The sequence below is a fragment of the Manis pentadactyla genome, chromosome 14, assembly GCF_030020395.1.
Source record: "Manis pentadactyla isolate mManPen7 chromosome 14, mManPen7.hap1, whole genome shotgun sequence".
Taxonomy (NCBI): domain Eukaryota; kingdom Metazoa; phylum Chordata; class Mammalia; order Pholidota; family Manidae; genus Manis; species Manis pentadactyla.
This window is the reverse complement of record NC_080032.1, coordinates 42,050,936-42,339,293: the sequence shown is the minus strand read 5'-3', so window position 1 is coordinate 42,339,293 and position 288,358 is coordinate 42,050,936.

Below are 288,358 nucleotides of genomic sequence, written 5' to 3'. Positions count from 1 at the left end.
TTCCCCAGGTTACTCACTACACTTACCTCACACTCCTTGACCTATCTATCCTATTTCTCCATGACTCTCCATCTTTACATAGCCTAACATAAAAATACTCTGGTTTAAGTTTCTTCAGATCTTCATTTCTTTACAAAGGCTCCCGTGTCAAGTAAAACCTATATTAAATAAATTTGTATGCTTTTCTCCTGTTAACCTATCTTTATCAGTTTAATTTTCAGACCCAACCAAACACTTTAAGAGAATCTAGGAAACTCTCCACCCCCAATGAGGGTAAGTGGAAAACCAAGTACAAAGGGCCCAGGCTCCCACCCTTGCCCCAATCAAAGCAAGCTCACTTGTATGTTTGCTGAGTTGGGGATCCACCAAAAGTACATTTGGAACAAAAAACCCCCAGTGTGCTGTATGAACTCCAGGGGTCAGATTCCAGTCTGGATTCAAGGTTGGAGAAATGTAGTGCATCTAGGTTTCTGAGTGCTTAAGAGGATTAAGGAGTCTGCCCTAAGCTAACAGCAGGGAGATTGCATTTCTGTTTTGTTTCAGGGTTTTATAACTCCCATTGGAGTGGAGGATGAAATTTCACTCTGTGTAACAGAGTTAGTAAGGAAAAGGGTTCTTATTTCAGAAGTTACTCTAATGGAGGCTTTAACCACTGAGAAAGCCAGACTTATCCACTTAGAAAGTCACTGAAATTACTTGTTTTGTACGCATGCGTTCTTGGCCAAGTTAATTATTCATCCTCTGCCTCAGGTTGTTAATTACAAAAAACCAGTTGCTAATATCTGCCCTTACCATCTTCACAGTGAACTTCGTTTATAGCAACTGATCATAATAATGTGGCAATCACCTCATGTCCAAGAGGTAAGCACTGTAAGCAGAGGTGATGATTATGATTAGATTGTGGTAATGAAGTACCAAACCTACTATTTTTCTTTTCCTCTTTTTAAATTAAAGTATAGTTGATATATAGTTTTATATTGGTTTCAAGTATACAACACAGTGGTTCAACAGTTACCCATATTATTAAATCCTCACCCCTACTAGTGCAATTGCTATCTGCCAACATAGGAAGATGATACAGAGTCATTGACTATATTCTTCAGGCTGTACTACTATCTCTGTGACCAACTTACATTACAATTGAGAATTTTTGTGCCTTTTTCTCTCCCTCACCTCCCCACCCACCTATCCCAACCCTCCCTGATGGTAACAATAGTCACTTCTTAGTGTCTATGAGTCTACTCTTGCTTTTTCACTTTGTTTTGTTCTCAGATTCCACAAATAAATGAAATCATATGGTATTTGTCTTTCTCTGCCTGGCTTATTTCACTTAACATAATACCCTCTAGGTTCATCCTGTTGTCACAAATGGCAGGATTTCTTTCTTTTATAGGGCTGAATAATATTCCATTGTGTATATACACCACATCTTCTTTATCCCTTCATCTATTGCTGGATAATTTGCTTGGTTCCATATCTTGGCTATTATAAATAATGTGGTAATAAACACAGAGGTACATTTATCTTCTTGAATCAGGGATTTTGTTTTCATAAGATGAATTTCTAGAAGTGGAGTTACTGGATCATGCAGTATTTCTATTTTTAGTTTTTTGTGGAACCTCCATACTGCTTTCTATAGTGGCTGCACCAATTTACATTCCTATCAACAGTGTAGGAGGGTTCTCTTTTCTCCACGTGCTCCCCAACACTTGTTCTTTCTTGTCTTCTGGATAGTGGTCATTCTAACTGGTGTGAGGGATTGATCTTATGCTTTGAGGCAGACCTGTATTGCTATGTGCTTCCCTTTTATAACCACTTTTGCAGCATCCCACAGATTTTGAACTATTGTGTTTCTCTTTTCATTTGTATGTATTGCTTGATTTCTTCTTTTGATTTGTTCATTGATGCATTGATTATTTAGAAGCATGTTGTTTAGCCTCCATGTGTTTGTGGGTTTTCCTTGATGTGTATGTGGGAGGAGGTTTCTGCCTTGTCTTCCTACTCTACCATGTTTTTTCTCCCTTTCCCCAAATAATTTTTCAAACATAAATTTAGAAAACTCAGCAAAATTTTCATGTGATTGAGTAAGATGTCAATCTCTAAAGGCATCCTGTTCTAGACCCAGGTCCAGTTAATGGAATTCCGTGTGACCTCAATCTCCCAAGTACTGTGCTCTTGTCCTCCCCCATCTCAACTTTTCAGTTTTCTTGGGCATCCCTTAGATGTTGATACAAGCTATAATTGCAATCTTTTAAAATTTCAGGTTCAAGCATCCCATACTTGTATCAATTCTTCAACCCCAACAAGACCTTTAATCCAAGAATATCAATGTATTTTCACTCTCTCTCAACTTTTCCGTGTCTTCACTTTCTTTGTTTCTTAATCCAAATTCCACTTTCCCTCATGATAATCGCTCTGCCTTAGGCATTCTTAACACAACACACTTGTGCAACTCTCCAGTTGTATGTTTGGCAAAACTCCAATTTTGGTAAATCTCCATTCTACACTAAAGAAACTGAGAAAATATAACCACGATGACTAAGAGCACTCTACATATATAACCACATACTCTAGTTGGCTTGGCACATCCACAGCAATATTCCTTTCAACACTCATACTCTCATAAAGCACAAAACTTAGTTCATGACTTCTTCAGCAGCCACATGAAGTCATCAAGGACTTAAGAAACTTCCTTCTTTTTGTTCTATTATGCTTTGTACTCATCTCCATTCTCAAGGTGAGTGAGATGGCTGCTGGAATGGCAGTCATCACATCTGAGTTCCAAGGAGCAGAAAGGAGGAAGGGGACAAACAACTGAGGCAGTTTTAAGCTGTGGCACTTTTCCTTAAGGAGCCTTCCTGGTAGCCTCATTCAACATTTCTGCAAGCTTATCTGTCAGAATTTAGTCAACTGGTCACATTCACCTGCAAGGGATGGAAAATGGAGTCCTTCTTTTGGCTAACAAAGGGCCTAGCTAAAAAGAGGAGTTCTCTTACCAGAAAGAGGAAAGAATGGATATGAGGCAAATCATTATTATCACATACCTTTTATACTCTCTTCAAATTTCCGCGTATCCTTCTCAATGCCCTACCACCACTAAGACTTGCTTATTTTGCTCAGAACTGAGAAGTATTTGGGAGGGAATATTCCCTTCCACCTGCAAACTGACCAACTCATTTAATTTCAACTCTATTTCCTCATTTAGCTTTTGTTCCACTTCTCTGTTCCTTGAAAGCAAACTTCTCAAACTTGAGTGTTACTTTTTCTAATCCTTTGCCTCCCATTCTCACTAGAATCCAGTCTAATAAGGCTTTTGTCCTCTGAAACTGCTGTCACAATTGCCAATGACCTTCATGTTGTCGAATCCAATGGTCCTCATCTTACTTGACATAGTTCATCACCCCCCCCTTGAAACTCATCTCTTGGCATTCAGCATACCATGACCTCTTGATTCTCCACCCACCTCTGGCTACCCAGTTCCCACTCTCTTTGCTGAATCCTTTTCATCTTTATGACCTCAACATCTCCATTTAATTATCTAACAGAAATCTCAAATTTAACGTGTCTGAGACTAAAATTCTTCTTCTAACTCTCATGTTCCAGTCTTCTCCACCTCAGGTGGTAGTAACTCACTCAACACTGTTGCTCAGTTCAAAAACCTTGAAGTTTTCATTGTCTGATGTTCCACATCCTATCAGAAAAGCTTGTTGGCTCCGCCTTCAAAATGTATCCATAGCCTGACCAATTCTCACTGTAATTCTACTGTAAGAGCCTACTTCAAACCTCATCATTTCTCATCTGGACAAGTCTAACTGGATATTGCATTCTTGCCTTCTCAGAATTTTCTCCTTGACATTGCAGTCAGAGTTACCCCTTAAAAATGTTATATCCTACTACTCCTTTGCTAAAATTCTTAAAATTAATTTTCGAGGCGGAGCCAACATGGCGGCGTGAGTAGGACAGTGGGAATCTCCTCCCAAAAACATATATACTTTTGAAAATACAACAAACACAACTAGCCCTAAAAGAGAGACCAGAAGACGCAGGACAGTGGCCAGACTGCAGCTACACCAGCGAGAACCCAGCGACTGGTGAAAGGGGTAAGATACAAGCCCCGGCCCTGCGGGACGCGAGCGCCCCTCCCCCCAGCTCCCGGCGGGAGAACAATAGGCAGAGCGGGAGGGAGACGGAGCCCAGGACTGCCGAACACCCAGCCCCAGCCATCCGGGCCAGAGCGCAGACACAGTATATGCCCAGGGGGCCCTGGATACTGGGAGAACAGGGGGTAGACCTCAGAGCGGGTGCTGAAGCTGATGCCCCTGTGACAAAGAAAAGCGGGGGCTTTTTTGAAAGTCTTAAAGGGACAGGGACTTAACAGCTTGACGGAAACAACCCAGGTCACAGTACAGCAGCTGGAAATTACAGGGAAAACCGGGTGCACTAACCCCCTGGGCAACAGCTCTGAGACCCCTCACGGAGGCAAACAGTCAAGCAGCCCCCCCATCCATCACCCCACCGGGCGCTGCGAAAGCAGAGAAGCAGCCTGAGACAAATTCCGCCCACAGAAAGGGAAATTTCTCCCTTCTGGCCAGGCAAGACACAAAGACCCAGTCTACACGCAATTACCCAACACAAGCCACTAGGGGTCGCAGTTGCCCCAGTAAAGAAAGGCCAGTAGTAAGTGAAAATTTTGGCCCTCCCAGCTGACAGTCAATAGCACCTGTCAACATGAAAAGGCAAAAAAATATGATTCAGACAAGACTAACCCAGACAGCTTCGGCATCTGCTACATCTTCCCCTGAGAAGGAATCTGGGGAGATAGATTTAGCCAGTCTACCTGAAAAAGAATTCAAAACAAAAGTCATAACCATGCTGATGGACTTGCAGAGAAATATGCAAGAACTAAGGAAGGAGAATTCAGAAATAAAACAAGCTCTGGAAGGACTTCAAAACAGAATGGACGAGATGCAAGAGACCATTAATGGACTAGAAAACAGAGAACAGGAACGCAGAGAAGCTGATGCAGAGAGAGATAAAAGGATCTCCAGGAATGAAAGAATTTTAAGAGAGCTGAGTGATCAATATAAAAGAAATAATTTAAGAATCATAGGCATTCCAGAAGAAGTAGAGAGAGAAAAGGGGATAGAAAATGTCTTTGAAGAAATAATTGCTGAAAATTTCCCCAAACTAGGGGAAGAAATGGCCTCTCAGACCACAGAGGTACACAGAACTCCCATGACAAGGGATCCAAGGAGGGCAACACCAAGACACATAATAATTAAAATGGCAAAGATCAAAGACAAGGACAAAGTATTACAAGCAGCCAGAGAGAAAAAAAAGGTTACCTACAAAGGAAAACCCATCAGGCTATCATCAGACTTCTCAACAGAAACCCTACAGGCCAGAAGAGAATGGCATGATATACTTAATGCAATGAAACAGAAGGGCCTCGAACCAAGACTACTGTATCCAGCACGAATATCATTTAAATATGAAGGAGGGATTAAACAACTCCCAGACAAGCAAAAGTTGAGGGAATTTGCCTCCCACAAACCACCTCTACAGGGCATCCTACAGGGACTGCTCTAGATGGGAGCACTCCTAAAAAGAGCACACAACAAAACACCCAACATATGAAGAAGGGAGGAGGAGGAATAAGAAGGGAGAGAAATAAAGAATCATCAGATTGTGTTTATAATAGCTCAACAAGCGAGTTAAGTTAGACAGTAAGACAGTAAAGAAGCTAACCCTAAACCTTTGGTAACCACAAACTTAAAGCCTGCAATGGCAATAAATTCATACCTTTCAATAATCACCCTAAATGTAAATGGACTGAATGCACCAATCAAAAGACACAGAGTAATAGAATGGATAAAAAAGCAAGATCCATCCATATGCTGCTTACAAGAGACTCACCTCAAACCCAAAGACGCGCACAGACTTAAAGTCAAGGGATGGAAAAAGATATTTCAAGCAAACAACAGAGAGAAGAAAGCAGGTGTTGCAATTCTGGTATCAGACAAAACAGACTTCAAAATAAAGAAAGTAACAAAAGACAAAGAAGGACATTACATAATGATAAAGGGCTCAGTCCATCAAGAGGATATAACCATTATAAATATATATGCACCCAATACAGGAGCACCAACATACCTGAAACAAATATTAACAGAACTAAAGGAGGAAATAGAATGCAATGCATTCATTCTACGAGACTTCAACACACCACTCACTCCAAAGGACAGATCCACCAGACAGAAAATAAGTAAGGACACAGAGGCACTGAACAACACACTAGAACAGATGGACCTAATAGACATCTACAGAACTCTACATCCAAAAGCAACAGGATACACGTTCTTCTCAAGTGCACATGGAACATTCTCCAGAATAGACCACATACTAGGACACAAAAAGAGCCTCAGTAAATTCCAAAAGATTGAAATCCTACCAACCAACTTTTCAGACCACAAAGGCATTAAACTAGAAATAAACTGTTCAAAGAAAGCAAAAAGGCTCACAAACACATGGAGGCTAAACAACACGCTCCTAAATAATCAATGGATCAATGACCAAATCAAAATGGAGATCCAGCAATATATGGAAACAAATGACAACAACAACACTAAGCCCCAACTTCTGTGGGACGCAGCAAAAGCAGTCTTAAGAGGAAAGTATATAGCACTCCAAGCATATTTAAAAAAGGAAGAGCAATCCCAAATGAACGGTCTAATGTCACAACTATCGAAATTGGAAAAAGAAGAACAAATGAGGCCTAAGGTCAGCAGAAGGAGGGACATAATAAAGATCAGAGAAGAAATAAATAAAATTGAGAAGAATAAAACAATAGCAAAAATCAATGAAACCAAGAGCTGGTTCTTCGAGAAAATAAACAAAATAGATAAGCCTCTAGCCAGACTTATTAAGAGGAAAAGAGAGTCAACACAAATCAACAGTATCAGAAATGAGAAAGGAAAAATCACAACAGATCCCGCAGAAATACAAAGAATTATTAGAGACTACTATGAAAACCTATATGCTAACAAGCTGGGAAACCTAGGAGAAATGGACAACTTCCTAGAAAAATACAACCTTCCAAGACTGACCCAAAAAGAAACAGAAAATCTAAACAGACCAATTACCAGCAACGAAATTGAAGCGGTAATCAAAAAACTACCAAAGAAAAAAACCCCCGGGCCAGATGGATTTACCTCGGAATTTTATCAGACATACAGGGAAGACATAATACCCATTCTCCTTAAAGTTTTCCAAGAAATAGAAGAGGAGGGGATACTCCCAAACTCATTCTATGAAGCTAACATCACCCTAATACCAAAACCAGGCAAAGACACCACCAAAAAAGAAAACTATAGACCAATATCCCTGATGAATGTAGACGCAAAAATACTCAACAAAATTTTAGCAAACCGAATTCAAAAATACATCAAAACCATCGTACACCATGACCAAGTGGGATTCATCCCAGGGATGCAAGGATGGCACAACATTCGAAAGTCCATCAATATCATCCACCACATCAACAAAAAGAAAGACAAAAACCACATGATCATCTCCATAGATGCTGAAAAAGCATTTGACAAAGTTCAACATCCATTCATGATAAAAACTCTCAGCAAAATGGGAATAGAGGGCAAGTACCTCAACATAATAAAGGCCATCTATGAAAAACCCACAGCCAACATTATATTGAATAGCGAGAAGCTGAAAGCATTTCCGCTGAGATCGGGAACTAGACAGGGATGCCCACTCTCCCCACTGTTATTTAACATTGTACTAGAGGTCCTAGCCACGGCAATCAGACAAAACAAAAAAATACAAGGAATCCAGATTGGCAAAGAAGAAGTCAAACTGTCACTATTTGCAGATGACATGATACTGTACATAAAAAACCCTAAAGACTCCACCCCAGAACTACTAGAACTGATATCGGAATACAGCAAAGTTGCAGGATACAAAATCAACACACAGAAATCTGTGGCTTTCCTATATACCAACAATGAACCAACAGAAAGAGAAATCAGGAAAACAACTCCATTCACAATTGCATCAAAAAAAATAAAATACCTAGGAATAAACCTAACCAAAGAAGTGAAAGACTTATATTCTGAAAACTACAAGTCACTCTTAAAAGAAATTAAAGGGGACACTAACAGATGGAAACGCATCCCATGCTCATGGCTAGGAAGAATTAATATCATCAAAATGGCCATCCTGCCCAAAGCAATATACAGATTTGATGCAATCCCTATGAAACTACCAGCAACATTCTTCAATGAACTGGATCAAATAATTCAAAAATTCATATGGAACCACCAAAGACCCCGAATAGCCAAAGCAATCCTGAGAAAGAAGAATAAAGTAGGGGGGATCTCACTCCCCAACTTCAAGCTCTATTATAAAGCCATAGTAATCAAGACAATTTGGTACTGGCACAAGAACAGAGCCACAGACCAATGGAACAGACTAGAGAATCCAGACATTAACTCAGACATATATGGTCAATTAATATTTGATAAAGGAGCCATGGACATACAATGGCGAAATGACAGTCTCTTCAACAGATGGTGCTGGCAAAACTGGACAGCTACATGTAGGAGAATGAAACTGGACCATCGTCTAACCCCATATACAAAAGTAAACTCAAAATGGATCAAAGACCTGAATGTAAGTCATGAAACCATTAAACTCTTGGAAGAAAACATAGGCACAAACCTCTTAGACATAAACATGAGTGACCTCTTCTTGAACATATCTCCCCGGGCAAGGAAAACAACAGCAAAAATGAACAAGTGGGACTATATTAAGCTGAAAAGCTTCTGTACAGCAAAAGACACCATCAATAGAACAAAAAGAAACCCTACAGTATGGGAGAATATCTTTGAAAATGACACATCCGATAAAGGCTTGACGTCCAGAATATATAAAGAGCTCACACGCCTCAACAAACAAAAAACAAATAACCCAATTAAAAAATGGGCAAAGGAACTGAACAGACGGTTCTCCAAAAAAGAAATACAGATGGCCAACAGACACATGAAAAGATGCTCCACATCGCTAATTATCAGAGAAATGCAAATTAAAACTACAATGAGGTATCACCTCACACCAGTAAGGATGGCTGCCATCCAAAAGACAAACAACAACAAATGTTGGCGAGGCTGTGGAGAAAGGGGAACCCTCCTACACTGCTGGTGGGAATGTAAACTTGTTCAACCATTGTGGAAAGCAGTATGGAGGTACATCAAAATGCTCAAAACAGACTTACCATTTGACCCAGGAATTGCACTCCTAGGAATTTACCCTAAGAATGCAGCAATCAAGTATGAGAAAGATCAGTGCACCCCTATGTTTATCGCAGCACTATTTACAATAGCCAAGAATTGGAAGCAACCTAAATGTCCATCGATAGATGAATGGATAAAGAAGATGTGGTACATATACACAATGGAATACTACTCAGCCATAAGAAAAGGGCAAATCCAACCATTTGCAGCAACATGGATGGAGCTGGAGGGTATTTTGCTCAGTGAAACAAGCCAAGCAGAGAAAGAGAAATACCAAATGATTTCACTCATCTGTGGAATATAAGAACAAAGGAAAAACTGAAGGAACAAAACAGCAGCAGAATCACAGAACTCAAGAATGGACTAACAGGTACCAAAGGGAAAGGGACTGGGGAGGATGGGTGGGTGGGGAGGGATAAGGGGGGGAGAAGTAGGGGGGTATTAAGATTAGCATCCATAGCGGGGTGGGAGAAAGGGGAGGGCTGTGCAACACAGAGAAGACAAGTAGTGATTCTGCAACAGGTTGCTACGCTGATGGACAGTGACTGTAAAGGAGTATATAGGGGGGACCTGGTATGGGGGAGAGCCTAGTAAACAAAGTATTCGTAAGTATTCGTCATGTAAGTGTAGATTAATGATTAAAAAAAAAAAAAGCAGTTCCTATGTGGTGACCTCTAATGAGTTCTACACAATAATATAAAGGACATATAAAAGTGTAGGCAAAGGGTCTGTTTGTGTTTATACAGAGGATCAAAGCCTAATTTGGCTACCCCGAAAATGAACTAAGAAACGATATGAAAGAGAACTTCCAACATCAGCACTCTCGGGAAGACTCATGCCAGAAGATGATCATCAAAAAACCCCAACAAAGATCCACGCACTGCTACAGCTGTAGATGCACTCATCCCACCAGCTCCTGGACTTGCCATGGGAATGAAGGAGATATCTAAGCTGGCCTGTGCATACAGTAAAACAACAAATTTGACTGGATCTATACTGTTGGAACTCAACCAAGAATTAGGAGAAGTGCAAATTGTAGCGCTCCAAAATCTTACAACTACAGACTATTTACTGTTAAAAGAACATATGGGATGTGAACAGTGCCCAGGAATGGGTTGTTTTAATTTGTCTGATTTTTCTCAAACTATTCAAATTCAGTTAGATAATAACCATCATATCATTGATAAGTTTTCACAAATGCCTAGGGTGCCTAACTGGTTTTCTTGGTTTCACTGGAGATGGCTGGTAATTACAGGTATGCTTTGGTTATGTAACTATACTCCTATTATGTTAATGTGTGTGCGCAATTTAAGTAGTAGCTTAAAATATATACATGCTGAAGTTACTCTACAAGAAGATATGTCAAAGAAATAATCAATCTTCCCATGTTTTCTCCCGCCTGCTACTTCTATAGCTTTTCTTCTTCCTTCCTAATTACAACGAATTCTTAAATAGAATTCGTGCCTCATATCAAATTTACCGAGTATCATAACTCCTCCAAGTGGTAAAGATACCTCAAGACAAATGCTGGGCATAGAAGCCACAGGGCATAAATATGCAAAGAAATAAAAAGCTAACCATTTCAAACAATAAGGCTTCTCTCTCACTTACCAACTTAACATTTCCCTGTGTGGCCCCGGAAGATGACTGGTTAGCCAGAGACGGGTAAGATTCCTCAAGGGAGGAGCAACCTAAGACAGGCACAGTCGCTGGGGGGTCATCAGGTGAGAAATTGGGGATCAACAGAGGTGAGGCTTAGAACCTCACCCCCCCTGTTCTGAGAGAAATCTTCTGCATATGTGGATGTTTTATTGCCCTTGTCTAGCTTGGATTAACACATAGTCTACAGGCACACACCTGATCATCTACATTTGCTCTCTTACAACACTAAACTATGTTTTCTACCTTTATGTTGTATCTACCTACCACCTCAGCATCTTATTAAAAATAATAAAGAGAGAAATGTGGTATCCACATATAAATCAAGTATAAAAATCAAATGTGTATTCATATTTGAACTGACTGTTTATAGTTCATAATGCATGAGCAAAACCAAAAGTTTCTGTGATGACTGCCCTTGTGCTGTTCACCATGTAACTTATTCACTATGTAAGAATTTGTTCTCCATGTAAGAACTTGTTCGTTATGCTTCAGAAGATTGGAGACTGACGAAAATTAGGCTTGGGGTGGATTAATGATTGTGCATTGAGCATTGACTCCCCTATACAGAATTTTATTGTTGTTAACAACCATTTGATCAATAAAAATGAGAGATGCCCTAACAACAACAACCAAGAAAAAGTACACACTTCCAATTGTAAAATAAATAAGCAACCGGGATGTAATGTATAGCATAAGGAATATAGTCAAAATATTGTAACAACTTGGTATGGTGATAGCTGGTACTTAGAATTATCATGTATATAAATGTTGAATCACTGTGTTGTACACCTGAAACTAATGTAATGTAATACTGTGTGTCAACTACCCTTCAATAAAAAATAATTATCTAAAAAAAAAAAAAAAAAAAAAAAAAAATTAATTTTCATTTTAGAATTAAACCCAAACCTCTTAGCCTCTTAAGATAACCTGCAAGGTCCTACATGATCTGGCTCCTGCTGCCTCTCTAACTTCCTTTCCTACTCTCTCCCTATACTTTGTTATGCTGCAGTAACACAGACCTACTTGCTATTTACTAAACATGCCAAGTACATTTTTATCTCGGGGCCTATGCACTTGGCACATCTGCTGCCTGGAATATTCCTCCTCTAGCTATGCATAAAGGATGTTACTCACTTTATTCGGGTGTCTGCTCAAATGTCAACTTCTTGGAGAGATTGTCCCTATCACCTATGTAATAGCATCTTCTTTCACCTCTCTTCTCCTGCTTTGCTTTTTGCATGACCCTTAGCATCATTTGGCACATCTATCTGTTTGTTTGTTTATTGTCTTTTTTCTCCATTGGAATTGGACTGTAAATTTCAGTAGAGCAGAGATCTTTTCTTTTTTCACCTGTATATTTCCAGCATCTATAATAGTGCCTGGTGTACAGTAGGTATTCAATTAATATTCATTAACCAATGACTTCTTTTGGAGACCAACTTGTGTATCCAGAGCTATGTTGGATACTTCCTGAATTCCTTATGAGATGAGCTGCAGACCTGTTCTAAGTGTTTGACTATAGATTAACTCCTTTTGGGCCATTGCCCAAACACTGCCCATATCCTTGGGTGGATTCTCTGGCCTCACCACTGTCAAGATTTAGAGTAGGACAAGAGGAACAGGTGTGAGAGACAGATGTTCTGGTTCACAGTCACCCAATTAGATTCCCTTTGGAATCTCCATGCTCTCAGAATTTCCTTCAGAATAGAGAAGAGGATGCATACACATTGAGGCTAGACTAAGTGGTTCTTGCGCTTCTTGCTTCATATTCATTGTTTGTTCTTTGGCTACAACGGTCTGAACATTCTTCTCATTTTGTGGGAGTCTACCATGCTGTCAATCTTGTGAAATGCACTGTGCCACATCATGGAAGCCAAAAATTTCCAAGTGGAGGCTGAAGAGTGGGCATGTGATTTAGGCTTGGACAATCTATGTTTCCCTGTGACTTCAAAGCTCTGTTGACTGGCATAAGGATAATGGCACCAATGTTCGATACTGGCAGCTGTGGTAACATTGTTACATGGGAGCCTGGTGGGGGGGTGTGCCACTTCTTGGGGTGGGCAGCTGCACTGTCTTATAGTAGTGGTGGTCTACTGGTTGCCTAACTTCTGCAGTTACCTTGGTTCCTTTCCACTTTAAAGGTCTGGTCTTCCAAAGGTTTGTTAATTCTGCCACTTCATGTCCTTCCAATAAATTATCTTTTGATGAAGGCAACCAGAATCAGTTTCTGTTATTTGCATTCAAGAACTAACTCACATGGAAGGCTAACAAAAACAAAAACATAACAAAACCAATCTTCATATGGAAACAACGTGGTCAATTTTGTATTAATTTGCTATCATATGAAAATTAATGTACAAAGAATAAGTGGGATTATTTGGATATAGTATCTTTTACAGCTTAATAGTGGTGATGGTTAGTTTTATGTGTCAGGTTGGCTAGGCCACAGTCCCCAGATATTTAGTCAAACATTAGTCTAGATGTTTCTATCCAGTACTATTTAAGATAAGATTTAAATCAGTAACCTTTGAGTAAGCAGATTACCTTTCCTAATGTTGAGTGGGTCTCATCTGATCAGTTGAAGGTCTAATAAGGGAAAAGATTGACTATCCCTGATGAGAGAATTCTGCCAGCCATCTGCCTTTAAACTTGAATTGCAGTTCTTCCATGAATCTCCAGCGTTCTGGACCACTCTGCAAATTTTGGACCTCTCAGCCTCCACAAGCATATGAGCCAATTCCTTAAAATAAATCTCTCTTTTTCTTTCTGTATACACATCCTACTGGTTCTGTTTCTGTGGAGAGCTCTGACTAAGACAATAGTCAAACATATAACACAGTGATAGACACGGATCTCTGTTCTGTGTGCTAGAAAGCTCTATTAGCAATTACTCTGGTGCAGTTATGCATGCCCACCCACTTTTTGGATTTAGCTGAAGATTCTTTATGTGAGGACTGGATGGAGCCCTGGGGTCTTGCATCATGCCAGTGGGACCAGCAAGCCAATGCAATCTGGCTTATTTCTGTTATAATCTAGTTATATAGATTTTCTGTGAGTGTCAAACAAATGAGATAATTCGTGCAGTAGCGCCAGATGACTGACATAAAATGCTGTAAATGCAATTTAATTCAGTGTGTGTGAGCATGCAGGAGAAAAACATTGAGAACAAAGATGGCACATCATGTCTTCAATCCACCAGCATGCTCCTCTGCCCAGTTTCCCCTAATTTCAAGTACTAAAAAAGTAAAACCTAGGAGAAGAAAAGAAGAAATAGCAAACCTTATCAACCCTCACTTATACTATTGTAACAGTCCCTTCCTTCCAGTAGTTCCTGGAAAAGGCTCTCTAAAGCAAATCTTCTCAGATCATTTTCCACCTGTGGTAGACAGGGAGCCGTGCCCCTGGACATTTCTTCAAGGGCGAACTTGATTTTCTGCAGTTCAGAGTGCGGCCAGCAGGTAGCCTCAGCATCCAGCTCCTTCAGGATCTGCCTCAGCTGCAGAGTTGCACCTCCTCCCACCACCTTCCCTCCCACCCAGGCCACACTCTTGCCCTGAAGGCCTATACCCAGCGCTGAGTGAAGTGGAGAAAGGCCTGGTGATTTCTGCTGGAAGCCAGACAACTCTGAAGGGACATTCTTGCTCCAGGGATCCCCAGTGGGGTTGGCCATATATCTTTGTTGGGCCTGTATCTTAGCTTAACTTCAATCTCTGCATATTTTTACTTCCTCTCTTCACAGGTATTGATCCATCATAAACATCTTGAACCCCTTACACTCTGTCTTAGTACCTGCTTCCAGAGAACTCAACCTGCAGCTCCATCTTTAATCCTTTACATGGGTTGCCCATCTCCTCCCCAGAGCTTCTCAACCACCAGGAGTACATGGTGCTGTGCCAGTCCAAATAATCTCTGGCACATAGTAGGGTCTCAATAAATACTTTGTTTCTGTTGGTACACAAAGACCTAGGATGAATAGGAGAAAACCATTTTCTCCCTAGCCCTTCTCTGCCAGTTCCTGGAGTATTAACATCTCAATGGAAATTAAAACATTAAAAAATGTTAAACATGGATGTCTTTGTAGACTAGGGTGAAAATTAGCATGAATTTTAAAGTGAAAACATGAATTTTAAATTGCACCAAGTAGGAAGTTGCTTCAATCTCTATCCTTAAATTCTGGGAAAATATGTTGATTCTTCTGTGCTGTTAGGACAGTTCATTAATAATCTGAAAGTTCTGATCTTCTATATCCTGACCCACATAGTGCAGCAGAAAATTTTCTTCACCATCTTTGCAGCTGATCTCCTGCCCTCCTGAAACTGTATGCTTCACTCTGCCTTTGTGGGACCATTGTAGATCTGGAACCCCTGGGGGTGGTTGTGTGCTGTGGGTATGCCCTACATCCACCCACTCATTCTTGTTCTGATTATTGCGTCTTGAATCTTTATTTTTGTTGAGGGTCCACACCTTCTTCCCTCTCTGCCCATTTGGTTTGGGTGAAGATATTTCTACTTTTGGCTCCGTGAGTGGACTTGTGACCTGGGCCTGGCGAGACTGTCACAGCCTTCTGAACATAGTAACAGGACTATGGAATTCACCTGGACACACTGAGTCCTAATTTCAAGACATCGGAAAACTACCAGGAAGGAAGAAACACTTCTTTCTACTGGGGCTGTTGGGAAGCTAGGATATAAGCGTGGAGCTCCTGCTGGTCGGCTTGCACCATGAAGGGGAAGCCTGCTTAAATACTGAGTCTGCAGAAAGGGAAGTGGAGCTGGAGATGAAAGGAGGCTAGTTTGCCGCAATGTCTGTTGGGTGTCTAAATCTATGTATATATGAAGGATGTATAGTCCTGGATATTTTACTTTTGTGAGGAGAATACATTTTTTTAGTTTTTTTTTTTTTAACTAGTTGAGCTGACCTTACTCTATGAGTTTTTATATGTATATATGCCTTGTGACACTTTGCCCCGGCCCCGTTATCCTTACCCTCATGAATACCTTTATTTAAGAATGAGAACAGAGATCACTTCCCATGTGAACCTGAATTCCTTGAGCAGAGGCTGAGTTACTGCCTCCTTTGTTTTCTTGTAACATCTAGTCTGTATAGCTTCATTGGAATATGTTTTACTAGCTATGGTCTTCATTTGTTTATGTCTGCCCCTGTTGGACAGTGATTCCCCACTTCTCCTTCATCCCCCAGTTCACAGACTGTGTGTTCTTCATTTTCTTATCTCCAGTGTATCATCGAATACCTGGTACAGGGTAGATGCTTGTTACATTTGTGTAAATGAATGCAGTAGAAATATGGGGATGATCTATTATTGAAGTGTAATAACTAAAAAATACTGGGTAGAGATACTTTTGACTCTATTTACAGAGCTCTATATGTTTTCCCTTTCCAGGAAATTTTATTTCTTGGAAAGTATTAGATACATGATTGTACAATTTCCAATGGGAGTAGGTGGTGGTCTCAAGTAGAATCACAGGAAGACTATTGTATGGTGTTCCCATTGCTGCACTTTCTTGGAGGGCAATTTCTGATCCTTGTTTTTGCAATGGCCAGGAAATAACTTTTGTTACTTTTATTGTAAAAGTATTTGATTCTTAGCAACAATATTGGAAGCTTCTTTATTCCAGAAGGATTTGAGGTAGACCAGAAGATCCAAATGTGCCTTCTTGAAGTGATGTTTGAGATTTTCATGCCTATTGTGAGAAAACGACTGTTTCTCTTTAACTTTGTCTAAAATGAAAACCAGTTAGTCTTTTGAACATTTTAATGAGTAATTTTCTTGATTGCTTGGGTGGAACATTTCTCTGCAGTTGAGCAAATATATTAGAGGCATGTACAAATTTGCCAAACTTGGTGTGTTGACTTTACTCAGAACTTTGCTAATAATAATTTCTTGATAAGCAGCCCTTTAATCCCCCTGGTTTTATAGACTGAACCTTTCTGATATCAAAGGGTGAAGAGGGAGACACAGTAAACCTTTGTGTAAACACCAAGAGGAAGTTGGTAGGAGGCTTTCTGGCCCTGATGTAGTTTGCAAAATACATCAAAGGGAAATAATAATTATAAGCAAGAAATTTAAAGTCATGGCCTGGCTATGTTTTTCTTTCGGTGGGAATCTGACACCTTCATACCATTTGACAGGAATGGTTGGGGTATTAATAAATTGATTTTATTATTGAAAAGAACTAGGAATAATTTTATTCTTTAATTTATGACAAGTACATGGGCTGATAGACTGTATCTGTTTTCTCTTTTTTTTCAGCCATTTTATTGTAATTTTACTGTTCTTTGTAGTACACTCACATCCTATAGGTTAATTCATCTGCTCTTTTGCAATAATTTATATGTGTCTACCTGCTAATAGGCAAAGCAAATGAAATTATGGTTGTTTTTATTACCAAAATACAAAATTTGTTGAATAAGACATGGCTACAGATAGGATAAGGGATAAAAATAAATATCATTTGAAATCTTTTTAACATCAGTGACATTTCATAAAAAATATACTTAGCTGTCTATTTTTTTGATAAAGCAAAGATCAGAGGAATGAAATGTGGGAGTGATTCTATTAATGTTTCTGGTAGAGCTTCCTCTGTTCCTAGACCTCAAGAGTCTTTCAGATACATACGCAAATAATTGTATAACGAGGGCAGAGAAAACAGCAATTTATTATGATGACTGGATTAAGTCCTCTGGCATGGAACAGAGAAAAACAAGCCTCTCCACAGATGGGAACATGGCCATCTAATGTTTTCAGCAGCAGATTTCTGTGGAGGGTTTTGGCATGAGGGATAAACATTCATATTGCTAGAATTGTTATAGGAGCTTTACTGGAGGCTATTTTAAGATAAAGTGGAAACTGTTTATTATTTCTTGGACTCTATAGTTCTGATTTTTGTATTGGAGGATAAGAAAAATATAAGTTGTTGATAGCTGTCCTCTGGCACATTATTATACCAGGTGTTTGTGGCTCTGAAATAATCTGAAAATTAAAAATCCTGTTTAGCATTTCCAAGTCAGAAGGTATAGGGTGTATTGATTATTCAGATGAAGATGTTCTGGTTAAGTCAATTCTAACTGGAAGCAGCAGACTTGAATTCTCAGTAAGATGGGGTCTCCTTATTGTTGCCAGTTTCTCTGATGCTCAGAACTTCTTGAGGAAAATGTGATAATAACACCAATCTTATAGTATGGCTGCTATGAGAACTAAATGCAGTTATGTATGTGAAGGGCACTTTGTAAATTACAAGGCACCACATAGTATCTAGAATTATTTCTATTTCAAAACCAGTAATGTTACTTCTAGCAGATACTTAAGATGCACCACTACATCCTGCTAGCCCACATGATGGGCAGCTGAGATGGGCAGTTCTCTGCAAGTTCTCTGCATCCTTCACCAAGTGTGGAAAGTATCATCTCTCTACTTTGCTGCCCCAGAGGGTCTTTCTGAAGCCATGGGAGGCTGATCAGGCACATGGAGATGTGACCTGGACAAGCAGGAAACTTACTGCCCTATGGGAGTAGTTCTGGCCCAAAGGCTGACAGGAGTCAGTGCAGAAATGTCTAGGCTTCATGTTCTCTGGTGAGACAAATCTGGGGCATAGTCTACACGGTTCCACAGAAGCTCCTCAGCAAGGGTGAGCTGTAGGTGTCCGCGGAGGTAACCAGCACACTTCTGAATGATTCTATTGTCCTTTCTCACTCTCCTGTCTTGCCTAGCCCACCCCGAACCACTTCTGATATCTGGGACTACCTCCTGTAAAACCATCCTCATCCCGGTCCTTGCTTCAAACATTCCTTTCTGGAGGTGTTGCCTAGACTAACTTTCTATAGACATTTTAGCATAGCACTAAAGAAAAAGACATCAGCTGCTGCAGAAGGAGCTATTTCAGTAAGCACCCTATGGAGAACATTCCTGTCAGGGAGTTTTACTACCATACAGGAGGGATTAAGAGGCCGCTGTGATGATAGTCAATGTCCTCAGGACTTTTAAAGCTTCAGAGCTGTTGTTTTCAGTGTTTTTCAATCCTTTAATTACAGAAGAAAGTCCTGAACTTGGGGAACAGGAGTTCAATCGGTTCTTCTTGCATCATTGAATAGCAGCAGATAAAAGTACTGTCATTATAAAGCTTGTGGATGGGGTGGCTGAGGGAAGGAAGAGCAGAACCTCAAGGGAATGAGAACAAAGAAAAATTAGGAATACTGTATAATGAAATCCCCAAAGAATCCTTATGTTTCAGGCTTCCTCCTGATCCAGCCTTTATCTTGCAACTGCTTGGCCATAAATTCCACGAAGGCTGGGAACTCAATGTATTGTTCAAGCTGTGTTTCCCTGCACAGCACCTGGAACATGGCAGCTACTCAATAAGCGATTGTCAAATGAATGAGTAGATGAACTGACTGACTTTTTTCCCCCGTAGGAATGCGGTGCGAGGGAGAGCCGTGGGCCAGAAAGTGGCAGAACTGGTCCAAGCCTAGGATCTGTCATTTACCCAGGGTGCATGGGTTTCTCTTGGCAACTGAACTGATCACACTGGTCTCGGGTGCCCAACACTCAAACAAAGGTCTTTAATTGTTCTCCAAGTCCTCAGGAACCATGTGAAATGGCTGGGCTTTGAAGTCAGGCAGAAGTGGGTGTGAATCTGGTACATCTGAGACCTAAAACCGTGTGAAAGTTAAGTTGTGTTCTAATCCTCATGCTCCAACTGTCCTCTCTGGGTCCTTAGGATGCTGACATTTAACACGTATAAAGTTTCTGTTTCATAGTAGTCAATAAATTGTATTCTGCTTTTCTTCCACTAGTGTGTTTTTATAAATCTCCATTTCCCTGACAGAGTATCTTTAAGCTGAAGGACAGAGACAGGGGAAAAATAGAGGTAATCCAAAGTTTGGTAAAAAACCCCTTAAATATCAAGGAACTATTTATAGTTGTTGCTATATATCCAAATATTATACACAGGCCATCAGGGAAATTGGCATGCCTGCTAGTGATTTGTTTTTCAGAAAGACTAATATTTTTGAACTTTGTTGAAACTCAAGGCATTTTATATTTTTGGTCTTCCAGAGTTCTATTGCCTGTTTTTTTTTTCATTTTCATATTCTCTGTCTTTGGTTTTTAATGAGAGTTCTGCTTCCCTCTGCTAGAAGCTCTCCCTTCTCATCTGCTCCGAAGGGCTTTAAGCCTCCTGGGGAGTTGGTGGTACCTTGGTGAGCACTCTGTTGTGTGTGTGTTCTTGTCCTGACCTTTTCTGCCCATTCCTATGCTCTCCAGCCCCCTCCATTAGAAGGAACCAAGCATTCATTTGTCCATCAAGTGTTTTATTTTTGTAGCTCCTGAATCTTCCAGTTCAGTGGCTGCATTCAAGGCCAGAGGCTGCCTAAATTACTTCCTAGCAAACTCTGTCCTCCAAACTCTCCTTCCTGGGTGTGAACTGAAAGGTGGTTCGATGTGAGTGAGAATATCTGGCAAAGGAACTCAGAGGGGAAGACTGGTGATTTGGTGAGCTGGAAGCCTGGCTTTACCTGGTGAATAAGCTTAGGTTTGGGAGTGCTCTTTGGTGCTGGAAAGAATTCTTCTCATTCCAAATTAAACTCCATACAAAGAAACATTTTTGCTTAGGAGGGTTATCTTGTATCTGTGGCAGACTCCGAAAATAGCTACCATTCTCCACCTCTCCCTACATCCCTTCCCTTTGCAACCGGGAGACCCCATGTGCTCCCACAAATAGCTTAAGTCTGGTTCTCCAAATTGAACCTGGTCTGGGCTTCTGACTTTCCTTGGCAAATGGAATGCACAAAGTGACTGTGAGGGAAGAGTCTGGCTTCAGCAGACCTTATGCGCTTCTACTCCTTCTCTTGGAACACTACCAGCCATCCTGGGAACAAGCCTGGACAGCCAAACAGAGAATGAGATCCTATGTGGACCAGAGCAGAATTATCCCAGTTTCCCAGGCAAAGCCTCAGGCACGTGAAAGAGCTTAGTGAAGACCTGTCAACCCGACCCTGATCGGTAGAACAATCTAGATGACTGTAGACTCATAATAAAGTCTGTAGACTGAGCCATAATAAAGGGTTGTTTTCAACAACTACACTTGGGATGGACTGTGGCAAAATCAAACTGATTTGAGCTTTAGAAACCCACCAATACACATTATATGAATTGGTTGTTGAGATTCTAGGGCAATGATGACTCCCATGGATAGTAACGATCAGCAGAGCAGAGGTGAGAACAGAGGGCAGAATTCCAGTGTGCAGGATGTTTTTTTTTTTTTTCAATGCTGTCTTTACCTGATCCCACTGAGAGGTAAATCTGTGAAGATTCATGTTCTTTAGTGGGTTTCACAGTAAAAGGCTCTTGGAATGTCAACAAGTGCTATCCCAGAGAGAAGGAGATCCCGAGCTCCAGGCTTCTATTCCTGTTCTCTAGGGCTTCTGTGTGTCCCAGGAGATTGCAAAAGATGGACACGCAGGACAAATCAGATGAGGAATGAACTAGTCTTGGGCAGTTGCTATTGGATGGACAAGGTCTGTGGGAAGTGTATTGGAAACATTCTCTGTTATATCTCATTTATCACAGTAACTTGTATGGCTTATTGAATTGTTTTTCAAAAAGTCATCCTTGGCTTCCAAACAACTGAAAGGCATAGATGACAGATGAAGCAGCATAGTTTAGCTGTTGTTGACTGAGCATTTCATCTTGCGTTCATTGGCTCATACATGACACCAAAAAGGGATTTAACAGTCAGTCTAAGAACAATTTAAACAAATGCAATGTAAGGATTTCTATCTTGAAATTTCTCTTTTTTACTTAGCAAATTATTTTCTGTCCACAGAAAGAAAATGCTCTATTTAAAAGTTTGAAAGAAGCCTTTTCCTTCACTGGGTGGCAACATCAGATTTTATTGGCTTTATCCAAAGAGGCAACGTCTCATCAGTGGCCACACTCAAAATACTCAGTAAAATTTGATAAACCCAAGCAGAAGTAGTCCCTAGGTATTTAAACATATTTCTGCTTTTATATATTTTTCTTTGAGGAAATTTTAGCACTAATAAAAATCAGTATTTTTTTGATCTAAGCTGATCCATTTTCCCATTTTTTAACAGAACTAAAAAATATTCCTTACTTTAAAAAGTACTTGAGATTCAAGAGAGATAAAAGCTCCATGAAGAAAAACACTATTGTGAATCATATGCTTTCAAAAAGGAAAATGTTCACATTTTCACCAAGCTGAATACTGTTTGGATGGTCAGCTGTGCCAGGATGAGTTTGGACCTTTATCCATCAGATTTCTTGGCTTTGCTGAGCAGAGTCTAACTTGTACTAGTGCTGCAGTAAAATTCTTGCTATTTATTTAAGACACAAATAAACATAGAAGCGCACATTTTAGGCCTAGAGAATCAGAGAGAAAACCAGTCCTGAAAAATTGGTATTATTAAAACTTTACTTGGTTGTCCGGGTTAAAGACTCCTTCTGGATAGATGCTTGTAGCCATATTGCCTAGTGATGATTAATGTGAGTCTGGTGCTCTGATTGGGTAAAATCAAGAGCTCCCTCCCCTGACCTCCTTGCCGAATATCCTACCATACTGGCTTATTTCTGCCTAGTCGTGCTTTGTGTTATAATTATAATCTAGGTGGAGAGGCTGTATTTGTATCCAAAGACAGATAATAGCTCCTTATGGAAAATCTGTTGCTTCTAGGCCCTGAGCAAGCAGCTCCTAGCATGGAGTTCATCACAGAGGGCCACAGGGCCTTTCTTTACAGAAGATGTCTATGCTCCATTCCCAAACTGGTCATTTCTGATTCTGTTGTCAGTATCCAATCACTTTTCCAGGTATGACTTTAATAAATCTCCTTCCAAATCAGTCTTAAAGTCATTGGCTGTTACTCTGGCCTTCTGAGGAATGATTCAGGGGGGCTATGGAAAACATGGAAGTACACCAGTCCTCAGTGTGATGTGTGTAAGTGCAATTTTCTCAAGAGCAATTCCAAATCTCTCATTAGATCCTCCCAAGGATGTACATTTCTCCCCCAAAGTTATAGCACCATCGCTTAAACTGGGCATTGTGATTCAAGATTCTTTACTCACTATGACTCATGGCTCCTTCCCAGAGGAACTGGCATGAAGGAACTCATTGTCTAACAGCTTATAATTGCCACCTTAACACAATTACTGAAAAAGTTCTAAGCAGATGGTATTGACCCTAAATAGTGGAATTTTATGAAGGACATCAGACTTTGAATCTTTAACCATCCCAGTTAATAGCTTATTGTCCTAATTGTTGTTAGGACAATAGATGATAAACAAATTCTACACAGGGCTTAACTAGAAAAAAAATTATCTCAGTTAGGACTATTTTTGGCTGTGTTTACCAACTACCTATGTAATAGTGGTTTAAATAATACATGCCTTTTGCTACTCTTTGTGTAAAGAGTGGAGGCAGCTGTTTCCAGAGGGCAATTCGTGGCTCACCAGTCAGAGCTTGTTATAGACTGAATGTTTGTATCTCCCCCCTTCCCCCCAAATTCACATGGTGAAGCCCTTCCCCTCAGTATGATCGTATTTGGAGGTGGGATCTTTGGGAGGTAATTAGGGTCAGATGGTGAAGCCCCACCCCTCAGTATGATGGTATTTGGGGGGGGGGCCTTTTTGAGGTAATTAGGGTCAGATGAGGTCATGAAGGAATTAGTGTCCTTATAAGAAGAGACACCAGGGATACTTTTTTCTTTCTCTCCTGACATTTGTACAAAGAAGAGGGCATGTGAACGTACATCCCTGGCAGGATCTAATTAGACCACTATTACATAGGTAGTTGATAAGCACAGTGAGGCCATGGTCACCTTCAAGCCAAGGGAAGAGGCCTCAGGATGAACCTGCCTTGCTGGCACCTTGATCTTGGACTTTCTAGCCTCCAGAACTATAGCAGATAAATTTGTTAAGCTCAGTCTGTGGTATTTGTTATGGCAGCTGAGCAGACTAATACAGAGCTCTAGGCTGACATTTCCATGATTCTTTTGTCCTTCTCACTGTGGCTGTAAAATGGCTGCCACACCTTTAGGAATGACATGTCACATGGTGATTGTAACTGAGGATGAAAAGCCTGAACCATTAATATAATTTCCCCTCACAGATTTCTCTTCTTTAATTAGGGAAGGAAAAAGATCTTCTCAGAAAACTTTACATGTCAAGGGCCAGGCTTGGGTCACACGGCCATTCCTAGAAGCTGGGAATCAGAGAAAGGGAGTACTTTGCTTTTTCAGCTTTTGTAAAGGGAAAGGGGAGGTGGTGAACGACGTCAGGGATGGCTGTTGGGCAGCAACAATAGGGTCTCTGATGTCGTTGCCAAATTAAAAAGTTGAGAGTTTTCATATAAAAATCTGAATTACATGATCTTTTGAAAGATGAGAAAACCTGGCAATATTCAACATGCCTGGAAACGCCAGGCCAGCTCTCAGTAGCAACTGCTCTGTCTGTGGGCCACGGGTCTCACTGTTTCCTGCTTTCTTCCCATCACTGGGGCTCCATTATTCGCCATTCCTCATTGTGCTTGCCTTGTGTTTATGATATGAGAAGTCCTTCAGTTGTTCGTGTTACCTGGTTTGCTTCTGTAGACATTTTTGTTGAGTTATCGTAAATAGAAGGAATAAGGAAAAACAACATCAAAGAGGGATTTTGTTTTTGATCTCTCTTGTGTGCATAAAGTTTTGCTTATAATGAAGAAAAACCAAGTTTTTAAACAGATCATTTAGATAATCTGAAAGTGCATTGGACTGGAGATGTCAACTTTTCATGTCTGGCAGGGCAGGTTAAAGAGGACAGAGCAATCACTTTGTAGCTACTGAGAAGATGATCAGATTTGGAATAAAAAAGACAGATTTTGAAACAATATCAAACCCAATCAAATTTCTGTTAAAAAAAAAGAGTGATCAGGCTTGTTCATGTGAGAACATTCAGGGGCAAATATGAAGCACAGCGATTTCAGGAAGACTGTAATGGGGCCCCAGATGAAAATCTCACTAAAGAGTTTAGAAAACATCATCATGTAGTTACGGAGTTTATTGGTACTGTGGCTAGGGTGTCTCCAACTGACATATTGGCTTCAGGAACCCAGAGGATCAAAATCATACCTTTCGATACGGAGTGGCGTGGCAGCACCAATCCTTCCTTGCTCTTGAAAGTGAAGAGTGTGCAGGTTATGATTCACATGTATGTAGGGATCAGGCTACTGTAGGCACAAGAGTCTTTGTTTCTGTCAAATAGTCTCTCTCCTTATAAGGCTCCAATGGTTCCCCTAGTTCATGTGCATTAAATATTTTGTTCTATCACATCAGGTTTTATTTACTTCATTTTATTTTAAAATGCTTCTTTAAACATAATTACTAATGGAACATCTGAACAATATATTTAAAAACTTACCTTATGGAATGGAAAATAAACCAGCATTCACTAAACTATAAAATTAAAAATTTTGTGGTGCCAACTAATTGGAAGAAGTTTTTGTAGGTTTCAAGCTTTGGATGGGTAATGTTAAGTGTATTAGGGAATAACTAATATGTGTGATCTTCCAGGTACCTTTCAGGATTCTAGGATTTTGATTTTCCTTAATGGTACTAAAGGAAAGGTAAAAATATTTCCCAAAGCTGTTTAAAATGCCAGTTAACATATACACATTATCTGCCTTTACTAGGGAGAGAGGACAGTGCTGAGCTATTTGCATCTTCCATAAACTGAAAAGCAGGTATTTCTGGTGATTTGTCACATAAGGAAGTGCTGCATTCGCTTAATGTCAATGTTTTACATCAGAGTTTATCCTGATTTGGAATTACAGAGGTCTCCCCCAAGGCATGTTGTTGCATGGAATATTTCATTTAAAAACTTATGAACATTAAATCTTATCTGCTCAACTCCAAGTTTAACTACAGATAGCAGCTCTTGTACTCTGCTCTGTTACTGTCTATGAATTCCTCTCACTTTAATTTCTTTACTGTTTCAGGCACATACTGTCTATATCCTTCCCTGTTCTGCCTCACTCTATTTCTTTCCTTTGCCTGGGGATCCAGATGCTTTGCATGCAACTCCTATCCAAATCAAAACAAAATTTCAAGGTCCAACCGAAGACAGCCTTTCCCAGGAAGCTGACTTCATCCCCAGCATCATTAATATCCTTTTCATCGAGTTGCAGTGCTTTATACAGCCTTGCAGAGAACATTATTGCTCTGTGGATGGAGATGATATGCTCATCAAGGACGAGGATGGAACATTTTATTTCTGTTGCAGCCTTCACACTGCCCATCATAGCTCTGAGTACAGACTGGGGACTCCGTAAGTGCTGCTGAATAATATTTCCAAGACATCTGAAGCAGAACTCAGTGATTCTGTTTTCTTGTCCTGTGAAGACTTGTTCAGAACTCTATTAGGGCAGTAGGCTATAAATACCTGTTTATAACCTGTCTTCCACCCTAGACAGTAGACCTTGGTGATCTGCAAGTATATTTCCTTCATTCTCAAATCTCTAGTATCTTGCACATTGCTATGCATATAGTAGGCTCTTAAAAAATATTTTCTAAATGTGTGCCTTATATTTTTTCAGGTTAGGATAATTAGGATCATGTCATCATTAGGAAGACAACTCAGTTAATAAAGTGACATCTGTAGGGCTAGATGCTCGGGATTTAGAAGTGTCTCGGAGACTGACAATTCTGATTAGGAGAGAAGCTTGCTCTCCTGGAAAAGGGAGAAATTGTCAGGATAAATATTATATTGGAAAAAGTGCCTTGTAAAAGTTCCTAGGTGTGATCTTGCAAGGTCATGCATAGCAAAAGATTTTGCATGTTATGTTTTGTTTGTAGAGATAATGGATAAATTGGACATTCATGACTTGTTCTATAAAATGCTTTGAAATAAAGCTAAGATTGTGATGGAGAAATTTTAGACTTCTTACCTTCTTGTAGTCACAAGAGAGAAGGTAGAGTTAGGGGGAGTTTGGGAGGAGGTTGTGTAGAGGAAAACCCTGAGACTGTAAGAGAAAAGGCTGAGTAATGGATAAAAGGGATGAAAAAATGCATAGAGCTTCTTGTCTGTTATTTGTCTTTTGGGATTATCTTAATCCTAAAGCAGATAAACCAGAATGGTAGTGTCCACCTCCATCTTTCTCTCCTTACAGAGTGATTGGGTCTTGGCAGGGCACATAGGATGGACAACATTTCCCAACAGCCCTTGAAGTAGATGGTCCATGGGACTAAGTGCATGTTATGTGTTATCTCTGGGCCTGGGCTTTTAGGAAGGCATGTGTGCCTCCTCCACACTCTGTTTCCCTTATGGCAGCTGGATACCAATGATGATGAGGCCATAGGTATTCTAGGGTCACAAGCTAGAAGCCACCTGGGTTCCTGAGTCACTGCATGGAAAAGACTCAAGCCAGTCAGAAAAACCTACCTTGGATTGCTGTGCAACTCAAAAATAAACTTCATTTTTGTTTGTACCACTTAACATTTTGGTACCTGTTCATCACAGCAGTTTAGATAACCAAACGAATGTACCAAATGTTTTCTGAATTGACATAGTCTTGTGTCTTTTCTTTTGACACTGCCACAGGGAAGTCCTATGGCTCCTTTCTTGGGTTGGTTTGGGTATCAGTGGTTGGGGCAGGCTACTGCCCTGTTACCCGTACAGACAAAAAAGGATGAGGCCTCTCCACAGTAGTATAGGCAGAATGAGTGGAATAAAGTTTAATCAATGAAAACATTGGCACCACTCTTGGAGATCCTGAGGCTAGTGATATAATCTCTGTTTACAATAAATTCATTGTGCAGTTGAAGAAGTATGAGATTCACAAACGCAAAGCAAATCAGTAGATTACAAACACCTGCAAAGTGAATGGGAAGTCAGTGCTCTTGGGTTCATAAATATGTTCCTAATCTTGGCTGCTGCTCAATGGAAACAGATGATGTGGAAGCAAGACACTGGAGAGAGTGGTGGCTAGAGAATGTAAGGCCCTGGGGTTCCAGGAATGTTCAGGAGGGCACTGGATTTCCATGGGTCATGGGAGAGGGACTGGATATCATATTACCTAAACCTTAAGAGACCAGGAGTCTCTAAGCTGGTAAGCGCATTGAATTTGTATGTCCTTATCAGTACTCTATAGCATTGTTCCTCATGTTTATATCACTAGTACCCAATCCAGAATGAGTACCCAAACATGATAGGGGCACAATATATTTATTTAGTAGCTGTTTTTACTTTCTAGTTGTGTACTTAATACTCTTAAATTATGCTCCAGAGAGCTGTAGGATCCCAGAAGTTCCTTCAAACTAGTTTTTGAAGCCTGCCATTGACTCCCAGATTCATAGCTGCATCCTGGATCCAGCTGCCTACTGGATAATGCCAACAGGATATCCCATGGGCTCTCAAATTAATCCCACACAGAAGCTCCAGTCTCATATGATCGTTCTACAAATAGTGAAGGAGAGAGATTCTCTTGTTCTCAGAAGCTATAATAACCTTGAAAAAGGAAACAGTCCCAAACTGTTCTTGGATCAATTCTGTGCCTAGGGAGGTGGGAATACTGGCTCACTTGGGTCATGTGAACTACCCTGGGGTAGAGCAAGGCAAGCCCCCTTGACTGACAGCTCCTTAGAGGCTGGCATGAATAAGGTGAGATACAGTTCTCTGTGAGAAGAAAAGAGAAGATAAAATAAGAGAGGCTACCTGCAATGGGAACTCAATACCTGCTTGTTAAACTGAATTGTGTGAGAATCTTCACAACCAAAACTTGTTCTGAACTTTACAAAGATAATTTTTTTGGCCTAGCTTTCAGTATGCACTTTACTTTATGTTGAGCCAGCTTGCTCATCCTTGAGAAAATTCTTGGTCTAGAAGCTGTCATGCCAAGTTTTAGCTCAGGCTCTCTTAGGCAGATTTATAACCCCTTGAGATGCTAGCATTATAATGAAAATGCTGACAGCCCCAGAGTTTTGCTGACAGGAATGGCACAGCTGTGATAAAACTACAAGATGAATGGAAATATGGTGCCTCCTCCTTGTGGAGTTGTCCTGAGTTTAGGTCAAAGAGAAACAAATCGTTAATTAGTTCAGGGCTGGAAAAAAGGCCCTCCAACATCTGAGTCCCAAGGTGGTTTGAATTCAATTGCCTGGATATTTTTCCAGGCCATTTTAAAACAAGCCTGAAAGAGATGAGAGATAGATCATTATTTAAAAAAAAATCATTTTACTTTTGGCTTCATTATTAAGAATCAGCAAACCAGAACTTGTGGGCCAAATGTGGCTCACCGTAGTATTTTGTAAGTGAAGCTTAGTAGAGCACAGCTATTTCCATTTACTTACACACTGTTTTAGGCAACTTTTGCACCATGGCAGAACTGAGTAGCTGCAACACAATGATATGGCCTGCAAAGCCTAAAGAATGTACTATCTCATCCTTTGCAGAAAAAGTTTGCCAACCCCTGATTTAGATAAGGGATTCTCAAGATTTTTCATTGTCTTTTGGTTTCATGATCATACATTACCTCCTTACCTTATATATACACATCTAATTATGCATAGAACATGTAGTTATGTATTAAAAAATAAGGTGAAGTAGACTTGTTTAGAAAATTCTATTATAATCCTGGTAAGAGCTGGAGACCACTGGGGTTACCAGTATTTCAATGGCCACTTAAGTTTTCTAATAAGAGCATTGGATGAATTTCAGCAAAGGTTAGAAGAACCAAAACCGTAACTCTTCAGAGCTATTATCTTCTCGGGAACATAAGACCAGGCACAGAAGTTGAAAGAGTTGCAGTCATATAGGTTTGAATCATTTAACATTGTTGAGCTGCCAAGGGAAGTAGAGTCAGTGCATATGATTTTGAATCTGGCTCTTTCACTTGTTATTCTGTTTGCAACACTCACCTATGTTGCTATGTGTACTTCATAAGTAGTTCTTATTGCTGACAGAATTCCATTGTATGAGTATACATAATAAATTCATCTACCCCATTCTTGATGGATTAGCAAAAATCTTTTGCTAATACATCGTGCTGTCATGTCTGGACATAGATTCCTGTTGGAGAAATTCTCAGAAGAGGCATCGTTTGCTTATAGGGATTCCATATTGCTGTGTCACAGGGGTGCCTATCTGGGTCATAGAACATATGTATGTTCAGACTTCTAACAGTTTTCCAAAGCAGTTGTGTCAATTTACACCCCCACTAGCAGTGTATGAGAGTCCAGATGCCAACACTCAATATTGTCTGTATATTTAATTTTAGTCATCCCTGTGGATGTGTATAAGTATCTCATTGTGGTTTGAGTTTTCATTTCCCTGCTAACAAAGGTGAGTATCTGTTCACATGTTATTTGGATAACCACTTCTGTGAAGTACATATTCAAATCATTTGCACTTTTTATTATATTGGGTTGTCTCTTTTTTCTTATTGATTTGAAGTCGTTATTTATGTATCCTATATGTCCTTGGAGAGTTATGTTACATTTGCAAAGGTCCTTTAGACAGTCTTTCTAGCATTCTGCAACCTCAATTCTTTAAAATTTAAAATAGCAGAAGAGATTTCTTAGTATAGTATCTAATCTCCATTCCATCATCATAAGCCTTCTGTTATTGTAGACATGTAAGTATAAATGTTGAGAAGAGGAAAACTGAGGGGATTTTGCTTCTGGAAGTGAGCATTTACATTTCACCTGCTCTGATTACACACCATTAAATGTATGCTCTAGCATGCAGTAGAACAAGAGAGGCAATGGTACTGAGAACTTGCCCAGAAGTGCCATGCTCTGTGGCATTTTACACATGACCAGCAATCAGCTTTGAGTTAGTGGACTCAGAGAGTAAGCAAAAACTACCTTGATTTATAGTCCAAGTGACTGAGGGATGGCTCAGGGAGACATCTTCAAACTACCTAAGCCAGCGCTGCACAACACTACACTCTTTCCTGTGGAAAGCGGTGGTACTGTGCATGCCCAGGTGAAGTTTCCAACATGGCTCAGGGACTGCAACATCCAGAATAGTCAGACTCTCCTTGACTTTGGATTTGAGTGGTCTTTCCCAAACTTCTCACCACTAGTTATAAACCATGGCTTCACATTCAAATCACTTGAGGAATTTCTGAACAATATTGGTGCCCAAAGTGGTCCTGGAATCTGAGAATCCATGTTTTTTTTAGCCCCTGTAGATGATTCTAGTTGCAGCCAGGGTTGAACCACTGCTTTACAGTATCCAGTGTGGTAGTTGGCATGTTTTGGGGATTCAGAAAAAGGGTCTACATCCTATTTGCCCCACTCTCCAGCTCCTTCAGAGGGTGATGTGAGGTCTGAGCTTCCTATTCTTAGGACACCTACGGTTCACGTTTTCAGAGTCGACCATGGATCTCCCCTTTTCTCTCAGCCCTTGCTCTTTTAAACTCTCTTTGCTTCCTTTTCTTCTCCCCCGTCTATGTCTCCTGTTTCATCAACCTGTGCTGAACCTCTTGTGAAGGTTTTGGTCATTATTCTAGATCCAGTTCTGCTGCTGGAAGTATCACCAGGCTTTGGATACGGGGGCTGGAATGGAGGAGAATGGGGAACCTCGAGCCTTCAGTGTGACTCGCCTTTAAGATGGAGTATAAAAAAGGCCTTTCTGATGCCCATATTAGCTTTTTGCCAATGTATCCTCTGTATATTGTTATGATGAAGGGGGTTCTGGCCTTCCTTCCTACTACCATTTCATTCCCAGAGCCCCTTGTGTTATGCCTGTTTGGTCCTGGGAAAGATTTGCACATGCAGGATGAGGGGAGACACAGTCCTTGACGAAAAAGAAAATCTAGGGAAAGCAAACTAGAGCAATGATGAGATACTACTCCTTTTCTTATTAAGTGAACAAAAGAGTGGGGTTTTCCCCTGCTGTGGGAATCCCCAATGTTGATTGCTACAATACACTTTTGAGGAAAGAATTTGGCAATTTGTATCTGTAGCCATGAAAGGGGGTTGTGTGATTATTCTTTTCATAATTTGTCAAGGGAAATAATCTAAAAATGCAGAGATAACTCCATTTATAAGGGTGTTCAATGCAACTTTACCTACACATACTGAAAAACTGCTAACAGCCTTAAAGTACATTAGGAGAATGATGAAGCAATTATGAAACAAGCATCTGAAAGAATATTATGTTGTTTTAAAAAATGATGTTTACAAACTTCTGGTCTAAAACGGTGCCTGGCTAGCAGCCCTTAAAACATCCTTTCTCACTTAAGTAACTGACTACATCTGAAACCCAAAGCCCACAGATAAATACATGTTAGAAGTTTTAATCTCTTCTAACCAGAGATAATCTGTTTACCTTGGGCTTCCTGATACAGGGCCCACCTGGGAAAAATAAGGCACTCTCCACTCACTACTGTCTGCTTTGACCCATAGGGGTCTTACTAATCGGAGAAAAGGATGTATAGCTTCCATGCAGTGGATTTCAGTGTGTGGTTCTCAGATCAGCTGCATCAGTTTTGCTTGGGAATTTGTTAAAAATACAAATTCTTGGGCCTCTCATCTTCGTTGTATTAAATCAAAAACTGAGGGTCGGGGCCCAGAGTCCCCTGTAGGCAATTCTGATGTAGCTAAAATTTCAGAGCTGTTGCTCTACTGGTGCTGATTTTTGAGGCAGCTGGACCAGTCTTTTCTCTCCTCCTTCCCTCATCAAAGATCAGAGACAGACACTCTTAGAAACTAAGGGCAAAGAAGTTGAGAGTATCTGGTAGTGGCCATAGTATCTCAGGAGATATGGTCCCCGGGAAGGAAGTGCTGAAGTTAGCAGAATGGAGGAGGGACATGGCAGCGCATCCTGTAGCGGTAACTTGGCTTCATTGATTTAGGGAACCAGGGAAACAAGAAGACAGTGCAAAAGGGAAGATTGCCTCAGTAGAGAGCACTGCTCCAGGTGAATAGTAGCAAGGAACTAGCAATTGGACTGGAATTTGACTATGACTTTATGGTCCAAGAGTGGGCAAGGGTGAGCGATGTATCCTTATGAAGGATGAAGAGAGAGTGAGACGCAAACCCACAACCAACATGGAACTAATGGGAAAATGACATGGAATATGGGAAGAGAACAGACTTGTGAAGTCTTTGAAGAAGACCACACCTCCACAAATGATCAACTGTACATTTAGAATAACTATGAAGAATCATATATTCCCAGTAGGATGAAGCAGGCATGGCCTGTATGGAGTGGCAGCCCCAAATTAAAAAGGGCGACAAAGCTCTGATGAAAACACAAGGGAGTGAAATGAAAAGGGAAATGGAGACTATTAAAAAGGATTGCACGTATTTCAAAAACTAAATAGTAGATTAGGTTCTACCTTGGAGGCAAAAGGGTGATGAATTAGCATTATAGAAAATCAAATCAATAAAGACAGTCTCTTTTGGAATATAGAAATAAAGGATAACTTTGATAAAAATGACAATAAAGAAGATAATATAAACAGAGAGCAGAGAATAAAGATTCAACAAGTAGGTAATTTGTGTTTATAAGAGGAATATTGGAACAAAAGAAATAAACAGACTTGTGAAGTACAACATTAGGAGAATGATGAAGCAATTATGAAACAAGCATCTGAAAGATTAACTGAAAAAGCTAGTTTAGGCATATTGAAATATTCCATTATGATCCTGGAAAAACAATTGAAAAGAGATCCATATTCAGGCTTATCCAGGCAATAAAGATTGAAGTAAATGACAAGGGAAAACAACCTTCTAAGTATACAACCAGGGAGGAAAGAAATCTACAAGAGTATAAAAATAGATGGCCCAAGAGCTGGGGTTTCAGTATGACTTCTCAGAGGGTGGATCTTAGGGCTCTGTAATGTGGATGCCATGTAAAAGGTGACTTATCTAGACAAGACATATCTAAATAATTACTGTAAATCTTACATAACTGAGTCCTTGTGTTCTATTAGTTCTTTGAAAAATAATTCAGTTTAATAAACTTAATATTTGATATATTTACTAATAACAAGTAGTACATGTCACAAATAATTAATAATAGTATAGATTTGAACTGATTACTAGATTACAGTAATAAATTGAGATTGAGAGTTGGCTGCTGATGGAGTAGATGGCTGAGGTGGCCTCCGTATCTTATAAAAAAGGAAATTAAAGAGATATACTTTTACTCCTGACTCTGAGAAGTTGAAGAATGTAGGTCCAAGGATGATTTCAGAAAATAATTTAAGGTAGCCATTAACAAATTTAAACATGAAATCTGCCTTTTCTATACTAGAGTATAGTAAAGCAAAGAAAACCTAACAGATGAGAAAAAAGGAAATAAAGCTTAAAAAAGACTAAGAAAAAAACACATTGACAAAATAAACCAAATGTATCAGTTAAACTAATAAAAAAATGTATTAAAATCTCTGAAATGGTTAAAAAGCATAGGTGTTGAGTCATTAATATGAGATTCTGTCCTGTTTCTGTCTCTTGATAGCTTTCATTTCTTAGTATTGTTATTTAACTCCATTAGATAACCATAAGCTTCAGTTGTCTGATCTGCTAAATACAGATAAGAAGACCTCCTCAGGGTGTTCTCTAAGTGAGACTTTATATGAACAAATAAGTAAATATTACACACCAGTGTATTGAGGAAATAGCACAGTTTCCAGGTTCAGAGCCTGGATTCTGAAGTCTGATAGGTTTTAATGCTGGCAGTGTTATTTATTGATCTTACCAAACTTGAAGCAAGTTATTAAGCTCTCTGAGCCTTAATTTACTCATCTATAAAATGGGGATAAAATATTATCTACTCCATAGGATGGTCATGAGGATAAAATGAAATACTATATTTAAAAATACTTGGGACAATGAGTGGTATAGCTCAGTTATATTTGCTGAAATTATTATAGTAAACCAGCAGCTTTAAATTTGGAATGTTAATATGTGTATTAATAAAACTAGCATTATTAATGAAAAAACAATCTAATATAAAAAAATCAGACTGTATTAAAAACCTAAGCATGCAACAAATCATAAGGAACTGCATAAATACATTTGGTAGTTTCCTATGATCAAGTACTACACAGCCATTACATGATGTAAAAAAATTAATATGTAAAATGTTTATAGTAGATATCTGGAATATTTACATCTAAGTAGTAACAGGAATTAACATTTGGGAAATATAAAACTTTGTTCTTTATGCTTTTCTGTTAATTCCCAAACATTCTTTATACAACACAGATTAATGTGTATCAATAAAAATGTGTATTTTTCAAAAGTGTCTTTCTGGAAAATATTTGATCACACTGAGAAAAATATGTAAAGAGAAAACATATGCAAAATTTTATGGACCATGTAAAAATGTACTTGGAAAAAATCCCAATAATATTATTAGTATTGTTTCTGGGTGATAGGAGTATTATTTTTTCTTCTGTGTCTGTTTTTCCAACCTTTGTACAGTACTAATAGTAATATCTTTGGAAAGAGAGAAGTAAAGTAATAAGAAAATAAGTCCTTCACAAATAAGCCATTAGCTCAGATGCTGGCAAGTAGTATTTAATGGAGCTGAAATAAAGCTTGGAGAGCAATATTCTTAGTCCCTTCCTTTTATTAGTGAGGAACAGAGGCCAAGAAACATTAGTGGTTTGCTGGAAGTCAGAGTGACTGAGTGAAAGAACAAGGTGGAGAACACAGATCTGTCCAATTTGTTCTTCTGCTAAATCATGTCCGCCCCTCAATTAGCACAAATTTTATGCAAAATTTGCATAGTTTAATGTAAATGCCTAATCCCAAGCAAAGCATAGGAGCCTCCTAATTTGTCCCCAATTTCAGGAAATACTTAATTACAATGAGAAATACCTTTCATCAGAGTAACACTTTATAGACCCCAGTGACAAGCAACAGCAATATCTGCTCTGGAAAGTGGCTACAAACACCTATGCATGGTGGTTTAAAGTTATCTGTATGTTCTCCTCCTCCACACGAATGTACATTTTCTCCCTGTTCTCCTGGACATCTTGATTCATGTGTATGGCTGGAAAACACCAAAGTAGATCCTGATAACTTTCAAATTTTCTACAGTGGATCCAAACCAGTTCCAGGCTGAGGGATTTTGTTGCCTTAATACCATGAAGAGGCTCCCTGACTTTATGCAATGGTTCCTAAGAGCAAGTCCTCAGAAGTTCAGTGCTGAGCTTAAGATTTCACCATTTGATTAAAATTTCTCCATTTGAGGCAATGTAATACAAGTAAGGAAATATAGCAAGTTATTTCTAAAGCTAAGTTGACTCATTCTTTTTGTGTTAAAACATTCTTTTATGAAATGATGATGATAGCTGTGTATGTATTTAATATTGTCACTTAGAAAAATAAAAAGTTTGCAATCTCATGTTGACTTCCAAAATGTTTTTGAAATTTCACTGATCTGTGGAATTAGAAAAATCAATAGTTTAAATCCTGATGCTGCCACATTCTTTGAGATATTTCTTCCTGTCTCTGAGTCTTCCTTTCTTCAGTTATAAACTAGGGAAGGTAATATTTCTCTCAGGAAGATTAAATATTCTGGTCAGACACCTGGAGAAATGGCTGGCACATAATTTTGCCCATATATGCTTGCTAAAAATAAGGCCATACTAGAAGAAGTCATGATTTGAACATTGATAGTGTAAGATAACTTACAAATCATTATATGTTGGTTCCATTTCCCTTTGCTATTACTTAGCACCATGTATTCATTAAAAAATTCCATTAGAGCTGTCTTGAAGAAAATTATGTCTTTTTCATTCCTAGAATATTTTCTCACCTTAATCACGTATCTTTTTAAAGTGAGGTCTTAAAGATATATATCACTGTGGGTTTCTAGTAACACTTTTCTAATAACATATTCTGAGAGCTTTAGGTTTACTTCAAAAGGAGTGTTAACTCATCATCATATTCTACTCTACCAAAGCTTGGTGTTGTGGCATGTTTCTGGAGCATTCTTCTGTTAGGATACATGTCCTAATAGAAGAGCACAGAGCAGAAGCTGGCAACAATGCTCATATGCTGGTGGAATGGCAGACTACTAGAGAGTGCATCTGAGTTTTCCACTTTGTGTATATTACCCATGATGCTCTAGCTTCCTTGTCTCTGAATTTATCTTTGTTCTCTTTCCCTACCTGCCCTCTGTCCAGCTGTATTACCTTCTTCAATGGCTCAACAAATGGGGTGCCCTGCTCTCTTGGTTTCATGCCATTCCCTCATCTTCTAAACCTTTGAAATACTTCCTTTAGTCTTTGCTAAACTTACATTTCTAACAAAGAAACTCTGGAACCTCAGGTACTCAGGTAGTCATCCCTGACAGACTGCGTGTCAAGTTAGGATCATTTTTTTCACTTTTCCTGTGTGTAAGAAATTTATACCCAAGCCTTTCAATTGGAGCAAATAATTATTTTACTATAGTCCAGAAACATCCATGTTTTGGAAGGTTGTTGTTAATGATGGATATAATTTATCCCTTATCTTTCCTTATTTTTCTCCTGGGAAGATTTGTGTGGGAATCATTATGTGCTTGTATGCTATGTAGGTAAAACACAAAGAGAGACTTAATTAATGACTCCTGTCTATCATGTTGGGTGAGGTTCATCTCTTTAATGTAGCAGGGCAGGGTTTGTTCAACAGTTGTTTATAGCATTTACTATATGTAGGGCACTATGGTAGAAAGAGTTGAATTCATCAGCCTGCAGTGTCACCCAGTGAGTAAGAAAAGGACAGGTACTGTCTCCAAAAGGTCATAGTTATAAGTAAAGGTGAGCTTAAAAAAGTTCATTAGGACACAAATGTAAATGACATGGTTTTTAATATTAGCCAACTAATTTTGAATGTTAGTTAGTTGATACAGAACAAGCAGTTCCCAGGTGGGGAAGAGCCAACTCTTGTTTTTTTACTGAAGTATCATTGATATACAGTCTTATATTGGTTTCAAGTATACAACACAGTGGCTCAACAGTTACCCATATTATTAAATCCTCACCCCCCACTAGAGCAGTTACTATCTGTCAACATAGGAAGAAGTTACAGAATTATTGACTATATTCTCCATGCCATACTACTCTCCCTGTGACCAACTTTTATTATGATTGAGAATTTTTGTTCCCCTTTATCTCCCTTACCCTCCACCCATTCACTCCAACCCCTCCCCCATCATAACCCAGTTACTTCTCAGTGTCTATGAGTCTATTGCTGTTTTGTTCATTCTGTTTTGTTTTATTTTTAGATTCCACAAATAAATGATATCATATGTATTTGTCCTTCTCCACATGGCTTATTTCACTTAGCATACTACACTCCAGGTCCATCCATGTTGTTGCAAATGGCGGAATTTCTATTTTTATGGCTGAATAATATTCCATTGTGTATATGTACTACATCTTCTTTATCCATTGACCTATTGATGGACACTTAGGTTGCTTCCATATCTTGGCTATAGTATAATGCATCAATAAACATAAGGATCCTTATATCTTTTCAAGTCACAGATTTTGTTTTCTTTGGGTAAATTTCTAGAAGTGGAGTTAATGGGTTATGTGATATTTCTATTTTTAGTATTTTGAGGAACCTCCATACTGCTCTCCATAGTGGCTGGACCAATTTACATTCCCACCAGCAGTGTGGGAGGGTTCCCTTTTCTCCACGTCCTCACCAACATTTGTTATTTCTTGTCTTTTGGATAGAGGCCATTCTAACTGATGTGAGGTGATCTCATTGTGGTTTTAATTTGCATTTCCCTTATTATTAGTGATGTGGAACATCTTGTCATGTGCCTGTTGGCTATCCATATTTCTTTTTTGGAAAGGTGTCTGATCAGGTCCTCTGCCCATTTTTTAACCAGGTTTATTTGTTTTTTTGGGTGCTGAGGCATATGAGTACTTTCCATATTTTGGATGTTAACCTCCTTTCAGATAAATCAATTACAAATATATTCTTCCATGCTGAAGGATGCCTTTTTGTTCTACTGATGGTGTCTTTTGCTGTACAGAAGCTCTTTAGTTTGATGTAATCCCACTTGCTCATTTTTATGTTGTTTCTCTTGCCTGAGAAGATGTGTCCAGGATAAAATTGCTCATGCTTATGTTCAAGAGATTTTTTGCCTATGTTTTCTTCTAAGAGTTTTATGGTTTCATGTCTTATATTTACATATTTGATCCATTTCAAGTTTACTTTCATCTATGGAGTTAGACAATAACCCAGTTTCATTCTCTTGGTCACTGCCCAGTTTTCCCAACACCAGTTAATGAAGACTCTTGTCTTTTCCCCATTGTATATTCATGGGGGAGTGCCAACTCTTAACATGAACTGGGTGTAGGTGTAGTAGCTAAGGTCATGAGGTCAGACAGTGCTGACCAATGGGAGACAGGTGTATTTAGGACAATGTTTGAGGGTGGTCTTGGAAAAAAGTGTGCAGGAAAAGGTTGAGAAACCAATCAATTTACTGAGCACCTACTATGTGTGAGGCATTCTCCTGCATCTTGACGAGGTGCATACAAGATGAATAAAACAAATTCCATCTCTTGGACAGGTTGACAAATTCCATCTCTTGGACAGGTTGGTGTTTAGAGATAGAAAAAGACATGTAAACTAATAGTTGAAGAACTATGAGAACCTATAGTTGATGTCTTTATTCATACCACATTGTTACCTAAAAACTGGGAAGGTTTGGTTGAAAAAAATCTTTCCCAACATCGGTTTTTGTCTAGGGCTTTTGAATTCCTTAAACTTGATACTTACTTTTGGTTTTACTGTTTGATTTTTTTGATGAGTCCAATAAATCATGCCTTTTCTACAGACACAAGCCTGAAACAATGTCTCTAGGTACATCATGAACTTAGAAGTTCCTGCAGGCTGATGGTGTGCTCTGATGGAGCCAGTGCATGAAGCCCAGAAATGCCGGCAGGCATCACATAAAATTTCATTCTCTGCAGGGGGTCTAGAGCTTGCACACGGTAGGTGTAACCATTTCTAGATGTCCAGATTGAAGAAGCAAGACTGTACCTTTGATTCAAAGTGGGTGAGCAAATTTGTTCAGTCCCAGGGGCCTTTGGACTTTGAAAGTCCAAAAGGCTTTTTTGGACTGAGAGAGTCAGTTATTGGAAATGAAGATGGTTGGCACAGACAGGCCGAGGGCCCAGCAGGGAGGAGAGAGAAAGAGCAGAAAGCCTTCCAAGAAGAAGCTGAAAATTGACCTAGTTATTTTGATGGCCTGCCTTCTTGCATTTCCCCTTCAGGCCAAGTCCAGATTCCCTGATGTGAAACTACAGCACGCACTGCCAAGGACTTAAAGTTTGGGAATTTTTCAAGTGATTCTTTCCTTTTTTTAAAATTCCTTTTTTTGTAGTAAGGATGTCCAGCTTAGTCAAGGAATAACCATCCTCAAGATGGAAACAGCAATGATAATTAGGCTAATTTGTGTTGAATCAGTGAGTTCAGGGAGGAGTGGACAAGCAGAGGGCAAAAGGCAAGGCCATCTGGCTTCTGTGCACTGCTTCCTTCAGGATCCGGAGGGCCTCTGGGGACATATGGACAGAGCGTGGGTAGAGTGTAGGGGCAGGAGAAATGGAGGCAGGTGTAGTCCTGGCCTTCTAGTCTCTTGGGCTCTCTGCCAGTAGCACACTCCACCTTCCCTTTAGTGACAAGAACTGTTTTTTTCTAACTAGCTCTCTCGTATTTATTTTAGGCCATTTCTTGGGCTTGGAGGCCAAATTATAGTGCAAGATATGTGGTACTCCTGACATTTTGGTCCAGAGAGTACTTTATTGGGGTGGGGGGCTGTTCTGTGCATTATAACATGAATCTCAACATCTCCAGCCTGCACCAACTAGGGGAGTAGCCCCTGTTTCCTCCTCTACCCCTTCTTTGAATTTTGACAACCCAAAATATCTCAAGACATTAACAAATGTCTCTGAGGGGCAAAATCACCCTCTTTTGAGAACCACTGCTAAAGATGTATGAAGCAGTTCATCCTTCTCAGAGATGCAGAACATGGAACTTTCATCCTGCAAAATTTGAAGCAGAAAACCATCCACATTCTTCCTTCAGACTCATAATGTCACCTATATGCAGAAATGTTCAGAAAACAGTAATGATCTAGGGACTCCTTATTATTTAGTATTGATACCAATGTCTTAAGGAATATACACACATAACTTGGAGGTGACATTCTTTTTTTTTAAATTCAAGTATCATCGATGTACAATCTTATAGTGGTTTTAAGTATACAGTACAGTGGTTCAACAGTTACATTAAAATCCTCATGCATGCTAGTGCAGTTACTATCTGTCAACAAAGGAAGATGTTACATAATCTTTGACTATATTCTCCATGCTGTCCTAACATCCCCATGACCAACTTATAATGTGATTGTGAATTTTTGTGCTCCTTGATGCCCCTCACTCTCCCCACTCACTTACCTCAAACCCACCCCCAAGGCAACCACCATTTACTTCTCAGTGTCTGTGAGTCTATTGCTGTTTTGTTTATTCTGTTTTGCTTTGTACTCATATTTCACAAATAAGTGAAATCATATAATATTTGTCTTTCTCCACCTGGCTTTTTTCACTCAGCATAATTGCCTCTACATCCATCCATGTTGTCACAAATGGGAGGATTTCTTTTTTATGGCTGAATAATATTCCATTGTGTATATGTACCACTTCTTCTTCTTCTTTTTTTTTGTATCATTAATATATAATGACATGAGCAACATGTGGTTACTAGATTCCTCCCAGTATCAAGTCCCCTCCACACACACCATTACAGCCACTATCCATCAGCACAGTAAAATGCTATAGAGGCACTACTTGTCTTCTATGTGCTATATTGCCTTCCCTGTGCCACTCCCCATGTTATGTGTGCTAATCATAATGCCCTTTACTCCCCTTATCCCTCTCTTTCCACCCATCCTCCCCAGTCCCTTTCCCATAGGCAGAGCAGCCCTCAGGATGGCTTAGGGCACTGGTGGGGGCCACAGCCCAGCAGCACGTGTGTCTGCTACAAGACCAAGGCCCCTTCATGCCTCCCGCTCTCCACACCCGTCTCCTCTGTCTGTGCCAGTCAACTGTGCGCAGGGAGTGGGCTCTGGGTTAATACCCCAAGAGGCTGTGGGTGGGGTAGTCATCATATTTACCTAGGGCACTGGCAGGTGTTGCATGTGAGCTGCACGTGTTCTGTTGTGAGAACAAGGGCTCTTTATGCCTCTTGGTCTCTGTGCCCATCTCCGCTGTCTGTGCCAGTCAACCATGTGCAGGAAGCAGCCTCTGGGTTAATCCCCTGAGCTGCTGTGGGTGGGGCAGTCCTTGGGATGGCCTAGGGCAATTGCAGGGGTCACAGGTGAGCAGCATGAGTTCAGCTGTGAGAACAAAGCCCTTTCGTGCCTCCCAGTCTCTGCACCCATGTCCACCTTGTCTGTGATGGTCAACCGTGCACAGGGAGTAGCCTCTGGGTCTGGGCCAGTTAGCCACATGCAGAGACAAGCCTCTGTGTTAAGCTGTGTGGATGCTGTAGGCACTCTCCAGCTGGTCTGCAGCAATGGCAGGGACAACCGGTTTGCTCACAGGTGCCAGTTGGGGGAAGGAAAGGCAGGCTACTTATTGCAGTGAGGGGCCTTGGAACTGTGTTTCCAACCAGAGGGGAAGGGTGCCTGAATCTCCTTAAAAATCCCAGCCTGCTGGATTGAGTGTGCCAGGATGATTTTGTCCTTCTGTTAATCTCTTGCCCCTTTAAAGCTTTTAAAGCACCTGCTTTTCTTTTGTCCCAGGGCAGCCGCTGTGGGAACATGTTCTCAGTGTTAGTCTTGGATATCATTCCTCTAATACCCAGTACACCATGCAGTGTGTGTCTGTGCTCCTGGTGCAGATTCCTAGGGCTGGGTATTTGGCAGTCCTGGGCTTCCACTCCCTCCCCACTCTGATCCTTTTCCTCCCGCCAGTGAGCTGGGGTGGGGGGAGTGCTTGAGTCCCACCTGTCGCGGCTTTGTAGTTAACCCTTTTCCATGAGATGTTGGGTTCTCGCAGATGTAGCCTTGCTGGTTTACTGTCACTTCTGGTTACTCTTTTAGGATTAGTTGTATTTGCTGTATTTTCAAAGTATATATGGTTTTGGGAGGAGATTTCCACCACCCTACTCACGCCGCCATCTTTTCCTCCCTCTTCCCACATCTTCTTTATCTATTTATCTACTGGTGCACAATTAAGTTGCTTCCATATATTGGTTACTGTAAATAACAGTGATAAATATAGGGGTGCACATATCTTTTTGGATCAGGGATATTGTTTTCTTTGGGTAAATTCCTAGAAGTGTAATTACTGGGTTGAATGGTATTCCTATTTTTAGTTTTTTGAGGGACCTCCATACTGCTTTCCCTAGTGGCTTCACTAATTGACATTCCCACCAACAAGGTGGGAGGGTTCCCTTTTCTCCACATACTCACCAACACTTGTAATTTCTTGTCTTTTGGCTAGTGGACATTCCAACTGGTGTAAGATGGTATCTCATTGTGGTTTTGATTTACATTCCCTGATGATTAGCTTTATGAAGCACCTTTTCATGTGCCTGTTGGCCATCTGTATTTCTTCTTTATAGAAACGTCTGTTCAGGGCCTCTGCCCATTTTTTAATCAGGTTATTTCCTTTTTTGGCATTGAGGCATTTAAGTTCTTTATATATTTTGGATGTTAACTCCTTATCAGATAAATCATTTACAAATATATTCTCCCATGCTGTAGGATGCTTTTTTGTTCTGCTGATGGTGTGCTTTGCTATACAGAAGTTTTTGAGTTTGATGCAGTCCCACTTGTTCCTTTTTGATTTTGTTTCCCTTGCCTGAGGAGATGTATCCAGTACAATTTTGTTTATGCTTCTGTTCAAGAGATCTTTGCCTACATTTTCTTCTAAGAGTTTTGTGGTTTCATGTCTTACATTCAGGTCTTTGATCCAATTCAAGTTTATTTTTGTGTATGGAGTTAGGAAGTTTCATTCTCTTGCCTGAGCTGTTCAGTTTTCCCAACACCAGTTATTGAAGAGGCTGTCTTTTCCATATTGCATATTCATGGCTCCTTTATTATATATTAATTGACTATATATGTGTGGATTTATGGGCTCCTTATTCTCTTCTATTGATTTATGGGTCTGTTCTTGTGCCTGTACCGTACTGTTTTAATTACTGTAGGTTTGTAGTATAACTTGAAGTCAGGGAGCATAGTACCCCCAGCCTTGTGCTTCCTCCTCAAGACTGCTGTGGCTATTAAGGGTCTTTTTTGGTTCCATATGTATTTTAGGATTATTTTCTCTTGTTCATTGAAAAATGCCTTTGGTATTTTAATAGAGATTGCATTGAATATATAAATTGCTTTGGGCAGGATGATCATTTTGACAACATTAATTCTTACTGTAAATGAGCATAGGACAGATTTCCATATATTTGTGTCTTCTTTAATTTCTCTCATGAGTGTCTTAAAGTTTTTAGAGTACAGGTCTTTCACCTCCTTGATTAGGTTTATTCCTAGGCATTGTATTCTTTTTTTTGTTCTTTTTGTATTTCCTTGAGGTATAAAGTTAGGTTATTTGTTAGTATTTGTTTCACGTATGCTGGTGCTCCTGTGTTGGGTGCATATATATTTATAATGGCTATGTCCTCTTATTGGACTGACCCCTTTATCATCATGTAATGTCCTTCTTTATCTCTTGTTACTTTCTTTGTTTTGAAGTCTATTTTTTCTGATACTAGTACTGCAACACCTGCTTTTTTCTCCCTATTGTTTGCATGAAATATCTTTTTCCATCCCTTGACTTTTAGTCTGTGCATGTCTTTGGGTTTGAGGTGAGTCTCTTGTAAGCAGCATATAGATGGGTCTTGTTTTTTTATCCATTCAGTGACTCTATGTCTTTTGATTGGTGCATTCAGTCCATTTAAATTTAGGGTGATTATCGATAGGTATGTACTTATTGCCATTTCAGGCTTTAGATTCGTGGTTACCAAAGGTTCCAGGTTACTTTCCTTACTATCTAAGAGTCTAACTTAACTCACTTAGTATGCTGTTACAAACACAATCTAAAGGTTCTTTTCTGTTTCTCCTCCTTTTTCTTCCTCCTTCATTCTTTATATATTAGGTGTCAAATTCTGTACTTTTTGTCTATCCCTTGATTGACTTTGGGGATAGTTAATTTAATTTTGCATTTGCTTCATAATTAGCTACTTTCTTTACTGTGGTTTTATTACCTCTGGTGACAGCTATTCAACCTTACTGTGGTTTTATTACCTCTGGTGACAGCTATTCAACCTTACTGTGGTTTTATTACCTCTGATGACAGCTATTCAACCTTAGGAACACTTCCATGTGTAGCAGTCCCTTCAAAATAGACTGTAGAGATGGTTTGTGGAAGTTAAATTCTCTCAGCTTTTGCTTATCTGGAAATTGTTTAATCCCTCCTTCAAATTTAAATGATAATCTTGCCAGATAAAGTAATCTTGGTTCCAGGCCCTTCTGCTTCATGGCATTAAATACATCATGCCACTCCCTTCTGGCCTGTAAGGTTTCTGCTGAGAAGTCTGATGTTAGCCTGATGGGCTTTCCTTTGTATGTGATCTTATTTCTGTCTCTGGCTTCTTTTAACAGTCTGTCCTTATCCTTGATCTTTCCCATTTTAATTACTATGTGTCTTGGTGTTGTCTTCCTTGGGTCCCTTGTGTTGGGGGATCTGTGGATCTCCATGGCCTGAGAGACTATCTCCTTCCCAGATTGGGGAAGTTTTTCAGCAACTACCTCCTCAAAGACACTTTCTATTCCTTTCTCTCTCTTCTTCTTCTTCTGGTATCCCTATAATGCGAATGTTGTTCTGCTTGGATTTGTCACACAGTTCTCTCAATATTCCTTCATTTTTAGAGATCCTTTTTTCTGTCTGTGCCTCAGCTTCTTTGTATTCCTCTTCTCTAGTTTCTATTTCATTTATCGTCTCCTCCACCGTATCCAACCTGCTTTTAATACCCTCCATTATCCTCTTCAATGGTTGGATCTCTGACTTGAATTCATTCCTGAGTTCTTGGATGTCTTTCTGTACTTCCATTAGAATGTTGATGATTTTTATTTTGAACTCCCTTTCAGGAAGAGTCACAAAGTCCATATCATTTAAATCTTTCTTGGGAGTTGTATTAATAATTTTACTCTGGATAAGGTTCCTTTGGAGTTTCATGTTTGTATATCGCGCCCTCTAGTGTCCAGAAGCTCTCTTCTGGAGCTGCTCAGTCCCTGAAGCAACGTTGGGGGTCGCAGGGGAGTGGTACTGGTGCCTGGGGGGAGGAAAGAGCTGTTCCCCACCTCCTGGCTGCTGTGCCTGTCTCCACTGCCTGAGCCTCTGGGCCGGGCACACAGGTATAAGTTTTTGTCCCAGAGCAGCCGGATATGGATCCCTGCTTTCCACAAGCAGCCGGAATCCCAGTCTCCCCAGGAACTCTGCCTGTATTAACTTTCCAACTGGGTAGTCATGCGAGTCTCATGAAAGCACCGTGAAATATAGGTTTGTGCTCCCAGAGCAGATCTCCGGAGCTAGGTATTCAGCAGTCCCAAGCCTTCCACTCCCTCCCTGCTCCGTTTCTCTTCCTCCTGCCGGTGAGCTGGGGTGGGGGAAGGGCTCAGTTCCCGCAGAGCCACAGCTCTGGTATGTTACCCTGTTCGCTGAGGTCTGCTTTTTTCTCCAGGTGTGTGAAGTCTGACACTGTCCTCTTTCCTGTTGCTCTGTCAGGATTAGTTGTGCCAACTATATTTTCTAATTGTATCCAGTTTTAGGAGGAAGCCTCTGTCTCTTCTATCACACCACCATCTTTAATCTTTCTCCGACATTGTATTCTTTTTGCTGCAATTTTAAATGAAATTGTTTTGTGGATTTCTCTTTATGGTAGTTTGTTTTTAGTATACAGGTATGTGACAGATTTCTGTGTATTAATTTTGTATTCTGCAATATTGCTGAATCAAGTTATTCTAAGTTTTTTTGTAGAGTCTTTAGGGTTTTATATATATATATATATATATATTACGTCATCTGCAAATAGTGACAGTTTAAGTTCTTCCTTACCAATTACTGATGGTTCCTTCAGCTTTACTTTATCTGGGAAATGTTTAATCTCTGCTTCAAGTTTGAATAATTTTCCTGGGTTGTGGATTCTTGGTTGAAGTTCCTTTGTTTTAATACATTAAATATTTCATCCATTTTCTTATGGCCTGTAAATTTTCTGCAGTGAAGTCTGTTGATAGCCCAATGGGGTTTACCTTACAAGTAATTTTTTGCCTCTCTCTAGCTGCTTTCAATACCCTCCCTTTATCCTTAATCTTTGTCATTTTCGTTATTATAAGTCTTGGTGTTTTTTCCCTGGGACTTCTTTTGTTAGACACTCCACTTCCAGGAACTAGGTGTCTATTGGGGAAGTTTACAGCAATTATTTCCTTAAAGAAACTTTTGACTCCCTTATCTCTCTCTTCTCCTTCTGGTACTCCAATTATGTGAATATTGTTTTGTGTGGAGTTGTCAAACAGCTGTCTTAGCATCTTCTCATTTCTAGAGACCCTTTGTCCTCTCTGTTCCTCAGCTTTGTTGTTTTCCTGTTCTCTAATTTCCATCTCATTGATTTTCTCCTCTACTTGCAGCAATCTATTATTCACTCCCTCCATTGTATTTTTCATTTCAGTTACTATATTCTTCAACTGAGTGGCTCTTTTTCAACTTTTCTATTTCTTTGTTGTAGCTCTCCTTGAAATTGTCAATACTTTTCCACAGATTGGCTATACTTATGACTATTACTTTGAAATCTTTATCAGAAAGATTGGTGATCTCAATTTCACTCAGCTTTCTCTTTCTGTTGTCTTATCCTGTACTTTTGTTTGGAACATATTCCTCCACTTCCTCTTTTTGTCAGTGTCTCTGTGTTTCTTCCTTTGTATCTGCCATACCTTCTGATCTAGAGAGTAATGGCTTTATGAAAAGGGTATCCTGTGGTACCCAGAAGCTCAAGACTCTTTATTCTTAATTGCCTGGTTCTCCTTTGCTGTGGTGCCCAGTTGCTGTTGGTGCACTATGGGCAGAGCCACCTTTCTGCCTGCTGCCAGCAGTGGCTGATCTGGTAGCAGCTTGCCTCATCTGGCCCTTTGTGAGTAGAGCAGAGGCGATGGTACTGGGATAGTTATGGGCAGGGTTGCCCTCTGTGTGCCCTGCTCAATGGTAGCACTGCAGGACTGATGGGGTGTTGGGGTGGGCACACATGGGAGAGAATCATGCAGCTGGACCACCAGTGAGGAGGAAGGAACACTTGGAATTGCTTCATACAGTCACCTCCCCAGCTGGGTTGAAAGAAAACCAGGAAATCTGGGAAAACCTCCCTTTGCCTGCCAGGCAGTAAAGTCTGTCCTGCTGGGCTGATGAGACCAGGCAGGCAGGTGTTCAGGGAAACACCTTGGGGCTGAGCTGTCAGTGTTGGGGATGGAGCATCTGGGGCTCCTGTGCATGCCTGACCAGTTGGGCTGAGGGAGGGCTGGGGAAGTGTCATCCACCTGCCCTGTCTCCTGTGAAGAGAGCTTTGTCTAATCCTTGCCCCTCTGGCACCCCTCCTGCAGCTGGAAAATCTTTCAACCTACTGTCTCTGTTTTGCACCTCAATGGGACCACTGGAGTGTGCCTCCTCTGCAAGCAGCAGGAGTCCCAACCTCCCAGAGTGCTCCAACTCTCCCTAGTGTCCAGCCCTTTTAATCAGCAAATCCAGATGCAATGTGTACTCATGTTCCCAGAGCATATCTCCAGGGCCAGGTGTGCAGAGTTCCTGAGCACTTATTCCCTCCCTGCTCCATTCTGCCCCGCCCGCTTGTGGGATGGGATGGGTGAAGGATTTGAGTCCTGATGGATAGTGGTTCTGCCACTTTATCCTTTTCTGTGCGGTTTTCTCTTCTTCATTAGGTGTAGATGGTCTGTGTTCTGAAGTCTTCATGTTGTTCTCAGGGTTAGTTGTATTCTCTGTAGTTGTTTCCTTGGCATGTGTGTGGGAGGTTTCCACTGGCCTTCCTACTCCTCCATCTTGAGTCCCTCTCTTAAATCTTGTTTCGATGCCATTACTCTGCACACACTTTTTCACTCTGGCCAAATGAATCTCCTCAAAGATATCTGACTAAGCTGTGTTATGTCTACTTTGTAGATATTTAGCAACTGATTTGGGTACTGCCCAAGTACCTTGATCCTTTTGCCTCAATAGTTGCTTCAAAGCCCTCTTCAGGAGGAACAAAGATGTTTAGTTGAAAAGGTTGGTACTTCTAGAGGGTGGAGCCAGGATCCATGGAGAATGATGGACAGATGAGCTACTTAGAGGATATAGAATGAGAGCCAAATGAAGGAATATTCCCTCTTCCAGGGCCTTGGCCCCTCACATCTTCCCAGCTGGATTTCAAGCTTGCAGTGGACTAGAGCTTGCTGTGTGCTCCTATCTTCCTCTTTCCAACAAAAGAATTTTTTTCTGAAGAGCTTGTTTATGGTAGTTCTCTTGATCTTATTCAAATGCTGTACGTTAGATATGTGGGAGGCAGATAACTTGTCCTTTGGTACCTGGTCTCGGAAGCAAGAAGAGGTGCTATATCTGGATATCATGTGGAGACTCCATGCACTGGCTAGAGATTCTGTGCTGTGAGCTTCATGTCTTTCCTTCCCCCGTCTTTCCCTCCCTTTTTACTTCTTTGGTCCCTTCATCCCCATTTTTCCTTTATTTCTCTCTCATTCTCTCCATTTCTTCATTCCTTCTTTCCTCTTTTACATTTATTTTGTCTCTGGTCTGTTAATATGATTCTCCTGGTGATTCATCTGCCTCCTACTTAGTTTGTACAACTCTGACTGAATTTCTTTGTGCTCAGATATAGTATTAATGAAGTCTTCCTAACTTTATCTATATTCTAAACCATACATCTACTCACTTATTTTTCCTGAAATAGGTTTTCAGAATTTGGTATTGTATTTCAACCAGTTTTCCATGGTAGAGATTTTTTGGGTTGGGAGATAGGAAGAATCATTTATTGGAAAACTAGGTTTCAGTTTTCTGATAATTTTGTTGAACATACACAACACCCCTTGAGGATGCATATACAGATTTTTCTCCAAATTCAACTTGCAGCCATTCTGCTTTTGAATTCTTTGCCATTAAATGATAACCTTGTATTTTGACATCTGCCAATGAATATTTTGAGGGAAGCTAGGTTCTATTGTTTAGTTCATTTTATTTTTACTATTTTTCAGTTTGTTGGTATTAGAGACGGGAGCCTCTGACTTAAAGTCATTTCATTATCTTTACTGAGAAGTTCAATGTCAGCTTTTAAAAAAAGCTTCATTTGTAATTTTTAAATATTTTGTTGTCATTAATCTACAATTACATGAAGAACATTATGTTTACTAGGGTCCCCCCTTCACCAAGTCCCCCCCACATACCCCTTCAGTCACTGTCCATCAGTGTAGTAAGATGCTGTAGAATCATCACTTGTCTTCTCTGTGTTGCACAGCCCTCCCAATGTCCCCCCCACATTAAACATGCCAATCGTATTATCCGCCTTCTTCTTCCCCACCCTTATCCCTCCCTCCCCCCCATTCTCCCCAGTCCCCTTCCCTTTGGTAACTGTTAGTCCATTATTAGGTTCTGTGATTCTGCTGCTGTCTTGTTTCTTCAGTCTTTCTTTGTTCCTATACTCCACATATGAGTGAAACCATTTGGTGTTTGTCTTTTCTCTGCCTGGCTTATTTATACCCTCTAGCTCCATCCATTTTGTTGCAAATGGTAGGATTTGTTTTCTTCTTATGGCTAAATAATATTCCATTGTGTATATGTACCACATCTTCTTTATCCATTCATCTACTGATGGACACTAAGGTTGCTTCCATTTCTTAGTTGGACTGAGCCCTTCATCATTATGTAATGTCCTTCTTTATCTTTTGTTACTTTCTTTGGTTTGAGGTATATTTTGTCTGATACTACTGCAATACCTGCTTTTTTCTCCCTGTTGTTTGCATGAAATATCTTTTTCCATCCCTTGGCTTTTAGTCTGTGCATGTCTTTGGGTTTGAGGTGAGTCTATTGTAAGCAGCATAGAGATGGGTTTTGCTTTTTTTATCCATTCTATTACTCTGTGTCTTTTGATTGGTGCATTCAGTCCATTTACATTTAGGGTGATTATTGAAAGATATGTACTTATTGCAATTTCAGGCTTTAGATTCGTGGTTACCAAAGGTTCAAGGTTATCTTCTTTAGTATCTTACTGTCTAACTTAACTCACTTATTGAGCTATTTTAAACACTGTCTGGTGATTATTTTTCTCCCTTCTTATTCCTCCTCCTCCGTTCTTTATATGTTGGTTGTTTTATTCTGTGCTCTCTTGTGTTTCCTTTAACTACTTTTTGGGTAGTTGATTTTATTTTTTGCCTTTAGTTAGTATTTGGTTGGTCTGCTTTCTTTGCTGTGATAATATTTTCTTTGGTAACATCTATTTAGTCTTAAGAGTGCTTCCATCTAGAGCAATCCCTCTAAAATACCCTGTAGAGGTGGTTTGTGGGAGGCAAATTCCCTCAACTTTTTCTTGTCTGGGAATTGTTTAATCCCTCCTTCATATTTAAATGATAATCGTGCTGGATACAGTATTCTTGGTTCAAGGCCCTTCTCTTTCAATGCATTAAATATATCATGCCATTCTCTTCTGGCCTGTAATGTTTCTGTTGAGAAGTCTGTTGATAGCCTGATGGGTTTTCCTTTGTAGGTGACCTTTTTCCTCTCTCTAGTGCCTTTAAAACTCTGTCCTTGATCTTTGTCATTTTGATTATTATGTGTCTTGGTGTTGTCCTCCTTCAGTCCCTTCTGTTGGGAGTTCTGTGCACTGATTGATTATTTTCTTCCCCAGTTTAGGGAAGTTTTCAGCAATTATTTCTTCAAACACACTTTCTATCCTTTTTTCTCTCTCTTCTTCTTCTGGTACCCCTATAATGCAGATATTGTTCCTTTGGATTGGTCACACAGTTCTCTTAATATTGTTTCATTCCTAGAGATCCTTTTATCTCTCTCTATGTCAGCTTCTATGCATTCCTGTTCTCTGGTTTCTATTCCATCAATGGCCTCTTGCATCTCATCCATTCTGCTTATAAATCCTTCCAGAGATTGTTTCATTTCTGTAATGTACTTCCAGACATCATCCCTTAGCTCTTGCATATTTCTCTGCAGCTCCATCAGTATGGCTACGAGCTTTATTTTTAATTCTTTTTCAGGGAAATTGGTTAGGTCTATCTCCTTCTCAGGGTTTGCCTCTGTGATCTTGGTCTGTATCAAATTCTTCTGCCTTTTCATGGTGATACAGGTATTTGTGGGGAGCTGGCACGTGTGTTGGCTAAGAGAAAGTACCTTCTTGCTGGTTTGTGGCCTTCCTCTCCTGGGAGAACAGAGACCCCCTAGTGGCTTGTGCTGGGTAGCTGCATGCAGGCGGGGTTTTTAATTCTTGCCCAGCCGCTGTGGAGCTCCACGATTGCTGTGGATGTGGCCAGCCTCTGGCTGCTTCTCCAATATGATGGAGCTGCATCAGAGAAGGAATGATGGGGGTCTATTTATCACCATGAGGGGCCTCTGAGCTGCACTGCCACCCAGGGGGATAGGGCACCCGGAGTCCCTGGGATTCCCCGCTGCTGGGCTGAGTGTCCCAGGGTGCTTCCATCCAGCTTTGGGGCCCCTGTCCCTTTAAGATTTTCAAAAAGCTATTGCTTTTCTTCATCCCAGGGGCACCAGCTGTGGGGACCCGCTCACAGGTCTTACTGTCCTGTTTCCCTAGTATTCAGCACCCCACGCACTGTGTCTGCACTTCCGGTGTGCGTGGCTAGGGCTGGGTGTTTAGCAGTCCCGGGCTCCTTCTCCCTCCCTGCTCCAACTCCTCTCCTCCCGCTGGGAGCTGGGGTGAGGAGCACTCAGGTCCCACCGGGCTGGGGCTTGTATCTTACTCCCTTCATGATGCGCTGGGTTCTCACAGGTGTGGATGTAGTCTGGCTGTTGTCCTGTGTCTTCTGGTCTCTCTTTTTAGGGATAGTTGTATTTGTTGTATTTTCAAAAATATATATGGTTTTGGGAGGAGATTTCTGCTGCTCTATTCATGCCGCCATCTTGGTTCTCTCATTTGTTATTTTAAGGAAACTTTTTAATTGAAATATAACATATATGTACATAAACATAAGCATACAGTGTGATGAATTTTCACAAAATGAGCACATTCACCAGACCAAGAAACAACAGCAGAGCCTCCCGAAGCCCATCTCACAGGCCTTCTAGTCACAAGTCCTTTTTACTCTAACCGACTTATAACACCAAAGAATAGTTTATTTTTGAATTTCATAGGCAGAGAATCATACTGTATGCTTTCCATTTCTGGATTTTTTCACCCACAACATTAATGTGTGAAGTTCATCCATGTTGCTGTATGTAATAGTAATTAATTTGTGTATTTTTCTGTTTTCACCTACTTTGAAGTTTGCTACTATGAATATTTGGTACATATCTTTTGGTGAATACATATACACATTTCTTTTGCATATCTATGCCTAGGAGTAAAATTTCCAGTGATAGAGTATGAATAGATTCAGTGTTAAAAATACTTCCAAATGGTTTCCCAAAGTGTTTCTACCAATTTATCTCCCACCAGGAGTGGAAGAGAGTTCTAACTGTTCCATATTCTTGCCAACACTTGTTTTTCTTTTTTTTTTTTGGTCTTTTTCAAATTTTCACCATGATGCTCTGGTAACTAACTGGGGTTTTAATTCGTACTCCTTGTTGACTAGTGAAGCTGAGTATCTTTATATATATACACATTAGTCTTTTATATCACCTTTTGTGAAGTGCCTCATTGAACCTTCCCCTGCCTCCAGCTTTAATAAGGTATAATTGACGAATAAAGTTGTAAGATTTTTAAAGCATACAATGTGATGACTAAGTATACATATACATGGTGAAATAATTTTTCCATCTATTTATTTAACACATCCATCACTTCACACTCTCACATGTTTATTTATTTCCTTATTTTGGTGGGAAGAGTTAAGTTCTACTCTTTTAGCAAATTTCAGTGATAGAATTTAGTGTTGTCAACTCTAGTCACTATGTTATATATTAGATCCTCAGAATTTATTCACCTCACAACTGAACAGTTGTTCCCATTTACCAATCTCTCCCTATATCCTGAATCCCCCAGGCCCTGGCAACCACTATTCTTTTCTCTGTTTCTATAAGTTTGATTCTTCTTCCTTTTTTTAAAGATCCCACATATAAATGATACCATGTAGTATTTCTCTTTCTCTTTCTGGCTCATTTCACATAGGATAATGCTCTCCTGGTTGACCTAGGTTGAAAATGGCAGGATTTTCTTAATTTTTAAGGCTGAATAATATTTAGCACACAAATACACACATTGTGTTTTCTATCCATTATAGATTGACACTATAGATGCATCACATTTACTACCCATTATTATATTATATATACATATATAATACATATATTATAAAATGATATATCTATATCTATATTTTATACAATGATATCTATATCTATATCAATATATCACTTTTTGTATCCATTCACTCATCACTAGACACTTAGGCTATTTCTATTTCTTAGCTATTGTGAGTAATGCTCCTATTAACATGGGAATAAAATATCTTTTTGATATAATGATCTGTTCCTTTTGCATACATACTAAGAAGTGGAATTGCTCATTCATCTGATAATTCTATATTTAATTTCTTGAGGAACTTCCATACTATGATTTTTTATTTTCCACTTCACTAAAATTTTGATCTTCCTTTTCTTTAAAGGAAAATAATTCTTTTTCATTAAAATTGTAGCATGTTATAAAGCATACATATGTTTCACAATTTCATGTTTTTAGATTTAAAATGCATCTCACAATTATTGCAGACATTTACTATGCTCTTTATTTTTATGTTTATTATTAATTTTTATTAAGGTGTCACTGATATACACTCTTAAGAAGGTTTCATATGAAAAACATAGTGGTTATGAATTCACCCATATTATCAAGTCCTCCATAGCCCATTGAAGTCATTGTCCATCAGCACAAGATGCCACAGAGTCACTACTTATTTTCTCTGTGCTACACTGTCTTCCCCATGACCCTGCCCCCATGTTATGTGTGATAATTATAATGCCCCTTATTCCCTTTATCCTACTCTTCCCACCCCACCCTCCCTAGTCCCTTTCCCTTTGGTAACTGTTTGTCCATTCTTGGGTTCTGTGAGTCTGCTGCTGTTTTATTCCTTCACTTTTTGCTTTGTTCTTATACTTCACAGATGAATTAAATCATTTGGTACTTGTCTTTCTCCACCTGACTTATTTCACTGAGCATAATACCCTCTAGCAACATCCATGTTGTTGAAAATGGTAAGATTTGTTTTCTCCTTATGGCTGAATAATATTCCATTGTGTATATGTACTACCATCTTCTGATGGACACTTAGGTTGCTTCCATATTTTGGCTATTGTGAATAGTGCTGCAGTAAACATAGGGGTGCATATGTCTTTTTCAAACTGGGCTGCTGCATTCTTAGGGTAAATTCCTAGGAGTGGAATTCCTGGGTCAAATGGTATTTCTATTTTTAGTTTTTTGAGGAACCTCCATATTGCTTTCCAAAATGGTTGAACTAAAATTCCCACCAACAGTGTAGGAGGATTCCCCTTTCTCTGCATCCTCCCCAGCATTTATTGTTGCTTGTCTTTTGGATGTTGAACATCCTTACTGGTGTGAGGTGATATCTCATTGTGGTTTTAATTTGCAATTTCCTGATAATTAGAGATGAGAAGAATCTTTTCATGTGCCTATTGGGCATCTGAATTTCTTCTTTGGAGAATTGTCTGTTCAGATCCTCCACTAATTTTTTAATAGGGTTATTTGCCTTTTGGGTGTTGAGGCATGTGAGTTCTTTATATATTTTGGTTGTTAACTCTTGTTGGATGTGTTGTTTACAAATATATTCTCTCATACTATAGGATGCCTTTCTGTTCTACTGATGGTGTCCTTTGCTGTACAGAAGCTTTTTAGCTTTATGTAGTCCTGTTAGTTCATTTTTACTTTTGTTTTCCTTGCCTGAGGAGATATGTTCATGGGAAAGTTGCTCATCTTAGTACTCTAGAAAGCTTTGCCTATGTTTTCTTCTAAGAGTTTTATGGTTTCATGACTTACATTCAGGTCCTTGATCCATTTTGAGTTTACTTTTGTGTATGGAGTTAGACAGGAATACAGTTTGATTTTCTTACATATAGCTGTCCAGTTTTGCCAACAGCAGTTATTGAAGAGGCTATCATTTCTCCATTGTATATCCATGGCTCCTTTATCATATATTAATTGGCCATATATGCTTGGTTTATATCTGGGCTCTCTATTCTATTTCATTGATCTATGTGTCTGTCCTTGTGCCATTATCAAAATGTCTTGATACTGTGGCTTTGCAGTAGAGCTTGAAGTTGGGCAGCATAATCCTTTCAGCTTTATTTTTCCTTTTCAGTATTGCTTTGGCTATTCAGGGTCTTTTGAGGTTTCATATGAATTAGAAACATTCTTTTAATAATGTATTATTGACATACACTCTTATGAAGGTTTCACATGAAAAAACAAAGTGGTTACTACATTTACCCATATTAGCAACTCCCCACCCACACCCCAATGCAGTCACTGTCCATCAGTGTCGTAAGATGCCACAGATCCACTATGTGCCTTCTCTGTGCTACACAGTTTTCCCTGTGGTTCCCCACACCATGAGCACTAAACATAATACCCCTCAGTCCCTTTCTTCCTCCCTCCCCACCCACCATCCCACATGCCTCCCCTTTGGTAACCACTAGTTCCTTCTTGGAGTCTCTGAGTTTGCTGCTATTTTGTTCCTTCAGTTTTTGCTTTGTTCTTATACTCCACAAATGAGGGAAATCATTTGGCACTTGCCTTTCTCCACCTGGCTTATTTCACTGAGCATAATATCCTCCAGCTCCATCCATGCTGTTTCAAATGGAAGGATTTATTTTTTTCTTATGGCTGAATAGTATTCTATTGTGTATATGTACCAACTCTTCTTTATCCATTCATCTACTGATGGACACTTAGGGTGCTTCCATATCTTTACTATTGTAAAAAGTGCTGAGATAAACATGGGGGCCAATATGTCTTTTTGAATCTGAGAAGTTGTATTTTTTGGGTAAATTCCAAGGAGTGGGATTTCCTGGGTCAAATGGTATTTCTATTTTTAGTTTTATGAGGAATTTCCATATTGCTTTCCTCAATGGTTGAACTAGCTTACATTCCCACCAGCATTGTAGGAGGGTTCCCCCTTCTCCACATCCTCACCAGCATTTGTTGTTCTTAATCTTTTTGATGCTGGCCATTCTTACTGGTGTGAAGTGATATCTCATTGTGGTTTTAATTTGCATTTCCCTGATGATTAGTGATGTGGAGCATCTTTTCATGTGCCTGTTTGCCATCTGAATTTCTTCTTTGGAGAACTGTCTCTTCATATCCTCTGCCCATTTTTTAAATCGGGTTATTTGTTTTTTGGGTGTTGAGGTGTGTAAGTTCTTTATGTATTTTGGATGTTAACCCCTTATCAGATATGTCATTTACAAATATATTATCCCATACTGTAGGATGCCTTTTTGTTCTGTTGATGGTGTCCTTTGCTGTACAGAATCTTTTTAGTTTGATGTAGTCTCATGAGTTCATTTTTGCTTTTTTTCCCCCTTGCTCAAGGAGATGCTTTGAGGAAGAAGTTGCTCATACTTATATTCAGGATATTTTTGCCTATGTTGTCTTCTAAGGGTTTTATGGTTTCATGACTTACATTCAGGTCTTTGATCCATTTTAAGTTTACTTTTGTGTATTGGGTTAAACAATAATCCAGTTTCATTCTCTTGCATGTAGCTGTCCAGTTTTGCCAACACCATCTGTTGAAGAGGCTGTCATTTCCCCATTGTATGTCCATGGCTCTTTTTTCATGTATTAATTGACCATATATGGTTGGGTGTATATCAGGGCTCTCTAGTCTGTTCCATTGGTCTTTGGGTCTGTTCTTGTGCCAATACCAAATTGTCTTGATTACTGTGTCTTTATAGTGGAGCTTGAAGTTGGGGAGCATAATACCCCCAGCTTTATTCTTCCTTCTCAGGATTGCTTTAGCTATTTGGGGTCTTTTGTGGTTCCATATGAATTTTAGAACGATTTTCTCTAGTTAGTTGAAGAATGCTGTTGGTATTTGATAGGAATTGCATTGAATCTCTAGATTGCTTTAGGCAAGATGACCATTTTGACAACATTAATTCTTCCTATCCATGAGCATGGGATGTGTTTCCATTTATCAGTATCTTTTTAAATTTCTCTTATGAGTGTCTTGTATGTTTTCATACAAGTTTTCAGAGTATGGGTCTTTCACTTCCTTGGTTAGATTTATTCCTAGGTATTTTATTCTTTTTGATGCAACTGTGAATGAAATTATTTTCCTGATTTCTCTCTCTGCTAGTTCATTGTTAGTGTATAGAAATGCCACAGATTTCTATGTATTAATTTTGTATCCTGCAACTTTGTTGAATTCAGATATTAGATCTAGTAGTTTTGGAGTGGATTCTTTAGGGTTTTTATGTACAATGTCATGTCACCTTCAAACAGTGACAGTTCCACTTCTTCCTTGCCAATCTGTATGCCTTTTATTTCTTTATGTTGTCTGATTGCCCATGAGTAGGACCTCCAGTACTATGTTGAATAAAAGTGCTGAGAGTGGGCATCCTTTTCTCTTTCCTTATTGTTTTCATTTGTCTTCATATATTGCTTTATCTCTGTTTTTGTTTGGTCATTGATCCATTGATTATTTAGGAACATGTTGTGAAGTCTCCATGTGTTTGTGGGCTTTATTGTTTTCTTTGCATAATTTATTTCTAGTTTCATACCTTTGTTGTCTGAGATGCTGGCTGGTACAATTTCAATCCTTCTGTATTTACTGAGACTCTTTCTGTGTCCTAGTGTGTGATCTATTCTTGAAAATGTTCTGTGTGCACTTGAGAAGAATGTGTATCCTGCTGCTTTTGGGTGGAGTTTTCTGTAGATGTCCGTTAGGTCTATCTGTTGTAATGTGTTGTTCAGTGCCTCTGTTTCTTTACTTATTTTCTGGCTGATTATCTGTCCTTTCAAGTGGGTGGTGTGTTGAAGTCTCCTAAAATAAATGCATTGCAATCTATTTCCCTCTTTAATTTTGTTAGTACTTGTTTCACATATGTAAGTGCTCCTATGTTGGGTGCATATATATTTACAATAGTTATATCCTCTTGTTGGACTGACCCCCTTATCATTAGTAATGTCCTTCTTTGTCTCTTGCTAGTTTCTTTGTTTTGGTCTATTTTCTCTAATACAAGTATTGCAACTCCTGCTTTTTTCTCCCTATTAGCTGCATGAAATATGTTTTTCCATCCCTCCACTTTTAGTCTGTGTATGTTTTGAGTTTGAAGTGAGTCTTTTGTAGGCCGCATATAGACAGGTCTTGTTTTTTTAATCCATTCAGTGACTCTATGTCTTTTGATTGGTGCATTCAGACCATTTACATTTAGGGTGATTATTGATAGATATGTACATAGTACCATTGCAGGCTTTAGATTTGTGGTTACCAAAAGTTCAAGGGTAACTTCTCTACTATTAAACAGTGTAACTTATTTCAGTATGCTATTACAAACACAGTCTAAGGGTTCTTTTTTCACCCTCCATTCTTTATATATTAGGTGTCATATTGTATACTCTTTGTGTATCCCTTATCTGACTTTGTGGGTAGTTGATTTCATTCTGCATTTCTTAGTAATTTTTTGGTCTACTTTCTTTACTGTGGTTTCATCTCCTGTGATGACCACTGTTTAGCATTAGAAACACTTCCATGTATAACAGTCCCTCCATAATCCACTGTAAGAATGGTTCGTGGGAAGTAAATTCTTTCAACTTTTGCTTATCTGGAAATTGTTTAATTTTTCCTTCAAATTTAAATGATAAACTTGCTGGGCAGAGTATTCTTGTTTTGAGGCCCTTCTGTTTCATTGCATTAAATATGTACTGCCACTTCCTTCTGGCCTGTAAGGTTTCTGTTGAGAAGTCTGATTATAGCCTGATGGGTTTTCCTTTGTATGTGATCTTTTTTTCTCTCCCTGGCTGCTTTTAATACTCTGTCCTTATCTGTTATCTTTGCCATTAATGGTTCATTCTGTTGGGAAATCTGTGCACCTCCATGGCCTGAGAGACTATCTCCTTCCCCAGAATGGGGAAGTTTTTAGCAATTACCTTCTCAAAGGCTCCTTCTATCCCTTTTTCTCTGTCTTCTTCTTCTGGTACCCCTATAATGTGAATATTGTTCTTTTGGATTGGTTACACAGTTCTCTCATAATTCTCTCATTCCTGGAGATTCTTTTTTCTCTCTGTATCTCAGTTTCTTTGTATTTCTGTTCTCTAATTTCTATTTCATTTACTGTCCCCTCTATTTCATCTAATCTGCTTTTAAATCCCTTCATTGTATGTTTCCTTTTGGCTACTGTAATTTTCCAAGGTTGTATCTCATTCTTGAATTCCTCCCTGAGGTCTTGAATATTTTTCTGTAGCTCCTTGAGCGTGTTTATGATTTTTATTTTGAAATCTCTTTCAGGAAGATTGGTGAGTTCATTATCACTAGGGCCTCTTTCTGGTGTTTGTGGAATTTTGGTTTGAAGTAGGTTCCTTTGATGTTTCATATTTGTAGATGTTGCCCTCTAATGCCCAGAAGCTCTACTCTTTGGAGCTGCTCAGCCCCTGGAGCGATGGCGGGGGTTTCAGGCTAGTGGCATTGGTGCCTGCCAGGAGGAAAGAGCTCTTTCTTGCTTCCCAGCTGCAGTGCGTGCCTCCAGCACTAGGCCCAGGGGGCTGAGTGTGCAGGGAGGAGTGTTTATGCTATTCACTTGTGGAGATTCACAGATCTCCATAGGTGGGGCCACCGTCTGGCTGGTCTGGGGCAATGGCAGGGGCAGTCAATTTTTGAGCTGGTGCTGGTTGGGAGGACAGTGTCACAGGCTGAGTATAGCTTTGGGGGTCCTCATAGCTGCATTGCCAGCCAGGGATTGGAGTGCCTGTAGCTCCTGAAAGTTCCCATCCTGCTGGGCTGAGTGTGCCATGAAATTTTGTCCACCTGTCCTTTCTCCTGAACAGCAAGCTCTGTGCAATCCTTGCCCCTTTAGCAGCCCTTTCACTGTTGGGAAGTCTCTCAGTGTGCCTGCCTTTCTATTGTCCTTGAGTGGCCAGTTGTGGGTACCTGTTCTCCACAAGTGGCTGAAATCTCAGTCTCTCCAAGTATTCTTCCTGTCTTAGCTTTCCAACCCCACTAGTCTCCAGAGTGCCATGTAATGTAGCTTTGGGCTCCCAGAGCAGATCTCCAGGCCTGAGTGTTCAGCAGTCCTAGTCTTCCACCCCCTTCCTGCTCCATTCCTCTTCCTCCCGTTGGTGAGCTGGGGTGGGGGAAGGGCTTGGGTCCTGCTGGATCATGGCTTTGGTAGTTTACCGTTTTCCATGAAGTCTGCTTTGTTCCCCAGTTGTAGGCATTCTGTTGCAGCCTTCTTGTTACTCTTTCAGGATTAGTTGTATCTGCTATATTTTCATATTATATGTGGTTTTCAGAGGAGGTTTCTGTATCGCCTCTCACCCTGCCATCTTTAAGCCAATCTCCAGTGTGCTCTTTTTTTCTCTTAAGATTTATTTTCTGAAAGTTGATATGAGCCATAATAATTAGGGATACCTTAGAATGGAAGAAACACAGCATACCTTGTTTTTCACTTTTTGTTATTTTATGTAATGTGTTGCTCTCATCTTACTAGAATAGAAGATCATTGAGGACAAGGGTCAAGTGTTTTCCTACTTTTATATCCCCACAAGTACCTAGCACAATATTAACAGTTAGGCTCAATAAATAGTTACATATGATTGGACACACTTTTCTACCTTTTATTACTCAACATTTAGAGATTCATGAGGCTGGGAAAGATCTGTAACCTACCTGCAAAATTACAGAGAGAGAAGTGTAGAAATCTCCACAATATACCTGTTACTTCATTTTAGTGTTTAATACCTTTGAACTTATGCACAAATAAATTAAAATCATTTAGGCTTTCATTATAAGATATTTCTTGTGTTTTGATGTTTTTCAAGGGGGAGCAGGAAGCATTTAAATTAACCTTTTGCATGTAATGACCATATATATTCCTGGAGAACATCAGTGTTGCCACCACACAGCATCTTTTTTGCCTAAAAGAGTAGGATTTTTATAAATCCTTTTTCTTAGTATGCTTTATAGTGGGAACCTCCTAAATCAAGTGCTGCTCTTTCCCTAAATACATTTCTTGTGAGTGCTACTGGCACAGAATTATATTAATAAATTTAATTAACAAAGCTCTCAGTATTCAACATTTAATCAGTGACTGGTACATGAAGCTTATAAATCCTCCTTCATCCTGTAGGCCACCAAGTTGCTGCTTTCTGATGATATTTGTTTTATTTAGGATGGCTGAAGAATGGGAAGTCCTTCCACTAAGTCTTCCTTAACTCTGTGACCTGCTTTGTCAACACTCACACTGTATGTAGCCCCAGTTCCTTGTATTCTGTGGAACATTCCTAACTTGCCTGCTGATTTAGACTTAGAGGAGGCAATCCTGTTATACAAGACTTAAGCAAGCCACATGCCAGCTCCCTTTTGGCATCATGTGAATGGGGTGGGAATCTTCTTTTCTCTTAGTATTTTTGCATTCTTTTCTTTCTCCCTCTATATTGTTTTATTTACTGGGCAGAGGTCATTTTGTAACCTCTCTCTCTTTTTCCAGGCATCCACCACAGTCCAATTACATAAATACAGGACTCACAGTCCATTCTATTTGCCACCTGTGGTTCGTGACCCAAGGTACTATTAGGATTACATATGGATCTTAAAAATAGAGATACTTAGGATGTACCCCAGGAGATTATAAATCAAAACAGCTGTGTATTTGGCTCAGGCATCTATGTTTTTAAACAAGTGTCATAGGTGATTCTTATATACAAGCCCCTGTAGGGCCACTGTCTGAGATATCCTGCAGATGCATCCTTGAATTAGCTTTCTGTGCCTTGTACAGACAGTCACGGACTTAGGGTTCTTTGATTTTATGATGATGCAAAAGCAATATGCATTTAGTAGAACTGTACTTTATATTTTGAATTTGGATCTTTTCCCAGGCTGGTAATGTGTGATACAATCCTCTTTTGTAATGCTGGTCAGTGGCAGTGAGCCAGCTCTCAGACAGTCACACAATTATAAGGGTAAACAACATATACACTGACATCCATTTTGTCCCCATACAATCTTTTTTTACTTTCAGTACAGTAGTGAATAAATTGCATAAGATATTCAACACCTTGTTATGAAATAGACTTTATATTAAACAATTTTGCCCAACTATGGGCTAATATAAGTGTTCTGAGCACATTTAAGGAAGGCTAGGCTAGGCTAGGCTAGGCTGTGCTGTTCAGGAGGTTAGGTGAACTACATGCATTTTTGATTTATGATATTTTCAACTTCAATGGGTTTATCCAGATGTAAACAAAGAACAAAGATCTGTTCTTTGTTTGTAGGCATTTGAGCAGACTTAAGGGCCAATGCTGTTCATTCCTTTGTTATACAATGAATTGATTAAATTTTAGCCTTTGCTCAAGTTTTTACTTCCTAGCATATTAATTTTATTTATGATTTTCCTCTAATTCCCAAATTGTCTTCTTTCTGAACCCAGAACTGTTCATATTCCAGTGAGAATTTAATCTGATCTGTGTACAGTAAGGTGATTAAATCTTGCAAATACAAAGATACTGGTATAAAAGTATGCTATCCCCCAAAATAACAGACTACATGGGAAAGGCCATTTCCTGGGTCCCTTGCTGTCATGCTCTTCCAATTCCCTCTCCTCTCTCCACAGTCATGCCTTTTTCTTTGAATGCTTTTGGGAATACTGTTCTCTACCAAATCACAGTGTCTTCTTTAAGAGCTTTACACAGAGCTTTTACTGATTGTAGTGGTTGGCTCTGCCTGTATCCTTCTGGAATTCATCTTTCCAGTTCCTGCAGATGGCATGCTACAGCAAGCACCTGTGACTCTCTGTCCAGGTCTTCCCCTCAACCCTGTACAAGGTAGGATGGAATTATGGGGACATAAACATTTCCCACCGCCCTTAGCCAAGGATGAGTGGGGGTTGAGGAAGACAACATTGTTTATTTTATGATGGTTCCCATAGTTCCCAAGCAGGAAGGAGCAAGTCAGTTGCTTAAAATGCTAAGCTTTGAGAGAGCCTTCCCATTTCTCATATTTCTCTGTTCACCAGTGTGCTTCCTTGAATTGCTGCCCAAATAAACCATTGGAACTCAGAACTTTGTCTCCAGTTATACTTTTCCTCAAGCCATTTAAGATGCTTTTCTCTTCTCTGGTACTCAATTGAATAGCTTGATTTCTATGGTTTCCTGTATGTGCACCTTGTTTTTCCAATCAGATCATGACTTTTAGAACTGGAGCTGAGCCTTATGACTCCTTGGAGTGAATCTGAAGAGCCTGGCACATTGCTGAGCCATGTGCCAGCAGACTTACCCTTAAGTATATGGTATGTGTAACATAGCAACTAACATACAGAATGGACACACATTATTATTAAGCTCTTCATAAAAGGATCCTGAGAAGAAAACTAAAATAGGAAATAAAATTTTTTGTGGATTGCTTAAAGAATGGATTGAAGACCTTAAGGAGAAAGAATAGTTTTGGCAGGCCTTACCTCATTCCATAGTACCATATAATAAGACGAAGGGCATAAGGACAGGGAAGGAAGGCATTTCACAGTAACCTATTGTATATTTCATATAGAAAGAGCTCATCCAAGTACATGAAAAAGAAGATTTTTTTCTAATTCTGAAGCAAGAGGATGTGAGAAATTGCTCTGGGGTTTCAAAGGAAAGGAAATGTGTATTTATCGTAATCTTCAGTGCAATTCCAAAAATTACTTAGAAAACTGGGTAATTTTCAGCAAGTTGCTGTGTAAGATTTATTAAGGAGATGTCAACTAATGTGACTTTTTCAGTAGGCAACTACAGGAGAGCATGAATGTATTCTAATTTGCCTTGTGCTACTGGTAAGAAGAGGAAAAATAGGCAATGTTTAGAGTAAGTTAACAGTTTTTAAACCTGATTCGTCTAAGCACATTAGAGTAAGGGTAGGCAACTTTGCTGACATGTCAATATCAACAGCTTGAACAAAGTTTTATCAGCATGCTATCTAACTGCAATTGCCAATCATTTCTCCATTACATTGAAGGTACACTCCTGCCCATTTAAATTAATTTTGTGATTGGGATGTAATGACATTCCACATCCCCCCAACCCATCTATAAGAAAGAGATAAAAAACTGTCACATGACTTTCCTCCCATTTTTCACTAGGCAAATTTACATAAAATAAAATTCACCCATTGTAAGTATACAGCTGCATGATTTTTAATACATTTATAGAGTTCCACAATCATCACCATAATACAGCTTTGGAACATTTTCATTACTCCAGAAAATTCTGTTAAGCTCATCTGCAGTCAATCTTTATGACCACTCCCAGCTCCAGGCAACCACTAATTTGCTTCCCACCTCTATAAATTTGTATTTTCGGAACATTTCATAAAAATGGAATCACATACAATGTGTAGTCATCTGCATCTGGCGTCTTTCACTCAACATATTGTTATTTTCCTTCTATTTTCTAGTTCATTAAATTTTACTTTTATCAGCTTTAGTGACGTATGATTGACAAATAAAATTTGTGCATAGTTAAGGTGTACAATGTGATGTTTTGATGTATGTACATATTGTGAAATTATTGTCACAATCAAATTAACATATCCATCACCTCACATAGTTTTATATATATATATATATATTTTTTCTTCTGTGGTGAGAACACTTGAAATATACTTTCTTAGTAAACTTCAAGTATTCATTGTTCTTTTTTTAAACTAAAGTATCATCGATACACAATCTTATGTTGGTTTCAAATATGTGACATAGTGGTTCAACAATTATCCGTATTATTAAACCCTCACCCCTTCTAGTGTGGTCACCATCTATCAACATAATAAGATATTACAGAATCATTAACTGTATTCTCCATGCTGTACCATTGTCCCTGTGACCAACTTACACTGAGATTGTGAATTTACAACATATTATTCTTAACTATAGTCATTATATTTTCTTTATCCACTCATCTGTCAATAGACAGTTAAGTTGTTTCTTGTATCTTGGCTACTATGAATAATAATGAAATAAACACGGCAGTGCAGGTATCTCTTTGAGACTGATTTTATTTCCTTTGGATATATATACAGAAGTGGGATTGTTGGATCATATGGTAGTTCTCTTTTAAATTTTTAAGGAACTTCTATACTGTTTTCCATAGTGTCTGTGTGAATTTATATTCCTACCAACAGTGCACAGTGTTCCCTTTCCTCCACATCCTCCCAGCATTTATTATCTATTGTCTATATCACATTTCTTTATTCATTAGTTCATGAACATTTGAATAGTTTCCAGTTTTTGACTAATATGAATGAAACTGCTATGAATATTGCAAAAAATCTTTGTGTGGATGTGTTTTCACTTATCTTGGGTGGGTTTCTAGAAGTGGGATTGCTGAATTATCTGTTAAACTTTTGTTTAACTTCATGACAAAGTGCCAAACTCTTTCCCACAGAGACTGCATCATTTTACCTTCCCACCAGCAATGAATGAGGGTTCCAGTTTCTCCACATGCCTGTCCACACTTTTAATTGTCTTTCTATTTGATTAAAGCCATCTTAGTGGGTGTATAGTGATATTACACGGTAGTTTTAATTTGCATTTCCATAATGACTAATGGTGTTGAACACCTTTTAATGTGCTTATTTGCATTCATATGTCATCTTTTGCTCAGTTTTAAATTGAGTTTGTCTTAAAATTATTGAGTTCTTTATATATTTGGATACATGTCCCTTTTTATGTGCATGATTTGTAAATATTTCCTTTTATTCTCTTGTTTATCTTTTTATTTTCCAGATGGCATCCTTTGAAACAAAAGGTTTTTAATTTTAATGAACTCCAATACTTCTATTTTGGCTTGAAAATGTATGCCAATCTCCTTGCCTAGTTAACATCTTAACTAATCATAACATACTTAAATATGACATTTATAGGCTTTCATAGATGCCATTTATGAAGTTGAGGATATGCTCTCCTAGTCTCACTGTGTTGAAATATTTTAAAATCAGGAATGGGTGTTGATTTTTTTTGTAAGATGATCATATGGTTTTTGTCCTTCACTGTATTAATATGGTGTGTTACATTAACTGTTTTTTAGATGTAAAATCGGCTTTGCATTCCTGGGATAAATCTATCTGGTCATGGTGTATAATCATTTTTATATGTTGCTGAATTTGGCTTGCTATTTTATAGATGTTATCTGCATCAACGTTGATGAGATATTGATCTGTGATTATTTTCTTGTGATGTCTGGTGTTGGCATCATAGAATGAACTGGGAAATGTTTCGTCATATTTTTTTGAAAAAGTTTATGAAATATTGATTTTATTTCTCATTTACATATTTGATAGAATTCACCAGTAAAGAGTTCTGGTCCTGAGTTTTTCTTTTTTTTTTTTATAAAGTTATCATCGATATACAATCTTATGAAGGTTTCACATCAGCAACATTCTGGTTACTACATTCACCCATATTATTGAGTCGCCCCCCCCACCCCACTGAAGTCACAGTCCATCATTGTAGCAAGATGTCACAGAGTCACTATTTATCTTATCTGTGCTACACTATCTTCCCCGTGAACCCCTATGACACCATGTGTGCCAATCATAATGCCCATCAATCCCCTTCTCCCTCCCTCCCCACCCATCCTCCCCAAACCCTCTCTTTTGGTAACCACTCATCCCTTCTTGGAGTCTGTAAGTCTGCTGTTGCTTTGTTCCTTCAATTTTGCTTTGTTGTTATACTCCACAAATGAGGGGAATCATTTGGTACTTGTCATAATACCCTCTTGCTCCATCCATGTTGTAGCAAATGGTAAAATTTGTTTTCTTCTTATGGCTGAACAATATTCCATTGTGTATAGGTACCACATCTTTATCCATTCATCTACTGATGGTCTTAGGTTGCTTCCATATCTTGACTATTATAAATAGTGCTGCGATAAACATAGGGGTGCATAGGTCTTTTTGAATCTGAGATCTTTCTTTCTTTAGGTAAATTCCTAGGAATGAAATTCCTTGGTCAAATGGTGTTTCTATTTTTAGTTTTTTGAAGAACCTCCAAATTGCTTTCCACAATGGTTGAACTAATTTACATTCCCACCAACAGTGTAGGAGGGTTTCCCTTTCTCCACATCCTCTCCAACATCTGTTGTTCCTAGTCTTTTGGATGTTAGTCATCCTAACTGGAGTGAGGTGATATCTTATTGTGGTTTTATTTTGCATTTCCTTGATAATTATATGTGCTTGTTGGCCATCTGAATTCCTTTCTTAGAGAAGTGTCTGTTCATGTCCTTCACCCATTTATAATTGGATTATTTGCTTTCTATGAGTTGAGATCTGTGAGTTCTTATATTTTGGATGTTAACCCTTGTCAGATATGTAATTTACAAATATATTCTCCCATACTGTAGGATGCCTTTTTCTTCTACTGATGGTGCCTTTTGCTGTACAGAAGCTTTTTAGTTTGATGTAGTCGCATGTGTTCATTTTTGCTTTTGTTTCCTTTGACCAAGGAAATGTGTTTAGAAAAAAGTTGTCATGTTTATATTCAGGAGATTTTTGCCTATGTTTACTTCTAAGAGTTTTATGGTTTCATGACTTACATTCAGGTCTTTGATCCATTTTGAATTTACTTTTGTGTATTGGGTTAGACAATAATCCAGTTTCATTATCTTACATGTAGCTATCCAGTTTTGCCAAAACCAGTTGAACAGGCTATCATTTCCCCATTGTATATCCATGGATCTTTTATTATATATTGATTGACCGTATATGCTTGGATTTATATCTGGGCCCTATTCTGTTCCATTGGTCTATGGGTCTGTCCTTGCGCCAGTACCAAATTTTCTTGATTACTTGATTACTGCTTTGTAGTAGAGCTTGAAGTCAGGGAGCATAATCCCCCCTGCTTTATTTTTCCTTTTCAGGATTGCTTTGGCTATTCAGGGTATTTTGTGGTTCCCATATGAATTTTAGAACTATTTATTCTAGTTCATTGAAGAATGCTGCAGTAATTTGATAGGAATTGCATTGAATCTGTAGACTGCTTTAGGGAGGATGGCCAATTTGACTATATTAATTCTTCCTATCCATGAGCGTGGGATGTATCTCCATTTATATTGGTGTCTTCTTTAATTTCTTTTAAGACTGTCTTGTAGTTTACAGGGTACAGGTCTTTCACCTCCTTGGTTAGGTTTATTCCAGGTATTTTATTCTTTTAGATGCAATTGTGAATTGAATTGCTTTCCTGATTTCTCTTTCTGCTAGTTCAGCATTAGTATATAGAAATGCAAAGATTTCTGTGTACTAATTTTGTATCCTACAACTTTGTTGAATTCAGCTATTAGTTTTAGTAGTTTTGGGGTGGATTCTTTAGGATTTCTTATATGTACAATATTATGTCATCTGAAAACATTGACAGTTTGACTTCTTCCTTACCAATCTGGATGGCTTTTATTTCTTTGTGTTGTCTAGGATTGCTGTGGCTAGGACCTCTAGTATGGTTGAATTAAAGTGGGGAGAGTGGGCATCCTTGTCTTCTTCCCAATCTTAAAGAAATGCTTTCAGTTTTTCACTGTTAAGTATGATGTTGGCTGTGGGTTTGTCATATATGGCCTTTATTATGTTGAGATACTTGCCCTCTATATCCATATTGTTGGAAGTTTTTATCATGAAGAGGTGTTGAATTTTGTCAAGTGCTTTTTCAGCATCTATGGAGATGATGCTATGATTTTTGTCCTTGTTTTTGTTGATGTGGTGGATGATGATGGATTTTTTGAATATTGTACCATCCTTGCATCCCTGTAATAAATCCTACTTGATGGATAATCTTTTTGATGTATTTTTGAATTTGGCTTGCTAATATTTTGTTGAGTATTTTTACATTGTATGTTCATCAGGAATATTGGTCTGTAATTTTCTTTTTTTGTGTGGTCTCTTTACCTTGTTTTGGTATTAAAGTAATGCTGGCCTCATAGAATGAGTTTGGAAGTGTTCCTTCCTCTTCTACTTTTTGGAAAAATTTAAGGAGGATGGGCATTAGGTCTTCACTAAATGTTTGATGAAATTCAGCAGTGAAGACATCTGGTCCAGGTGTTTTGTTCTTAGGTAGTTGTTTAATTACCAATTCAATTTCATTGCTGGTAATTGGTCTGTTCAGATTTTCTCTTTCTTCCTGGGTCAGTCTTGGAAGGCTTTATTTTTCTAGAAAGTTGTCCATTTCTTCTAGATTATCCAATTTGTTAGCATGTAATTTTTCACAGTATTCTCTAATAATTCTTTGTATTTCTGTGGTGTCCATAGTGATTTTTCCTTTTTCATTTCTGATTCTCTTTATGTGTGTAGACTTTCTTTTTTCATGACAAGTCTGGCTAGGGGTTTATCTATTTTGTTAATTTTCTTGAAAAATCAGCTCCTGCTTTCATTTATTCTTTCTATTGTTTTATTCTTCTCGATTTTATTTATTTATGCTCTGATCTTTATTATGTCCCTCCTTCTTCTGACTTTGGACCTCATTTGTTCTTCTTTTTCTAGTTTCATTAATTGTGAGTTCATCTCTTCATTTGGGATTGTTCTTCTTTCTTGAGGTATGCCTGTAGTGCAATATAGTTCCCTCTTAGCATGGCCTTTGCTCTGTCCCACAGATTTTGCAGTGTTGATTTATTGTTTTCATTTGTCTCCATATATTGCTTAATCTATGTTTTTTAGTCATTGATCCATTGATTATTTAGGAGCATGTTGTGAATCCTCCATGTGTTTGTGAGCTTTATTGTTTTCTTTGCATAATTTATTTCTAGTTTCATACCTTTGTGGTCTAAGATGTTGGCTGGTACAATTTCCATCCTTCTGAATTTAGTGAGGTTCTTTTCGTGTCCTAGTATGTGATCTATTCTTGAAAATGTTCCATGTGCACTTGAGAAAAAAATGTTTATCCTGCTGCTTTTGGGTGTATAGTTCTGTAGGTGTCTGTTAGGGCCATCTGTTCTAATGTGCTGTTCAGTTATTCTGTGTCCTTACTTATTTCCTGACTGATTGGTCTGTCCTTTGGAGTGAGTGGTGTGTTGAAGTCTCCTAAAATAAATTCATTGCATTCTATTTCCCTCTTTAATTCTGTTAGTATTTGTTTCACATATGTAAGTGCTTCTGTGTTGGGTGCATAGATATTTATGATGGTTATATTCTCTTGCTGGACCTATCCCTTTATCATTATGTAATGTCCTTCTTTGTCTCTTGTTACTTTCTTTGTTTTGAAATCTATTTTCTCTGGCACAAGTACTGCAACTCCTGCTTTTTTCTCCCTTTTGTTTGAATGAAATATCTTTTCCCATCCCTTCCCTTTTAGTCTTTTGTATTTCTTTGGCTTGAAGTGAGTCTTTCGTAGGCAGCATATCCATTCAGTGACTCTGTGTTCTTTTGATTGGTACATTCAGTCTATTTACATTTAGGGTAATTATCGATAGATATGTACTTACTCCCATTGCACAATTTAAATTTGTGGTCACTAAAGGTTCAAGGGTAGCTTCTTTACTATCTAACAATCTAACATAACTTGCTTAGTATGCTATTTCAAACACAATTTAAAGTTTCTTTTTTTCCCCCCTTTTTTTCTTCCTCCTCCACTCTTTATATCTTAGGTGTCATATTATGTTTTCTTTGTGTATCTCTTGACTGACTTTGTGGGTAGTTTATTGAGTTTTGCATTTGCTTGGTAATTAATTATTCTCTATCCTTTACTGTGATTTTAGTTATTTGGTGACAGCTATTTAGCCTTAGGAGCCCTTCAGTCTATATAAGTCCCTCCAAAATAGACTGTAGAGAGTTTGTGGGAGGTAAATTCCCTCAACTGTTGCTTATATGGAAACTGTTTAATCTCTTCTTCAAATTTAAATGATACTATTAATGGGTAGAATATTCTTTGGTCGAGGTCCTTCTGTTTCATTGCATTAAATATATCATGCCATTCTCTTCTGGTCTGTACATTTCCTTCTGAGAAGTCTGATGATAGCCTAATGGGTTTTCCTTTGTATGTCACCTTTTTTCTCTCTCTGGCTGCTTTTAACACTCTGTCCTTGTCCTTAATATTTGCCATTTTTGTTATTATATTTCTTGGTGTCATATTCCTTTGGTCTCTTGTGTTGGGAGGTCTGTGCACCTCCATGGCCTGAGAAACTATCTCCTTCCACGGATTGGGGATGTTTTCAGCAGTTACTGCCTCAAAAACATGTTCTATCACTTTTTCTCTGTCTTCTTCTTCTGATACCCCTGTAATGTGAATATTGCTCCACTTGGATTTGTCATATAGTTCTCTTAGTATTCTTTCATTCTTAGAGATCCTTTTTTCTTCTCTGTATCTCTGCTACATTGTTTTCTCTCCTCTAATTTCTATTTTATTTACCCTCTCCTCTACATCTGATCTGTGTTTAAATCCCTCCATTGTATGTTTCATATTGGATACTGTATTTTTCAACATTTCTATCTCTTTCTTGAATACCTCCCTTGGGTCTTGACTATTTTTCTTTAGCTCCATAATCAAGTTTATGATTTTTATTTTGAAGTCTTTTTCAGCAAGGTTGGTGATATCAGTTTCACTTGGCCCTCTTTCTGGTGTTTGTGGGATTTTGGTTTATAACAGGTTCTTTTGCAGTTCCATATTTGTAATAATTACTATGGAAAAATAACTGTGTAGATGTTGCCCTCTAGTGATAGAAGCTCTACTCTCTGGATCTGCTCAGTCCCTGGAGTGATGATGGGGGTCTCAGGTGAGTCACGCTGGTGTCTGTTGGGAGTAAAGAGCTCTGTCCTGCTTCCCAGCTGCAGTGCCTGCCTCCACTGCTAGGGCCAGAACGTGCAGGGGAGGTGCCTGTGCAATATGCTGCAGTAGCTGCCATAGGCAGGGATACCCTCTGGCTTGCCTGGCACTATGGTGGGGGCAGCAGGTTTGCAAGCAGATGCCAGCAAGGATTAATGAGCAACAGGTTGCCTATTGTGGTGGGGGGTCCTTTGAACACATTGCCAGCCAGGGGAATGGAGTGCCTCAAGCTCCTGAAAGTTCCCAACCTGCTGGGCTGAGTCTGCTGGGATGATTTTGTCCACCTGTCCTTTCTCTTGAGTAGCAAGCTCTGTGTAATCCTTGCTCCTTTACAGCCCTCTCACTATTAGGAAGTCTTTTCAACATGCCTGCCTTTCCTTTGTCCTTGAGAGGCTGGTTGTGCATACCTGTTCTTCATGAGTGGCTGGAATCTCAGTTTCTCTGAGTATTTCACCTGTCTTTGCTTTCCAACCCCCCTAATCTCCACAGCACCATGTAATGTGGGTTCATGCTCCTGAAGCAGATCTCCAGGACCAGGTGTTCAGTAGTCCTAGACTTCTATTCCCTCCCCACTTCTTTTCTTTCTCTTACTGGTGAGCTGTGGTGGGGGGAGAGCTTGTGTCCTGCCAGAACGTGACTTTGCTACTTTACCCTTTTCTGTGAGGTCTCTTTTTCCTGGATGTAGGTGGTCTGTTTCAGTCTACTTTTTAGTTGCTCTTTCAGGATTAGTTGTATTTGCTGTATTTTTGTATTATATATGGTTTTGGGAGGAGGTTTCTGTCTTCTCATGCTGCCATCTTTAAGCCTCAATTGCCCAGTGTCCCTGGGCTTATCTTAGTGGGAATATTTTAAGTTACTAATTCACTTTCTTTTCTTACATGTCTATTAAGATAGTCTGTTTCATCTTAAATCAAATTTGGTAATTTGTGGCTTTCTAGGAATATGTCCATTTCATTGAAGCTGTTTAATTTAATTTATTGGCATAACATTCCCTTGTAATCCTATTAACTTTTGGAGGATAAGAAATCATCCTGAATTTGGTAGCCTGTGTTTTCTCTCCCATTTTTCTGGTTGGTTTATAAAAGGTTTCGTCAGTCTTTTTGATCCTTTCAAAGAATAAGCTTTTGGTTTCATTGATTGTATCTATTTTTTAAAAGTATTTCATTGATTTCCACTATAATCATTACTATTTCCTTTCTTTATTTGCATTGGTTGAGTTTGCTCTCCTATTTCTGATTTATTAAGGTGGACTATTAGGTTAGTAAGTTGAGACCTTTTTCTTTGGTAAGCACTTTAAGATAAAAATTTCCCTTGAAGCACTATAGTAGGTGTATCCCATATACTTTGACCTACTGTGTTTTGTTTTCATTCAGCTTGAGGTATTTTAGAAATTTTCCTTTGACTCATGTGTTACTTAGAAGTGTTTTGCTTAATTTTCAAACGTGTTGGGTATTCCCATATTTCTTTCCATTATGGACCTTTTAATTAATTCTACTATGATGAAAGAACACTATACTATGATTTCAATCCTTTGAAATTTCAATCCTTTAAAACTCTTTGAGACTTGTTTTATGGCAGAGCACATGGTATTTCCTGGAGAATATTCCATGTGGGCTTATTCAAGTATGTTGTTCTTTTTTGTTATTGGGTTGTGTACCAGTTTTAACTTTAACTAGAAAAGGGTACATTCCCCAAATGGGTATTGAGTAGATAAAGCAAATATTTACAAAGATGTGGACAAGGTAAAGAGAAGGCAATGAAAGATGGCACAGTGTTCTAGGACTAACAACAGTAAAGATTATAAGGGTCTTATATTCAAGGGGTAGGAGAGGAAGCACTACTGGAACCTGGAGTGAGAGCTTTAAGGAGGAAAGGGTTGCTTACAAAAGCTATGGCTTTTGATAGAGAAATGCAGCTAAGTCACAGAAACGCAGCAGGATTAGTGCTGGAAGAATAAATGCCTTGACCTTGCTCTTCTCCTTCTCTTCTGATTTCTGACAGTGTCTCCTATGGTCAGACTTCAGAGGAAGCCAGAGGGCAAGAGATCCCACTACTCTGTCATGACAACTCTTTCTCCTGTATCACAAGATAGGGTGGAGAGGAGGAAAGAGTAGATTTGGGAGGGCACATAGAGAATATATAGCTTTTGATCCTAAGCATCTACCACTATTCTTTTAGTAAAAAAATAGTATTTCCTGGATAGAAGCACATGACATCCTATCAGATATGTATATCACAGGATGTCAATTCAGCTGCACTTCCACCTAAAATATAAAGTATTAGGCATGACCGGTGCTTTGTGTAAGGTAGCAATGAAAGAATTTAACATAAACGTTGCTGCTAAACCTCCTGGATTTGGTCATGAGATCTAATGTGACAATCATAACTTCATTTGCTCCAAGCCATCCCTTGCTCTCTGGATCCTTTGCCAGGACCTTGGTAGCCTCTGTTCTTTCCTAGTGGGGTGATCAAACTTTGTTCCTGAAGAATGTGAGTCCTTGGTGGTTCTATTTTTGTTGGTTGCTGAAATTTTCTATTGAGAATTAGCATTGATCAGAGAAATACTAAGAGAGACCCTCAGGAATTCCCTGGGTTCCATGCATAGTCCTCTTTGTCTCCATTATGTAGTGGCACCCCAATTTCACCTTAGTAACTAGAATCAACCACCTAAGACTATTGAGTGACCCCCTTTTCTGCCAGTTGGTTCAGGGCTATACAGCATTACAAAACTGATAATATTTATAGAATGACTCCCTAGAATATGGACAGTAGTGGCATAGATGGCTTTGTGAGAATTTCCAGTGATAAAGGGGCTCAGAGAAGGACACAGGACGATTGGTGTAAGCCTTTGTGTGCCTCCTGTGAACCGCAAGGTGGTCTTAGAGGGAGTTCTGTAGGGGCACGTGATACTGAATTGCGTAGGTGGGTAAAAGACCCAGTGAAATCAATTTTATTATTTTTACTGTGACTGTGTTTGCACCAGCAGTATGGTAAGATCTTGGCAATCTAAAAGTACAGTAACTTCAGGATATTATTTTCTCCCATCTTCTAACTTATAAATCAAGGGAGGATTAGGTAGAAGTCAATGAATATGGAGTCGGTTTATAAATATGCTGTCAGAAAGAGATTAATCATGGGATTAATGTTTTACAAAGTCAGATATTCAATTTGGAGTGCATTGCCAACTTTGATGGTAAAGACTCACCTGGGACAAGTATTGAAAAGGAAGAAGCTCTGATGTCTTCCTATGTCCTCAGGTTTGACCCTTCTTTTTTTTTTAAATTTTATTTTGGTATCATTAATCTACAATTACATGAAGGACATTATGTTTACTAGGCTCCCCCCTTCACCAAGTCCCCCCCACATCCCCGTTCACAGTCACTATCCATCAACATAGTAAGATGCTGTAAAATCACTACCTGTCTTCTCTGTGTTGCACAGCCCTCCCCGTGCCCCCCCACACTATACATGTTAATCATAATACCCCCTTTCTTTTTTTCCCACCCTTATCCCTCCCTTCCCACCCGTCCTCCCCAGTCCCTTTCCCTTTGGTAACTGTTAGTCCATTCTCGGGTTCTGTGCTTCTGCTGCTGTTTTGTTCCTTCAGTTTTCTTTTGTTCTTATTCTCCACAGATGAGTGAAATCATTTGGTACTTGTCTTTCTCCGCCTGGCTCATTTCACTGAGCATAATATCCTCTAGCTCCATCCATGTTGTTGCGAATGGTAGGATTTGTTTTTTCTTATGGCTGAGTAATATTCCATTGTGTATATGTACCACATCTTCTTTATCCATTCATCTACTGATGGACATTTAGGTTGCTTCCATATCTTGGCTATTGTAAATAGTGCAATGATAAACATAGGGGTGCATCTGAGTTTGACCCTTCTTGATTCAAGTCATTATGCCATGCAACTATAGGTGAAAAATCAAGGGATACCATACCATCACAATGCTATTTCAGGGTATGACTTTTAAAACTGTACTGACCTGTGCCACTGATGGAGTTACTTGAATGAATGAGCTGTAGTCATTCTCAGTTCTTCCTACTTAATCACTGGTGGAATGGATTGTTGGCTGCTTATTATGACAGTGACAGCGTGTCTCAAATTAGCTATAGGGCTATCTTTTTATTTTTATTTTTAAAGAGAGATTAAACTTCTTGTCTTGAATTGCTACATATTCTGAGCTTGATGGGGGGATAACATTTAAGTAGTGACACATCTCAGTAACTGCCCATCTCCTTAACGCAGCATGAATGAATTTCCCTGGCTTTGTTTCTGATTTGACATGCAGATTTTTCTATGGTTGAATACCCACTCTCTGCCATTTAGTAGGTGGATTGGACCATGCTCACGTTGATCACCACCCATTTAAGTGATAGTTACTTAAATGTAGCTGAGGCAGCTTTGAATAGCTGTAACAAAGTCATGTCTCCCTCAGATAATTTTGTGTTTCTTAGAACAAGACACAGATCCCTTATTTTGTCTTTGTTCCCTATGTTATTGGTCGTGCCACTGCCATACTGTCATCCTGCATTCACATTAGAGACTTTTAGCACCTGATTGAAGTTGCAAGTAATTGTAGATGAATGTTACTGAAGTAATATGTAATTTCCTTCTTCTGAATAATTCATAACAACACCTATTTCTGTAGCCCTCACCGGTGCTGTATAAAATAATACACAGTGTGGATGTAAATGTCTTTATCATATTTTATTTCTATGTGCTATTTGGAAGTTATTTGGCCATAATAAAAGTCTCATACCCAAACAAACAAAAACCTCTTTGCTCTCATATAAAACTTTTTTGCCTCCAAAAACATTAGTCATTTGAACAACAGCACATCTATTTTTCATGCTGTTTTCATAATTTTACCATTTTAATCCATTATTAAGTGTGTTAAAACCAAATTTATTTTCTTTCCACCCACTTTTTATTCAGTGAATTATTGAAAGATTATTGCTGCTGCTTCCAACTGAGACACTGCATTTATTAATACACCTTGTGTGAATACTGAACTAGATGTACAGAGTGGAGCAGTCCACAGAGCTGTACTAACTGCATTTAATTGTATGAAGACTTTCAAGATTGCATCGTATTTCCTTTGCTATTCTTGGGATATAATGGGAATAACAGGCCGTTTGAGCCAAGAAGTTGTGAGCTTGAATCCAGGATCTGCCCTTTCCTAGTTTTGAAGGCTGATGTCTCAGTATTCCCATTCTCCCTTAACCTAAGACCAAATGTCAGTATTTGCTGTTCCTATAGGACAAACACCAAAAATGGAATAAAAGAGGCATTTGGCAAGAGAGAGCACATCTACTTCCAAAGCCTCCTGTTGAGTTCTCTATGCCACAGTCTCCATGGATTTTTAGCTCAGAACCTCGTGTGGCCAACCTAAGGGAGCTGAAGGTTGTGGACTCCTTCAGCTGTATAGGCACAAGACCAAGAGGAGGAAAAAGAAAGAGGAGAGATCATGATCCTATGTAGCAACCTGTATCCCCATTTGAAATGCAAAGAAAATATAACAGGGCATGCTTCATAATCCCACCCACTTAGGCTGATTCTTCTCTTTGGTGAGATGTCATTTCTTGCTTTGATTCTAACCCTTGAGACAGAGATGGGGTGGGACGTGGTGGGTGAGTGGTACTGAGAAGCTTTGAACTCCTTCTTGAATCTAATTTCTATTTTGCAGAGTTGTGACACCTGGTTAATATTAATTTCATTGTTAGAACACTAACATTTATACTTATGTTACCAGAAAGCAGAATTTCTTTCTTTGAAATGAAGCCACTAATTTCTGAACAATTTTTACAATGTTCTTGCTGGAAGGGAAATGAAGAACTTGTTTAATCTACCGATATACTGTCTCCTTTTTATATACCAGCTAATTAAGTCACAGAAAAATTGAGTGGTTTGCCCAAAGTCACAGAGCTATGTAGCTATTCTGACGCTTGTATATCCAACAGTTGTAATTTCTCTTGTTATAGCACTGTATAGGAAACACAATACTCCCATATAAAATATCTAGTACAACATGTGATAATGTTTAGTCATGACACACATGTTAAATTAAAAAACTGCTTCAGAGAAAATATTCATGGTTAAACACATTTGTTGGTTTTGGGAACTTTTGATATCTTTTCTGACTCTTTTCTTCCCCTACAGACAAGTCATGATGTTTGTTGCATTCAGTGAATGGTTAGTGAAGCATAGTGAAACCCTATGTGGCACATAAGAGCATGTATTTCTAGAACTACTACATTGCCCTTCGGAGTACAGGTGTGTATTGCAAAGATATCGTTGGTAACAATGAATGAATAGGAAAAGAGTAAAAAGTGAAGTGTGTTTTCTAGACAATGTGAGTGAAAGCTATAGTGAAATATTAAAATAGCTTGAAAGTGAGTCTATTGGTAACCTGTTAAATTTTGCCTTATTGTTATGTTTTCATTTTTATTAAAATTATACATGTCCATAAATTAATGAGTCAGTTGGTTATATAATGTTTATTAGGACAGACAGTTTTTCTTATGCCTATTTCCCTCTTTCCATTTTCCCAGAAGCAACTACTTTCATTTCTTTTAACTGAGATGTATAAAATTTTGTGTGTATTATTTATTGCAATAACAATAAATACTTTGATTTTATATCTTCTGTTTTATTTTACTGCTTTGGGCACCATCCATAGCCTTATTGGAGAAGATGAGGATTTAATTCTTCCTCCTTCTTCTACCACCACACATGTGCACGTTTTTATTTTAAATTAATTTAATTCCTTACAAAGGTGGTTAAAAATGGGCATACAAAATTCTTCAGTATTCTAATCTTAAACTGTAATAAGGAACATATTAACATAGTAACATTAAGCATAGGATTTAATCCACCTAGTTGGGGGATATGCAACCTTCTTTGGGAGATATCATTATAGATTTAGGTGATTTCCAGGTAAGTGAGAACTTATTATTGGTAGGGGAACATGAGGATGAAAATTTCGAGTCAGAGGCAATAATTGGGAAACCCCCAGAAATTCTGGGGTTAGGGAAGAACTAGTATTGGTCAAGTTGTGTAATAAGAACTGTGCTGCAAGATTTTAATACATGTTATAACAAGCCCAGAGTGGGACTCTGCAGTTTGAGATTGAACTCAAATCTGCTTAAGTAAAAAGGATGTGGGTGGGACTTTTCTGAGATGGCATGCCCTTCAGCCACAGCCGGATTCAAGGGCTCCCACGTGGCATCAGGGCTGGTCTTCAGCCACGAAGCACTGCCGTATGGGGTTGGTTTCATTCCAGGTAGGCCACCATCTGTATCTGCTAAACCATCTCTGTGCTCAGGTGTCTGCTGGCCTGTCCACACCTTCATCCTGTCATTTTAGCAAAGCAGCAGATGAGACATTTCCTCTTCCAGAGTCATTTTAACCTCAGGAAAACCTCCGGCTGGCCCTGCTTGGGTCACCCATCCAGCCCTGCTGGGGGTGACCAGCCATCATGGCAGACAGCTCACCCTGGTCACATAGAATGAGGGGGGCCATCTTTTCAAAGAAAGAAATACTTCATAGACAAAGAATATGCATCTATTGCCAATGTTGTAAGGCAAATATTATCATTGCCATTTTCCACATAATGAAACATGTTGAGAGAGGTGAAGCCACTTGTCCTAGATCACATAGCTCTGTAGAACTGAGCTTAAATTGTTACTCACACTTGTTCCTCTATGTAAAACTCTGCACTGAAAGATTTTATGGACATTCATTGTACCACTATCTTCACTATAACCTTGGTAAAAGTTTCCTAATGCACTATCATGTCTCAGATTATTTGTACTTGACTATGCAAATATATTTTCAAGAGAGCTTTGATATCTGAGGTTGTAGGATCTGAACAAATGGGAAAATAGTATTAACTTTATGGAATCTTAATTTCATATAATTACAGCCATCTTCATGGGAAGGCATTTATTCTTTGAAGTGAGAGATGGAGAGATTAAGACATGTAAGGATGTTGCTGCCGCCTTGCCCATATCCCCTGAGCCCTCAGCATCGGTGTGACTGCTGACTCCCTGGTTTCCAATTGTAAACACCTGCCACTTTTTGCTGGAGGGCTTTCTGTGGCTGCCAGAGAAGTGCTAGGTGTTAACAGTTCTGGAAGTAGCTCTCTATCAATGGCAGGCAGGAGTGGGTAGGTAAATAGCCCAGCTTCCTCATGACCTGGAATCGAATGTTCCTCACTGCTTCCCAGAACTCCCCCACGGGATGGAGCCACAGTGGCCCACAGCAGCCACATGCTCAGAAATGCCCTGTATTAGCTTCTTGCCCCTTTTTTCCTGCCTCTGACTTGAATGGACTTGCTTCCCTTCCCTTGCTTCCTGGAATCACCTCCCAAGCAAACTACATGCTCTCACATCCTTGTCTCAGCACCTGCCTCTGGCAGAACCCATCTGACAAGAACAGGCACTCGAACCTCAGTCATATGGATACCTCTGGTTGTTCCAGTCACCTCATCTTCCAAGCACGTTTCTTTTAATATGCTCATGAGCCATAGTGGTGAAATACTGTGAATTAACTTCTGATATGCATTTTCAGATAAAAATTAAATTTAGCCTAAATTAATAAAAACCTTCACATTGTTATGGCACCTACTTTGCCTTCTCCTGGCCTCTGGAGATGGATGGTCTGGGTTTGAATCCTGTCTTGCTGTGGTGCTCGGGCCAACTTCTCAGTCTCGCTGTGCCTCAGCTTCCTGTCTGAGGTCCTGAGGTCACATAGACCTCAGCGTTAGCTAAGAGCATTAATGAGTTAAAATCTCTAATGCTCAGAAGGGTGCCTGGCATATAAGAAGTTCAATGTAAGTGTGAGGTTAGACACTTGAATAAAAAACTAGGTTGACCTGGGTTCAAGTTGACTGTACTTTCCCAAGTAGGCCACAGACTAACCATTGCATGAACAAATTATTTTATTTTAATAATACATTCTCTTCCATATTAATTATACATTTTAAACCAGAGCACAGTTATGTTTTAGCTCCATGAGCTGTTCATCTTTAATGAGTACTGAGTTAATTAGCAAGACCTGTCTTTTTGGGTGCTGCATCTGTTCTCCAACATTCAGTTCTGTATTCATTATTTTCAGACAGCAATTCTCTTTTTCAAAAATATTTGGAGAAGGAAATGAATAATCACTCTGCCACACTACATCACTAAGTTTCAAAAAAAAATTGGAAAATCTGCACATGTGGGGCATGAATATACCTGAGTAGTGACTCCATATTTTATTATGCGTCAGAAATACCTGCTTACCAGGTTGGTGAAGTTCATTCCTTTTTCTCCTAAGAGCTATATTTAATCTGTTTCCAGAATGCTAATTTGTGCCTTCCTTTTGTCCCCTAAATGTCAATCTAATTCCACTCTTGTGAAACTATAAATTATCCATATTTTCTTCCATCCTCAGAGGTGTTGGTCCTCAGTAGACCAATTAGGTCATCATTTGTTTAAATAATTATAACTTCTCCAAGAATGATTCCTAATCTTTCAATTCTTAAATTTTCGCCTCTTAATAGCAGTGATTCCAGATAATGACCACTGTAACAGAACCACCTGAGAAATCCACATATGCTCACACATGTGTCACATAAACATCCACATACGTATATACCCAATACACACACACCAATAGGCACCACTCCTAGAACTGCTGAGACAGTAGTTGTGGGCTGGGACTCAGGAGTTAGTATTTTTTGGAAGTTCATCAGGCAACAGCGCTGGGTTTGGAAGCCCTTAGACAATGGCTGATCCAATGGCCCACTGTCACAAACTGATTTCTGTTTACATAATTGCCATTCTTCTGGAACTTTTGGGCTTAAAGTTTCGAATCATATTTTTTTCCACCTGCTGCCTCATTTCCATTGGCAGTCATAAGGTGACCTAGTAGTCTCTTTCTTCTCACTTTCACTTCCTTCCTGACATTGCGTGTTACACCTTACATTACAATTATTTAAGCATATGGTTTATTTGCTATATTTGCTTATGAACACCTGGTGTCAGGAGCTTGTCTTCTTCATCTTTAAATGTGCTTCAGTCTTGGCACCTAGCACAGTATCTTGCATGAAGCAGTCATATTATAAGTGTTTGATGAATATCATTTCACAGTCAGACTCCCTATATTCAGGTTTGTCTCCTCTTGTTTCCAACATGACCCAATTATCCAAACAGGCCCTCAGAGCCTGCACCTTCTGCCTCAGTCTCCTTCCTACTCACTGTTCACCCAGCTGGAACACATTATCTTTTTGTTCTTAAAAATATACTGTATACTTCCTTCAAGAACTTTTCCAAGCTTTTTATGGAGTGATGTACTAAATATTAAGCTATGAAGAAGCAAGATAAGATTCTCTACTAGTTAATATTTTACAAGGGCCAGAAGTACGTGGTTATTTAACAATGACACCACATGCTAAGATACCCTAGTCATAGGGATCTTCCATGTCAGTTATGCAGTGAGTTGAGATCATGAAATCATTGTGGCTTATTTCAATGATAATTCAACTATTCATTTGAAACATGTGTATCTATTGACTACTATGTACTGCATACTCTTATAGCCCCTGGGAATACAGTAATTAACAAAAACAGAGATCCTTACTCTCATGGACTTTAAAGGGTGATAAACAATAAATTTATGAATATAGGTTATGTCAGAAGGTGTTAAATGCTATAGGAGAAAATACAGCTAAGTAAGGGGAATAGGGAAATTGCTCTATCATATTGGATGTCAGGAGAAATCTCAGCTGAACAGGGGGACAAGTTAGGAGGCTGTAAAAGAATAATCATGCAAGAAATGATATTGGCTTAGATGGGGGGGAATACTGTGGAGATGGGGAGAAGAGGTGAGATTTTGATATATTCTGAAGGTGTAGCTAACAAGAGTCAGGGCAGATGGTTAGGGCATAGGATATGAGAGAAAGAGGAGTCAAAGAAGTCTGATGTCTTGGCAGCTGGAAGGATGCCATTTACTGAGCTGGGAAAGTTTAGGAGGAATAGATTTGGGGGGTGGATGGGGAGGATTCAGTGGTTTAATTTTGGACAGGCTAAATTTGAGGTGCCTAGTATGTCTCCACATTTGTTGACTAGACAATTAGGTATATGAAGCACCCTATAGTTTGCACGAGAGTTTTGGCTAGAGAAAAAAAGGAAGTTAAAGACATGAGGTGGGATGCAGTCACATAAACAATATGGAGGTCTGAGAACTGAGTCTTAATGCAGTCCAACTGTGGGTGGTGGGCAACCAACAGTCTGTTGGAAATGAGTGGCCAGTGGAAAAGCAAATGACCCAGAGAAAGTGTTGTCCTGGAATCAAGGGAAGAAAGTGGCTCAGAAAGGAGGGAGTGACATGTGTCACATGTTGCTGGTGGTGATGATGGACAGGTGGCTACTCGATTTACCAGTGGGGAGGTCATTGGTAACTTGGATGATGGCAGTTTTGGTTAAATGTTAGAAAAAAAAGTTTGATTAGAGTGAGGTCTGGACAGAATGTTAGGAAATGTTAGGAAAGGGGTGGGAGATAGAATAGAACACATTTCAGAAGAGTTTTGTTTTAAAGTAGTGCAAGGAAATGATGGAGGAGGGAGGGAGATGTGAGGAAAAGGGGGGATTTTTTACTGGAGTTCTTTTAGCATGTTTGCTTGATGACAGTTGTTACCGAGTAAAGACAGAAAATATGAAACAGGAGTTAAGCGATTAATTGCTATAGGGACATCCTTTAATAGGGTCTGGGAACAAGGGCAGGGGTTTGCCTTAGAAAAGAGCCAAACTGTTTATCCTTGTAACCAGGGTGTTGGCAGAGAGTAAGGGCACCAATGGAGGTAGATGGGGATGAGTCAGGAGAACCTGACAGGAAGCTAACAGCATATTTCAATGGGGTAATTGACAAGAAGTTAATAAAGTCATTTCTTACATAAGAATGGGCAAGTTTGAGGCAACTAACGAGCTGGTGAAGCACCTCCTGGGAACAGTAGTCAGGAACTGTCAGCACTCTATGCCTGAAGAGTGAAGTGCAAGGACTTTACTGGAACCCAGTGGGGTTCTAGCTGTGCTCCCAGTGTAGGAGAGGGCTGCATCACAGGAGCGGGGACTTTAACGAAGGAAATGCAGTAACTGTCAGCCTGTAGAATATAAGGGAGTGAGCCAAGGGAATGAAGCCCTCTCTCCTCCTGCCCTTGAGGGCAACAAAGCTGTGCAGTCCACAGAGGCCAGCCTGTTAGCACGGAGCAGGGTGAAAAGAGTGGAGGGTGTGTCTGAAGGGGAAAAGGGAAAATGTCCAATATGATGGTGGTGGAAATGTTATCTTCTGATCCCTTCCATTTTCTCATGAAATAGAAGGGTCATTTCCAGCTGAGAATGGGATTGTGGGGAACATATTGGAAGTCTGAGGAGAGACAAAGTGTAAAATAGCTATTGAATGGAGGAGGAGAGTTAAAGGAAAGGGAAAGAGGATGATTAGGGGACCAAATGATTAGGGTTTGATTATGAACATAAAGTGAGACAAGTCAGCCCAATTTCTGTATCTTCTCCAGTTATATCTGGCTCTGTGGAAGATGATACAGAGTTGTCAGGCAGTTGAATTTAACCAACATTGGGTTTTGCCATGCAGGTCTAATGGCACAAGAGAGCTGAGGGAGTATGGAAGGAAGGCACAGTAACAACACACCATGCACTGTAAGTTTTATAATATGCAAGGAAGTTTGGGCATGAGGGGCATGAGTGCATGGCTTGTAGGATTGTTGTACCAGGAGAACGTGGAAGGCAAATGATGGCTGGAGTCAGGAGTAGTCAAGGGGGTGAGCTGAGTGACGGGAGATGATGGTCAGAGGAGATGGGGAGGTGGGGGGATGGGTTTGTTGGCAACAGCAACATGTGTGTAGGGTATAACCCAGGGAGGGAGTTTCTGAGTTAAAGTGAAGGAGAAAATCACTGGAGGTGAAGTGGTGAGGGAAGCAAAAAGCCATGGATTTGAAAGGACTGTTCCCATAGACATTTTTATAACCAAATCATAAGATAGCAGTAGAGCTAGAATAGCAAAGATGCAGGAGTTGAAATCTTCAGAAATGAGGTAGATGATGTGCTGTGTAAGTGACTGCTTTGAGGAGGCATGATGGGTAGTTCCATGCATGGACTTCCAAGTTCTACCAACTGGTAGAACTCTGGGGGAAGGAGTCTCAGGGGCTAGCCAGGGCTCATTGGAGCACAAAGGAGGAGGGAGAAAAAACCTTATCAAGTACAAACCACATACCAGGGAACTTCTGTGACTTCTTTATTTTATTTTATCAAATGTACATCACAGTGGTTCAACAGTCCTCCCACCCCCCGATCCCCACCGACTTCCCTCTTCCTTGGTAACCACCAGTCCCTTCTCAGTGTCTATAAATCTATTGCTATTTTGTTCCTTCTGTTTTGCTTTGTTTTTATATTCCACAAAATAGTGAAATCTTATGGTATTTGTCTTTCCCCACCTGGCTATTTCACTGAGCATAATACACTCTAGCTCCATCCATGTTGTAGCAAATGGCAGGATTGCTTTTCTTTTTATGGCTGAATAATATTCCATTGTGTATATGTACCACATCTTCTTTATCCATTCATCTACTGATGGACACTTAGGTTGCTTCCACACCTTGGCTATTGCAAACAGTGTGGTGATAAACATAAAGGTGTATATATCTTTTCGAATCAGAGATTTTGTTTGCTTCAGGTAAATTCTTAGGAGTGAAATTACTGTGTCAAATGGTATTTCTATTTTTAGTTTTTTGAGGAACCTCCATACTGCTTTCCACAGCAGTTGCACCAATTTGCAGTTCCACCAACAGTGCAGGAGGGTTCCTATTTCTCCACATCCTCACCAGCATTTGTTATTTCTTGTCTTTTGCATTCTAACTGGTGTGAGGTGATATCTCATTGTGGTTTTAATTCGCATTTCCCTGATGATTAGTGATGTGGAACATCTTTTCTTGTGCCTGTTGGCCATTTGTATTTCTTCTTTGGAGAAGTGTCTATTCAGGACCTCCACCCATTTTTTGATCAGGTTATTTGTTTTTTGAGTGTTGAGGTGTATGTATTTATATATTTTGGATGTTAATTCCTTATCAGATGAGTCATTTATGAATATATTCTCCCATACCATAGGATGCCTTTTGTTCTGCTGATGGTGTCCTTTGTTGTGCAGAATCTTTTTAGTTTGATGTAGTCCTACTTACTCATTTTTTATTTTGTTTTCCTTGCCCAAGGAGATGTATTCAGGAAAAAGTTGCTCATGTTTATATTCAAGAGATTTTGCCTATGCTTTTTTCTAAGAGTTTTATGGTTTCATGACTTACACTCAGGTCTTCGATCCATTTTGAGTTTACTTTTGTGTATGGAGTTAGACAATAATTCAGTTTCATTCTCTTACATGTAGGTGTTGATCATCAAAACAAGATCTCTGAGGATGATATTATTTTGGGACCTAATGTATAGATAAAGAGATTAGAGTAAGGCAGGTTAAACATCTTGTTCATGATCAGTAGTAGTAAGTGGCCGAGCTGGTACCCCAATCCGGGTGGTTCCCCTCAGAATCTCGTGTACAGAACTACCATGCTGTGCTGCCCAGCAGCACGTGTTTGGAGAAGGGGAATTTACTGGTGTTGCATCATCAGCTCCAGAGAGTACAGTGGAAGGATTTGGGGCTGGGGGAGTGGTGGGTGGGTCAGATCAAGGACTATGCAGAGCCATATGGGGTGAGGGATAAGCCGAGCTTTGGGTCTTCTTGATATGGAGGTGTGGAATTCATGCAGATGGTCTCCAAGCAGATGGGGTGGTGAGGCTGTGAATTCTGGTGTGCTAGTGCCCAGGGTAGGACAGAGGCCCTGCCAAGAACACAAGCTCAGCATCCCTGTCTTCACTGGTGCTAAGGAGGGCTGGAGGCAGGGATGAAGAGAGCTTACTGGGAGCATTAGGAGGTTTTGGGACTTCTCTTCACTTAGCCCACCACGATTACCTAGCTTTTCTGTTTTTAAAAAATACAGTTATGGTGGATATCCAGGAAATTTCTGGAAATGAGCAGTAGTAAAATCATCCCCATTTTCCATTTTGTGAATTTCTTTGAAATATGAGTCTGGTCATCAATTTGTTAAAGGGACCCTCTTTCCTTTACAAGATGGTAACCGAATCTTTTTACATCTATTTTTGCTTTGTAGTTTATACACATTTTCATACACATGCATTTTTTCTCCACTCTACTAAGCCCAGGTTCTGAAATATTTTTGTCACTAAAAATTTACTTATCTAGAGGATGGATAAAATGAAATATGGAGTTTGGTGTTAGGGCAGTGAGTGAAAATGTGAGTTATCTGGAAATATTCATATTTAATTTTCATTAATACTTTTTTTCTTGAGTTTTAAAAAAGAAAATGTTCTTATATTCAGAAGGTGGAACAGAGAAAATTAACATGAAACTTTTGCTGGCAGCTTTTCAATTAGCATTTATTATACTAATCTACTGTATTTTAAGTAGAACACTCAGCTTTTCACTTGGGAAAACATATGGTAATAACAGAGAGCATTTTAAGTGTCCAGTCTCATCCAACTACATTTTCACTCTCATTGATGAATCAACATTTTATACATCAAAGGTATTTATTCAGTTTTAAGCTGTGCGATGGGTTCTTGTTAAAAGAAAACCATCAGGAAGTTGGAGACAAAGTTCAGAGTGATTTTTCTTTTGTTGTTAAACAGAACAGCAGGACAAGAAGAAACCAGTCATGTCTTTCTCTTGTGTAAATAAAGCTCCTGTTTATTACCCACTCATGATGGTTCCTTCCAAGCAGAAGAAATGTTACTAATATGGTACTTCTGACCACCTATGCTTTTTTTTTGTTGTTGTTGTTCATGAGTAATTTGTTTGATGTGTAAATAGTAACCGGGCATGCTTAGCTCAGCTCCACCCTTCTTGCTTGACCTGGTCCAGCTTGATCTGGGTGTATAAATATGTTTAATTCAGGTCTCTTTGGCTTTCTTGTTAAGTTATGTTCTTTAGGCTTCTATCAATAAAAGGATGATATGTTGGCCTCCTCTACCACTTCATGGCTTTATACCTAAATTGTACAAAACCTGGCATCATGGTGCTGTTTATTGGGATCAAGTTGTATGACACATGGCAGCCATCGCAGACCTACATTGGGTCAGATGCCTTTTCTATATTCTTGCATAGCTTGTTGTTTTTCCTCCTTTATAGGCCTTAACACATGTAACTATTGGTTTAATGCCTGCTTCTCTGTAGAATATGAGCTCCATGGTATGAACAAGTCTTTCTTCTTTATCTTGGTATTGCTAGGACTTAACACACTTCCTGACAAACAGTGACACCCAACTTGTTGAACGAACGAATGAATCAATGATTCAATGAATCAATGAATCAATCAATGAACTACTGCTTAAGAAAAGATTAAATTTCTAATTTCTGTAGCAAATGAGGAAAATGGAGAAATTTGAAATGCTCCATTCAAAAAAAATATAGATTGTAGAGGCTATTGTCTTTCTGTATTTCAGTTTTGAACAAATTTAATTAAAGCTATTAAAATGTGTGTCTTCATTGAGTAATAGCTTAACTGAGCTAGGAAACTGTGTTTAATCTGGAAAATTTCATGTTTTTTATAAGGATCAGAATTTCAGTGATGTCCAACCCTCATCCCAGTGTATTGTCAGCTCTGCTTTCTGGACAATGCTGATTTTCATCCTTTGGAATTTTGCATATGAAAATACAAAGATGAAAGTCCATAATTTAGAAAGTGCTTGATGTGATCCATTATTCATTCATAATAACATGAAAACATATTTTAACAATACTTTTTTTTTTTTTTTTTTTTTAGATAATTATTTTTTATTGAAGGGTAGTTGACACACAGTATTACATTACATTAGTTTCAGGTGTACAACACAGTGATTCAACATTTATATACATGATAATTCTAAGTACCAGCTATCACCATACCAAGTTGTTACAATATTTTGACTATATTCCTTATGCTATACATTACATCCCGGTTGCTTATTTATTTTACAATTGGAAGTGTGTACTTTTTCTTGGTTGTTGTTGTTAGGGCATCTCTCATATTTATTGATCAAATGGTTGTTAACAACAATAAAATTCTGTATAGGGGAGTCAATGCTCAATGCAGAATCATTAATCCACCCCAAGCCTAATTTTCATCAGTCTCCAATCTTCTGAAGCATAACGAACAAGTTCTTACATGGAGAACAAATTCTTACATAGTGACTAAGTTACATGGTGAACAGTACAAGGGCAGTCATCACAGAAACTTTTAGTTTTGCTCATGCATTATGAACTATAAACAGTCAGTTCAAATATGAATACACATTTGATTTTTATACTTGATTTATATGTGGATACCACATTTCTCTCTTTATTATTTTTAATAAAATGCTGAAGTGGTAGGTAGATACAACATAAAGGTAGAAAACATAGTTTAGTGTTGTAAGAGAGCAAATGTAGATGATCAGGTGTGTGCCCGTAGACTATGTGTTAATCCAAGCTAGACAAGGGCAATAAAACATCCACATATGCAGAAGATTTCTCTCAGAACAGGGAGGGTGAGGTTCTAAGCCTCACCTCTGTTGATCCCCAATTTCTCACCTGATGACCCCCCTGCGACTGTGCCTGTCTTAGGTTGTTCCTCCCTTGAGGAATCTTACCCGTCTCTGGCTAACCAGTCATCTTCCGGGGCCATACAGGGAAATGATTTTAACAATACTTTTAAGGACTAATGGGTACATACAATTATTCTAGGAAGACTTAGCTATTTCTGCAGGAGAAAAATGGGAATAGTAAAGAAGTAGATCATTATGACTATTATTTTAAAAGAAAGTAATAGAATCAAGTTCTAACTAGAAAATATTGTGCCGAGAATCTGAAATAAAGCTTGTAGCCTTTGAACCCCCATCTAGGTCCATCTCCATGTAAAATATAAAACAGGAAGAGTAAGATAGCCTATCTTGGTTTGCAGTTAACTACTTCTATCAATAAATAAAAGGCTATGCTGTTATCTATAGTGTAATAAGAAATTCTCAAGGATCTGAAGGTTGAAGGGTTTAGAGGGGATTGTTCTTGCTTGGGGTTCTTCACGTGGTTGTAGTCGGATGCTGGCTGAGGCTGGGGTCCTTTGAAGGCTTTGTGTTCACATATCTGGTACCTGGCCTGAGACAGCTCGAATAGCTGTAGCCTGGTTTGTTTTATGTGTGTGTGTGTCTCTCTGTGGATTGTCCCTGGGCTGTACACAGCTTCATCATGGCATTGTGGTTTCAGGGGAGCTGGATCTCTTATGTGGAGTCTGGCTTCTGTTGGGGAAGTCATCAAGAGCAGGTGACCTCCAGTTGGCCCTCAAACTGCAACCAGGCAATGAGAGGCTGCTGAGTCCCATCCCTGTCCTTGCAATGTATGTTCTGACCACCATTCCCATACTGGGGGTGGTTTTGAGGACTCAGCCTTGAGAGACCCCTTGGACTGATTATGTGACTGAACCCAGTTAAACCTTATTATAAGATTTTTATGATTCTGGCAGGCAGGTGTGGAGATCTCCTACTTATTAAGTCTGTTGCCTACCCATCTGGAGTGATCTGACTTTTTCTTTGGTCTCTCCCTGCTTTCCATGAATGGGGTCCAGTCTCAGATTTCACAGAGGAAGCTCCTGAGTTTGTGAACCAACAGTTTGTGAACCAGCCAGGAGACCAAAGAAATAGGTCTTGGGAAAGAAGCATTCACAGGAGAAATCTTGAGTTGGCCATTGATCTCTATGACCTCTATGTGGGAAGGGGGTGGCCTGTATGTAGGATGCTCATAGACCCCACAGAAGCACAGGAACACCCTGAAAATGCTGGCTGCTTTCATGTGCTTGTTTGAGGAACTGAGCATAACATGATGCAGTGAAGAGGGAAGCACATAGTGGGCTGGCCTTTACTGTGGCAGTCAGCTGGACACCAGTGTCCAACAAGAGGCTACAGCTCAGGTCAGAAAGCTGGAAGAAGAGCTGAGGTTAGAGAAGGACATGCTGGTTTCTGCTACTCTGCTAGCTGCAGGTGCAGTAAAAGTAACCTGGAGACAAATATAGTTTAACCTCATTGCTGCCAGTACCCCACCTGCAGATAGACCCTCAGTCCAACACTGTGGTCGGCAGCCTGTGGGAAGCTTTACAACCTTAATTGCAGTTCAGACCCACCCACCTGCCCCTACCATCCCTGATGCCTCACCCATTCCAGAAGAGGCCTGTTTGGGCTGGATGCCTCCCATGCCTGGTATAGGATGCAGGGCAAGACTGTCTCCAAGTGAGGGCACTTAGAAGCTATTGGAGGCCTCATATTGAGCTCACTGTTCACTGGTCCCCCAGAAATGAAAGGTGTTGGCACTGGTTGACACGGGAGCCAAATACACTCTAATACATGGCACCCCTCAGCACCATTCACGGCTATGGAGAGCAAATAGTTCTGTTAGGAAGGAAGGAAGGAACTCAGCTCGGTGTCACGGGGTAGTCAGATAGAGTGGGACATGAAACCAAAGTCAAGAAAGCAGTCAGTTTTAGTGCACTCTGAATAGAGTGACAGAGCGGGCCTGCCTAAGGGGAGACAGATCCTGCTGCTTATTGTGAGTCTACTTTTATGTTGTTTGGGCAGGGCAGAGAAGTCCCTGACTGACAGCGCTTGGCCCTCTAGGCTGGTTCTAGTTGGTGGAAAGAGGACAGGGCTGTGCCGTGCCTGTGCTTCTGACGTTTCTTATCTGGGGGGCACCCTGGACATGTCCTGAGTTGCTCTTACCCTGTGGCTTCATCTGAATAACTCTCTGAGTCATTTCTGGCTCTCTAACTATAGCTGATTAACTCCCTGAGTCATTTTTTGGGGGCCCCTCTCTCTTTTTCATCCTGCTGATTTCTGTCCTTTGGCTTAACAGTTATGGTCAGGAAGGTCCCTTTGGCACTACAAACTGGTCATTTTCCCCCATGAGTATAGGAGGTTTTCATCTCCCTAATACCAGAGAATGTATTGAGCAGCGAAATCCTATGAAGTCAAACTCTTCAAACCTCTACAAGTAAACTTCACGTCTGGGTTAGAGTAATCAAACCAATGCTATGGGGAAAGGCCAACTGGGAGCACTAAGTCTACTGCTCCCATGTAGAGTGGTGACAGTCCAACAATATAAATTGCTCAGGGCGATAAGGAGATAGAATAAACATCTAAGAACTGCATGGAGCGGATATTGTAGGCCCTGCCCATTGGGCTTTCAACAGGCTGGTATGGCCAGTAAAAAGCCAGATGACTCTTGACAGATGATGGTGGACTGCTGAGAAATGAATAAGGTGGTGCCTGCATCCATGTGTCTGTGCCCAACCTTGCTGCCTTCTTGGATACCTTGGCATGGTCCTAGGAGTGTACCATGCTGTGCTGGACTTAGCAACGCTTTTTCAGTATACCCTGGCCATAGAATCACAAGATCCATTGCTCTTCTGTGGGAGGGGGAATAACAGACTTTTCAAGGATGTCCCAAAGGCTACTTGCACAGGTGCATAGTTTGTCACAGGATAGTAGTTCAAGGTCTGTCCCTGTTCTCTTTCCCCACGTCAGTAAAACGGTCCCATTGATATACAATATTAACACACGAAGATTTACCTCGGCTGCACAACCCTCTGCAGATTGTGCTGGAACATCTGTGATGGAAGGGATGGGCAATAAGCCTGCAGAAAATTCAAGGCCCAGGCACTGTTGTGGTTTTAGGGAGTCATTTGGTTGGGTAAGATGTGAATTGTCTCAGAAGCTGTGATTGATAAGGTGCAAGTCCATCCAACCCCAAAGACATAAAAGAGGTGTAGCCTCTGTATGGATTTGAGGGTCTGGGAGGACTTTTATTCTCCACCTGTCACAATGCCTCCCTCCCTTATACATCCTGGCAAAAAAAGGGCACATGTGGAACTAGGGATCTGAGCAGTAAGCTGCCTTTGAGAAGACAAAATACAAGTGAAGCCGATTAAAACTCTGGGCATCTCCCAAGCAGGGCTACCATTTGATTTCGATGTGCCTTTAACTCCAGAAGGTATGGGTTGGGCCCTGTGGCAGAGATGACAGAGGAGAGAGCACCCCTAGGATTTTGGCCCCAGGGCTGGAAGGGGACAGAAACTTGATACAGCCCTAGAGAGCAGCAGCTTCTAGCAGATACACAGTGCTCCTCGAAGTAGAGCCTCTATTGAAAGAACAGTGCATCATTGTAAGAGCTTCCCTTCCTGTCAAGGGGTGGGCTGGGAATATGTTCCATTAACCCATCTTTGCCATGGCTCACACTCCTGCGTGGACTAAGGACTAAGATGCATGACTATTTGCAGCAGAGGAGCACCCTGTCCACCAGCCCACTGTCTTTAGAAATGTGGGTGCTACTAGGCCCCTAGAGTATGAAGATTCTCTGATGCCCTGTTTCTGTGGCAGCCCCTGTAGCCTGTAGAGAGGGACTTGGAGTTGGGAAAATTCCCCCTGATGCTTGGATACAGTTGGGTTTAGTTGGAGTAACCCATCTAGATGGACTATTCAATCCAACACTGACACCATTTGGATGAAAACAGCAATGAACTGCAACAGCCAGTGGGCTCAGGGCAGCTTGACTGGTGGCCATTTACCCTCTGCACTGACAGCTGGGCTATTCTAAAGGGATTAACCCTATGGCTTGGACAATAGGATACCAAGCAGTGGCTGATCATGAATCAGTCCTGGTGGGGTCAGGATATGTGGAAAGACTTTTGGGTTAGCCTGCAAGTGACTGAGGCAGTCCTCACTGTCTTCCATATCTCTGCTCATAAACTGTTGACACCCTTGGCAATCAAGAAGATGCCCTACTTCCAGTAAGAGCCCCAGTAACTGACCCCTCAGTAGACAGAGCAGATTAGATGCATAGGAAGAATGGCCTCCATAGCTCCAGGGTGGGATGGTATGTTGCCAAGGATGTTAGATTACCCTTGAAATACAGTGACTTGATTAATGCACTAGTGGTATGTCCTGTATGTTCTAAACAACTCTCAAGACAACTGCCAGAGGAGTCTGAGGCCATCTAACCATCAGAGTTCCCAACTGGTGAAGGATTGGCAAATTGATTACACTGGCTTCCTCCCTCCAAGAAGGGTTCTGTATATGCTTCAGTTTGTATGGACACTGTGTCTGGCCTAACTCAAGCTTTCTTCTGTAACCCCACAGAAAAGCCCACCCCCATTAGGGGCTTAGGCTCAATACCATGTATGGATACCCTTGTCAAATAAACAGTGATTAAGAGTCGTATTTCAAAGGTCATTATGTGCAAGACTGAGCAAAAGAACATGACACTGAATGGAGGTCCCCTTTCTCCTGTAACCTGCAAGCAGCAGAGGAGATAGAAAGGAGAAATGGAAAATTAAAGCATCAGATTAAATCACAAAAAGTAAAACCACCTTTGCCAGGTAATCTAAAATACTTTCTCAGGCTTTAATTCACTTGAATGATCAACCAGTAAGGCATATCACCCCATATACCAGAATGGGGACCCCACTGAGACACCCAGTGCTATAAATACATGGAAATCATGGGAGACAGCCTTTGCTCTGACTCTCACCATGGATCAATGTGCTATGTTGCTGCGAACAAGCCCCATCATGCCTGGGAAAGGCCTCACCTACTGGAATTTGCAATGCGACATCCCACTGGAATGGAGGAGTTTACTTTGCACCCCTAGGTGAGGGGAAACTACTCAATCTTCACTGGATTCCCATTGTCCTGCTGCAAGCTAGTTGTGCTGAAATGTTCTATAGCTGGAATGGAACGCATACCATTGAAAGAGGGGAGGAGGTGGGGGTCCTGGTCTGGCAGATCTCACCCTCTGTCCATCTCATCGTGCCTGACAGTGCTGCCTCCTGGCGAGCATGTATGGTGTGCACAACTCGGTCAAGTTCCTAAAGCTTCAGCTACCTTAACACCTAAGGACTGGCCATAAATGTAGTGCTAATAGAAGGAGAAGACCTTCCCATGCAAGTTCTAAATGCCTGTCTTTTTGACCTTAGACTTCTGCTGCACCCATGGTATCTGATCACTGAAGAAGCACGGATGGAAATACTTTCTACAGTTAGCCCACTGGTATGCCCAGCAAAGGAATCAGTGCAGCTGTTGAGTTTGTGGGCAGCTGCGCCCTGTAGCTGCTCAGGATTGCCGTGGTGGGTGTCACCACTCCAGACCCTAAAGCAGGACATGAGGAAGAACAAACCAGGACTAGTACTCTTGTTCCTGATGTTACCACTACTGCCCCAGAAACCTGGCCTGTGGTGCATACCATCAATAACCTGGGAATATGTATTCTTTTTCTGTCAATCACACTACACAGCCCATCAAACAGGAATGAGAAGTGCTTAAAATGCCACCGTCAGAGCCATAGGTGGCTGCACTCAGATTTAGGATAGGTTTCTGTGGCTTACCCCAGGTTATGAACATTTGAGCATGAAGGTACCCTTGTGTTGGGAACAGAAAAATCACTGTAAACAGAACCAACCCAGTTGTTCTAGGGATTTGGGATGGATATCACTGGAACTGTATAGTCATTCTGGCACATTAAAGGATAGCAATGGGTTTGGCGCTGATTGGTCATGCCATCCAGGTGTTTATTGGGTAGCCCTGGATGGGACCCAATCAATGATCATGTGGCACAAACCCTTGGCCATGGCTTCCAGCTGAGTGGCTGAGCTGCTGCCCCCTGTGTTTTCCTGGGCACAGCTGAGAATATGCCCCACAGGAACAAAATTTGCCAACTTTCCTCTCCTAATGGCCAGGTGGGCACATTCTGTTTCCCAGTGGTACGGCCGCCATTTTTGTTCCCCCCATTGGCCTGGGGGGCTTTCTAACTCGCATAGACATCCTTACTAACTTCACCCAGCAAGACTTAAATGATAGTCGGCAAAGCGTGTCCTTACTGTACACTGGGATGTCTCTGATGAGGAAAGCTTTCCTCCATCAAAGGATGACCTTGGACATTATTACTGCTTCACAAGTAGGCACCTGGGCCAGCATCCGAACAGAATGCTGTGTTCACACCTGATGAGTCTGCTAGTGTGTTACCTTTATAAATCACCTAAGGGCACAAGTAAATGTCCTGAACGATCTAACCCCAGCCTAGGGGATCTATTAAATGAGGGGTTCAGCTTAGGGGGCTCTTGGTGGAAAACCTTGTTACTTATTTTGGGACTCATCCTAATCTGTGTTTTCTCTTGCATGTGCCTCCACGGCTGCTGTGGCGTCTGCTTCCAGTGCAGCCAGATAGCTGCCATACAAGCCACCTCCATGCTAGTGAAACCCCCTGCTGACCACTCAGGGTGCACTGCAGAAGAGGGGGTGGGGAGTGTGTGAGAACATAAGAGCCAGTCATGAGGGAGGAGTGTTGGTGGAGGTCATCAAGAGGATGGGACCTCTGGTTGACCCTTGAATGGGACCTGAAAAACTGAGGCTCCTCACCCCCACCCCGTCCTTGGATCATATGGTCCATCTGCCGTTCTCACAGTGGGAGTTGGTTTTAAGGGCAATGTGCTGTTGGGACCATCTGGACAGTGTGCATGACTGAGCCCAGTTAGGGCCTTTACATAAACTTTTAAGATTCTGGTGGACGGGTGGGAGATCTACCCAGTTTGTGGTTGCGCAGGACAAACCTCTTAGGTAAGTCCCTTTGCTTACTGAATCTGACACCTACCAGTCTGGTGTAGCCTGCCTCTTTCTTCAGTCTGTCCCTGCCCTCCAGGTATGGGAGCCAGTTTCATATTTCACCAGGAAGCTCCTGAGTTTAGAAACCAACACTTCTGCCAGACAGAGCGATCCAGGAGAAAGGAGGGGCAGCACCCAGTCTCCTACGGCCCAGGCCCAGACATGGGACAAGTCTCTTCTGCCACATTCTGTGTGAAGACTGTCCCACGCTTTTTCAAAGGGAGGGGACACAGGTCCCCCCTTTTTATGGGAAGAACATCAAAGAATGTGTGGCTTTCCTTTACTCACAGCATACATTAATACCTCCTCAGCAGAAAGTTGTTCTCACTAGCATGATTTGGTTGTAATAGAATGAATGTAGTATCAGCATGAAATTAGTTCTTAAAGGTTATGTACTTATGAAACCAATAAATATTAAATTTGAAATACTTGTTTATATTCTGTGTATACTGTTCAGTGATTCTTGTAGCCCATTTAAAACTGTAACTTCAAAAGGTAAGAAAAAAAATTGCAGGTGGAATAGATGAGAGCTAATTTTCTTTCTATCATTTTAGGAAATTAGTATGTGTCTTAAGGCCATGATCACTGCTGAAGTGATTGCATGTAATGTCTTCGAAGATTTACTTTCCTCATTTAGCTCTTTATATTGTGCACTAGCCAATTATTTTTGTGCCCTCAATTTTTTTTTCATCTTTATAGGAAATAAACTTACATATATGGTTCATTCTTTCCTAATTACATATATTTAGACAATTAAAAGAGGGATTTGCAAAGCCCAAAGAAAAATTAATTTTGACCTTGAGGAAAAAAATGTTGAAATGAGTTTGTGCTTTTTTTAATCTTCCCATTTAAAACTTAAGAATTCAGTATTTGGTGTACGTTTTCCCCTGTAGGCCTAACCTGGATTCTGTAGCCATACAAAACCCCAACTCTTCTGGGTGATGCAATTCATTGTTAATGCTATGGTTTCACACTGTGTATCTTGTTAAAAATATTTACTAACAATATTTTTTGAGCCAGGTACTGTGCTAAATGCTTGTCTTGCATTATCTCAATTAATTCTCTCAGTAGTTCTATGAGGTAAATATGAGTATATTATTACCATTTTCCAGATAGGAAAATGGAGGTGCTGAATGATCACTTGTCTAAGTTCACATAACTAGTGGCTTATGGTCTTGAAATTCATCCCTAAGTGAGCCTTGTTCTGGAGACTTAGTTCTTCATCCCCTGATCATATATCCTCCAGACACAGTGACCCCAAGATCAGTGGATCTCATATATTTTTGGTGGTGGCTCACATAGACTGGGGGGAAACTATGGAGGCCCAATCATTTGACCTACTTTTCTGTTGCAAAACTCTTTATAATAAAGAATTGCAGAGACACAAAAATTGAAAACTAGTGATTTGCTTCCTATTGCAATGGGACATTTAATTTATGAGGGGAATTTAAACCTATATGATACAATTTTTATCATATATCAGTACACTGTGAACTGAAATACAATTTAGCAATTTTACCGTATTTACCTTGATAATATGTTATTTTATCAAATTGATAGGTAGTATATCAGTAATACAATATCTTCCATCACAAAAGCAAAATTGTAGAGATTTTTGTATATGTCTGCTTTGGCCATAAAATATGGTCAATTCGTATCTGTACCTCAATGCAAAACCCTTGAAGTGTATTCCTTGGGAGAATGTGGATCAAAAAAATGCAGTTGCCTAATATGTTTTTTTGCAAGACATGTAAAGTTAATCAAATAAAAACAAGTTACATTATAATGATATAATTAAACTGCAACTATTAAGAATAAAGCAAGAAGAATAACAATGGAAAACTAATGAGCAACTCAAGGCAACAAATACATTTTAAGAGAGAGGACTTTCTGAACAGTAGAAGATTAATTAAGTAAAAATACTTATTGGGGACCTCTGATGTTCCAGTTTTTCTAAGGAAAGATCTTGGAGAAGATCTAAGTATAAGAAAGAAAAAGATTCTTGCCATGTTGGTACTGACATCCTAATGGAAGATTCAGATAAAGAATAAATAAAATAAATAAATAATGTTGCTAGCTGTTGACAATGATTCTGTAAGAAGCAAAATAGAAAGCCAAGCAAAGGGGATGGTGAATGTGAGGTGTAGGGGATTAATTACTATTTTAAATACAGGGAGCTAAGAGCCAGGCTCACTGAGAAGGAGGCGTTTAGGGATAGACTTCAAGTAGAGTTTGTCTGCCAAGTGGATTTCTAATAGGAGAGACATCTAGGGAGGGGGAAGAGCCAGTGCCCAGGCTCTGCAGCAGGAGAGCCCCAGGTGGAGGGAAAGCAAGGCAGCCAGCGAGTCGGAGTGGAGTGAGCAGGGGGAACGGATGATAGGTAGGAAAGGTAAGGGGCGGGGAAGGCGTTCCTACTGTCTCAGTGAGATGGAAGTTGTGGAAGGGTTTTGCCCAGAGTGGTAACAATATACAATCGATTAGGCCGCTGTGTTGTGCATGGTCAGTAGGTCTATAAAAGGAGGACCTGAGGAAGTAAAAGAAACCAAGAAGTGAGAGCCAGTGATGTTCCTTTCAGGAGAGACTGGCACTCTGAAAGCCTAGAAGAGAGAGTGTACTGCAGAAGAGGGAGCCTGTGTCAAATGCTCCTGCTAAATCAAGTCCGGTTAAGGACCAAGAACTGACCGCTGGACTTAGTAATTTAGGAAATGCCAATGCTGCTCATGTTCACGCTGAGGAGGAGCTCTGGGATGCCGCATGGTGGACAGCCAGCCTATTAGAATATTGAATGAGAGGCCTCCGGAGATTTTAGGGAAGTGCTCATCTTAGTTCATAAATGCCAAATTTCAGTACTGCTCCATAGCTCATAGAGAGGCAGGGTAGCAGAGAGTTCTAGCCAGAACGCCTGGGGTCAGACTGGCTCCCCTGGTTGCTTGCTAGGTGATCGGGAGCAATGTACTGTACTCTCTGTGCTCTGTTTTCCCACCTGTTAAAAGGGATGACAAAGAACCTACCCCCTAGGTTTGGTGTGAAGGATACATGAGCTAATACATATGAAGCATTTATCAGAGTACCTTGCACATTAATAAACACCCAACACATGTGAGCTATTATTATTTCTGTATTAACATATTGCTAGAATATGATAAGAATAATGTCTGTGGAGCCCACTATGGTGCATCACTCAGCTCCCAGAACCACAGAACTTGTGTTGATCAGGTTTTTCTCGGGAGCATGTTTATAGCCCACCGATGGCATGGAGACCACACTGTGAATCTCCTTAGTTCAAGTGAATAAATCTGAGGTATTTTGTAGTTCACTTTTGTTTGGGGTTTAAGGTTGGAAAGGGGGGAAAAATTGCTGAAGTCACTTTCTTAAAAAGTGAGGATTTTCCTGGCTGTCTCCTTCCACACTAGCTTCCCTCTCCTAACTCTGGACTTTTAGGAAGGAATAGAAGCAAAAACTAGAGAAAGGTTAAAGTTAATGAATAAGAAGGTTAAGTAGGAAAGAAATTCAGGAACAACATTTTGGAGACATTCACCTCCATTGATGAATGAGGAGAATAAAAGTAAAAAGAAATTAGATGTTTAGCTGGACTCCTTACTGCCAAATAGTAAAAACAAACAAGTATAACAGTGTTATGAATTGAAGAGAAATACTTTTACCTTTACGAATCTAGATGTAGGCATGCCTAGACATTTGAAGTAAGACAATTTGCCTTTGAGTGGAAATGACTCATATGTGAAATACTGCGACCTCCGACTTGGGGGTAAATATTTGTTTCTCCTTCCCATCTGCATCTAGAGGGAGTGTGTCCAACAGAGGCCTGAAGTCATAATCCCACACAGCTTCCAGTATTCACAAAAATCAGCCTTTTGTCTTTGAAGAAAAGTAAGGGGAAGCTACTAGAGAGCAGAAAACCCATCTTTCCAGCTTTTGTGCTCCTAGCTGGCATGATGACTTATATACTCCATAAATGTTCAGTAGATGAATTAATGCGCAAAAATAAATGACAAGCACATTAGGTATGAGGTGATTGGGTAGCAACCTATTGATTGTCAAGAATTGATTAAGCAGATTCAGCTTGTTAAGATGTTTTATATGTGTAAGGTGGGTAAAATCTCAGACCACAAAAACCAGAGATGCAGAAAGTACAGCCTTCTAAATGTTTCTATAACTCAATCTAATCTTTTGTGTGAGTCCCTATGCTGTCAATGGCAGAAAAATAATACTCTTCATAAATTCTGGAAACCCTATAGATCAGCTGCTCTTACAGCCCCAATCACATCTTCTTTGCTTCCCTTTTGATTTAAGCCTTGGCCCTGTTTACAGTTCTGCACGGGCTTTGACTTACTCCAACCATCAGCCACTAGGCTGAGGTCTATGTGCTAAGTCTTTGCTTTTTTGCCCAGTGTTCCTTAAAACTCATAAACATTGACAAGGCCCTCACTTAGCCTATAGTGCACAGGCAGCTTGGGAGTGCAGGAGAACTAATTCACACTTCCAAGGAAGTGATGTTTAATTTTATGTATCAGCTTGACTGGGCCATAGGGTGCCCAGATATTAAACATCATTCTGGATGTTTCTGGAAGGGAGTTTTTGGATGAGATTCATGTTTATATTGGTAGAATGGATATAGCAGATTGCCCTGGACACCTTGGGTGGGCCCCATCCAATCAGTTGAAGGCCTGAATCAAACAAAAAGGTTGACTCTCCCCCAAGTAAGAGAGAACTCTTCCTGCCTGATGGCCTGTGTACCGGTACTGTGTCTTCTTCCTGCTTGCAGACTCATACAGGAACAGGGGCTCTCACTGCATCTTGAGCTGAAGGCCTCTTGTGGACTGGAGCACCATCAGCTCTCCTGGCTTTCCAGCTTGGCAACTCACCCTGAAGATTTTGGGACTGTCAGCTTCTCTAATCACGTGGGTCAATTCCGTATGATAAATCTCTCTGTGCACACACACACACACACCACCAGTTCTGTTTTCCTGGAGGACCCTAATACAGAGAGGGCATCGTTTAACCACTAGGGGTCAGGGGCCAATGGATAAATGCCCCGGCCTCCCATCCCTCAAATGAGCCATTGTCTGACTCTCAGGAGGTCCCAGGGGAACTGAGTTCCTGTTGCCACAATGGCTATGTCAGCACCACTTCCTCCCACGGGCTTTGCCCTCTTTTTTTTTCTCTTCCAGTTCCTCACTCCTGCTCTCTCGAATCACCTCCCAAATCACCTACACTCAGGTATTTGTTTCAGGATCTTGTTTTGGAGAAATCCAAACTAAGAAGACACACAGTCATTTTAGACTTAACCTTGTGCAGTTTGGACATTTTCTCTCCCCACTCTTCTCTGAAGCAGCAGCTAAGATTTCAGGGAAATTTACAGAGTTCCAAGGCTTTAGATGGAGAAATCTGGAATATTTTTGGCAGCTGGTTTTTGGCTGAATCTGCCACCGTGGTCTCAGCTGCCTTCTTCTACCCTGACTTTGCTGAAATGTTTACATTCCCATTGTCCTTGTCTATCAGTTTGTGAACTCTGTTTCTTTCTCATCATGACCTGGAGCCTTTATCTACTTCTCTAGGCTTCCTGTATTTTTAAGTTTCCTGAGATCACCTTCCTGACAACAATCATGTTATTGCTACAAGTTATCAAAGTGTGTGGGAACTCAAGGACCCGGCTTGCTTGTAAGGGCCCTGCCAGAGACTGGAACACAGGTCCCCGAATTTATACCAGGGGGTCAGTTTCTTCCCTACTTTGGGCTTGACCAGTGGAGGGCAAGGTACGAAGGGGCAGAGTCGCTTCCCAAAGAGTCACAGGGTGTCTCGCCATTGCTTCCCCTGCCTCTGTCTCTTGCTGCCTTCTTGTCAGCCCTCAAGTATATTGTAGCAGGCACGGTGGGTGCCCTGCACCTGTTCTCCTTGCCCTCCCCAACCTGAGCTACAGCTATTGCCACTTCCTGACACTCTGCCAGATCCCCTTCTAAAGTGCCTGCCTCTTTCGGTTTCTCTGCTTGAGGTCTTCTCTGGTACCATTGGAGGCTGTGCAGGTACCGTCCAGAATTATACTGTATTGACATCCCTGTGGGCAGCTGTTGGCCAGTAAGTGATGGGATTTGGTGGATTAATGCTCCAGCCTCGTCCTTCAGTGGGAAGATTCTGAGGGGTGCTTCACACTAGTTCCCAGAGGGTCCCCAATAAATTATAGCCTGTGGGTAAAATTTCAGTATTTCCAGAATCTCTTGCCTGGCTTTAGTGCACCTGTGTATCAACAGGTGTTTCTAAGAGGTGGAGAGAATTAGTCCATCTGCATATCCATAGGTAATTGCAAGGGCATGTGAGGGCATATCTGGATCGGAGAGGTTAGGTGGAGCTCTCTTATGCTGTGGCTGGGTCAAGAGAGAGACAGGGACCACTGATTGTAAGAAATAAAAGAGTTTCTTAACTTTATTTCCCCCTTTGACTGATTTCGGTTTTGGGGTATTTTGCCCCAGGATTTTCCCCCTGGAGTGACATAGCCACAGTCGCCCACCATAGTAACCATTTCATTAGTACCATTTAATGGTATTTTCTCCCTTCTCCATCTCACTTGCTACTTGTACTTTCTGGAATCACCTCCTAAATAGACTCCCTGCACCCCAGGCATTGTCTCAGGACAATTATAATCTCTTCAGTGCGTGGGAAAAATTCTCTTTGTTTGTATTCTTTGAAGCCTTCCTGTGATAGGTGGACTATGGCTTTGAACTTAAAAATCAAGAATTTTCCATTTTTCCTCTCTGCTTTTTTTGACAACTCAAGTGGGTCCAGATGTCAAAGGCAACAGGTTAAAAGGAGGTATGGAAGACCACAGACCAACTCCCTTACCATATATATCTGTGACAAGGAAAATCTTCCCAGATAAAGAAAGATGCTCTTGGTTAAAAGTGTGCAGTCATCCCCTGCCTGGAACAGCTATTCCAGGCCTAGCAGCCAAATCCTCTGAGGCCTTTAGCCCATCTGTCATCCCCTTGCCATGAGACGCTCTTCTTTGGTTCTGTCTGCCTGTGCAAACAGGCCAACAGCAGGTGTCCCTGAGGTGTATCAAGACCATTTCCCTGGACAGCTGCCACTGCATGCAGATGTGGGTACTTTAGCAGCCAACAGGCTGCCGCAAGCAGATGCCAGACAAAACCATTCAGAGAAGATTGATTTTATTATCTGCTCGGTTTATGACTGCGGAATGTGTTTTGCCGACCTGCTTTTGATTAAGTCAAAGAGAAGTGCTAAGGATGTTTTCTTGTTGAGTGGGTGGGTCTTTCTGATAAAGAGTACATATTGCACTGGAGGAATCAGCATGTTCTGTGAACAGTCTGCATCTTATAGCCTTTTGCATGTGCCAAGGTCATTCATGACTACTTCAAATAACTAGTTCAGTGGGAAAAAAAAAATAGTGTAAATTGCAATAAAAGAGAGGCAATTTAGCCTAAAGATATAGGTCATTCCTTTAAAAAATGTCTATTTTTATCATGTCAAGAAAATGAGTAAAAAAGCTTCTGGGGGATGTTTTTGGTTGGGTTATTCCAAAGCAGCCCTGAGATAAGGATTTGAGTGTACTTGGTTGATTTAGGAAGCAAAAGTAAGAGTGGGGAAGTGAGAGGGGGAAGGGAAGGAATCTAAGTGGTGTGGTATCAGGCAGGTTATCACTTCAGGCAACTGGAGAATTCTGGAAGACAGTGCAGAACAACCTTTAGAGTGGTATCCCTGTAAGTCCCAACCACAAGAGATAAAGAAGCTGAGGTACTTATTCTCCAACCATATCAGTCATTGACTGAGGGCTACTTGTTGGGATGTTATAGGGGCCATCACAATGTGCCACCTAGATTCTCCTTTAAGGAAGGGCCTGTTGCCCAGATCCTGGGGGTGCTTTCAGTGGACAACCTTTATTATCAATGCATTCAGTAATTGCCTTAGCTTCAGAGAGCACCTTGGCAAGGTCACGCCCTTCCATGGTGGTGCATATCCCATGAGTGGCTGAAATGGGAGTCTAAAGGCCTGGCCATCTAAGCTTAACTTGGGGCAGCTCAAATTTGGCTCCAGAGCTCCCCACAGGGTTGGCCGAGGCTCAGGTTGGATGGGCCTACATCACAACTTGACTTCTCCCTGTGCCCATCCTTATTTCCTCTTCCTCTGTCTATGGGTGTCAATCCCAAGGGGACTCCTTAACAAACACCATGCACACTCAGATCCATCTCAGAGCACTTCCCAGAGAGCCCAACCTGGGATGGCATTAATTCCCTGGCCTTCTTGGACTGCCACTCAGGCTGAGGCACAGGTGATTTCAGTGGGAGGCATGGGCATGTGCCATGATGGTTAGTGCTGAGGATGGGGCACTTGACCTCTGCTAAAGAGGGGGTAGGATGGTAGTTGCTCTTTGTTTCCATTGATTAGGGGAGGGGAGATAACACGAGGGCGGTGGGAACTAAAGGCTGTGCATGATGTTTGTTAAGGTGTCCCTTGTGAACCACTCTGCTCCACACTTTCATCTTATTCATGATGAAACCAAGGCCTAGAAGGGCAAAATGAATCATCTCAAGTCACGGCATTAGTGGCACAGCTGTGGGTGGGATTCTTGCCCTCGACTCTGGGACATGATTCTTTCCATCTCCTTACTTCTAGGCTGCCTTTACTGATGTCACTTTCTTCCATCTCCTGGCTTTGCTTCATGCTGAGTCCAGCCACGTAGGCTGTGAGCATTGTTTCAGCGAGGTCACTCCTCTGCTCAGACACCTCTGTGGCTCCCTAGTGTTTCTCCTGTCGGGTCTGGAATATGACTGGCTTCTAGGAAACTCCAGTCTGCTTTGCTGCTCCCCACTCATTTCCTAATAGGCAGTGTCCGTAGCTGTCAGATAAGTCATTTTTACCTCAGTGCTTTATGTCAATGATCTAAGATGTCATCAGTTATAAGATAGACTCATTTTAATGAAATACTTAAGGTTAATGATGCCAATTAAGCTAAAACATGCCATTGATTAAAAGTGGACTCTAGTTTCAGTGGTGTTCAAATGTGAAAATATGTAAATCTAGAATCAATGCAATATGACATATTTAAAAACTATTGCTTGGCTCAAATTCTGCCTACTATGTGAAGCTCTCCTTGAATGATCTTGGACAGATCTCCTCAATTCCTGCAGGACTTATTGTCAGCTCTTTACCCATTTCCTGACTTTTCTAACTTGCTTCCTTCCCCTTCCATTTCATAAGTGATGATTGAGTGCCCTCTGGGTGGCTGGCACTGGGCGTACAGTGATGAAGAGCATCTAGGTCCTACTCTCTTGGTGTTTTGTAAGGAAGGAAGGAAATAGACAAGTAAGGAAATGCAAAGTACAAAATGCTATAAAGGAAACTACTGAAAATAGAGAATACAGGCAGGGTGGTGGAGAGAAATTAGGTAGAATTTTCTCCACTGGAACCTTATGCTCCTTCCACATGTCCACGTCTTTTTCAAAACCCAGTTACAAAGCTTAATTTTCCCCCAATTACTTGTTTTCTCCCATATACTATTCCACTTGATGACCTCATGAAGTCATTTCCACCTCTAGCTTTGAATCTATGTTTTGCCTTTCAGAGTGACTGTGTAGCATGGTATTGAGAGTATGGTTTCTTGGAGCCAGTCTCCCTGGGTTCAAATCCAAGGCTTGTCATTTATTGGCTGTATGACTTTGGTAAATCTCTTTGTGCCTCAGTTTCCCTATCCCTAAAATGGAGATAATACTAGTACCTACATCATGACATTGCTAGGGGGACTGAGTGAATTAAAACATGTAAATTGTTCAGAACAATTCAGGCATGTAGAAACTATTACAAGGATAATTATGTCTATCATGATTATAATAGTTTTCATCCAGATTTTATACCCTTTTAGGCCCTGAGCCAGGCATGGTTAAGAGCAAGGGATTTGGGATCAGAATAGAAGGAAATCAAATCTTGGTTGAACAACTTTTATAGATGCATGAGCTTTGATACATTACCTCACCATTCTGTACTCATTTTCTCTATCATTTAAGTAATGATAGCAATATGTACATTTTGGGGTTGTTCAGAGGAATAAATAAGATAAATATACAAAATACATGCCACATAGACTCTCAATGACATTGCAATCATTCTTACCTCAATTCAGGAAGGGCAGAGTTCATCTTCCTACTATCTGTGTCTTCATATCACTTAGCAGAACTCATAATCCATGATGTCAATGATATCAGTTAAGTGTTTGATAATTCATTGTATGAAAGAGCAAGTGGGTAAGCAAATGGTGGTGTCCCTGAGAGGCCTTGTCATGTGGGTTGGTGTAATATTCACACTCCCAATTCTGCTTCTTTATTTTCTACAGACAAGTGGCAAAGTATGTGGGGTCTCTGGAGAGGGAGTCTTACCCTTCTCCCCACCTTCTAGTGCAGGACAGCATATCATCCAGTGTGTGGAGCATGTTTCCTCATATGCAGAACTCACAGGTCATGCTGTCATCTCTTACTATCCTGTTCTTGAAATTAATGGGGCTTTGGCTTGGAGCATTTGAAAGTGCACTCTTTTCTTAAGGATGCAATTTGATATTTCCACTGGAGAATGCAGTTCTCAAGACCCAGCAAAGTGTTTGCTTGCAGCTGGTTTTTAAGCTGGTATGTCTGCACTGGAAGGCTGTGGGAGCCCCTTGGAATACCGTATTCCATGATATAAGCCTTGGAAATTTCTACTCTCAGTAAGGCAGGTGTCTATAGCCTTGACAATGCACAAAACCTGTTTCAGCAAATGCAGTATTTAGTTCACAGGTCTCTTCAGCTCTCTTGTATTACTGTTGTCATGCTATTTTGTGACTCCCCATTAAACCCAGCATCTGGCTTTCTGGTTTTTATTAACTACTAATTTATTTTGGACAATTTTCAGGGCTAATCGACCAAAAGTCATATCCGTGTGGCTCTGGAAAAACATTTCTCACTTTGCCCACAGTGTATCGCTTAGAATAAAATGTTTCATTAACCTAGATCTCAGTGATAGACACATGTCGGAAGTCATTCCATCTTGCAGCACTCCCAAGAGATGAGTGTAAAATCAAACTGAAGCTAAAATAAAAAAGGGTTAGTTTTGGTCGTAAGTAAAATTCAAATCTATGTCATATTTTTCCTTATATAAAAGTATTTTCTCTCTAGTCATTCTCTTTGATAACAAAAAATATCTGATGATTTACAGCTCTAATGAAAAGCAGAAATAGGAAATAATGCATAGAATACTTGACTGCTCTTTGCTCCTGCTCCCATTCTCCTCTTCCTATGATTTAATCAACTCCCAAGTCATCTTCCTGACCTCCTAGAGGCCTCTGAAGTGGATCTGTTTCTGTCCACTCTCAGAGGCTCTGCTGCACTTTAGGCTATACTGAAATAGGAGGGCTGCTAATATTCTCACACAGGCTGACTCATTCCGTTATCCTGCCTCTCTAGTCTGACAGTGTTTTTTTTTCTTTGTATGTTAGGTTGACTGTCTTCTGGGCCCCAGTTCTTCATTCCCTCCTTGTTTACTCATATTTGCCATGTGATGGCAATTCTTTTCACTAAGGAAGGGAATCAATCTATTTCACTTCTTCTTAAATCTGGGCTGGCTTTAGGAATTACACTGGACAATAGAATGTGGCAGAAGTGGGAGAATGTCAGTTCCTAGGCTAAGCCTCAAGAGGTCTTCTGGTTTAGTTTGCTCTCTTGCACCTCAGCCATCATCATGATAGCAAGGCTGGGCTAGCATGCTGGAAGATGAGAGACATGAGGAGCAGAGATAGGTGACCACTGTTAGCCCTCCGAAAGCAGCCTAGATCAACCAACAACCAGCCAACCTCCAGGCATGTGAGACAGAAAGTCAGCCAAGATTAGCAGAGCTACCCAGGCAAAGCTCAGCTGACACTGGCCACATGGACAATAAACATTTATTTTATTGGTTATTGCCAGGGGGTTTCTGATTGATGGTATGAAGCATTAATGTGGCAATAGAAAAACCAATAGACTTTCCAAATCTGATCATCTTGCTTAAAAACACTACACCTCACACCAGTCAGAATGGCTAATATCAACAAGACAATAACAAGTGTTGGTGAGAACGTGGAGAAAAGGGAACACTAGTACACTGCTGGTGGGATTGCAAATTGGTGTAGCCAGGATGGAAAACAGTATGGAGGTTCCTCAAAACACTAAAAATAGAAGTACCATATGATCCAGCAATTCTACTACTGGGAATTTACCAGAAGAAAACAAAATCAGTAATCTGAAAAGATATATGTACTCCTATGTTTATCACAGCATGAATTACAATAGCCAAATATGGAAAAAAACTAAATAGCCATTGATAAATAATGGATAAAAATGATGTAGTACATATATACAAGGGACTATTACTCAACCATAAAGAAAGAAAATCTTGCCATTTGAGACAACATAGGTGGACCTAGAGGGTGTTATGCTAAGTGAAATAAATCAGACAGAGAAAGACAAATACAATATGATTCCACTTATATGTGGCTTCTAAAAATAAAAACAAATGAACAAACAGACAAAACTGAAATGAACTCATAAACACAGAGAATAAACTTTTGGTCGTCTTAGGGGAGAAGTGTGGGGGGATGGGTGAAATAGGTGAAGGGGGAAAAGATTAATGAGAATGTTTGATATCTTGATTTGGGTAATAGTAACGAGTGCATACACATATCAAAATTCAACAAGCTTTTCCCTAAGATTTGTGCCCAATATTGTATATATCTCAGTATATATATATATAAAAAATAAAATAAAATTTAAAAAGTAGAAAAAAAATGACAATACTGATTGCTTACCAAATAGCCATGTTGTACTCTTTCTTTTCCATTTTATAAGAGAACCTAATTTTGTTGCAGGCAAATTTTGTTATTGTCAAACTTCCTTACCAGTAATGCTGGTTATGTGACATAGTTCTGGCCAATGGTATTAGGCAGAAATTGCTACAGAGGAACTTCCTTCTTAAATAAAAAGATAAAACTTGACTAGGAGGATCCATGAAAGAAAAAAGTGATAAGTTGGACTTCATTTTAAAATTTTGTGCTTCAAGAGGTATCATTAAAAAAATGAAAAGTCAAGACACATGCTGGGGGAAAATATTTTTGAATCACATATCTAATAAAGGATTTATATCCATAATTAATAAAGTACTTTTAAAATTCAAAAGGACAACCCAATTACAAAATGGTCAGAAGATCTGAATAGACAGCTCGTTAAAGAAGTTATGTAAGTAACCAATAAGCATGTGAAAAGATGCTCTACATTAAGAGTCATTAGGGAAATGCAAATTAGAACAACAATGAGATACCTCCTTACACCCACTAGAATGCCTATCATTAAAAAGGCAGACAGTAAATAGTGTTGGCAAGTAAGTACAGACATTGGAATCTTTACACATTGCAGGTTGAAAGTAAAATGGTTCAGCCACTTTAGAAAAGTTTGGCAATTATTTTTTAAGATTTACAGCTTTATTGAGACATAATGGACATATAACATTGTGTAAGCTTAAAGTGTACAAATGATTTGATACCCTTATCTATCACAAAATATTTACCACAATAGGGTTAGTTAATACCTCTATCACTTCACATAATTACCTTGTGTGTGTGTGTGTGTGTGGTAAATACATTTAAGATCTACTGTCTCAGCAATTTTCAAGAATTTAACACAATATGGTTAACTGAGTCACCATGCTATACATTGGATCCCCAATACATATTTATCCTATAACTGGAAGTTTGTTTTGACAATATCTCCCTGTTTCCTGAACCCCTCCAGTCCCTGGCAGCCACTGTTCTATTCTTTGTTGCTATGAGTTCAGCTCTTTTAGATTCCACATGTAGGTGAGATTATGCAGTATTTGTCTTTTGCTGTCTGTTTGTTTCACTTAGCATAATACTTTCAGGTTCCATTCATGCTATCACAAATGGCAGGATTTCTTTATTTCTCATGGCTGAATAATATTCCAGTGTGTGTACGTCTCTGTGTGTGTATATGTCTCATATTTTCTTTATCCATTCATCCAAAGACTGACACTTATGTTGTTTCCAAATCTTAGCTATTGTGAATAATGCTGCAATGAACATGGGAGTAAAAATATCTTTTCAGGATCCTGATTTCATTTTCTGTGGCTATATGCTTGGAAATGGGGTTATGGGATCATAGGGTTGTCCTATTTTTAATTTCTTGAGGAACCTCCATAATGTTTTCCATAATGGTTGTACTAATTTACACTCCTACCAAGAGTGCACATCCTCCACATCCTCACCAACACTTATCATCTCTTGTCTTTTTGATGACAGCCATTCTAACAGGTGTGAGATGATAGCTTATGGTGGTTTTGATTTGCATTTCCCTGGTGAGTAGTGATGTTGAGCACATTTTCATGTGTCTATTGGCCATTTGCATATCTTCTTTGGAAAAATATCTATTCAGATCTTCTGCCAATTTTTAATCAGATTATATGTTTTATTGTTATTGGGTTTTATGATTTCCATATCTATTTTGGGTACTAACCCCTTATCAGAGAGATGGATTGCTCCCATTCTGTAGGATGTCGTTTCATTTTGTTGATGGTTTCCTTTGCTGTGCAGAAGTTTTTTGGTTTGATGTAGTCCTACTTAAATTTTGCTTTTTTTGCTTATAATTTTAGTATCATATCCAAAAATTGTTGCTAAGACCAGTGTCAAGGGCCTTTCCCCCTTTGTTTTCCTCTAGGAGTTTTATGGTTTTGGGTCTCATGTTGTTTTAAGTCTTTAATCCATTTAGAGTTAAGTTAAAGACATTTCCTTTCCCCATTGAGTATTCCTGGTTCCCTTGTCAAATATTAGTTGAATGTATATGTTAGGATTTAATTCTGGGCTTTTGATTCTGTACCATTCATCTATGTCTACTTTATATGCCAGTACCATGTTTTTATGATTATTTTAGCTTTGTAGTATAGTGTGAAATCAGAAAGTGTGATGCACTTAGCTTTAGTTTTCTTTTCCAGGGCTGTTTTGGCTATTTGGGGTCTTTTGTGGTCTCATGAATTTTAGAATTTTTTTCTATTGCTGTGAAAAATGTCATTGGAATTTTGATAGGGATTGTATCAAATCTGTAGATGGTTTTGGGTAGTATGGACATTTTAGCAATATTAGTTCTTCTGGTCCATGAACATGGGATAGCTTTCCATTCATTTGTGTCTTCTTTGATTTCTTTCCTCAAAGTCATAGTTTTCAATGTTCAGATCTTTCACCTCCTTCATTAAATTCATTCCTAGATATTTTATTACTTTTAATGCTGTTGTAAATGGTATTTTTTCTCTCTTTTTCAGACATTTCATTGTTAGTGTAAATAAATTCAAGTGATTTCTATATCCTGCAACTTTTCCTGAATTCATTGAGTAATTCAAATGGTTTTTAGTGACGTCTTTAGAATTTTCTGTATTTAATATCATATCATTTTCAGAGACCGTTTTATCTCTTTCTTTATGATTTGGATGTCTTTTATTTATTTTCTTGTCTGATTCCTCTGGCTAGGATTTCTAGTACTGTGTTAAAGAGGAGTAGTGAGAGTGGACATCCTTGTCTTGTTCCTGGTTAATTGAAAAGCTTTTAACCTTTTACTGTTGAATACAGTGTTAGCTGTGGGCTTGTCATATATGGCCTCTATTATGTTCCTTCTCTACTCAACATTTTGAGAGTTTATATTATGAAAGCATCTTGTAATTTGTCAGATGCTTTTCATGCATCTGTTGAGATGATCATAACATTTTTATCTTTCATTCTATTAATGTAATATATCACAATTTTTGATTTGCATAACTTGAACCATCTTTGCATCAGTGATAAATCCCACTTGATCATGGTGTATGATACTTTTAATGTGTTGATGATTTAAGTTGACTAGTATTTTGAGAATTCTTCTATGTATACTTATCAGGAATATTAGCCTCTAGCTTTCTTTCCTTGTGGTGCCCCTATCTGGCTTTGGTATTTGGGTAATTAATGCTGGCCTCAGGAAATGAGTTTGGAAGTGAGTGTTCCTTCTTTTTTGGGGAAGTTTTTGGGAGAGTTTGAGAAGGATTGGCATTAATCATTTGGATATTTGGTAGAATTCACCAGTGAAGCCATGTTGTAGGCTTTTCTTTTTGGGGAAGTTTTTGATTATAAATCCAATCTTCTTACTCATTATTGGTCTGTCCAGTTTTTCTACTTTTATTTGTTATTCAGTTTTGGTAGGTTTTGTGTTCCTGGGACTTTTTCCATCTCTTCTAGGTTATCTAATTTGGTGGTATATAATTGTTTATAGTAGTCTGTTATGATCCTTTGTATTTCTGTGGTATCAGTTGGAATGTCTTCTCTTTCATTTCTCATTTTATTTATTTGAGTCATCTCTTTTTTCTTAGTCTAGCTAATGGTTTGTCAATTTTGCTAATCTTTTAAAAAAGCTGTTAGTGTCATTGATCTTGTTCATAATTTTTATGTTTTCTATTTCATGTATTTTTATTATGATCTTTGTTATTTCCTTCTTTTTGGTAACATTGGGATTTGTTTTTCTTTTCTAGTTCCTAGAGGTGTAAAGTTAGATTGTTTATCCTTCTCTTCTCTCAATGTAGGCATTTATCACTATAAACCTTCTTCTTATAACTGCTTTTGCTGCATCCCATAAATTTTGGTATCTTTTATTTTAAGATATTTTAGAATTATCCTTTTGACTCCTTTAGTCATTGATTATGGAGGAATATATTGTTTAATTTCCATAGTTATGTGAATTTTCCAATTTTCCTTCCTTTTTTTTTGATTTCTAGTTTCATACCATTGTGGTTGGAAAATATACTTGTCATGATTTCTTGCTCCTTAAATTTGCTAAGACTTTTTTTTATGACCCAAAGCATCTATCCTGGAAAATGTTCCATGTGCTCTTAAGAAGAATGTACATTCTGCTATTTGATTGAATATTCTGTGTATATCTGCTAGATCCAGTTGGTCTAAAATATGTCCAACATTTCATTATTGATTTTCTACCTGGATGATCTATCCATTATTGAAAGTAGGGTATTGAACTTACCTGTTATTGTTATATTATTGTCTATTTTTTCCTTCAGATCTGTTAATAATTGCTTGATATATTCGGATACTTCAATTTTGAATGCATATAAATTTGTGATTGTTATATCCTCTTGATGAATTGACCCCCCCTTTAAAAAAATCATGTATTGACCTTCTTTATCTCTTTTTACAGCTTTTGAATTAAAGTCTATTTTGTCTGACAATAAGTACAGCTATTCCATCTCTCTTTTGGCTTTCTCTCATAATTTCTTTTTACATCCCTTCACTTTGGTCTATGTGTGCTGGTGAAGCTTAAGTGAATCTCTTGTAGGCAGGATGTAGTTGGGCCTTGGGTTTTTCTTTTTTAAAATCCATTCAGCCAATCTTTGCCTTTTGACTGGAGAACTAACCCATTTACATGTAGAGTGATTATTGAGAGGTAAAAACTTACTAATGCTATCTTATTGTTTTCTGACTGTTTGGTAGTTGTCTTTCTTCTTCTCTTGCTGCCTTTGATTTGATGATTTTACATAGTTCTATGCTTTGATGCCCTTCTCTTTCTTGTGTATCTATTGTAGGTCTTTGCTTTGTAGTTATCATGAGGCTTATATAAAACATCTTATAGATATAATTGTCTATTTTTATGTTGCTAACAACTTAGCTTCAATTGCATGCAACAACTCCTTTTACTCAAGCTTTATGTTTTTGATGTCATAATTTACCTTTTTAATATTGTGTGTTCATTAACAAATTAATGTAACTATGGTTATTTCCAATACTTTTATCCATTGTCCTTTATTTCAGCTTTTTTTCTTAAAAATCAGTTGATTTATCATATGATACAGCTATTTCTAGGAATCTACCCTAAAAGAAATGAAAACATGCCTACAGGAAGCCTCATGTATGAATATGCACAGAAGTTTTATTCATAATAGCTCAATACTGAAAAACCTAACTGTCCACCAATGGCTAAATAGAATGTGTTATTTCCAAAGAATGGAACACTATTCACAATAAAAAAGGAATGGGCTAGTGATATATGCTACAACATGGATAAACCTCAGAAATATTGTTTAAGGTTAGAGACACAAAATTCTACATATTATATAATAATATAGTATTATCATTTCATTTATAGGAAGTGTCCAGATGAGGCAAATCTGGAAGAGACAGAAAGTGATTGCCTTGGGCTGGTGGTGGGAATTGAAAGTGACTGAAGAAGGACATGAGAAATATTTTTGGGGTGATAGAAATCCTCTAAAATTGGATTGTAGTGACAGTTACACGATTATGTGAAATTTCTATAACTTACTGAATTGTACACTAAGAAGGGTGAATTTAATGGTACATAAGTTATACCTCATTAAAGCTGTCAAAAATAGTAAAAGAAAAATGAAATAGTTAAAGCATTTCACCAGTTTTTTAGAAGAATATAAGAAAAATATACTATGACTATAATGACAGTATGTAAAAATAAAACAAAATGAAACATCTTATTTGGAGAAAACTCTTATTTTTCCACCCTTTGGTTTTCTACCTCCTTCCTGCCTAGAATATATAGGCTTGATGCCTGAAGGCATTGCAACTATCTTGCATTCATGAGGGTGAAAGCCACATACTAAAGCTAGTATAGCAGGAAGATAGAGACTGGATACTTGATCCTATCTCTTGAGTTACTGTCCACTAGCACAGAATTCTCTCTATCCAGACTTGTGGATAGTGAGAATGAGACACTTCTTCTCAGTGTTAATATTAGTCAGATTTCTATCATTTATAGAAGAAGAAGAAAATAATTCTATCCCTTCAAAGGCTTTCCACTACTCAGAAGTAAAGTTAAAATTCATCGACTAAATATTAACGATCTGGCCTTTTCCTATATCTCTGTGAGCCTTACTAAAAGGCCACTGAGGCTTTGGTGAAAATAGCTCTTTCTTCCTTGGTCTTCATCTCTCATTTTCCTGCTGGCTTCTTGCTCCATTAAGGACCCATCCAGTGTGGTCCTCTGGGTAGACTCTGTTCCATAAGGTGCTCACCTAGAAATAAAACTCACCCCATAGAGGATGTCATTGTCTAGTCTTCCATGGCATTCAGGCATCAGGTCAGCGTAGCTCACCTGGCACCTTTCTTATTCCAAACCTCAGGATATTGTTTTTTTTTCTGTGGGGGATAAGGAAATATTCTGCTAGCCCTCATCTAGCTCTTATTTGATATTTTAAAGGGTATAAGGAAAATTCCAACTGTCTTCACATGGGGGAACCCATGAAAGAGCCAGCGCTGCCACCTGGCACCTGCCTTGCTACGGACACCCCTTCCGGCCATCCCTGCTATGTTGATCCTATGTCATTGCTTTATGAGGACATGAGCAAGGCAGCCAACTTAGCATGTTTCAGGAGGGACATGTAAGGCAAGGGCTCTTGGTCTGGTACCCCTCCAACCTATCTAGAACACTCTATCACCTCTGCAACTACCACCTCTAGGACTTGTGGAATGCAGCTGTGGCATAGAGATAGACCAACATCTGGACTTTTTCCTCTCTCTGTATAGTCTCTGGCTCAAGTAGTTGGGGGCAAGTATCCATTTTGTCTAATTACCTATCTGTGACACTCATTTTGGTCTTTCACTGACTTTTAAATATTTAGAGCATTGTGTGTATTGTTATTTAGCTTAATTTGAGAAATTCTTATTCCTAGGGGATAATAAGGTAAAACCACTCCTAAAGGGAGTTAAGAATATGACACACGTGAGTTAATTCTTCATAATATTATTCTACCACACCTGCAGTCTGACTCACACTGTTGCGTTTCTGTGTCCCATTTTAATAGAACTCTTGGCAAGATCCAACCTGGCAACTGCCATTGACAAGATCCCTAGTCTGCACTCACAAATGGCATATTACATTCCTACTTATCCTCAGTGATAAATCCAGTTTGATTTTGCTATGTCTTTGTTCAAATTTGAACTTTTTGGGAATCATCCCCTTCTTGGAGTTGCATTTTTGTTTATTCCAAAAACCCCACAAGTACTAGTTTTTTCCTCCTCTTACTCCCAGCATGCCATGCAGCTGGTACAGCTGGGAAATGTATACCATCCCCCTGCTGATGGATAATTACAGCAATTAAAATCTAGGCTAGTATTTCAATGGAGCAGTATTTCTACATCATCATTAAAGTGGTACAATTTGTCATGTGGTTTGAGTGGTAAACACTTTTGCCAATATTGTGAATTTCAAAACATTTTATCAGTGCTACAGAAATCTGAAAAATGTAAAGCTTATGATAATGTATTTGGCCAGAGTACAAACAACCAGAAAGGCTTTGGTTTATTGTATAAAATGTTATAAGATACTTCAGTTGTCTTGGGAAAGAGACTTGGCAATTTGAGAAAGGCAATACAAAATGCTCTTTCATCAGAAGGTCAGTTAAAAAAATAAATAAACATAATAGGATAAAAGTTGGAAAGAAAAACATGCAAGCCATAGTAATTGCTTTCAAATAACTTGAAGACAATCAAGCTCAAATAGGAGTCTTTGGCTCCAGTATAATTCAGTTCACCAAAGGCTGAAATTTTTTAGACTACATATAAAACACTCATGGATTAAATATCCCTTCAGCTGACACTTTTCTCCTTCATATGTCCACAAATTTAATGAAAAAAAGAAAACAGTTAACAGAATGAGTCACTTTTCACTTTCATGGCCTCCAGCTAATTGTGATCCTAAAGAGCTAATGAATTCTTCAAAAGCATCAAATTTATGAACCAAGGTAATGGGAAAGGAAGAACTAAGTAAAGTGTTTCTCCTATTGATTTTATAGTAACCAGACCAATTGAAACCTAGTAAAGGTAATTCTAACTAAGAGAAGAAGAGGAATTTCTTTTAAATAGCTTCATATTTTTCTGTAGGTTCAACTGCAATCTATTTGTTCTCCTGTAACTTGGTGAGGATGTTAGAAAGCCACTAATAACAGGATCTAGGAATTTCAGAGTTTAGAAAAATTTGTTAAATGACTTCATACTACCTGAAAATTTAGCTTTATACTTTTTTCTTTATTTGAGTTAATGTTTACACTCAGGGTTTAGGTAATCAGACCAGTCCTTCAGCAGGAAATTTCCCATCCTCCTTTCCTGAACCCAACACGAATCAATCAACTATGGGCACAAAAATGCAACAAAAAATTAGTTAGAAATCTTATCAGCATGCACAATTAAACATCTATTTAGCTCATGATTCAGTGGAGAGTCTGGGAGTCAGCTGATTGAGACTGGACTTGACCGTGTGGCTCAGCTCAACATGTCTCTCACCTTCTTCCTGGAATAAGCAGACTGGTTTGAGCAAATTCTTATCATAGCAGTGGTAGATTTGCTCGGGGCAGGAGATTACACAAAGAGCATGAAGACCAAGAGAGCAGGGATCATTGGTAACCATTTCAGAAGCTGCCTGTTACACTAAATCAATGTATGGAGCCTCTACTATATGCCCAACCCTGGGCTTGGGATCTGTGTGTACAGATTTGAAGAAACCATGAACCCTGGCAAACAATCTAGCAGATTCAGTGACATAAAATTGAAAAAAATCATCCATCCAGGTGCTAATAACTCCATGCCTGGATTACCATATCACAGTAGCATCTTCCACTTTCTATTTTATTTTGAATCCTTCACTGTCCTTGTAACATTCAGGGTAAGATTTTAGTTTTTAGATTAGGCCCTTTTTGATTCAGCACCTACCTATACATCTATACCAGATACCTACCTATATCAGATTTTCTCCATCTCCATTCCCTAGACTATCAATTTTATGAGCTGCTAGTAGGATTTTGTAATGAATGAGTTTGGTAAATGCTAGTCAAAAAAGGTCAAACTGCTTTGGAAACCACAGGATTTCTTAGGACTTTCAGTATACTAAAATGTAAATGTAATCTACTGTATTTCCCAAACATATTAAACATTTAACCACTGAATCCCTTTGTCTGCATCAAACTTCATGAGATGTCATGGAGCATTTCAGAGGACCATGCTTCTGATGAATAAATACCCTTTGGAAAAGATGATTCTCAACTTTTGTGACTTTCCCTCTTCTATCCTCCAATTCAGCTTGTCTCTGAAATTAATGTCATTTTATCTTGATTTCTCTGCTTAGAATGTTCCTCCCCTTCCATCATCTGCTTAATTTGAACTAGATCCTTAAAAACTCAGCTCAGAAATCACCTCCTCCAAAAATCTTACCGGATTTCCCCTTTTCCATGTTTTGGCAGTAACCTCTGTGCTGTGCATATTACATGATGTTGTTAATTTTTGCTTTGTTTCTCACTTCTCATTTCCCTGAGTTGTAGTCTCCTTGAGGAAAGGCCTGTGTATAGTTCAAGTTCATAGCTCTAGTGGATATAAAGTATTGGACATATACAAGCTACTACAGAAAGTAATGCTTTTTGAATGTTTGAACAAATGAAAAATATCTGTTTCCTTTTTCACTCTGGCAGAAGCAGTTCATATTTCTCCTGCCCGCACCAGGCTCCCTAGCAGTTAGGGTGAGGACATGTGGCTTTCCTGGTCAAAGGGCTTTGGAGGTCATATATTGAGATTGTAGAAACACAAATGTGAGTGAGCATCCTGGATTCCCAGGTCAATGTATGGAGAAAGGCAGCCTTGCATCAAACATTCAATGAATGAACTCTAAGTGAAATGAACTTTTATCCTGTTAGTCACTAAAATTTCTGAGTTTTTGTCTTACTTGACTAGGGTATTATACCAAGACTAGTGGAAGTTTGATGCAGACAGGAGTGTTTAGCATAAAGACTTAAAACACCCTCAGGAGACCCAGACAAGTGCTAAGAGGTTGTTCTGGAAGTTCCCGAATGACAGCTTTGCTGTCTGCACTGAGCCAGTTCAGTGGTGCTTAGCTTAGCCTTTGTTTTGCCTGGGCAGCCTAAATTTGAATTTCTAAGAAATTTCTCTTGGATTGATCTGATTATAGCATGGATACCAGACCTATACTTTTAAGAAACAGGAAACTTCCTTCTTCCACATTTATGGAGAAGTTGGGAACTTTTTCCAACTTTATCGAGATATAATTGGCATAGAGCATTGTGTGAGTTTGAAGTGTATCATGTAATGATTTGATATATGTATATATTGTCAAATGATTATCACAGTAAAGTTAGTCAACTTGTTCATCACTTTATATAGTTCTGTTATTTTATTTTGTGATGAGAACTTCTAAAATTGACTTACCTAACAGCTTTCAAATGTACAAAGTATTGTTAACTATAACTATATATATACTTACACCATGCTGTACATTATCCTCAGAACTTATTCATCTTTTAACTGGAAGCTTGTATCCTTTGACCACCTTACCTATTTCTCCCCCACCAACCCCTCACTCCTGGCAACTGCCAGTCTGTTCTCTGTTCCCATGAGTTTAGATTTTTGATGTTCCACATGTAAGTGAAATCATATACTACTTGTCTTTCTTTACCTGACTTAGCATAAGGCCCTCAGGGTTTATCCATGTTTTTACAAATGGCAGCATTTTTAAAAAGCTGGGAATTCAGGGCTTTATTTCATTAGGAAAGTGACAAAGTAGAAAACCCAAGGACTATGTCTAGATTCTTAGTTGCAAGTACCAGAAACTGATTCTGAGCTAAAAGGGATTTACTGGAAGGAAACTGAGCCCACAGAATCGGTGGGAAGCTGGAGAACCAGGCTCTGAAATATGCGTGGCTGCAGAAACAAATAGGAAAGCTGCCTTGTCACTGTCCAAACCCAGAAATAGTGATTATTCCAGTGAAGGACAATCAATGTCCTCATCCTGATAGAAGGGGTCTAATGTTAAGGACCTGTTACATGATAGTAGCTTCTTGCCTTGCCTTCACCCCATGGAAATGGTTTTCTATCTCAGAGATCTTTCATTGTAGATAAAAGACTGAGAAAATATGTAGAAGTTATAGCTCACCCAGCACCAACATGATAGTGAGGAAGAAATAGCCTTTATCATAAGTGCCCATGTTTTGGGGTTGTTACCATAACTTCCTGAGTGAAAGATGATTAATATCCTTTCAGTCTTCTACTCAGGGAAAAGCTCTCTTTGCTGTCTTTCATGGCCACTCATAAGCAGAGTTATAAGGTTGTCCACAGATGACTTCTGGTTGGTACAGCACTGAGGCATAGAACTGACTGTAAGCAAACTTACATCTTTCTTTCCTCAGATCACTGGTCAGGGGAACTTCCCTAGGGGGTCATAAGTGAGGACTGAGGGAGAGGTGGCAGGAAGCATGAGCGAGTATCCAGGGAGTGTAAACCACATACCCAGGCAAATTGCTGTACCTTTATGATCTGTCCTAGTTCTTTCTCATTATGTGTATATACACACATGATAATCTGATACATCTCTACTAGATAGATATCAATTTATCAATATATATCAATCATTTGATATGGCTTTGTTGAGTATGGTGGTGACTATGATTAGATAACACTTAATACATGATGTTACATGGAGAAGTTACATGGTCAATTGGTGTCCGATGGTGAGATGTTGGGCCCTTACTGGGCTCAATAACAAACCAAGAAATGTTTTTCAAAAGGACAATAGCTTGAAAAGGGCATGTTCTCTAAACTTAGAGGTTGCCATTTAAATCTTATGAAAGTCTGCATAGATTATCACAACCTGCAAAGGCCCATCAAACCCCATACCATCTGTTGGATTGTAAGAGTCTAATGTCGGGCTGCTTGCACTGCAGCTTGGACCAGCTGGCCAATCTCTACTGCCCTTAGCCTTTATGTTAACAGCCACTAGAGTCAACAGGAAGTGGGTTAGAGAAGTACACCAGCATGTGGTGTATATTTCCTCTAAAATCCAAAGCATTGTGACATTTTCTTAATGGTCAGGGGCTCAAGGTGCAGCAAGTTTCTGCCACTTGAAGGGTAGAGATCAATATGCCCAGAGCCCTGGATTCCAGAAACTTCACTGGAGACTCAGGTCCCTGTATTTCCATGATTTATTGTCCTCAGTCAGGAATACCTGTGCTTATCTAAGGAGTCTAGGGCACTTACTGTTCTCTGGGCCCCAGTAGAATGGACCAGAGGGTTACCATACTTGGTTTATATTTTTCAGTGAAATTTTTTGCAGATATTTTGCTGTTACCCAATGGCTCCAAGTGTTATGAAGATACTACTTAGGTGGCACAGGCTTCATTTTTAATTGTCTTTAGGTCACGTGTGACTTCTAATAGGCATGAAATAAGAAGAGTAAAAGGGAGGTATCCAGTGTGGCAGCTTGACTAATTAAGAAGTCAGTAAGTAGAGAAGTAAATTATGTATGGTTGTGACAGAGTTAGTAGCCCTTCGAAAGAAGCAGTCTCAGGTGTATTTGCTCATGGATGGCACTGTCAACATGCAACATCCAAGTAGTCTTTTTAATCTGTGGCAGTATTCTCAGCTCTTGGAACCTTTTACAAGTCAATTAAATCTGTAAACCCTCTACCCAGAAATTTTATAAACATAAAACTCTTCAAGAAATAAGAGTTTCCCCAACTTGTTGAAGCTCATTCACAGAAGTCCAAGACCGAAATTAGAGTTCATGCTCCAGGATGCCTGCTAGGGATCCATATTTGAATGGGAAAGGCTCTGAATAGCTTTATAAAGTTTGTCTAAGGAGCTACAGATTATTCACTCTCTTGACAATTAAGGCTGCTTATTTCTCCCAATGGCATTACCTTTAATCACTGTCATTATTTTGCTTATGGGTCCTTCTTCCCTTCTCTGGATTTGGTTTTTGTAATTCTTCATTATGTGCACTCTCTTCAGCAAACAAACACCTTAGGCAAACTCTTTAAGTTGAACTAAATGCTTTTTATTTTAGAAGCTGACAGGTACAACAATTTTGGTTGAATTATGGAAAAAGAAAGCATTTCCCTTTTGGCTAGTTAATATAGAATACAGCAAAGTCATTGTGATTTCTGGAAGCCATGATGGGTAGGTTGGTGCCAATATTGCCCACAAACATTTTGAGAAAAGTTGGTACGGCTAAAATTGGATTGGAATTTATCCTAAAGGGACATATTGAATACAATCTTTCTCTTGTTTTTCCAGAAATCACTTACAAAATCCCTGGAAAATAGCAATATTTTAACATTTATTAGTGAGGATAGGATGATAATTAAAATAAGTTCAAAAAGTATTTACTAAGGGCTTATTATGGGGTTTATGATTCAAGGAGGGCCATCAGAATCTCAATGAGAGGCAAGTTGGCTTTTAAAAAAACACAAAGTTATGGTCACATAAGTAGCAAAATGAAATGTATCATTGCTTGCATAATTAGTGGGAGTGGGAAGGGAGAAGAAAGAACAGAAAACTCATTTGACCTTGTCACTAAGAACATTGCTCTTTGAGTGGCACAGAGATAATCATATTGGAATCTCAGGGAAGGATATTTTACCATAGTTTCCTTCTTAGTTATATTGTGAACAATAAAGTAATGATAATGGAAATAGTGTCTATTGGTTTTCAACATTTAGAGTTAACTTATAGACTAAGTGGAAAAGTATAAATGTTTTGGAACAGAATGTAAATATTGTCAACTTTGACAATGTAAAAGTAAAAGTATTCCTAATTGAGTTGGAAAAAAAAATAGGGAAGAAGTGTAGAGTGAAGATAGGGTTGCTGAGACCCTTAGTTTACAAATGTAGGGAGTAAAGAGATTCCATCTCTAGCTAGTGGAAAAAGGTAATTACCTAAATGTGTAATGGTAAACCATATAAAAAATAATGACATAAGCATCAACATTCTTGAAGTTTGGGTTTAATAAAATTAATCTTCACCTATCATTGCATTAAGGAAATAATGTAGTCTGTATTCGATAAAGGAAGAGTTAGTGTTATAAACACATTATTTAAAATGTGAAGAAAATTCTTTAAAAATTCAAACCATAAATTGTTGAAAGTGGTTCCCTCTGAGGAGTGGGCCAGTGGACTCTTGATTTTTTTGCCATTTATATTTGGGATGATTTAACTTTGTACATACTTTAATTTGATTAAAAATTAGAATATTTTAAAAATGAGCCAAGTAATGAGGAGTGGATAAAGTCAGGTTTCTTAACTTGTGAGAAGTTGTTTGCTGCATGTCCACTTGCTGCGTGACTCTGAGAGGGAATCATGACAAATTGTCACTGTCTCTACAGAGTGGATCGTGGTGACCAGATTTGCTCTTTGGTTGATCTATATGAAGCCTTTTATCTTTTTTTAGTTTGATCTAATATACTTTCAGTTGTCAGATAGAAAGGATGTGTAACCAGGTACATATTAAGGCAGGTAATAAACCCACTGAAAATGCTATTTACAAGTTTTGAGAGGAAGTGACATCAGCAGGAATGGTGGGGTAAAGACCTTCAAAAATCCTCTCCTCCATAAATGCAATTACAAAAGTGGAAAAAATAGTAAAAATCAACTTTTTAAAACTCTGGAAATTAACCAAATGATTATAATAATTTTGGGAGTGTTTATTCTAGAAAAAGTCTGAATCCTGGAACAGCAAGCTTTGTGATGTTTTCACTTGTCTTAGTCCTACCCACCTCTTGTCAGCTCATTGGTGGCCTTGCAGACCACTAGCCTCATTTTTGGTGAATGCCAGCAGTCTAGCAGCCTCCAAAAGGGCAGAATGGGATTGGAGCTACTCTAGACCCAGTTGCCTTATAACTTTCATTATTTGATTATTTGACCTGTGTGGCAGCCCCTCGGAAGAACCCACTCCTAGGACTTGTCTTTATTTGACCTGATGCAGAGCTGTCCCATTGCAGTTTTTTGCCCAGGGACATTTGTCTAAAACAATCAGTGGCAATAATTAAACATTGCCATTGCCTTGGGATGGTAATAATAGTTGGGGCAAACAACAAACTGAAAAAAAAAACTTAAAAGGAAAAAGCTGGGGAATAAGAAATAAGAAATACCTAGAGGGCTTTGAATGGATTTGCCATATTTCTGGGAATATAGAAAACCACACACATATGTAGGCTGTGTGCATGCCTAGTGCTGTGCATATATATACCCAGGAAAGGTGAGAAGGTGTTAAGATCTCATGTCCAGTTGATCCTAAGGCTCTGTAAAAGCAGGAAGTGCAGGCTGAGAGAGCTATAAACTGCCTTCCTGAGGGGTAAAGATGTTCCCCAGCCTATACAAGGAGGCCCTCAGCAGAGGCTGGGAGACCTATTGGCTCTAGGCACTTAAGGAAATCTTTGTCCAGTCCTGAGATGCCCATTAACCTAACTAGGCAGAGGATCCAGCGGCCACATACAATTAGAATGAGCTATGTACAGAATGCGCTCAGGAAAGTCAGTAAATAGACACAATGTAGCAACAAGAACAAGAACAAGAACAAACCCTGGGGAAAACCACATTATATTATTTAAGATACAGTTTTCAACAAAACAAAATTATGAAACAGACCAACAAGAAGGTATGATGTGTTCATAGGCAAAAAAAATTCAGTCAATCAAAATTGTTCTTGACAAAGCACAGGCTTTATATTTATTAGCAAATGTTTTATATCAGGTATTGAAAGTAAAAGGCTGGATAAAGATATACAATGCTAGCAGTAACCAAAAGAAAGCTAGAGTGGTTTTACTATTATTAGAGAAAATAGACTTTCAGACAAAAATTTTTACTAGAGGCAAAAAAGGGTAATTTTTAAAGATAAAAGGGCAACCAATCAAGAAAATGTAATAATTATAAACATATATTCACATGATAACAAAGCTCCAAAATACATGAAGCATAAACTGACAGAATTGTAGGAAAAGTAGACACTTCAACAATAGTTGGAGACTTCAAAATCTTACTTTTAATAATGGATAGAATAACTAGACTAAAGATCAGCAAGGAAATGGAAGACTTGAACAACACAATAAACTATCTAGTCCTAATGGCATGTATAGAACACTTCATTCAACAGCAGAAGTTTACCCATTCTTTTCAAATGTACATGAAACATTCTGTAGGATAGACCATTGGATGGATCATAAACAACAACTCAGTAAATCTAGTAATATTGAGATCATGCAAAGTATGGTCTCTGACCAAAATGGAATGAAATTAAAAATCAGTAACAGAAGAAAATTTGGGAGATTCACAAATATGTGGAAATCAAACACACTCATAAACTAGTGGATTAAAGAAGAAATCCCAAGGGAAATTAGAAAATACTTTAAGATGAATGAAAATGAAAACTCCACCTGTCAAAACTTATGGGATGAAGCTGAACAATGGTGCTTAGAGAGAAATTTATAACTGTAAATACTTACATTAAAAAAAAAGAAAAAGCTCAACTCAGTAAGCTAATCTTTCACCCTAAGAAGACAGAAAAATGAGAGCAAGCTAAATCTAAAGCAAGCAGCAGAAAAAGCAAAAAAAAAAAAAAAAAAGATACAGGTAAAAGAAAAACAATAGAGAAAATCAATAAACCCAAAAGCTGATTATTTAAAAGATCACACAGTTGTCAACCTTTATCTAGAAAGATGGACAAAAACAGGAGAGATGACTCAAATTAGTAAAGTTAGTAGTAGAAGAGGCAACGTCACTACTGACCTTACAGAAATAAAAAGACCTTTAAGTAAGTACTGTGAACAATTGTAATGCAGCAGGTTAGATAACAGATAAAATGGACAAATTCCTAGAGAGTCACAGGTATCAAAACTAGTTAAGAAGACAGAAAATCTGTAGACCTATAACAACTAAAGAAATTGAATTAGTAATCAAAACACCACAAAGAAAAGGCCAGAACTAGATGGTGAATTCACTAGTGAATTCTACCACATGTTTAAGAAAGAATCTTTCACAAACTCTTCTAAAAAACAGAACTCATTCCTATGAGGTCAGTATTACTCTTATAACAAAACCAGAGAAAGACATCACACGAAAAAACAAAAACAAAACAAAACTACAAATCAATACACTTCATGAGGTTAGAGGCAAAGATCTTCAACAAAGTACCAGCAAATTGAATCCAGCAAGATACAAAAAGGATCATACACTGTGATCAAGTGGATTTATTCCAGGAATGCAAGGTTGTTTCAAAATATGAAAACATTGATTAATGTAACATACTGTATTAATATTAGAATAAAGGATAAAAAAATCACATGATCCTCTCAACCCATACAGAAGAAGTATTTAACAAAATCTAACACATTTTCATGACAAAAATTCTCAATCAATCGATAATAGAAGAGAATATTCTCAATCTGATAAAGGGCATCTATGAAAAATCCACAGAGCATATCATATTTAATGGTGACAGACTGAAAAACTTTTCCCTTAAGATTAGGAGAAGGCAAGGGTGTCTGTTCTTACCACTTCTATCCAATATTGTACTGGAGGTTCCAACCAGAGCACTTGGGCAAGAAAAAGAGATAAAACCCACCCGTATCAGAAAGGAAGAATTAAAACTATTCACAGATGGCATGATCTTGCATATAGAAAATCATTAGAAATCTACACACACACAAAACTATTATAGTTAGTACACAGTATAGCAAAGTTGCTGGATGCAAGATCAATGTACAAAAACCAGTTGTATTTCTGTACAGTCACAAAAAACAAAAAACAACCCCAAAATATGATTATGAAAATAATTCCATGTACAATGGCATAAAAAAGAATGAAACACTTAGGAATAAATTTAATGAAATAAGTGTAGAACAGTACATCAAAAAAACATCTTTGAAAAAAATTTCAAAAGAGCTAAATAAATGGACATACATCCCATTTTCATGGGTTGGAAGACTGAATATTGTTAAGATGGAAATGTTCCCCAAACTGGTCTATGGATTCAATGCAATCCCTTTCAAAATCTCAGCTGCCTTTTGTTATTGAAGAAATTGGCAAGCTGACCTTAAAGATCAATATAGAAATACATGGGACTCAGAATAGATAGAACACTCTTGAAAAAAGAACAAAATTAGAGGATTCACACTTCCCATTTTCAAAGCTACAATACCAAGACTGTGCAGTATTGACATAAAGATAGACATACATATCACTTGAATACAATTGAGAGTCCATAGATAAGCCCTTACAATTATGGTCAATTGATTTTTGACAATGATACCAAGACAATAGTCTTTTCAGTAAATTGTGTGACAACCAAATGGAAATGGACATGCAAATTAATGAAGTTGGACCCTTACCAAATGCTATACACAGAAACCTCAAAATGGATCAACAATCTAAAGGTAAAATAGAAACCTATAAAAATTGTGGAAGAAAACATAGGCATAAATCTTTGCATTCATGGAATAGGCAATTGTTGCATATTATGTCAAAAGGACATGTAACTAAAGAAAAAACAAATATGGCTTCATCATAACTAAAACCTTTTGTGCTCTGACGGACAAAATCAAGAAAATGCAAAGACCCAGAATGGGAGAAAATACCCATAAATTAAATATTTACAAAGAATTAGCATTCAAAATATATAAATATCTCTTACAACTCAACAGGAAAGAGACAAAATCCAATTAAAATTTGGGCAAGGGATTTATATAGATATTTATCTAAAAAAGATATACAATTGGCCATTAAACACATGAAGAGATATGGAGCATCATTTCATCATTAGATAAATACAAATGAAAACCAAAATAAGATGAAGCTTCACATTCATTAGAACAGCTATAATAAAAAAAAATGGACAATAGCAAGTGTTGGCAAGGGTGTGGAGCCACCATATGTGCCAGAGGTGTTGGATTGATTGGAATTTCTTTTCTTTTCCTTTTTCCCCCTCCTGTTCATGACATTGCAAAGGGGACCATTCTCCTTTGGGCCCTAAGACAGTTTGGGACAGATGGGTGCCCTAAGAAGAGAGTCTGCATCTCCTGGTAATAAAGCTGGTGAGGGTTTGACTGATTATTTGAAGAAACAAAAGATGTCCTGATTATACTCCGAGATGTGAATCGGGTCAAAGGGATCACAGGGAGTAGAGTTGGAAGATTGAGAGATGGTGGTGGAATATTAATAAATCCTCTGCTCAAAAATATTCAGTCTACCAAATGGTACATAGGACATGATAATAAAAGGCACAAAACCATGATTTTCATGTAATTCAGGTTTCATGTCATAATGTTTTATTTAAACCAGTTAAGGGAGAGGAGGAGGATTTTGGTGCAGAAACTGGTAAGGGGTCATTTCTTGTTTAACTCCCATGCTCCCTGGCTGTCATTCTGTTACCACACTGTTTCCTTTATGCATGTTTTCAGAGAGCCAGATGTATTATTTGAGTGCAAGTGTATCATACAAAGAAACCACTGTAGCTGGACAAGGCATGATGAATCAGGTGGCATTAATTATTTGGGGATAGTATTCTTTTTCTACATATGTCTTTCCTTTTGAGAAACTGCAGACATTTTAAAATCAGGAGACTGTCACTCAACCAGCAGTCTCAGGCCCTTTTCTTCTTCTGGTGGACAAACACCAGAGCTCTGGGGACACCTGCTTTTGTGGTGCCAGTTGCAATTACAGCAAACTCATCAAGTGCAGAATGAAATGCTTGACCTTGAGTAAAGACTTCTGATTGTGTGGTTAAAAACAATGCTGCAATTTTATCTCTTCTAAAGGCCACTGGTAAGGTCTTTGTTCTTTTGTTGTTTCTAGAGGTTTCCTGGGAAGAGAATTTATGGCAAATACTACCTTGGGATCACAGGACATTTTAAGGACACAGTGATTTCACACAGGCTTTTAAGTGGGTGGGCTAGGTTTTGCATACATCTTTTCAAGTACTTATAACTTTTTTTTTTTTAAGTCCATTTCCCATACTGACTGACCCTGGCTCTTTTCTAAGTTTAGAATAGTATCAGAAAGAATATGGTTCTACAGCAAAGTTTTCACATAATTAAAATGGGGGGAGCTTGAAACAGATTGATTAAAGTGGATTGATCAGCATGTTTGGCTTTCTAACCATTATTCAGCTGAGCTTAATATCCATAACCTTTATGAAAACTCTGTTGTGTGTTCTCCTTTGTGGAAAGCCCCAGGTGCTGAGTTCTTCTAGGTCATATACTATGGTAGGAAACTGCAGTGGGGCTATGCCCTGTATTAGGGTTGGTGCTCCAGCCTATCATGAAATATGTCAGTTTAAAATAGCTCTCCCTAACAGCTGTCCAAATGACATATATAAAAATGACAAACACTTTGGGGAACTGAGCGCTCAACTTAAAGGACTAGTAAAGGCTATTTCCCTTTCCTCTCTCTTTGTCATTCTGTCAGTCTTCACTGTATTTATTTTTGGAATCTCATTTCATGAACTGACGCCTTCCTGCTGCCTTTACCCCCCTTCCTGTTTGTTAAGAAGTCAAGCGGTAGAGTTTTGTGCAGAGCAGTAGCCAGCATGTTTATTATGAATGTTTTTGTAGTTTGTCCTTCAGATGGCCAAAAATCAGTAATTTACACTGGCAAAATCCAGCTTCACAACATATATCTTCAAGTTCAGACATCTCTCAAGGGGTTCCTTAGCTTCTATTGACTAAGATGCTTATGTGTGTAGCTGTCAGAGAGCAACTGGAGTCTTTCTACTTTAGATCTATGGAAGATGGCTCAAGCCTTAAGTAGCTTATCCTGTGGCAGTCTACAAGATGCCTACAAATTTCCAGAGTCTTTCGAAAGGTTTTGAGACCTCTAGAGGTTTTGAGATTTCTCCAGAGACTCACTCTGTAGAAATCCTGGCTGTCAACCCTTTCTTGATGGACCTGTGTGTGATCCCACAGGTGCCCCCTCTGTTCCCTACCATGGGGATAGAGACATGAATGTCTGTGCTTTCCATGATTTCCATCAAAGCTTCTCTCCACAATTTCTGTACCCAGTAGACTGAGGAGTGAGAATGGCCTTGGGGATTCAGAATTGGGGGTTATATTTCAGCAACACCATTTCAAGTTGAACGTTGCACATCGACTTTGCTCCTTCTTGTCCTTTCTCACCTTTCCTTCTCTGTCCCATCTGTGCAGGAGCAAAATCAGTTTCTTCTTGTCTCATGCAGTTCAGCTGCTCTGTACCCTGCAAATATTCATGCCTTTAGGTTTCCCCTAATTCTCCAAGGAGCACATTGCAAATAAAAACACTTTCCTCCTCAAAAAAAGTTCTTGTATCCATTGTATATATAATAAATTCTTTCCCACTTCTGTTTTCCAGATATTACCCAAACAACAAGTTTCCCTTGGAGATTATTATGAGGATAAAGCACTCTGTGCAGTGACTTTACAACTTTGGTGAACATCAGAATCCCTTGGGGAGGGTGTCAAGCGTGCAGATACCGAAGCCCTGATGTCACCACATAGAACCAGCATCATTTCTGAATATGAAGTACAGTATAATTTTATTTAATGCCAAGTGCCAGTGAACCCATCATAATGTCCTCCTGCTCCCCTTTGCTTCTTCCCCAAAATAGGAACTTATCTGGAAACTAAGCCTTTGGTTGATCAATTTCCTGGATTTTTCTCCCTGTGAAACACAGTCTTTCTACAAAATGATTTTACACACAGGTATTTGCATTTTTTATATTTTAACTAAATAAAGTCCCACTTTCCCCCATAGTCAGTTAAAGGGATTTTGGAGCATTCAGAAGAAGATGGGAAAATAGAATTTAATTTATTAATTGGCAATTTGAAATCATACCAGGTCTACTTTCTTGGCCTTGAAGATAAACTTTTATTTATCTGTATATCTATATCTATCTATATCTATATCTATATCTATCTACATCTACATCTACCTATATCTATATCTATATCTACATCTATTTATATCTATATCTATATCTATATCATCTATATCATCTATCTATATCTACATCTACATCTATCTATATATCTATATCTATATCTGTATCTGTATCTATATCTATATCTGTATCTACATCTATCTATATCTATATCTATATCTATATCTAATCTTTATCTATATCTATATCTATATCTATATCTATATCTATATCTATATCTATATCTATATCTATATCTATATCTATATCTATATCTATCTATATCTATCTATCTATCTATCTATCTATCTATAGATATATCTGTAAACTCTGGGAAGGCCCTAGAGCTTATTAAAAGAGGAACTAGTATTCATTGGTAACCAGATTCTCTAAAGATCCAGAGCTCATCTTGCTCTGGGATATGTGTAACTGTGCCTGCAGTCTCAAAACCCTCTCCAAAGTCTGCCCACCCTTAATTTGTCCCAAGATTCCCAAATTATATTGACTGAACATTTATCAACCTTTAAATTAATATAATGATGTTTTGTATGGTAACCAATCCCTTATTCCCCTCTTCCCCCAGCCATACCCTTATTCCCTAGAATATATTCAGTATTTCTAAAGAAAAGTTTATGAGGGAATACTACATGGAGTTGACCTAAGGCTTATTTTTGGTTAATGATCCTTTGAAATAAACCATACATTTGTTGAGACTTTGTTTTACAGGGACTGTACTAAATATTTTATTTTTAGAGCAGTTTTAAGTTCACAGCAAAAGTGAGTGGAAAGCCCAGAAAGTTTTCATATATCCTCTGCTCCACACAGACACAACCTCACCAACCATCAATATCTAGCCCTAGAGTGGTGCATTTGTTACAACTGATGAACCATCATTACATCCTTATTACTCAAAGTCTGTAGTTTACATTAGGGCTTACTTTTAGTGTACATTTTACAGGTTTGGACAAATGTATGATGACATGTATCTATCATTATAGTATCATACAAATAATCTCGCTGTCCTAAAAATACCCTATGCTTCATCTACTCAAACCTAACAACCACTGATCTTTTTACTGTCTGTATCCATAGTTTTGCTTTCCCACAGTGTCATGTAGTTGGCATGATACAGTTTGTAGCCTTTACAGATTGACTTCTTTCACTTAGTCATATGCTATTAAGGTCCCTCCATGTATTTTTGTGGCTTGACAGTTCATTTCTGTTTGAGTGCTGAGCAATACTCCATTGTATGAGTGTACTGCTGTTTATTAAAATTTACTCACTGAATGAGAATGAGACGCACCTACTGAAGGATGTCTTGATTGCCTCCAAGTTTTGGTAATTATGAGTTAAGCTGCTGTAAACATCTATATGTGGGTTTTTGTGTGGAAGTAAGATTTTAATGTCTTTGGGTAAATACCAAGGAGTTTCGATAGCTATAATTTTCTGTGTCCTACCCAAGAAGACTTAATCTACTGTCAGATAAATATTCCCCCATGTAATCTAGAATTTTTATAGTTCTTACATTTAGGTTCACAGGTTATTTTGTGTTTCTTTTGAGTATAATGTGAGGTAGGGATTAAGGTTCATATTTTCCATGTGGATATCTAGTTCAATGTCACTTGTTGAAAAATGTTCCCATCTTCATTAGATTGGTTAGGTGCCTTTATTGAGGAATCAAATGATCATCTTCTTGTGAGAAATTTTCAGGGCTCTCAGTTCTGTTCTGTTAATGTATTTATCTTTATGCCAGTTCTACAGTTTGATTACAGTAATTTCATAATAAATCTGAAAGTTATGTAATAAGTGTTTCTTTTTCAAGTTATTTTAGGTATTCTAGGTCATTTGTAATTCCATATAAATTTAGAATCAACTTGTTAATTTCTACAAAAATGTCTGCTGCCAGTATGATTTGGGTTGTACTGAATATAAAGATTTGGTGGGGGTGCTGACATCTTAACAATATCACCTCTTCCATTCCATCAGCATGATATGTGGCTTGCTTTATTTAAGTTTTCTTAATTTCTCCCAGCAATATTTTATAGTTTCAGTAGAGGTCTTACAAGTTTTTTGTTTTAATTTTATTTCTAAGTATATTGTATTTTTTTGATGGTATTGCAGAAAGAATCTGAAAAAATCTCATGTCCCAATTTTGATGCTAACACATGTATTTTGAACATTAATCTTGTATGCTATGACTTGATCAATTCAGGTATTGGTTCTTTTAGATATTTCATAGATTCTTTAGGAATTGCTATATTAAAATTCATGTCATCTGCAAATAGAGACAGTTTTGCCTCTCTCTTTCTGATCTCTATGTCTATTACTTTTTTTTTGACTTTTTGCAATGAAGACCTCATTTTAAAACACAGATCTTATAGTGTCTCTTTTTTTCTCAAAAACTTCTGAATGTTTCACCATTGTCTCTAAGATCAAGTAGGCTCTCCTGCTCCCAGATACCCCTTGCTTTCACTCCTCTTATACAGTATGCTTCCTATGCCATAATTGGCTTTCTTTAATCCCAGATACACTTTTATTTTTACTTTACTCAGAATGAGATGCATTTCCAAAGTGATCTGTATATGTAACGTGTTTCTTCTTGCTCGTATTGTATTGGGAACGCACCTAATGTTGAAGACTAGAAGAAATGTAACACTCAGTCTTCCTGGCATGAAGTGTTCATTCACATACCTGTGAGGCTCTGATCAAACCATTTCATTAACCTGGAGTGTCTCTTTTACACTTATGCCTGTTGAAATTGTGCTCTTTCTTAAAAGACCAATTTAAATCCCACATTGTTTTCCTGAAGCCACTCTTCCTTCTGCTGGGTTGGAATTAATCTGTTCCCCCATATTTCAATAGAGAATCAACTTTTTGCCTTATTATAATACTTACCGATTTTGCTTTACAAATTGTTGTGTTACATGTCTTACTCATCTCCATATTATCCTCCTCAGTGCCTGGTGTAGCACAAAGAGAGGGTGGCTGTTTTCTAAATAGCCCTGTCAACCACTTCAGTGTCTGATGGGTAAGTAGCTTCAGTGTTAATATGAATATATTAACCTATGGTGTTAATAACTTGGGTATGTGAGGCCATTGAATCAAATGATAATTTAAATTACTAATTATCTCTAGGCCCAGAGGATCCAATTGACTGTGACAGAAATGGGATCATCCTTGATTCTTCCTTTTCCCTCAGCCCCTTATCCAGTCTCAGTTCTAATTCCTGTATGTCTCTCAAATCTATCCACTTCTCTCCTTATAGCACCTTGCTCTGTCCACCTTGAACCTCCTATCATAGATACTGGATTATTGTAACAGATGCTCTCTGCCTTCAGGCTAGTCTTTCTTTAATGCCTTTTTTCCATGTTTCCAGGTGGATCCTCTATAACCCAGATCTGACCATGTTGCTCTCATGCTTAAAGCCAGTTAGTGTGCATGAATCCCTAGGGTCATTTTGAAAATTGCTTTCTAGCTGTGGAGACTCCCTAAAAGAACTGCAATTTTCAGATTTCTTGCTTCATATTGGGGACAGGGTAGAGTGTCTGTCTTTTTTAGTCACAGATTGAGTGATGGACATAGAGAGCAAGATGAAGAGAGATAAGAGGAAAAGGGACAGAGCAAGAAGCAGAATGTTACACTGTGTCTGCCCTGCAGAATCTAGTTTCTGGCAAGGCAATTAGCATGCAGATCAGCTGCATGGGGTCCTGCACCCGTTAGCAATTGAACATTAGCTTTCTGAGCCCTTCTCTCCTTCTTCAGAAATTCACATACCTTCTGGCTGCTCTGACACAGCGCTGGTTCAGAATCCATTAACTGGAGATTTAGTCCCTGTACAAAAATGATTGTGCATGCTCATGATTAATGAGACAGCTATTTCAAAATCACAAGGTGCCATACTGGCTAACTACTATTAATTATTGTTATTATCATTACACTGAGAAACCATTTCATCATACCAGAAACAATTGTTCAAATTGGCTTGCTTGGATAGAAAGTACACTGTGTAGCATTTTGAGAAGCAAGTATTTTCTGACGTCTTTGATTTATGGATGCAATCATAGTAATCAGAGCCAACTGTGTGTGCTTAGAGTAAGTACCCGATTGCAGTAAGTTATTTGTACATCTTGATTTATTTAATGCTCACCACCACTGTATGAAGTGGATCTGATTTCTATCTCTGTTTCATAGATGGGAAAACTGAGGCACAGTGATAAGGTCATGCATAGGTGGTAAGTGCTAAGACCTGGATTAAAACAGTTAATCTCATGCCAGAGCACACACTTGAATTCTTACAGTATAGTGTGTTGGGAGAGGAGATTACTTGCTAAGATAGCTTTTCATTGTCATCATCAGAAAAACCAGGATCAAGCCATATAATGAGAACTTCTAGTGGGGCTAATGTTTTGACTTTTCCTATGCTGGGTAGAGTTGCAAAAAAAGAATTGGACAATATATGTGATCTCCACTCCCATCTAGGATGAAATCAGAAGTTAATCTTATGATCAAGAAGGTTTAGTGGAATGTAGTTGAATCTGGAATTTTTAAGGTTCTACTTTGAGAGAAGGAGAATGGGAGCATGGTCACCAGTAACACACTTACCAGCAAACAGAGTTTCTTCAAATTGTTGGCCAAAGTGAAGGGAAGGGTGCCAGAGCAGGATCTGTGAGGAACTTAGCTCTGGCAGCTAGTATGATGGTTCAGTGTGGTGGGTTTTCGGGGGGGTCACATGGAACAGATTGAAGTCCTCGCTCAGCCATTTATGCAGGGACACTGAACAAGTTTCTTAACCTCTTCAAACTTTAGTTTCCTCATTTGTGAAAAGAGGTTAAACCTCCCTAACTGGAAGGGTTATTGAGTGGATTACATGGGATAAATTTATGAAGCAAGTTTTTAAAGTCCAAAGCAGGAAATAGGAACTTTTAAAGTAGAATTGCCTTTTAATGATAATGAAGGCCATGATAATAATGAAGCCAATCTAGAGGAGGGGTTGGAAACACTTTTTCTTAAATAACAAGAGTACATATTTTAGGCTGTTTGGGCCCCATTGAAACTACTCAATTACTGACTTGACTGCTGTAGTGTGAAAGCAGCCAGATGATACATAATGAATGAATATAGCTGTGGCTCAATAAAACTTTATTTACGGATGCTGAAATTTGAACACTATATAATTTTTATGTGTCATACAGGACTACTGATTTTCTTCTACCATTGAAAAATATAAAGTCCATTCTTAGCTCACAGGCTGTACAAAAACAAGTGGCAAACTGTTTTGGGCTGTAGTTTGCCAAACCCTGGTCTAGAAGAGGGCTGGTGGGGTCAGCCAGATCTGTACGTAAACCTTTGCTTGCCACACACTACATGATGTTGGACAATATATTTAATCTTGCTGAGCCTCACCTCTAAAAAAGGGGCATTTTTTTTTTTGTAGATAATTATTTTTTATTGAAGGGTAGTTGACACACAGTATTACATTACATTAGTTTCAGGTGTACAACATAGTGATTCAACATTTATATACATGACAATTCTAGGTACCAGCTATCACCATACCAAGCTGTTACAATATCTTGACTATATTCATTACATCCCGGTTACTTATTATTTTACCATTGGAAGTGTGTACTTTTTTTTTTTTGTGAGGGCATCTCTCATATTTATTGATCAAATGGTTGTTAACAACAATAAAATTCTGTATAGGGGAGTCAATGCTCAATGCACAATCATTAATCAACCCCAAGCCTAATTTTCGTCAGTCGCCAATCTTCTGAGGCATAACAAACAAGTTCTTACATGGAGAACAAATTCTTACATAGTGAATAAGTTCTTACATGGTGAACAGTACAAGGGCAGCCATCACAGAAACCTTCGGTTTTGCTCATGCATTATGAACTATAAACAGTCAGTTCAAATATGAATACTCATTTGGTTTTTATACTTGATTTATATGTGAATACCACATTTCTCTCTTTATTATTATTATTTTTAATAAAATGCTGAAGTGGTAGGTAGATACAAGATAAAGGTAGAAAACATAGTTTAGTGTTGTAAGAGAGCACATGTAGATGATCAGGTGTGTGCCTGTAGACTATGTGTTAATCCAAGCTAGACAAGGGCAATAAAACATCCACGGATGCAGAAGATTTCTCTCAGAACGGGGGGGGGTGAGGTTCTAAGCCTCACCTCTGTTGATCCCCAATTTCTCACCTGATGGCCCCCGTGCGACTGTGCCTGTCTTAGGTTGTTCCTCCCTTGAGGAATCTTACCCGTCTCTGGCTAACCAGTCATCTTCTGGGGCCATACAGGGAAATGTGAAGTTGGTAAGTGAGAGAGAAGCCTTATTGTTTGAAATGGTTAGCTTAAAAAAAGGGGCATTTTTGTGGACTTGATTGAGTAGAGTCCTTGCAAGGATTAAGTAAGATAATGTATGTAAAATCTTTAGCTGGCTGCTGGACACATGGTTCATGCTCATCATTTGTCACCAATCTGTGGTTTGATGCATGCAGTTCACTCACACAGTTAAAAGGGAACTGAGGGTGTTTTCAGCCGTCAGGACTTACACTGGTTTTCCCACAGGTGAGGTAAAGTGATGTCTAGGCAAAAGAGCAATGAAAAGACTCTTAGGGCTTTGCAAATTATTGACCATACTTGAACTGAATACAAGAATGTTGTTATATAGAGTGCTGGTCAGTAATTCAGTCATCAATCATATTGTTACTTGCAATTTTTTCTGGCTCAGCGGTGGAATTAGCAATGGGGACATAGAGATTGGAAAGATGGAAGAAACAGAGATGGAGAATTTGAACTTCATTATATGATTGTGTTTAAATGGTGGGATAATGGATGATGTTTAATTTCTTGGTGTGTTTATTTCTCTTCAAATAAAATGTTAAAATTATACTGTGGAAGAATATTTAAAAACAAAGTTTCCTAAAAGATTGAGTAGATAGCATGTTATCAAATATATAAGCCCATTTTAAAAAAATGTATTAAAAAGAGTCTAAAGTGTTAAGAATCGTTTAGTCACTCTTATCTTTCAGTTTTCACCTCAGGTGTCACCTCCCATACGGGTCTTAAAGAGCCACCCCTTCTATCCCTCAGTGACTGTGCCTTGTTGCCATATTTTATTTTCTTCGTAGCGCTTATCACATTACTGTCAGACATAATTTACTTGTCTACCTCCTTATTGTCCATCTTTCACAGGAATGTGAGTTTTCTAAGCGGTCCCCTTCTTGACACTGTGGGACTCACAATGCCATCCTTTTGACTGACAGGTGCCCCCTCCTTTCCAAGGAAGCCAGGAAGCCATCAGTGTTCTAGAAGGTCCGACGGCTGTTGCACCTGCAGCCTGGCCAACAGTCTCCTTTGTGCCTGGCTGTATTCCTTTTTTCCATACTAACTTTTAGGAGGAGGAAGCATCTGGAAAATTGTCCTGGCCACAGAAAATAGAATATCACACTCGAGGCAAATGGAAATGTCAAATAACAACATCTGGAGCTGAAAATCCAGCTGACAGCAGGAATAATTGTCAAAATATTTAAAGATCACCCAAGTTGTTCATCTTCCATCGTGTCTTCATCCCTGTTGAATTTATGATTCAGTGATTGACTCTTTCCCAGTGAGAGGAGCCCATGGCATCTCTTCGTTCACTGGCAGTGAGAGCTGGCCTCAATCCTCGGCCCTGCCTCTAAGTCCAAAATCAGAGCGTTTCCCTTTTTAAGATGACCACACCTTACAAAGGAAAATGCTTTTAAGATATTAAGTTTTTGTGAGTATCTTTAGCAATGGGCTCTCTGGGAGTTCTAATCTGCTTCTCCTCCAAATGGGTATATCTTATTGTTATAAAAATCGTCTTCAAATATCCTGTTAATATTCTGAAAATGAGGCAGTATGAGGCGAAACAAAACATTTCTCCCTGGAAGGCTTACCTTGCTGACTAATGCATTTGGTTGCTGAATGAAAGGAAGACAAGCTGCCCCAAACTAAGGTCTTACTGTCAATTAGCTCAAAGGTATTAGACGAGCCTTAGATGCTTTTTAGCAGAAGATAACCCACTTGACTATTAAAATGGCCTTCACACAATCCTGGGTTGTTGATGATTTTCTGGTGTCTATAAGCTGATTTAGTCTTTTTGTTCAGATAATATGGCCCAATCTTTTTATCTGCTATTTCTTCCAAATAAGAAGTATCTTTGAAATCTCAAAGCTATTCTTGTCCCACAGGGGAAGCTGGTCTTATACCAAGAAGTATGTGGGAAGTTGATGTTTAAAGGCTGATGAACACTGGTTTAGACCTTTTTAACTCTGTGACCAGAGCAAGGAAGAGCACAGCTTACACATGGTATCATTGTAATATTTCTAGAAAAATCTTAATTGACAGAATACTCCAGTCCCCAAAGCCTAGAAAAGGATGTCTCTCTCTCAGACTGGATTCAGTTAAGTAAGCAGTACTTCAAGAACAGAAGTCAAGCGTCAGACTGGGCCTAAAACAGTGTCCCTTTTTCTACCTTTATTTTATGGTCTTATTGTTCAAGAAACTTCTCTCCTTGTAGTAAACGTATAACTTATAAAGGTTCTGGTACTAGTTATGCATTTTCCTACAGGAATTTACCTTTCTTCATAGAAGTCTCTGGAGATGCATTCCACCTCCCCCTTCTCCCACCCCATCTTTCTGACTTGAAACATAGAACGCTGAAACTCTGAGAAGCCAACAAGTTTACAAAATCTGATGGTCCATAGAGAGTCAAACCTAAGGTTTGAAGTCCTGGCTCCAAGGTTTACCCACTCTCCCCACCTCTCACGAGGCAGCAGTTTTTTAGTATATCTCCTTGTTTTCTCCTAACATGTTTAATAGAATTTTCTCTTGAAAAATATGACATCAAGACTTTTGCTTTCCACATTCATATTTCTGATATTTCAAACAAACCCTTTAATTTGATTTTTTCATTTCCAATATCCCCAGTCATTATTTTCTTTCATTTTGATGTAAATAATGATGGAGGGATGCTCTAAAGATGTTAAGAACTCAGTCAAATTTGGTAAGGCCCATTGCAAAGTGCAGCACTGTAATTGAGGATGCTTGAATAAAACTGGATTCACTATTCACTCAAGACTATTCATTCCATCTGTGAAATGAGGACCAGTTGAATCTACAACTACCACCTTGATGGAGGTGATAAGGAAGCTGGCCAATGCCTGGGGCATGTGGGAAAATGGAACACAAAATCATTACCACTTATAGATATGGGGTCCCAATCCCCTTTCTCTGTGGGAGATGCCTAGCTAAATAATTTGCTTATAAAATGATCAGACACTGGGGAAACCCTTGGACAATGATAGAGATGAATGCAAAACTGCCACATAAGGAAACTCCTCAGCCCAGTTAGACAAATTGCAAAACTCACACCTCAATGACTGTAAATTATAGAACAATAAAGAAGACATTTCAAAGAAAGAATGAATATTATGAAAAACAAAAAAGAAAATTTGGGAAAGAATAAAAAATTTTAGAAATGGAAAATATATACTTGGCAATAACTTCCAAGGATAATCTACATAGAAGACTTATGTAGAACTAAAAATGGAGTTAGAAGATGTATCTTGGAAATCAATCAGAAGACAGCACAGAGAGTAAAAAGAATAGAAAATATGAAGGAGAAGCTTGAGACAGTAAAAATAACACAAGACATTCCAGCATGAGAGTTACACAAAGGCAGAATAGAACAAATGTTAGAGAGGCAATAATTGAAGTCATAATCGTAAAGAATTTCTCAGAATTGAGAAAAATTCAATTAGTCTTGAGATCAAAGTAGCATAACAATTCTTATATAGGAAACAGAATTTTACATCCAGATATATCATAATGGAAATGTAAAACTTCAAAGACAGAAAGAGTTTTAAAAATCCTCCCAGTGGATCGCCTATAAAATCCCAAATATCAGACTGAAAACAAACTACTCCTCATGGCAAATGTACTCTGGAAGGCCATGAAACAGTTTCTGAGTTATGAAGGAGGATAATATATCTGTATAACTCTCTACTCAGCTAAGCTGTCATTCATCAGTGAAAGTAAAATGACATTTTCAAACTATAAAGATTGACAAGGTTTCTACTTACAGAATCAAAACAAAACAAAACAAAACAAAACAAAACAAAACAAATGACAAAAACTAGTAAAGGTTGTATTTCACTAAGAATGAAATTAAACCCAGAAGAAAGAAGGTGTATGATGCAAGCAACGAGGGTGAACAAGACACTGGTAAACATGTTGGTAATGCTAAGTAAATATTAGCTATGAAAATAATATTAATTTGGGAGATACCTTTGAAAACAAGAGATAATTAAACTCCTCGGTGACAACATGGACATAGTGGTAGGAGTGCAGAGTGACAGCACTCTAATTTTCTTGTTTTGTTTCAGAAGAGAATCGAGACATTGATTAGCTTAAAGCTTATCCATAAATAAACATATTGGAAAATTAAGGGTAGTCATTTAAAAGATAGAAATAGAATATATAAACTCTTAACTAGTAGAAGGATTAAGAGGGAATAAGATGGTAGGATGGAAACAACATCATATGGTGGTATAGCGGACATGTGTCTCTAGAGATGGTGATAAGAAGAAACAAGTCCTGAATATATGGGAAGATATAACACATTAATGGGAAGAGTCAGTGTATAAAAATTGTAAGTTGTAAAAATTACAAAAGCTTTTGTGTGTGTTTGTGTATGGAACTTGACAAGTAATTCTTATCACTCATGTGGATAAGTAAAAGGCTAAGAGTAATCTAATTTTAAATAATAAAAGAGAAAGACATCCTGATGTACCAAATATCAAAGTTTTGAAAAAGATGTAATTAAGACAATGATGTATTGGTGAAAAATTACTGAAATAGATCAAAGAAGGAGGATAGATAAGCCAGAAACACATCCAGCATACGTGGGGATTTTGAGTGAGAGAGAAGTCTCTGTACATTGCTTGCAAAAATTGTAACACACTATGAATTGTATGAATTAAAAGTTTCCTAAATAGGAAAAATAAAACTTTGGGGATAAAAATGAGAATATTGCTATTCCTGCAGTGTTGAGGATGATTATATCAATGAGAACTTAAAATGGAAGGAATCAGAAGGCAATTATTGATACATTTGACAACATTAAAACTTAAAATATATGTGTGACAAAAGGTGCCATAAGTAATTTAAAAACAAAACTAGACTAGGAGAAGAGAATATATATATTAAAAATGGAAATATTCCAAAATTTTCCAAAAGAACTCCAATGATAAGGAAAAAACAAATAAAAATTGCTGAAGGGGGATCTTCAAAAGATGGCGGCTTGAGTAGTGTGGTGGAAATCTCCTCCAAGAACCACATATATGTTGAAAATACAGCAAATACAACATTCCTAAAAGAGTAAACAGAAGTAACAGTACACTAGCCAGTCTACATCCAGGAGAAGTCAACATCTCATGGAAAAGGGTAAGGTAAAAAGCCACGACCCGGCGAGATCTGAGCACTCCTGCAACTCCAGCTCACCAGGGGGAGGAAAAGAATCAAAATGTGGAGGGAATGGAAGCACAGGACTGCTAAATACCCAACCCAGGAAATCTACCCCGGGAGCACGGACACACATCGAGATGCTGAAAAGCAAAGTCTGAGGCTAAGACTGTGAACAGGTTCCCACAACTGGCTGCCCTAAGACAAAAGAAAAGCAGGAACTTTAAGGGACTTCTCAACAGTCCAAGGGCTTCTAAAGAGGCAATGGTTTAAGAGAAGGAACAGGTGGACAAAAATTATCCTGGCACACTCAGCCCAGCAGGGAGAGGAAATCCCGGGATAAAATACCTCTAAAAACTGAAATCAGTCAAAGGGAGAAATAAAGTTTAAAACCCGTTTATTACTTACAAGCTGAAGTCCAGCACTGTCTCTCTCTCCCTGCTCTGGAAGCAAGCAAGCAAGCAAGCAAGCAAGCCCCTCCACTTAACCTCCAGGTTCAGACATGCCCTTGGTTGCCCAGGTAAGTACTTACTCACTGACATGGAGATGAACTTCTCTCCACCCCTGAGGATATGCAATGCACCAAAGCGAGGCATGATATTCTGGAAATGTTACAATTTTAACCACAGGCCACCCCACCAGAAATCTCACCTTACAATCTACTGGCTGCTAAAGGGGTAAGGGTTTCGGAGAGGGGACAGGTGGACAAAATTGTCCTGGCACACTCAGCCCAGCAGTCCGGGAACTTTCAGGAGTTTCAGGCATCCTATTCCCCTGGTTGGCAACACAGTCCTGAGGCCCCTCACCATGATAAGCAGCCCTCCTTACTCCCCACTGGCATGTATGCAGAAACCATCTGTCATGCCATTGATGCAGATGAGCCAGAGGGCACCCCTGCCTACAGCAATGACACAGCTTAATGCAGAGGCTTCTCCCAGAGTGTGGCTAACCAGCTCAGATCCAGAAGCTGCTCCTTGCATGGTTGAACAGCACAGACAGCAGAGACAGCTGCTGAGACTGGGAGCCATGAAGGGGAATTGTTATTGAGGTGGAACCTGCACAGCTTGCCTGCGAACCCCTCCATCACTCTAGGCCATCTGGAGGGCCACCCTGCCCATGGAAGTTTAGGGGATTAACCCAGAGGCTGCTCCCTGTGCACAGTTAACCGGCACAGACAGCGGACACAGGCACGGTGACCAGAAAGCAGGAAAGGACTTTGTTCTCCCAGCTGACACCCGCACCACTCACTGGTGACCACTCTCATCACTCCAGGACTATGAAAAGGGAGAAGAACCTTGTTCAATCCAAAATCCCTCAAACACCAGAAAGAGAGCTCAGTGAGAGTGAAATCAACCTTCCTGAAAAAACATTCAAAATAAAAGTCATAAGCATGTGAATGGAGCTACAGAAAAATATTCAAGAGCTAAGGGATGTATTCAGGAGGGAAATAACAGAAATAAACAAACAATGGAGGGATTTAAAAGTAGATTAGGTGAGGTAGAGGAGGCAGTGAATGGAATAGGAATCAGAGAACAGGAATACAGAGAAGCTGAGACAGAGAGAGATAAAAGGATCTCTAGGAATGAAAGAATATTAAGGGAACTGTGTAACCAATCCAAACAGAACATTATTCTCATTATAGGGGTACCAGAAGAAGAAGTGAGAGAAAAAGGGATAGAAAGTATCTTTGAAGAAATCAGTGCTGAAAAGTTCCCCAATCTGGAGAAGGAAATAGCCTCTTAGGCCATGGAAGTCTACAGATCTCCCAACACAAGGGACCCAAGGAGACAACAGCAAGACATAATAACTAAAATGGAAGAGATAAAGGACAAGGACAGAGTATTAAAAGCAGCTAGAGAGAGAAAAAAGATCACCTATAAAGGGAAACCCATCAGGCTATCATCAGACTTCTCAGCAGAAACCTTATAGGCCAGAAGGGAGTGGCATGTTATATTCAATGCAATGAAACAAAGGGCCTCGAACAAAGAATGCTTTACCCAGCAAAATTATCATTTAAATTTGAAGGGGGGATTAAACAATTCCCAGACAAGCAAACGTTGAGAGAATTTACCTCCCACAAACCATCTCTACAGTGTATTTTAAAGGGACTGCTCTAGATGGAAGTGTGCCTAAGAATAAATAGCTGTCACCAGAGAAAATAAAACCACAGCAAAGGAAGTAGACCAACTAAATACTAACTAAATGTAAAATTAAATCAGGTACTCACAAAGTCAGTCAAGGAATACACAGAGTACAGAATATGACACTTAACATATAAAGAGTAGAGGAGGAAGAAAAAGAAGGGAGAGAAAAAAGAATAATCAGATTGTGTTTATAATAGCATAATAAGTGAGTTAAGACAGACTGCTAGAGAGTAAAGAAGCTGCCCTTGAAACTTTGGTAACCACGAATCCAAAGCCTGCAATGGCAATAAGTATATATCTATCAATAATCACCCTAAATGTAAATGGACTGAATGCACCAATCAAAAGACACAGAGTTACAGAATGGATAAAAAGGAAAGACCCATCTATAAGCTGCCTACAAGAGACTCACCTCAAACCCAAAGACATACACAGACTAAAAGTGAAGGGATGGAAAAAGATATTTCATGGAAACAATAGGGAGAAAAAGCAGGTGTTGCAGTACTTGTATCAGACAAAATAGACTTCAAAACAAAGAAAGTAACAAGAGACAAAAAAGGACATTACATACTGATAAATGGGTCAATCCAACAAGAGGATATAACCATTATAAATATCTATGCACCCAACACAGGAGCACCTATATGTGAAACAAATAGTAACAGAATTAAAGGGGAAATAGAATGAAATGCATTCATTTTAGGAAACTTCAACACACCACTCACTCCAAAGAACAGATCAACCAGACAGAAAATAAGTAAGGACACAAAGGTGCTGAACAACACATTAGAACAGATGGACCTAACAGACATCTGTAGAACACTCCACTCAAAAGCAGCAAGGTATACACATTCTTCTCAAGTGCACATGGAACATTTTCCAGAATAGACCACATACTAGGCCACAAAGAGAGCCTCAGCAAATTAAAAAAGATTGAAATTTTACCAGTTAACTTCTCAGACCACAAAGGTATGAAACTAGAAGTAAATTGTACAAAGAAAACAAAAAGGCTCACAAGCACATGGAGGGTTCACAACATGCTCCTAAATAATTAGTGGATCAATAACCAAATTTAAACAGAAATCAAGCAATATATGTAGACAAATGAAAACAACAGCACAATGCCACAACTTCTGTGTGACACAGTGAAGGCATTTCTAAGAGGAAAATGTATAGCAATACAGTCCTATTTAAAGAATGAAGAACTATCCCAAATGAACAGTCTAAATTCACAATTATTGAATCTGGAAAGAAAAACAAATGAGGCCAAAAGTCAGTAGAAGGCAGGACATAATAAAGATAGGGAAGAAATAAATAAAATTGAGAATAATAGAACAATAGAAAAAATTAAGGAAACCAAGTTATTTTTTTGAGAAAATAAACAAAATAGATAAATTCCTAGCCAGACTTATCAAGAAAAAAATCTACACACATAAACAGAATCAGAAATGAAAAAGTTAAAATCACTACAGACATCACAGAAATACAAAGAATTAGTAGAGATTACTATGAGAAATTATATGCTAACAAACTGGATAACCTAGAAGAAATGGACAACTTTCTAGAAAAATACAATCTTCCAAGACTGACCCAGGAAGAAACAGAAAATCAGAACAGACCAATTATCAGCAATGAAATTGAATCAGTAATCAAAAACTACCCAAGAACAAAACATCCAGAACAGATGGATTCACCACTGAATTTTATCAGAAATTTAGAAAAGACATAATACCCATTCTTTTTAAAGTTTTCCAAAAAATAAAATAGGCAGGAATACTTCCAAACTCATTCTATGAAGCCAGCATCACTCTAATACCAAACCCAGGCAAAGACCCCACAAAAAAAGAAATTTATAGACTAATATCTCTGATGAACATAGACGCAAAAATACTCAATAAAATATTAGCAAACCAAAATAAAAAATACATCAATAGAATCATACATCATGATCAAGTGGATTCATCCCAGGAATACAAGGATGGTACAACATTTGATAATCCATGAATATCATCCACTACATCAAGAAAAAGAAGGACAAAAACCACATGATCATCTCCATAGATGCTGAAAAAGCATTTGAAAAAATTCAACACCTATTCATGATAAAAACTCTCAACAAAATGGGTATAAAGGGCAAGTACCTGAACATAATAGGGGCCATATATGACAAACCCACAGGCAACATCATACTTAACAGCAAGAAGCTGAAAGCTTTTCCTTTAAGATCAGAAACAAGACAAGGATGCCACTCACCACAGTTTATTCAACATAGTTCTGGAGTCCTAGCCATGATGATCAGACAACACAAAGTAATAAAAGGCATCCAGATTGGTAAGGAAGAAGTCAAACTGTTCCTGTTTGCAGATGACATGATATTGTACATAAAAAAACCCTAAAGACTCCACTCCAAAACTACTAGAACTAATATCTGAATTCAGCAATGTCACAGGATACAAAATTAATACACAGAAATCTGCTGCACTCCTATACACTAATGATGAACTAGCAGAAAGAGAAACCAGGAAAACAATTCCATTCACAATTGCATCAAAAAGAATAAAATACCTAGGAATAAACCTACACAAGAAAGTGAAAGATCTATACCCTGAAAACTGCAAGCTACTTTTAAGAGAAACTAAGGAGGACACTAACAAATGGGAACTCATCCCATGCTCTTGGCTAGGAAGAATTAATATTTTCAAAATGGCCATCCTGCCTTAAGCTATCTACAGATTCAATGCAATCCCTATCAAAATATCAACAGCATTCATCAATGAACTGGAACAAATAGTTCTAAAATTCATATGGAACCACAAAAGACCCTGAATAACCAAGGCAATTCTGAGAAGGAAGAATAAAGCAGGGGGGATCTTGCTTCCCAACTTCAAGCTCTACTACAAAGCCACAGTAACCAAGACAATTTGGTATGACACAAGAACAGACCCATAGACCAGTGGGACAGAATAGAGAGTCCAGATATTAACCTAAGTATATATGCTCAATTAATATATGATAAAGGACATATGGATATACAATGGGGAAATGACAGCCTCTTCACCAACTGGTGTTGGCAAAACTGGACAGCTACATGTAAGAGAATGAAACTGGATTACTTTCTAACTCCATACACAAAAGCAAACTTGAAATGAATCAAAGACCTGAATGTAAAGTCATGAAACCATAAAACTCTTAATAGAAAAGATAGGCAAAACTTCCTTGAATATAAACATGGGCAACTTCTTCATGAACATATCTCCCCAAGCAAGGGAAACAAAAGCAAAAATGAACAAGTGGGACTATTTCAAGGTGAAAAGCTTCTGTGCAGCAAGGAAGACCATCAATAGAACAAAAAGGCATTCTACAATATGGGAAAATATATTCTTAAATGACATATCTGATAAAGGGTTGACATTCAAAATATATAATGAGCTCACACTCCTCAACAAACAAAAGCAAATAATCCAATTAAAAAATGGGAGAGGATCGGAACAGACACTTCTCCAAAGAAGAAATTCAAATGGCCAACAGGCACATGGAAAGATGCTCCACATTGCTAATTATCAGAGAAGTGCAAATTAAAACCACAATAATATATCACCTCACACCAGGTAAGATGGCCACCATCCAAAAGAGAAACAACAACAAATGTTGATGAGGATGTGGAGAAAGGGGAACGCTCCTACACTGCTGGTGGGAATCTAAATTGGTTCAACCTTTGTGGAAAGCAGTATGGGGGCTCCTCACAAAACTAAAAATAGAAATATCATTTGACCCAGGAATTCCACTCCTAGGAATTTACCCTAAGAATGAAGGATCCCAGTTTGAAAAAGACAGATGCACCCCTATGTTTATTGCAGCACTATTTACAATAGTCAAGAAATGGAATCAACCTAAGTGTCCACCAGCACATGAATGGATAAAGAAGATGTGGTACATATACACAATGGATTATTATTCAGCCATAAGAAGAAAACAAATCCTACCATTTACAACAATATGGATGGAGCTAGAGGGTATTATGCTCAGTGAAATAAGCCAGGCAGAGAAAGACAAGTATCAAATGATTTCACTCATATGTGGAGTATAAGAACAAAGCAAAGACTGAAGGAACAAAACAGCAGCAGAATCACAGAACCCAAGAATGGACTAACAGTTACCAAAGGGAAAGGGACTGGGGAGGATGGGTGGGAAGGGAGGATAAGGGGATTAAGGGGCATTATGATTAGCACACATAATGTAGGGGGTCACGGGGAAGGAAGTATAGCACAGAGAAGACAAATAATGACTCTATAGCATCTTTAAAAAATTGCTGATGGATGTGAATCAGACAAATTTCAAAAATTTGGTTTTGAATGAAAAAAGCAAGGTATAGAATAAGACCTTATAATGTTAATTATATAAAATTAGAAGACTCCCTCCAAATCTGTTATTTTGCTTCTATGATTGACATAGAGGCAAAAGCATAAGCATGTAGACTTGTTAACTACTCACTACTTCAGAGTAGTAGTGGTTTGGAGGAAAGGAGGGAGGGAAATAAATCTAGGTAGAGTCGCAGGCATAACTCAACAGATTTCATAAATTTTTAGTCTGGAAAAGTTAAAATATCTGAAGCAAAAAAAAATCACAGTGGAAAACTGGCACTGCTCCTGAATAATTAAATAAATAAATAAATAAATAAATAAATAAATAAATAAATAAATAAATAAATAAATAAACAAACAAATAAATAAGTAAGTAAGAAAGTAAGTAAGTAAATAAATAAGGCCATATTTGAGAAGTGGCAATCCAAAGACATCTTTTGAATTTTTGTTTCTGAAGTTAGATCTCACAGCGCATCTCAAAACTAACCCATTGGTTACTTATTTCTCTTGGCTCAGATCTCTAGCTCTGAAAACTAGGTTTTGACTTCATGTGGGGTCAATCTCAGTCTATATTATTCTCTTGGAACCAGAGAAAAAGGTGGGAGTGCCTCTTTTTGGTAGTCATGAGTGTGTGTGTGAAGCCAGAGAATCTGTGTCAATAATATTAGAAGACAACTATGTGAATGGCATTATGGCTTTAGCCAGTGCACAATCTGTGCAACTGTGCACTGTAGTGTGTCTATATGAATGGTGTAGGGTTAAAGTTGAAAGAGGAAGTCCAAAGCTGTTACACACCAAGCAAGCAAAGCCTGGGATGGGTATAGAGAGTCAGGTAAGTTCTCTCTAAGCAAGAAGCAGTGGGGGTGGGAGAGGGTGATAGGAGATTGAGAGGGAGACCCCAAATAGAGCTGTATTTCATCTCTGTCTCTGCCTAATGGCATGGTGTGAGGTACTGGATCCATTCATAGGGCTCAGAGTAGAATGAATACCTCTTCCTCCTGAACCTCTCTATGAAAATAGAAGTTCCTGTGGCCAGGAGCCTCACCTGACCCTAAACTACTTGATGATGTAATTGGCCTGCTGCTAGGCTAATGCTTCCACACCCCTAGGCACTCAACTATTATGGATTGAGTCTGTCTATAAAGAGCTCTGCCTAGTGCTCTGGGTGGAGGCATAGATGGAGGTGTATTACAGACCTGCAGACTGTTGGATGTGGACATAATTCTAGTGCTTGACCTATTGCCATAAGAATAAAGCCAGGTATAAACCCTTTTACCCCAAGAATGCTCCACTGTCATTTCTCGGTCTCACTGAATCCATAGTGAACTTTTCCAGGGCTGAAACCCTCAGGCAAGACACTCTATTCTGTGGGTGGGAGCAGGGTTGAAATTTTCCAATCCTTCTTAGTTTCAGGACTTCAAGGATTTAAGCCATTGTACCATGTTCTGGAGACAGGAGGCACTTTCCTCTCTGGTCCTTCCAGCTGCCATCCATTCTGGAAGTAGTCATTATGTTTGTAAGAATAGTACTTCATTCATGAATTTCTTGGAGGTACCTTCTAACATGAACTAGGTGCCAAATACTGCTGTGAGGAAGAAAGTTTTTGGTTGAGCAGGGCCAGGTGTAGTAGGGAATGGTGGAAGATGAAAGAGAAACTGTAAAGTGGTCATTTGAGTTGAAAAACTATGGGCTTTAACCCTCATAGCCAGGTCCCTTGTGCTACCATTAATGTGTCTGCAGGGCAGTATTCTACTTGACGTCAGTATCTGGGTGTGGTTCTCTTTGGGGATGCACAACCAGATATACTTTCCTGGTTAGATATGATTTTATTTTCCTGATAAAGAGGGAACAGACTTGAACAAAATAGTTGTTAGGTTGTGATGGGGAAGTTTTATCTCTAACATACCCTTGATCTCTCATTCCCAGAAGCAGTCTTAGGTGGAACCAGTCTCTGAAGAAGTGCATGTAAAGTTTTTGACTTCCTCTTAGAATCCCCACTCTGGGCAGGCCTAGACCTCTAGGGTGATGGAAATTCACGAAGAGCAATTCCAGCCCTGGTTTCAGGCACCAAAAGAATGAGCACCTGCTTTTTCAGACCTTGCTCTTGATTTTGAGGATTCCCTTGTAAGCACTAGGCCTGGAACAGGACTGGTGAAACAAAGTGAGAATATCTCTACGTGACCTATCAATTCACAGTGACACCAAAGACACTTGGCAGCAGCAAAAGGTATGCAGAACCTGGAAGCCCTTTCCAGCCTCAAGGTGCCAGGGAATATCTTTATATTTAAGTCAGGATCTTTCTGTATTTTGACCTGAGTCTTTGTCTTGTAGCACAAACCCGTCCCAGACCTTCCTCCTGAGGGAACCTAACTGTATGGCCCTGCTCCCCAAACCTCTCTTCATTTGTATGTTTTTCCATTATAATGCCATTTACATAAGGTGATGACACTGTTATGTCAACTGGAAGTGGAATCTACCAGGAGCCCTTTAACTGTATCAGGTTATTGCCTTGAGGTTAAAGTGAACCCCCTTTCTTCCCATTTTGTCTCCCTTCTTTTTTTTTTTTGAGAGGGCATCTCTCATATTTATTGATCAAATGGTTGTTAACAACAATAAAATTCTGTATAGGGGAGTCAATGCACAATCATTAATCAACCTCAAGCCTAATTCTCAACAGTCTCCAAGCTTCTGAAGCATAACGAACAAGTTCTTACATGGTGAACAAGTTCTTACATAGTGAATAAGTTCTTACATGGTGAACAGTGCAAGGGCAGTCATCACAGAAACTTTTGGTTTTGATCACGCATCATGAACTATAAACAATCAGGTCAAATATGATTATTAGTTTGATTTTTATACTTGATTTATATGTGAATCCCACATTTGTCCCTTTTTTTAAATGAAATGCTGAAGTGGTAGGTAGATGCAAGATAAAGGTAGAAAATGTGATTTAGTGCTGTAAGAGGGAAAATGTAGATGATCAGGTCTGTGCCTATAGACTGAGTATTAATCCAAGCTAGACAAGGGCAACAAGACATCCACGGATGCAGAAGACTTCTCTCAAAACAGGGGGGGTAAGGTTCTAAGCCTCACCTCTGTTGATCCCCAATTTCTCACCTGATGGCCCCCCTGAGACGGTGCCTGTCTCAGGTTGTTCCTCCCTTGAGGAATCTTACCCGTCTCTGGCTAACCAGCCATCTTCTGGGGCCATACAGGGAAATGTAAAGTTGGTAAGTGAGAGAAAAGCAATATTCTTTGAAAAGGTTAGCTTTGTACTTCTTTGCAGATTTATGCCCTGTGGCTTCTATGTCCAGCATTTGTCTTGAGGTATCTTTACCACTTGGAAGAATTATGATACTTGGTAATTTTCGATATGAGGCATGAATTCTAATAAAAGGACTGTAATTAGGAAGGAAGAAGAAAAGCTATAGAAGTAGCAGATGGAAGAAAACATAGGAAGATTGATTATTTCTTTGACATAACTTCTTGTAGAGTAACATAGCATGTATAGGTTTTAACAAACTACTAGTTAAATTGTGTACACACATTAACAGAATAGGAATACAGATACATAACAAAAGCAGACCTACAATTACCAGCCATATCCAGTGAAACCAAGAAAACCAGTTAGGTACCCTAGGCATTTGTGAAAACTTATCAAATATGATGGATATTGTCTAACTGAATTTGAATAGTTTGAGAAAAATCAGACAAATTAAAACGACACATTCCTGGGAACTGTTCACATCCCATTTGTTCTTTTAACAGTAGATAGTCTATAGTCGCACGATTTTGGAGCACTGCAACTTGCACTTCTCCTAATTCTTGTTTGAGTTCTGACAATATAGATCCAGTCAAATTTGTTGTTTTACTGTATGCACAGGCCAGCTTAGATATCTCCTTCTTCATTCCAATGGCAAATTCAGGAACTGGTGGGATGAATGCAGCTACAACTGCAACAGCGCCAGGATCTTTGTTGAAGTTTTTTGATGATCATCTTCTGGAGAGACTCTTCCAGAGGATGTTGATGTTGGAAGTTCTTCTTCATATCGTATCTTAATTTGTTTTCTGGGTAGCAAAATTAGGCTTTGATCCTCTGTATAAACACAAACAAACCCTTTGCCCACACTTTGATATGACCTTTATACCATTGTGAAGAACCTATTGGAGACCATCACACAGGAATTGCTTTTTTTTTAAGAGAAAGAAATATTATCAGAAAATTGTACTTCCATAGCTGATCTTCTGACACCCTTTAAAAGATCACAATTAAGGATATGTAAAGCATGCATTAATCATTGATTTGCAGTTAATTTTATCCTATCAGGGAGTAATCCTCCCCTTTTTTTTGTTATCATTAATCTACAATTACATGAAGAATATTATGTTTACTAGGCTCTCCTCTACACCAAGTGCCCCCCCACCAACCCCATTACAGTCAATGGCCATCAGGATAGCAAAATGTTGTAGAATCACTACTTGTCTTCTCTGTGTTGCACAGCCCTCTCCTTTCCCCCACCCCCCACATTATACATGCTAATCATAATACCCCCTTTCTTCTTCCCCACCGTTATCCCTCCCTACCCTCCCATTCTCCCCAGTCTGTTTCCCTTTGGTAACTGTTAGTCCATTCTTGTTCTGTGATTCTGCTGCTGTTTTGTTCCTTCAGTTTTTCCTTTGTTCTTATACTCCACAGATGAGTGAAATCATTTGGTATTTGCCTTTCTCTGTTTGGCTTATTTCACTGAGCATAATACCCTCCAGCTCCATCCATGTTGTTGCAAATGGTAGGATTTGTTTTCTTGTTATGGCTGAATAATATTCCATTGTGTATAAGTACCACATATTCTTTATCCATTCATCTACTGATGGACATTTAGGTTACTTCCAAATCTTGGCTATTGTAAATAGTGCTGCGATAAACATAGGGGTGCATCTGTCTTTTTCAAACTGGAGTGCTGCATTCTTAGAGTAAATTCCTAGAAGTGGAATACCTGGGTCAAATGGTAAGTCTATTTTGAGCAATTTGAGGAACCTCCATACTGCTTTACACAATGGTTGAACTAATTTACATTCCCACCAGCAGTGTAGGAGGGTTCCCCTTTCTCCACAACCTCACCAACATTTGTTGTTGTTTGTCTTTTGGGTGGTAGCCATCCTTACTGGTGTGAGGTGATATCTCATTGTGGTTTTAATTTGCATTTCTCTGATGACTAGCGATGTGGAGCATCTTTTCATGTGTGTCTTGGCCATCTGAATTTCTTTTTTGGAGAACTGTCTGTTCATATCCTCTGCCCATTTTTTAATTGGATTATTTGCTTTTTGTTTGTTGAAGTGCGTGAGCTCTTTATGTATTTTGAATGTCAAGCCTTTATCGGATCTGTCATTTACGAATATATTCTCCCATACTGTAGGGAACCTTTTTGTTTTATTGATGATGTCCTTTGCTGTACAGAAGCTTTTCAGCTTGATATAGTCCCACTTGTTCATTTTTGCTTTTGTTTTTCTTGCCCGGGGAGATATGTTCATGAAGAAGTCACTCATGTTTATGTCCAAGAGATTTTTGCCTATGTTTTTTTCTAAGAGTTTTATGGTTTCATGACTTATATTCAGATCTTTGATCCATTTCAAATTTACTTTTGTGTATGGGGTTAGACATTGGTCCAGTTTCATTCTCTTACATGTAGCTGTCCAGTTTTGCCAGCACCATCTGTTGAAGAGACTGTCATTTCCCCATTGTATGTCCATGGCTCCTTTATCGAATATTAATTGACCATATATGTTTGGGTTAATGTCTGGAGTCTCTAACCTGTTCCACTGGTCTGTGGCTCTGTTCTTGTGCCAGTACCAAATTGTCTTGATTACTATGGCTTTGTATTAGAGCTTGAAGTTGGGGAGAGAGATCCCCCCCACTTTATTCTTCTTTCTCAGGATTGCTTTGGCTATTCGGGAGCTTTGTTGTTTCCATATGAATTTTTGAACTATTTGTTCCAGTTCATTGAAGAACGTTGCTGGTAATTCGATAGGGATTGCATCAAATCTGTATATTGCTTTGGGCAGGATGGCCATTTTGACGATATTAATTCTTCCTAGCCACGAGCATGGGATGAGTTTCCATTTGTTAGTGTCCTCTTTAATTTCTCTTAAGAGTGTCTTATAGTTTTCAGGGTATAGGTCTTTCACGTCTTTGGTTAGATTTATTCCTAGGTATTTTATTCTTTTTGATGCTATTGTGAATGGAATTGTTTTCCTGATTTCTCTTTCTATTGGCTCATTGTTAGTGTATAGGAAAGCCACAGATTTCTGCGTGTTAATTTTGTATCCTGCAACTTTGCTGTATTCCGATATCAGTTCTAGTAGTTTTGGGGTGGAGTCTATAGGGTTTTTTATGTACAATATCATGTCATCTGCAAATAGTGACAGTTTAACTTCTTCTTTACCAATCTGGATTCCTTGTAGTTCTTTGTTTTGTCTAATTGCCATGGCTAGGACCTCCAGTACTGAGTTAAATAACACTGGGGAAAGTGGGCATCCCTGTCTTGTTCCCGATCTCAGAGGGAAGGCTTTCAGCTTCTCGCTGTTCAGTATAATGTTAGCTGTGGGTTTATCATATATGGCCTTTATTATGTTGAGGTACTTGCCCTCTATTCCCATTTTGCTGAGAGTTTTTATCATGAATGGATGTTGAATTTTGTCAAATGCTTTTTCAGCATCTATGGAGATGATCATGTGGTTTTTGTCTTTCTTTTTGTTGATGTGGTGGATGATGTTGATGGATTTTCGAATGTTGTACCATCCTTGCATCCCTGGGATGAATCCCACGTCATCTTGGTGTATGATCCTTTTTATATATTTTTGAATTCGCCTTGCTAATATTTTATTGAGTATTTTTGCATCTACGTTCATCAGGGATATTGGTCTGTAATTTTCTTTTCTGGTGGGGTCTTTGCCTGTTTTTGGTATTAGGGTGATGTTGACTTCATATAATGAGTTTAGGAGTATTCCCTCCTCATTTATTTTTTGGAAAACTTTAAGGAGAATGGGTATTATGTCCTCTCTGTATATTTGATAAAATTCTGAGGTAAATTCGTCTGGCCCATGGGTTTTGTTCTTGGGTAGTTTTTTGATTACCGCTACAATTTCTTTGCTCATAATTGGTTTGTTTAACTTTTGTGTTTCTTCCTTGGTCAGTCTTGGAAGGTTGTATTTTTCTAGAAAGTTGTCCATTTCTTCTAGGTTTTCCTGCTTGTTAGCATATAGGTTTTCATAGTAGTCTTTAATAATTCTTTGTATTTCTGTGGAGTCTGTCATGATTTTTCCATTCTCATTTGTGATTCTGTTGATTTGTGTTGATTCTCTTTTTCTCTTAATAAGTTTGGCTAGAGGCTTATCTATTTTATTTATTTTCTCAAAGAACCAGCTCTTGGTTTCCTTGATTTTTTCTATTGTTTTATTCTTCTCAATTTTGTTTATTTCTTCTCTGATCTTTATTATGTCCCTCCTTCTGCTGACTTTAGGCCTCATTTGTTCTTCTTTTTCCAGTTTCAATAATTGTGATGTTAGACTATTGTTTTGGGATTGTTCTTCCTTCTTTAAGTGTGCCTTGATCGCTATATACTTTCCTCTTAAGACTGCTTTTGCTGCGTCCCACAGAAGTTGGGGCTTTGTGTTGTTGTCATCATTTGTTTCCATATATTCCTTTATCTCTATTTTAATTTGTTCATTGATCCATTGATTATTTAGGAGCATGTTGTTAAGCCACCATGTATTTGTGAGCCTTTTTGTTTTCTTTGTACAATTTAGCTTCTAGTTTTATAAATTGTGGTCTGAAAAGTTGGTTGGTAGAATTTCAATCTTTTGGAATTTACTGAGGCTCTTTTTGTGGCCTAGTATGTGGTCTATTCTGGAGAATGTTCCATGTGCACTTGAGAAGAATGTGTATCCTGTTGCTTTTGGATGTTGGTTTCTATGGATGTCTGTTAGGTTCATCTGTTCTAGTGTGTTGTTCAGTGCCTCTGTGTCCTTACTTATTTTCTGTCCAGTGGATCTGTCCTTTGGAGTGAGTGATGTGTTGGAGTCTCCTAAAATGAATGCATTGCATTCTATTTCCTCCTTTAGTTCTGTTAGTATTTGTTTCACATATGCTGGTGTTCCTGTGTTGGGTGCATATATATTTATAATGGTTATATCCTCTTGTTGGACTGAGCCCTTTATCATTATGTAATGTCCTTTATCTCTTGTTACTTTCTTTGTTTTGAAGTCTATTTTGTCTGATACTAGTACTGCAACCCCTGCTTTCTTCTCTCTGTTGTTTGCCTGAAAAATGTTTTTCCATCCCTTGAGTTTTAGTCTGTGCATATCTTTGGGTTTGAGGTCAGTTTCTTGTAAGCAGCATATAGATGGGTCTTGCTTTTTTATCCATTCTATTACTCTGTGTCCTTTGATTGGTGCATACAGTCCATTTACATTTAGGGTGACTATTGAAATATATGTACTTATTGCCATTGCAGGCTTTAGATTCATGGTTACCAAAGGTTCAAGGTTAGCTTCTTTAGTATCTTACTGCCTAACTTAGCTCGCTTACTGAGCTGTTATATACACTGTCTGGAGATTCTTTTCTTCTCTCCCTTCTTATTTCTCCTCCTCCATTCTTTATATGTTGGTTGTTTTATTCTGTGCTCTTTCGTGTTTCCTTTAACTGCTTTTTGTGGGAATTGATTTTATTTTTTGCCTTTAGTTAGTATTTGGTTGGTCTGCTTTTGGTGCTATGATTTTATTTTCTCTGGTGACATCTGTTTAGTCTTAGGAGTGCTCCCGTCTAGAATAGTCCCTCTAAAATACCCTGTAGAGGTGGTTTGTAGGAGGCAAATTCCCTCAACTTTTGCTTGTCTGGGAATTGTTTAATCCCTCCTTCATATTTTAATGATAATCTTTCTGGATACAGTATTCTTGGTTCAAGGCCCTTCTGTTTCATTGCATTAAATATATCATGCCATTCTCTTCTGGCCTGTAGGGTTTCTGTTGAGATGTCTGATGATAGCCTGATGGGTTTTCCTTTATAGGTGACCTTTTTCTGCTCTCTAGCTGCCTTTGAAACTCTGAAAACTCTGTCCTTGTCCTTGATCTTTGCTACTTTAATTATTATGTGTCTTGGTGTTGTCCTCCTTGGGTCCTTCCTGATGGGAGTTCTGTCTACTTCCAGGGTCTGATCGATTATTTCCTCCCCCAGTTTGGGGAAGTTTTCAGCCATTATTTCTTCAAAGACACTTTCTATCCCTTTTTCTCTCTCTTCTTTTTCTGGTACCCCTATAATGCGGATATTGTTCCTTTTGGATTGGTCACACAGTTCTCTTAATATTGTTTCATTCCTGGAGATCCTTTTGTCTCTCACTGTGTCAGCTTCTATGCATTCCTGTTCTCTGGTTTCTATTCCATCAATGGCCTCTTGCATCTTATCCATTCTGCTTATAAATGCTTCCAAAGATTGTTTCACTTCTGTAATCTCCCTCCGGACGTCTGTAATCTTCCTCTGGACTTCATCCCTTAGCTCTTGTATATTTCTCTGCATCTCTGTCAGCATGTTTATGATTTTTATTTTGAATTCTTTTTCAGGAAGACTGGTTAAGTTTGTCTCCTTCTCAGGTGTTGACTCTGTGATCTTTGTCTGCCTCAGATTTTGCCTTTTCATGGTGATTGAGATAGTTTGCAGAGCTGGCTCAAGTGATGGCTGGGAGAATGTCCCTTCTAGTCCTTCTTGTTGGTTTGTGGCCTTCCTCTCCTGGGAGAACAGGGACCTCTAGTGGCTTGTGCTTGGCAGCTGCACGCAGATGGGGCTTCTGATTCTTGCCCGGCCGCTATGGAGTTTATGTCTGCTGTTTCTGTGGACGTGGCCTGCCTCGGGCCGCTGCTCTGATATGGTGGAGCTGCGTCAGAGGGGAAACGGCCGGGAGGCTGTTTATCTCCATGAGGGACCTCTGAGCTGCCTTGTTATCCAGGGGGTTAGGATGCCTGGAGTTCACCAGATTCCCTGCTGCTGAGCTAGGTGTCCTGGGGCACTTCCATCCAGTTATGAGGTCCCTGTCCCTTTAAGACTTCCAAAAAGCACTCGCTTTTCTTTGTACCTGGGGAACTGGCTGCGTGGACCCACTCACAGGTCTTACTGTCCTGTTTCCCTGGTTTTCAGTGCCCCTTGCATGCACTGTGTCTGCGCTCTGGTGCAGAATGCTAGGGCTGGGTGTTTAGCAGTCCTGGGCTCCCTCTTCCTCCCCACTCTAACTCCTCTTCTCCCTCTGGGAGCTGGAGTGTGGGGCACTCATGTCCCGCTGGGCCAGGGCTTGTATCTTACCCCCTTTGAGAGGCGCTGGGTTCTCACAGGTGTGAATGTGGTCTGGATGTTGTCCTGTGTATTCTGGTCTCTCTTTTAGGAAGAGTTGTCTTTGTTGTATTTTCAAAAATAGATGTGGTTTTGGGAGGAGATTTCCGCTGCTCTACTCACGCCGCCATCTTGGCTCCACCTCTTGTCTCTCTTCTTAAGTCTGCTCACTTAAATAATTTCTCATAAATTTAGTAACTCCTATTTCTTTTAGCTAGACTTATGCCCCTCCCCAGATTCACTTTCTGATCAGTATTTCACCTTTACAACATCTACTCACCTTTCACAAGGATTCTCCTATGTTTGTACATATAAAAAGGATCCTATTCATAATTATCTCCATCTGGTTTTCCTGTTTCATTTTTCCATTGTGTTACTTTGCTACTTCAAATACATTACCATCACAGAAATAGCCATATCCTCTATTATTAAAACTCCCACCACCTGTGTTCACTTGCAACCTTTAATCCTCTCTTTCCAGGATAATCTCCTTTTAACCAGGCACAGGTACTGAATTCAGAAATAACATTGTCCCACTGCCAGACAGAGCTGTGACCTATTTCCTAATCCCATTGTTCCAAGGGTTGCCATGTGACCATGAGCCTTTGTGATTCACTGGCTCCTCTGATTATAACTGTGCTATTCTTGTAATAGGCACCAAAGCTCAGGGCACTTCTCCATATGCCACATCATAGGTATTTCTTCCACCTCGAACCCCTTCTCTTCTGTGGGAACACAGACGTGGGGACCCACGCATTCCAAGGATGCCTGTTCTCTCCATCCCTGTCTAGACTAAAAGGATTTCATGTGCAGTTTTCAAATCTTTTCTTTCTGGGTTACCTCAAGACTTATTATTCCACATCATTCCTCTCATTTCCAATAGGAGGATTTTCTCTCTCTCTCTCTCTTTGCAACGTAAGTTGCCTTACAACACATTCCTAATCATTGGCCCCATAACCAGATTGCATTTCACCCCACTGGATTTCTTGCCGCTTTTCTACATTTCTGGGTTTGATTCAGCAACTCAGCATAGGAACTGTATGAACATGACCCATAGCCCTGTAGACATCAGTCCCTAATGGCTGTCCCACAACTTTGCAGATCATGTAGCCAAAGTACAACTTTCAACAACCAGTTGGTTGCTACCCCGGTTCACTTACAGGAAACACATGCATTGCCCCGCTCTGAGATTCTCTACCCTGGGTGTCACCACCATGGGGGGAGGCACTGGATTTCAAATTGAAGAGCTCAGTAGAATCAAAGTACTCCAAAATTAGGGAAAAAGCAAGTAATTGAAAAACATTGATTTCATATGTAATCCTGAATACATTTTTCCTATATATGTGGTGGAATTCCTTTTTGACCTCCATCCCCAATCCTAGTCCCCTGTTAGTTCCCCAGCTGGGCATCATTTTTTTTCTTTTTTGGTGTATATTTCCAGACTTCAGTCTATACATTTTCATATATAAGCATATTACCCATAAATGATAAATAATATCATCAGCATTTTACCATTTTTTTTCTTTAACTTACTAACATGCCATCTTAGTTTGCTAGGGTCGCTGTAACAGACCACCACAGACTGGGTGGCTGACACACCAGAAGTCAACTTGTTAGTCTGGAGGCTAGAAGTCCAAGATCAAGGTGTCCACAGGTTGGGTTTCTCCTGAGGCCTCTCTTCTTGAAGGTGGCCACTTTCTTGTTGTGTCCTCCCATGATCCTTCTTCCGTGCAGGCATAGCTCTGAAATCTCTGTGTGCCCTGATTTCTTCTTTTCATAAGGACACCAGTCAGAGTGGATTTGGGCCCACCTTAATGGGCTCATTTGAACTTAATCACCTCTTTAAAGGCTCTCTCCAAATAGAGTCACATTCTGAAGTGCTTGGGGTTAGGACTTCAACACATGAGTTTGCGTTGGAGATGGTGGCACAATGTAACCCTTAACACATGCCTTTGCTGATGTTTCCATGTTAGTACATGCAGGCTATGCTAGTTATAATTAGGTTCAGGTAATAGGGACCACCAAATAACTGTGGTTTAAGAATATAAACATTTATTTCTCCTACCCATTTAACACTTAGAGAGATAGTTAACCCAGGATTGGTTAGTGTTCCAGAGTGTCAGAGATCTGGTTTCCTTACAGCGTGTTGCTCCAGAATGTTGCGTTCCTTCTCAAAGTTAACTCAGGATCTGAGTGGCTCCTGGAAGGTCATTTTGCCTGCTTTCACAGTCGGCTGGAAGGAGGAAACTTAAGAACAATTCATAAAGTTATGGAAATCACTTGTACTTATGTACCATTGTCTAGAACTCAGTCATGTTGGACACCTGAAAATATCCTTGTACTTTCCAAAGCTCCCTTGTCTATGTGGTTTCTTCTCCTTGTCTCTTCGCCCCATGGGCTTACAAGTGGTGTAGGCTCTCCCACTGTTACCAGCTGACTTCTTGCACTGCCTAGTGTGGTATTGTTATGCTTTCCCATAGCTGTGCAAATAGATGAACAATTATCCTAATTTGAGTGTGTGGGGTGAGTCCTGTCAAGACCCCAACTAATGAAAGTAGTGGGCTTTGAGGTGGTGGTTCTTTAGCTTAAGGTCATTCTTACAAGCAACCTTACTTTGTGCTGTGTGAGATTTCTACCTGGTACTTGTCATCCATTTGAGCCACTCATTTCACTTCTGTGGGGTTCCGTTTCTTCATCCTGCAAATAAACTGTCTAGACTAGGGGTTCCCAGACCTCAGTGTGCACCCAAATCTCTTGGAGGATTTGTTTAAAACACAGAGGGAGGGACCCCAGTTCCCAAGTGTCTGATTCAGTATGTCTGGGTTAGGGCCAAGACTTTATGCTTGTAACAAGTTCCCAGGCAAAATTGATGTTGCTGGTGTGAGGACCTCACTTTGTGGCACACGGTCCAGAATGGAATCTCAATCCACTTCAGTAGTCAATGTCTTATATCAGCATGCCCATGTGGGAGAGCTTGTTTTATTGTTTTCAGGGATGAAATGATTCACCTGGTGTGTTTTGAAAGAATCCTTCATGTAATCATTACCACAGACACTGGGCCATGGCTACCTGAATAAGGCCATCATGTTGAATTATTATTCAACACATAGTAGAAACTAGGTCAAAGGGTCTACACTTGAAAAAAGTAAGTCATTCAATGCCAGGTCTGGTTTTAGAGCACATACTCAAGGATTTCGCATGTATGTAGTTCATTAGTAGATTTCAATACTTGATGTTTCAGTTACATTTGGCTTGCCTCTAAATTCTATCTTTGGTCAAAAGAATCAGAGAGTAAAAGAATATACTTCCAGACCATTGATTTTGCTAAGCGTTGATAGACTTGCCTAAGACTGTATAAGATAGTGTGTCTTTATTTGTGGTTGGGGACTTAGAAGAAGGTTTTAGGGATAGGATCCATAAAGAAGAAGGAAAATACAATTATACTGTTTCTCCCACTCTTTCTATGTTAATCCAATGGAATGAAATAGGGAGAAATATATTGGGATTATGGATATATAAGGAGGTGACTAATAAATACAGAGTAGACATACAATAAACACAATAAATTTTCTGCCCTCCACAGTACTGATCAACAAACAGGAAGTTCAGCATTATAAACTGTGTGTGTTTAATGTGTGTTTATCAATCCATATATAAGTGCACGTGCAACACATATACACAAATATGCCATATAACTGGCAATATATTATTATTTTAGAATTCATTGTAAACAAAAACAAAAAGCCTGTTTAATTTAAGTGATTATAATTGTTGCAGTGACCCATCATGATTTACTCTATCTTGTATTGAAATTATGTAGGAGTCAATAATTTCTGTAGCTATCAAGCCAATAGTCCCATGGGTGGTATGGACCCGAGAGCAGTGCAGGTTCTATTAGTGGCCAAGCGGCTAAATTGTGGGCCAGTACATGTTGTTTATGGAAGTCATGGGGAGTTGCCTGGACTTAAGCAAAACAAAGTCAAAGTCTCAAACAGATCAGGGACCAGAGGTAATCGTCAAGGTAGCATGAACAGTAGCCATTCCTTCAACAATTAATGAAACCTTCATTATAGCATTTTTCTTACCTGACATTCCTCATCATGGCTGGATTCCCTCTGGGTTCACTTTTGTCCCAGGCCAGTTGCATATGACATCTGGTGACCATGTCTTAGCCATCTGCTAGAGGCTGAGCCTGTAGACTGAGATCTATATCCGATTTTTACTTCTCTGTGAAACAACTCCTGTTAAGTTTCCCCGTATATATTAGGTAGCCAAAAGATGTTAAAAGATAAAACATATATAATGCCATTCAAGGGAACTTCTTAGGCCAGCTGTATAAACTGTTGGAGTTCTACCAGCCAGAGAGGCAATCATTTATTTAGTTTTAATTTACTGATGCCACAACCTATCATGCACATTGAGTTATATTGTGCAATTTTCCAATAATGATGTGATTCTCTGTAGGCTGTGTGCTTCAGATCTGCTGGGGTGTTTGGAAGCATTCAATCCCTGGATGTCATATCAAACCACTGCCAACTGAAGCTAATTAATATGCATTTCCTGTTGACTATGAGCTCAATGCCAGCCTCTTAGATTTCTGCCAGTCTTTAACTGCCTGGTCATTTATTCATATCTTACCTGTGGTCCATGGAAATAAAAAAAAAGAAGATGTCTTTTTGATTTCTAGTTGTAAAGTCTTGTGGTCTTGAAAGCCAAGTAGACAAGACTGTGCATTATTAAACCAGACTAAATCCCATATGACAGGTTTTAATAACTGAAACTTGAAATATCTCTGGGTTTGTTGTGAAAAAAATGGGCAGTACTTTGATAGGGTCTGGTCTAGAATAAGTGTGTGAAGCCACTTATCCTAGAAGCCCAGGAAAATATTCTGATTTTGTGTTTCTTACTCCTTGCCTCCTTTTCTCTCTTTCCTTCTTTGATAAGGTTATAAAAAATTCCACTTTACCAAGAATAGTTCTGTATTTGGCTGCAAGGAAAGACTAAATTTTAACTTAGAGCAAAGAGGATATTATAGGATCTCATTCATTCATTCATTCATTCATTCAGGAAATATGTAGTAAATATCTACTATGTGCCAGGCACTGTTCTAGATACTGGGGATGCATTAGCAAGTAAAAGCATGTAGAGAATCTGCTCTCATAGGACTAATGATATCCCATGCCATGACTAGAAGGCAGGGTTGAGGCTGTGCCTCCAGAACCAGGGACTCAAATCCCATCCTGTCCTTGTTTTTGCTTCTACTCTCATCCCTGTGCCCCTTAATTTTTTTAGATTAAATTCTCCCAAATGTTAGAGAATTTGGCTGTAAATGTCACCCAAGCTTCCCATTGCATGTCTTTGCCATTAAAGAAGATCCATCGTTGTCCTTCCTCAGTGTGAAAATTATGATTGATGTGGCTTGGGTCACATGATTAAGTCACATGCATATTTTCTGACCTGTTCGGTGTGGCCAAACAGGGTGGTGGCCTCTACAATTGGCTGTTCTCACATCAGTGTTGGGATAGAGGAAGAACAGTTCTTCCAGAGAAGGGGGATACTCTTCCCTGGAGAAAGGAATTGTTCTGGGCAGATAAAATAATAGCAGTCTGTTATGACATCTGTTATTTATGATACTATATTCCTTTGTTGTTCTGGATATAATTTATATTCCCAGGTATATTCCCAAGATCTTTGAAGACAGAGATCATTTCATTTGTCTGTGTTTTCCTTGACTCAGGTAGCATAAAACTTTGCTCATAACAGGTGCTTAGTAAATGATGGACAAATTAATAAATGGCCTTGGATTGATATTTTTATACAATCTTAGGCTACATAAAGATTTAAAATGGAAGCTAATATTTATTGGGCACTTACTATATGCCAGCTAGTGTACCAAGTGCTTTACAACTATTCTATCATTTAATATGTACACAATTCATGCCATAGTTATATTTAAAAATGATCATTTCCATGTTTTGGTGGGAAAATTAAGGATTGGCAAATGTAAGTGAATTTTGTAAAGTTACAGCAAGTTACACACTTCCATGTTAGTAAATCTAAGCCTGTGTGGGGAAAATGGAAGTTCCTATGGCCAGGAGCCTCACCTGACCCTAAACTACTTGGTAATGGCCTACTGCTAGGCTAATGCTTCCACACCTGTAGGCAATAAGCTATTATTGACTGAGTCACTATATAAAGAGCTCTCTCTACGCAGTGCTCTGGGTGGAGGCAGAGACAAGGGTGGATTACAGACCTTCAGACTGCTGAATGCGGCTGTAATTCTAGTGCTCGACCTACCATCATAAGAATAAAGCTGGGTATAAACAAACCTTTTACTCCAAGAACATTCTGTTGTCATTTCTCAGTCTCACTGATTCCATAGTGAACTTGCTTGGGGCTGAAACCCTCAGGCAAGACAGCTTGTCTCTCTTTTTTTTTTTCCATCAGCTACATAGTATTCCTTAATAATTTATTATATGTCATCTGCCATTCCATGCATGGACAGTTAGAGTTTTTCCATTTTGGAACTGGGATTGGGATTTGAATCTAAGAATCTCCGACTTTTAAGAATCTGCTCCGAACCAACCTGCTTTCATCTTCTAGTTCTTTTTGGGAAAGCTGCCATTTTATTTTATTCTGATGGGGCATCTATGCCATTCATTATTCCTTGCTTTCATCAGCACAGAACTCAAAAGCTTATGCCATTTTTCTTCTCTGTTTGTACTCTGGAAAAACACGTGAAGAAGAGTGCAGGGAGGCATGTAAAGACCTGCCCACAGAAGAGTTTTTATAAAAACAAATAATTAGAAGCAACTTAAGAGTCCATTAGTGGAGAATGGCAAAATACATGGTAAAATTCCTAAGGAATACCATGCAGCTGATCAAAAAGATGGAGGCAGGTGTGTTTGAACAAACACAGGAAAAGTTCCTTAGCCCATTGATCAGTTCACAAGAAGAGCATTCAGAAATGTATAATATGATGCCATTTGTGAAACACAAATGCCACAAAATACCTATGTGTTTGAGAGACTAGCCATTGGAGAAACCATAACAAACTTGTAGAAGGTGGGAGGAGCCAGGTTTGGCACTAAAGTCAAAGAGAACTTCAGGCATTTATATACTATTTAAATTTTTTAGCAAAGAGAATTGATTCAAATATTATTGCTATTGATGTAAAATGGTACGGGAGAACTTATGAAACTTTGCTAAAGTTTTATTACCAGGGAGACATTAGGATCTATATTAGTAAGAATTATTTAGGACACAAAGTGGTTGAGTCAGAGTTCCCTTTCTGCATCATGTTGGCGCTTTGAGCTCTCTACCAATTTTACATTTTTAGGTTGAAATAGTCAGAGCAAGTGGCAGAAAAGGCAGTATTCTTCTGCCAAATGATACAGAGTTGTCATTAATATGCGTATGTTCCTCTCCTTGGAGACTTTGTAACCCAATGGAACAGATGAGTGTCATTAGGAAACTCACAATGTTTGTGACATTCTGGCCAGTGTCCTCATATGAGCCATTTGGGCAGACTCATACTACAGAGTTTTTGTTGTTGTTTTGATAAAAAAGGAAATACGTTATTTTAAGAAATTTTTCCTTTAATTATCAGTTTAACTTACTGGCTGTCTACTAGCTTCTCTCTTTGGCAGGGATCTGTAGTTTTCTCTAGTTCTTCTGGGAATTTTTATCTAATTTTTTCATCTACTCCAATTTACATTTCCCAAAGCTTATTTCTCTGTTGATTTTTGGTGTGATTTTTGCACCTCTGTGATTTTTCACCAGGTTTTCCTGGTGTGCCTGTTAGGAATGTTGGCAAAGATGACTCATAAAGACTAAACAAATCAACACATTTATTGACTTAGGATAGGCTTTACTTGTTTTAGCTCAATTGCCCAGCAATCCTGCTTAGCATTTTAAAACCACCTGATGGTTCAAAGTCCCTTTGGAGTAAGCTAGAGTCACTAAAATGAGTATAAAAATCTCTTGGCATTTTCCACAGTGGTTTTCTTAACTGTGTTGTACAGTTCCAATTTACAGTTAAGACCTGTCTTGCCAATGAATTTCAGCCCCAGGCAAGTTCACTATGGATTCAGTGTGACCAAAGAAATGACAGTATAATGTTCTTGGGGTGAAAGGTTTATACCAAACTTCATTTCCACGGTGGCAGGTCAATTACTAAAATCCCGTCCACTCAGAGTGAGGCTGCATGCAGCAAGCAGGTCTCTGCCTCTGGGCCTCCCTGCCCACACAGCCATCCTCTGGGCCTCTGTCCTCCGCGCTGCCACCACTCCAGCTTCTGCTCTGCTCTCCTGCAGCCTTGCAGCCATGCCACTATGTCGCCCACGGTACTGTGCAGGGCTCTTTTATATAGAGTCAATAACAACATATTGCCCACACATGTGTAGTGAGCTAGCCAACCAGGGCCAGGTGAAAATCTGGGCCACAGGCACCTTCATTTTATCCACAAGACCTCAATCCTAGATGCAATTTTTCAGGCAGGACCAAACTTGCAATTACCTTTGAGAAGAGAGAGAATGCTGATGTAAAAGACCCTGTCCTCACAGCCTAGGTGGTGCCATCTCCAGCTGTGAGTTTTTGCAAGTGTTTCTCATTTCCTGTTTGTAGCTCTAACCCTCATTTCATGTTGGCTCCACGAAGTGAAAAATCAAAGCAGGCAAACACCACAGGATTCTAATACATTTCTCAGTTTTGCAAGTGGTGTGAGTTTTCTTACTGTGGAACCAGATAGCAAAATGAAACTTTAAACAACAAACACATTTCCACTAACAAAATCTGTAAAACTATACAATGTAAACTTCAGCTCTAGAAACCTTCATTTGGCCTACTTGAGAAGTTAGTCTCCTGCTTCTTTACTTTGGAGAAGACAAATTTATTTCTCTTTGTGGCTCAGTCTTACTCCCTAAGAAGACCATTGGGTTTCAGGCAGAGAAAATATTTTGACAGCATGTGATGTAAGATTGGCTTTATCCATGTGCATGTTGTGAAGTGATGGGGCTCGTAACCACACAGATCATAATCTGAGGAACTGAACATCAGTATCATTCACGGAAGGACTTTCACCCCTTTTTCACTGGGATTTACATGGCATATGGAGTTTAGGCAGAAGACTGAACAAAGTGAGCACAAAATATATTCCATAAGGATATATATTGTTGGAGAACTTTCCTCCCTAAAATTTATTACCTTATAAAACAGGTAGATTCAATGATTACTGAATTAATTAAAGTTCAAAGAAATGCTATTACATATAGTGAATGAAGAGATGCAAACATATCTTAATGGAGCCAGATGTGGTGTAGATTCTGGGAGCTCATGCAAAGGGTATATAAAAATCTAAAAACACAGAGATAAGAATATCACCACTTTGAAGAGCAATGAACTCAATACTGAGTGATCTCAGCCAGTACTTACATTGAAAATAACAGAAATTTATTTAAGAGATGTAAGTGACTAAGAGGATCTGCTAAATGTCACCTTCTTTGGTTGTTTTTTCTCTACTTCTCTACAGTCACACCATCTCCTGGGCACGTTTGGTATTTTACACTTATTTCTTAATACCTGTATTAGCCAGCCTTGTAACAGTACCATAGACTGGGAGGCTTAAATAACAGACATTTATTTCTCACAGTTCTGGGGTTGGGAAGTCCAAAATCAAGGTGTTGACAGATTTGGTACCTGGTGAGAGCTGTACCCTCTCCTTGCTCATTCTGCTCCAGACTCACAGGTCTCTTTATTATTCCTTGACTATGCCAAACTAGATTTGCCCCAGGGCCTTTGCATTTGCTGTTCCCTCTGTCTGGGTGCTCTTTACTTGAGCACTGCTTGCTCCCTCACCTTTCTCATTTCCATTCAAATGTCATCTCTTCACTCTCCCATTGTTCCCTAGCTTCTCTTCCTAATTAATTTTTCTCCATTGCATGGATCACAACCTAATAATTATTACTTATTTATACATGTGTTGTCTATTTCCCCCATGAGATGGCAGCTCCATGAGGCAGGGTTTTTGTCCTATCCACCAAGGTAATCTCAAAATCTAGAACAGTACTTGGCAGTGTTGTATGAAGGAAAGAGAAAGAAAGGAAAATGGTAAACCTCCAGCCTATGTAGAATGACAGGTGATTTGATCTGATGAATAGCCTTGGTTGAAATTGTGGTAATTTTGGGGATCAAGGAAAAAGGAAGTAGTTCTATGTTAAAAGACTCTTGGGCTTTGTGAAAATATCTCTTCCCCAAATGGAGTTTCTTGCTGTATAGAAATTAGCAGCATGAGTTTAATTGGGAAAGTATTATGAAGGTAATTAAGTATTTCCTTTAAATCATAAAAAATTCTTTGAATGTTTTGTTTTTCTATTGCATCTTGCCATATATCTCTGCATAACCTCCTGCATGCAGGGGTTATTATTAGGAGGGCCTGGTAGCATGGCCAGGTGCTAAAGCTATAGAGGACAGAAGACATCCAAGCAGAGTTCATGTCCTCAGAGAGTTGATGATCTGCTTGGGGAGGTGAGACCTTCAATTACAGCATCTAAGACAGTGCATGTGGGATTAAGAGCTATGATGAATACTTCAGTTTAAAGATACTGTAAAGATTCAGAGGATGAGGGCGATGCATGTAGACCAGAAAGGTAGGAAAGCCTTGTAAAGAAGCCATGCTGTGAAGGAGAGAAGATTCTGCTGGTGTGGAGACAGAGAGAAGATGGATCGCACGATGCAGTTGCAAAGGTGGGACTGCCTGGTGTTTGAGGCACTGGGAAGGCAAGGTGCTTGCCCGTGGCTGTCACATTAGAGTGGAAGCAATTGCTCTACCGTCCACTTTAGAAATCGTACATTTCATGGTGGCATTTGTCGTCTGATTTCCTTTTCACCTCTTGCCGTTGAACTGAGCTTTTTGAGTCTGAGACATATTTTGCCCTTAAGCGAACACACTCTTTATAAATCATAGGGCCCCCCCTTTCCCTAGGTGGAGACCGAGCACTTCTTGTCTCAGGTATGTGACATTGGCCTCCATTATCCATATTTACTTTGGAACTTTACTACCACAGGTGGAAAAATGAAAGGTAACAGCTTTCTTCATGCCTGTTTTTAGAGGGGTGATGTGGGAAATTAGCTCAGCCAGTGAGGCTGCCCAGTGTGGAGTGGGATGCTGGAGCACTGGATATCAAACTTTGTGGGGAGTGCTGACATTAAGGGCATCTCAGGAGCTCTGCCATTCTGTGATTCGGGGCCTCATAAAGTGCCCTAAAGTCAGCTGGGTGAAGCTCCACTGTCACATCCTCTTCTGCTGTAGAGCATTTCATATCCAGATATCCAGATGTTGCAGTTCCCTGACAAGGTTCTGGATGACAGATGTTCCCTGAATTAAAAAAGAGTATGCCCTGCCTATTTGCTGTTTCATCATCTCAAGGAAGCAGAGAGAGCAATTATTTATTTATCTTCAAAGCAAAATTGCTAACCCTGTATGTTGTCATCTGGGATACAAATTGGATGATTTAAGGGTAATTTGGCTTCTGTGGTAATGTTGGGACTGTAAAATGGATTCGTTCCCAGATTTATGGCTTTGAGTAGGAGGTAGGATACTTTGTCATATAACCTGGTTTCCCTCTCTCTCTTCACCCAGGGAAGGTTTTGTGCTTCTTCTGGCATCTTTACACCCCCAGTACTAGCTTCTCAGATGCCCTGGAGAGGCGAGTGATGCCTGTAAAAACCTGGCTCCTCTTCGCAGTTCCAAATGTCACCAGAAAGGGCAGCAGATAGGATTTTGAGACATCACATAGAAGATGTTATTCTACCTGCATCTGCTCACAAAAGGGACAAGCTGGTCGTTGGAGACATCATTTTGCACATTAACTCTGATATAAGTGTGGGACCTTGCTCTGGGGCAATGGTGGAGGCCCAGTGGACCTAAGAATGGATGGATTTTGTTTTTTTACTTGCAGAAAAATCTGGGAAAGCATGCAGAAACGATCACTTTTGGAAGAAAAGTGTTCTGATTGAGTCTTTAACAAGCAGACATGTCATTTCACATTGGAAATCATTTCCCCTTTCCTGAATATTTCTCCTCCTACATTTCCATGACACCATCCTACCCCTGTTGACATCCTACTTCTCCATCCATCTCAGCCTCCTCTTTCTCGGCCCTTCCCAGGGCACAGGTGTTCCTTCAGGGGTGCTTCTTGTCTCTCCCAACCCTCTCTCAGTTTCTTCAGCTTCTTCCATAGCCTCAACTATCATCAGCCCTTAAGTGAACACCTGAGCTTAATGATCCTTAATTCTGAAATTCTATCGTTTATCCACTAAATCCCAAACCAAAACTCAGCGCCTCTCTCCCTATAAGCATGCCTTTTCATTTTTGTTAACCAGTTTCAAGGCTTGTGTTGGGCAGCTGGCTGATTCTGTTGCATTGACTTGTTTTGTTTGATGGGCACACTGCTTTTTTGTTTGAGTTTATAAGTTGATTTTGAACACACATTCTCTAGTTCATCAAAATCTCTACCAATCTTTGACATTTCATACCTGCTACTTGGCATAGTTCTATTCTATGCCTGGACCTGAAGACATTTGAGCTTGGAACTCCAGCCATAGAGGTGTTTTCAGTCTTTCTTTTTCCTTCTCTACTTCATTCCTTTCCCATCACCTGAGCTCAGCAATTCCCAGGATTGCTTGATATTATCTCCTCAGCGTCCACCAAATCTGTGCCATTCTTTCTATTCCTTATGTCACTTAATTACCTGAATGTTTGTAATAGAATCAGAGCTCTGCTCTGCTCATCTGAGGAATTGTTCTGAAAGCTAAGCTGGCAGCAAGTCCCTGATCTAACATTCTTATTAGACTCCACAGCCCCTTTATCTCCCCCTCCCCCTCCACACCCACCCACCCCAACCTCTCCCTCATGGTAACCACTGGTCAATTCTCAGTATCTTTGAGTCTATTGATACTTTGTTCCTTTTGTTTTGCTTTATTTTTATATTTCACAAATAAGTGAACTCACATGGTATTTGCCTTTCTCCTCCTGGCTTTTTCACTTAGCCAGATGTTTTTAAAACTCTTAGGAGAAAACATAGGCAAAAATACCCTAGAGGGTATTTTAATACCTGCTAGGTCCATCCATGTTGTCACAAATGGCAGGATTTCTTTCTTTTTTATGGCTGAATAATATTCCATTGTGTATATGTACCACAGCTTCTTTATCCATTCATCTATTGATGGACACTTAGGTTGCCTCAATATTTTGGCTATAATAAATAATATGGTGAAAAACATAGGGGTACATATATCTTTTTGAATCAGGGATTTTGTTTTCTTCAGGTAAATTCCTAGAAGTAGAATTACTGGGTCAAATGATATTTCTATTTTTAGTTTTTTGAGGACCCTTCATTCTGCTTTCCACAGTGATTGGATCAAATTTACATTTCTACCAGCAGTGTGGTAGCTTTCCCTTTTCTTCATATCCTCGCCAAGCTTGTTATTTCTTGTCTTGTGGATAGTGGCCATTGTAACTGGTGTGAGGTGATGTCTCATTGTGGTTTTGATTTGTATTTCCCTGGTAATTAGTGACATGGAGCATCTTTCTATGTGCCTGTTGGCCATCTGTATTTCTTCTTTGGAGAAATGTTTGTTCGGGTCCTCCAACCATTTTTCAATCAGCTTATTTGTTTTTTGGGTGTTGAGGCATGTGAGTTCTTTATATACCTTGGATGTTAAACCTTTATCGGATTAATTGTTTATGAACATATTCTATGTTCTTAATATATTCAAACGTTTGCTCTGCTAATGGGGTCCTTTGCTGTATGGAAGCTTTCTAGTTTGATGCGGTCCCACTTGTTTATTTTTCATTTTGTTTCCTTTGCCTGGGGAGATGTGTTCAGAAAAAAATTGCTCATGCTTGTGTTCAATAGATTTTTGCCTATGTTTTCTCCTAAGATTTCTATGGTTTTATGTCTTACATTTAGGTCATTGACCCATTTCAAGTTTACTTTTGTGTATGGAGTTAGACAGTAATGCAGTTTCATTCTCTTGCATGTAGTTTTCCCAATACCAGTTATTGAAGAGGCTGTCTTTTCCCCATTGTATATTCATGGCTCCTTATCATATATTAATTGACTATATATTCATGGGTTTATATCTGGGTTCTCTATTCTGTTCTGTTGATCTATAGGTCTGTTCTTGTGTCAGTACCTTCTGTTTTGATTACCATAGCTTTGTAATATAGCTTGAAGTCAGGGCACATAGTAGTCCTAGGTCTGTTCTTCTTTCTCAGGGTTACTTTGGCTGTTTGGGGTCTTTTGTTGTTCCATATGAATTTTAAGATTATTTGTTTTAGTTCATTGAAGAATGCTGTTGGTATTTTGATAGGGATTGCATTGCATCTGTAAATCGCTGTGGACAAGATGGCCATTTTGACAATATTAATTCTTCCTAACCATGAGCGTGGGATAGATTTCTAAGACTTCACATTTTCAACTGAATTAAGTCAATTTGCTTCATTCTGACATTAGAGTGAATCCCTGGAATCTCCCCCTCAGTGGTCCCAGCTATGATTTGTCTATTTTCAATTTCTCTCATTCTTGAGCCCAAGAAGATTGCTCACAGCTTTCTTAGATAACCTGAGCTTTCCTACCTCTGCTGTGGTCTTCCCTTTCTAGCTCTGTTTATTGACACTCTATCTATTCTTCATGGAAGACTCACATGCATATGGGAGCAGGGCAGACAAAACGAAGGAATGAAGCAGACCAGGTGTTTGGTGCAACAGGGGTGGGTGGGGACTGTAGAAAACTGAAGAGATGTGGTTTAAAGGGACAACCATGATTCTGCTCTAGGAATGATTGCCTGGCTGGAATGCAGACCTAGAATCTTCAGATCTTCTGGTTTTTCAAGAGAGGCCAGGATTCCAGATCTTTATAAACAATATTCCAATTTCACTGGCACAAATTTACAGAAAATACTTAAAAAATATCACATGAGCTGACAGTAACCTATAGGCCCCATTTAACCTGCAGGTTGCCATTGGCAGCTCACAATCCAGCCATGTACAAGAATTTATCTGATTATCCCTCATCACACATCCTCCCTTCTTCCTCTGACACCACAAAGCCCCTCACCTGTCCTGTTCTGTGGCACTTATCTATTTTGTATGTGGGTGATTGCTTATCACACAACCTCCTTGAAAATTGAGACTGGATCCTGCTCAACTCTTTAAATCTCAAAGTCAGCCAGAAACTGGAACACCACATTCAGCATGTTTTAGTAGGTGATCACCTTGCATTATAAACTTCTAATAATTAGGACCCAATAATGGGACGGACTAGACCTATTAGGTGATAGAAATGTATATAAACTCCCCCATCCTATTCATCCACCAATATTTTGTATTTGCTGTTGATACACCGTTGGCCCAGGAATGCCCCCTTAGTCTAGGTAGGAATTCTACTGCTTAGGGAAATGCTTCACATTCAGTTTTTCCCCAAGTCTATAAACTTTTTCTAGTTCACCTAGATTCTGGATTTTTATAGAGAGAAAATTAGGTTTGAAAATTCCATTTTCCAGCTTTATCATTATGGACAGGGCTTGTTCTTCCTCTCATAAGACCGGTACCCCACTGCCACCCCCTTACCAAAAGTTCACATTAAGCCACTTTGCTTTTACAAGGACCTGCATTAACACCTGTTTTGCTAACCGAAAGAAATCTGAAGAGGTCTCTCACTCTCATGAAGAAGGGGAGAAGCAACATGGTGTTCAGTGTTTGTTTTGCAATGAGACTTGAGAAAGGCAGCTCGCACCCCTAGCAGGGAGAGCGGTCCTGCCAATCTCCTTCCCTAGGAGCCATACTCAGGCTCTCAGCATCAAACTTCCAGAGCTTTGAGCTGTATCTGTAAGCATTTGTGCTTTATCTCGATTTCTTTTGTTTATCTGTTAGCAATATGTGTTCTTAGATATTAGAAAGGCCTAAGAGATTTTGTTTTTTGAGTCTGGGCATGCTCAAAAATCTTTCTATGTAAATTATTGGTAATGGCTTTTTCACTTTATACCATTTCCGCTTACCAAAGCTTTCACGGGACTGCTCTGTTTTTGGATAGCAGGAGAAACCTGAATACTTTCTGGTGGGGAACTAAAGGGTTAAAGCACAATGTGTTATGAAACAGTCTTAAAATGTGCTTCTTATTAGGGGTTTAGGTTTGGGATTTTTTTTCCATGTTAGCTTTCAATATTTAGAACATTTTAGGATCTTGAAACCCAGAACTGGAGGTTTTTTGAGGTGAACCTAGGAAGAATCCATTTTCTGCTTCTTTGCTCTGTTTTTCATGAAATGAAAAATGAGGATATAAGGTCAAACTTGAGTGCTTTGTATTAACGTTAAGATTCAGTAAAATCTCCTGTCTTATAAAGTACAGAAAAAGAAAAGGGAAGATTTCTGTGGAAAAGGGGAAAAAAACCCAACAGGTGAAGGGTGCTGTTGACAGAGGGTGGCTGCACACAGCCCCCGAGCCCCATTTCAGGTGGCCGGCCAAAACTGAGAAATGGAAAAGCAACGTAAACCACGGTGTTTGCTTGGGCTGTGAAATTCCTTGCGGTTACCCCAATGCCAAGTTAACAGCTGAGAGAAACCTGAAAATAATCAAATGTGATTGACTACGCTTTGGGAAACATAACAAGGTCTGCTGAAACTAGTACAAAAATAACATAACATATAACAGCCCCAACAATAATCACAGTGTTGAGCCCAGGTCATGTTGTGTTAAAAAACTCAGGTATTCCTCATTAATTTGGTTTTGGGGCTGCATTTGCTGGGAAGTCTTGCTGTGTGTATGTGTGTGTGCATGCGTGTGGGTGTGTGTGAAAGCACACTCACACTGTGCATACTTATTAGGAGCTCAGTTACTGTGGTTGACAAGCAGAAAGCTAGAGCCTGTAACTGATTTATAGAGTATTTCTTTCTCTTAATTGACCAGCCCTGGTACAAATCCCATTTTGTGAGTGTGGAGGCTTTTGCATAAACATCAATCCCGGTGGATCTTTTGGTTAAAGTCAAATTTTGTTCCTTTTACATTCTTTGTCCCCACCCCCATTTCCTAGGGCACTTTACAAAGACTGAATCCTTTAACTTAAGTTCTTTTTTTTCCCGAGCTGCCTCCTTTTGAGTCAGACTATTTTGCTTACGGAGGATTAGGTGTAGATTTCCTTCAATAGCCAGCTTTGTTGCAAACATCCCTAGCCATGCTTCTTTCATTGTGTAAAGGTGGAATAACCAGGTTTCAGAAAGAAATGAGGAGTTTTCTGGGAATCTAGTTAGTGAAAACAAACATTCTTTTTAAGGTGCTGACAGGATAGAGGAGCTCCAAAAATCTTCTATTGTTGGGTTACACCACTTGAGGTAAACCCATGCGGTAGTTGGGATACAAGGTGAGAGGGGCCATGCTTTGTGTTACCTCTTAAAACCCAAGCTCAGACCAGCACCCTGCCCCTGTCACTCACGTGCATTTTCCAGATCAAATCACATGGGCAAACTCAACACCCATGAGGAGGGGAAATATTTCTAGCCTCTAACAGGAAGAACAGCAACGTCCCATGATAAAGTACATGGATACAGGGATGAGTCATAAATTGTGGCCACCAGTCCATCCATCACTGGGTCATTCCCTACAGAGAATGTGGAGGGATGACATCAAGAGAGGGAAGGGATTCAAGGCAAGCAAAGAAAGGTCTTCATGGGATGACAGCACCATTTATAATTTGTCTTGCATACTGCAAGTGCTTGTAAAGGTCCTTGATACATAAGGTTGTGGATATGAAGGGAAGTTCTGGGTGACTTTTACAGGGCAGAGTTTCCAGCTCATGTGTATATCTGTGGAGAACTGCTTCTCATATTTGACAGGAGTGGCCCTTCCCATCTTTGGCAAAAGGAAGAAAAAGGCTGTACTGATCATCACATCTGGTGTCGCACAAGACAGGCGGCACATCAAGCATGCCACCAGCTCTTAGAGATGCGCTCATGAATGCCTGGTGCAGCTCACTGGATGCTCACACACATAACACAGCTTCCACCCTTCAAGCTTGCTCTTGGTGTTCATTCTAATTCTTCTTTGCAAAACGATGTTGGAATTATGAGGGTTACACCATGGGCCCTCGCATCCTTTATGGATGTTCTGGTTATCTATTACTATCTAACAGATACCCTAAAAGTTAGTGGCATAGAACACTGTTATGCTTATGGTTTCTGTGGGTCAGGAATTCAGACAGGGTTTGTCTCTGTTCCATGACGTCTGGGGCTTCAAATGGAAGACTCAAGAACTGGGGGTGATTGGCAGCTGGAGGATAGAGGCGTCTGAAGGTTCTGTCACTCCTGTGCTTGGTGGTTGTGGGCTGCTGTCTGAGACCTTAATCCCTGGGACTGTTGGATGTGACGTCCACACATTCCTTCTCTGTGCGGTCTGGCCATTCACTCTGCACTGGCTGGTTTCTAGGGTGAGCGTCACAAGACAGAGCCAGGTGGAAGCCATAGTGCCTTGTCCCACCTCCTCGGGACCATGCAGTGTCCCTTCCGCAGTATTCCCGAGGCAGTAACAAAGGCCCACCAGTGTCCAGTGGAGGGGAAGAGATTCTAACTTTCGATGGCAGAACATTGGGAGTCCCAAACATTGATGCAGCAATTTTTCAGACAATACAATTTGCCGGCGTGTTACCTGGCCGCAGCAATACACATCCCTTCCACGTACTCTCCCTTCCCCCGGAAGCCCTGAAGCTTACCTGATATGGCACCGGACTCAGGCTCGAGACCCAGGGCCAGGGCCGGGAAGGGCACGATGCCGGAATGGCCATCCTGGGGCAGGCTTACCTTTGATCACACCCAGGGAAACCACCTGCACGCCCTGCCCTCAGACCCCCGAGGTTCACGCATTGGTTAGTCCCCTGTGGGGGAGATGCATCACCCAAGTGGGGCTGTCTGCCAAAACTCAACACAGGCTCCAGGTGAGGGCAGCATTCACACTCTCTCTCCAGGGAACTGGAGTGAAAACCTGGTCCAGGGCAGAAAACCGGCTGGGGGCAGACCACACATATTAGGGGACAGTTAGGGAGGCTTAGGTCACATGGTCTGTGGTTGCCTCACGGACCTAGGGAACTCTGAGATACAGGAGCGGTAGAGACACCCAGTGAAGCCAGGCTAGAGCGGGACTGGGATGCTCAATGCCAGCCGCGTACAGGACGGAGGGCAAGGCGAGCGCACGGGGGCTGATGCTTCGCTCCGATCAGTGGTAATTTTATCCTGCTGTGTGGTTTAAGTGGGTCTGCTGGGTGTGTCAGTTCTCCAGCTTTATAACAGAATTTACTAGGTGACCGAACTCCATGAAGATAGCTTAAAAAGGCATTAAAGAGTTTCCCTGACTCAGGCTCAAGAGTAAAGACACTACTTCCCCTTCAAATAGGATCCTCTGCTGTCAATTTTTCTAACTTATCAATAATCAAACGTTTCTAAAACCACCTAAGTAGAATCAAAGAATCTTGACAAAGCCCTCAATGATCATTAAACAAGGGGTTGATATAAAGGTTGCAGTGTTCCCCAAGAAAGCACATGGGTTTACATGTCAGTGTGTATGTAAAAAGATTTAAGATAATTTCAAAAACTATATCCCTCTTACGATGTTTCTTATGTCTGGAGGAAGACCGAGTGCCCCTCATCCCTTTTAATATGTTCCATCTGACGGGCTGTTATTGGGTCAGGCAAGGGAGAGCCATGTTACCTTGGTGAGGTCTTTAAGCAAATCACACCATTAAGCAAAGTCACAATGTAGTCATAGTGTTTCTCTGGCCTTTTGCTGTCCAGTTCTATTTTTTGCTGTGTTCTGTGTTCACCAATTTCAGGGACCCTAAATGCCAAGGCTTCTTGTCTCATCGAGATTCAACCTACTTATCACAGAGAAAAGAGAATGTTATTATGGACAGTCCTTGGTAGTATCCATACATTAAAAGAAGCACACACATGGTGGGTAATGCTTAAGAATCTGACGTATTTGTTAGTAATGCAATTTTAGGTAGCGGTAGAGGAGATGTGTTATCTTTCTGCTTTTCCTCAAATCACAAGCTATAGGCAACTGCTCCTAGGCTGTGGTGCTCTGATGGCAGACTTTGCTTTTCTCCGTGTTTATCTTCTTTCTCTCTCCTTTTTTGTTTTTATTTGTTTGGGAAGGAAAAAAGACATTATTAAAGCTTTCTGGTGCTACTTTTCTCATCAGCTCTTAGGAAGGTTGGAAATATAAAAAAGATTACATGTATAATAATAGGACTTTTAGTTGACAAATTTTAGTAGGCAAGATACGGCACATTTCTCTCTTTCCTTCCAACCAATGTAATTTGAACTGTGAGGGCCCATCTTCCTGGCTGGCAGGATATTTAGCTTCAGTCATTCATGAGACTCATACTCTCACTAGGTCTTTCCAGGGCCTTAGATGGTGTCAAGCCATGGGGGGACTCAATCCTCCTGTATGCTTTGTCCCTGTGCTCATGGTCCCCCAAGGTCCAATGGCTCTGCTACCATTCACTTTGGGAGCAAAGGACAGTTTGCCAATGCTATGAACCTGAGAGCTGAGGATATGGTTTTCCTGGGAGCTCCACAGTGAGGCTGTGCCATCTGTGGGGAACTTTCAGGAGCCGAGTACCAGTCCCCACTGCTCAGGCCACCCGCCCCTGGGCCCATCTCTTTCTGTGTGATTTCTCTTCTCCTCTTGTACTTGTTACTACCTCCTCAACCAACTTAGACTTTTGAAACCAAAATCCAGGGCAGGAATCATGTTGCAAAATCTCTGCTTTCCAACCAGAAGCATTCTTCTGTCTGCTTGACTTTGGAAAGGGACAGGAGACAATGTGAAGAAAGACAGAAATAGTAATATTTCAAAAAGGCAATCATTCTGAAGATGACCCTGAGATTTGCTTTGTTGGGAAGTGTCCTCCCTGCCATCAACCTGTACACAATGATGAAGTTATTGTCTTCCACGAACATTTTATCTCAGATAAACTATAGCCATGTCCTACAGAGGCCAAAGGAAATGTTTGCAAGTACAGATTTGCATCTTCAGAGAATTTCATGCTCGCCTCTGTCATAGTGGGAGGTGGGTTGGAGGGGTTGGCATTTTCAACTGCCTGCATCGACCTGGAGTTGCTAAAGCTGGGTGATTGCCCAAGGGGATAGTTTTACCATATTTTATTAAGTTTTCACAGCTAGTAAGATTCAAATTTATTCCTCCTTGCTCAGCTCCCTTTTATCCACTCTGATTTAGGGATGAAAATTGTAAGCCTGTTTTTCCTTCCTTATCAATAAGATATATATATATATATATAGCATTATCTTTATAACTCCATTCTCATCTATCATCTATCTATTTATCTATATCTGTCTATCATCTTTCTATATATAATTTATATAATTATAAATAAGATGTAATTATACTTTATAAGTATATATATTTTATAAGCACACACACACACACACACACATATATATATATATACAATATAATAACAAAATTACATGTATGCAATTTTTTTAACCTTAGTAACACTTTTTGGATATGAGTTTCTCAAGGTGGCTTCTCAAGAACTGGGTTCTCTCTGTGTTCCATTCTTCGCAACAAAGAGAGGCTGCCTGGCAGTGGTCACAGCCAGTCGGCCCAGGCTCTAATCCCCATTCCACCACTTGCTTGCTCTGTGATTTTGAGCAATTGGTTCAGTCCCTGTGCTTCATTTTTCTTATCTGTAAAGTGAGAACAGTGATAACAGTACCTATTGTGTTGGGAAGTGGTGATAATGGGGTGAGCTAATACATACATCATGCTGGAAACAGTGCTTGGCATAGAGCATGCACATGTAGGAGGTGATAACAATTATCCTTGAGCCATCTCTGTTATTTGGTTTATATTTAAAAATATATATAAATGTAATAAGATTTTGGAGATATAAATAATTGTCTCACTCTTCTGCTAAAAACAAACACACAAGCAAAACAAAGCTCAAAGGTTTCTCCTTTTACCAAGCAAGTCCAAATTCATGATCAGTTCATTAAAAGCCCTCCACAGCCTGGCTTCAACTCCCACTCTGGCTCCTTAACACCTCCTCAACCCCTTCTTTAAACTCCAGTCACACTAGACTTCTGTTCACACTTGTCCTTCCCCAAACAAATCATATATATTGATTTCTCTCTGCCCTTCCTGGTGCCACCCCACTGTAAGAGTGCATTTCTCTGCCTGTTAAAAGCTTTTCATTTCTAAAGGTTTTATAGGGCATCTCCTTTGTGAGGTCTTCTGCTTTCCCCAAGTCAGAGGGAGTCACTATCATCTTTAGCCTGATAATACTTAAATAAACAAGCAAAAACCATAGTTACATTTTGGCATTTAATTTCTTCTATCCCTTTTTTTACAATTGGTTGTATATTTGTATTTCTCACTGTAATCGAGACCACAATAGTTTTTTCTATTGCAGTTTTGCCAATTTTTTAGCATCAGGATTTTCAAACACATAGGGAAGTTGAAGAAATAGAACAAGGAATGCAATGCAAAAACCCACTACTTGTATTCGACATTTTTTATCATGTTACCACGTTTACATTACGAGATATGTACTTCATTTCCACTGAGCCTCTCCAATGTAAGTGTGAGACATCATTTCACTTTTCCCTAGGTGCTTCAGCCACAGCTGAGTATCATTAGGAAAATCAGTAGTGATTCTCTAGGGTCACCTAACACATGGTACATCTTCAGTTTCCCCAGCTGAGAGAAGACCAGGTCTCCATTCCTATTTCTATCACGATGGAGAGTATCACTTTCTATTGCATTGAAGAATATGTGTGCTGCTGATGTCATTATGAGGCATTTTCTTTCAGACAGTAGCCTTTCTATGACACTTTGGGAGTTGCTTCTCCAGGCCTTCTTAGCTTTAGTTTTGATCCTGTCTCTCTGTGTCTCTCTTTTCCCCCTCAAACATTCTGATGTGCTAGGAATGAGATGAAATGATTTCATGTAGAGAGGGGAATTATAGGAAGATTGAATTGCATTTTTTTTCTCCTGACACAGCCATCTTATGCTCGTTTCTGAGTTCTTGCATTTTATGTAAAGTCACAGTCCTGGAGCTGTGACAACATTATCAACTCTATCTGGGGATTGGTTATTAAGCCAGTGGATTAGTGGATATTTTGCTTCTCTTGTTTTGTTCTGTCTGCCTCCAGGCCGTTTCACTGACTGCTGGTGAAAATCAAAAGAAAGGAAATTGAATATACATTCCCTTGCTTTTAGCAGCTCTGGTCAAAGATGGGGTGGTGGTTGAGTTTCAGGCTACATTTAAGTTTGTGGATTATGACTGAATTTTCCTTTCTCAGAATCTCCCTATTGCCATTTGTAAGACTCATCAAATGTTACTTACTTTTAATAAAAAAAGTGCATTAAGGAATTTAAAGAGGTTGTGTCAGTACAAGAAATTATTTTTATAAGAACTGTCAGTCAGGAGCTGCTGTAGGCAATAATGGGACAGAAATGGAGTCTGTCATGGCTCACCGACCCCCTTCTCAATTTGACATGCCCAGAGCTAAGTCCAGTTCTTTAGTTAGGAAAATAATTCATTCCCCTGTCACTATTTGTTTTTTCATTTTCACGACTTTGTAAATTTTTAGGAAGTGCTGTAAGTCAATCCAAAATATATTAGAATTATTGAAAACATGCATTTATATCTTCCTGGGTAACCTAGTAAAAATGGATATTTTTTGTTGTGTTGTATTATTTGTAAAAGCAAAGCTTGCTATCATGCTCTGTACTATTGAATTATTGACTCTGAAACTCTTGTCTTAGTTTACTGAGACATAAGCTCTGGAATAAAAAGTGCTGAAGTACTTTGAGATTAACTTAGTCTCAGACAGTCTATCCCAGGAGAAATGTAGTCATTGTTGATATTTACTCAGTTCAGAAAAACAAAATGAGTGGCTACTATGACAGAAAAGGGAAATGGCAGTAGAAAGAAGCATGAAAAAAAACCCCAAGATTTATTTAATCCAAGTATATATGCTAAGTAAATGCACATCAAAGAATATAGTCTCTATCACATTTTTTTTTTTTGTTTTCTTTAGCTCTCTTTCCAAGACATGAAAGGAACATTACTGGTTAGTCACATGTTCACTGTCAGTCTGCCCCTCTTGAGTGTAAGCCCAGGAAGCAGATGCTGTCTTTCTTGTTTATTACTGTACCTGGTCAGAGAGGGCCTGGCTCATAGCCCCTGCTCACCAACTGTCTGTTGAGTGAATGGATGACTGGATGATGACAGGTGTAACTAGACAGTTTTTTATCCTAACCAGCTCAGTGATTAAATGAGTCTCTATTAGAATTAGTTAAGGTAGTTCTTAAGTATGGCTCAGGGTCCTTTTTTAGTTCAAAACTTCATTTTTCCCATCAGAGGCGTTTAAGATGGTGGCGTGAGTAGGGTGGCAGAAATCTCCTCTCAAAACCATATATATTTTGAAAATACAGCAAATAGAAATATTCCTAAAAGAGAGACCAGAAGATATAATACAACAGCCAGGCTACATCTACATCTGCGAGAACTCAGCATCTCACGAAAGGGTAAGATACAAAGCCATGACCTGGTGGGACCCAAGCACTCCCCCCACCCCAGCTCACTGGTGGGAGGAAAAGAATCAGAGTGGGGAGGGAGTGGAAGCACAGGACTATTAAATAACCAGCCCTAGTAATTTGCACAGAGAGCGCAGACACACATCTCATGGTGTACTGGTTATTAGAGAAACAGAAAAGTAAAATCCGAGATGGAGACTGAAGGCAGGTCCCCACAGCCGGCTCCCCTGGGACAAAAGAAAAGCCAGAGCTTTAAAAGTTTTAAAGGGACAGGGGTTTAACAGGTGGGCAAAATTGTCCTGGCACACTCAACCCAGCAGGCTGGGAATCTTGAGGAACTTCAGGTGCCCTAACCCCCTGGGTGGCAATGCAGCTCCGAGGCCCCTCACAGTGATAAGCAGCCTGCCGTTCATTTCCCCACCTCTGGCACTGCAAGCAAACTGGCTGACCCATCACTGAGGCAGACCAGCCAGGGAGCAGCCCTGCCCACAGCAACCACACAGAGTCTTCTTCCAGAATGCAGCTAACCTGGCCAGACCCAGAGGCTGTTGCCTAATGTACACCTGCCCGGCACAGGCAGAGGAAGCTGGCACAAGGTCTGGAAGGCACAAAGGAGTGCTGTTCTCACAGGAGAACATACCTGGCACATCTGTGACCCCCCGCAATGCCCTGGGCTATCCCGAGGGCCACTCCACACATGGCAGCACAGGGGATTAACTCAGAGACTGCTTCCTGTGAATGGGTAACTGGCACAGGCAGCAGAGAAGATCAACATGACCAGCAAGGAGGAAGGGACTTTTCTTTCCCAGCTGACACATGTGCCACCTGCTGGTGATCACTTCTATCACCATGAAAAGACAGAAGAATCTGGGCCAGTCAAAAATCACTCAAACAACCCCAGAGAGAGGGCCTGGCAAGATAGATATAACCAATCTCCCTGAAAAAGAATGCAAAATAAAAGTCATAACCATGCTGATGGTCCTGCAGAGAAATATGCAAGAACTAAGGGTTGAAGTCTGGAGAGAGATAACAGAAATAAAACAATCAATAGAAGGATTTAAGAGCAGACTGGATGAGGTGCAAGAGACTGTTAATAGAATAGAAATCAGAGGACAGGAATACAGAGAAACTGAAGCAGAGAGAGATAAAAGGATCTCTAGGAATGAAAGAATATTAAGAGAATGGTGTGACCAATCCAAGCAGAATAATATTTGCATTATAGGGGTGCTAGAAGAAGAATAAGAGAGAAAAAGGGATAGAAAGTGTCTTTGAAGAAATAATTGCTGAAACTTCACCAAGCTGGGGAAGGAAATAGCCTCTTAGAGCATGGAAGCCCACAGACCTTCCAACACAAGGGACCCAAGGAGAACAACAGGAAGACATACAACAATTAAAATGACAAAGGTCAAAGACAAGGGCAGGGTATTAAAGGCAGCCAGAGAGAGAAAAAAGATCACCTATGAAGGAAAACCCATCAGGCAATCATCAGAATTCTCAGCAGAAACCTTACAGGCCAGAAGGAAATGGCATGATATATTTAATGCAATGAAACAGAAGGGCCTTGAACCAAGAATACTACATCCAGCAAGATTAACATTTAAATTTGAAGGAGAGATTATTAAACAATTTCCAGATAAGCAAAAGTTGAGGGAATTTGCATCCCACAAACCACCCCTACAGGGTATTTTAATGGGACTGCTCTAGACGAAAGCTCTCCTAAGACTAAATATATGCCACCAGAGAAAATAAAATCACAGCAAAGAAAGCAGATCAACCAAATACTAACTAAAGGCAAAATATAAAATCAACTATCCACAAAAGCAGTCAAAGGAAACACAAAAGAGTACAGAATAAAGCACCTAACATATAAAGAGTGGAGGAGGAAGAATAAGAAGGGAGAGAAATAAACAATCATCAGACTGTGTTCATTATAGTGTAATAAGTGAGTTAAAGTTAGACAGTTAGGTAATAAAGAAGCTACCCTTGAACCTTTGGTAACCATGAGTCCAAAGCCTGCAATGGCATTAAGTACACATATCTATCAATAATCACCCTAAATGTAAATGGACTGAATGCAGCAGTCAAAAGACAAAGAATAAGAGAATGGATAAAAAAGCAAGACGCATCTATGTGCTGCTTACAAGAGACTCAACTCAAACCCAAAGACATACACAGACTAAAAGTCAAGGGATGGAAAAACATATTTCATGCAAACAATAGGGAGAAAAAAGCAGGAATTGCAGTACTTGTATCAGACAAAATAGAGTTCAAAACAAAGAAAGGAACAAGAGATAAAGGACATTACATAATGATAAAGGGGTCAGTCCAACAAGAGGATAAAACCATTATAAATATATATGCACCCAACACAGGAGCACCGACATATGTGAAACAAATATTAACAGAATTAAAGGAGGAAATAGAATGCAATGTTTTCATTTTAGGATATTTCAACACACCATTCACTCTAAAAGGACAGATCAACTGGACAGAAAATAAATAAGGACACAGAGGCACTGAACAACACACTAGAACAGATGGACCTAACAGACATCTATAGAACTCTACATCCAAAAGCAACAGGGTACACATTCTTCTCAAGTGCACATGGAACATTTTCAAGAATAGACCACATATGAGGCCACAAAAAGACCCTCAGTAAATTCAAGAAGATTGAAATTCTACCAACCAACTTCTCAGACCACAAAGATATAAAACTAGAAATAAATTGTACAAAGAAAAAAAAAAAGGCTCACAAACACATGGAGGCTTAACAACATGCTCCTGAATAATCAATGGATCAATGACCAAATTAAAACAGAGAGCAAGCAATATACAGACACAAATGAAAACAACAGCACAAAGCCCAAACTTCTGTGGGATGCAGCAAAGGCAGTTCTAAGAGGAAAGGATATGGCAATCCAGGCCTATTTAAAGAAGGAAGAACAATCCCAAATGAATAGTCTAAAGTCACAATTATTGAAACTGGAAAATTGGAAAAAGAAGAACAAATGAGGTCCAAAGTCAGCAGAAGGAGGGACATAATAAAGATCAGAGAAGAAATAAATAAAATTGAAAAGAATAAAATAATGGAAAAAATCAATGAAACCAAAGCTGGTTCCTTGAGAAAATAAACAAAATAGATAAACCTGTAGCCAGACTTATTAAGAAAAAAGGAGAATCTACACACATAAACAGAATCAGAAATGAGAAAGGAAAAATCATGATGGACACCACAGAAATACAAAGAATTATTAGAAAATACTATGAAAATCTATATGCTAAAAAGCTGGGAAACCTAGTAGAAATGGACAACTTTCTAGAAAAATATAACCTTCCCAGACTGACCAAGGAAGAAACAGAAAATCTAAACAGACCAATTACCAGCAATGAAATTGAAGAGGTAATCAAAAAGCTACCCAAGAACAAAACCCCTGGGCCAGATGGATTTACCTCAGAATTTTATCAGACATATAAAGAAGACATAATACCCATTTTTCTTAAAGTTTTCCAAAAAATAGAAGAGGAGGGAATACTTCCAAACTCATTTTATGAAGCTAGCATCACTCTAATACCAAAACCAGGCAAGACCCCACAATAAAAAAAAATTACAGACCAATATCCCTGATGAATGTAGATGCAAAAATACTCAACAAAATATTAGCAAACCAAATTCAAAAATACATCAAGAGGATCATACACCATGACCAAGTGGGATTTATCTCAGGGATGCAAGGATGGTACAACATATGGAAATCCATCAACATCATTCACCACATCAACAAAAAGAAAGACAAAATCCACATGATCCTCTCCATGGCTGCTGAAAGTGCATTTGACAAAATTCAACACCCATTCATGGTAAAAACTCTCATCAAAATGGGTTTAGAGGGCAAGTACCTCAACATAATAAAGGCCACATATGACAAACCCACAGCCAACATCATACTTAACAGTGAGAAGCTGAATGCTTTTCACCTACGATTGGGTACAAGGCAGGGATGCTCACTCTCCCCACTTTTAATGAACATAGTACTGGAGGTCCTACCCATGGCAATCAGACAAAACAAAGAAATAAAAGTCATCCAGATTGGTAAGGAAGAAGTCAAACTGTCACTATTTGCAGATGACATGATATTGTACATAAAAAACCCTAAGGACTCCACTCCAAAACTACTAGAACTAATATCTGAATTCAGCAAAGTTGCAGGATACAGAATTAATACACAGAAATCTGTTGCTTTCCTACACACTAATGATGAACTAGCAGAAAGAGTAATCAGGAAAACAATTACATTCACAATTTCATCAAAAGAATAAAACACCTAGGAATAAACCTAACCAAGGAAGTGAAAGATGTATACCCTGAAAACTACAAGGCACTCTTGAGAGAAATTAAAGAGGACACTAACAAATGGAAATTCATCCTATTTTCTTGGCTAGGAAGAATTAATATTGTCAAAATGGCCATCCTGCCCAAAGCAATCTACAGATTCAATGCAATCCCTATCAAAATACTAACAGCACTCTTCAACAAACTGGAAAAAATAGTTCTAAAATTCCTATGGAACCACAAAAGACCCCAAATAGCCAAAGCATTTCTGAGAAGGAAGAATAAACCAGGGGGGATCTCGCTTCCCAACTTCAAGCTCTACTACAAAGCCACAGTAATCAAGACAATTTGGTACTGGCACAAGAACAGACCAACAGACTGGTGGAACAGAATAGAGAGTCCAGATATTAACTCAAACATATATGGTCAATTAATATATGACAAGGGAGCCATGGATATACAATGGGAGAAATGACAGCCTCTTCAACAGCTGGTGTTGGCAAAACTGGGCAGCTACATGTAAGAGAATGAAACTGGATCATTGTCTAACCCCATATATATTTGAACTGATTGTTTATAGTTCATATTGCATGATCAAAACCAAAAGGTTCAGTGATGACTGCCCTTGTACTGTTCACCATGTAAGAACTTATTCACTATGTAAGAATTTGTTCACCATGTAAGAACTTGTTCGTTATGCTTCAGAAGATTGGAGACTGACCAAAATTAGGCTTGGGGTGAATTAATGATTGTACATTGAGCATTGACTCCCCTATACAGAATTTTATTGTTGTTAACAACCATTTGATCAATAAATATGAGAGATGCCCTCTCAAAAAAAAAAAAAGTAAATTAGAAATGGATCAAAGACCTGAATGTAAGTCATGAAACCATAAAACTCTTAGAAGAAAACATAGACAAAAAACTCTTGGACATAAACATGAGCAACGTCTTCATGAACATATCTCCCCAGGCAAGGGACACAAAAGCAAAAATGAACAAGTGGAACTATATCATTCTGAAATGCTTCTATAGAACAAAGTACACCATCTATAGAACAAAAAGGCACCCTACAGTATGGGAGAATATATTCATAACGTCATATCTAATAAAGGGTTGACATCCAAAATATATAAAGAGCTCATGCACCTCAACAAAAAAAAGCCAATAATCCAATTAAAAAATGGGCAGAAGGTCTGAACAGATACTTTTCCAAAGAAGAAATTCAGATGTCCAACAGGCACATGAAAAGATGCTCCACATCGCTAATCATCAGAGAAGTGAGAATTAAAACCACAATGAGATATCACCTCACACCAGTTAGGATCGCCACCATCCAAAAGATAAACAACAACAAATGTTGGTGAGGTTGTGGAGAAAGGGGAACCCTCCTACACTGCTGGTGGGAATGTAAATTAATTCAACCATTGTGGAAAGCAGTATGGAGGTTCCTCAAAAACTCAAAATAGAAATACCATTTGACCCAGGAATTCCACTCCTAGCAATTTACCCTAAGAATGCAGGATCCCAGTTTCAAAAAGACATATGTACCCCTATGTTTATTGCAGCACTATTTCCAATAGCCAAGAAATGGAAGCAACCTAGTGTCCATCAATGGATGAATGGATAAAGAAGATGTGGCACATATACACAATGTAATATTATTCAGCCATAAGAAGAAAACAAATCCTACCATTTGCAACAACATGGATGGAGTGAATGGGTATCATGCTCAGTGAAATAAGCCAGGTAGAGAAAGAAAAGTGTGAAATGATTTCACTCATCTGTGGAGCATAAGAACAAAGAAAAAAACTGAAGGAACAAAACAGCAGCAGACTCACAGAACCCAAGAATGGACTAACAGTTACCAAAGGGAAATGGACTGGGGAGGATGGGTGGGAAGGGAGGGATAAGGCAGAAAAAAGGGACATTATGATTAGCATAGGGGGTGGGCACAGGGAAGGCAGTATAGTACAGAGATGACAAGTAGTGACTCTATAGCATCTTACTACGCTGATGGACAGTGACTGTAATGGGGTATGTGGTGTGGACTTGATAATGGAGGGAGTCTAGTAACCATAATGTTGCTCATGTAATTGTACATTAATGATACCAAAAGAAAAAAAATTCATTTTTCCTATTTCGGTGAGAATTTATACCAAGATGTTATTATGTTCAAAGCTCACAGAGTTAGTTATAAGTTTGAAAGCAGCCATCTTTATAAGAACTCATCCCAAGGTTTCCTATGAATGAAAAGTACTCATTGATACTCCTGTCCTTCCAAGCGTCCCAAGACAGGAAGGTTGTTAATAGTAATCTCACTTGAGAGGGTATTTCTGCCCAAATCTGTGCTTTGAGTTCCTCTGAGTTGTGGTGTTACCTGTTTCTACCATGTAGGAAGAAGGGCTGAGAAGCTGAGCATCTCAGGGGACACTGAGAAATCCCCCAGCTTTCCCTAATTGAACTTTCCCATGGAGCTTAATCAGTAGGTCTGGAACACGTAGTATATGAGGCATATCCTGAGTGCTGGGATCTTGACTTAAAGTATGTTGCTGAAAAAATAGTGATGATCTTTAATATTATCCAAGTCATAGATCCTCCTGACCTATAGGTGTCATTATTAAAAAAAGAACCATAGACCTTGAGATGTCTCCAAGGCTGAAGGAAAGTCTAGGTCAAGGTTATTGTGCAGCACTGTCTTTTCCCTCCTCTGTGAGCAGGCACAATATACTTATTAATTTACATGAAAGAGGAAGTTTACACTATTTTTCCCAAGCCTTGTGCTAATGACACAAACGAGTCTATTAAACTGTGAAAGGGTCATACAGTAGAATATTTCATGTGAGATTTTGTTTTTGAAATTTTTACAAGAATATGATTGGTCCTTTTAAAAATTCTGTTCTCACCTAGAGAACATTCAGCTTCCTTGGCAAGGGTTGGCGGTTTCTGGGGTCTCCCTCATCTCTGTTCATCTTAGCAGCTTCCCTTCTCTTCCAGCAGTGGACTCTTCTGAGCTGTTAATTTGGGGGAGTAACCTTGTAGATGACAGAAATGAGCTTCATGGCTTCTCCAGCCTCTTCATCTATAGCCAAGGTCTCACTTTGAACACAAGTGCACATCAAATTGTTCCAAGTCCAGTGATGTATGACACTGTGATTGCTTTTGGTCACAGGATCAATGGGGTCAACAGAAAAGGTATGGCTCCTCTACTGTTTATTTTTCATATTAAGCCCAAGTAATGCTTTAAGATAAAAAGCCCCCTCCTAGATCTCCAGAGCCAAGGAAGCTCCAACAGAGAAATCCGATTCTTGAGAATGGCATTCTTCTTCTGACCCCCAACCACAGCATCCTCCTTCTCTCTCTCACCAAAACAGCACGTCCCTTTATGTCTGCTTCTTGCAGCAGGCTTGGAGATTCCGAATCAGGAAGAACGCGTAAGATGCCAGATTCATAGTCATTTCTCCTGAGAATCATCTGGCTGCCTCTGGAAGCAGGGAGATGGTATCTGGGCACCGTGGTCTCCCTTCCTTCCTGACAAAGGAAGATTCCTTTGTGCATGTCTGCCTAGAGGCACGTAGACCAGATAGGCTGGCTGCGCGCTGTCCAGTTCCGTTGGGGCCATGCTGAGCATGTCTTGGTTTCATAGAGAAAAGGAGAGCTCGGTTTTCATTCTAGTCAGATCCTCATGCAATGTATGGTTCAGACAGATAAGCTGGAAGAATGACAAACAGATGCTTCTTTCCCCAAGTAAGTAACAAGCATGGCTTTCTTATGTGTCTTTTTGATTTATTCACACAATAAGAACTTATCCAGCTCCTGTGTGTCCAGCACTAGGCTCTTTCCTTGTCAGTGCAGGTAAAGATGGTGAACCCCTAGGAGCTCAGCAGCTGTCCTAACCCACTTCCCACCCCCTTCCACAAACATCAAGAAAGTGCTCTGGCTTTGCTGTCAGAAGGTCCTGGGTTTGAATCTTATTTTGGCCACTTGGGAATATGAAGGGTAGAGATTATACTTTTTGCCCACCCTCCTTCCTGACAGCACGTGATTTTCCCTGGGGAACACCTGCCTTTCTCTGAGGCCTCTCTTGGTGGGAATATACATCTAGCTGTGCTGTCCTTTCCTAGACAAGCTGGGACCATGACTCCCCCAGGATTCACGTCTTGTGTAAAGCCTGACAAAAATGACAGCCTATTCATCCCAAATGAAACATCGAACAAGATGTTTGAGTGATTCCCGATGCCGGGAGTGCCCCTGTTCTCATCCAGTTTTCTGATTCTCTGTGAGTGCAGGTAGCTACCAACCTCCTATCAACAGGGTCCTCTTTCTGCCTGTTCACCAGGGCTGGTTCCTATGATCTGCAATCAGAGAAGTCCTGGCTGACACACCTTTGGGTGTACTGCCTTTGAATATCTCTTATTTCTAGTTTCTGCATTCTTAAAAAATGGGAGCACTAATGCCTACCTGACAAGGTGGGTGTGGAGGAAATGAGACGGCCAGTCAAGACCTTGGCACGGTGCCCCCACACGTGGGAGGCACGCAGTACATGTTACGATCATGATGCACACTTTTCACTCTGCTCAGAAGCCCTGCTTTGGCGCGCTTTTATTCCAAGTCCCTCCAAGGGCACATCCCCCCCCACCCCCATTCTGAGGTGACCTGACAGCCTGGAGTCATTAAGAGAAGATTGGCTCAGAAATAGAAAAAGTAGAAATGAGTCAGAACCTCAAAAACAGTGAGGAAACCGACAGAGAGGAGGTGTGAGGAAGCTGGAGGTGTTGTCTGGGAGCAACGGGTGACCAAAGAGTGGGGGGAGGCGTCAGAGGCAGCTGGGATGGGTATCTTCTCTCACTTCTCACCATCCTAATTGGCATTTGGAGCCTCCTGTTACTTCCGATATATTCTCTGTGCTTCATTCTGCCTGAATTATATCTGTGGACATGGATATTTTCACTTATCCAAGATGCACTTGTCTTGTTTAGTTTTTGTTTTTCAATCAGTGGAAATAGCATCTTTTCAGTCTGGCTTAGAAAGAAGTGGCACTTCGTTGTCATCTCAGTTGTTTTAATTTCACCTGCCTCTCTAGCATAATAAATGCTGAAACTGCTTTTTTTGCCTAGAGGCAATGCTGACAGGGCACAGTGTGGGGGCACATACATACTGGAGCTATTCTATGTGGATTCAAATCACAGCTATTCTACCAACTAGGTATGTTACTTTGGGAAAGTAATGGAATGTTTCTGTGCCTCAGTTTTCTCATCTATATAATAGGCTGATAATAATAGTACTGTGTCTCAGGAGAGTAGAGATAAAAGCACGTGGCCCAGTATAAGACTAATAATAAGTGCTCAGTGATTATAGTTGCTAAAATGACATTAGCTGCCACCAAAAAATGAACATTTTTGAGAAAACATGGAATGGATTGGAAAAATACTGGGGAATTCATAAAATTTAAAACAGGGCAGAGCTGCACCCTCAGGCCCAGGTTGCTGGATAATTCCTCATGGCCCTGCCATCAAAGCGGTGCATGTCACCTACAAGCCTGCCCTGCTCACTGTCCCTCCTTTCAAATGCACAGCAACCTAAATAGCAAGCAGCAGGAAGAACCAGTGAGACCTCAGCTTGTATCACCTGGGGAAGACCACTTCCGGCCCAGATGCAGGGTTGACCTTTTAAAAAAGCATGAACTTTGAATCCCTTTTCCTGCTTATCAGAAAAGAAGAAATTGGTGTTTATAATAACGGGCAAAGCTCAGGATGAGCTGGTGAGACAGGAGCCGTGAGAAATCCTAGCTCCTTTTAAATCCTTGCGCAAGGCAGAATCCTTATGGAGAACAGTGATTGCTTTTTTGTTTTTAACTCAGAAAACTGCAGCTTGTCTTTGATCCTGCAGGTCTTGACCAAGCAGAAAGTTTTCCTGTTTTCTCCGTGATAGAGCTAAATACTAGTGTCAGTTGTTGAAATATGTTTGGGTTTGTGGTGTCTTAGATACAGTCTGTACCCTGGCGGTTGGAAATTTGATGGAAGGGAAAGATTTGTAAAAAATGTTCTGAATTGCTTTGGAGTTTATAAATAATCCAGTAGATCAGTGGGTAATCTGCAATTTTAAAGGCTTTTTTGGGGAAACTTTTGGAAGTGAAGGTACACTGAAGAAATACTTTATGAAATATCACAGTCAAGGTCCATTGAGTTAAGCACAATGTCTGTAGTGTTAAAGGTTCAATTCGGAGAGCGATGGTAATGATGGTGATGATAGCTAATGCTTACTACTGCACCTGCTAAGGGGCATTACATGTATGAATTCACTGACACCTCTCAACAACCTGTGAAGTAGTTACTGCTATTATCTCCATTTTACCGGACAGGGAACTGAAACACAGAGAGGCGAGTTAACTCATCCAAAATCACACAGCAAGTAAATGGCAGAGATATAAACTCAAGTCCTCTAAGGCCAGAGCTCTGGCTGTCAGGCAGACAGCACATTCTATAGTACTTTGTAGGCTGGGAACATCAGGTTCCAAACTGAGGAAGCAAAGGGGCTCAGAAATGAAATACCCCTCTGTAGTGCAGATGTATGCCAATATATGCCATATTTACACAGTCTTGCTTGTTCCTCTGAACAAGGCTTTGAAAAAGATAGTATTATACCTATCCCACAGAGTGTGTTAAAAGGTAAACTGAGATATATTAAAATTTTTAAGAGTTTGAGTAAGAATTGATTCAAATCGGGCAGCATCCCATTTGGCAGACAGAAAGGGGCTCCAAGGGGCTGTACAAAATGAAAGACTTTTACAAGAAAAAGGAAATGGGAACAGGAAGTTACTTTACACAAAGAAGCAGCTTCATTATCATTAGGTTATGTTCTCTTAGGGGATGGTGGGAGCCTATCAGGCTGATCGCCTAGTGCTGATCAGGAGATTCCTAATCGACTAGTTAAGGTTACATTTTTGGGAGAATCGAAAGGGTAGCCCAGTTAACTCTTAGTTTGGTGATGTGGGGCTGAGCATAAGCAACTCCATTTGGGGCCTATTGTCTTGTTTTTCATAAGGGATAAACAGGAGATGTTCACTGTTATACAGTCAGTCAACACAGGAAGTAGAAGGCTGGCATCCCAGAGTCTACAGCTTGTGCTTTTCTTTCTTTCTTTCTTTTTTTTTTAAATCACATAGATTCTGAATAAAACTGATTAAAATGTTTACCTCCTCAGCTTCTCTGAATGTTTTCCATATTATATTCTGATGTGTTTGTTATCATGATATATTAATATCATAAAAAAGAAGACTGTGGGTGGAGGGGCGGAAGATGGCGGCGTGAGTAGAGCAGCGGAAATCTCCTCCCAAAATCATATATATCTATGAAAATATAACAAAGACAACCCTTCCTAGAATAAAGACCAGAGGACACAGGACAATATCCAGACCACATCCACACCTGCGAGAACCCAGCGCCTCGCGAAGGGGGTAAGATACAAGCCCCGGCCCAGCGGGAGCCAAGCGCCCCTCCCCCCAGCTCCTGGCGGGAGAAGAATAGGCAGAGCGGGAGGGAGACGGAGCCCAGGACTGCTGAACACCCAGCCCCAGCCATCCGGGCCAGAGTGCAGGGCACTCGATACTAGGAAAACAGGGCAGCAAGACCGGTGAGCAGATGCCTGAGGCTGGTGCCAGGGAATAAAGAAAAACGAGTGGCCACCTTTTTTATTTTCTTTTAATTAAAAAAAAATTTTTTTTTAAATTTTTTTCTTTTTTTTTTTGTGGTCATTGTTTTGTTTTGGCGGGTGCTTTTTGGAAGTCTTAAAGGGGCAGGGTGGGACACTTAATCCAGAAGTAGGGAATCTGGGGATCTCTGGGCACCCTAACCCCTGGGCTGCAGGGAGCAGGGAGGCCCCTTACGGAGATAAATAGCCTCCAGGCCGCTCCCCCTCCAATGCCACTCCACCACTTTGGAGTAGCTGCCCGAGCCAGGCCACGCCCACAGCAACAGCGGAGATAAACTCCATAGCAGCCGGGCAGGAAGCAGAAACCCTGTCTGCATGCAGCTGCCCAGAACAAGCCACTAGAGGTCGCTGTTCTCCCAGGAGAGGAGGGCCACAAACCAACAAGAAGGGACATTCTTCCAGCCGTCACTCGTCCCAGCTCTGAAACTATTCCTATCACCATGAAAAGGCAAAGCTACAGGCAGACAAAGATCACAGAGACAACACCAAAGAAGGAGACAGACCTAACCAGTCTTCCTGACAAAGAATTCAAAATAAGAATCATAAACATGCTGACAGAGATGCAGAGAAATACGCAAGAGATCTGGGATGAAGTACGGAGGGAGATCACAGATGCCAGAAAGGAGATCGCAGAAATGAAACAAACTCTGGAAGGGTTTATAAGCAGAATGGATAGGATGCAAGAGGCCATTGGTGGAATTGAAACCAGAGAACAGGAACGCATAGAAGCTGACATAGAGAGAGACAAAAGGATCTCCAGGAATGAAACAATGTTAAGAGAACTGTGTGACCAATCCAAAAGGAACAATATCCGTATTATAGGGGTCCCAGAAGAAGAAGAGAGAGGAAAAGAGATGGAAAGTATCTTAGAAGAAATAATTGCTGAAAACTTCCCCACACTGGGGGAGGAAGTAATCAAACAGACCACGGAAATACACAGAACCCCCAACAGAAAGGATCCAAGAAGGGCAACACCAAGACACATAATAATTAAAATGGCAAAGATCAAGGACAAGGAAAGAGTGTTAAAGGCAGCTAGAGAGAAAAAGGTCACCTATAAAGGAAAACCCATCAGGCTAACATCAGACTTCTCGACAGAAACCCTACAGGCCAGAAGAGAATGGCATGATATATTTAATACAATGAAACAGAAGGGCCTTGAACCAAGGATACTGTATCCAGCACGACTATCATTCAAATATGATGGTGGGATTAAACAATTCCCAGACAAACAAAAGCTGAGGGAATTTGCTTCCCACAAACCACCTCTACAGAACATCTTACAGGGACTGCTCTAGATGGGAGCACTCCTAGAAAGAACACAGCACAAAACACCCAACATATGAAGATTCGAGGAGGAGGAACAAGAAGGGAGAGAAGAAAAGAATCTCCAGACAGTGTATATAACAGCTCAATAAGTGAGCTAAGTTAGGCAGTAAGATACTAAAGAGGCTAACCTTGAACCTTTGGTGACCACAAATTTAAAGCCTGCAATGGCAATAAGTACATATCTTTCCATAGTCACCCTAAATGTTAATGGGCTGAAGGCACCAATCAAAAGACATAGAGTAATAGAATGGATAAAAAAGCAAGTCCCATCTATATGCTGCTTACAAGAAACTCACCTCAAACCCAAAGACATGTACAGACTAAAAGTCAAGGGATGGAAAAACATATTTCAAGCAAACAACAGCGAGAAGAAAGCAGGGGTTGCAGTACTAATATCAGACAAAATAGACTTCAAAACAAAGACAGTAACAAGAGATAAAGAAGGACACTACATAATGATAAAGGGCTCAGTCCAACAAGAGGATATAACCATTATAAATATATATGCATCCAACACAGGAGCACCAGCATATGTGAAACAAATACTAACAGAACTAAAGGGGGAAATAGACTGCAATGCATTCATTCTAGGAGACTTCAACACACCACTCACTCCAAAGGATAGATCCAACGGGCAGAAAATAAGTAAGGACACAGAAGCACTGAACAACACATTAGAGCAAATGGACCTAATAGACATCTATAGAACTCTACATCCAAAAGCAACAGGATATACATTCTTCTCAAGTGCACGTGGAACATTCTCCAGAATAGACCACATACTAGGTCACAAAAAGAGCTTCAGAAAATTCCAAAAGATTGAAATCCTACCAATCAACTTTTCAGACCACAAAGGCATAAAACTAGAAATAAACTGTACAAAGAAAGCAAAGAGGCTCACAAACACATGGAGGCTTAACAACATGCTCCTAAATAATCAATGGATCAATGACCAAATCAAAATGGAGATCCAGCAATATATGGAAACAAATGACAACAACAACACTAAGCCCCAACTTCTGTGGGATGCAGCAAAAGCAGTCTTAAGAGGAAAGTATATAGCAATCAAAGCATATTTAAAAAAGGAAGAACAATCCCAAATGAATGGTCTAATGTCACAATTATCGAAATTGGAAAAAGAAGAACAAATGAGGCCTAAGGTCAGCAGAAGGAGGGACATAATAAAGATCAGAGAAGAAATAAATAAAATTGAGAAGAATAAAACAAGAGCAAAAATCAATGTAACCAAGAGCTGGTTCTTTGAGAAAATAAACAAAATAGATAAGCCTCTAGCGAGACTTATTAAGAAGAAAAGAGAGTCAGCACAAATCAACAGTATCAGAAATGAGAAAGGAAAAATCACGATGGACCCCACAGAAATACAAAGAATTATTAGAGAATACTATGAAAACCTATATGCTAACAAGCTGGGAAACCAATAAGAAATGGACAACTTCCTAGAAAAATACAGCCTTCCACGATTGACCCAGAAAGAAACAGAAAATCTAAACAGACCAATTACCAGCAACAAAATTGAAGCGGTAATCAAAAAACTACCAAAGTATAAAACCCCCAGGCCAGATGGATTTACCTCGGAATTTCATCAGAAATACAGGGAAGACATAATACCCATTCTCCTTAGAGTTTCCAAAAAATAGAGGAGGAGGGGATACTCCCAAACTCATTCTATGAAGCTAACATCACCCTAATACCAAAACCAGGCAAAGAACCCACCAAAAAAGAAAACTACAGACCAAAATCCCTGATGAACGTAGATGCAAAAATACTCAACAAAATATTAGCAAACCGAATTCAAAAATACATCAAAAGGATCATACACCATGACCAAGTGGGATTCATCCCAGGGATGCAAGGATGGTACAACATTTGAAAGTCCATCAACATCATCCACCACATCAACAAAAAGAAAGACAAAAACCACATGATCATCTCCATAGAGGCTGAAAAAGCATTTGACAAAGTTCAACATCCATTCATGATATAAACTCTCAGCAAAATGGGAATAGAGGGCAAGTAACTCAACATAATAAAGGCCATCTATGATAAACCCACAGCCAACATTATATTAAACAGCGAGAAGCTGAAAGCATTTCCTCTGAGATCGGGAACTAGACAGGGATGCCCACTCTCTCCACTGTTATTTAACATAGTACTGGAGGACCTAGCCACAGTAATCAGACAAAACAAAGAAATACAAGGAATCCAGATTGGTAAAGAAGAAGTTAAACTGTCACTATTTGCAGATGATATGATACTGTACATAAAAAACCCTAAAGACTCCACCCCAAAACTACTAGAACTGATATCAGAATACAGCAAAGTTGCAGGATAAAAAATCAACACACAGAAATCTGTGGCTTTCCTATACATTAAGAATGAACCAACAGAAAGTGAAATCAGGAAAACAACTCCATTCATAATTGCATCAAAAAAAATAAAATACCTAGGAATAAACCTAACCAAGGAAGTGAAAGACTTATACTCTGAAATCTACAAGTCACTCTTAAGAGAAATTAAAGGGGACACTAACAGATGGAAACTCATCCCATGCTCGTGGCTAGGAAGAATTAATATCGTCAAAATGGCCATCCTGCCCAAAGCAATATACAGATTTGATGCAATCCCTATGAAACTACCAGCAACATTCTTCAATGAACTGGAACAAATAATTCAAAAATTCATATGGAAACACCAAAGACCCCGAATAGCCAAAGCAATCCTGAGAAAGAAGAATAAAGTAGGGGGGCTCTCACTCCCCAACTTCAAGCTCTACTATAAAGCCATAGTAATCAAGACAATTTGGTACTGGCACAAGAGCAGAGCCACAGACCAATGGAACAGACTAGAGAACCCAGACATTAACCCAGACATATATGGTCAATTAATATTTGATAAAGGAGCCATGGACATACAATGGTGAAATGACAGTCTCTTCAACAGATGGTGCTTCCAAAACTGGACAGCTACATGTAGGAGAATGAAACTGGACCATTGTCTAACCCCATATACAAAAGTAAACTCAAAATGGATCAAAGACCTGAATGTAAGTCATGAAACAATTAAACTCTTGGAAGAAAACATAGGCAAAAACCTCTTAGACATAAACATGAGTGACCTCTTCTTGAACATATCTCCCCGGGCAAGGAAAACAACAGAAAAAATGAGTAAGTGGGACTATATTAAGCTGAAAAGCTTCTGTACAGCAAAAGACACCATCAATAGAACAAAAAGGATCCCTACAGTATGGGAGAATATATTTGAAAATGACACATCCGATAAAGGCTTGACGTCCAGAATATATAAAGAGCTCACACGCCTCAACAAACAAAAAACAAATAACCCAATTAAAAAATGGGCAGAGGAACTGAACAGACAGTTCTCCAAAAAAGAAATACAGATGGCCAACTAACACATGAGAAGATGCTCCACATCGCTAATTATCAGAGAAATGCAAATTAAAACTACAATGAGGTATCACCTCACACCAGTAAGGATGGCTGCCATCCAAAAGACAAACAACAACAAATGTTGGCGAGGCTGTGGAGAAAGGGGAACCCTCCTACACTGCTGGTGGGAATGTAAGTTAGTTCAACCATTGTGGAAAGCAGTATGGAGGTTCATCAAAATGCTCAAAACAGACCTATCATTTGACCCAGGAATTGCACTCCTAGGAATTTACCTTAAGAATGCAGCAATCAAGTATGAGAAAGATCAGTGCACCCCTATGTTTATCGCAGCACTATTTACAATAGCCAAGAATTGGAAGCAACCTAAATGTCCATCGATAGATGAATGGATAAAGAAGATGTGGTACATATACACAATGGAATACTACTCAGCCATAAGAAAAGGGCAAATCCAACCATTTGCAGCAACATGGATGGAGCTGGAGGGTATTATGCACAGTGAAACAAGCCAAGCGGAGAAAGAGAAATACCAAATGATTTCACTTATCTGTGGAATATAAGAACAAAGGAAAAACTGAAGGAACAAAACAGCAGCAGAATCACAGAACTCAAGAATGGACTAACAGGTACCAAAGGGAAAGGGACTGGGGAGGATGGGTGGGTAGGGAGGGATAAGGAGGGGGAGAAGTACGGGGGTATTATGATTAGCATGATGGGGGGGTAGGAGAAAAGAGAGGGCTGTACAACACAGAGAAGGCAAGTAGTGATTCTACAACATTTTGCTATGCTGATGGTCAGTGACTGTAAAGGGGTTTATAGGGGGGACCTGATATAGGGGAGAGCCTAGTAAACATAATATTCGTCATGTAAGTGTAGATTAGTGATACCAAAAAAAAAAGGGCAGTTCCTATGTGGTAACCTCCAAAGAGTTCTACACAAGAGTATAAAGGGCATATAAAAGTGTAGGCAAAGGGTCTGTTTGTGTTTATACAGAGGATCAAAGCCTAATTGGGCTACCCCGAAAATGAACTAAGATACGATATGAAAAAGAACTTCCAACATCAGCACTCTCTGGAAGACTCATGCCAGAAGATGATCATCAAAATAACCCCAACAAAGATCCACGCACTGCTACAGCTGTAGATGCACTCATCCCACCAGTTCCTGGACTTGCCATGGGAATGATGAAGGAGATATCTAAGCTGGCCTGTGCATACAGTAAAACAACAAATTTGACTGGATCTATACTGTTGGAACTCAATCAAGAATTAGGAGAAGTGCAAATTGTAGTGCTCCAAAATCTTACAACTACAGACTATTTACTGTTAAAAGAACATATGGCATGTGAACAGTCCCCAGGAATGGGTTGTTTTAATTTGTCTGATTTCTCTCAGACTGTTCAAGTTCAGTTGGACTATATCCACCATATCATAGATAAGTTTTCACAAATGCCTAAGGTGCCTAACTGGTTTTCTTGGCTTCACTGGAGATGGCTGGTAATTACAGGTATGCTTTGGTTATGTAACTATACTCCTATTATGTTAATGTGTGTGCGCAATTTAAGTAGTAGCTTAAAACCTATACATGCTGAAGCTACTCTACAAGAAGATATGTCAAAGAAATACTCAATCTTCCCATGTTTTCTTCCTCCTGCTACTTCTATAGCTTTTCTTCTTCCTTCCTAATTACAACCCTTAAATAGAATTCGTGCCTCATATCAAATTTACCGAGTATCATAATTCTTCCAAGTGGTAAAGATACCTCAAGACAAATGCTGGGCATAGAAGCTACAGGGCATAAATATGCAAAGAAATAAAAAGCTAACCATTTCAAACAATAAGGCTTCTCTCTCACTTACCAACTTTACATTTCCCTGTATGGCCCTGGAAGATGACTGGTTAGCCAGAGACGGGTAAGATTCCTCAAGGGAGGAACAACCTAAGACAGGCACAGTCGCAGGGGGGTCATCAGGTGAGAAATTGGGGATCAACAGAGGTGAGGCTTAGAACCTCACCCCCCCTGTTCTGAGAGAAATCTTCTGCATACGTGGATGTTTTATTGCCCTTGTCTAGCTTGGATTAACACATAGTCTACAGGCACACACCTGTACATTTGCTCTCTTACAACACCAAACTATGTTTTCTACCTTTATCTTGTATCTACCTACCACTTCAGCATTTTATTAAAAATAATAATAATAAAGAGAGAAATGTGTTATCCACATATAAATCAAGTATAAAAATCAAATGAGTATTCATATTTGAACTGACTGTTTATAGTTCATAATGCATGAGCAAAACCGAAGGTTTCTGTGATGGCTGCCCTTGTACTGTTCACCATGTAAGAACTTATTCACTATGTAAGAATTTGTTCTCCATGTAAGAACTTGTTTGTTATGCCTCAGAAGATTGGCGACTGACGAAAATTAGGCTTGGGGTTGATTAATGATTGTGCATTGAGCATTGACTCCCCTATACAGAATTTTATTGTTGTTAACAACCATTTGATCAATAAATATGAGAGATGCCCTCACAAAAAAAAAAAAATACACACTTCCAATGGTAAAATAATAAGTAACCAGGATGTAATGAATATAGTCAAGATATTGTAACAGCTTGGTATGGTGATAGCTGGTACCTAGAATTGTCATGTATATAAATGTTGAATCACTATGTTGTACACCTGAAACTAATGTAATGTAATACTGTGTGTCAACTACCCTTCAATAAAAAAATAATTATCTACAAAAAAAAATAAAGAAGACTGTGAAGTGGCATCTCAGAGGTGTGATCTAGAGACCAAGTCATGGGAAGAGGATCGAAATACTATGTTCTTGTAAAGATTTCTGCCTGAATTTCTGAGAATCATTGTTCATAGATTGCATATGGATTTAAATCTATCCAGGGGGCCCTTTAGTCCCATCTTCTGGAGACACAGGGAAGGTTCTAACCCTTTCAGGAATAAAAGGAATGACATTGTATCCTGACAAAATCTGTACCCTAGATGAGTAAAATTTTTTCCTAAGTAAGTCGTCCATTTTCTTCAACCACCCAGGCAACCAACAAACAAAACCACTAATACTTTTGAAATTGGAAAGTTAACTTATATACAGATACACATAAAAGGGTTCAGGAACTAAGGATATGAGGAGTGCAGATTCATAGAGGATTTGGTCTTGAGACATTACCTCAACTGTCCCATCTGTAAAATGAAATCATAATGCCAGCTCATTTAATATGACAAAGATGAATGAAAGGGATGCACTTTTTCTCTACCACATGAATTAAATGTAAGATATTTTGGGATAGATTGTCTACCTCTAAAAATAGTTAAAGGAAATTTAAAAAATGGTCAGAGTCAGCCAGAGAAACAATTTCTGGAACCCAGAATTATGACCGAGAGCATGATAAAACAGAAGATTTCCTCAGTGCAAGAGGCTTGTATCCAGTGTTATGAAGGCCATTTATGCTCAAAGGTCCTTTCTAGACATCAAGTAACAGTATTAACAGGTGAGACTGGGGTTGGTCTTGCTTCCGGATTTTCTCGACAATGTTCCCATTACCACGTGCAAGGCTTAGAAAGGCCAGCATGTACCATCAATGCCTGCAAACATCTTCTTTGATCTCACTTGTGTGAACTAAGATCCAAGCTCAAATAAAGGAGCATTAAATGTACAAGTGATGTAATTAGTCTCCAAGTTAAGTCAACAAATAGACATTGGGGGTAATTTTAGAAAAAGAAAGACACAGGAAAAGTAGCAGAGCTAGCTAAATGAAACAGACAAGGCAAGTGAGTTTTAGTTTATTCAATCATTCTTTCATTTATGAATTCTATTCATTTTTGAACATACTGTGTTTTCTGTCTCAGGGTCCCATGATTCAGATGACTTTCATCAGTGAATTGCACTATGATAAACATAGCCCTCTATGATGTTCTCAGTCAATAAATGGTAGTTTGTTTTGGAACAACTCTGAGATCACCCTCACAGTCAGCTTCAGTATCTTCATCTAAAATTTAAGGTAAAATCTGATCCCCAGTGGGAGGATGAAAGAAAATGCCAAGTGGAAAGCCGTGTGTCTGACAAACACAAACTGCATTGTAAGTGATACTCTTTCCCAACAAAGCAGAAAGAACCAGAATATTCAACGTTAAGAGCTTTAAAGAATGGCCAATTTATGAGGTCATTCACTTGCCTGATTTAAATGAGGGCTAAGGGACAGAAAAGAGTTGTAGGAATGGAATTTTCCTGAGCAAGTAAAGGTGGGAATGGAAGTACAGTTAATCATATGAGCGAAATTACTTGAGAAGTAAGGTAATTCTACGCTAAAGTAGCTCAGAGATATCTCATGAACGCCAGTTCCAGTGGCCGTTGTGTGATGGTAGTCAAGTTACTTCTTTCAGAGCAGTACTTCCTTAAAACTGCGTAACAGCTTCTTTCTAGAGCTGTTGGGGGATTAAATTAATTAGGAGTATAGAGGAATCAGCTGGAAACTAGAAAGTTATCTGGTACACAGTAGATGCATGAAAACAGTAGCTCTGGAGGCTACAATTGTATTAGGATTAGGAGAATTTTTATTACCATCTATTGAACCTGAAGTAGTAGTACAGCCCATAATCCTTTACAGGAAACCCTTGAGGCCAGAGGTATATCAGAACTTCTCGATTTTAGAAAGGTGATATGGTGCATGTACCACATATCACTTACACCGGAGTGGACAGTGCCCTGTAATCACACACACTAATCTTGCTTCAGCGAAAAGGATGAATATTTACACTGAGTGATACAAGTAGCCTGATGTCAGTTCAGGTCAGTTTTTGCCATTAAATGCCTTACAAAAAGCTTTTAGTTTTTTATTGCTTTTTGGATATCAGAATTGCAGATAAGGGATTGTGGACCTGTCTTAACATTTCCATTATTCCCCCTGCGTGCTACTTCCAAACTCTATAAAGTGGGCACAACATTAGTAACAAGCACAGTGTTAGATCTCAGGTAATTCAATACATTTTATAAAACTGGAATTTTATTGATTTTAATCAATGGATGATTTGGTTGTGCTATTTTCTTTTTTTTTTTTTAATTTAAAAAAGTGAAATAAAATCAGAGATAGTTGAGAAAGCAGAAGGAATAAATTACCCCCAGTGTGCAAGCAGTGTCCTAAAACACTACTGTCATTTTTCACACTCATAGTTTTTAAATAAATTTTTGTCTAAATGTAAATATATTGGCCAAAGAATGTATAAATTTAAAAAAGTACTGTCATTTCCTACAATATCCTCACTTAAAAATTGCATACTGTTACATATTATCATACTTACGTAGTAATATCCTTACTGGTGGAAGTTTTCACTTTTACCAAAATGTTCTGACGAAACACATTTGCTCTTAGCCAAATTTCTTATTTGCTAGGATTTGTCTAAGTATAATGACGTAAAATTTTGGTACAAGAGACGTAAATAACTTGGACCAAAACTAAGGAGGGGGTAGGGGCAGATAGAATCAGGAGCCATGTACAATGCTGAAGGTCTTTAAATTTGACAAAGGGTGTCTGGGGGATTACTCCAATGTAAGGAGAGCTATAAACATACTCAAAGCTGGAGGTCCAAGAAGAAGTGAGCTTAGAGAGACAGGGGTAAGTAAAGGCCCCAGGGAGCAATCCATGCACATGTGTGGGACAGGCACTGTCAGCAGTGTGACTCTGAATTCTGTGCATGGGCTCCCTTGCTTGGTTTACAGGCCACCTGGGTGGAACTGACATTCCTGAAATGTTCCTTTCTTTTAGTATAGCCTTTATTTCTGTTCACTGATTGCTCAAAGTTGACCTTATTCTTACTTGAACTTGTTTAATTACCATTTACTCTCACCTGAACTCCTGCAAAACCATCCTAACCCTTTTCCAACATTCACTCTGGAGCTTCTCTGACCGATTTCCCACAGAGGCTAAAGGATGTTTTGGAAGTGCAAATTTACTCATTTATTCCCTGCTTAAAACCCTTTGGTGTCTTCCTGGATTTCCTAGAATAAAGTAAAAAATGTTTAATGTGGGTTCAAACCCTTTTGATTGTAAGTAATATAGCCAATAATCAAGGATCAGGACTAAAAAATTTAATAAAGATTTACTTCTGGTGAAAGACCTGTACTTTGAAAACTATGAGATACTGATAAAGAAATTAAGGAAGACACAAATAAATGGAAATCTATCCCATGCTTGTGGATAAGAAAAATTAATATTGTCAAAATGGCTATCCTGCCCAAAGCAATTTACAGATTCAGTGAAATCCCTATTGAAATACCAATGGCATTTTTCAATTAACTAGAGCAAATAATCTTAAAATTCATATGGAACCACCAAAACACTGAATGGCCAAAGCAATTTTGAGAAAGAAGAACAGAGATGGGGGTATTATGCTCCCCAACTTCAAGCTATACTACAAAGCCACAGTTGTAAAAAAAAGTATGGTATTGGCACAGATCAATGGAATAGAGAGCCCAGAAATAACCCAAGCATATATGGTCAATTAATATACAATAAAGGACTCATGAATAGACAATGGGGAAAAGACTGCCTCTTCAATAACTGGTGCTGGGAGAACTGGACAACTACATATAAGAGAATGAAACTAGATTACTGCCTAACTCCATACACAAAAGTAAGCTCAAAATGGAACTAAAAAGCTTCTATATAGCAAAGGACACCATCATCAGAACAAAAGGCAACCTACAGTGTGGGAGAATATATTCATAAACAGGTTATCTGATAAGGAGTTGACATCTAAAATGTGTAAAGAACTCATACACCTCAACACCCAAAAAACAAATAACCCAATTAAAACATGGGCAGAGGGCCTGAACAGACATTTCTCCAAAGAAGACGTACAGATGGCCAACAGGTACATGAAAAGATGTTCCACATTGTTAATCATCAGGCAAATGCAAATCAAGAACACAATGAGATAGCACCTCACAACAGTTAGAATAGCCACTGCCCAAAAGACAAGAAATAACAAGTACTGGTGAGGATGTGAAGAAAAGGGAACCCTCCTACACTGTTGTTTAATGATATTAAACTGGACTTGTTATTTTGTCTCCTATTTGGCACAAGAAGAAAAAGTTTTCAGCTCTGCTCCCAGCTAAAATTTCTGCTTTCAGGAAATTACATCCTGGAATAGAGAGCCAGAAATAACCCAAGCATATATGGTCAATTAATATACAATAAAGGACTCATGAATAGACAATGGGGAAAAGACTGCCTCTTCAATAACTGGTGCTGGGAGAACTGGACAACTACATATAAGAGAATGAAACTGGATTACTGCCTAACTCCATACACAAAAGTAAGCTCAAAATGGAACTAAAAAGCTTCTATATAGCAAAGGACACCATCATCAGAACAAAAGGCAACCTACAGTGTGGGAGAATATATTCATAAACAGGTTATCTGATAATCATGACCAATCATAAGTTGGTCATGGAAGGAAGTGTAGCATGGAGAATATAGTCAATTGTTCTGAAACATCTTTGTATGTTGAAAGATAGTAACTGTGCTAGTTGGGGTGAGGACTTAATAATGTGTGTAACTGTTGAATCACTGTGTTGTACACTTGAAATCAATATAATATTGTATATAACTATGCTTCACTTAAAAAAAAAGATCACTTCATCTCTGCACAAGCTTTGCTCCTCTTTGTTCACTCTTCTCAGATAAGATCTCTTCCTATGGCCATAACACAAATGCCAGCAACTCTAATTTATGTGCTGTTGGGATAAACCCTTATTCCACGAGCCTCAACCAAAGCCCTGGGATTCACCCTGATTAGACTAGCTTAGATCATATATTCTCTCCTGAACCAATTTCTCTTACTTCATCTACTATAACATTTCCCCTTGCTTTCTGTGATCCATCTACATCAGTCCTTGTATCAGGTAGCTACTGCTGCATAACAAACCACCTCCAAACTTAATGTCTTAAAAGAGTAACTATTTAGCATTTCTCACTAGTCTATGGATCACCTTCGTGATTCTGCTGATCTGAGCTGAGCTTGGCAGATCCTGCCCTAGCTTACATTGTATCTGTGGTCAGGTCATCACACAGGGCCAGCTGGTCTAGAACAGCCTTGACTGGGATGACACAGCTCTGCTCCATTTGACCTCTCATCCTCGAGCCCTTTAGCTCTGGTTTATTTTTAATGGTAGATTCATGGTCCAAGAGAGTAAGCTGTAGTGTTTAAGGTGTTGTGAGTTCTGTGCTTGGAATTTGCACTTCCACTACAAGAAAGTCAGATGGCCAAACTCAGGGTCTGTGGGGGAGGGTACTACCACAGGAGGTGACCACAGGAAGGTGTGTAAACTTTGGCCATCACTGTAGTCAACCTACCAGTCTTCTTTTAGTTCTTTCAATGAATACCTTTTTCTTTATCCCATAGCCCTGTCTTTGCACTTGTTTCCCCTTTGTCCTACATCCACCTTCCTAGCTCTTCTACTCACCTTTGATCTTGCTGGTTAATTCCAACTTATCCTTCAAACCTCTATAACCAGGTCAAACTACTATGTTATATACATTATCGTCACCATATCACTCTACTGTACCAGAAGGTAGTGGGGATGTAATTTCCTGAAAGCAGAAATTTCAGCTGGAAGCAGAGCTGAAAACTTATTCTTCTTGTGCCAAATAGGAGACAAAATAACAAGTCCAGTTTAATATCATTAAATCATACATTCCTTCTGGTTGCTATAGTTGGTCAAATTTCACAACTGATATCATCTTTCTTCCATGTGCATTATTGATTGAGAATTATTGGATACTCAGGCATATATTAACTATTCATTTATATATTTAACAAATGTTTGTTGAGGACCAAAAGTATTCCAGGACTTCTGAATGTAATTGTGAATCTGCATGTGAAGTAGTGAAATCTAGAAAAAGTTTATATGGAGAAAAATTCAGCATATGAATGTACTTATTAGGGTACTGTTTATGTCTGATTTTTTTTTAAGAACAAAGAGAATCCATTACTGAGGTTTCTAAAATACGCTTTTTTTAGGTATAAGCTATTGAATAGGAAGTTGAATCAAGCATCAAAATGAAAAATTAATGCTTCTGTTGAAATATGAAGAATATTGGAACTAGGGGAGAGAGAAATATGATTCAGTGTAAATGATTCCATCTGCTGCAGTAAAAAATTTATGTTTCTCCATTCTACAAGTACTTCCATATTTCTAAAATGATGACCCTTTCATTTTGAATAGGTTCAAGCCTTATGTGAAAGCCAGCCACAGAATTACAAGGAGTCTCAAAATTTATTGAGAGACTGTAGGAAGACCACTGATTGGGTGAAGAGGAGAGGCAATAAACTACAGGTATTCAATGGCTTTGTGGTCTGACACCAGCAGGGAGAAGGAAACCACTCACCAGTCACTATAAGGCAGCAAAGTAAATTGCATTAAGGACTCCAATTCTTTCTCCCGCCCCATATCTGTGCCCTGTGTCATGTTACTTTGCAGTTCCTTTCTAATGTGGGCACCTTGACACTGGGGTCAACCCTAGAACTTGCTTTGGCCAATGGGATATTAGCAGCCAATGGAAGCAAAAGAGGCTTGACTTGGGTTTGCACATCAGGGTTTACCTTCTCTTTTGAACCTGTACCATTTTCTGAAAACAAATCCAGGATAGCTTGCAGGTCTTAAAGGAAGGATGAAGGGCATGTGGAGCAATTGTGGGCTGAATCAGTTGAGTCGAGCCTATCTCAGTCAATAACCAGTGAAATCTAGAAATGTGAGTGATCCCACCCAGAGAGCAGATCTGCATAGATAATTCCCATTTGACCCCAGATGCAGGAGCAATCAATGCCTATTGTATGCCTCCAAGGTAATGGTTGCTATGCAACAATTGCTAGCGCTTTTTAAATTTTTTTAACCTTTTAGACCTGCATGTGACTGCCCTAATTTGGAAAAGCAGTGCAGGATTTGGTGGAATACTCAGGAGCTTACAGTTCTTTACATACTAAGATTAGTGTTCTCCCTGGATTCAAGTTCTGATTTTACAATGTCTTACTAACCTGTTGGATAGGTCCCTTAACTTCTCTAACCTCAGCCTCCCAATTTCTAAAATGAGGATAGTAATAGTTGCTTCAGGCATTTTATGACAATTAACTAGCATCACATAGGTAAGATGTATGTCTGAAGCAAAATAGGTATGTTGTGGGTCAAATTGTATTCTCCAGAAAGATACACTAAAGTCCTAACTCCACGTATCTTTGACTGTGACCTTATTTGGAAATAGGATTATTACAGATGTAATCAGTTAAGATTAGATAGCCCTAAGCTAATGACTGGTGTCCTTAAAAGTAGAGGAAGATTGGACATGAACATATGGAAGAAGGCCATGTGATTGTGGTGATGGAGGCAGAAATTGGAGTGACACAGCTGTATGACAACAGTCTAAGGATTGTCACTCAGGATTGCTGGCAGTCACCAGAAGCTAGGAAGGGACAAGGAAAGATTCTTCTCTAGAGCCTTCAGAGGGAGCATGGCCCTACTGACACCTTGATTTTAGATTCCTAGCTTCCAGAACTGGGAGAGAATAATTTTCATTGTCTTAAGCCACTCAGTTTGTAAGGCTTTGTTCTGGCAGCCCTAGGTCACTAATACCATATGGATGTTAGATATTATGCTAAATTAAGAATTTTACAAAGAAGAAAGAGTCAACTTGTATATGAGCATATGTGCATCACCATTGGACACTTCAGAACTATTGAGGAATAGGATCCTATTTCTGGTTTTGAGTTCCCAAAGGTGAAGTAACTAAGCTTCTTCACATGAACTCAATTGTATCCACAGAAGAGTGAAGATTAGGGAATGTCTTGTTACTTAGTGGTGAAATAATAAATAAAAATATTTAATAATATTTATCAATATCAGGGACTGTTCCCAATATGTTTATATATCAACTCTTTTAAGCCTCCCAATAACACTGCGAGGTTCTGGATCACTCAGGGTTTAACCAGGCTGAGCAGGAAAATCCTATCTTGAATGTACAAAACAGAGGAGATTTAGTACATGGGTGATGGAATTGATGGGAAGCCAGCAAGGATGTCCAAACACTGTAGATTCACAGCATCAGGAAGCTGCTGCCACACCCGGGATGGAAGGACAGAGGGGTGGGGGGGGTGTTAGGAGGCCAGAGTTGGGGGTCACTGGCTCATGGGAAAGGTTGGAACCATAGCAGGCCTATCCGGGGACAGCTGGAGCTGTGGAGGAAGTGGAGGAAAGGCAGGAAGCCTGCCCGAGGAAGGGAGGCAGGGGGAGAGGTGGCCCTGCTTCCCCTTCCTCCCACCCTCCACTCTCTCATTAGTGCCACCCTCTGTCTGAACCCAGTAGAGTTGGTTGATGTCAGCGCCTCAAAGGGAAGCACCCCTGTGATATGTGGCAGAACAGCAGGGTAGAAACAGTTCTAGGATCAGTTAGGTATGTGCTACTACTAACCCATTTTTGAGATGAAAAACAGGAGTAGAAGGGTAAAGTAACATGCCTCAGGTCACCTAACAGGTTTGAATCCAGGGGGTCTGGCTCTTGACCATGGCCACGATAGGCTGTGTGGGATTCAGGAGGAGAGTGGAAGCAGGGAACCCAGTGTGGAGATTAAGATTGTCCAGGGGTCAGGAAGTAAGGGTCCAGTTTAGATGGGTATCTGTGAAATTGAATAAAATATATTTCTTTGAGAAATATTACAAAGAAAAGAATTATTTGTTTAGGAAAATGAGAAAGGAAATAGCATTTGTTCCTTTAAAACTATTTGAAAAGAGAAACAATTTATTTTCACTGCAACAGTATCCAATTTCAAGTCAGAAAATAAGCGAGGCAGCTTGATGAGATTAAAAAATTCTGGTATCGTTATAACAAATTTCACCTCTACAAAATAATTGAAGAGCTCTCAGAAAGTCTCTATTTTCCTTTTGTGAAATTTCCAAACTTGCTCCTCTTTTATGGTTTCCTTCTGTCATCTGCCTCAAGACACAAGCTGGTTGTGCTATTGTCAATAAATAACACTATTCTAAGATTTCTTTTTTCCTTTTCTTTGCAACTGGAACTATGAGTCTAAGATGACAGTAGTAAAATCAGATTTGTTATTTTATGCACAATTTACTTTCTAGTCTGGGGGTATAGAATAAAATAAGGAATAGTTAATTAATTGGACTAGAAAAAACTTGCATTTTTCTTTTTTTTTTAATGATTTGTTAGCTAAATTTAATTAAGAAAATCAACAAGTCTGCTAGAAACTGATAATTACCTGAATAATGGGTGATATAAATTCTTTCTAAAAATATAAGTTGCAAAAACAGGAAAAACCAGCTAAAGGAAGCATAAATGTTATTTCTAATGGATGTGGCATATGGAATAGAGACTGCATATACAAATTAAGTAGAGCATTTATTTCAATTTAACCAACACAAATGCCAATCTGGATGATTTAGATAACTCTGGATTCCTTTTTACTTCAATATTGGCATTTCCCATTGACCTGAATTATCCAGGTGATTGTTTTAACTGTCTCCTTTACTCTGACAGTGCATTTAAACATAAGGTGTGGTGGTTTCCATTTAATACAGGTGAGCGAAAGGAAAAATACCCAGAAATGCCACTTGAGTCCATCTGTTTTCCTTCAGTATTGGAGATTACTTGATGACTGCCTTCTCTGTGTTGGTAATGGAATATGAAAAAGATATGGGTCTTTGGTTTCAGAAAATAGAAAATACGTTAGGTACAGATGTCTGCATCGTTTTAATTATGGAACATGATAAACATCCCTGTCAGTTTAATTTATTCAAGCATAGGTTGGACAAATATTGTGCAGGATTGCTGTAAACAAAGACATTAAATTAAGGCTACAGTTGGATGAATTAATGATGGTTCCTTTAAATTCTGTGATTACATGAATATGTGAACTCTCAAAACTGTTTTTACAAGCATGGTTGAATCTCGTGGGATTGACAATGGTCACTTGTTGGACACTGTGGGAATAAACAGTATAGTGATCCTGAAGGAAACAAACCATGTGCCCATTGGTTCCACTCTATTTCAGTTCCTGCTGGTATATTTGGATGAAAATTCTGGCTATGGAGATGCTCCTCTGACATAAACAGTGGAATTCACCCAGGAATTCAGAGTTTAGGATACAAAGGCAAATGGACTTTATTGGAACTAGTGGTTCCAAATCTGTAACACCAGCGGAGGCCCATGAACACAATAATGGGGGCCTCCAAATTATCTTCCACCTTTTTCAACAGCTAAAGTAAATTTAAAAATAAAAAGATAATTAAAAATCAAATTATCCAATTGAAAGTTACATAGTTGACTTTTAAACAGCAGGAGTTCACCTTGTCTGGGTTCACTTACAAGTGAATTTTTTTAAATAAACATATTGGAAAACTTTTGGGGCATTTGTGACAATTTTAAGAAACATTTTTTTCCCTCTAGCTTGCTTTATTGTGAGAATACAGTATATAAAACATATAATAGATATGTGTTAGCAGCTGTTTATGTTATCAGTAAGGCTTCCGGTCAACAGTAGCCATTAGCAGTTAAGTTTTGGGGGATTTTTAACTTTGCAGGGGCTCAGTGTCCCTAACCCCTGCATTGTTTAAGGGATATATAAATGTATATAAAATTTTTTTAAAAATATAGGGTTTATGAGGGAAAAGTGAGAAGAACACATCTTTAATGTTTAAAGGGGTTGGAATCATTGATATTGTCAAACCCTTTGTTTTTCTTAGATGAGGCAATTGAGGTCAGAGCTGTAGAGTGGTTGTCTAAGGACATAGAGCTCTATAGAGGTCTTGTTATATAAGACATGGAATCTAGAGATTTTAGTGAACAAATAACTAACTCACATCTTAAGAATTTTCTGAATGAGAAATATCAAATCTAGGAAGTTCTCTTATCCTCACTGACATATGAATTTACTTAGGACAATTTATATGCATGAAAATATATTGTGGTAAGCATTTACAAATATATCTTTTCCACTACTATCAAGACTAATGTGTATATCTTCCTTTGTATATGGCAAAGTTTTATAGATAAAGCTTTGGTGCATGAGGGTGTCCAAAGCTACAAAGATGATATAAAGCCAATTAATCTGTTATTATGAAACTGTAAAGACTAAAAAGAGTGTATAGAAAATAAATTCTAAAGCTCCAATTTGCAGTAGTAGACAATTGAGGCAAAGTATCTACATGAAGGGTTTATGTAGCTAACCATGTAAGTGAAGATAAAATATTTAGGTACTTTATCTAAACAAAGACATTATGTTAAAGAGGGTCCATATAGGGAAAGATAAATCATACTAGGTATTTCTAATAGAGGAAATTTAATACAAGAACTGGTGTTGGAAAGCTAAAAGTGCACAAAATGGATGCTGAGGTTCTCTAGATATGGACATTGCAGTAAGCGGCTACCACAGCAGGGAATAAAAAGAGGTAAGTTCATCAAACCCTGGAACCTGGCCTTGTATGTCTGATCCTTGAACCTCTGAGAGAGCTAATGTGGGCATGGCTGGTCATCTCTTTAGGTGCCCACTCTATATCTGGTTCTGGAACTGCCAAAGGAATCTGGGGGCTGAAGCTACAACTGCCTTCTATTGTCTGAGCAGTGGTGTCAGAAACTGGAAACAGAAAATAAGTCCTTTCTCCTTTCTTCCCTCCTTGAAATCTCCCTGTCAGGTCTCTCACTGGCAGAGTCTACCAGGAAGCCATGGGGCAGAAGGATGTGGGGTCTGAGAAGCATCACAGAGTATACATATGCTGAGGGGAATAGGTAAATAATCTGCACAGATGTCACTGATGATGAGGTAGCTCATCATTTTACCTAACATGAGAAAGAAAGACTGGAAAACCACAGCATAAAGGTTTAGTATCTTTGAGTTTTTCCACAAATTATTGCCCTCAGTGTCACTGGAGTGTTATAAAGCAGCATTTCTTAAAGAGTGCTTTGCTATTATCTCTTCAAAATTTTCCCTGAGTGACTGACACCCATTCTGCAAGTTTTGATGTTGGCAATTTCATGGTCTTACCAGAAGATGCCATTGAAGGTTTTCAGACAACAACCAGTGTTACATGTTACAGGCCCCTGGTAACTAATCATGTTGTGTGTCCCCATAACTAATATGTTGAAGCCCTAACCCCTCTCTCTCCCTTAGAATGTGACTATATTTGGAGATAAGGCCTTTAAAGAGGTGATTAAGGTAAATGAGGCTTTTAGGGTGGGCCATAATCCAATTTAACTGTCTTTATAAGAAGAGGAAATTTGGACCAACAAAAAGAAACAACAGAGATGGTATTTTGTTATGGCAGCTAACACAACCAGAAAGACATTTTAAATGGCATTTAAACTCAACGCATAAAGTACCAACATTTCATGCAACTTGCTGACGTGCCAATGATGTGAACATCTCTGATAAGGCTCACACCCATGCAGGCAATCAGAACTATATCATAACAGTAGGCTGGCCAGTTGTAAGACGGAGTTCTGTTTCTGAAACTTAAAATGAGAAAATGTACATCTTAGACTTAATACCATGCACCCATTCCTTCAGTTGCTTTTTATTATTTTTACCTTTCATGTGCCATGAGTTCCTCTTAGATCTGTTCTCTCTAGAATCTGGTCTTTGTTTTTTGTAAACATTTAATATTCAGTGAGTTCTGAACACATACATCTGTGTGAATTTGAGAACTATATTTTTGTAGTGGTCATTGATTGAGGAATCTAAGTAAGAGGAAGTGGATAATTTTGTATTTAATTGCAAATTAAAAGTACCCTATGTCGGTATAATTTTAATACACAAATCAAGAGTCTTCTTACCATAAAATAATTTAATCTGTGCTAGCAAATGGAATCCTAATGGTGCTAAGTGACAGAGAAACTATGTTTAAGAGAGAAAAAAGTACAAATCAGTGGACTGACCCAATTTCTACCTGGGCAGAAAGAAGGCTGGAGTTGGGAGTTTTGCTCAGTAGCTCACACCAGCAATTTGTGTTATATTATTTTATATAGAAGTTCAAGTTTAACACTTAAAATGACTGTTGCAAATATAAGATTCTGCCACATCCAGAATGTGAATGAAAATACACACTTTAAGTTTCTTTCATTTCATAATCTGCCAACCCTTCATCTCCTTGCAATCCTTATTCACTTCCTCTAAAGCTCCTAGAAAAAAAACATGCCTTTTAAAATAATATACATAAGCAAGTTAACAGAATATTATGGAGCTATCACAGAGAACAATAATTTTTAGACAAGGGATTTCAGCCTTTATTAGTTCAAGAACAATAAGTAATTTCCTTCTTTGCAGTCCCACTGGAGGTGAAATGTTCCCCTTTCTAGGTGCTGTCCACAAATTGTAATTAGCAATTATCTTCAGCACTGAATATTTTCTCAATTGTATTCTGGACTCTGTTTGAATGGATAATTTTCAGATGCATTCAGTCCTCTGTCTGTCGCCCAAAACTCTGTCACCCTTTGGCTTCTTGCATTCAGGCATCCAATCCATTCAGGCACTGTGTCAGTTAGATACTTTTGGCTGCAAAAATGGGACTCAAACTGGGTTCAACAATATAAAAGATTTAGTGGCTTACATTACAAACAGTTCAGAGTTGAGGCAGGTCTCAGGCATGATTCACTGAGAGTTTGGTTTCCTTTTTTTGTGATTCTCTGAACTTTGCTTTCTTAGGTTAGCTTTCTGATTCCTTATGCTCACAAGAAGGCAGCTGGAAGAGTGTAGTTTTTGATAATTAGTGAGCAAAATTGCCGAGTACTATGCAGACTGGTCTACCCAAAGATAAACAGATACCTAGTGAGCAATAGCCAAGATACAGAAACAACCTAAGTGTCCATCAATGGATGAATGGATAAAGAAAATGTAGTGTGTGTATTTGTACACACACACACGCGCACGCGCGCGCACACACACACACACACATATAACCTATTATTCAGTCATGGGAAAGAAGGATATCTAGCCATGTACAACAACATGGATGGACTTTGAAGGCATTATGCTAAGTGAAATAAGACAGAGAAAGAGAAATACTGTACAGTGTCATTTATATGTGAGGTAGAAAAAGACAGAAGAAAAGTGGTTGCTAGGCTGAGGGATGGAGTAAATATGGAAAGGTTGGCAAAAGGTTCAGCTATACGATGAATAAGGTCTAAGGATCTAATGTAAACCATGGTGGCCATAGTTGCTAACACTGTGTTATATAGTTGAAATTTGCTAAGAGAGTAGAGTTTAAATATTCTCACACACACACAAAAAAAGATAAACATGTGAGGTGATAATGTGTTAATTAACTAGATGGGAGAAATTTTTCCACAATGTATATGAATAACAAACTATGTACATTTTAAAAATCTTTTATCAATTATAACTCAGTAAAGCTGAAATTAAAAAAAGGAAATAAACAAATATATTGTGGTTTTTCTGAAAAATTACCTTCGCCAATGAAATTTGGATTTCTGTGATTGTTTTGTCCCATCTGAGTCCGTCCTGGATTTGGACTGGGGAAATAGACTAGATATTGGGGGGCTTAACAACAATGCACAATCTTGTCTCATGATAGTTTTTACTTTCCTCTTTGCATATTTTTTCTCATGCTCTGCAACTTCAGACTTTCTTTTTTCTGTGTAACTGATACCTTAAACTTCTCTCCCATTTTCATTCATTAAAATTTCCTGCCACTTGGGGCTTAGAACACAGAAGAGCATCCTGGCTAGGATTCTTTCATCCCAGTTGGACAGTGTCCTCCTGAACCTGAAATTGCCATTGCACTCTGGTTATCAGGTTAATGCATGGACTAACCAAAAGTTGGTTCCTTTTTTTCTACCATGTGATCACACAGGAATGAGAAAAACAAATCAAGTCTTCATGGCTTTCTCATTCATGTTCTTTCCCGTGCTTTTGATGCAGTGGAGAGGAGTACGAGATGTGAGGTACTGTCAGCAATGCACAGATCCTCAGGGACCTGACTTGGCCTCATCTGGCCACGGAAGGTTCAGGGAATGTGCCAACAAGCTGCAAGTGAGAAAGATAAGATATATTCTCTCTATTCCCAGTTAGGCTGGAAGAGAGCCAGGAGGTTTGCACATTTCATAGGATGTAAAGTAAAGTCAAAATTGTTAAAAATGGCCAAGAACTCAGGGGCTACTCTAGGAAAACAAAGATAATACAACAACCCTGTCAATTATACTACTAAGGGCCTTTTATTCTTAAATTTTGAATATAACATTTGTCCTTAAATAAAATCCACAGCAGTGGGGGGTGGAGCCAAGATGGCGGCATGAGTAGAGCAGCGGAAATCTCTTCCCAAAACCAAATATATTTATGAAAATATAACAAAGACAACTCTTCCTAGAAGAGAGACCAGAAGACACAGGACAACATCCAGACCACATCCACACCTGCGAGAACCCAGCGCCTTGTGAAGGGGTAAGATACGAGCCCCAGCCCGGCAGGACCTGAGTGCCCCACAAACCAGCTCCGGGCAGGAGGAGAGGAGTTGGAGCGGGGAGGGAGAGGGAGCCCAGGACTGCTAAACACCCAGCCCTAGCCATCCAGACCAGCGTGCAGACATACAGTGCATGCATGGGGTGCTGGATACTAGGGAAACAGGACAGTAATACCTGTGAGTGGGTCCCTGAGGAGGGCGCCATGGGGTCAAAGAAAAACGAGTGCTTTTTAGAAGTCTTAAAGGCACAGGGACCCCACACCGGACGGAAGCATCATGGAACACTTAGTCCAGCATCAGGGAATCTGGGGAACTCTGAGCACCCTGGGCAGCAGGGAGCACGGAGGCCCCTCATGGAGATAAATAGCCTCCCAACTGCTCCACCTCCAACGCAGCTCCACAATATAAAAGCAGCAGCCCGAGGCAGGCCATGCCCACAGCAACAGCAGAGATAAACTACATAGCAGCAGGGCAATAATCAGAAGCCCTGTCTGCACGCAGCTGCCCAGCATAAGCCACTACAGGTTACTGTTCTCCCAGGAGAGGAAGGCCACAAACCAAGAAGAAGGAAAGTTCTTTCAGCTGTCATTCATGTCAGCTCTGCAAACTATCTCTATCGCCATGAAAAGGCAAAATTTCAGGTAGACCAAAATAACAGAGTCAACACCTGAGGAGACAGACCTAACCAGTCTTCCTGAAAAATAATTCAAAACAAAATAAAAAACATGCTGACGGAGATGCAGAGAAATACACAAGAGCTAAGGGATGAAGTCCGGAGGGAAATTACAGACACCCAGAGGGAGATTACAGACGTCTGGAAGGAGATTACAGAAGTGAAACAAACTCTGGAAGGATTTATAAGCAGAATCGATAAGATGCAAGAGGCCATTGATGGAATAGAAACCAGAGAACAGGAATGCATAGAAGCTGACACAGAGAGAGATAAAAGGATCTCCAGAAATGAAACAATATTAAGAGAACTGTGTGACCAATCCAAAAGGAACAATATCTGTATTATAGGGCTACCAGAAGAAGAAGAAGGAGAAAAAGGGATAGAAAGTGTCTTTGAAGAAATAATTGCTGAAAACTTCCCCAAACTGGTTGAGGAAATAATCAAACAGACCACGGAAATACATAGAACTCCCAACAGAAAGGACCCAAGGAGGACAACACCAAGACACATAATAATTAAAATGGCAAATATAAAGGACAAGGAAAGAGTTTTAAAGGCAGTTAGAGAGAAAAAGGTCACCTATAAAGGAAAACCCAACAGGCTATCATCAGACTTCTCAACAGAAACCCTACAGGCCAGAAGAGAATGGCATGATATATTTAATGCAATGAAACAGAAGGGCCTTGAACCAAGGATACTGTATCCAGAAATATTATCATTTAAATCTGAAGGAGGGAATAAAAAATTCCCAGACAAGCAAAAGTTGAGGGAATTTGCCTCCCACAAACCACCTCTACAGGGTATTTTAGAGGGACTGTTCTAGAAGGGAGCACTCCTAAGACTAAACAGATCTCACCAGAGAAAATAAAATCATAGCAAAGAAAGCGGAGCAACCAAATACTAACTAAAGGCAAAAAATAAAATCAACTACCCACTAAAAGCAGTTAAAGGAAAGACGAAAGAGCACAGAATAAAACAACCAATATATAAAGAATGGAGGAGGAGGAATAAGAAGGGAGAGAAGAAAAGAATCTCCAGACAGTGTATATAACAGCTCAGTAAGCAAGCTAAGTTAGGCAGTAAGATACTAAGGAAGCTAACCTTGAATCTTTGGTAACCACGAATCTAAAGCCTGCAATGGCAATGAGTACATATCTTTCAATACTCACCCTAAATGTAAATGGACTGAATGCACCAATCAAAAGACACAGAGTAATAGAATGGATAAAAAAGCAAGACCCATCTATATGCTGCTTACAAGAAACTCACCTCAAACCCAAAGATATGCACAGACTAAAAGTCAAGGGATGGAAAAACATATTTCAGGCAAATAACAGAGAGAAGAAAGCAGGGGTTGCAGTACTAATATCAGACAAAATAGACTTCAAAACAAAGAAAGTAACAAGAGATAAAGAAGGACATTACATAATGATAAACGGCTAAGTCCAACAAGAGGATATAACCACTCTAAATATATATGCAACCAATACAGGAGCACCAGCATATATGTGAAACAAATACTAACAGAACTAAAGGAGGAAATAGAATGCAATGCATTCGTTTTAGGAGACTTCAACAAGCCACTCACTCCAAAGGATAGATCCACTGGGCAGAAAATAAGTGAGGACACGGAGGCACTGAACAACACAGTAGAACAGATGGAACTAATAGACACCTATAGAACTCTACATCCAAAAGCAACAGGATATACATTCTTCTCAAGTGCACATGGAACATTCTCCAGAATAGACCACAAAAAGAGCCTCAGTAATTTCCAAAAGATTGAACTTCTATCAACCAACTTTTCAGAACACAAATGTATAAAACTAGAAATAAATTATACAAAGAAAACAAAAAGGCTCACAAACACATGGAGGCTTAACAACATGCTCCTAAATAATCAATGGATCAATGAACAAATTAAAATAGAGATCAAGCAATATATGGAAACAAATGACAACAACAACACAAAGCCCTAACTTCTGTGGGACGCAGTGAAAGCAGTCTTAAGAGGAAAGTATATAGCGATCCAGGCACAGTTGAAGAAGGAAGAATAGTCCCAACTGAATAGTCTAACATCACAATTATCGAAACTGGAAAAAGAAGAACAAATGAGGCCTAAAGTCAGCAGAAGGAGGGACATAATAAAGATCAGAGGAGAAATAAACAAAATTGAGAAGAATAAAACAATAGAAAAAAAATCAATGAACCAAGAGCTGGTTCTTTGAGAAAATAAACAGAATAGATAAGCCTCTAGCCAAACTTATTAAGAGAAAAAGAGAATCAACACAAATCAACAGAATCAGAAATGAGAACGGAAAAATCATGACAGACTCCACAGAAATACGAAGAATTATTAAAGACTACTATGAAAACCTATATGCTAACAAGCTGGAAAACCTAGAAGAAATGGACAACTTCTTAGAAAAATATAAACTTCCAAGAATGACCAAGGAAGAAACACAAAAGTTAAACAAACCAATTAAGAGCAAAGAAATTGTAACGGTAATCAAAAAACTACCCAAGAACAAAACCCCTGGGCCAGATGGATTTACCTCAGAATTTTATCAGACACACAGAGAAGACATAATACCCATTCTCTTTAAAGTTTTCGAAAAAATAGAAGAGGAGGGAATACTCCCAAACTCATTCTATGAAGCCAACATCACCCTAATACCAAAACAAGGCAAAGACCCCACCAAAAAAGAAAATTACAAACCAATATCCCTGATGAATGTAGATGCAAAAATACTCAACAAAAGATTAGCAAACCGAATTCAAAAATACATCAAAAGGATCATACACCATGACCAAGTGGGATTCATCCCAGGGATGCAAGGATGGTACAACATTCAAAAATCCATCAACATCATCCACCACATCAACAAAAAGGACAAAAAACACATGATCATTTCGATAGATGCTGAAAAAGCATTCAACAAAATTCAACATCCATTCATGATAAAAACTATCAGCAAAATGGGTATAGAGGGCAAGTACCTCAACATAATAAAGGCCATATATGATAAACCCACAGCCAACATCATACTGAACAGCGAGAAGCTGTAAGCTTTTCCTCTGAGATTGGGAACAAGACAGGGATGCTCACTCTCCCCACTGTTATTCAACATAGTACTGGAGGTCCTAGCCACGGCAATTAGACAAAACAAAGAAATACAAGGAATCTAGATTGGTAAAGAAGAAGTTAAACTGTCACTATTTGCAGATGACCTGATATTGTACATAAAAAACCCTAAGGACTCCACTTCAAAACTACTAGAACTGATATCGGAATACAGCAAAGTTGCAGGATACAAAATTAACACACAGAAATCTGTGGGTTTCCCATACACTAACAATGAACTAATAGAAAGAGAAATCAGGAAAGCAACTCCATTCACATTTGCATCAAAAAGAATAAAATACCTAGGAATAAACCAAACCAGAGAAGTGAAAGAACTATACTCTGAAAACTACAATTCACTCTCAAGAGAAATTAAAGAGGACACTAACAAATGGAAACTCATCCCATGCTCCTGGCTAGGAAGAATTAATATTGTCAAAATGGCCATCCTGCCAAAAGCAATATACAGATTTGATGCAATCCCTATCAAATTACCAGCAACATTCTTCAACAAACTGGAACAAGTAGTTCAAAAATTCATATGGAAACACCAAAGACCCCGAATAGCCAAAGCAATCCTGAGAAAGAAGAATAAAGTAGGGGGGATCTCACTCCCCAACTTCAAGCTCTACTATAAAGCCATAGTAATCAAGACAATTTGGTACTGGCACAAGAACAGAGCCACAGACCAATGGAACAGACTAGAGACTCCAGACATTAACCCAAACATAAATGGTCAACTAATATTTGATAAAGGAGCCATGGACATACAATGGCGAAATGACAGTCTCTTCAACAGATGGTGCTGGCAAAACTGGACAGTTAAATGTAAGAGAATGAAACTGGATCACCGTCTAATCCCATACACAAAAGTAAATTCGAAATGGATCAAAGACCTGAATTTAAGTCATGAAACCATAAAACTCTTAGAAAAAAACATAGGCAAAAATCTCTTAGACATAAACATGAGTGACCTCTTCTTGAACATATCTCCATGGGCAAGGAAAACAAAAGCAAAAATGAACAAGTGGGACTATATTAAGCTGAAAAGTTTCTGTACAGCAAAAGACACCATCAATAGAACAAAAAGGTACCCTACAGTATGGGAGAATATATTTGTAAATGACAGATCCGATAAAGGCTTGACATCCAAAATATATAAAGAGCTCACCCACCTAAACAAACAAAAAACACATAATCCAATTAAAAAGTGCGTAGAGGAACTGAACAGACAGTTCTCCAAAAAAGAAATACAGATGACCAACAGACGCATGAAAAGATGCTCTACATCGCTAGTTATCAGAGAAATGAAAATTAAAACTAAAATAAGGTATCACCTCACACCAGTAAGAATGGCTACCATCCAAAAGACAAACAATAACAAATGTTGGCAAGGTTGTGGAGAAGGGGGAACCCTCCTACACTGCTGGTGGGAATGTAAATTAGTTCAACCATTGTGGAAAGCAGTATGGAGGCTCCTCAAAATGCTCCAAATAGACTTCCCATTTGACCCAGGAATTCCACTCCTAGGAATTTACCCTAAGAATGCAGCATTCAAGTTTGAAAAAGACAGATGCACCCCTATGTTTATCGCAGCACTATTTACAATAGCCAAGAATTGGAAGCAACCTAAGTGTCCATCAGTAGATGAATGGATAAAGAAGATGTGGTACATATACACAATGGAATATTATTCAGCCATAAGAAGAAAACAAATCCTACCATCTGCAACAACATGGATGCAGCTAGAGGGTATTATGCTCAGTGAAATAAGCCAGGTGGAGAAAGACAAGTACCAAATAATTTCACTCATCTGTGGAGTACAAGAACAAAGAAAAACTGAAGGAACAAAACAGCAGTAGAATCACAGAACCCAAGAATGAACTAACAGGTACCAAAGGGAAAGGGACTGGGGAGGATGGGTGGGTAAGGAGGGATAAGTGGGGGGAAGAAGAAAGGGGATATTATGATTAGCATGCATAATCGGGTGGTGGGAGAAAGGGGAGGGCTGTACAACACAGAGAAGACAAGTAGTGATTCTACAACATTTTGCTATGCTGATGGACAGTGACTGTAATGGGGTTTGTGGGGGTGGGTCCTGGTATAGGGGAGAGCCTAGTAAACATAATATTCTTTATGTAATTGTAGATTGATGATAACAAAAAAAAAGAGAAATAAAAGGGGGATTACTCCCTGATAGGATAAAACTAACTGCAAATCAATGATTAATGCATGCTTTACATATCCTTAATTTTGATCATTTAAAGGGTGTCAGATGATCAGCTATGGACGTACATTTTTCTGATAATATTCCTTCCTCTTAAAAGAAAAAAGCAGTTCCTGTGTGGTGATTACCAATAAGTTCTTCACAATGGTATAAAGGTCATATCAAAGTGTGGGTAAAGGGTTTGTTTGTGTTTATACAGAGGATCAGAGCCTAATTTGGCTACCCAGAAAACGAATTAAGATACAGTATGAAGAAGAACTTCCAACATCAACATCCTCGGGAAGAGTCATTCCAGAAGGTGATCATCAAAAACTTCAACAAAGATCCTGGCGCTGTTGCAGTTGTAGCTGCATTCATCCCACTGGTTCCTGGACTTGCCATTGGAATGAAGAAGGAAATATCTAAGCTGGCCTGTGCATAGAGTAAAACAACAAATTTTACTGGATCTATACTGTTGGAACTCAACCAAGAATTAGGAGAAGTGCAAGTTGCAGCGCTCCATAATCGTGTGACTACAGACTATCTACTGTTAAAAGAACATATGGGATGTGAACAGTTCCCAGGAATGTGTTGTTTTAATGTGTCTGATTTTTCTCCAACTTTTCAAGTTCAGTTTGACAATATCCATCATATCATTGATAAGTTTTCACAAATGCCTAGGGTGCCTAACTGGTTTTCTTGGTTTCACTGGCTATGGCTGGTAATTGTAGGTCTGCTTTTGTTATGTAGCTGTATTTCTATTATGTTAATGTGTGTACGCAATTTAATTAGTAGTTTAAAACCTATACATGCTTATGTTACTCTAGAAGAAGATATGTCAAAGAAATAATCAATCTTCCCATGTTTTCTTCCATCTGCTACTTCTGTAGCATTTCTTCTTCCTTCCTAATTACAACCCTTTAGTAGAATTCGTGCCTCATATAAAAAATTACCGAGTATCATAATTCTTCCAAGTGGTAAAGATACCTCAAGACAAATGCTGGGCATAGAAGCCACAGGGCATAAATCTGCAAAGAAGTAAAAAGCTAACCTTTTCAAAGAATATTCCTTCTCTCTCACTTACCAATTTTACGTTTCCCTGTATGGCCCTGGAAGATGACTGGTTAGCCAGAGACGGGTAAGATTCCTCAAGGGAGGAACAACCTAAGACAGGCACAGTCGCAGGGGGGCCATCAGGTGAGAAATTGGGGATCAACAGAGGTGAGGCTTAGAACCTCACTCCCCCTGTTTTGAGAGAAATCTTCTACATCCGTTAATGTTTTGTTGCCCTTGTCTAGCTTGGATTAATACTTAGTCTATAGGCACACACCTGATCATCTACATTTGCCCTCTTACAGCACTAAATTATGTTTTCTACCTTTATCTTTCATCTACCTACCACTTCAGCATTTTATAAAAATAAAAATAATAATAATAATAATAATAAGGGAGAAATGTGGGATTCACATATAAATCAAGTATAAAAATCAAATGAATAATCATATTTGACCTGATTGTTTATAGTTCAGGATGCGTGATCAAAACCGAAAGTTTCTGTGATATGACTGCCCTTGCACTGTTCACCATGTAAGAACTTATTCACTATGTAAGAACTCGTTCTCCATGTAAGAACCTGTTCATTATGCTTCAGAAGATTGGAGACTGTTGAGAATTAGGCTTGGGGTTGATTAATGATTGTGCCTTGAGTCCCCTATACAGAATTTTATTGTTGTTAACAACCATTTGATCAATAAATATGAGAGATGTCCTCTCAAAAAAAAAAAATCCACAGCAGTATAATCATGTGACCCTTGTCCTCTGGTATCTTAATTCTGACAGGATTTGAGTAGTTGGGGACTAGTCTGTGACCATGCATCTATGAGTATCACAGAAGCCTTCCAGTGGAGCCAAATGATTATTTATAAAATATTAACACATTTCATTTACATATTGCTATATTTTAGTGTACTGCCAGCCATGTTGTTTTATTCAGAATCAAGACTCAGTAAGTCCAAGTATTAACCTCTTTTTAATATAATATTTTTTTTATCAGAGTAGTATAGGTATATAGTTTTGAAATCAAATAATGTTGCAAATCTAATCATGAAAAAGAGATATTCTCAAATCCTCCCATTCTCACATCTGAACCTAGCCACTATCAACCCTTAGGTTTTCTTTGGATATTTACCTCTATATCTAATATAACTGTGCTGCTCCCTTTTGATTTTTCTGCTATAGGGGAATTCAGTTTTCTCATCCTCTTTATCTAACCAAGACTAAGACACATACCTCTTCTCTCTTTGTTCCTCTCACCTCCTCTGTCCTCATCTCTCTTAGTACAGAATAGTCACATTATAAGATCGTGTTTCCCTTATTACGTCTATGGAAGTATCACTCCCAGCTGAGCCAAATTGGGGAATATGATCTCATTTCCTTTCTTCTACCCCCAGTTATTTTTCCCTGGAATTTTAATAATTTCTCCATTTTTTTCTGTTGTTTTGTCCAATCTTTTGTTGTTGCTAATTCTGGGCTTCCCCATGCTCTACGCCAGTCTCTGCTGCAGCTGTAAAGCTCTGCACACAGCTGAGCACATCAGTGGCCTGTCCACTCCGTTTCCGCCAGGGAAGTCTGCGCTGAGCCCTGTGTCCTCTTGCTTTATCCAGTACTTGTTCCCAAGGTTGCCACATAGTTGTCATCCAAGGACTTCTGTCTCTGATGCTGGGGTGTCTGAGAAAGCGAAATATTAACATTATCTTGGAAGATACAAATGGTTTCTACCAGAAGTCTGTCCCTGTCATGTTGAAGGTAAGTGTAAAGGCTCAAGACCTAGAAAATGAATAATAAAGGCATGTTTTATCAGAGGGAATGAGATCTATGCAGGGCTCATAGTTGTAATATGCAAAAAATTTATTTTCTATATGATTATAGTTTGTTGACCATTGATATTTAGTGTGTCTATTGGGTTTATCCAAGTGATTAATCCCTTCATTCTTCCAATTTTCCTATTTTTTCAAGGCTGTCCACCCATCTTCCTGGCCAAAGACTTATTCTGTGATCTGCTTGATCTTCCCACTAAGACCTCAAGGTTATCATGCATCTTTTCCACTCCTTCCAACCTTTAAAACTTTGATTAAATTAGTAGGGCTGAAAATAAGTGAAAAGCTTGATTAAACAAATATTTGTATGTGCCTACAATTGATATAAATATTTCATGTACTGTATTGAGTTCAAAATAACCTGTTTATTGAAGTACAGCATAAATATTCCAAACTTAATTTAAAAAATTCAGAAAGATGCATGCTCAGAAATACTAGGTTCTTATAAAGTTATTCCTCTGTCAATATACTTACTGATGTTAACATCTACCAATGAACAGATTTGATTTCCAAAATAACACTGGATGCTTACCTGTCCATTGACTGAAGTGCTCATATGAAGTTCACCTCTAGCTGAGCTGGTCTGAGTATCCCTGAAACATATCTGAACATGTGGAGGGTATAAATTTGGAGAGAGAGGTGGCTTGATAGCATCATCTACATTTATGGAACATTTAAGGTGTGCTGGCTGTTGTAGCTGTTATATTTGTATTTATTTAATGAGCTCTTATAATCTTATGAACTAGATATTGCTATGACATTTGAAAGACAGGAAACTGAGGCTTGAGTGACTTGTTCAAAGCCTCACAATGAATAAAATAGTAGAGCTAGTATTCTAATCCCCAGATGCCTGACTCATGTCTGGACCTCTCAGTCCCCTACCGGACAGAGAATGTGTTACAAGATAACAAAAACCTGAAAGCTATTGATTGGCTCTCATATGTGGAGTGCTGATTTTCAAGCACCACGTTAGAACTCAGGTATGTACACTCTTTTACATGTCTTTGGTGAGCAATACGAAAACATTTCTGTTGGTTATGTGTGACAGTGGAATTGTTAGGTCACATAGTAAGGGTGTATTCAACTTCAGTAAATGCTGCTAAAGGTTTTCCTAAAGCACTAATGTATTCTCCTTCCAGCAGCATTAGAAATTTCCAGTCAGTCTCCATTCCTGTCAACAACTGACATTGCTGGTCCTTCTCATTTTAGCCATTCTGGTGGATTGTCAATGTGTCTCCCTGGAGTTTCAGTTTGCATTTCCCTGATGCCTAAGGAGGTTGAGTACCTTTTTATAAGTCTATTGACCACTTGGACACCTGTTTTTGTGAAGTGTGTATTCTAACCTTTTGCCCATTTTTCTATTTGGTCATCTGGATGATAATATTTCATAGCCTAGATTATAATTTGGGGCCATATTTTGAAGAGTGTGGAACAATCCTACTACTGTAGGGCTGGACATTTGCTTGTATATAGGTGTTGCAGCTTATTGAATGCAGCTGAGTAGTTCCACAAAGGTGCCTAGGAGAAAAAATTGCCTCTCCCCATTTCTTCAGAAATTGAAAGCTATCACAAACAATATGTATTTTTGGCAGCTGGTATTTAACACCTGACATGTTAGTGGGCCACTTTATTCTATCCCCATGGCCATATGCTCCCATGTGATATCTCTGAGAATGTTTACCTCTTAGACAAATGCTGACCTGTCACTGCTTGACATACGGTGAGCAGTAGGTAGGCCCTCGCTTCCCTATAGGACCTCTGCTCCCCACTGCTTTCCTGGAGAGGTCAACATGCTTAGGGCATATGCCTACCTAAGACATACGGCAGTGACATTTCCCTCCCCCTGAGGGCAAGAAGCCAGCCCATGTCAGTGGCTGCACCAGAATTTATTTGCAAGGCACAAGATGGGAAATGACCTTGTGGAAGTAGAGGTTGGAATATTGTTTTATCATTCCAAGGCAGGAGTAGAAATAACAGGAACACTGCTATAGGTTGCTCAGCTTCTGTGGAACTCAGTTTGCTTATCTGTAAAATGGAGGTAGTTGTGTAAGACCCACTTTCAATGTTGGGAGGTTAGAGGTAATGTGTACAACAGGCCTAATGGGGAGAAGTATTTCAAAGGTAAAAGAAGGGTGTAAAGCCCTAGTTGCAGGTATGAGTGGTGTATTACAGACCACATCAAAACCCCGTGGCCCTAACAGGCCTCAAAGGCAAAGTCAAGGTGTTAGCTAACTGGCATCTATCTGGAGGCTTGGGGGAAAGGAGCTATTGCCAGACTCATTCAGGTTGTTGGCAGAATCCATGTCCTGGTCTCTTACTCAGGGCCACTCGCTTCTCCTAGTAGTCTACTCCTCTCTCTTCAAACCACAAGAGGGCAAGAGGGCACTGAGTCCTTCTCAGGCTTCAAACCTCTCTTCTTCTGCACCCAGCTTAGCAAGCTGGACTTCATCTTACAGGTAATGAGGGAGGGCAACCCTGACACATGTCAGTGTGTTCAGTGGACTTCCAGCTGCTGCATCTGATTCTCTCTGCCTGAGGACTTTTCTGGAACCTCAAAAGGCTGCTCTGCCTATACATAAAAGTCAACAGCTGCTGTGGACTTAACTCTTATCAGTCATTCAGAGAGCTGTCTCACCCCAGGACTGATGGTGCTGGGCAAATAGCCCATGCCCCTCACTTACAGTATTAGTTTCCCAGGCCTTTCAAAACCAAGTACAACAAACCAGGGGCCTTAAGACACCAGAGATTTACTCGTTCATAGTTCTGGAGGCTAGTCGTCCAAAACCAAGGTGTTAGCTGGGCAATGCTCCTTTGCGACTCCAGGCAGAATCCTTTCTTGCCTCATCCTAGCTTCTGCCGGTTGCCATCAGTCCTTGGCATTCCTTGGCTTGGCCCTGTATGGCTCCACTCTCTGGCTCCATCTTCACACAGCAGTTTCCCCTTGTGTCTTCACATTGTCTTCTTATAATGATAGCAATCATAGTGATTTAAGGGTCCACACTATTCCAGTATGACCACATCTTTACTTAACTAATTACATCTGCAGTGACCCTATTTGTAAATAAAGTGACATTCTGAGGTACTGGGGGTCAGGACTTCAACATATCTTCTAGAGAAACACAACTCAACCTGTAATCCACAGGGTGGCAAAATTCTTTGATGTGAATTCTATACCATTTCCCAGAGTTTCTCCAGCCGCCCACCCTGTAGCTGCCTCTGTGACTCTCTCACTGGCTGCCTCCCTCCCCCCCTCACTTCCTTACACCCCTACTAGTGTTTCCTTCATGTCCTAAATAAACATTCTACACTTGATTTCTTGTCTCAGGGCACACAAAATACAAATTGTTTCGAGGAATCCCCCCAAAATAACAAAAATAACAAAGATTTTTGGTAGTAGACTGAAATGTTCAAAACTTTAGGACTTTGTGGACAGGGTAACAGCGTGTGGGGTCTGTGGGTGGAATGCAGAGGGCAGTGGCATTGAATGGAAGTGGAGTGACACCACGCTGACTGCTATTCTGGGCTGGATATAAGAGACACGGGCCCTGTCCGTGCACAGACTGGTGCCATGTTCCTAGAGATCCTGTTGGTACCTGGTTCTCAGGTTCTGATTAGAACCAGAAGGTTGCACACCTCCATCCAGAACACCCTGACAAACAGCTTTGAGCCCTTAAGTGTGTCATCTAAGATTTATGCCGTTTTAAAAACAGCCTTGGTAGAGGTTCAGCTATGGTCAGTTTAAGGACCATGCCTGTTGGTGGAATAGCCTTAGGGTTTCTGATACTATTAGCTTATCAAAGGATGCCTGAACAGGTAATTTCCAAAATATCCTCCTTGTTCCAATTCCTCCATCCATTTAGCTTGGCATATATTAAATACACTGCAAGTAGTTGTTATTTCAAAGCAAGAAAGCAGAAAAAAAATCTTATTCCTTAAGAGATAAAAAAGGCACCAACAGTAATAGCAAGAATAATAATATCAAAGATGGTCCAGGTGTGAAATCAAAGGGTGGGAAGGGGGTGGTCTGGAGAGGGCAAAGGGAGGTTGTTTTCAGTTGTCTCTCTCCTGTGCCTCTCAGAGAATGACTCAGTAGTGATCATGAGTGCAGTGGCCATAAACCCCTTTCGCAAATGAAGGATCATTTGTGACAACCTTGGAAGGAAGCTCTAGATGAGTGAAGACATATGCGATCAGCCCTTTGACCCCTGCGTGGTGGTCCTTCCTGATTTGTCTAGTGGTTGAGTCCCTGAGAACATGCCCCCCCATTTTCTTAGCCAGCAATCTGGTTGTAAGCAGCATTCTGTGCCTGTAAGACCATGTCTGTCTGGGGCACAGCTTCTGAGAGCGTGTCTCCTGTGTGGATTGGGCTGTGGCAGTATTAGCATCAGAACAGACACCAGGGGCTCACAAAGTTTGCTTTCTGATTAGATGTGCTGTTTGTGTGCTGCCATGACTTACAGCTCATGCATTTATTACATGAGCTATTGTATTCTGCGTAGTGTTCCAGCAGTGCTTCGTTTGTATACATATATCCTCAACACTTCACATAGCATCTTATCCAAAGGAAGTGTGCAATATGTTTGTTAAATAAATTAATTGCTTAGAAATCTCCCCAAATGAGATGTAAAACCTGAGGAGTAAGCTTAGAGTTCAAATACTCCTGAAAGATGAAGCTGACCCCCCATGAAAACAGGCCCCATAATCAGAAGCCAAGAATTCTGTGGATGCAGAAGAGAAATGTGAAATATTTCCCTAAGGAATCATAGCTGTGTCTAGGTCTATTTCACTGGAGATTTTTTTTTAGCTGATTCTATATACTTTGGGTGGGAAAAATGATGTCATTCTCTTCACAAGCAACCTGGAGAGTAATGAAGAAGGAAGAAAAAGGAAATAGGGTGACAGAGTCTCCACAAATATGTTTTGCTCAGTAGTAAGGGGTGCTTTGTATCAGGTACAGCTCAATTCCTTTTTGCAGTGAGGGAGGTTGCCCTCACTGCAAAAAGCATCTCTTCTACTCCCTGAAATATGTGCATGGGTAAGTAATTGTTAACATGGCCTTAAATAATTACCCAGCCAAGGCTGGATCAGGCATGGCATGATTGTCTCTTGCATGATCTTCTGGTAAGATGCTGAGTGTCACTACTCAGGCTGTGTTGCCTGGAAATGGGAGAGTGCTCAGTGCTCCCACACCAAGCAGAGAGAACCCAGATTTTTCCTGGGTCAACAAATAACCTAGGTGGGCAGCTTTTTGCCTCAAGTGTTGGAGAAACAAAGCCTCTAAATATTTCACCAAAAGAGAATGTTATATGCTTACAGATGTGGAAACCAATGATTATTTTCAAAGAGTAAGAAAAGACCCTAACACAAGACAATAGCCATGATGGGTAGAGCTTATATTCTGGGCCAAATGTCCCTGTGCCTCATAGGTAAACTTAGGACAATGCTGTCAGAGAGGTACGCCCACATGTCAGAGATGAGAAATGTGGAATGAGCTTTGGGTCACAAACTCATAAGAGGCCAGAACAAAGATTCAAATTTGGTTAGTATGGCTCCACACAGCAGAAGCCTTTGCAGTGCACCGCCATGCAGCACCTTAGTATGGAAGAGAGCAGGGTAAGTCTTTATTCGCTATGCCGAACAGGGCCAGCAGGCTTGCAAAACAGAAGAGGAATCCAAACCAGACAATTCACAGTAAAAGTTCACGGTTGTAATCAGGTCCCTAGTAAAGGAGCAACCTGGACTGGTGCTAGAATCCACTGAATGCTCTTATGCTTGTAAATTAATGACTCTACATTTATTATTTAGGAATGCATATATTTAGAGAATTTCTTGAAGTTCCCTTCCTGATCAGGGTTAGTTTCTGAGCTAGTAAGGTGTAGACCTGGAGTGGGAGGCACTTTGCATCATGCTGGAAAGCAGAGTTCAGCAATGGAGGGAAACTGAGTCCTGATGGCATTGTCTGAGCTTCTAGATCCTGCTATACCTGAAGCTCGCATGCCTCTTGATTTTTTTTTAGGTTATATTATAATTAATCATCTTTCATTGCTTAAGCTACTTTGGGTTAGGCTGCTTTCAGCAAATAGGGCCCTAATAGGAACCCTAATGTCTCATTACAAACAGATATTGATCTTGTTTGACACCAGGGAGCCAAGATTCTGGTCACCAGAGTGGGAAAACCCATTGATGAACAGACACTGGTTCAGACAGTGGTAGCACAAGGTTGGTCCCTCTGCAGACTGAAGTTGCTTTAACCTGGCAAAAGGGAGCCTTCTTGAGGACAAGGAACTTCTACTCTATGAATAACAGCCTTAAACTTAGGAGAATAGACCAGACTCACCGCATTCCATGCGAACTCCTGCAGGCTGTCACACAATGAGATTAAAATGCTGCAAGTTTGTTTATAAGGGGCATGTGGCTGGTCTTCTCATATCTATATAACAGGTTGTTTGAGACCGATGTGACAACTTATGTAATGAGTCTGTTGAGAAGAGCTCAGTTAGATTTATAAAAGGGATTAGCATTTAAAGAAGTAGAAATAACACGTATGGTCACATCAGGTAGACCACAATTTATAAACATGACTATAAACATTCTGTGTCTGGACATACATTGCCAACTAGCTAAGTCAGAAAGAAATCTCCACCTCTTATTACCAGGGCAAGATATTACAAGTCTGCCTCCTCTGCCCTCATCTGGCCTTGGCAGTTAGCAGGTCTCACTCTGGAACCCATAGGTCCATGTCTGGGAGCAGCAGAAAATAGAAAGTGTCTGTAATCAAGCAGGGAAGAGCTGGTCTAAGTTGGGATTTACTGGAGGGGATCTTCAGAAAGGGCAGAATGAAAGCAAAGGTGTGCAAATAGAGCCAGGCAGCAAGAAAGATTAAATGTTGCTATTTGAATACATAAGCCTCTTCATGTTTAATAAGGACTCACAGATCTGGGAAAGAAAGTTTCAAAGAAAATGGTTAAAAATAGTAGCCCTTCTGAGCAGCCTGTACCCTGAGGTCAGCCCTGGTTCTGAGTAATTGTCCTAGTGTTGGAGTCCTTGCTTTGGTTTCTACTTCAGGATCCTAGTTTTTCCAGGATTGGGCTGCTAACTTAACTGTGTGATCTGCCCAGTGCCTATTCCTGCCCTTTCTGGTACCATCATCTTGAATTTCTTTAGGTGACCATACTGCTCCCCAGTGTTAATCCTGCTATTCTGGGTGGAACTGGTTTATTCCTTGCTTCCAGGTCCAGGAAGGCATATGACTCAGTCCTGATCACTTGGCATGTTTCACAACTGTTCAGTTACCTAGTTGATTAGTCAGAGACAAACCCATGACCCAAGTTGGTCCAAAGATACTCAATTGTGAGAATTTTTTTTCTAGAACCATCTGGATAGAGATGTTGTTTTCCTGTCAGGGTTGGTTTCTGAGCTGGTAAGAGGCAGACCTGGCATGGTAGGCACTTTGCCATCATGCAGGAAAGCAGAGTCTAGCAATGGAGAGAAACTGAGTCCTGATGGCATTGTTTGAACTCCTAGATCCTGCTATACCTGAAGCTAGAATTGCTCTTGACTTCTTAGGTACTGTTCTAATAGATCATCTTTCATTGCTCAAGCCACTGTGCGTTAGGCTACTTTCAAGGAATAAGATACGTAGACTTTTCATCTTCTAGAGACTAGAGTTTGTCTCTGAACCTCAGCCACCCTGCCTGGGATCCTGTCGTTGAACCTCTTTGATTCTGAGGATCTCCCTAAATCTTACACTCTGTTACTTCATATCACTAGTTCTCAACTGAGGGTTGACAATATCTGGAAACATTTTTGATTGTCATACATGGGGGTTGGTGGTACAGGCCAGGAATGCTAGTACACGTCCTACAGTGCACAGGCTAGCCCCCTAGAACAATGAATTATCCAGCAAAAATGTTGAAAGTGCCTATGATATTGTGATTTATAGTAAGAATACATATTTGGTCTTCCTCCCCCTGGCACAGGGCTCTTGGAATTTCCTAAATGAGACAGGCAATCATGTGTCTCTTATTATGTTAATGAGGTGATTTTTGGAAAAGCCCTCAGTAACAGAAGGATAGGGACTGGTTTCCAGTGCCAACTAAAGGATTAGAGGAGAAATTTTGAGTACTACCCCTGACCTCTTGGATGGGGGAAGGGCTGGAGACTGAGTTCAGTCATCAATGGCCAATGATTTTATCAGTCATGCCTACTTAATGAAGACCCCATAATAACCCAAAGGACAAGGATCAGAGAGCTTCCTTTGGTGATTAGATGGTGAGGCAAGGAGAATGTCGCCCCAGAAAGTGTGGAAACTCCATGCCCCTTTCCACATGCCTTGTCCTATGCGTCTTGCCCCCACAACTGTGCCTGGTTATTCCAGGAAGGAAACTGTTCCCCGAGTTCTGTGAGCCTCTCTAGCAAAGTAGTCAAAGCTGAGAAGGGGGTCAAGGAAACCCCAGCTCTACAGCCCGATGGTCGGAAGCACAGGTGACAGCCTGGACTTGCAGCTGGCCTCGGGAGTGGGGGCGGGGTAGTCTTGTAGGGCTGAGCCTTTCACCTGTGGGCTCTGATGTTCTCTCTGGGTGCACAGGGTCAGAACTGAGTTAAGTTGTAGGACACCCAGTTGGTGTCACAGAATTGCTTGGCCCACACATCTGGTGTCAGAAGTATCAGAAGCAGTGTAACATTCAGAGGGTGCTGTATCTGGTGGTAATGAAAACAGTGGTGTGCTTTTTCTTTACAGTGTTGCTGTTGAGAAACTCAGCTTTAGATGTTATTATAATCCTTCTATCTTTCAGGCACGGACACTTGCCACCGTGCATTAATCCTTCATCCATCAACCATGCATTAGGGCCCTGAGCTAAGCATCGCACTAAAGTCCGGGATGCTGCATGGTCAGGGTACAGTCCTTGTCAGGGAATTGGCTGAAATAGTAACTCCACTGGCCTTGCCCTCTGACTGCTTGCCTCAGTTGTCCTCCTTGAATTTCAGATCCACCTGGGGACTCTGTCTAGTCTCAGCATGCTGGACATCCCGAACATGATCCGTTCTGTTCCCTCTTGAATTGAATCAGGACAAGTAACGGTTATCATCCCAAGTAGATATTTTTAGTGTAAGAATGTGTCATTGGCAGCAGAGAATTTTCTCAGATTTTATATGGTCTAAAAGAATTTGAGCTTTTCCAGTCTTTCTCTTTAGTGTTCTTTTATTTTTTTGGCTTCATGGGAATCTTTCTTTAGAGAAGCATCAGACCGTAATTATGTCTTTCTGGCTCCCTGATGTGGTGAATAAAAGATGGTGGTTGAAAGATCGTTTACAAATGATGGGGCAGTGAATGCTAATCTGTTCTTCTGTCTAGAGTGCTTGTAGTACATAATTTTGGAAAACTGTTTGCTAATGTCTGATAGATAACCTCTCAAGGTGTCCCTTTAACATTATTATGCTAGCAGTATATTTCACAGCTCAGAAATTTGATCGAAAGACCTGGATTTCTGCATGAACAGGGGGCAAGGGTAGAATCACAGAGTGTTCTGTTTTTTCCTAGGTGGCTTGGAGGGACCAAGCAGGTTGCTGTGGAACTGCTTTGTGACTGCTGTTTTGAAAAGCTGGTCATGTATTTTTAGCTTCTGTTCTGACATGTTCCCTCATGGGGACAAGTCGCAGCTGCTGGGAGAAGGGAAGCCCCAGCACAGCTTTCTCATCACGGAGCAGCAGGCCACGCAGGCAGGCGAGGAAAGCCCTTTTGAATTCTAGCTGTCACAATCCTAGAGTTTACATGGCCACAGATGCCAGCTTTGCAAAGTTATTTTTTAACAAAAATCCAAGGTGCCGTGGAATCAGGTCGGGCTCAGGACGTTGAGGTAATAAAGAAGAAGCTGCAGTGTAATGAAGGGAAGTCAGATCATCCCTCCTTTGGAGCGACGTGTTTATAATTCACAATTGGAGGTGGTCACAGGAACAACTGCACTGGCTTCCTTACCTTGTCATTATTTAGTGGCCCTACACCCAAGGAAACTAGAGATGTAGTTCAGCCTTCCACAATTTCTGCAAAGGGAAAAGGGCCTTCAGAGGCCTTTCAGCCAGGTCATTTGTTATGTGTAGACCTGGGATGTGTCTTATTGCTGTCATCATTTTATGAACTGCAAATGCTGCCTGATTGAAAACATCCTGACCTTTTTTGTTTCCTTTTATTTTGTGCTAATATATGCAAGGCAATTAAAATGGAGCCCAATGTTCCCTTCTCAAACTGGGAACACTGTTGAAGATATCTAAGTTGCAGAGGCACAGACAAGGACTGAATTACATATCACACTGGCTGTGGACCAAACATGGTGTTGGGTGCACTACACTCGCTATTTAGTTTAATCTCAGTGAAGGAAATGTAATTAGTATTTTAACTTTATTGCTTAGAATTGTGTCTTTTGGTCTTATTCACCACTGCATCTATCCTAGAACCGTGCCTGCATTGTAGAGGGTGTCCAGTTCATATTTGTCGACTAATGTATAAAATAAACAATGAGATAACTCTGGGTAAGAAAGATGAATGGAGTTTTATCCCCACTTCTTACGATGCTAGGATACTTTCTTGTAGACACCTTTTGACTGGGTGAAATATTGGCAGAATAATCTCTTGGAAGTTAAAAAACAGATAGTGATCAAGTCAGTTCTTTCTCAAAAAAGTCATAAAGAGACAAAATCCTAAAGTGAAAGGAAGTAGAGGAACATGAGCCGCATATGGAGGCCTTCTTTTCCCTTTTAGATGGGGGGCTTCTGAAGCTGTGGGGGAGAGTCTGAGAAGATGGAAAGAGCTTCCAGTAAATTTTCAGGGTTGAGGTACAAATATTGGAGCTCACAGCCCATGAAGGTGCAGAGGATGCTGAGGTCCTTCAGGTCTGATTCAAATCCCATCTATATCCCCTGCTGAGGAACATGTGGGCTTTATGATAACTGTGGCCACACCATTTGTCTAGATGATCACACTTCCTCAAATCTTGAAACTTGTCTATGAAGGTTTGAGGATGTGGTTGTCCTTTAAGGGTTCTCTCCAGCTAGGAATGTTAGCCCACATGGTTTTTTTTTTTTTTGGTTGTTGTTAATAAACATTTGTTGAAGCAGCATCATTGTACACCTGGATGAATTAACACAAAACAAACATACCCGTTCAACCACTGTCCAGATCAAGAAACAGAAACTCAGAAGTCTTTCTCATGCCCTCTTTTCTCAAATAACCATTATCCTGACCTCTAATTTCATATATAATATTTTCATGTTTTTTAACTTTATATAAATGTCTGGGTTTTTCTTCATTAGCTTTATGTCCAAAAGATTCATATATATTGCTGCATGTGGCTACATTCATTCATTTTTTGTTGCTGTATGTAATAACAACATAGGGTCAATTCTGGTAAATTGAAAAGAGTGTGTATTCTGCAAGTGTTGGGCACAGCACTCTACATATGTCAGTTAGGTCATATAATACCTAATAGTGTTTGTACATACCTCGTTGTGTTGTTAAGTCTTCTCTATCTTTACTGATATTCATGTTTTTTTCCTATTAATTACTGATAATCATGTGGTAAGAAATTTTGTTATAAAATATAAGGGATCTTATAAATCACCTAGTTGAATTTTTTAATTTTGTGGATTACAGAGGCAAAGAGAAGGAAACAAACAGAATCAATGCAATGTGCCGGGCTATGACCTAGGCCCTTTATGCCCATGAACCCATTAAGTCCTCACAAAACCCCTGTAAGACAGGTTAATGTCATGACATTTTACAGGTGAGAAAACTGAAAATCTAGTGATTAAGTAACCTGCCCAGATCTCTCTGGATACTCAAAGGTACCATGTTATAGCCTGAAGTCCAGTTCTTTGCACAGTATTTCAGGAGCTGGAGCATTAAGATTAAAAGAAAAAAAAAACATGGTTATTTTCCCTAAGAAATTCACAGGTCAGTGGGGAAACCAATATGGAAATGCTCAGTTACAAGATCAACCTGAGGGAATGCCTCTCATGTTCTGTAAATGAGCTTGACTTTTATCTAAAAGGTGCTGGAAAAACCTAGAAGAATTCCGGCCAGACATGGAGGCTGAGCATTAATTCCAGCAAAAGCTGGTGGCAGCCTGAACTCTGGTTGTGGCAGTTGGGACTGCAGTTGGGGTATTGACTGAAAAGGGATGTAGGAAGTAGTCCTTGGAGCAAGTAGAACAATGCTTTTTGTACCTCTACCCAGAGTCACCAGCATAGATGCGTGCTCTTGAAAGCCATGTCTTAGCACTGGGAAATCAGGGCAGACTAGAACAACTTCAGATAGGACCTTTGTAGAACTGCAGTAACCCTAATTTCTCAGGGCCATTCTCCTTGCTGGAGGTGGGAAGGAGGGTTTCCCTGAGGTAGAGCAATGACTCAAGAGACCTTGAAAGAACCTCTGAATATAGAGTACATTGGGCATGAATAATGGGGTTTGTAGGTAGGGGGATTCTTTCCATCCCTGATCATACCCTTTGCCACCAAAATGTCAGGTAGTTTGAGAAGCTCGCCTCATGCTCCAAATGTGGCTGCCAATTCATGTCCAGCAAGTGTGTTGTCATTCATGTTTCTTATTCAATTTGTGGGCTGCATGGATACTTTTGTTGCTATTATTACTCTATTTCTGAATAGAGCTCAAAATCGCCTGTGAATTCCCTTTCAACCTCCTTGCAATAGAACTGGTTCCACACTCTTTCTGGCTTTGGAGTGAATCTCCTTTGGAAGCACCAGGTCTTTGTCTACCCAGCACCTTGCACACATTTCAGCTCATCCCCAGAAGTACTTAGCACTTTATCTACTTGGTCTCTATCCAAAATCCAGTTTTCCAATTGTCCTTTAAGGGTTCTTTCCTGTTTTAAATTTATTTTATCCTGTCCAAATAGGGATTTTTCTGAAATACTTTGTTTCCTTTCTGTGTTAAAAATCATAACTGAACATAGTAGAATTCGTTTTTTCTGATTTAGATGATCATTATCAGTATCACCGTCAGTGTTTGCACTCGCTCTGACAGTGCCCCCACTCTTGCTTTTGAAGAGTTTGATGATACACAAGTGCTTCCAGTCTCTTGCATTTACATACAGGTTGCTTTGTCTCCTGACTTTGCATTTAAGTCTTGATAATGGTAGTGCATCTGACTTCTAGACTCACTCCCTGTGGAACCCAGCAGAGCCACATCTATATCCCCTGCTGAGGAGCATGTGGGCTTTGTGATACCTGTGGCCATGCCATTTGTCTAGATGATCACACTTCCTCAAATCTTGAAACTTGTCTATGTAGGTCTGAGGATAAACAGTAACAGAGAGTAGCAGGCGACTTTTCTAAAGAAAGAGTACATTTCTGGAGGCTTCCTTTGCCTGGGCTTGCAGTGAATGTTCCCTCCTAGGTTTATCATTCCTCTGTCACTTTTCTTTCAGATTTTCAGGATTGTCCCTAATTTATGCTTCACTCTTGGAATGGTTGATATTCACAGCCCAGAACTGTAGGTCTCTTGGTATAAGCTGGGTATCAAGAACTTTAAAAATCCATAAGTGAACTTGCCCTGCCCTCCTAGCCCTCTCCAACCCCCAAATGTAATCAAAGAAGTAATATATTTTCAGGGACTAAAAGTATCCCCTCAGGGGAGTGACTATTTTGCCTTTCAGACTTTGGCTTAGCTGGACCACAGAATCCTCAACCTAATTTCCCTGTGGGCATGGGGGTGTTCTGGTCCTGAGAAAGTAGAGGACCCCATGACAGCAATGCTGAAAGTTGAGAAAAGCTGCTATACAGGGTGCCAAGGTCCGCAAAGCCAAAGAGGGGGTTAGGGGTGTGGGGTGGGAGGGTTGCCAGACCTGAAGGGGACAGAGGCAGGTATGGAAGTCTGTAACCAGAAGAGAAAAAGCAACAGACTTAGAAGAAATGAAACCTAAGTGAGAGGTGAGGGAAAGAGGAGGATCTCAAGTGGCCTGGTGGATGCTATTCTGCTGCTTTGACATCCAGTTGGGAAAATTGGGCTTGCTCCCCCAGCTGCTGGGGGTGCTGCCAAAAGCTGGTCCACTCACCCTGTCTTACGACTGAGGGGCCCTCCCAGTTGCAGTGTTCCCTGGGGGTTGACCAAGCCCTTCAATGGTCCTGCACTGCAGTCAGCTGCTCCCTCTGAGCCCTCCTGCCCCTTCCTTTCCCTTTCATGGTATCAATTCCAAAAGTGTTCCATCACACACACTCTGTGCCAATCTTGGTCTCAGTGACTGCTTAGCAGGGAAGCCAATGACAGGCGGTCACCCAGAGCCCCTACTTGCCTTTAGGAGCAGTTTAGACTGAGAGATGAAGATGATCAGGCCAGGTTGAAGATGAAAGAGCAAAGTGGGCAAAGCTTACTCAAGGTTTGAGGGTCTTTCGTGTCATTATATGGCCTACAGTGCTCAACAAGTACAAAAGGATTGTCTCCATGGAAAAACTCGAGTGGTTGTGACCTTAGGGACATGCACACAGAGGCCCTAACAGTTCCCAGTTTAGATTACAGCTCACCTCAAGGAGACAGAATCTGGAGCTCAGAGAGGCAACTAGTTGATTCTCCAAGCTAATGTGATGAGCAGAAGTTGGTTTAGAGAATGGACCGAGGTGTATAATGAGGAATCCATTGCAAGGAGAGAAGCACAAATATACAAATGAGTGGTGGTCAGGCTACCTCTGTATGCTGAGTCCACTGGGCAAGAACTGATATTTAAAGGAGTCAAAACAGGACAAATGCCATGAGTCCCATGAGACCTGGGAATGGGTGAGAAGTATTAATCCAGAGGAGTGAGGTCATTAGCACTCGGGATTTCTATAGGCTAATGAGTGCCCTGCAGCTGAAGAGGGACAGAAGCCGCTGGCATCCTGGCCACCCTGGGGAGAGCCTGGCAGGCCCAGACAGAGCCAGCGTCCTCAGTCACTGCCCCTGCCCTGCATGTTTGCAAAGCTTGGCTCTTCAACCACAGAGGCACAGAGGCACCTACCAGCTTGTTTTGGGTTTTATAGCACATCCACAGCTGTTTTTTGAAATGGAGTGTAGTGAGATGGACACAGTGTATTTCTTTCCCCAGGTCCTTCAGAGCAGAATAAAAACCCTGAACACAAGTTGGTACATTATACTTGCACATTATGCCTGGGTATTGTGTGGTCAGATCCTGCCCCTGTACCCATACTACATTATTTTTCCTCCTTTAAATTCAGCTTATTTGTATGGATTTGTATCAATAAATTCATGATTAATTTAGGTAGGTCAAAAGTCTAAAAGTGTTGAGGGCTAGGGTGATGATTTTGAATAGTGGACTCAACCCTTTTTGGTACATGACAGATCTCTTATGTTTTGCTAGCACAAAAATCTAAATCACACTCACCAAGATAGAAATAATAACACAATCAGTCACATCTATAGTACAGCAACATCTATAAAAGCATCCACACTATTCATTTTGTCCTCTTGAATTGGCTGTTGTTATATAGAACTACCTGCTGTCCTTATATTTGGAAGACAGTCCCCAGGTTCCAGGAGACATGCAGTCCTAGAGTTTGTTTGTCTCCACACCTTTTGTCCCAACATAGTGACAATGGCTCATATGTATGCCCAGAAAAAATAAAAGATTTTATTTGTTGATCAAAGGAACAGTGTGCTGTTGAAAAACTCTACCCGAAGAGTTATATGCATGATTTTGTTGACCGTATTTCATTCTGTGGGAAGCTTTACCATTGGGTATGCATTCTTATTCTTAACTGTTCTTTCCCTCACCTTCCTACTGTCCTAATTAGTATGATCTTGTTCCTTTTCACAGATGAAAGAAAGGGAATGAGGGAGGGGACTGAATTCCTGAGATAATTGTTTTTTAAAAAAACGGATGCCTTTACATGCTTAACAGATCATGACTTAGTACTATATGTATATATAATATTTTATAATCCCACAAAGAATTCAGTATACACATGATCAATGCTTTTTCTTTCTTTTTTTTTCATGGAATATTCTATCCTGGAAAGAGATCCATTTTAATACACATAGCTCTACCTTATTTTTTTAAATTCATTTTTATTTTTTATTTTGTTATCATTAATCTAAAATTACATGAAGAACATTATGCTTACTACGGTCCCCCCTTCAACAAGTCTCCCCCACAAACCCCATTACAGTCACTGTCCATCAGCATAATAAGATGTTGTAGAATCACTACTTGTCTTCTCTGTGTTGCACAGCTCTTCCCATGCCCCACCCCCACACACTATACATGCTAATCGTAATACCCCCTTACTTTTTACCCGCCCTTGTCCCTCCCCACCCTCCCATCCTCCCCAGTCCCTTTTCCTTTGGTAACTGTTAGTCCATTCTTGGGTTCTGTGATTCTGCTGCTGTCTTGTTCCTTCAGTTTTTCTTTGTTCTTATACTCCACATATGAGTGAAATTATTTGGTACTTGTCTTTCTCTGCCTAGCTTATTTCACTGAGCATAACACCCTCTAGCTCCATCCATGTTGTTGCAGATGGTAGGATTTGCTTTCTTCTTATGGCTGAATAATATTCCATTGTGTATATGTACCACATCTTCTTTATCCATTCATCTACTGATGGACACTTAGGTTGCTTCCATTTCTTGGCTATTGTAAATAGTCCTGCAATAAACATAGGGGTGCATCTGTCTTTTTCAAACTGGGCTGATGCATTCTTAGGGTAAATTCCTCAAAGTGGAATTCCTGGGTCAAATGGTATTACTATTTTGAGCTTTTTGAGGAACCTCCATACTGCTTTCCACAACGGTTGAACTAATTTACATTCCCTCCAGCAGTGTAGGAGGGTTCCCCTTTCTCCACAACCTCGCCAACATTTGTTGTTGTTTGTCTTTTGGATGGTAGCCATCCTTACTGGTGCGAGATATCGCATTGTGGTTTTAATTTGCATTTCTCTGATGACAAGTGATGTGGAGCATCTTTTCATGTATCTGTTGGCCATCTGAATTTCTTCTTTAGAAAACTGTCTATTCAGCTCCTCTGCCCATTTTTTAATTGGATTATTTGCTTTTTGTTTGTTGAAGTGTGTGAGCTCTTTATATATTTTGGATGTCAACCCTTTATCGGATCTGTCATTTATGAATATACTCTCCCATACTGTAGGATACCTTTTTGTTCTACTGATGGTGTCCTTTGCTGTACAGAAGCTTTTCAGCTTGAAATAGTCCCATTTGTTCATTTTTGCATTTGTTTCCCTTGCCTGGGGAGATATGTTCAAGAAGAGGTCACTCATGTTTATGTCTAAGAGATTTTTACCTATGTTTTTTTCTAAGAGTTTTATGGTTTCATGACTTACATTCAAGTCTTTGATCCATTTCAGATTTGTTTTTGTGTATGGGGTTAGACAGTGATCCAGTTTCATTCTCTTACATGTAGCTGTCCAGTTTTGCAAGCACCATCTGTTGAAGAGACTGTCATTTCCCCATTGTATGTCCATGGCCCCTTAATCGAATATTAGTTGACCATATATGTTTGGGTAACTGTTTGGAGTCTCTAGTCTGTTCCATTGGTCTGTGGCTCTGTTCTTGTGCCAGTACCAAATTGTCTTGATTACTGTGGCTTTGTAGTAGAGCTTGAAGTTGGGGAGTGAGATCCCCCCCCATTTTATTCTTCCTTCTCAGGATTGCTTTGGCTATTCGGGGTCTTTGGTGGTTCCATATGAATTTTTGAACTATTTGTTCCAGTTCATTGAAGAATGCTGTTGGTAGTTTGATAGAGATTGCATCGAATCTGTATATTGCTTTGGGCAGGATGGCCATTTTGATGATATTAATTCTTCCTAGCCACGAGCATGGGATGAGTTTCCATTTGTTAGTGACCTCTTTAATTTCTCTTAAGAGTGTCTTATAGTTTTCAGGGTATAGGTCTTTCACTTCCTTGGTTAGGTTTATTCCTAGGTATTTTATTCTTTTTGATGCTATTGTGAATGGAATTGTTTTCCTGATTTCTCTTTCTATTAGTTTATTGTTAGTGTATAGGAAAGCCACAGATTTCTGTGTGTTAATTTTGTATCCCCTTCAACTTTGCTGAATTCCGGTATTAGCTCTAGTAGTTTCGGAGTGGAGTCTTTAGGTTTTTTTATGTACAATATCATGTCATCTGCAAATAGTGACAGTTTAACTTCTTCTTTACCAATCTGGATTCCTTGTATTTCTTTGTTTTGTCTAATTGCCGTGGCTAGGACCTCCAGTACTATGTTGAATAACAGTGGGGAGAGTGAGCATCCCTGTCTTGTTCCCAATCACAGAGGAAAAGCTTACAGCTTCTCGCTGTTCAGTATGATGTTGGCTGTGGGTTTATCATATATGGCCTTTATTATGTTGAGGTACTTGCCCTCTATACCCATTTTGCTGAGAGTTTTTATCATGAGTGGATGTTGAATTTTGTCGAATGCTTTTTCAGCATCTATTCAGATGATCATGTGGTTTTTGTCTTTCTTTTTGTTGATGTGGTGGATGATGTTGATGGATTTTTGAATGTTGTACCATCCTTTCATCCCTGGGATGAATCCCACTTGGTCATGGTGTATGATCCTTTTGATGTATTTTTGAATTCGGTTTGCTAATCTTTTGTTGAGTATTTTTGCATCTATGTTCATCAGGGATATTGGTCTGTAGTTTTCTTTTTTGGTGGGGTCTTTGCCTGGTTTTGGTATTAGGGTGATGTTGGCTTCATAGAATGAGTTTGGGAGTATTCCCTCCTCTTCTATTTTTTGGAAAACTTTAAGGAGAATGGGTATTATATCTTTTCTGTATGTCTGATACAATTCTGAGGTAAATTGATCTGGCCTGGGGGTTTTGTTCTTCGGTAGTTTTTGATTACCGCTTCAATTTCATTGTATTTCTGTGGGGTCCGCTGTGATTTTTCCTTACTCGTTTCTGATTCTGTTGATGTGTGTTGATTCTCTTTTCCTCTTAATAAGTCTGGCTAGAGGCTTATCTATTTTGTGTATTTTCTCGAAAACCAGCTCTTTGTTTCATTGATTTTTGCTGTTGTTTTATTCTTCTCAATTTTATTTATTTCTTCTCTGATCTTTATTATGTCCCTCCTTCTGTTGACCTTAGGCCTCATTTGTTCTTCTTTTTCCAATTTTGATAATTGTGGTGTTAGACTATTCATTTGGGATTGTTCTTCCTTCTTTAAATATGCCTGGATTGCTATATACTTTCCTCTTAAGACTGTTTTTGCTGCGTCCCACAGTAGTTGGGGCTTTGTATTGTTGTTGTCATTTGTTTGCATATATTGCTGGATCTCCATTTTGATTTGGTCATTGATCCATTGATTATTTAGGAGCATGTTGTTAAGCCTCCATGTGTTTGTGACCCTTTTTGTTTTCTTTGTACAATTTATTTCTAGTTTTATGCCTTTGTGGTCTGAAAAGTTGGTTGGTAGGATTTCAATCTTTTTGAATTTGCTGAGGCTCTTTTTGTGGCCTAGTATGTGGTCTATTCTGGAGAATGTTCCACGTGCACTTGAGAAGAACGTGTATCCTGTTGCTTTTGGATGTAGAGCTCTGTAGATGTCTATTAGGTCCATCTGTTCTAGTGTGTTGTTCAGTGCCTCTGTGTCCTTACTTATTTTCTGTCTGGTGGATCTGTCCTTTGGAGTGAGTGGTGTGTTGAAGTCTCCCAAAATGAATGCATTGCATTCTATTTCCTCTTTTAATTCTGTTAATATTTGTTTCACATATGTTGGTGCTCCTGTATTGGGTGCATATATATTTATAATGGTTATATCCTCTTGTTGGACTGAGCCCTTTATCATTATGTAATGTCCTTCTTTATCTTTTGTTACTTTCTTTATTTTGAAGTGTATTTTTTCTGATACTACTATTGCAACACCTGCTTTTTTCTCTCTGTTGTTTGCATGAAATATCTTTTGCCATCCCTTGACTTTTAGTCTGTGCATGTCTTTGGGTTTGAGGTGAGTCTCTTGTAAGCAGCATATGGATGGGTCTTGCTTTTTTTATCCATTCTATTACTCTGTGTCTTTTGATTGGTGCATTCAGTCCATTTACATTTAGGGTGATTATTGAAAGGTATGTACTTATTGCCATTACAGGCTTTAAGTTTGTGGTTACCAAAGGTTCAAGGTTAGCTTCTTTACTATCTTACTAACTTAACTCGCTTATTGAGCTATTATAAACACGGTCTGATGATTCTTCATTTCTCTCCCTTCTTATTCCTCCTCCTCCCTTATTCATATGTTGGGTGTTTTGTGCTGTGCTCTTTTAGGAGTGCTCCCATCTAGAGCAGTCCCTGTAGGATGCCCTGTAGAGGTGGTTTGTGGGAGGCAAATTCCCTCAACTTTTGCTTGTCTGGGAATTGTTTAATCCCTCCTTCATATTTAAATGATAATCATGCTGGATATAGTATTCTTGGTTCGAGGTCCTTCTGTTTCATTGCATTAAGTATATCATGCCATTCTCTTCTGGCCTGTAGGGTTTCTGTTGAGAAGTCTGATGATAGCCTGATGGGTTTTCCTTTGTAGGTGACCTTTTTTTTTCTCTCTGGCTGCCTTTAATACTTTGTCCTTGTGTTTGATCTTTGCCATTTTAATTATTATGTGTCTTGGTGTTGCCCTCCTTGGATCCCTTGTCATGGGAGTTCTGTGTACCTCTGTGGTCTGAGAGGCCATTTCCTCCCCTAGTTTGGGGAGGTTTTCAGCAATTATTTCTTCAAAGACACTTTCTATCCCTTTTTCTCTCTCTACTTCTTCTGGTATACCTATAATTTGTATATTGTTCCTTTTTGATTTGTCACACAGTTCTCTTAAAATTCTTTCATTCCTGGAGATCCTTTTCTCTCTCTCTGCATCAGCTTCTCTGCGTTCCTGTTCTCTGTTTTCTAGTCCATTAATGGTCTCTTGCATCTCGTCCATTCTGTTTTGAAGTCCTTCCAGAGCTTGTTTTATTTCTGTATTCTCCCTCCTTAGTTCTTGCATATTTCTCTGCAAGTCCATCAGCATGGTTATGACTTTTGTTTTGAATTCTTTTTCAGGAAGACTAGTTAAATCTATCTCCCCAGGTTCCTTCTCAGGGGAAGATGTAGAAGATGTCGAAGCTGTCTGGGTTAGTCTTGTCTGGATTGAATTTTTTTGCCTTTTCATGTTGATAGATGCAGTGGTATGCTATTGACCTGTCTGTCAGCTGGGATAGCCAAGACTTTTCACTTGCTCGCGGCCTTTCTTTACTGGGACAACTGCGACCCCTAGTGGCTTGTGTTGGGCAATTGCGTGTAGACTGGGTCTCTGTATCTTGCCCTGCCGGTATGGAGGAAGCTCCCTTGCTGTGGGCGTGGCCAGCCTCAGGCTGCTGCTCTGCTATGTCGGGGCCCCAGAGGGGTAATGGGTGGGGGGCTGTTTGGCTGTTTACCTCCGTTAAGTGGTCTCAGAGCTGTTGCCCAGGGGGTTAGTGTGCCCAGAGTTCCCTGTTATTTCCAGCTGCTGGACTGTGACCCGGGATGCTTCCGTCCAGCTGTGGGGTCCCTGTCCCTTTAAGACTTTCTAAAAGCACTCGCTTTTCTTTGTCACAGGGGCGCCGGCTTCAGGACCCGCTCAAAGGTCTTACTGTCCTGTTTCCCTAGTGTCCAGGACCCCACGGATACACTGTGTGTGCACTCTGGTGCGGATGGCTAGCACTGTGTGTTTAGCAGTCCTGGGCTCCCTCTCCCTCCCAGCTCCAACTCCTCTCCTCCTGCCGGGAGCTGGGGTGAGGGGCCTTGGGTCCCGCCGGGCCGGGGCTTGTATCTTACCCCTTTCACCAGGCGCTGGGTTCTCGCAGGTGTGGATGTAGTCTGGCTATTGTCCTGTCTCTTCTGTTCTCTCTTTTAGGGATAGTTGTATTTGTTGTATTTTCAAAAATATATATGTTTTTGAGAGGAGATTCCCACTGTCCTCCTGACACTGGCTTCTTGGCTCTGCCTCCCCTATATACTTTCCTCTTAAGACTTCTTTTACTGCATCTCACAGAAGTTGGGGCTTTGTGTTGTTGTTATTTGTTTCCACATATTGCTTGATCTCTATTTTAATTTGGTCGTTGATCCATTGATTATTTAGGAGCATGTTGTTAAGCCTCCATGTGCTTGTGGGCCTTTTTTCTTTCTTTGTACAATTTAGTTCTAGTTTTATACCTTTGTGGTCTGAAAAGTTGGTTGGTAGGATTTCAATCTTTTGGAATTTGCTGAGGCTCTTTTTGTGGCCTAGTATGTGGTCTATTCTGGAGAATGTTCCACGTGCACTTGAGAAGAATGTGTATCCTGTTGCTTTTGGATGTAGAGCTCTGTAGATGTCTATTAGGTCCATCTGTTCTAGTGTGTTGTTCAGTGCCTCTGTGTCCTTACTTATTTTCTGTCCAGTGGATCTATCCTTTGGAGTGAGTGGTGTGTTGAAGTCTCCTTAAATGAATGCATTGCATTCTATTTCCTCCTTTATTTCTGTTAGTATTTGTTTCACATATGCTGGTGTTCCTGTGTTGGGTGAATCTATATTTAGAATGGTTATATCCTTTTGTTGGACTGAGCCCTTTATTATTATGTAATGCCCTTCTTTGTCTCTTGCTACTTTCTTTGTTTTGAAGTCTATTTTGTCTGATATTAGTACTGCAACACCTGCTTTTTTCTCCCTGTTGTTTGCATGAAATATCTTTTTCCATCCCTTGACTTTTAATCTGTGCACATCTTTGGGTTTGAGGTGAGTCTCTTATAAGCAGCATATGGATGGGTCTTGCTTTTTTATCCATTCTATTACTCTGTGTCTTTTGATTGGTGCATTCAGTCCATTTACATTTAGAGTGATTATTGAAAGATATGTACTTATTGCCATTGCAGGCTTTAGATTCATGGTTACCAAAGGTTCAAGGTTATCTTCTTTAGTATCTTACTGTCTAACTTAACTCTCTTATTGAGCTATAATAAACACTGTCTGGTGATTCTTTATTTCTCTCATTTCTTATTCCTTCTCCTCCATTCTTTATATGTTGGTTGTTTTATTCTGTGCTCTTTTGTGTTTTCTTTTACTGCTTTTGTGGGTAGCTGATTTTGTTTTTTGCCTTTAGTTAGTATTTGGTTTGTCTATTTTCTTTGCTGTGATTTTATTTTCTCTGGTGACATCTATTTTGTCTTAGGAGTGCTCCCATCTAGAGCAGTCCCTCTAGAATACCCTGTAGAGGTTGTTTGTGGGAGGCAAATTCCCTCAACTTTTGCTTGTCTGGGAATTGTTTAATCCCTCCTTCATATTTAACTGATAATCATGCTGGATATAGTATTCTTGGTTCAAGGCCCTTCTGTCTCATTGCATTAAATATATTATGCTATTCTTTTCTGGCCTGTAATGTTTCTATTGAGAAGTCTGATGATAGCCTGATGGGTTTTCCTTTGTAGATGTCCTTTTTCCTCTCTCTAGATGCTTTTACAACTCTGTCCTTGTCCTTGATCTTTGCCATTTTAATTATTTTGTGTCTTGGTGTTGTCCTCCTTGAGTCCCTTCTGTTGGGTGTTCTGTGTACTTCTGTGGTCTTATCAATTATTTCCTCCCCCAGTTTGGGAATGTTTTCAGCAATAATTTCTTCAAATACACTTTCTGTCCCTTTTTCTCTCTTCTTCTTCTTCTGGTACCCCTACAATATGCATATTGTTCCTTTTGGATTGGTCACAAAGTTCTCTTAATATTGTTTCATTCCTGGAGATCCTTTTATCTCTCTCTGCATCAGCTTCTCTGTGTTCCTGTTCTCTTTTTTCTATTCCATTAGCGGCCTCTTGCACCTCATCCAGTCTGCTCTTATGTCCTTCTAGAGATTGTTTCATTTCTGTAATCTCCTTCTGGACTTCATCCCTTAGCTCTTGCTATATTCTCTGAATATCAATCAGCATGATTATGACCTTTATTTTGAATTCTTTTTCAGGAAGGAAGACTATTCCTATTCAGGAAGACTAGGTCTCTCTCCTTCTCAAGGGTTGACTCTGCAATTTTTGTCTGGATCAAATTCTTCTGCCTTTTCATGGCGATAGAGGTAGTTGTGGGGATCTGGTGTGTGTGTCTGCTGGGAAAACTTCCCTTCTTGCTGGTTTGTGGCCTTCCTCTCCTGGGAGAACAGTGACCCCCTAGTGGCTTATGCTGAGCAGCTGTGCGCAGATGGAGTGACTGATTCTTGCCTGGCTGCTGTGGAAGAAGCTCTGCCCTGTTGCTGTGGGTGTGGCTGCTGCCACTATGGTGGAGTCATGCCGGAGGGGGAATGGGCAGAAGGCTGTTTATCACTGTGAGGGGCCTCCAAGCTGCACTGCCGCCCAGGGGGTTGGGGCACCTGCAATTCCCAGGATTCCCAGTTGCTGGGCTGATTGCACTGGGGTGCTTCCTTCCAGCTGTGAGGCCCCTGTCCCTTTAAGATTTTCAAAGGGTACTCGCTTTTCTTTTGTCCCATGGGTGCGGGCTGTGGGGACCCGCTCACAGGTCTTACTGTCCTGTTTCCCTAGTATCCAGCACCCCACGCACTGTGTGTCTGTGCTTTGGTCTGGATGGCTAGGGCTGGGTGTTTAGCAGTCCTGGGCTCCCTCTCCCTCCCTGCTCCAACTCCTCTCCTCCTGCCGGGAGCTGGGGTGTGGGGCATTCGGGTCCTGCCGGGCTGTGGCTTGTATCGTACCCCCTTATCGAGGTGCTGGGTTCTCGCTGTTGTCCTGTGGCTTCTGGTCTCTTTTTTAGGAATAGTTGTATTTGTTGTATTTTCAAATATATATATGGTTTTGGGAGAGTTCCACTGCTCTACTCATGCCGCTGTCTTGGCTCCATCTCCACCCTACCTTATTTTTAAAAATAATTTTAGTCTATTATATTTTAAGGGCTATCATGAGTTATTTAATCAGAGCCAAATGGTGAACATTGAGATTGTTTCCACACTTTGCACCTGCACACAAACACTTCAAGGAATGTTTGTCTATTAATTTACAGTCAACAGGCTACCTATAAATATAACATCTGAATTTCCCCAAGTCCTGTAAAAATGTTCCTGGCTCTCTAACACAACTTCATAGTGAAGTCAGGAGAAACTAGGATGGTAGACTAGCAGAAAGTTAACCCCTATTCCAATGACTGCCATTGTAACTTCTACCCTTTGTGGGTACTTTTCATCAATTCACCTCTATTTGGTATTTCCCCCAACATGTCATACTGGTTCACTGCTCCGTGCTTGCTGCCAGGAGGTCTGCATGTCTGCACTGAGCACCTATCACATTTCTACTCCCTTTTAAAAACCAATTCACACATCATCACTTCTATGCAAGCACCTTCCCTCTCCTAGAAGAAATCATCTTATTCGTGTGCCCTCTGCCTTGTACACACTTCCATTACTGCCCGGATAGCCCTTTATTATACTGACGTGTGGTCATGCCTGTCTTCCCCATTCGACTCTGAGTTCCTGGTAGGATGGGAGTGGGACTTACTTGTTTTCACTTATTTACCACTAATAGACTGTCTCAGACACATAGACCCTCTACTGATGTTTGCTAAATGGCACAGAAAAAAAATTCTAAGTAAATTTGGCTGTATTTAAAGAGAAAAAACATTAAAGCTTACTGTTGATAGTTAGTCTTAGATCTTTAAGAGACAATGGGGGAGTTTCTGTGGTAGAAAGGCCCTTTGGAGAGATGGTGACATCAACATTTCTTCCTGTTGACTCAGGGTGGGTTTTTGACATTGGGTCTTCTCTGATGTTCTTCAGTTTGTTGGCAGTGAAACTTGGATGTTTTGGTAAGCTATTCAGAAACTTTCAAGTTTTGAGGAGACATCATAAAGTTGATAGGAGAGGCAACATTGATACCAAAGTAAAAAATCATGGGCAAGAAAGAAAGGGAGATAAAAAGGCTGCTTAAGAGACCTAAAAATATTTATGTGTCATGGAGTTTGAAAAGGAATGTGTCTGTATGAGATTATCCAGGGGGAAATCCTTGCTGCAGGCATGCTGAATTACAATAATTTTATTACAGCGGGAGTAAATGCTTTCTGCTCTCAAAGTCTGTGTCAAAGACTCAGTTTTAGTTTTTAGTATAATTATCACCTAAACTTCCAACATTCTCAAATAATATTCTGAATTGACTGATTTTTGAGAATCACAGATTATGGGAAAATATATCCTAAAGTTTAAAAAATTACTTTAAAATGTCACACTTGATTTTTAAAAATACTTTCTACAATGCAGTCAACACTTCTTAAAATTGAATTAAATAGCTTTTATTTTCTTTTAATTAAGTAGAAATTTCTCCCAAATAAAAGTATTTTAAGATCAAGTTTGTAGGTTTTGCTATAGTGACAAGCTTATAAACCAATATGTTTATGTATGTCTCAATGTTTTAGTTTTATAATCAGAATGGAATGATTCTTTCCCATTAAGTATGGGCCCAATACTTTCTCTTTCTCCTGATACTCCTTTTGTGCTTACTCAAAGCCTCCTTTTAAAGATAATTTACCATGGTGTTACTGTATTGGAATATTGCACATGCTATAAAATTTAAAACATACAAAAGAGTAGGAAGTGAAAATAAAATTTTATCATTTCCTTGCTTTTTTAAGGAACTCTTCTTTATTCCCTGAAGGTAAGTATGGAATGTATTTTTAATGTTTTTACTACAGACTACTGTATTTATTCCTATTTCACAAAAGGTAAGATACTGTAGACACACTACCCTGCTGTCACTTCTTAACACTAGAGATTGCAGATCTTTTCCTAATAGTTCAACTAGAGCTGTTTATTTTTACAAGTGCATTAGATTCCTCTCATTGGTTACATTATTATTTATCTTTGTCTTCTACTGATGGACTTTAGGATTGTTTGTAATCTTTTGCTTGTAGTGAATTAATGTAAATTCATCACTTGTCATCAGTGGGAGTAGGAATGTAATTACTGAATCAAGGAACATGTCATTTTAAGTTTTAATAGATACAGTAACATTGCTCCCCATACAGGATGTACTAAATTAATTTTCCTCCCAGTCATAAATAAGGGTGCCTACTGTCCATATCATTATCTATTGGGTGTGTTATAAACATTTAATCTTAGTAAGCCTGAGTTGAAAAACTGTATCTCATTATGCTTTTAGTTTATAATTCTTTATAAAGAAACCTGTCATTTTCATCCAAACAGAGCCATGTGTGTTTCTTTTTCATATTATTTGTTAGTCATTAAAAGAAATGGGTTTTCCTCTCTTGGAGCCCCTCCTAATTTGTAGGAGCTCCTTTTTTTACTCTTCATTAAAAGATTTGATGGTTGCTCCGTACAAAAATAAATAAAATAAAATAAAATAAATGCAGCTCTATTGAGGTATATTTACATATCATAAAGTTCTCTCTATTGTGTTAATTTAATTAAATGATTTTTTTGAAGTAAATTTATAGCTGTACAGACATCACAATGATCCAGTTTTAGAGCATTTCTTGTACCCCAAAATGTCCTCTCCCATCCATTTGCAGATAATCCTGAAATCCACACCTGCCGTAGGAAACCATTGACCTGCTTTCTACCTCTATGTATTTACCTTTCCTGGGTATTTTATGTAAATGAAATTATATATTATGCAACCTTATATCAGGCCTTCCTACCTCTTTTTACCTTCCTACCAGAAATAAATGAGTGGTCCAGCTTCTCCACATCTTTGCCTATGCTTTGAATGATCTTTCTGTATAATTACAGCCATTTTAGTGAGTGTGTAGTTAGTACCTCATTGATTATGGTTTTAATTTGTATTTCCCTCATGACTAATGACTAATTTTCCTTATAACTAATGAACATATTTTCATATGTGTATTGGCCATTTGTTTATTTTTTGTGTAATGCCTATTTAAATATTTTGTCCTTTGTTTCTAGAAAATTGTCCATTGCATCTCATTTGTCTTATTTTTTGGCATCATTTATAAATACTCATATAATCTTTTAAATTTCTGGGGCATCAGTATTAGTTCCTCCTCTTTTCATTCCTGAATTTGGTAACTACGTGTTCACTCTTTTTTTTTTTTCATTTGTTTTGTCTAGTTATAGAGTTGTCAATTTTGTTCATCTTTTGAAATAATCAGCTTTTTGCTTCATTGCTTTTTTTCCCTATTGTTTTTATTTTCTATTTCACTGCTCTAATCTTTATTTCCTTTCTTCTGCTCACTTAGGGTTTAATTGCTCTTCTGCAACATAGGTTGTTAATTTGTTTTCTTTTTTTGTGATATACAAATTTAAGGCTATACATATCTCTCTAAGAATTGCTTTAGCTGCGTGGTGTAAATATTGATATACTGTATTTTTGTTTTTATCCAGTGTAAAACATTTCTTATCTTGTGATTTCTTCTATGACTTGAATTTGGTAGCTTGTGTCCTCTCCCTTCTTTTTATATTCGTTAGTCTAGTTAAGATTTGTCAATTTTGTTGAGTTTTTCAAAAACTGTTAATTTAAACAAAACACTTAATTTTTGTTTCTAAGTCTAGAAGTGTGTTGTTTAATTTTTAAGTATTTGAGGATTTCTCAGATTTCTTTCTGTTGTTAATTTCCAAATTAATTCCACTGTGGCTGAAAAAATATTTTGTTCAATTCCAATCTTTTAAAATTTATTGTGATTTGTTTTATGTACCACCAAATGGACTCATCCTGGAAAATGATCCATGTGCACTTGAAAAGACTATGCATTCTGTGTTGGTTGTGGGGGTGTGGGATGGGGATGTTCTATGTAAGTCAGTTAATTTGAATTGCCTGATAGTGTTGTTCAAGTTACCTATATCCTTGCTGATTTCATATAAGTTAGTCTCATCAATTTTTGATCTTGGGTATTGACATCCCCAGCTCTCATTGCTGAATTGCCTATTTCTTTGTTCTTCTCTTGTAGATTGAGTTTAAAGAAGATGTTTGTAATGTGTCATTTTAAATCCTCTGTTGATTTTTTAAAGTTATTTTCTCAATGGTGTCTCTAGGAGTTATAAAATGCATCTTAATTTATCACAATCTATAGATTAATATGAGCTTAATTTTGCTAACATAGGAACTTTGCTCAGATATAGCTCTGTTCTTTCCCCCTTCTTTGTGTTATATTGTTACATATGTTACATTTGTTGTTATTACTCTAACAATACAGTGTTATAATTATTGCTTTATACCATTTTATGTCTTTTAAAGAGGTTAAGGGAAGAAATGTGAGAAAATATGCTTTTGGGGTGTTTTATATTTACCTACATATTTACCATTTTCAGCTTTTCATGGATTTGAGTTACCATTTATGTCATTACATTTCAAGCTGAAGGATTTCCTTTTGACCTTTTAAAGGTTCCTTTTCTCTCTTCCCAAGAACTTCAAACAAATGAGTAAGCTCATTAAGACCCTCTCCCCAAGAATAAAGAGCCATGGCCGAAAAGACATGCCAGCTCTTAGCCTAGAAATCAAGGACTCTCCCTGTGTTTAGGTAGGGCTTACTGTGAACAGATGGGAGAAAGTTTAAAACAAGTATAAAGTAGGAGCCTGAACAACACCTATATCCTAGGTTTGGGAATGCTAAGTTCAATATGAATCTTTTCACTTGGAAAATGGGGATATCTCTGCTTGCAAAACTTCTTTTAAGAGAACAGATAATCCTCTGATCTATGGCAATTCTGCCCCGTACAGTAAATATGGGCAGGCACCTCATGGGTTGCTGACCCAACTTTTACATTAGGTCAAAAATCTCAAACCCATGACTACATTTCCTAAGAATGTTGTCTAAGTATCCAGGAATCAAAACTTTATATTTGGAAAAGCATAATTTGAAAATTATGTCTGTGTGAAGGTTTGAACTCAATTATGTATTAACTAGGGGGAGAAAACAAATTTAACAAAGAAAGAGAAAAACAAAATTTAATAGTCTGCTGCTTCATGCTTCATATTTGCATTATTTAAAATAAATAAAGCTAAAAATACAAAAGAAAAGGACAACTGTCTTGACAAGACACAAAAGTGATTTCCCTTTAAAGCTTTACTCTTAAAAAGAAACATTTCTACTTTGGTACTGACTCTATTATTAATTATTTTGGGTATCATCATTGCTGTTACCAAGGCATACAAAGGGTTTTGTTATGTTTCGGGAGTTCTATTTTAAATCTTTTGCTCTATATTTTTCTTGATGACACTTTCTTATTTCTCCAAAATTTATATTCTTCTCTTTTATTTTCTGAGAAATGTCATGAAGTATTTTATTTCTGCTAACTTTTCCATGATGTTGAAAGCTGCAAAGATTTGTGAAGGTGAAATGAATTCCTTCTTAATCATTTTAGACATTTCTATAATAACATGTACATGTAGTTTCTCAGCTCTTTTGATTCACTGTACTTTAGAAATATGTCTTTAAGGTTAGTGGATGTTAGTCTCATTTTGTGGTAGGAGAAAAGAGTACAGAGGGATTTGACAGCTATTTTAAGGCAATGGGAAAATTTTGTGTGTATGTGGGGTGAGCTTAGGGAAGGATTTTCGTATGTTCTACTCTTGTGTGAGGGGGCATGTCTCCAAACATGGAGGATCGTGGGCTGGTGAGTGACTTTTACTACTTGTGGAAAAAGGTTCAGGAGTCATAGGGTTGGACAGGTAGTTGTGAGGACAGAGTACCCTCTCTTTATCTAAGGACTCTTTTGGATTTTGCACTAAGAGTTCCTCAGAGTCAATACAGTGCCCTGAGAACCAGTGAGTATGTAAACTGATTGATCTGTTCCCATCTCTGTTGTGCATTCTGCCTTATGATAGACATTATTGAAGAAGTTAAGAACCTTTAGAAGAGCGGATTTTATTAGGGTGCTTCTTGAAATAGGCTACTTAGAATCCTGGCCCCACAACCCCACCAAATTTACAAAATATTCCATTAGTAGGGGAGATAAAATTGGGAGCACATGATATATTCCTTCATAGGACTTAATAGAGATTAACTTGTGTGTTGTTCATTTTTGGCCAAGGCTGGCATAGCTAGAAGGGCATTAGTTGGCTTCTTAACTGGGAAAATGCTGGACTATTGATGAGTTTTCCAAAAAATGAAAGACATTTAGTCATTCAATAAGGATTTACTGAGCTTTTATTGTGTGCATCAAGCACCATATTAGTTACTGTTTCTACAATACTAAGCTAAATAGGAAAGCTCCATTTTCTCATAAAGTTTTCAGACTTATGGGGGAGATAGATAATAACATAATTACACAAGTACATAGTCATATAATGTACACACATAAAGTTTTGTAAAGGCATACAACCAGAGCCACTGGTTTGGAGGTTAAGGGAAGCCCTCACCAACACCAACGAGGGGCTAGTGGTGGAAGCAAGTGATTTGGGAGAGAGAGGAGTGTGCACACAGGCTTTATGTGGAAGTGAGTGCCACTTGTCCCAGGAACCCAACAAATTATCTGAGATGGCAAAGCAGGAAATGCCATGGGCAAAAATATAAGATAGGATACTAGAAAGGAAAGCAGGGGCCAGATCATGAAAGGCACCAAAATATATAAAGGAGGCTGGTCTTTTGAAGAACTCCCAGCCCTAACACTCAGGAAAATAGCATCAATTTTGAATCACCAGTTAGGTAGGCAAATTCTTAGTTCAGAAGTTTTTCAAGAATTGAGACTCCCTCTCTTAAAGGAGTAATAAAATTAGTGATTTGTACATTGTTGTATATGACTAAAGAAATACTGCTAATATCCACAGCAGGGAAAAAAAAGAACAATTTTGCCTCTTAGTGTGGTGCTTTATTATCCATTTCTGGATGCAAAGCTAATTATTTGTCACATTAAAGACTATTATTTTTAGCAATATGATTACCACTTGGAAATAATTGATCACCTTGGTTTGCAGGGCTCTGGTTTAACACTGGAAAATACAATTTTTCATATTCAAAAGGCTTGTAGTAAAGGTAGTTTGGTAGGTTTAAACTTTAGCTTTAGAAATAAAACCAGAGCAAATAAAAACTTTGTCTTTTGTTCTTTCCTGCTATGGCTATTAGCTAGCATTAATGTTAGAAACAGCCGAACACATATATTCTAGTAGGCATGGCTTGATGATATTGTCTTGGTCTCCATAAGAAGAGAAAAATTATATAAATGAATCACTTGTTCGTAGGTGGGGTGGAAGCTAAGATAAGTTTTATGAAGTCTTTGTACCCATTAGTTGTCTAGACAAGGTAGCTAGGTTAGGGTTATTTTAATTTTCTTCAATTTTTTTTTCATGATTCAGTTGACTTAGCAAAGAAATGTATATGACTTATAATATTGTATCATTACATGACCATTACATTACATACAAATGATGCTATGTAGGAGACCCTGATAGTCTGATTACTTTTCATGTCAAGCAAAATTTAACCTTCCTGTCTCCCATTAGGGAAATGCAGAAGAAAACCCTTCTTCGCATCCCAAGCCACACTTGGAGGAGTGACTTCATGGATAGGAGTTTGTGAAACATGAAACCTTGTGCTCTTTTTAGGAAGCCATTGCTGGTTGTAAGACCCTCTATACTCTGGCTGGGAGGACACAACAGGTATCACAAGAATGTCCCTTTTTGAAAGTCTGTGGCTGGAAGGGACTTCCCTTATGCAGGACTATATCCCGCTGGATTTGGTTCTTATCCTTTCAAGACTTTTGTGTATTTCTGGAGTGGTATTTTCATGTGTCCATTTGTGGGCCATGTACCTCCTCCAGGGGACACTTGGGCACTGGTCGGGAGGTGATGAGTGACAGCAGGCCCATGATGTACGCAGGCTGAGCTGACATGAGGTCAGGTCTCATGCTTGCATTCACCCTGTACTCCACCTTGCCCTTCCAGTCCCAGCACACCCTTTTTCCTAGTATTTAGTAACTGAGGATCCTTGTTTCCTGTTTTCAAACCCTGTGTCCTGTGCTCATGCATTTGTTGCACTCACCTCAGAATAAAAATTTATTGAGCACATATCATGTGTTATACCCATCATTTTACAAGCATTCTCATTCAACACTCTCAATAACCCCACAAGGAAATATTATTATCTCTATTTTATAATTAAGGAAACAGAGACAAAAGAGATGAAAAACATGCCAGTTACTAGGAAGTAAGAGACCCCAGATTTGAACCCAGGCAGGCCACGTTAAGAGCCTAAGCTCTTAACCACTTGACAATAATGACATACTGAGCAAACTCTCTTTACTATATCAACAATTAACATTCTCTGAGCATCTTAGCTTCTACTTAATGGAAAAATAGAAATCATATAGCATAAAATATCCCAGGAATTCACACCTGGACCTCTTCCAGCAGACCAAGGAGAAGGAAGGGCTGGTATAATAAAAGGGAGCCCCCTGTTTGTCCTTTACTTTTTTTATGGCATAAGAAAAGTGCAGAGAAGGAGAGAAGTGCTGTAGAAAGCTTACAGAAAGGAATTTTTGAGACGCCACACTAAATGTTGGCATTATTTCTCCTTCCTCCAATGCTGAGCTATGGGTCTTCAGCACACTGAGAAGAAGAAGATGGCTTGGGGTTTTGTAATGCCTGAATTTAATGTGAAGTCATTATGATGGAGAATCCAGGTGGAACGGGAGGACAGAGGAGGCCCAGGTCTGGACTCCATTCTGCCCCTCCCCAGCATAGCCTCCAGGAATTTAAGACCTGCCGCTGTGTCATGCTCTTAGGTTGGGATAAGAAACATGACTGGGCTTCAAGAAGTTCATATCTGTATGAGCCTTCCTCTTGGGGCCCTTCTACGCTTATGAATCTATGACATTTAAAAGCAGACGTGACAGCCGTTTGAACCCATTTCTGGGTCAATGACTGGCTCAAGACCAAACCTGGTGAACAAAATGTAGAGAGAGCAGAAATGTCCCTGTTGCCTAATATTTATTCCCTGTGGAAAAATAATGCAGAAATAAACTTATTTTTAAAAATAGCATCAATCATTTTCAGAGAAGTTTAGGCACAGGAACTCTGCCAGATAGGAGGCTACTGGGGGCTAGTTGCTGCTCACGAGGAAAAAGCCATGATTGTCACTGTGATATGACTGCTCTGAATATTCCTCCTGTTCTCTTCCTAAAGCATTGGTCTGCGATTTCAAATACCATTAAGATTTCCATGGTAAACTAGCTTCCAATTATTCTTGGTCTGTCTGCAACCGCAGCATGTCGGCTCGAACAGGACTGCCAGCACCTTTTGATGGGACAAGATGCTAACAAGCCATTGAAAGAAGCGCAGTTATATTTGCTTTTCTTAGAAGAAAAACACAAAGACAGCTGAGACCATATATGTTTACATGACTATGGGTGCATGTGCCTCAGAGGGCCCTGCTAGGTGATGTTCTCAGTAGCACGAGCATTTCTGGGCTTGAGACCCCCATGGGGGAAGTCAGCTTTTGATCTGATTGCTGTTTAGAGCCCATGCTGTGCTGTGACGGGTACAGATCATGATATCTGGGGCCGCTGTCCTAGTCGGTGCTCTCTAGTTTCTTCAAAGCAACTGACTGCAGCTTTGCACCTCTCACAAAAAGAAGCATCATCAATGAATTCAAGCTTGATTCACGGTTAACAGCAAGGCACAACCTCGCAACATTCTTCTAGGATGGTTGTATTTATCTGCATCCTCAACACTCAGGTTGTCTGCCATGTCTCAGAACATTTAGAGAGCCAAGCTGCAGGAGACCCATATCTCCTTCCTTTATTTATTCAAATCAAAGGAAAACTGGCCTGGTGCCCCATGTTGGGCTGGCCCAGATTTTGTATTTCATCACAATTTTATGTGTTCCAGAGAATGAGTGAATATAAATATATCATTGACAATGAGGCACACTGTCACAAGCAAGAAGAATCAAAGAAAGAAAGACAAGAAGGAGAAAAAGAAGGGAGGGAAGAAGGAAGGTCAGAGAAGTACTTTATCAGTGTACAATAGCAATAAACCAGCATGGTGCTATTATTATTAGAGATTTAGAACAGTACCCTAACCTATCAAAGTTTTATAAGGCCTAGATTTGAAATTTTACACAGAAACTTATACTATAATTTGATAATTACATTCAGTATTAAAAGAGGAGTTGATCCTTTTACCACATACTAGAAAGTAAACATCGTGATGCATACTTTTGGAATATGCACCTGTATATTTAGAATTTGTGATGATTTAGACAGGGACTCATCTGAAATTTTACTCTCTGTCAGGGGGTAAACAGATTCCTCATTTTGTATATATGCTCTTGAATAATACTTTTTACACTGGTACAAGATTACTGACAATATTCAGAGGAAATGGATGTGTTTGTGTGGGCTGATTTGTAGTGAGTGATCCATCTGTCAGCATCCTGGGTGATGGGGTGTTGAAAAAAATGTGGAAAAAACAAGGAGAGATCAAATAAGAGAAGAGGGTAGAAATAACTCAGCTATAAGCATGTAGTAGACATAGGATAGCAGTGGAGCCCTCTGTCCAGTAAGGATCATTTAGATTCATGGTTTGCAGTATTATGGATCCTAGAAAGGGGAGAGACAACACATTTGTGCACTTGCTGCATCCGGGTGACTTTGTGTGTATCTTCCCATTTAATTTCATCTGACCATGAGAGGTAGTGTTTTGAAAATCTCATTTTGTAGGGCAGTAAACAAGCTCTGTGAGACTGTGTAACTTTCCAAGAGTTGTGCCATTAGGAAGGGAAAGAGGTAAAACTTGAACTCAGGTGTATTCAATGTTGACTCTTTGCTCTTGGGGCAGAGATCATTTTCCAAAGATGGTCACAACATTACCTCCCATCTTGTCTTCTGCAATGTGACCTTGCCACCTGGCCATGGAGAAGTGGCATCTAATTTCCCTCCCCCAGAATCTGGTTGTCCTTTCACTCAGTTGTAACCAATAGAATATGGTGGAAGTGACCTGCAAGGCTAGACCACAGAAGGCCCAAAGGCGATGCAGCTTCTGCCTGTCTCTGGGGACACATGCTCTGGGGGGAGGCCAGCTGCCAAGGTGGAGGTCTGACGACCCTGACACTGCATGTTGGGAAAGCCCATATCAGAAGCTCCCGTGGACTGTCCTAGCTGAGCCCAGCCCCCTAGCCATCTCTGCTAGCACACAGTCCTGTATGCAAGGCCATCTTGCATTCTCCAAACCAGCACAGCCACCCACTGAGGGCCACTGAGTGATCCCGGTCAACACCCTGAGGAGAACAGCCTTGCCAAGCCCTGCCCCCATTCCTGACCCACAGAGAGTCATGAGAGAATAAATTGGGTGGCAGTTGGTTACATGGTGGGAGTAATTGGAGCACCTTATAACCAAATGGGTGCCCTTTGCCAGAGGGCAGGACAAAACAGAAATGGAGGGAAGACCTGGACCTCAGTGACTAGAAGAACTTGGATTGCTTCATTCGAAGCTAGTTATCAATGGTTTGCAATTGTGATTTATCAGATGCTGCAGCAGGAATGCTTGACCTTGGACAATGCTTGAAATACATGCTCAGGGTTAACACTACAGACCTGAAGGGGCTCTGTGGGAGGATGTTAACCGGAAACGTGTCTGGACTTTTGGCTGCTATTTCCCTCACTCCTTCCACAACCCCTGCCATCTACAATTTTAGATTAGCTTCTAGGTTCTGATTTATAATTCTCAACCACTCTTGAACTTGGCATCTCCATTTAATTGCCTTACAGGTGACTTTGGTTCACATTCCACTTTTCTCTCACCGTAATTCCAGGTTCTGAGAGGTCAGCCTATCATGGCATTTGAGAGCTTTGTCTTTGGGTTAGACCACTTGGGTTTAATATCACTTTTCTTTATGGGCAATTTACTCACCCTCTCTGAGTATCATTTTGATCGCTTGAAAAGTGACTTTAATTAATGTAATTCCTCAAGGGGTTGTTATGAGAGTTTAAAAAAGCTAGATACTGTGTGTAAAGTGCTATAAACAGCCTTTATTGTTGTTAAGTTCTTTTAAATATATCATAGTCAATCCTCTATCCTCAGCTTTGCCATTCTGACTCTGCCTTATCAACTTCAAGTACTGCCAATCTATTTCCCTGCTAATTGCCCAAGAGGGGATAGGTTTAGTGATAAAGCATTAGTGAAAATGTACTATTCAGTATTTGCTGGACTTTTGGAAGGGTCTGTAGAACAACTCTCTCATAAAAGAAAAGGGTGGTCGAAAAGAAAAACCCTAGGAGAACTGAAGGAGCTTTAAAAAATATTTGACGTGATTTCATCATACATTGATGATGACTTGCTATGCCGGACATTTCTGAAGGGCAAGGATCCTGTCTGTCTTGTTCATTGCAATATCCTTAGCACCTCATACGTGTCCATCACAGAGAATGTCCTCGGTGAATATCTAATGAGAGAAGAAACAAATGCACATATGGTGTCCCAATGTCGGCAGTATTTTCTAAGAAAATGACTGAAACATCATTTTCCCCTTCCTTCTTCCCTCCCTCCAGCTCTTTCTTCTTTCTGAGAAAGCTGGGAACAGTAGGGGATGCTTAAAATCTTTCTTTCACTTCACTCTCTGTTGTTCTGACACCCAAGGTATCATCAAATTATAGCATCAATCTTGGTATTCTTTTCAAAAAGACTAATCGATTGGAATATCATAGGGGTAAAAGAATTTTTACATGGAGGTTGAGGCTTTGGGCATATGTGATATAACATCATTTTTCAAGTGACAATGGAGAAGCTTGGTTGAAGTTCAGGTTTGCAAACATACTTCCCCTGGCATTAACGAAGGATAATGTGTTGAGAGACTGGAGGTGCTAGAAACAGGTGGTGACAACAGGCAAAAGACCATACGGAAAAATAATGCAGAAAACATTTTTGTTAACTATTTTATACCAAAATGAGAGGCCCCTCCTGTCTCACACAGGAGGCATTCCTAGGAACTCTGTTGTGAATATCTCAGTACCTGGGGCATCTTACTCTGGAAATTTTTAAGTAGGATATTTCTTCACCACCACAGGAACACTCAAGATCATGAAGTACCATAGGAAAGAAGTGCCACGACTCCTTAATTATGATTTTTTAAAAATAATACAGTCCTTCAAGGTGACCCTGCTTCTTGTATAGGTATTTCCTAGAATCAGGATAAAGACTGTGGATGTTGGCTCCCCAGTCTGAGCACTACTGTAGGCATGGTGGGGTGTGCATTTTCCATGCCCCAGGGACTGTTGACCAGTGCTGTCTACACTTGTGTCACGGTATTGATTCCTCTATCATAGGTTTGTCTGTTGACCTAGGTACTACTGAGACAGGGACTGTGGGTTTAGGCAGAGTAGGGTGAGGGCCTCTGGAAACAAAGCAAAGCAAGATAATTAGTCATAACAATGCAACAGTGTGCAAAGTCCCTATTGAAACTCTGTGTTAAGCATTATGCAAAGTCAGAGTCACACTTATTCTCTAGGGTAAAGATACCAGACTAGGAATATAGACATCTTCAGTGAGATCAGTTAAAGTTCAAAAGGCCAGGAGCAACTTGGCCTGGAATGTTTGAGTGTTCCGCAAATAAAAGAGAGTATCTCAGCATGACCTGTGACTTCACTGTACCAGTTAGATCATGACACTGTAAAATTTGCCTCAGCCTGCTAAAAGGCCCAGCTTATTTTTAACTGTATCTGTGTGCTGTTTTCCCTTCTCTAATCCTAATCAAGTAAGATGCAATCTAGGCAAAAGACTAATTTGGTAAGCAATCCCAACTATAAACAGCCCAAGAAGTCAAGAAGTAAGATCCTTAAAACAGACAACAACCCAGCCCACCTTGGGGGCAGGGCAAGCAGTCTTACAAGTCTGCACCCCTAACCCTTTACCCTCATTCCTGAAAATTCTCAACCGGCACAACCACGGGCTCTCTTGACCCCTCCTGGGGTGAGCCAGGAGCTCTGTCCTCTCACTTCATCTCTAAATAAAAGCTTCTACCTTGCTCTCCTACCTTGAGTGTTTGTGAAGTTCATTCTTCTGCTCCATGAACAAGAACCCTGGTATCATCACTGATGGCTCCGTCTTTGGTAGCACAGATCAGGTGACACAGTCATCTTGCTAAAGCCTTCTCCCAGTCCATCACAAGTGTCAGTGCCAGTAAAAGACCCTGCCAGCACCTGGACATGCTGGGATCCCACAGTATGTGATCCAATAAATCCCAGACTTCATGCGCTGAGTGAACTAATGAAGCTTTGGGGGAGAAGCAGCAGAGTTGCTGATCACGCTTATGTAACTTACAGCTGATTAGTGCCGGTGAGAAGCACATGAGGAGAGATCCTAAACATCTATCAAATGTCTCCACCTAAACTGAAGTGAGTCTGAACATTGTCCTCTTGTTATTTCCTCATCTCCTTGGCGTAACTGGAGCAGTGGGTCTGAAAGCTTAAATAGGTGTGTTTTCCCATAGAACTGGGAGACACTGGGGTTGGGAGCACAGGGGATTCAGGAGATCTGCAGGAAAGCTGAGGTCCAAAGCTTGAAAGGGAAATCAAAACATCTTAGTTTGATTGAAGCCCAAAGGCAGGACTGGACCCACAGTGTAGCAGGGTTGAAGCAGGGTAGCTTGGGGTTGAATACTGACTCTCTCCTAAATTGTGTGGTTTCAGTCATATTAATCTCTGTTTTCTCAACTTCCACATTCATGGAGAAAAAAAGATCAAATTAAGTGATATGTCTGTATATAGTATATGTGCTAGTGTTACATTTTACTACTATTACTATTATCATCTTTATTATTGCACCCAGGGATAAAACCAGGGATTTGAGATTAACGTCTAGCCCCTTTGCTACTCAAATACAGTCCATTAACCAGAAGCTACCCCTGGAAGCTTATTAGAAATGCAGAATCCCAGCCCCAAGGCCAGCTTCTTAATTCATAATCTGCATTTTAACAAGGCCCTCTGCACTATTCCTGAGCCCAAGAAGTTTAGAAAACCCTGGTCTAGATCAAAGGGCAGGTAGAGGGAAGGGAATGGGTGTGGGATAGAGGTAAAAGATTTTAAATCAGTCCTGTACAAAAGCTGACAGGTTTATTTTATCTTTATGGGCTGACAGGAGCTGGATAGAGGGAGGTTGGGCCCTGGTTTTCCTGCAGGGAAAGGAACACGAGAGATGATGAGGTATCCTGGAGCAAATACTGGGGTCTATAGCCTGGCTTTCTGTTCAAGACTCTCACTTCTGTTTGCTTACTAAAATGAAAGGCTCTCATAATTGGAATCTTACTGTAGGGACAGACCCCCACACTCTTCAGAACTCTGACAGCCATCCATTTTGAGACAGGAGCTGATCAGGTTCCAGGAGGAAGGTCAGACTTGAGTATTTACCAATTATTCTTGAGAAAGAATTTGTCTGAAATTCTTCACCTTTTTACTTTGAACAGAATCTTCGCTAGGGGATTCATGACTAGAAAAGATATGATGCTGTGTAGAAAGAGCATCTTTGCTGCTGCAGAATATATCCCTGCCCCTAATGAAAGATGCTGCAGCATTTAATTAAGGAACAGAGAGAACCACCAAAGTGCTAATGTTGATCTGTGGCCACTCCCTGTCACTTTCTGCTTAAGGATCTCATGAAAGGAGAAATGACAGCAGGGACAGTCAATATGAATCTTCCTTTTCCCCCTGTTCCCTGAAGAAAGACATTGTTCAGCAAATTAAAGAGGTAAACAAGATTTTAAGAAGAATATTTAAACTGCTTAATAGGACAAATTGTTTTTTAACACCCTTAAGCAGCTGTTGGAGTCATCTATTTACATATACCTAATGAATATGCTAATTGAAAATCTTCCTCTCCTACTCATTAGAAATAGGTTTCCCTTGGGACTTCTAAAAGACAGCTTATTGTTATATAAACTTGGGTGCACTCATTTAAAAATCTTTTCATTTATATCTCTTTTTGCTAATTGAGGTAGGTCTTCCACATTCATGCAGTGGAGTTTGTGAGATTCTACTACATGTAAACATTCATAGATTTACAAATAAATATAAAAATCCAGTATTTTGAAAAATAATTTATACAGTGCATGAATTTTTTCACTAGCCTACCCACATTTACCTAGTTTACCCTAGTTGGGGTATGAATATTAAAAGCCCAGAGAATTATGGTATTGTTGTTTTGGGTCCTAATTTCAAATATTACTGATATTACTATGCTCTCAGGGTGTGATTTTTTAAAGGTGGAACCAATTTCTTTTGAATCCTGAACCTGTAGGGTTTATTAATCCAAATGGCTAATTTGCATCAATATGAATGGGAATACTGGTTATTTCTGAATTATTCTTCACATTTGGTTATTAATTTGAATACATTTGCCTTCCTTGAAAACATTAAATAGTATTTATTAATTTTGTACATGAGGCTGTCTGTATACTTAAATATAACAATTAAAAGCAAACCCAAGAAAATTCAAGGAAACAGGAGTGATGTTAACAGGACCTATGGTAAGACAGTATCTCAGTAGGCACGGAGTTTGAATGTAAATTCAAAGTGGCTAAAGAAATGAAAATAAGTCATCTTGGATTGCAAGGTCATATCATCATCCATTTCTTTTCCCCGATTTAGAGCTTTGAGTAAAAAACCTCTCAAGTGCTAATGATTTATATTTTAAGAAACTTAACGTGACCTGATTATTAAAATGCTACCCAGTGACCACAGTGACAGGATTCTGAGCTGTGACTACAACACAGATGCTTGAATAATTTAGGTGAAATCAGTTTTTTGAAATAATTCAAAGCAACATCTCAGGGATTGTTCAGTTATGCCCAAAATCTAATCATGTATTTATAATTCCAAAATGCATCTTCACATAATGATGAATAAATAATAAACTGGTTTAAAAATATGAGAGAATGAAAAACATAAACCGAAATTGTTTCATTTATATCTCATTTATATTAAGGTTTTTCTCCAAAATTGACTCAATATTTACTCAAACCCCCTGCAACTCTGTTAATGAGCTCTCCTGCTCCTTTTTTTCATTAAGATCAGAGAAGTTCACACTGAGTTTAATCTTTCCCTTAAACTAATAAAGTATCTTTTACAGAGAGTGGACAAAACATACTTACTTTGGATTCTCATCAGTTTAGAGTCTAGAGATTATATTTTTTTGGGGAGCTAACCTTTTTGTGACTTTCTTTAGAGCTCTAAATCCCCATCATCGCTGTCTTTTTTTTTTTTTTACTAACCTTGCTCCTTATTTAGAAAGTAAACTAGCTTTCAGAGTTAAGTTTCAAGCAATTAGAGATATTTTAGTAACAAGCCATGTTTTCCATCCTAATTTGTCCTTAAAAGCCCCTTTCCTTCCCTTCTCTTGTCTTTCCTTTTCCTTCTCTTTATATAACTAATTACATACGTATTCACAATCCTATATGTGGTTATTGAAACTGAAGATGAAAAACTAACATTTTGTTACCTGGGTGAGTATTGCATAATATTCATCCATAAATCTATAAATAAACCTTGAAATGAAGCAGATAGATGGATTTATCAGATAGACACCAGTCTAAGGACATTGGGTAGCACAGTGAACAATATCTTGACTTTAAAATTTGTAAAAGATACATATTGTTCAAACAACTGGTTGTTCTGTTGACCTTATAAGAACATAGGTTATACCAGTAAATGTTACCTCAGTAAAAATATTTTGGGTATGGCTGATGGTCTAATTTAATAAAGGTATAAGTCTTGAAAAACCTATGGGAGGCTAGAAGAATAAAGCACATTATCTTAAGCAAGCATTCAGCAAGTTCAGTGAAGTCATAAGTTTACTAATAAATGTGTCTCAAGGCAAAATGAGATTTAATAAACCGCAGGATATTTTCTGAAATTATTAAAAGAATAAGAAAATTCTGGAATTATTAGCTGATGAGGAATAATATGTTAGCCACTAACATAGGGTCATGATATTTACCTCTATGCATACATACATGTATACACAGCATGAACATAAAGGTACATAAACCCCAATGTTGTATTTACATATATACTCCTGTCAGAATGAATATGGTAAACAGTATCTTTTCTGGCCACTAAAAATGAAGAGAGGACAAATAAAAATATCCCTGTCAAGCTGAGATTGATAATGGGGCAATGAGAAGAACAGGAAGACTTTTTCAAGAAAGTGGCATGAAGTCTAACGAACCTAGGCTTTCATTGCTGATGACATATCCTTTGTAATTTTCTGTCCTCCATTTCTACCTGCAAAATTGACTTCTACAATTACTTTCATCTCAGTGTTGTTCAAGTCAGCCAGAAAACTCTATGACTCCTTTTGACACAATAGATTGTTTTCCTCTATTCATTCTCTATAGGGGTTACCAGTACGGCAAACAATTATGAATCTTAAGGTGAAAACAGAATATCCATGCAGAGCTGAGCATTTCTTACCCCAGGGGACTATTGATTTGTGCAGTGACTTTTGTCCTTGGTAAATCTCAATTTTCAATGGTGTGCAATTTTGTAAGTATAAGCCAAACTCCTGGGGCCTTACTTCAATTAATGTATACTTTATTGGGAAGCTTGCCTTTCTCCACAGGATTTTATATATTTGAGATATCAAGTATAGAGAAAACAAGATTAAAAAAAAAAAACTAAAATGATGGGCTAATGTCAAGGTTAAACTAGCTTTAGATTAGCTTCATAATTAGATTTTATTAAAATGAGAAACTAAATTGTTATTATGGATGCTCATATAATACTCTAAAACAGTGTCTAAATTTTGTTACTGTTGGAATTTTGGGCTGGATAATTTGTTTCCTGTGGGAAGCTATCCTGTGCATCTTAGAAGGTATAGCAGCATGACTAGAATATACTCACTTAGACAATAACACCCTGTGCCCCCAGTTGTGATAATGCAATTTTTCAGTCACCATTCTTTTCTGGCATTATACTGCCTCTAGCTGCTCAAATCTGCCTCTCCCTTCTTCTACCTCTATTTCTTTTCTTACTTTTAAAAAATTAAAATATAATTGACATATAGTATCCCATTAGTTTCAGGTATACATAATAGTGATTTGATATTTTTATGTATTATGAAAGATACCCACAATAAGCCTAGTTACCATCTGTCACCATACATATTATTGACTATATTTTATATAGTGTACATTTCCATGATTTATTTATTTTACAGCTGGAAGTTTATATCTCTTAATCCCTTTTGCCTATTTCACCTGCCTCACCCCCTCCAAATTCCTCCCATTCTGGTAACCAAGGGCTTGTTTCCTGTATCTGTAAGTATGTTTCTTTTTTGTTTTGTTTGTTCATTTGTCTTAAGATTCCACATACAAGTGAAAATCATTCAGCATTTGTCTTTCTCTCTCTGACTTATTTTACTTAGCATAGTACCCTCTAAATCCATCCATGTTATCACAAATGGCAAGATTTCATTCTTTTCTATGATTGAGTAATAGCTCATTGTGTATATATGACATCTTCTTTATCCATTTATCTATTGATTGACACCTAAGTTGCTTCCATATCTTGACTATTGTAAATAATGCTGCATTGAACACAGGGGTGCATATGTTTCTTTGAATAGTGTTTTTATTTTCTTTGGATAAATTTCCAGAAGTGGAATTGCTATACCATATGGTAGATCTATTTTTAATTTTTTGAGGAACCTCCATATTGTTTTCCACTGGGTCTGCAGCAACTTACATTGACACCAGCATTCCCTTTTATCCACATCCTTGCCAACACTTGTTATTTCTCATCTTTTTGATAATGGCCAATCTGACATCTGTGAGGTGGGATCTCATGATTTTGATTTGCACTTCTCTGATGACTAGTGCTGTGGAGCAACTTTTCATGTGTGTTTTGGTCACCTGTGTATCTTCTTTGGGAATATGTTTACTCAAAACTTCTGCCCATTTTTTAATAGAGTTGTTTTTTTGATATGAACTTTTCTAAGTTCTTTATATATTTTAGATATTAACCCCTTACTGGATAAATATTTTTCAAGTATCTTTTCCCATTCAGTAGGTTGCCTTTTTGTTTTGTTAATGTTTTCCTTCTCTGTGCAAAAGCTTATTAGTTTGATGTAACCCCATATGGTTGCTTAGATTTTGTTGCCCTTGCCTGAGGAGACTCTTCCAAAAATATATTTCTAAGGCCAATGTCAAAGAGCTTATTGACTATCCTTTTTTCTAGGCATTTTATGGGTTCAGGCTCTACATTCAAGTGTTTAATCCATTCTGAATTTATTTTTGTATATGGTATAAGATTAGTTTTCCAGTTTCATTCTTTGGAATATAGCTGTACAGTTTTCCCATAACCATTTATCAAAGAGACTGTCTTTCCCCATTGTATATTCTTTCATGCCTTGTCATAGATTGAATGACCATATATGCATGGGTTTTTTCTGGGCTCACTATTCTGTTCCATTGATCGATGTGCTTTTTTTTGTGTGTCAGCCAGTTTTGTTTTATTTACTAGCTTTGCAGTATAATTTGAAATCAAGGAACATGATACCTTTCACTTTGTTCCTGTTTCTCAAGATTGCTTTGGCTATTTGGGGTATTGTGTGATTCTATACAAATTTTAAGACTCTTTGGTTCTATTTCTGTGAAAAATGCTATTGGTATTTTTAGAGGTATTGCTTTGAGTTTGTAGATTGCTTTGGATAGTATGTACATTTTAACAATATTGATTCCTTCAATCCATGAGCACATAATCTTTCCATTTATTTGTATCATTTTCAATTTCTTTTATTAGTCTCTTATAGTTTGTTTCAGAAGACAAGTCTTTCACCTCCTTGCTTAAATGTATTTCTTGATAATTTTTTTTTGATGGAGTTGTAAATGGAATTGTTTTCCTGATTTTCCTTTCAGCTAGTTCATTGCTAGTGTATGAAAATTTTGTATCTTGTAACTTTGCTGAATCCATTTATTAGTTCTAATAGTTTTTAGGTGGAGTCTTTAGGATTTTCTCTATATAATATCATGTCTTCTGCAAGCAATAAGAGTTTTACTTCTTCCTTTCCAATTTGGATGCCTTTTATTTCTTTTTCTTGCCTAGTTGTTGTGGCTAGGACTTCCAATACTATTTTGGATGTAAATGGTGAGTAGACATCTTTGACATACTCCTGATCTTAGAGGAAAAGCTTCCAGATTTTCAGCTTTGATAAAATAGAATATTAGCTGTGGGTTTGTCATATGTGGCCTTTATTATGTTGAAGTATGTTCTGCACATACTCACTTTCTTGAGAGTTTTATCATAAATTGATGTTGAATTTTGTAAAATGCTTTTTTTGCATCTGTTGAAATGATCTAATAATTTTTATCCTTCATTTTGTTAATATGGTATATCACATTGGTTGATTAGCAGATGTTGAACCATCTTTGCATCCCTGAAATAAATCGCACTTGATTATAGTGTATGATACTTTTCATGTACTATTCAATTCAATTTGCTAATATTTTGTTGACCATTAAATTAAACCATTTTTCCATGTATGTTCACCAGAGATATTGGACTATAATTTTCTTTCTGTGTGTGTGTGGTGTCTCTTTCTGGTTTTGATAATAGGGTAAGCTGACCTCATGAACAATTTTTGAAGCATTCCTTCCCCTTCAGTTGGAATAATTTGAAAATAGCAGGTATTATCTCTTCTTTAAATGTTTGGTCGAATTCACCTGTGAAGCTGTCTGGTACTGGGTTTGTTTTTTGTTTTTTAGTTTTTAAATTGCTGATTCAATTTCATTACTTTCAATTGGTCTATTCAGATTTTCTATTTCTTTATGATTTAGTCTTGGAAAGTTGTATATCTCAGGATTCATCCATTTTTTTTAGGTTTTCTGATTTGTTGCTGTATAATTGTTTGTAGCAATCTCTTATGATCCGTTGTATTTCTGTAGTGTCAGTTGTAACTTCCCTTTCATTTCTGATTTTATTTGTTCAGGTCCTCTGTTTTTCTTGATAAGTCTTGCTAGAGGTTTATTGATTTTGTTTAGCTTTTCAAAAAAACTAATTTTAGTTTCACTGAGCTTTTCTTCTTTGTTTTTTTAGCTGCCATTTCATTTATTTCTACTCTGCTTTTTATTATTTCCTTCCTTATAACTTTGGGCTTTGTTTGGTCTTCCCTTTCTAGTTGCTTTAGATGTAAAGTTAAATTGTTTATTCTCAATTTTTCTTGTTTCTTGAGGTGGGCTTGTATCATGACAAACTTCTTTCTTAAAACTGCTTTTGCTGTGTCCCATAGATATTGGAAAGTGTGTGTGTCCATTTTCATTAGTCTCAAGGTATTTAATTTTCTCGTTCATTTCTTTGTTGACCCATTGGTTGTTTAGTGACATGTTGTTTAACATTCATCTGTTTGTGTTTTTTGAGTTTTCTTCTTGTAATTGATTTCTAGTCTTATACCATTGTGGTTAGAAAAGATGCTTAATGTCATCTCAGTCTCTCTGAATTTACTGAGACTTGTTTTGTGGCCTAATGTGGATTCTGTGACTTTTGGATGAAAGTTCCATATGTATCCATTAAGTCCCTCTGGTCTAATGTGTTGCTTAAGGCCAGTGTTTCCTTATTGATCTTCTGACTGGGTTATGTAAGTGGGCTATTAAAATACTCTACCATTATTGTATTACTGTCAATTTCTCCCTTAATATCTATTAATATTTGCTTTATATTTTTAGTGCATGAATATTTACAAATATTATCTTTTTCTTGGATTGATCCCTTTATCATTATGTAATGTTCTTCTTTGTCTTTTGTTACAGTCTTTGTCTTAAAATTTATTTTGTCTGATGTGAGTATGGCTATGCCAGTTTTCTTTCCATTTCTACTTATATGTAATATGTTTTTCCATCACTTCACTTTCATTCTGTGTGTGTCTTTAGCTCTGAAGTGAGTTTTTCATGGGAGCATATATATTAGACTTTTTTTATTCATTCAACCACCCTATGTCTTTTGATTGGAATATTTAGTGCATTTACATTTAAAGTAGTTATTAATAGGTATGTACTTATTGCCATTTCTAAAAATTGTGTTTGGTCATTTTTCTACATCTATTTATAATGCTATTAATTCTGGCAGTCAATGAACATGGATCACCAATAGCTCAATATCTTGATTAAGGGGATGCTCGCTATTGTAATTGATAAAACCTCAATCTAAGTGGTCTATTACAATGGAAGTTTATTTTTCATGCACATGATAGCCCATTTACATATGTATTTCTAGTTGGGGACCTTCAGTGTGATCCATGGGGCCCATATTCTTTCCATTTTGTGGCCCTACTCTTCTCTATGTTCTTAGAGTACTTACGTTTAAATTGATGAATGAGCAGGTATACTCACATTTTAACTATCTCAGTTCAAAAGTGGCATATAAACCCCACTCACCTTCCATTTTCTAGAACTGACCATACTTAATTATAAGTCAGATTGGTAAATACAGTCTAGCATGTAACTATTCCAAAAAAATAATTGGTTCTGCTAATAGTCTCTGCCAGTTTCAACTCATCCAATTCACATAGTCATCGAGCTTTCTTCTGGCTCTACCTAGCTCTTGGCTATGCCTGGAGACCAAATGGGCACCACCAAAGCTCTTTTCTTTCCTAACACAAATTCCTTTGTTCCAAGGAGTATCTGTTGTACTGACTTATCAATTTTTGCCAGTTTAAGCCTGAGTTATCTCCATGGTCCCCCTTTTCTCACTTTCCCTAAGCTGCAGAAAAAAGTAATAGCTAATTAAAGTGGTGGCTCTTGATTCATTTCATGCTCTCCAGTATTAGCTGTGCCCCTACTGATGCCTGATAATCTTGTATCCACTGTGATTTGTGGCTGGGAATTTTTCCGATATCATTTTTACAATGATTATCTCCAGTGTTCTTTACTCTCCTTATGCCAGAATAATTTTTGGCTTGGGCCTCTTGGCAGATAATCTCTTATCCCACTTTACTTTTAAGCCAAAGGTTATTAAAATGAAAAATTTTACCTAGTCTTTTTTTTTTTCACATTAAAGCCCCGATCTCTCCTATCTTTTCTTATTTTCCCTTTTTGTTGGATGAAGAGGTGCTGCTCTTTCATAAGACCATACTTAATAAAATCAACACCATCACTAAATATTTGCTTAGACAATTTCGCTCATTTCTTTACACTCTCTCAGGACTTCCTGTAGTTTTTCTACTTATATTGTCACACTGTATGAATAAGTCTGTGAGTGGAAAACTTCCAGAATGAAACATTTACTGTCCTTTTTTTTTTTAACCACTGAACTTTGCTGAAATTCCTGAAACTCTGTTCTTCTTCCAGCTTTATAAAAATTATACTCTTTAAGATCCCTGGGCCTCATAAACAACTGATGACTTTTCAAATCTAGAGACTTTTCCTCAACTTTACCTCAAGCTCTACATCTCTCTCTACAGCACTGGTTTTACTGTCTACCTCTTGTTCCTTGAAATTTTTGTTTCTCTCTGCACATCTTCCACCATCCCATTCTCAAGATGGAGATGCTTTTTCTCTATTTATTCAGCTTCCTTTTCCTTTCTCTAGCTTTGTGGTTTTCCCAAAATTTCGGTCTTTATCTCTCCATTTCTTTTTCTTTTTACTTTTTAAGCCTCTCCCTTAAAGAAGAATTTTTTAGCATAATCCTTTATTTCTAAGAAAATATCTCTCAGATTTGGACTCAAGCTTGCCACAAAGACCCAGGACCATATTCCCTTTATTTATTACCAACTCCAATGGAAAATGAGTGAATGCTTAAATATTAGGAGACACCTGACTTTCATTCTGACCTGTACTCACTCTAATCCCCAATTTTAGAATTTTATACTTTTATTATTATTTTGTAAAAAATAATTTTAATTTCAATTACAATTCATTATTGTAGAAATATCAGAAAATAAACATTAGAAGAAGAAAACATGTTGGATAAAAATATTCACCTCTCTTCCCTTCAGCTAGATAACTATCATTAATGTTTTATTGCACAGAGTAGATATTATACATGTTTATTTTGGGATCATGTTCTGCATATTGTTTGTAAACCTGCTGTTTTATGCCATATATTATGAAAATTCTTCCCTTTCCATAGATGTATTTATATCATTTTAGTGGCTGCATACTTTTCCATAATTTAATTTACTATTGTCTAAAGAATACTGTAATTCATAGACTGGTAGGTAAATTCTTGCTCACATTTTTATTTTTAACAGAGGATACATTCCCAGATGTTAAAGCCCTGATTCTAAGAGCCTGTAGGTATTTTATGAGTCTGACCAATCAGCATGACTCAGCAGGGATCTCCTTGGCTTCATGCATGGACTGAGTAAGTATCCAAGATACTCTTGTTATCTTGAGCCTTGTACTCCTGTTTCTCTAGCCTTTTCAATATCCAATCCATTTGCCATTCTATGATGTTAATATTGCTTAAAACTTGTTTGCATCTGTCATTTCCCTGTATGGGAAATTCACAAATGCACTCAGATCTTACGGCTAAAGCTTTTCTCTCTAGACTGCTAGGCAAGTCTTACCTCTTTCTACACAAGTGTGTGTATGCACACACACATACACACACACAAAGCCCCAGACCTCTTTTCCAATAAGACTTCTGCTATGTGACCCTTCTACATCTCTCTAGGCTTATGTCCTTTCCTCCTGACACCCCATACTCATTATTGATTCTGTATTCTTGCATTCCCACCCACCCCTCTTTCAGAGAGCCAGGAAGGCACTGCAAGAGTCCTCCTCCTTCAAAAGTACATTGTATCTCAGTTGTATTTTTTCTTCCTGTAACCCTGAATAGTCCTGTCTTTGTCAATGATTTGCCAATGAATTAACCACCACTGAGTGCTTGCTATCCTGTGGTTCAAGTATACTAAGCTCCTTCTTGGTAGGATTAAAACAATTTTCACCTCTCATTCTCTTAAACAGAATGCTGTGAACTCTGTTTGATGGCCCATAAATGTATTCAACATTTAAAGAACATCTACTATGTGTTAGTCACTGAACTGAACTTGGTCCTGGGGGTAGGGATACATTGATAACTAAATTAGTAATGGTCTCTGTGTTCATCATATGGACAATCTAAGAGTTTGCCAAGTTTTTGATTTCTAGACCCATCCTTTTAAACATACCCTAATTATCCATATTTTTACCATAGACTCAATTATGGGCTGCCATCACTCTGCCCCTTTCTCAAAACTGTGATAAACTTATTTCACAAAAGTTGAGAACCAGGAAATTGAATGAATAAACACAGCTCTGCCTATTATTTGTGATGTTTAATTCTGCTTTGTCTGGCCTATCAGTCTAATCAATGTAAGTATTCAAAGAATTGCATGGGTAGGAGAGCCCAATTTCAGAGAGAGCTTCTCAAAGGACCTTTGTGGTTATCCCTAAGGGCTATTGTATTTTAAAGAAAAATATATGTAATATTTCTTGTATTTTAATTTTCTACTGATAAATATGATTTATATGATTTTGTTATCTTGAGCCTTGTACTCCTATTTCTCTAGCCTTCCTCTAGCCTCATTTAAATGAAAGGAAACATGGATCATGCAAAAACATGTAAATGAAATTAGATTATAACTGTGAAGGATTTGTACACTAAATAGCAAAAGCAATGCAAATACAATAACCTTTATTTTTAGTCACCAAATATTGAAATGGATTCAGTTGGATGGTGTTTTCAGCTTTGAAAAGTCCTTTGGTTGAGAAAACTGGAAATTCGAAGCCTGTGATGAGTACTATTAGACTCTTTTTTGCACTGTGAAATATGCGATGTTTTCACAATCTTAAGTTAAAAATTTAAGAAAATATCTTTATATTTAAGAAGGAATCTTAATGAAAGTGTAAGTACTGACTTTTTTCCAGGTCAGTAATTTCCCTACATGTCAAAATCTCCAAGAACATGATCAGGAAATGAGGTATTTAAGGAGATTTTATAATTTCATTTGCAACAAATATTCACAGGGAAAAAAGGGGCAAATCTCACAAGTAAAAGGAATAGGCAAAAATCCAACTAAGGATGTAAATGAGCAATGTTTCTGTTGGCTTATTTAATAGCAAACTCAGGTCCAAGAAATTAGGAAATAAAAAACACCCACACTGTTAATAAAAGAAGAAAGGAAAGAACCAACAATGATTTCTTCACAAGTTCTCAGGGACTTAATAAAAAACCATCTTGGGCATAATAAGAGGATTTTTATTATGTTTATTCCTCACACTTTCTATTCAATGTAATCTAAGGAAAAATACGAAAATAAATATGAGTAATGAACATTTTTCAGTTTTAACACTTAATATCTGAAGTTTCGAATGATAATTTAAATCAGAGAAGACAGATTATTTTAAAGGCAGGATTATTATTTGTTTCTTGGCTTAATTCACTGGGAAGTTAGAAAATTTGTTATTTAGAGGGTAGTTCCTGAAAAAACAGAGGCAACATTCAATAATATAATAATGAATAATATAAATGTATTTATGTTATTATGTAATTATTTTGACAAAAAGTAGTTGGGTCTACTCTAGTTAGGCATAAGGAAAACTTGGCTGGTACAATGTGTTGAATCTCTATGTTTGTTTTCTCTTTGTATCACAAAGCCTGGACTATTTCAGAGTATGCCAAGGTTTTCAGAAGTTTCTGCACACATTTTGCAGTTTTTATGTCCCTTGAGCATCAGTTTTGCTTTGTCTTCACAGCACATGTGTTTCCAAGATACAAGATAACCGTGGATATAAATCACCTGTGTGTCAGCACCAATGGCTATCCATGGACTGAGTTCAAACGTGATTCAGCACACCTGTTTACATAGTTGATTTCTTCTTTAAGCTAAGAACATTTTGCTGAATAATAGATTTTGTTTTTAACCTAAAATGGTTTATTGGCAACAAGACTTTTTGAAATAATGACTTCAGACCTCAAAACGCTTAACCATCAACACAAGTGCAAGGACTTAGGATATGGAGGAAGTTGCTAAGGGTCAAACTCCCAGGTCACAATGGCTGAAGATGCTCCAGAAAGGCTGTATCACCATCAGCTAGCTGTGTTTAGCTAAAGGACGTTTTACCATGTGGATGTGGAAGTAGATTTTTAGTTTAACATTTTTTTTCTTTCCTTTAAAGCTCAGCTCCAGAGCTTACCCTCAGTTTCACAGCACATGGTCATCATCATCATCCACTCAGTGCCCCTTTTCCTAATTTCATTTGATCTTCCCTTTCCTCCCCAGTCCTTACTTCCATTCTATTCCTTCAAATAGGAACTCACTCAACTGTGTTTAATTTATCCTTAAACATGCATTTATTCTTATAAAATATGTAGACTTTATGAGCATATGTGTTTTAGATGTACACAAATGGTGTTATTTATCCATCTCATTTAGTTTCCTGCTTTAGACATTTGACATTATTTATGGCTGATGTATATTGTATCAGTTCATAATTAGCGGTCAGAAAATTTGGCTTCAGAACCTTTTGTTAAAAGGGAACTTTATAGACCACCAGACAGGACAGACAGATGAAACTAGGGTCACTTAGCTAGGGAGGGGCATGGAGTGGTCTGGAGCCCCTTCAATCAGTTTGGTCTTCTCCTATTCCCTGAAGTGGTCCCTGATTTCGGAGCTTTTTGGAACTCAATATGGGAACTCTTGGACTAGATGCTTTCTAAATTGCACCCCCTACTCCTTTTCCAACGTTTGTTCTTCTATAGTACAGTGTACCCTTGAATTACCTGAGCTTTATTTCATGCCAACTAGCCTCTGTGAGCAACATCTTATTTTGCTGTGTTCAGTGGATCCACTCAGCCCTCCATACACATTCTAAGGGAATGAGTGGACAAGGCCCTATTTCTGTTGACAAAGACACATGCAGTGGTATGCAGTTTATATAACAGGCTAACAGAGTACTTTGGAGAAGGGAACACAACACTAGATTATATCTTTCTCTCTACATATGACAAGCTCCTTCATTCCTTTTTCAAATAAACAAGATATGGGGAGCTACCGCCTCATGAGATATCACATGGAGTTGAATCTTTATAAAATTTTCTGTAAACTTCAGCGCCAATTATACATATAACATACACACATAATATTTAAGTGAAAGTCTTTTGAAAGTGTGTTTTAGTTTTCTGCCTTCTTACACAGAGTGTAGCGAACACAAGTAGGAACAAACATTTGCCCATGCTAGAGGCCTCTGTGGCTGTTTGCTCCTACACTAAATTGCACCAAACTGCTAGGATTTAGAATTAGCATGCCTTCCTAAATGTTTGTGTTTCTTTCCTTTTTTCTCCCTTTCTTTCCTTTCTTATACTTCTTGCTAATGTTAGCTTGTCTATTGTTAGCAGCCAGTGTTTTCTAACTCCTCTTAATTGCCATTTCTAATCAGGTATGAAATGAGAAACCAGATAAGTAAGCTTTTAAAAACTGGCTCTGAGCTGCACAATTCTGCCTGAAGGCCTGGGTGTCTCCTGAATAAATTGCACAATATTGAATGTTTTGATTTTGTGGCAGTTTGGAGGCTCAGAGATTTCTCACTCACTTCCTTTCCGGCTCTTGTCTCTCTTGGATAGTTGAGGTTGTGAGATGTGGGCTGAGGACCTGAGCCAGCTTTAGCCCTGTTTGTGTTTGTAGGAAATATGTATTCAGGGGTCTGGCAGCTCCCACTATCCTTCTGTTTCCCTTTAATTGGGATTAATTTGACTTGAAGAGCCAGATATTTGCTCAGAGTCACTAAATTATTTTTGGTTTACTGAAGTAGTCAAGCTAATTCCTGAATAGACCTTAAATTTACTCATAGGAAATCTCTTAGACAATCGGTAGATATAATTTATTGCTTCTCTCAGGATAACTAAAACATTCCAGCCATAAGAAATGTGTCTTTCCTCACTGGCCCAGACTCTTGGTCCCAATCGATGGGGATATTTTGTTGTTAATACCGGCTGTATTAAATAAACTTATTTCAGAGGGTGAATAGAGACTTTCTGGATGAATTTATAATGCCGAGAGATGCATTTACCTATTATTAGTATTTCTAATAATGGTGATGTCAGTGAAACATAATAGACGTCTTATTGGCAGGTCGTCTAAAAGCAAAATTTGCCTGCATTCAGTTCCATTTTGGAGAATGTGTTTCAATGTATAAGGTATCTCAAAGCAAGAGAACATCTATAATTCTTGTGCTTTAATGGGATTCTGTCATATTCCTTTGAATAACAATCTGTCATGGTCTAAAAGAAAAGATGTTTATAATAGAGTTCTCAAGCTCCAGCTTAAACTTGTTGATGCTAACATGAAATTACCAGCAGTGACAGTGTCATTCTTTCTTTCTTCTTCCTGACTGGAGTCAACAACAACAGGATTCAGAGTCTGTGCCCCCCGTTGCTTTGACATTGCTTCTTCTTTCCGTTTCCAAACTATTTATGGTTCTACTTTGCTTTGCAACCCTTTCCAATTCCATTCTGGGGTGAGACACTGGAATGAAAAGAGCCCACATTCCTCCAGTAATTCTCCATAATTCCCATCAGAAAGGAATGAGATGGTGGAATCTCATATAGTTTAGTAGAACAAAGTGGGAATATTTGTACTGACAGCAAAAGTTCATAATGCATGACTAAGTGAAAAAGAATGGTTGCAAAATGGCATTATGATCCTGTGTTTGTACAATAGTAACACTAGCATGTAGAAATAACAATACAATGATGCACAGGAATATGTCTGTAAGAAAAGCCACCCTACCACCAAAAATGGTATAACTGGGGAAGGGGGAGCCAGGAGCAAAGGAGTTGAGGAATACATAATTTGTCATTGCATGACTCTATAAAACAACCATGCATTACGTTTATAAAAAAATAATGCCATTTGAATAATATGGGGGGGCATGGGGAAGGCAGTATAGCACAGAGAAGACAAGTAGTGACTCTATACCATCTTACTATGCTGATGGACAGTGACTATAATGGGGTATGTGGTAGGGACTTGATAATAGGGGGAATGTAGTGATCACAGTGTTGCTTATGTGAAACCTGAGCATAAAACTATATCAATGATACCTTAATCAATAAATAAAATAAAATAAAATAAATTGCCAAAAAAAATTATGCCATTTGGGGTGGTTATTCTATAGAAGAAACTTGGAGAGGTTGAGTGGGTGATGTCTCTGGGTGCAGAAAGAAGGAGGACACAGAAAGGACAGGTTTTCCTGGCAAAGATCTCTCTGTCCATGACAGGAGCTTCATATTCTATAGGTTTAGCACTGAGACTGTCTAGCTGTCCATAGCTAAACAATAGGATTGAAGGACAGACTTTCTGTCACATAACAAATCACTGCAAATAATTGGACTGATCCTCGGATTGGCCTGGAAGAAGTTCTCATAGAGGCTCATTGACCCAATTCCTGTAGTTATTTTTGGACAGTAGTTAGGTTGCTTGTATTTAGTTGGGTTGGAGAGATGAAAGAAGAGGTGTTATATATTTAGAACCATGTCTACCTTGAGATGAGCTCCCTCCCAGCATGTGTGGACCTGGGGTCAGTCCTGGACTAGGAAATGATCCAGAGTCATTTATCAAACACTGCTTTTGAATATTATTGTCTGCAAATGTGGGGTCCTAGATAACCAGAAATTACAATTACCATGAGCTGTTTTCACAGTTTTGAGTATTAAAAAAAAAACTCTAACTCACTTATTGAAGAAAAGAAGGGCACTCTGTCTGACCCCTTCTGTCTGTGTGCTGAACACAAGGTAATAGCAAAACCTCCTCATTACAAATGGAAATTATAAAAGTCTTTTTGACTTTAGAATCAAAGTAAAAGGGTCAGATAGAAAAAAAAATGCCCCTTAGGTTTTCTTAGTTTTAAAAAATGGGTTGTACGTACACAAGAATTTTCATATACTAGTGGTAGGAGAGTAGTACATGCTATAAACATCTTGGAGCTTAACGAGGAAGCACTGATTAAGAATGAATGTTTGTATATTTTATTGTTCCAGTTATCCAGTGCTACAGTTAAAAAACTCAACATTCTGTGGTTAAAAAATTTACTGTTATTTCTTATGGCTCTTTGGACTGACTGGGCTTAGCTGGGTGATTCTCACTGGTGTCTTTCACACGGCTGCAATGAGATGGCAGTTAGAGGTGAAGTCAACTCCAAACTCAACTTGGCTGGACAACCAACATGGTGTTTTTGCTTATAACATGTATGATGCCTCAGCTTCAATATCTGGAGCAGGTATGGATTGGCTGGTCTCTCTCTCTCTTTCTACCCACATGACATTTCCAAATGGTTAGCTTGGGCTTTCTTACAGCATGTGTGAGGAGCAGCATGAGTTTATAGTGAGGTAAGAGAATTGTAGCCATTTCCAGAGTATTTGCCACATCAGAGATGGGCAATTCTATGTCTTTCTAATTGCCCTATAAAATGCTGTAGAATTGTTTATGTTCCCTCCCCTATGTTAACTCAAATACCTATCAATAGGTGGATGAATAAATAAACCATGGTAAATTCATAATGATACTAAAAAGAATGTACTGATTGGTATAAAGAAAATCAATATATCTCCAATATTTATTGAGGGAAAAGAGTTGCAGAATTATATGTATAGTACAGCACTAATTTTGAACTACTACATAATTTCCATGCAACCTCTCTCTATAAATAGAACTGGGATGTTTGGTGGTAGAAGAAAGATTGCATTGTTCCTGGATAGGGGCACTTAGCCTTTTGGGCCAATTTTTTTTTTTTTTTTTTTTTGTAGAAGAATCAGTTTTACCTGACTAAGCAAAAATTAAGAATATGCAAAATGCATTTGAATAATTTAAGTGCTAAAGCCCATTAATACCCAATGGCAGATGCTGGGGAAATTAAATTAGTAACTTTCTTTGCTGAGGAGTTTCTAAAAAGGTTAGACAGATAAATAAACAAAGGGAGAAATGAATAATGACCTCTTCACATAAATAGATGTGGATTTTCTATAAAGTGTGCATTGCTTTGTGAAGAACAAAGGTCAGTGTCCAGCTGAGAATAAGTTAAAACAGACTATTTAAAAATGTTTTCATAGCTTTTCCAAGTAGTTCAAAAGAATATCAATGAAGAGAAGTACTCCACTGCCACAGAGGGAGGGGGAGAAACATTGGCTTCTCATTTTCCTCCACTTTTTCTACCTCCACTTTGTATCTTTTTCAGCATCTCTCACCCAGATCCACATTTCTATTAATGTTTAGAGGCCTAATAATTGGCTTGAAATAGGGAGGCCTGCTATTGAGCAAACATAGGTGAACGGTAACAGAGTTTTGATTCTGATTTCCCTTTTTCTCACACTCCCTTACCAGGATATGCACAATGAAACATACTTTCTGGAACATAAACCAGCTCTGACCCAGTACATCTCTCCTCACAAGCACCCTACTTCGGGCCTGGGGTATGCCTGCCCACATCTATCATTCCTCGTCTTCTCTGTCTCCCAGGCTGATATATGTCTCATAGGACTGCTTTCATCACAGAATTCCCATATCCTCTGGATTCTGATTGGATTTGGTCAATGATCAGATCCAGTGCTCAGCCCAAGAT